At 38.3% G+C, this 256,855-nt stretch overlaps 1 protein-coding gene across 1 annotated transcript; it reads left to right on the top strand.

The window, feature by feature from the left end:
• RTKN2 (rhotekin 2) lies at positions 72,577–205,137 on the top strand. The gene is made up of 12 exons (XM_013975552.2): positions 72,577–72,863; positions 83,605–83,801; positions 114,386–114,444; positions 134,046–134,099; positions 135,342–135,459; positions 137,919–138,113; positions 150,357–150,451; positions 162,080–162,186; positions 163,117–163,248; positions 195,032–195,197; positions 200,141–200,248; positions 201,481–205,137. Exons 1-12 carry the CDS (start codon positions 72,804–72,806, stop codon positions 202,014–202,016), a joined length of 1,827 nt encoding a protein of 608 aa, XP_013831006.2. The 5' UTR covers positions 72,577–72,803; the 3' UTR covers positions 202,017–205,137.

Raw genomic sequence — 256,855 nt, forward strand, 5'->3', positions numbered from 1 at the left:
CAAACATGAGCCAATTGAGAGAGTGCTCTAATTTTCCAGTTTACAGGTTTCTTCACCCCCAACACCCGGCCTGGAAATGTGCAGACTCAAGGTCTAACACCAGTTTCACTCCCTCATTAGCTGTATGAGATTCAGTCCAAGAGGGGCAACATCTCTGGGCCTTAGTGCCATTACTTATAACAGGCAGGGGCTGGAATGGACCAAGGGCTTTCCAGTACAACAATCTTAGTTGCTAGTTCAGTTAATGTGTTTGTCATTTCCTTGCTAGCGTGGATGGGGTGTCTAGCAGAGAGGGCATGGCAGGCAGGTGTGGTGGTGATAAAGTTTGTCATTTGTCAACAGACGATTTGGCAAAAATGAGGTTATCTCTGGTAATAAAAGCTGACATATGGTGTGTTTACCACATGCTAAGGAAGGTTCTAAGTGATTTTCACATAATATGCCATTTAACCTTCCTAACAGGGCCAAGAGAGAGAAATTACTGGTATCCCTATTTCATAGGTGAGAGTGTGTGTATGAGTGTGTGAGTGTGCAAGCACATGTGCTTAGTCGCTGAGTCATGTCCGACTCTTGGCAACCTCACAGACCTCCTCTGTCCATGGAATTCTCCAGGCAAGAATACTGGAGTGGGTTGCCATTCTGTTCTCTAGGGGATCTTCCCAACCCAGGGATCAAACATGGGTCTCCTGCATTGCAAGTGGATTCTTTACCATTTGAGCCATCAGGGAAGCCCCATAAATGAGTAAGCTGAGTCATAAAAGTAATAGAATTAATAGATCATATTTACACAGGTAGTAAATTATTTGGGCTTCCCAGGTGCCAATAGTGGTAAATTATTTAGTTGGAATTTAAACACAGACTACCTAAATTCAGAACATATGCTTGACCATTATCCCATTGTACCCCAGTGCTCAGATCATTGCCTGACCCCCCAAGGGTCCTCAAAAACTAACCGTTGAATGTGCAATACGTGACTGCTATGCTAGAAGATTCTCAGTGAGTATTATTCACAAAACTTCAAAGCCCGTTCCTTGCTTAGTAGTTTATAATATGAAAATAAACCTTTGAGACATCTCCCCTAAGAAAATGGTTGGGGGCAGGTAGAAAACATTGCTATGGAATAAAATATACAGAAAAAGATACAGTTAAAATATAAGTATTGTTAGGTAATGAGTTTGGATTATGTGAAAAATGAATTATGCAACCGATGTTTTGTCAAAATAGGGCCTGTTTTCTAGGACCTAGAATATATAGGCCATTTTCTTCTGTTTTAGTTGAAAGTTATATTTGTTTCTAGAAGCAAGAGGGGGAAAGTGGGCACTTCTAAGTGTAGGCATGGAGAACTGAACTTGAGAATAACATATAGGCTATAGAAATAAATCTTCTGATTGGGAAGAAGGATTCCCCCCACCTGCCCCATCTCGCCTATCATGGCAGTACAGGAGCTATTTTCTAGGGTTAAGAGAGGTATTTTATCACGTGGCTCAGAGCTAAGATCATAAGGTGAGTTAAAAAGATAACTTCTTTGGAACATTATTATTGTAAGGTGAAATTAGTGATGTACATCAGTCTCGACCTGCTAGTCTAATTCCTCTCTAAAAATGAGTTGTTAGTGTATTTTGAACTTCTTACTGGGGACGAATATACATATAATAGTTTTTCATATTGTAAGTGTAAATCCGAATGAATTTCACAACTAGATACATTCCTGTGACCAACATCTAGATCAGGAAACAGGATGATTTCCTGCTTCTCAGGATACTCCTTGGTATTCCTATCAAACCCTTGTACCCTCCTGCATTCATGTAACCATCATCCTGACTTGAATCGCAGAGGGGCTCAGGCTTGCCTCTGTGTGCTTCAGGTAAATAAAATCCTATTGTATGGACCCTTTGTAGTTTTAGTAGATACTGCCTAATAGTAGTCAGAAACGTACCAATATGCAAACCTTCTAACAATGTATGAGAGTTCCAAATGTTACATACACATCCCCTTCAACTCTTGGCATTTTCTGACTTCAGCCATTCTGGTGAGTGTGTAGTAGTAATCTCAAGCTGTGGTTTAATTTAGAAGTTCCTGATGGCTCATACCTTTCCATACTGTTCACGGGGTCCCCAAGGCAAGGGTACTGAAGAACGCCAAGGAACGCCCCAACTACAGTGCAACTGCACTCATCTCACACGCTGGCAAAGTAATGTTCACAGTTCTCCAAGCCAGTACGTGAACCATGAACTTCCAGATGTTCAAACTGGATTTAGAAAAGGCAGAGAGGAAACAGAGATCAAATTGCCAACACCTGTTGGATCATTGAAAAAGCAAGACAGTTCCAGGAAAACATCTATTTCTGCTTTATTGACTATGCCAAAGCCTTTGACTGTATAGATCACAACAAACTGTGGAAAATTCTTCAAGATATGGGAATACCAGACCACCTGACCTGCCTCTTGAGAGATCTGTATGTAGGTCAAAAAGCAACAGTTAGAACTGGGTGTGGAACAGCAGACTGGTTCCAAATCGTGGAAGGAGTACGTCAAGGCTGTATATTGTCATCCTGCTTATTTAACCTATATGCAGAGTACATCATGAGAAATGCAGGGCTGGATGAAGCACAAGCTGGAATCAAGATTGCTGGGAGAAATATCAATAACCTCAGATATGCAGATGATACCACACTTCTTGGCAGAAAGTGAAGAGGAACTAAAGAGCCTCTTGATGAAAGTGAAACAGGAGAGTGAAGAAGTTAACTTAACACTCAACATTCAGAAAACTAAGATCATGGCATCTGGTCCCATCACTCCATGGCAAATAGATGGGGAAACCATGGAAACAGTGACAGATTTTATTTTGGGGAGCTCCAAAATCACTGCAAAAGGTGACTGCAGCCATGACATTAAAAGACGCTTGCTTCTTTGAAGAAAAGTTATGACCAACCTAGACAGCATATTGGAGAAGGCGATGGCAACCCACTCTAGTACTCTTTCCTGGAAAATCCCATGGAAGGAGGAGGCTGCAGACCATGGGGTCGCTAAGAGTCGGACACAACTGAGCGACTTCACTTTCTCTTTTCACCTTCATGCACTGCAGAAGGAAATGGCAACCCACTCCAGTGTTCTTGCCTGGAGAATCCCAGGGATGGGGGAGCCTGGTGGGCTGCCATCTATGGGGTCGCAGAGAGTCAGACACAACTGAAGTGACTTAGCAGCAGCAGCAGCAGCAGCAGCAGACAGCATATTAAAAAGCAGACACATTACTTTGCCAACAAAGGTCCAACTAGTCAAAGCAATGGTTTCTCCAGTAGTCATGTATGGATGTGAGAGTTGGACTGTAAAGAAAGCTGAGCGCTGAAGAATTGATGGTTTTGAGCTGTGGTGTTGGAGAAGACTCTTGAGAGTCCCTTGGACTGCAAGGAGATCCAACCAGTCAATCCTAAAGGAAATCCGTCCTGAATATTCACTGGAAAGAATGAATATTCCTGAAGCTGAAACTGAAGCTGAAGCTGAAACTCCAATACTTTGGCCACCTGATGCAAAGAACTGACTCATTTGTAAAGACCCTGATGCTGGGAAAGATTGAAGGCAGGAGAAGAAGGGGATGACAGAGGATGAGATGATTGGATGGCATCACTGACTCAATGGACATGAGTTTGAGTAAACTCCAGGAGTTGGTGATGGGCAGGGAAGCCTGGTATGCTGCCATCCATGGGGTCACGAAGAGTCGGACATGACTGAGCGACAGAACTGAACTGATGGCTCATGGGATTGAAGTAGCTTTTTACACTATTTTAGGGATCAAGAAGAGTCGGACACGACTGAGTGACTTCACTTTCACTTTTCACTTTCTTGCATTGGAGAAGGAAATGGCAACCCACTCCAGTGTTCTTGCCTGGAGAATCCCAGGGACGGGGGAGCCTGGTGGGCTGCTGTCTATGGGGTCGCACAGAGTCGGACACGACTGAAGCAGCTTAGCAGCATCAGCAGCAGGATACTTGGATATCCTCTCATGACATGCCCAGATTTTTTTTTTCAGTTTTATCTTGGGTTGTCTGTCTTATTGATTAATAAAAGTATACAGTTGCACTCATCTCACATGCTAGTAAAGTAATGCTCAAAATTCTCCAAGCCAGACTTTAGCAATACGTGAAGCGTGAACCCCCTGATGTTCAAGCTGGTTTTAGAAAAGGCAGAGGAACCAGAGATCAAATTGCCAACATCTGCTGAATCATAGAAAAAGCAAGAGAGTTCCAGAAAAACATCTATTTCTGCTTTCTTGACTATGCCAAAGCCTTTGACTGTGTGGATCACAATAAACTGTGGAAAATTCTGAAAGAGATGGGAATACCAGACCACCTAACATGCCTCTTGAGAAATCTGTATGCAGGTCACGAAGCAACAGTTAGAACTGGACATGGAACAACAGACTGGTTCCAAATAGGAAAAGGAGTACCTCAAGGCTGGATATTGTCACCCTGCTTATTTAACATATATGCAGAGTACATCATGAGAAACGCTGGACTGGAAGAAACACAAGCTGGAATCAAGATTGCTGGGAGAAATATCAATAACCTCAGATATGCAGATGACACCACCCTTATGGCAGAAAGTGAAGAGGAGCTAAAAAGCCTCTTGCTGAAAGTGAAAGAGGAGAGTGAAAAAGTTGGCTTAAAGCTCAACATTCAGAAAACTAAGATCATGGCATCTGGCCCCATCTCTTCATGGGAAATAGATGGAGAAACAGTAGAAACAGTGTCAGACTTTATTTTGGGGGGTTCCAAAATCTCTGCAGATGGTGACTGCAGCCATAAAATTAAAAGACGCTTACTCCTTAGAAGAAAAGTTATGACCAACCTAGATAGTATATTCAAAAGCAGAGACATTACTTTGCCGACTAAGGTCTGTCTAGTCAAGGCTATGGTTTTTCCTGTGGTCATGTATGGATGTGAGAGTTGGACTGTGAAGAAGGCCGAGCGCTGAAGAATTGATGCTTTTTAACTGTGGTGTTGGAGAAGACTCTTGAGAGTCCCTTGGACTGCAAGGAGATCCAACCAGTCCATTCTGAAGGAGATCAGCCCTGGGATTTCTTTGGAAGGAATGATGCTAAAGCTGAAGCTCCAGTACTTTGGCCACCTCATGGGAAGAGTTGACTCATTGGAAAATATTCTGATGCTGGGAGAGTTTGGGGGCACGAGGAGAAGGGGACGACCCAGGATGAGATGGCTGGATGGCATCACGGTCTCGATGGACGTGACTGAGTGAACTCTGGGAGATGGTGATGGGCAGGGAGGCCTGGCGTGCTGCGATTCATGGGGTCGCAAAGAGTGGGACACGACTGAGTGACTGAACTAACTAGCTAATACACATCCTAGATATTACTCCTTTGTTAGATACGTGTGTGTGTATGTATATATGTATATATAGGGATGTTATTCTCTGTGTTAATGTACTTTATGTCTTGTTTAAGAAATCTCGACCTACTCCAAGATCAAAGGATGTCTTCCTGTGTTCGTCTCTAAAAGCTTTATTGTTGTATTTTCACGTTTAGATTGGCAATCCATCTGGAATTAATTTTTGGGTAATGGTATAGGAAGAGGTACATATATATATATATATATATATATGTATGTATTTTTAACATATCCTATTAATCCAGCAACGTTTATTGAGAATACTCTTCTTTCACCCATTGCATTGTTGCCTTTGTCATGAACCAGATGACCATTCATGCATAGCCCTCTAATCTAGTTCACTGGTTAGTTTATATAACTAAGTCAATCCCATGAGGTCCTCATTAACTATGATTGGTTTTGTCTCAGGTAGAATGAATCTTCAGCTTTGCCCTTCTTCTTCAGTTGCCTTAGGTATTCTTGGCCCTTTCATTTCCATATGAGTTTTAGAATCAGCTTTGTCAGCTTTCCCAAAAATCCTGCTAGAATTTTGACTGGGGAGTGTTAATTTATAGATTTATTTGGGAAAAATTGACATCTTTACAATATTGAGATTTCTGAATGTTAAAAGCTTTCTGAAATGTTTATTTCTAAATTTATTTAAATATGTAGCTTCACTCAAGGATTTTTTTGGTTTCCAGTGTTGGAGAATTATAAATATTGGGTTGGCCAAAGAGTTCACTCAAGCTTTTCATACCCTTACAAAAACCCAAACAAACTTTTTGGCTAACCCAATATTTTATATGATATTTATTTTATAAGAATTATTTTTTTATGTAGTCAATATATTCTATTATAAATAATATATTTTAAAATATAATTTTCTATTTGCAAATCATATATAGAAATACAAATGATTTTTCAAGAATGACCTTTTATCCAGCAACGTTGCAGATTCAATGTTAGGTCACAGAATTTATAGATTCTTTCGGATTTTCTACCATATAATTATGCTGTCTACAAATAATGACAACTTTTCTTTCTTTTCAAATTCATATATATATATTTATATGTATACATTTAATATACCACAGTGGCTGGGACCTCCAGTACAGTATCAGTTATAAATAGTAAGAATGGCATCCTTATCTCATTCCCAAGGTTAGAAGGATAGTTTTCAGTTTTTCACCAGTGGGTATGATGTTTGCTATTGTTGTTGTTGTTTTGGGAATATTCTTTAATTGTGTAGACCCGTGGACTGTAACCTACCAGGCTCCTCCGTCCGTGGGATTTTCCAGGCAAGAATACTGGAGTGGGTTGCCATTTCCTTCTCCAAATTGTTTAAGAAAGTTGCCTTTTACTCCAAGTTTGTGAAGGCTTTGGTTTTAAATATAAAATACATGACGAAGAGAAAATTTTTGTCAAATTGTTTTGCTGCGTCTATCAAGATGGTCATATAATCTGTTTTCTTTTATTTACATCAATATGATTGGGTTAATTTTTAAATGTTAAGCCAATCTTGCATTCCTAGAATAAGCTCAACTTATATATCACTAGATTCAATTGTCTAATATTTTGTTAAAGATTTTTCATCTGTGTTTATGAAAGATCGGTTCTGTTAATTCCTTCTTGTCATGTCCTTGTCAGATTTTGGAATTCTGGTTATATTGCTCCTAAAGAGTTGCATTAGATCAATTGTCTTTTTGTTTTCTAGACGAAATTGTGCAAGATTCATGGTATTTTTTTCCCTTAGATTTTTGTAAGAATCTACCAGTCAAACCATATGAGCCTAGAGTTTTCTTTAGGAGAGATTTTTAAATAATAGAGAAAATATGTCTAAGCTAACTACTGGCTTAGTTAGCTTAAATACTGAACTAACTACTGGCTTAAATACTGAACTAGTCAAATTTTCTACTTCTATTTTGGTAAATTATGTATATAGTTTTAGAAACTTATGCATGTCACCCAAATTGTCAAATTAATGCTGCAGTCCATGGCATCACAACGAGTCAGACACCTGAGCAACTGAAAAACAGCATAAGCCAGTTAAGCCAAGTTGGTCAACTGGGTATTGTTTTTACAGTTTTTTTGTTGTTGTTAGACTGTCTTATGAGCTATTAAATAAAGTATGCTGAAGGTTTTCTTTAAGAGAATGCATCTGTTCACTGAGCCTTTTCATTCTGTTCATTTCTCCTTTAATATTTGAAGCTCTGTTATGGAGTACAGAAAAACTCAAGATTGTAAATAGCTTCCTGCTGAATTGATCCTTTTACAATTATGAGGTTTCTTAATTGTTCTTTTTACTTTATATCTGCAAATTTGGTAATTCTTTTTGTGTTAAATCTGTTTTATCTGATTTTACTATAGACACCCTACCTTTGTTTTGTCTATTGTTTGCATGCCATATGTTTTGTTTGTCTTTTTACTGTTAACATTCCTGTATATACTTAAAGTGTGATGCTTTAAACACGATATTGTTGTTGTTGTTTAATCCAACCTGACAACCATAAACCTTTACTTGGTGTATTTAGTTCATTCACAGTTAAAATAATAACTGACGTAGTTTGATTTCTATATCTATGTTCTATTAAGGCTGTTTTGTTACTACCTTTTCTATTTTTCTTTCCTTCTTTAGGACTAAACTTTTAAAATTATTACTTCATTTATCCCTTCTATTATCTTGTAATTATTGGGTTGCCCAAAATGTTATGGAAAATTCCAAATAAATTTTTTGGCCAACCCAATATATATCAGTTCAGTTCAGTCGCTCAGTCATGTCCGACTCTTTGCGACCCCATGAATCGCAGCACGCCAGGCCTCCCTGTCCATCACCAACTCCCGGAGTTCACTCAGACTCACATCCATCGAGTCCGTGATGCCATCCAGCCATCTCATCCTCTGTCGTCCCCTTCTTCTCCTGCCCCCAATCCCTCCCAGCATCAAAGTCTTTTCCAGTGAGTCAACTCTTCGCATGAGGTGGCCAGAGTTCTGGAGTTTCAGCTTTAGCATCATTCCTTCCAAAGAATATTTCTCATTAACCATTCACATAGTAGTCCTCCTGGATATGCAGCCTTGGTGGGGGTTTAGTCTCTCAGTCGTGTCTGAGTCTTGTGACCCCATAGACTGTAGCCTGCCAGGCTCCTCTGTCCATGGAATTTCCCAGGCATGAGTACTGGAGTGGGTAGCCATTTCCTTCTCCAGTGGATCTTCCTAACCCAGGAACTGAACCCTGGTCTTCTACATTGCAGGCGGATTCTTTGCTGATTGGGCTACGAGGGAAGCACTAGCATGCCCTGGCATGGCCATGTTTGCCAGGATCCTAGCAGATGTTGCCATCATTAGGGGACACTTTCACTTTTTCATCCAGTCTACTTCACTCACTTAATTCACCTGCCTGGCCACTATAGGAATTAAAGTTTGAGATTCTTAAGTCAGAAATTCTAAGATATACATCATAGTTCTTGCTCTCAAGATGCTTATATTCTAGAGGAGAAATAATGGAGTATGATCATCACTGCTCTGTAAGTGCCAATCTACAAGCTGTGGGTCAAATCTGTCCTACTGTTTGTTTTGGTGAATAAAGTTTTTACTGGAACACAGTCATGCCCGTCTGTTTACATATTGTCTATGCGTTCACACTACTGTGGCAGACTTGGATAGCGGTGGCTGAGATTGTACATGTGTTCTGGATTAGCTAAGTTGGGGGGCTGAAATAATAGAAATTGATTCTGTCACTTCGTGTAGGTCAGAATCCAAAGTGAAGGTGTTGACGGGACCACACTCCCCGCAGGGTTCCAGAGCTGTCCAATTTTTTTCTTTCTTTCTTTCTTTTTTTTTTTTTGCCATATCCAGCTTCCAGTGGCTGACAGCATTGCTTAATTTGTGGCGGCATCACTCCACTTCACCCTCTGTCTCTGTGGTCACATTGCATCCTCCTCTCCTACCTATCTTCTCCTATATGTTTCTTTTATAAGGACACATCATTAAATTTAGTCTCCACCTGGATGGTTCAGGATGGTTTCATCTGACAACCCATTACATCTGCAACAATCTTTTTTTTTTTTCAAATAAAGTAACATTCATAGTTTCCTGGTTTTAAGACATGGATCTTTTTAGGGTCCGTTGTGTAGCCTACTTGGAGAAGGAAATGGCAGCCCACTCCAGTATTCTTGCCTGGAGAATCCCATGGATGCTATCAGAACCTAAAATATTTATTATTTGGCCCTTCACAGAAAACAGTTGCCAACCTTCTTCATAGAGTAGTACAAAGAAGGCCATATAACCCAGATTGATGAAGGCAGGAGATCAGAGACATACATATTCCTGGGGAAAGGCGACATTTGAGCCGAATCTTTAAGGCTGAATACAATGTAGCCAGTTTTGAGGAGTGTTGGAAAGATATGAGAGTATAAAAAAGTGCGAAAAAACTTCAAGAGAGGCAATAGCAGTGTGTGCAAGGGCCCAGAAGAATACACAGTGTGGTATGTAGTTAAATACAAGTATAATAGCTCAGCCGGGCTATTGTGTCAGGTATGTATGGCAGACAGGTAAAGTGCAGATCATGAATAACTTTAGAGACAAACTGAAAAATGTTGTATTTAATCCAAAATACTTTAGTGAACAATGATGAATTTTAAACTGGGAAGAGAGGCAATGAGATTTCCATTTTGTAAGGATTGATTGGAACCAGTACACACCAAATAAATTGAAGAAGGGCACAAGATGAGTCCAAAGGAAATTAAGTGGCTATTACAAGAATCTGAAAGTTGGAATGAGGGCCTGAAGTGGTAGCCGTGAAGATGAAGAAGATACGGTATTTAAATATGATTTTGGAGGTAAAATCAATAAGACAGGGAGATTTATTTCCCCTGGCTGTGCTGGGTCTTCACTGCTGTGTGAGGCCTTCTCTAGTTGCAACAAGCCGGGCTGCTCTTCGGCTGTGATGCACGGGCTTCTCACAGTAGCGTCTTCTTCTCTTGTTGCGAAACTCAGGCTCTAGACTAGCGCGGGCTTCAGCAGTTGGGGCACATAGTCCCAGTTGCCTCATGGTACGTGGGATCTTCCTGACCTGACCTTGAACCCATGTCCCCTGCAGTGGCAGGCAGACTCCTAACCATTGGGCCACCAGGGAAGTCCCAGGAGGTCTTTTTGTTTTAGCGGATGTAACAAAAGTTGAAGAGATAAGATGACTCCCATATTTCTGTTGGAAAGGGGGTCAATGTTTGTGCAATACGAACATAGAAAATGAAGGAATATGAAGATAGAAAATGCAGGAGAGTAGATTTAGAAGGAAAGATGGAGAGGTCCATGGTGTACCTTCTGAGATGGGAGTAGGATAATAACTAACATACTGAACAAGTTTGAGTTGTAGATATACAATTGAATCTATTGTATAAGCCCTTGTGTGTGTGGGTGTGACAATTAAAAAAGATATCAAGTGTTCCACTATTATTTTTATACCTTTTGAAGACCATGTTTTTATTATCCTTATCTGTTTCAAATCTTTCCTAGCAGAATGAGGTAAAGACTCATTTTCTTTAAACTAACAAGATGAAAGGACAGTAGGATGCTATTCTCTGCAATAATATTGTGATGATGTTTGTTACTATCGGGTGATGAAAATCAACTACTACTTAACTCCTGTTTCTCCTCCTACTTTACAAATACTAATTAGTATTCAAATCACTAAGGCACAGTGAGTAAGAGCTTCACAGAGATTATTCATATGCTTTCTGGTTGCTGGAGATCCAATTTATCCACACAGTAGATTGGACACACAGGAAATGACTAACATATGTGGTGTTAAGTTGCATGAGGAAATAAGCTAAACAGGTAGAATTCTTTGAGTTGAAAGCTTATAAGAGCAAGAAAAAAAATCTCTCTTTCAAATAGCATTCAGATATTATACAGGGCTTGTTTATCCAGTTTATATCTACATGTAATATCATATATTACCATAGTATATATCTTGATACAAAGATGTTTCTTCCTTTTCCTGTTGTTGCCATCCTGTGGTTATTGGCAAAGAAAAACAGATTCTGTGATATTATGCATACATTCAAGCAAAGTTCTACCCCATATGATCCTCATTTGCTTGGTCCTGAATATGGAAACTGAGTGGTTTTCAATGCACAATGCTCTTTCTAACCTCAAGAACATCCTAGAAATCTTCCCTTCGCTAGATCCAAATATCCTCCGTCTAGGTTGTCTTCACTCTTAGATTAGGAAAACTTTCCCTGTACTGTGTTATCTGTGCTGGTTCACCTAAGTTTTTTTTCTCATCCCAGAATCCTATGATTCCTTCTTAGAATCAAGTAAAACCTGTATTATCTGTTCTATTTTTTTTCTTTTTTAAACTGAAATATTGAAATATTATGTTAGTTTCAGGTGTACTACATAATGATCTGACATTTACATACATGATGAAAAGATCACCGTAAGTCTAGTAACCATCTGTCCCCGTACAAAGTTATTGCAATACTCTGGACTACATTCTTTATGCTGTGTATTATATCCCCATGACTTATTATTATATAAATAGAGGTTTGTACCTCTTAGCCCCCTTCACCTATTTCTCTGATTTTACAAGCCCTCTCCTTTCCAGCAAAACCCATTTGTTCACTCTATCTTTGAGTCTGTTTTCATTTTGCTTCTCTATTTGTTTTGTTTTTTAGATTCCACGTATAAGTAAGATCATGTGGTATTTATCTGTCTCTGTCTGATTTATTTCACTAACATAATACCTTCTTGACCCATCCATAGTTTTGCGAATGGTGAGATTTCATTTCTTTAATAGCTGAGTAGTCTGCCCTTGTAACATCTATACCAAATCTCCTTTATGCATCTGTTGATGGACACTTAGATTGCTTTCATACCTTAGCTATCATATCGAATAAATAATGCTACAAGGAACACTGGAGTGCATGTATCTTTCAAGTTAACATTTTGTTTTCACAAGTGAAACTGCTGTATCATATGTTCATTCCATTTTAGTTCTATGACACACCTCTGTACTGTCTTCCACAGTGGCTGCAGCAATTTACATCTCCATCAACTGTGCTAAGGCCCCCTTTTCTACACATTCTCACCGGCACTTGTTATTTCTTGTCTTTTTGATAATAGCCATCCTGGCAGGTGTGAGGTAGTATCCCCTTGTGGCCTTCCTTTGCATTTCTCTGATGATTAGTGATGTTGAGCATCTTTTCATGTGTCTTCTTTGAAAAAATACCTATTCAGGTCCTCTGCCAATTTCTTAATCAGGTTGTTTGTTTTATGATGTTGAGCTGCATGAGTTCTTTCTATAATTTGTATATTAACCTCATCAGATATATCATTTGCAAATATCTTCTGCCATTCAGTAGATTGCCTTTTTGTTTTGTTGCTAATTTCTTCCACCGTGCAAAAGGCGTTTAGTTTGATGTAGTCCCATTTGTTTATTTTTGCTTTTGTTTCCCAGGCCCAAAGAGGCATATCCAAAAAAAAAACATTGTAAGACCAGTGTCTGAGAATATACTGCCTGCGTTTTCTTCTAAAAGTTTTATGGTTTCATGTCTTACATTTGTCTTTAATCCATTTTGAGTTTGTTTTTGTATACGGTGTGAGAAAGTATTTCAGTTGCCACTTCTGCATTAACTGTCATGTTTTTCCTAATGGTATTTATTGAAGAGGGTATTACTTGTTATTACTTGTTATTATATTATGGTAATTTTATATTATTATTATATTGTATTATATTAATATATTTTTATCTCCTTTGAAATAGATTAATTGATTAAATAAGTATATTTCTGGATTCTCTATTCTGTTCAGTTGATCTATGTGTCTGTTTTTATGCCAGTACAATCGAGTTTTGATTATTGTAGCTTTGTAGTTTAATTTGAAATCAGGGAGCATGATACCTCCAACTTTGTTCTTCTTTTCTCAAGATTGTTTTGCCTATTTGGAGTCTTCTGTGTTTCCATGCAAATTTTAGAATTATTTGCTGTAGTTCTGCAAAAGTATTTTTGTAGAAATTATATTAAATCTATAGATTGTCTTGGGTAATATGGACATTTTATCAATATCAATGTTTCAAAATTTTCAGCACAGTGTATTTTTCCATTTGTCTGTGTCTTTAGTTTCTTTCATCAGTGGCTTATGATTAGCTAAGTACAAGGCTTTTACTTCCTTGGTTGGGTTATCTCCTAGGTATTTTATTCTTTTTGATATAATTTTTTTTAATTTTTATTTTTACTTTATTTTACTTTACAATACTGTATTGGTTTTGCCATACATTGGCATGAATCCACCAAGGGTGTACATGCATTCCCAAACATGAACCCCACCTCCTACCTCCCTCCCCATAACATCTCTCTGGGTCATCCCCGTGCACCAGCCCCAAGCATGCTGTATCCTGCATCGGACATAGACTGGCGATTCGTTTCTTACATGATATAATTTTAAATAGGATTGTATTCTTCATATCTCTGATAGTTTGTTATTAATGTATAGAAACACAACAACTTTTTGTATATTAATTTTATAATCTGAAACTTTCAGCTCAGTTCAGTTCAGTAGCTCAGTCATCTCAGACTATTTGCGACCCGATGGACTGCAGCACACCAGGCTTCCCTGTCCGTCACCAACTCCTGGAGCTTACTCAAACTCATATCCATCATGTCGGCGATGTCATCCAACTGTCTCATCCTCTGTTGTCCACTTCTCCTCCCACCGTCAATCTTTCCTACCATCAGGGTCTTTTCCAATGAGTCAGTTCTTCACATCAGGTGACCAAAGTATTGGAGTTTCAGCTTCAGCATCAGTCATTCCAATGAATATTCAGGACTGACTTCCCTTAGGATTGACTGGTTTGATCTCCTTGTAGTCCAAGGGACTCTCAAGAGTCTTCTCCAACACCACCGTTCAAAAGCAACGATTCTTTGGTGCTCAGCTTTGTTTATAGTCCAACTCTCACAGCCATACATGACTACTGGAAAAACCGTAGCTATGACTAGATGGACCTTTGTCGGCAAAGTAATGTCTCTGCTTCTTAATATGCTGTCTAGGTTGGTCATAGCTTTTCTGCCAAGGAGCAAGCGTCTTTTAATTTCATGGCTGCAGTCACCACCTGTAGTGATTTTGGAGCCCCCCAAAATAAAGTTTCTCACTGTTTTCATTGTTTCCCCATTTATCTGCCACCTGTTTGTCTGAAACTTTACTGAATCATTTATTAGTTCTAATAGTTTTTGGTGACATCTTTAGGATTTGCTATATACGATATTATGTCATCTGCAAACTGTCTTCCTTTACAGTTTGGATGTCTGTTATTTTTTCCTTGTCTGATTGCTGCGGCTAGAACTTCCAATACTATGTTGAGTAAAACTGGCAAGAGCATACATCCTTCTCTTGGTCTTGATCTTCGAGTAAATGCTGTCAGCTTTTCATCATTGAACATGGTCTTAGCTGTTGGGTTGTCATCAGTCAGTCAGTCAGTTCAGTCGCTCAGTCGTGTCCGACTCTTCGCGACCCCATGAATCACAGCACGCCAGGCCTCCCTGTCCATCACCAACTCCCGGAGTTCACTGAGACTCACGTCCATCGAGTCGGCGATGCCATCCAGCCATCTCATCCTCTGTCATCCCCTTCTCCTCTTGCCCCCAATCCCTCCCAGCATGAGAGTCTTTTCCAATGAGTCAACTCTTCGCATGAGGTGGCCAAAGTACTGGAGTTTCAGCTTCAGCATCAGTCTTTCCAATGAACACCCAGGACTTATCTCCTTTAGAATGGACTCGCTGGATCTCCTTGCAGTCCAAGGGACTCTCAAGAGTCTTCTCCAACACCACAGTTCAAAAGGATCAATTCTTCGGTGCTCTTTCTTTTCACAGTCCAACTCTCACATCCATACATGACCCCTGGAAAAACCATAGCCTTGATTAGATGGACCTTAGTTGGCAAAGTAATGTCTCTGCTTTTCAATATGCTGTCTAGGTTGGTCATAACTTTCCTTCCAAGGAGTAAGCATCTTTTAATCTCATGGCTGCAATCACCATCCGGAGTGATTTTGGAGCCCCCCAAAATAAAGTCTGATACTGTTTCCACTGTTTTCCCATCTATTTGCCATGAAGTGATGGGACCAGATGCCTTGATCTTAGTTTTCTGAATGTGGAGCTTTAAGCCAACATTTTCACTCTTCTCTTTCACTTTCATCAAGAGGCTTTTTAGTTCCTCTTCACTTTCTGCCATAAGGGTGGTATCATTTGCATATCTGAAGTTATTGATATTTCTTCCGGCAATCTTGATTCCAGCTTGTGCTTCTTCCCTGCATTTCTCATGATGTACTCTGCATAGAAGTTAAATAAGCAAGGTGACAATATACAGCCTTGATGTACTCCTTTCCCAATTTGGAACCAGTCTGTTATTCCATGTCCAGTTCTAACTGTTGCTTCCTGACCTGTATATAAGTTTCTCAAGAGCCAGGTTTGTCATATATGACCTTTATTGTTTTGAGGTATTTTATTCTATACCCACTTTCTGGAGAGTTTTTATTTTTAAAAAATGGGTGTTGAATTTTATCAAAAGCTCTTTCTGATCATTGAGATTCTTTACTTTGTTAAATAGACATATCTTCCCTTGTGGCTTCTCTTGTGGCTCAGCCAGTAAAGAATCCACCTGCAACACAGGAGACCTGAGTTTGATCCCTGGGTTGGGAAAATCCCCTGGAGAAGGGAAAGGCTACCCACTCCAGCTTTCACTTCATCATGTTGATTTGCAGATATTGAACCAAACCTGGGATGAATCCCACTTGATCTTGGTATATGATCCTTTTGAAGTGTTGTTGGATTTGGTTTGATAGTGTTTTGTTGAGGAGTTTTGAATCTATTTCATTCAGTTTTATATCCAACATCAGTATTGGTCTATAATTTTCTTTTTTGGGAGGAGGTTGGGTCTTTGGTTTGGTATTAGGGTGATGCTGGCCTCATGGAATGTGTTAAGAGACATTTATTATTCAATTTTGGGGGAAATAGTTTGAGGATAGGTGTTAACTCTTCTTTAAATATTTAGTAGAATTCATCTGTGAAGCCAGAAGGTTTGGACTTTCATTTGTTGGGAGTTTTTAAATTAATGATTCAGTTTCACTCCTGCTCATATTTTCAGTCAGTCTGCTCATATTTTCTATTTCTTCCTCATTCAGTCTTGGAAAATTGTGTATTGCTAAGGCAATGGCACCCCACTCTACTACTCTTGCCTGGAAAATCCCATGGATGGAGGAGCCTGGTAGGCTGCAGTCCACGGGGTCGCACAGAGTCAGACACGACTGAAGCGACTTAGCAGCAAAGATGCATCCCGTTCTTCTAGGTTGCCCATTTTATTGGTATATAATTATTTGTAGTAAACTCTTTTAGCCTTTGTATTTCCACTCCATTTGATTCTTCTTTGTATTTTCTGACCCTGTTAAATTCTCACTGTGTTCATCCACTCTTCTCCTTAGTTTGTTGGGCATTTTTACAATCATTACCTTAAACCATTTATCAGATTGATTGCTTATCTCACTTTGTTTAGATCTTTTTCTGAGGTTTTGTCTTGTTCTCTCATTTAGAGTGTATTTCTCCATCTCCTCATTTCCCCTAATTCTCTGTGTTTATTTCTCTGTGTTAAGTGAGTTGGTTATGGTTTTAGATCTTGGAGAAGTGGCCTCCTATGGGAGATTTCCTATGAAGCTCAGCAATATGCTAGTAACCAGAGCTGTATGCTCTGGGGATGCCCACTATGTACTGCATAGGTCCTTCTGTTATGGTAGGACCAGCTGCTGACCTGCTATTGGGCAGGGCTAGGCCCTGGCAGTTTTCTGCATAGCCTTGGGTGTCCTTGGCTGGTTCTGGCCCACTGGTAGGCAGGCCCAGTTCCTGGCATGGCTGGTTTTGGAGCCTGGAGGACTGAGGGCTGGTTCTGCCCACTGATGAGAGGGGCCACATCCCAGGGTGATTGGCTGAAAGACCTTTGGGGACTACTCTATTTTTCTTTAATCAGACTCAAGAAGAGTTTAATTTTGTTACTCTTCTGTATTTTGAGAGCATTATTATCTTTTTTTTTTTTGCTTTACATTTATTAACTTTCTTATCTCCTATCTTTAAATTCCATATTTCTAGTTCTTTCAGTTTATTTTATTGATTTTTTCCAATGTTCTTAAGAGATATACTAAAAATGCATCCTTTTTTTGGTTATTTTTTCCTTGGTGATGCAAACATTTAAAGGCTAATATTTTCAGTTTTTAGTATAGCTTTTGCTGCAATGTTTCATAGGTTTTGATGTGATCTCCTTACATATACTTCTATGTGCATTTTTCCACAATAAAAAAATTAAGTGAAAAAAGTTATCCATGTTCATTTTAGGTCATGGCTTCTCCACATAAAATTTTAAATGGAGAATATCCTATCAATATCTTTGCCATAACATTATTGAATCCTAATCTTTTAATACAGAGTAAGTTTCTAAGTTGCCTTTAGACTTTTTTTTAGTTTTACATTTTTTTAATCTTTAAAGGAGTTGCTTTTTGGAGGGTTATTTTTATGCTTAAGAACTTTATATTTTACAATAATTTTTGGCAAATATTCAGATACATACAGAAAAGAGTATGTCATAAGTTTATGTCTTGATGAATTAACACAGGTGAATTGCTCATATAAATACTAACCAAATCAAGGAATAGAACATTACCAACCCCACCCCTTAAGAAGTTTTCTTTGTGTTCCTTCTAATTCACTAACTTTAGCTTCTTCCCATAAGAAACTACTTATTTAATGTGTAATTTTAATGTAACTTGGTTTTACAATGCTTCCATTATAAATTAATGCTTTTTGTTCCCAGTTCAAGAACTCTCCTTCCCAAGTTTCTTAAAGTATTCTCCCTTGTTATTATGCTTCAGATGTTTCCACTGTGACATCTTTGACTCATAAATTATATAAGTGTGTGTGATTAATCTCCAGAAATTGGAGTTATTTTCTAATTTTTTTCCTATTATTGATTTCTAGTTTAATCCTGCCATGATTAATTTTAGTCTTGTCAAATTTGTAGAAGCTTGCTTTATGATCCAGCATGGGATTAATTAAGGTTTGTTCCATGTACACCTGGAAGAATGTGAATTCTCTCACTGTCAGGTAGAATGTTCTGCTTATGTCTGTTAGGTCAATTCTTCTTTACCTTTAATGATATTTTCACCTCAATTTTTTTTTTTTTTTTTTTGGTGAGAATGCCTAAGATCTACAATCTTAGCAGATTTCAAGTATATAATACAGTATTGCTAACTATAGTTACTATAGTGTATATTTAGATCCTCAGATTTTATTCACCTTATAAATGGATGTGTGTACCACTGGATCAAGATATCCTCATTTCTCCCATCCCCAGCTCCTGGCAAACACTATTCTACCCTCTGTCTCTTATAAGTTTGATTTTTTTTAGATTCCACATATAAAGTGATACCATATATTTTTTTGTCTTTCTCTGTCTGGCATATTTTACTTGGCAAAATGCCCTCTAGACTCATCCAGGTTGTCCCAAATTGTAGTATTTCCTTTGTTCTCATGATGAATAAGATCCCATTGTATATACACATCTTCTTTATTCGTACATTCATTGATGGACGCTTAGGTTGCTTTCATATTTTGGCTTAGTGTGAGGGATGCTGCAATAAAAGATGGGAGTGCAGATATCGCTTGTGATTTCCTTTCCTTTGAATATATACAAGAGTAGGATTTCTGGATCAAAGAATTATTAATTCTTTGAAGAATTATTTTCCAGAATGGCTATAGCAATTTACATTCCTACCAACATTATCAAAGATGAATTTTTGACTGCTTGTTTAGTCACCTAGCAAAAAAATATATAAATTCTCCCACCATCTTTGTCGACTTGGATACTCCTACTTTTAGGTCAATAAGTTTTGCTTTATAAAGAGACTTACAGCCAAATATATTATGCAGAACTTGTTTGTAATGTGATAGGAAAATGTATTTTAAGACACCAGGGATATTTGAACATAGGCTATTGTTGTTGTTCAGTCACCAAGCCGTGTCCATCTCTTTGCAGCCCCATGGGCTTCAGCACACAAGGCTTCCCTGTCCTTCACTATCTCCCAGAGTCTGCTCAAACTCATGTCCATTGTATCAGTGATGCCACCCAACCATCTTATCTTCTGTCACCACCTTCTCCTCTTGCCCTCAATCTTCCCTACCATCAGGGTCTTTTCCAGTGAACAGGCTCTTCACATTAGGTGGCCAAAGTATTGGAGCATCAGCTTCAGCATCAGTCTTTCCAATGAATATTTGGGACTGAGTTTCTTTAAGATTGACTGGTTTGACCTCCTTGCTTTCCAAGGGACTCTCAAGAGTCTTCTCCAGCACCACAATTTGATAGCATCAATTTTTCAGCGCTCAGCCTTCTTTATGGTCCAACTCTCACATCTATACATGACTACTGAAAAAACCATAACTTTGACCATATGAACCTTTATCAGTAAAGGATGTCTCAGCTTTTTAATACCTGTATAGGTCTGTCATTGCTTTTCTTATAAGGAGCGAACGTCTTTTAAGATGTAAGCCACTATCTGCAGAGATTTTGGAGCCCAAGAAAATAAAATCTGTCACTCTTTCCACTTTTTCCCCATCTATTTGACATGAAGTGATGGGACCAGATGCCATGATTTTAGTTTTTTGAATGTTGAGTTTTAAGCCAACTTTTTCCACTCTCCTCTTTCACCTTCATCAAGAGGCTCTTTAGTTCCTCTTCACTTTTTTTTTTCCATTAAAGTGGTGTCATCTGCATATCTGAGATTGTTGATATTTCTCCCAACTATCTTGATTCCAGCTTGTGATTCTTCCAGCCCAGCGTTTCTCATGATGTACTCTGCATATAAGTTAAATAAGCAGGGTAACAATATACAGCCTTGACATACTCCTTTCCCAGTTTTGAACCTGTCTGTCCAGTACTAACTGTTGCTTCTTGTTCTGCATATAGGCTTCTAGGGGGCAGGTAAGGTGGTCAAGTATTCCTATCTCTTTAAGAAATTTTCCACAGTTTGTTGTGATCCACAGAGTCAAAAGCTTTAATGTAGTTAATGAAGCAGAAATAGAATTTTTTTTTATTTCCTTGCTTTTTCTATGATCCAGAGGATGTTAGCAATTTGATCTCTGGTTCCTCTGCCTTTTCTAAATCTAGCTTGTACAGCTGTAAGTTCTTGATTCACATATTGCTGAAACCTAGCTTGAAGAATTTTGAGCATAATCTTGCTAGCATGTGAAATGAGTGCAGTTGTTCGGTAATCTAAGTATTCTTTGGCATTGTCTTTCTTTGGGATTGGAATGAAAACTGACCTCTTCCAGTCCTGTGGCTACTGCTGAATTTTCCAGATTTGCTGGCTTATTGAGTACAGCACTTTAACAGCATCATCTCTTAGAATTTGAAATAGTTCAGCTGGAATTCCATCACCTCCACTAGCTTTGCTTATAGTAATACTTCCTAAGGCCCACTTGACTTCACACTTCAAAATGTCTGGCTGGGTGAGAGACTACACCATTGTGGTTATTCGAGTCATTACGATCTTTTTTGCACAGTTCTTCTGTGTATTCTTGTCACCTCTTCTTAATCTCTTCTGCTTCTTTAGGTCCTTGCCATTTCTTTCCTTTATTGTTCCCATCTTTGCATGAAATGTTCCCTTGGTATCTCTAATTTTCTTGTAGAGATTGCCAGTCTTTCCCATTCTATTGTTTTTCTCTATTTCTTTGCATTGTTTACTTTAGAAGGCTTTCTTATCTCTCCTTGCCATTCTCTGTAACTCTGCGTTCAGTTGGGTATATCTTTCCCTTTCTCTTTTGCCTTTTACTTTTCTTCTTTTCTCAACTATTTGTCAGGTCTCCTCAGACAACCACTTTGCCTTTCTGCATTTCTTTTCCTTGGAGATGGCTTTTGTCACCACCTCCTATACAATGTTATAAACCTCTGTCCATAGTTCTTCAGGCATTTGGTAGATTACCAGATCTAATCCCTTGAAGCAATTCATCTGTCCACTGTATAATAATAAGGATTTGATTTAGGTCATATGTGAATAGCCTAGTGATTTTCCCTACTTTCTTCAATTTGAGACCAAATTTTGCAATAAAGAGCTCATGATCTGAGCCACAGTCAGCTCCAGGTCTTGTTTTTGCTGACTGTATAAAGCTTCTCCATCTTCTGCTGCAAAGAATATAATCAATCTGATTTTGGTATTAACCATCTGGTTGTCCATGTGTAGAGATATCTCTTGTGTTCTTGGGAGATGGTGTTTGCTGTGACCAGTGTGTTCTCTTGGCAAAACTCTATTAGCCTTGCAGTGCTTCAACTTGCCTGTCACTCCAGGTATCTCTTGACATCCTACCTTTGAATTCCAGTCCCCTGTGATGAAAAGGACATCTTTTTTTTTTTTGGTGTTAGTTCTGGAAGTTCTTGTAGGTCTTCATAGAATCATTCAACTTCTGCTTCTTTGGCATTGGTGGTAAGGGGAACAGACTTGGTTTATTGTGATGTTGAATGGTTTGCCTTGGAGACGAACAGAGATCATTCTGTTGCTTTTGAGATTGCACTGAAGTACTGCATCTTAGACTCCTGTTGATTATGAGGGTTACTCCATTTCTTCTAAGGCACTCTTGCCCATAGTAGTAGATATAATGGTCATCTAAATTAAATTCATCCATTCCCATTCATTTTAGTTTGCTGATTCCTAAGATGTCGTTATTCACTTTGCCATCTCCTGTTTGACCACATCTAATCAACCTAGATAGTATATTCAAAAGCAGAGACATTACTTTGCCGACTAAGGTCCATCTAGTCAAGGCTATGGTATTTCCAGTGTTCATGTATGGATGTGAGAGTTGGACTGTGAAGAAGGCTGAGCACCGAAGAATTGATGCTTTTGAACTGTGGTATTGGAGAAGACTCTTGAGAGTCCCTTGGACTGCAAGGAGATCCAACCAGTCCATTCTGAAAGAGATCAGCCCTGGGATTTCTTTGGAAGGAATGATGCTAAAGCTGAAATTCCAGTACTTTGGCCACCTCATGCAAAGAGTTGACTCATTGGAAAAGACTCTGATGCTGGAAGGGATTTGGGGCAGGAGGAGAAGGGGACGCCAGAGGATGAAATGGCTGGATGGCATCACTGACTCAATGGACGTGAGTTTGAGTGTACTCCGGGAGTTGGTGATGGACAGGGAGGCCTGGCATGCTGTGATTCATGGGGTCACAAAGAGTTGGACATGACTGAGAGACTGAACTGAACTGAACTGAACTGAATTTACCTTGATTCATGGACCTAACATTCCAGGTTCTTATGCAGTGTTGTTCTTTACAACATTGGTCTTTACTTTCACCACCAGACACATCCACACCTGGGGATATTTTAAGAAACCAGGGACATTTGAACATAGGCTGTGCATTGGATGATATTAAGGAGTCATTGCTAAATTTGTTAGATGTAGTGATATCTACTAGCAATACAGGCTAAAAGGATTATGGGCTGTTTTACATTTTATAGAATTTGCTTATAGGGACTTCCCTGGTGGTCCAGTGGCTAAGACTCCTTGCTTCCAGTGCAAGGGGCCCAGGTTAGATCCCTGCTCAGGGAACTAGAGACCACATGCCACAACTAAGGTTTCACATGCTGCTGCAAAAGATCCCGTGTGTGACAACTAAGACCTAAGGCAGCCAAATGAATATTATTAAATATTAAGAAAATGAATTTGCTCATAGAATAAACTGAGAAGACTGAGAAATATATTTCCTTTAAGATTTTTATAACAAAGGTCTTTTGTTACTCACGAAGATATCATAGAGACATGATTGACAAGGATACGATTTATCACATGCTAAACAAATAGAGCTACTTGGTTTCCCATGGCAAGTTGGCTTGGGAGTTTGTCAGGCATTTAGTCAGATGTAGATACAGATTACATCTTTTTTTAAAGCCACTAATAGACGATTTTTCATTCTATCTTTTTCTAAACATGAGCCAACAAATATTTTTGGAAAAAAATATAGAAATGCAGTCATGGGTGGGTAGGAATATTTTCAGAGTGAAATCAGAAAACTCATGGAATGGTTAATTTTATGTGTCAACCTCACCAGGCTGAGAGATGCCTAGGCAGCTAGTAAAATTCTGGAGTGTTTGTGAGGGTATTTCCGGAAGAGATTAGCAATTGATTCCATAAATTGAGTTAAGAAGATTGGCCCTCACCAGTGTGGGTGGGCATCACCTGATCCATTGACAGCATGAATAGGACCAAAGGGAGGAGGATAAAGGAGTCCCCTCTTTCTCTCTTGAGCTTGGACATCCATATATCTTGCTTTCAGACATTGGAGCTCCTGGCTGTCTGGCCTTTGGGCTCTGGGACTTACACTAGTGGCCCTCCAGTTTCAGGCCTTTGACTTTGGATTAGGGCTGACACCATGGGCTCCCCTGGCTCTCAGGCCTTCTGACTTGGACTCAATTATACCTCCAACTTACCTGGTTCTCCAGTTTACAGACAGCGGATCATGGGCCATCCTGGCTTCCATAACTGCATAAGCCAGTTCCTATGACAAATTTCCTTATATATGTCCTTGTAAGAAGGCATGGTTATATTCATTTGACAGATATGAAAACTGAGTTTCTGAAAGTGTAGATGACCTGTACAAAGCTCGGCTCTAAGTGCTGGGTGGTGTTATTTAATTGCTCAACTGAGTCCAACAGCTGGGATTTAATCGTAGATCCACTGGCTCCAAACCCTGTATTCTTTCCTGTATCATAAAACTATTGACTGCCATGTGCTTCAAATTAAAATGATCATTTAACTACATTCATATGGGATTGTTTTCGAACATGCTAATTTTTTTCTTTTCCTTGATAATTATTTTGTTTATTTGCCACTTAATTATTTTTTTAAATTATAAAAGTATGCTTGCTTGTATTATTTTTTTAAGATCAAATAATAAGAAAAGTATAGTTAGTTCCCCTATTAACATCCCATGCCCTTCCTATAGATGTGTGCTTAGTCACTCGGTCGTGTTTGACTCTTTGCAACCCCATGGAGTGTAGCCTGTCAGGCTTCTCTGTCTATAGCAGTTTCCAGGCGAGAATACTAGAACAGGCTGGCATTTCCTTCTCCAGGGGACCTTCATGACTCAGGGATCAACCTGAGTCTCTTGTGTCTCCTGCATTGTCAGGCAGTCTGTTACCACTGTGCCATCTGGGAAGCTCTCTCCTATAGATGACCACTGTTATGTTTCTTACATAGTCCTTATGAGAAATTTTATCTCTATATTCAAAAGCACACTTTTTTTTTTTTTGCTTAGATGAATGTATATTTTGCAAATTTCTCTGTCCCTTTTCTTTTTCACTTAACATATCTTACACATATTTCCACATAAATATATAGATATATAGTTCTATATTTTCATTATTTATTTATGGCTGTTTTGGGTCTTTGCTGTTGTGCAAAGACTGTAGTTGGGTGACTCTAGTTGCTACTCTCTCTTTGCAGTGCAAGAGCTTCTCATTGCAGTGGTTTCTCTTGTTGCAAATCACAGGCTGTAGGCACATGGGCTACAGGAGTTGCAGCACGTGGACTCAGTAATTGTAGCTCACCAGCTCTGGTTCAACAGTTGTTGCACACAGGCTTAGCTGTCCTGTGGCATATGAGACCTTTCTGGGCCAGTTATCAAACCCATGACCCCTGAATTAGCAGGCAGATTCTTTATGCCTGAGCCATCAGAGAAGCCCCTATATTTTCATTTTAATGGCTACATATATCCACATTCCTTTGTATGGATGTATGTCATCCAGGTAACCAATCCCTATTAGAATTACTTCCTTTTTTTTTTTCAATTGCAAACCATACTGCAATGGGCTTCCCTGGTGGCTCAGTGTTAAAGAGTGTACCTGCCATGCAGGAGACATAGATTTGATCCCTGGGTCAGGAAGATTCCCTGGAGAAGGGAATGGCAATCCACTCCAGTTTCTTGCCTGGAGAACTACACGGATGGAGGAGCCTGGCAGGCTACAGTCTATGGGGTTGCAAAGAGTTGGACAAGACTGAGTGACTAACATTCTGCAATGATCAGTGCTGTATGGATATCTTTGCATACTTATGTATCTGTCAAATTGAATTCAGTCAGTTCAGTCATGCAATTGTGTCAAACTCTTTGCGATCACATGGACTGCGGCACACTAGGCTTTCCTGTCCATCACCAACTCCCAGAGCTTGCTCATACTCATATCCATCGAGTCAGCAATGCCATCCAACCATCTCACCTTCTCTCGTCCCCTTCTCCTCTTGCCTTCAATCTTTCCAAGCATCAGGGTCTTTTCCAGTGAGTCAGTTCTTCACATCAAGTGGCCAAAGTATTGGAGCTTCAGCTTCGGCATCAGTCCTTCCAATGAATATTCAGGGTTGATTTCCTTTAGGATTGACTGGTTTGATCTCCTTGCTGTCCAAGGGACTCTCAAGAATCTTCTCCAACAACACAGTTCAAAAGTATCAATTCTTTGGTGCTCAGCTTTCTATGGTCCAACTCTCACATCCATACATGACTACTGGAAAAGCCATAGCTTTGACTAGACGGACCTTTGTCAGTAAGGTAATGTCTCTGCTTTTTAATATGCTGTCTAGGTTGGTCATAGCTTTTCTTCCAAGGAGCAAGCATCTTTTAATTTTATGTCTGCAGTTACCATCTGCAGTGATTTTGGAGCCCAAGAAAATAAAGTCTATCACTGTCAAATTGAATGAGATGCTTGAAAATCAAGATTACCTTCTAAGCATGTCCTAATTTTGATTATAATAAGTAATGAGACATAAATTTAAAGGGATCCAAGAGACCCAGAAGTCAGTTAAAAACAGTTACTATATAGCACCTTTAATCTCTACTGAAAGCACATTTAGTCAATATTCATATATTCCCACATTGACTTCAGTCTGCTGCCAGTCAGCAGAATTCTTCCAAATATATGAGCTGTCTGGATTCACTGTGTTTTACCAAGATGATCATGGAGGATTTCACCTCCAAGTGAATGACATCTTCAAAGGCCAAGTAAGTTTTGATTCTTTTAATTACCTTCTCTGAGGTAAAATCTTTTGGGTTATCCCAACTCCCTCATCCTAATTGTTAAAGTAATAGTTCAGCATTCTGAATCTGTTTACTGAACAGAGATTTTCCACAAACTCTGCAGTCTTTACCCAGCAAATTTGTGGCAATAACGTGAAGGTTTTTTTTTTGCTAAGAAAGAAGCATGTTCTTCCCATTACATCTTATTTGCGAACAACTGTTATCTCACAGTTTCATATTTCTCTTTTCCTTCAAGAGACAAAAAGGTTGTTAAATACATGAAGTGATTTGACTAAGGATTTATTGGAATGAGGGTAAATTCCTATAAGTAAAAATGCTGTCTTCAATGGTATGCCTTCTAAATTTTGATAACTATTGTTAAAATGCTATCTAATATCGTTTAAATGTATAGTCTCACAAGTTTACAGTACTCTGAACCCTTACCTATCTCCACATACACATTCTGGAAGTTACTAATTGTAATTGTGGAAAATATTATTTGTATAATATGAAGTCTTGGTTTTCAATTGCATCTTTAACTTATGAATGTGTTCTAGCATCACATATTTCTTTTATTTATGAACTGCCCAACTGAGAATTTCTGTTAAGCCTCTCAAAGGAAATTGGGAAAATCATCCCATGATGGGTAAATATGAAGGCCCATAAGTCCAAATTCTCTTTGCAAACCAGATTCTTTTCTGTAGGACAGCTCAGAAATTTTTAGTACATTCACAAGCACTGTGACTCTCTAAGGGAAGGAATAGGTTTCAAGGAAAATCATTTCACACTCCTCCTCACCTGTAACCTTTCTTACCACAATAGTTTTGGTTTTGTTTTAAATATTTGTTTGTTTATTTGTTTGGCTGCACCCAGTCTTAGTTGTGGCACTTAGGACCCTTACCACAGCAGCTATAATGACTTCACCTCTGGTTCCTAAATGCTGTGGAAATATTATTTATGAATATATATTTCTACAAACTGTAAAGTAAAAGTTTATTTGTTATTCACTGTACAGTTCTGTTATATTTTTATCTTCAACAACTGTCTTATGTGATGATCAAAAAGGGGGTTGGGTAGCATAATTGATTATCTTCCATCAAGCACTGAACACTGTTTCCCCTCCCCTTGACTCCAGTTGGCCTTGTGACTTGCTGTGACCTATAAAATGTGACAGAGGCAATGGTGGGCAAGTTCTAGGCCTTGCACCTAAGAGTTCTGGCAGGTTCTCCTTTTGCTTATTTTTATAGAGTAAAACAAGAATTGAACCATAATTGTAGGAGAGGAAGAGAGACTCCAGCAGCTCCCAGTCATTCTTTGCTGAGGTGCCCAACATGTGGGTGAAATCATCTTGGACATTCCAGGTTCATGTGAAGCTCCTGGCTGACTGCAGTCACATTAGGGATCCTAGTGAAGAGGAAGAACCACCAACTGAGACTGCTCACTTCTCAGAATCATGAAAATAAAAAACTGAAACACTAAGGTAAGTACTAAAATAGTACCTAGAGAGAAAATATTGTGAAATATAAAATAAAAACCAATTGTCAAGAAAATGAGCTCAGTGTAGATGGACAGGGGAGACCCCAAACAAGCAGGAGAGTACAGAATTCAAGTTAGGGTTCAGTGGCTGGGACCAGTATTCTAGATATGTGTTTCCAGTATAACAGCTTTCGATGATGGAAATGTTCATCTGTGACTATTGACAATTTTAAATTTAAATTTTAAATGCATTCATCCATGGAGCTGAATTTTAAATTTTATTAAATTTTAATTAATTACATTTAAATTGAAATAGGTCCATGTTGTTAGTGACCACCATTTTAGACAGGGTAGCTGCTACATTACATGTCAAACTTCATCCTGATGAAGGGATAAAAATCAATAACTTGACCCCAAATTGTATTTTTTCATCTGTGCTCCTCAGGATTCTGAGAGGGACCTCATTCTACTGAGACCTTGATCTGCTTAGGAGTTTCAGCAGAGAATGACTATATAATCTGTCAACATATCCACTTGGAGAACCAAGAATTAGAATTCCTCTTATTATGGTCCCTGCATAAACAGAGGTGGGACTGAGAATAATAGCTTTTAAAAAAACTGTCTTAGCCTTTTATTCTATGTCTATAAATAGTCTTGTGGTAAAAGCACCTACTATAAAGGCAATTTCTAAGAACTTTAATTAGGGTATGGAAATGCAAACCCGAACTTATACATATGTATGTGGGGTTTCCCAAACTTCTTTAATATAGAAATATTTTGTGTGCATGACCTCTATTAACCTCTTAACAGCAGCCATAGGACACATTTGAGGAATGCCCTTCTAGAAAACTGCAGAATTTTTATTAAACTGGGCTAAATGTCATAATGAAATATTGAACACTTCAACCATGAATACTACATGATAACTTTCCAAAATCAATTCCATTTCCTTAATTAGGAAATTAATCATTTGAGATTATTAAACAAATATGAGGCAAGATTAAAATGATGATTTTCATTTCCTTATGGGTTAATTTTTAAATATTTAACAAAAATAGATTAATACTTTTCTCAGAGAAGCCAAGATTGTAGCTGAGATTTAATTTAATTATATGATACCTAGGCTCCAAAATTTTCAAACATTGTTTTTAACATTCGTACCTCCTGAAGGCAATATTGACATTCATATGAATAAAAATCATTCTTCTTCTATAACCATCTGGCAGTAATGGTTTTCCAAAGAGCCAAGGACAAATAATTATTTCAAGGACTCTTTTTTTGCTGGAAAGAAATTCTTACTTTCTTAGAATAGAATTTGTTCTGCTTTACTGTCTGATTTAACAGCAGCGAAACTGAAAATGTATTATTTCTACTGCCTCTGTGCCCTCAAAAGACTCTCTCATCCTCTGGAGATTTTTCCAGTTGGTTCATCAAATTAAGGTAAACCAGCAGATTATTCCAGTTGCTTAAATATCTGGTTAAGATGTGAGAAGATCTCTCTTTTCCCCAAATTCCTGTATATGGAATTTTATTGTCAATGGCAATCCTCAAAGATCATCTTCCTTCATGTTCTTGTGTTGGCTGCATATTAGGATGAGGACGGGGAAGGGGTAGTTTTAAAAATACAGATGCCTGGGCCCCACTCCAGAGAGGAAGCAGGCTTAGATACCCTTAAAGCCACTTTTGGAGATTCTAGTGACTATTACTGCATTTCGGACTCTTTTGTTGACCATGATGGCTACTCCATTTCTTCTAAGGGATTCCTGCCCGTAGTAGCAGATATAATGGTCATCTGAGTTAAATTCACCCATTCCAGTCCATTTTAGTTCGCTGATTCTTAGAATGTCGACATTCATGCTTGCCATCTCCTGTTTGACCACTTCCAATTTGCCTTGATTCATGGACCTGACATTCCAGGTTCCTATGCAATATTGCTCTTTACAGCATCAGACCTTGCTTCTATCACCAGTCACGTCCACAGCTGGGTATTGGTTTTGCTCTGGCTCCATCCCTTCATTCTTTCTGGAGTTATTTCTCCACTGATCTCCAGTAGCATATTGGGCACCTATGACCTGGGGAGTTCCTCTTTCAGTATCCTATCATTTTGCCTTTTCATACTGGGGTTCTCAAGGCAAGAATACTGAAGTGATTTGCCATTCCTTTCTCCACTGGACCACATTATGTCAGACCTCTCCACCATGCCTGCCCATCTTGGGTGGCCCCACAGGGCATGGCTTAGTTTCATTGAGTAGCCATCATGGTCAACAAAATAGTCCAAAATGCAGTACTTGGATGCAGTCTCAAAAATGACAGAATGATCTCTGTTCATCTCCAAGGCAAACCATTCAATATCACGGTAATTCAAGTCTATGCCCCAACCAGTAACGCTCAAGAAGCTGAAGTTGAACGGTTCTATGAAGACCTACAAGACCTTTTAGAACTAACTCCCAAAAAAGATGTCCTTTTCATTCTAGGGGACTGGAATGCAAAAGTAGGAAGTCAAGAAACACCTGGAGTAACAGGCAAATTTGGCCTTGGAATGCGGAATGAAGCAGGGCAAAGGCTAATAGAGTTTTGCCAAGAAAATGCACTGGTCATAGCAAACACCCTCTTCCAACAACACAAGAGAAGACTCTACACATGGACATCACCAGATGGTCAACACCGAAATCAGACTGATTATATTCTTTGCAGCCAAAGATGGAGAAGCTCTATACAGTCAACAAAACCAAGACCAGGAGCTGACTGTGGCTCAGATCATGAACTCCTTATTGCCAAATACAGACTTAAATTGAAGAAAGTAGGGAAAACCACTAGACCATTCAGGTATGACCTAAATCAAATCCCTTATGATTATACAGTGGAAGTGAGAAATAGATTTAAGGGCCTAGATCTGATAGACAGAGTGCCTGTTGAGTTCTGGACACAGGTTTGTGACATTGTCCAGGAGACAGGGATCAAGACCATTCCTATGGAAAAGAAATGCAAAAAAGAAAAATGGCTGTTCGAGGAGGCCTTACAAATAGCTGTGAAAAGAAGAGAAGCAAAAAGTAAAGGAGAAAAGGAAAGATACAAGCATCTGAATGCAGAATTCCAAAGAATAGCAAGAAGAGATAAGAAAGCCTTCCTCAGCAATCAAAGCAAAGAAATAGAGGAAAACAACAGAATGGGAAAGACTAGAGATATCTTCAAGAAAATTAGAGACACCAAGGGAACTTTTCACGCAAAGATGGGCTCAATAAATGGTATGGACCTAACAGAAGCAGAAGATATTAAGAAGAGGTGGCAGGAATACACAGAAGAACCGTACAAAAACCAAGATAATCACGATAGTGTGATCACTCATCTAGAGCCAGACATTCTGGAATCTGAAGTCAAGTGGGCCTTAGAAAGCATCACTACGAACAAAGCTAGTGGAGGGAATGGAATTCTAGTTGAGCTATTTCAGATCCTGAAAGATGATGCTGTGAAAGTGCTGCACTCACTATGCGAATAAATTTGGAAAACTCAGCAGTGGCCACAGGACTGGAAAAGGTCAGTTTTCATCCCAATCCCAAAGAAACGCAATGCCAAAGAATGCTCAAACTACCACACAATTGTACTCATCTCACACATTAGTAAAGTAATGCTCAAAATTCTCCAAGCCAGGCTTCCGCAATACGTGAACTGTGAACTTCCAGATGTTCAAGCTGGTTTTAGAAAAAGCAGAGGAACCAGAGATCAAATTGCCAACATCTGCTCTATCATGGAAAAAGCAAGAGAGTTCCAGAAAAACATCTATTTCTGCTTTATTGACTATGCCAAAGCCTTTGATTGTGTGGATCACAATAAACTGTGGAAAATTCTGAAAGAGATGGGAATACCAGACCACCTGACCTATCTCTTGAGAAACCTATATGCAGGTCAGGAAGCAAGAGTTAGAACTGGACATGGAACAACAGACTGGTTCCAAATAGGAAAAGGAGTACATCAAGGCTGTATATTGTCACCCTGCTTATTTAACTTCTATGCAGAATACATCATGAGAAACGCTGGACTGGAAGAAACACACGCTGGAATCAAGATTGCCGGGAGAAATAGCAATAACCTCAGATATGCAGATGACACCACCCTTCTGGCAGAAAGTGAAGAGGAGCTAAAAAGCCTCTTGATGAAAGTGAAAGAGGAGAGTGAAAAAGTTGGCTTAAAGCTCAACATTCAGAAAACGAAGATCATGGCATCTGGTCCCATCACTTCATGGCAAATAGATGGGGAAACAGTGGCAGACTTTATTTTTGGGGGGCTCCAAAATCACTGCAGATGGTGACTGCAGCCATGAAATTAAAAGACGCTTACTCCTTGGAAGGAAAGTTATGACCAACCTAGACAGCATATTGAAAAGCAGAGACATTACTTTGCCAACAAACATCTGTCTAATCAAGGCTATGGTTTTTCCAGTGGTCATGTATGGATGTGAGAGTTGGACTGTAAAGAAAGCTGAGTGCTAAAGAATTGATGCTTTTGAACTGTGGTGTTGGAGAAGACTCTTGAGAGTCCCTTGGACTGCAAGGAGATCCAACCAGTCCATTCTGAAGGAGATCAGCCCTGGGATTTCTTTGGAAGGAATGATGCTAAAGCTGAAACTCCAATACCTTGGCCACCTCATGTGAAGAGTTGACTCATTGGAAAAGACTCTGATGCTGGGAGGGATTGGGGGCAGGAGGAGAAGGGGACGACAGAGGATGAGATTGCTGGATGGCATCACGGACTCGATGGACGTGAGTCTGAGTGAACTCCGGGAGTTGGTGATGGATAGGGAGGCCTGGCATGCTGTGATTCATGGGGTTGCAGAGTCAGACACGACTAAGCGACTGAGCTGAATTGAACTGAATGACAGTTACACCTTTGAGCTAGTTCATCCTGCTCACTTACAGACAGGTAGACTAAGGATCAGATGGCTAAGTGCAACCAATGTCATCATTTTGTTTCTTATTATATGAGGCCATCAAAACTAGAATAGTCTGAACAAGGGGTGGTTTTCCAGAGTGTGCACAAGTCCCTAGGATTATAATTGTGTGTGTGTGTGTGTGGTGGTGATGGTGGGGTGTCTTTAGGACCATCCCTCGATGAAAGGAGTATAATGTGGGAGGGCCCCCACCTAATTGTTCGTTTATCAAGGTTCTTCATATTTTATTTAAAGAGAGGGTTCCACTTCTAAAGTTATGCCAAGTCTCAAAAGTAACTTCTCTACAAAGGAATGTATCTCAGGAGGCAGACACCAGTTCAACTATTAGTGAAATGTGAAAAGAAACAGAAGAGTGTTTGTTCTTAAATCACATTTTTTTCCAGGTGTTTGATTAGCTCTAAGGGACTATCTAATCTCAAATATTTGCACCTATGAAAAATATGTGTAGCAAGTAAGAATCTCAGACCACAAGTGCAGGTTTTTGAAATGCGTTTCATTTTTATACAACTGACTTAATTACTATTTTTATCTTCTATTGCCCTGATATCAATGGCAACCCTCTCTAGTACTCTTGCCTGGAGAATCCCATGGACGGAGGAGCCTGGTAGGCTGCAGTCCATGGGGTTGCTAAGAGTCGGACACGACTGAGCGACTTCACTTTCACTTTTCACTTGCATGCATTGGAGAAGGACATGGCAACCCACTCCAGTGTTCTTGCCTGGAGAACCCCAGGGATGGGGGAGCCTGGTGGGCTGCCATCTCTGGGATCACACAGAGTCGGACACGACTAAAGCGACTTAGCAGCAGCAGCAGCAGACCTGATATGTGATACACTTTGACCCTGTTCAGGGTATTCAGGTAATTGCAAGGCATCACAGAGGGACTCTGACCCCTGGTCCTGTCTGCCCTCAGTGGTTCCCTTTGAAACAGCATCTTCCCATCTGGCCTCAGGCCACGGGTACCTGTGTGTCCTGTTCACTCCTAATCACAAATCTCTTAGGCCCAGCTCTCTGTTAGCGGCCTGTCCCCATCACGTGGCCTCTCAGGAAAGCAGGAAAGCATTCTGCTGCTTCCCCAGCCTTCTTGGGTTCGGGGGACCATGAGAGGGTGTCTCAGGCTCCCCTGGGCAGACACTCCTCCACCATGTCTACTGATTCCTCACCGTGCTGCTGAGGGGAGACCCATAAAGCTTGCTGCCTCTCTCTGTTTCACACAGGAAGTGAGTGAGGCATAGCTCTTCTTTGGAGCCCCAAATCTTTTTGAGGACATGCCCTAACAGTGGAGACCAAGGTACAAGAGCCTCTGCAGAAAATGAAAGTGTCTAAGTGTGCTCTGATTCTCTCTTTATGGATTATCATAGCTGAGAGGGTGGCAATACTGTCTTGAATTGAGAATATTTTCTTTGAGAGCCATTATTCTGTTCTAAAGCATTCAGAATCCAGGCTCTTGCAACTCTTTTATCTCAAGACAGCTATTTTTGCTGTCTTTCCAAAGACCTATTTTAATACTCAACAGTAGAAGTGCCTGCTTATTCTTCCTTTCTCTTGTGTCATCTCTTCCCAGAACCTACTCCAGTGGAGGTGAGGAGAGTGGAAAGAGGCAAAAGTGGACAGGGGAAAAAAATGCATCTGGTAATATACCTTTTAGGACTTCCCTGGTGGCTCAGACGGTAAAGCATCTGTCTACAATGTGGGAGACCAGGGTTTGATCCCTGAATTCGGAAGATACCCTGGAGAAGGAAATGGCAATCCACTCCAGGACTATTGCCTGGAAAATCCCACGGACAGAGGAGCCTTGTAGGCTACAGTCCATGGGGTCGCAAAGAGTCGGACACGACTGAGCGACTTCACTTAATATACCTTAATATCATATCTTTCTACACATGTGTAAGGGGGAAATACTGATCAGGTTCTGATCAACTGCTTGACTTCTCTTCAATTCTTATCACTGTTTCATCCCTTCTTCCTTGTTGCATATATTCTCTAACTGAGACATGCTGTATAATTCGAAGAGCCCAGCACAAAATAAAAATGCAAGGCCTCTCGTTCAAAAATTACTACTAATTTCAAGACAGCTATGGCAGAACATTAAACCATGCACAGGGCCCGTTTGAACACAATGGCCTGGGTCAAAAGCCAGCCTTGTTTCTAACCCTTAAAGGATCTCTTTCCTTGACTTTTATTGGACTGTTGTTTGTATTGTCAAAAGAAAACTCAAAGACCTTTACTTGATATGAATAACTTTTTGAATGAGAAATGAGACCAGGGAGCTTCCCAAAACTTGTGTGAAGTACAGAGGCGTGAAATTACAGGATGGCTTTTAAATGCAAAGAAGGATGCTTTTTAGCCTTTCCCATTCAGTTATTGAGGGATTCCAGACTGCAGGAAATTGGTGAAAAGTGGTTATCTTATACCGTTTGGGGAAGATGACTTAAGTTTATGATTATCAAAGGAATTGACAAGAAGTAACCTAAGTCACATTTCACTTATATTCATGAAATAAACTAGATTAAGTTTTGTGTAAGTGGCTGAAGTGGTTTTTGTCAGCTTTAGGGATTTTTAAACCTGGTTTTCATTTCATTTTATTTTAAAAGTCTTATCAAAATAACTTAAGACAATGTAAAGGTCCTGTGATAGGAATTCATTTCATAAATTACAGAATTTCCATATGATAGACAGCTATGCAGTTATTTATAATCAACAAAATATTTTAATTTATTAAACAACATGGGAAAATGTTATCATGATTCTGTACACTGGAAATGTTAATACACTTGCCATTCACATTGTCAGGGAAATAGCCCCACCCGGGTATCTTGCAACCGAGAGCAGGGCCTTGTTTTACCACGATTCCTCCTTCTACCATTGTTGATTGCCTCAGGAGAGTAACAGATCCGAGAGTGACCACCCAGTAGACTCGACAGCAACCTATTGTCTGTATGGACTTGATGGGAAAATGAACAGGGTAACGTTTGAAACCTGTACTAAAGGCTCAGAAACTATGAGACGATAAGAATGAGAGCTCAGTTAGAAGGTCACAGGGTTGAGTTGAAGATTGAGAAATTGCTGTAAGACTGAAACTATGAGGAAGCAGAGATTCTTAAGGAGACAGAGCAATTGAAAGTGGGGCAAAAAGTCAGATGGAGAGCAGCCAGCCAAATTGTCAAGCATCCCTGCAGCGGGGACTCCAGCTCCTGCTGTGGAGGTCTTGGCAGATGCTTGGGATCCAGGTCTGAAGTCCAGCCTTTTGTGCAAGGAACCGGCCCCTGCTCTTAGATTTCCAAGAGAGTTTGCTTGTCATTCTTTCTAAATCCTTTCAGGAATGTCCTCAGTGGATTTCTGTCTTGGAACTGTTACAGGGGTATATAGGCTATGAGCCCAATTTTATATTTGTAATGTGTGCTCACATGTATCTATGGATATGAGGTAAAGTCACCAACTTACTAATAAAATTCTTAAATGTACCAAAATTATGTGGCTTCCTTATTTCTCCATTAACAGAACTGATTCCCTGAAAGATACTTCTCACTGGGTGCCTGGGACAATTCTGCTTGGCAGTGCTCCAGTCTTCTGTGGCGCAAATGTCTCCATCTACTTTACACAGTTATTTAAAGTTCAGGACTTCCCTGGTTGTCCAGTGGTTAAGAATCCACCTACCAAAGCAGGGAACACAGGTTTGATCCATGTTCCGGGAAGACCCCACATGCTCTGGAGCAACTAAGCCCATGCATCACAGCTGCTGAGCCCACTGGCCCCAGCTACTGAAGCTTGTGCACCCTAGAGCTCATGTTCCATGAGAGAGTAGCCCCTGCTAACCACAACTAGAGAAAGCCCATGTAAAGTAATGAAGATCCAGTGCAGTCACACAAAAAAAGTTCACCCCCCCCAGGTTTTTGTTAAAAAATATACCTGCAGGTAAACAAAATGGCATATTTGTAAGGCTATTCATTGCAGCAGTACTTGTAATAGCAAAATTTTATCTATGTCCATCAACAAAGAGTTGAATAAATTATGACATATTCTTATACACTACTCTCCAAAAAACAAACAAAAGAATGAGTACCCTGTGTACAGCCCTGAAACAGAAATCCAGTGATACATTTTACATGGGAAGAAAGGTCAAAATAGTTATGCTATCTTTGCTTTAAGAAAATGAAAAAATGAGATTAAAAATATATATTAGCTACTCTAGTAGTAGCATAAAGAAACTCTGAAAAGATACACAAGAAACCAATTAAAATTGTGCTCTTTGAGAAGAATACTGGGAGATTAGGAATGGGGTGGGTGGGAAAGAAAGTCTTTTCCATACATTGTTGCAATGTACGGATCATACAACTATATTACTGTAAAAATGCAGCACATTGTGTAAACAATAGCATTCAATCTGTGATTTCAGATAGCTATCTTTTGTGTGACTCTGAGTGAAATGACCCATCCCTCAGATTTACCCTAATTTTCCCTGAATAGCATCTGGTTAGGGTAGATTAAGTTATCTCATAGCGGTGGAGTGCGGTGAACTTGGAGGTTGGTGATCATAATTTATTCAACCTGCAGGCTGGTGACTTCTCGCTTCTGCCTGGTCATGTCTTCCCTCTGGCACAACAGCTGAAGTTGGCAACCCTCCCATACTGTCTGGTCTCAGCGGGGTCTGGCCCAGCGGTGCTGCCGGCCTGAGTTGGCCATAACTTAGAGCTTGATAGTGCTCTAGCATTCCTGGGGCTCTCCATAGCCTCTGTCTGGCTCTGCTTTGAGTCTGATCCAGCAGCCCCTCCTAAAAGATCATTCCTTCCAGGCCTGCTGACTTCTACAGAGAAATCTTCTGATTTGATCCCACCCCACACCCCACTTCCCACCTCTACTATCTGGAAACTCTGAACCCAGTTAGTGGCACGCAGGAAAGCTAAACCTTCTTCCTGTGTGTATCTCCCAGGGAGAGAACATCCCAGTTCACTAATGTGGTCAGGTTCCACACTGGGTGTGTGGGAAACTTGCAAGTGTATCTTCCCAAGAGACCCAGGAAGAGATCCTGGCCCAAGGACCCGCCGTTAGCATCTTGGCCACTTTTCTTACATGGTCGAGAGCGGGATTTTGTTTCTTAATTTTTACTTTTAAAAGGAGCAAGTGTTTACGTGTCAGTTTTCTGTTATGAGTGGTGAGAATATGGGAGTTGGATGTATTGCCCTTTGTACTTTTCTTATTTTTTCTTAATATTATTTTTTAAAATTTAAAGACAAAAATTCAGTCAAGCTGTAGGTTTACTGGTGTTTCAAGGCCATTTTTAGAATGATTTTTGGGGGACAAGCTGGGATTTAATTCAGTATCATCATTGGTTTGTGAGCTGCACAAAAATTGAGGTGGGGAGGGGTTTTGTTGCTGTTCAGAGGCTAAGTTGTGTCGGACTCTTTGCAATCACATGGACTGCAGCACACGAGGCTTCTTTCTATCTCCCAGTGTTTGCTCAAATTCATGTCCATTGAGTCGGTATTGGGAGGGGTTTAGAAAATTAAAAATGGAAGATAATCCACCCCCCCACACACACACACATATACAAACACAATATCTCTTCCATTGAAGTTGTTGCAAAACACAATATTTTGGCTAGTTCAGACCAGGCCTAGGAAACAGATGTCTGAATTTGCCTGTAACGCAGGAGACCTGCGTCAGATCCCTGGGTGAGGAAGATCCTCTGGAGAAGCAATGGCAACCCACTCCAGTATTCTTGCCTGGGAAATTCCATGGACACAGGAGCCTGGCAGGCTACAGTCCATGGGTTGTGAAGGGTCCGACATAACTGAGCGACTAACACAAGAAATATAAAGGGAGATAGCTTATGTGGTTCTTCCATAATTCACTTTTCTTAGGTATCAAAATTTGGTCCTTGATGTCCATCCTGTTTGGTCAAGTGAATATTGACCTTTTTTCTTAGTAACAGCAGATTTTATTTGAGATAAAAATGTACTCAGAAAAATACTGCCTCTTTGGAAATTTGCCTCCAGATTTCATTCATGTAAAAAATAACTCCTGTTTTTAAGCCACTGTAGTTGGGTTTCTTTTAACATCAACCTGACTTAATTCCTAACTGATACAATCATGGGCAGGAATTTGTTCATTCATTCAACAGATTGTTATTGAGAATCCAGGTCCTAGGCATTGTGCCAAGCATTGAGTATTCTGGCAGCAGATACTGGAAAAATGAGGGGGAAAGTAATTATAATTACAGTTAGGCTGAGGTCTTTTTTCCATCTGCCCCGTACTCCCCAAGTCCACTCTCCATGCACCCTGCTTTGCACCCCTGGGAGGCTGGCTATATGGATGTCACCAGTGAGTTCCCTTATTCTTTGGCTCCAGTTGGATTATTTATTCCCCCAGCTCCCTCCCTGTGGGATTGCTACACACTGACTTGGTCTGTCTACTGAAAGTTCCAGATGCTCTTAGGAAGCCCTCTCCAGCTATTCTCTCTGTCCCCGGGCTCTGGTCGCTTTAATCATGTCTGACTCTTTGCGACACTATGGACTATAGCCCACCAGGCTCCTCTGTCCATGGGATTCTCTAGGCAAGAATGCTGGAGTGGGTTGTCATGCCCTCCTCCAGGGCATCTTTCAACTTAGAAACTGAACCCACATCTCCTGTGTCTCCTGCATTGGCAGGCAGGTTCTTTAACACTGGTGCCACCTGGGAAGCCCCAGGTTCTGCTAAATGTCCCCCTTTCTTACTTATTTAGGTCTCAGGTGAATAGTACAGTTGTACAAGCTTGGGGATTCACCACATCCCAGGCCTTTATAAAGAGCTCCTTTTAAAAAATATTCCTCAAATTAATCTATTGGATGGGCCATCTTTTTCTTTCTAATGACACAGCTATCATTTGTCAAGAAACTTTGCGCTAAGAAACTATCAGATGTGCCATTTCACTGAATCATTACAGTCTTGTCCACACTTTAGCAAGACTGAAGAGCAGAAATGAACTATAACCGAGTTGTTAACTCTGTGCTCTGTCGCTCAGTCATGTCCAACTCTTTGCACCCCATGAGACCTTTTTGTAGCCCACCAGGCTCCTCTGTCCACAGGATTTCCCAGGCAGAATACTGGTGTGGGTTTCCATTTCCTTCTCCAGCAGGTCTTCCCAACCCAGGGTCCAAACCCACATCTCCTGCATTGGCAGGCAGATTCTTTACTGCTGGGCCACCTGGGAAGACCTCAAGTTGTTAACTAGGTTATTTTCTTTTTGTAACCAGGAAACTTACAGAAATAGGCTCACAGTTATCAGCACAGTCAGCATTTATCATGATTGTGCCCCTCCATCTTGCTCCTCACTGCCCTCCTCCTTTCTGTGCCTCTGGCTCTCAGTATCCTGGTGCTGCCTCCTGGGGCTCAGTTCCCTTCCTGGTGTCTCTCTCCACTTGGCCGTCCCAGTAGTGCTCCAGGCTTTGGCCACAGTTACCTTCCCTGAGCCTCAAGCTTTCAGAACACTGCCCTCCTTCCTCTCCAGTAACGCAAGTTATCTAAATAGTAATACTGCAATACTTGCCAATAATTAGTCATGATTACCTCTCTGAGGGGTAGCAAGAACTCTAGTTGACCCATTACCGTCATCTAAATGAAGGGTTTAACCTGTACTGGTAATTTTAGAGAGGGCTGTGATGATTAGAAGAGACATTTTGGTAGTTATGTCTTTATTGACTGCAGATCCACTTGGTATAAAGTGGTCTTATGCAAGACACTAAGAAAATATCTCATATTTGCTTTATGGCAGTTTTCCACCAAAGTAATCTGATTCCTGAATTTATTTTCCCTTATGTATCTTTTAAAATTCCAAGTTATATATTCCACATATATAGAAGGAGAGGAATTCTCCAGGCAACATGTAGAATTAATATAGGTTAAAAAAAAAAGATCATTTTTGATGGTGAAAAATAGTCCCTGCTACCTTTCCTTTGTATAGAAAAAGTCCAGCCAAGTCCATTTATAAGTACAAAGGAAAATAAGAAATTTAGCCTCCTAAACACTTTCACATTCTCTTTCCAAGTTATAACACATTTTTAAGAAAAGATTTATGTCCAAAAGTGCATCAATATGTTTCCCCAGACAACGTACATTCTATATCTTCAACTTATTTGTTTCTAGTATTACTGGGAGGCAGGGGAAAAAAAATTTCAAATAGTTCTAGTTACATAACTAAACCTGCATGCCAGGAATTCTTAGAATCACAGTTCCAGAATCAGCCCTCCAAATGTGCATGTCCTGTTGTCATTATCCAAATAATGCTGGAGTTACCAACTGGGCTCTTGGACGTCCCCAAATAATGGAAATTGACGAGAGGCCAGACAAGAAATTCAGGCAAGATTTTATTGGGGCCCCTGCTGTGGCAGCGGGGATCAAGAGCAAACATCAGGGTCCCTTGCTTGCTCTCTCCCCAAGCTTGTTCCTTATATGGGGTGAGGGTTGGGGTATGCCCAGGGGTCAGGCCAGAGGGGTGGCATAGGTGTTTGCCTACCCTTTAGGTGGTCTTGAGTATAGCGGGCATGTACAGTACCCTGTTTTTGCACCAAGCTCCTCAAAAGTAGCAGTTTGGGTGTTTTATTCTTTGGCTTCTTTGGATCTTTCGGGTCCAGAATTTGCCCCAACTGTGCATGCATGCAGTTATAGTTTCTTTGTATTTTGTTTCTCTAGGAAAGGTATGTCCAGGTGCAAACACCACAGCACTGCAGCAGAGTCCCAAGCCCTAGCCTGTCTCAGTTTAGTGAGCCTTGTTTATAGTGAAGGATACCAATAGCAAAAAATTCTGCCAAAACATTCTGTTGCACAGTCCTGAGGCTTGCCTGAAGCATAAGACCCCAGCATAGAAACCCAGGAGTCATTCGGCTTGGTACCTTTAATCCCAGTATGGAATTTTCAAGCAAGTGTGGAATCCCTTGTAATATTCTTCCCTTAAGACTGTGGAGAGAAATACACTGCTCCCTCCCACCAATCTTCCTTGACTTCTGCATTCATAAGGCAGAGACCGCAGAGTTGAGTAAGTCCGGCACTTTAAAACATGGCTGCAAACTCTTTGACACTCCTCCCATTGAGATGTGGGGGTCTCAGCCCCTCCCCTTGAATCTGACAAGCTTGTGACAGCTCTGAAAACTAGAATATGGCACAGGGATGCTATGCGATTTCCAGAGCTGTGTCATAAAAGGCCACGCAGCTTACGCCTTGTTTGCTGGCACATTCTTCTTAGAGCCTTGAGCCACCATGTAAGACTCTGACTGCCTTGAGTCTGCTATGCTGAATACCATCAAGCAAATAAAATTTTGGGAAGTTTGTTCTGTAGCAATAGGTAACTAGGACAGTTACCTTCCAAGTTATCTAGTCATTGATCAGCATGCCATTATTAAGCAGCATAATCTGTTCGATAGTAAGAAACTGAACCACAAAGCCACATAGTAATGCAGGGCTAGAACTGGATTTCAGCTCTTATTGAAAGCTATGTTCCTTCTTCTATGACATCTTTTCATGCTGGTCATAAATTTTTCAAACTAGAATATTAAAAATAACTAAGTCATTGGTTATTGCTTGTTGAAGGTTATTGACTTTCAAATTGTATTCCCTGGAGACTTAGGGTTCCAGAAAAGATGACTCAAGGCTCATCCTGGACGAGGAAGCAGTGTGGGTAGAATGGCCAAGCAAGGGAGGTTCCGGCCCTGTTTCAAACCAAATTTGTTCTGCTTTTAGTAGATGTATAGAGTGTGTTGATACACTTTTGTTATCTTTTAACAAATATGTTTCATTACTGAAACAGGACTAACAAAAATGTTTTCAGGGTAGTGATGTCCCAAACTCATTTTAAAATTAAAAATCCATGTCCTGAGAAACAAAGTATTGTTTCTTGCCCAGAGTTATACCTAGTTATTGGCCATTCAAGTTCAATGATTCCCATTATTGTGATTTTATCATGATTGTACAGTTAGCCTATGTCACGCATGTTAACAAAACCCAAGACAGAGATGAATTTATTTATCGAGTTGTTAGGGGAAAACACACTGAATGACACTGCCCATCCGGGCCAGACACCATAGTAACCATTCATGTGAGTTATTTTACGACAAGAGGTCTTGGAAAGGAACACAGAACTAACAAGCCACTACCAACTGGAAGAACTTCAGTTCAGTTCAGTCGCTCAGTCGTGTCCAACTCTTTGCGATCCCATGAATCGCAGCACGCCAGGCCTCCCTGTCCATCACCAACTCCCGGAGTTCACCCAAACTCATGTCCATCGAGTTGGTGATGCCATCCAGCCATCTCACCCTCTGTCGTCCCCTTCTCCTCCTGCCCCAAATCGCTCCCAGCATCAGGATCTTTTCCAATGAGTCAACTCTTTGCATGAGGTGGCCAAAGTATTGCAGTTTCAGCTTCAGCATCCTTCCTTCCAATGAATACCCAGGACTTATCTCCTTTAGGATGGACTGGTTGGATCTCCTTGCAGTCCAAGCGACTCTCAAGAGTCTTCTCCACACCACGGTTCAAAAGCATCAATCCTTCTGTGATCAGCTTTCTTTATAGTCCAACTCTCACATCCATACATGACCACTGCAAAAACCATAGCCTTGACTAGACGGACCTTTTCTGACAAAGTAATGTCTCTGCTTTTCAGTATGCTGTCTAGGTTGGTCATAACTTTCCTTCCAAGGAGTAAGTGTCTTTTAATTTATGGCTGAGGTCACCATCTGCAGTGATCTTGGAGCCACCCAAAATAAAGTCAGCCACTATTTCCACTGTTTCCCCATCTATTTACCATGAAGAGATGAGACCGGATGCCATGATCCTAGTTTTCTGAATGTTGAGCTTTAAGCCAACTTTTTCACTCTCCTCTTTCACTTTCATCAAGAGGCTCTTAGTTCTTTTTCACTTTCTGCTATAAGCGTGGTGTCATCTGCATATCTGAGGTTATTGATATTTCTCCTGGCGATCTCCATTCCAGCTTGTGATTCTTCCAGCCCAGCATTTCTCATGATGTACTCTGCATAGAAGTTAAATAAGCAGGGTGACAATATACAGCTTTGACATATTCCTATTTGGAACCAGTCTGTTGTTCCATGTCCAGTTCTAACTCTTGCTTCCTGGCCTGCATACAAGTTTCTCAAGAGGCAGGTCAGGTGGTCTGGTATTCCCATCTCTTTCAGAATTTTCCACAGTTTATTGTGATCCACACAGTCAAAGGCTTTGGCATAGTCAATAAAGCAGAAATAGATGTTTTTCTGGAACTCTCTTGCTTTTTCAATGATCCAGTGGATGTTGGCAGTTTGATCTCTGGTTCCTCTGCCTTTTCTAAAACCAGCTTGAACACCTCGAAATTCACGGTTCATGTATTGCCGAAGCCTGGCTTGGAGAATTTTGAGCATCACTTTACTAGCATGTGAGATGAGTGCAATTGTGTGGTAGTTTGAGCATTCTTTGGCATTGCCTTTTTTGGGATTGGCAATCTCTTTAGGCAAACCAATTGTAGAACCTGTGAACCAAATAAATTTTAACCCCTGAGTTAACACCACTGAATCTTTAAAGATTGAAGAGGGATGGTTTAAGCTTTCTATTTTAATTTTAATTTAAATAGATTAAGGCTCTGTTTGAACTCCTGAGAAAGTCTAGCTGTTGGAACAATCTTTCCAACTCATTCTCTTCTTTGAAAGACTTCAGTTTTGACACAATCGTTTTCAGTTCATCTACAAATCATTTTCTTTTCACAGTCCCTAATTTCAATATAAAAATGTTTTTCTTTTTTAATAGAGAGAGCTCATTTATCTGGCATTGACATCATGAAATATTGTGTTATGACAAACTAAAATTTCAGAGAGTGATCATTTATACTACGTATGAACTACTAATTTTCATATCTATAAAAAACAAACCAAAATGTCTCATACAAATGTAGACTGATGACGATTTAATGTTTGGTGGTTCAAATGGCACAAAAAAGATTGAGCCTCAGTATCACACTGTGGGCTCCCCAGCTGACTCTAGTGGTAGAGAGCCTGACTACCAATTCAGGAGACATGAGACATGGGTTTGATCCCTGGTTAGGGAAGATCCCCTGGAGGAGGCCAGGTTAACCCACTTCAGTATTCTTGCCTGGAGAATCCCATGGACAGAAGAACCTGGTGGGCTGCGGTCGATAGGGTTGCAGAATCAGACACGACTGAAGCAACTTAGTACGCACATCATGTTGTAAACATTTAGTTCCATTGATCGCAATAATAGATATAAGTGATGGCAAATAATGGGCCACTAACATGTGATGTTGGAGAAGGCTTTTGAGAATCCCTTAGAAAGCAAGATCAAACCAGTCAATCCTAAAGGAAATAAACCCTGAATATTCATTGGAAGGACTGATGCTGAAGCTGAAGCTCCAGGACTTGGGCCACCTGATGGGAAAAGCCAACTCATTGGAAAAGACCTTGATGCTGGGAAAGACTGAAGGTAGGAAGACAAGGGGTGCCAGAAGATGAGATGGTTGGCTGGCATCACTGACTCAATGGACATGAGTATGAGCATACTCTGGAAGATAGTGAAGGACAAGGAAGCCTGGTGTGCTGCACTCTATGGGGTCGCAAAGAGTCAGACGCGACTTAGTGACTGAACAACAATGACAAAAAGTGAGCAAAATTTTGAAGTCTTTTAAAATAAAATTTTTATATGAGTTTTTTACTTCCATTTGTCTAGAAAGCATCCTAAAAAAGTAAACTTCATATGTACACAAATACATAAATGTAGTTATATATATTTACTCTCTCTCCAAATTAGAGATGAAACCTGTGATTACAGCCTGTATCTTGAAGCTTTATACATTAAGTTCCTAGAACAGAAGCATGTCCCAAAGACGGTACTCAGCAAATGTTTGTTGAGAGAATAGATAATACACAATACTTTACATTTCACTTACATTGTTTAATTTTGTTTTGCTTTCTTACAACAATCTTATGACTAAATAATGTCAACTAAAAACATAAGGCTTAGAATATTTATCACTTTTACAGCCAAAATAAAAGCCAGAATTCACAATTTTTAAAGATTTTACTCCATTTACGGACTTTACATGCCTCACCAGTAAAGAATCCGCTTTTAATGCAGGAGACGCAGGTTTGATCCCTGTCTTGGGAAGATTCCCTGGAGAAGAAAATGGCTACTCACTCCAGTATTCTTGCTTGGGCAATCCCATGGTCAGAGGAACCTGGCAAGCTATAGTCCACGGTCACAAAAGAGTTGACCACGACTTAGTGACTAAATGAAAACAACTCCATTTATAGTTATTATAAAATACTGGCTACATTTCCTGTGTTGGACAATATATCCTTGTAGTTATTTTATACATAATAGTTTGTGCCTCTTAACCCTCTGCCCCTATCTTGCCTCTACCCCCTTTCTCCTTCCCACTGGTAACCACTAGTTTGTTCTCTATATCTATGAATCTGTTTCTTTGTTGCTATATGTACTAGTTTGTTGTATTTTTTAAATTCCACACGTTAAGTGATAGCATCTTGTATTTCTCTTCTTCTGTCTGACAGTTCACTTACCATAATACCAAATCCATCCATGTCTTTTGTAAACGGCAAAATTTCGTTCCTTTTTGTGGCTGAGTGGTATTCCGTTGCACATATGTACCACGCCTTCTTTGTCCATTCGTCTGCTGATGGACGTTTGAGTTGTTTCCATAGCTTGGCTGTTGTAAATAATGAGACTATAAACATTAGACTGTGTGTATCTTTTTGAATTAATTTTTTTGGCTTTTTTTTTTTTTTTTTTGGATATATACCCAGGAGTGAAATTGCTGGGTCATATGGTAGGTCTGTTTTTAGTTTTTTGAAAAACTTCCAAACTGTTTTCCACAGTGGCTGCACCAATTTACACCAGTGTACAAGGGTTTACCAACAGTGTACAAGGATTCCCTTTTCTCCACATCCTTGCTAACATTTGTTATTTGTGTTATTCGTGATGATATTCTGACTCAGATGGTATCTGCTTGTGGTTTTGGTTTGCCTTTCCCTGATGAGTAGTGATGTTGAGCTCCTTTTCATTTGCCTGTTGGCCATTTGCATGTCTTCTTTGGAGAAATGATGATACGGTTTCTTCTGTTGATTTTTAAATTGAGTTGTTTGTTTTGTTGCTGTTCAGTTGTATGAGCTGTTTATATATTTTGCATATTAACCTCTTATCAGTCATATCATTTGCAAATATTTTCTTCCATTCAGTAGATTGTGTTTTTGTTCTATCAATGGCTTCCTTTGCTGTGAAAAAAAAACCTTTAAGTTTAATTAGGTCCTATTTGTTTCATTTTGTTTTTATTTCCTTGGCTTTTATATTGTTGTCTTTACTCCAACAAAATGAACATGTGGTATGTTATTTCATTCATTCATTTTTTTTTCTGACACTGAGCCTTTTCACTTGCTTCACAATACTTATAACAATTTGCCATTCTGTCTATATTTGCTTATTGTTGTCTGTCTCTCCTACTAGACTAAGTCCTACAAGAGCAGGGAGCAAGTCAACTTAATATCCAGAGCCCAACCCAGTGCCTCATACATAGCAGACATTCAAAAAGATGTGTTGAACGTTGAACATGACAGAAAATGTTTCCATTCCGTCTTCAGTCCTTGGCTTTCCATACTGTTAGAAAGAATGGGGTGGTGTTAAGTAAATGGGGCAGCCAGCCCTAGCACCAGGCATATAGGGCCTTACCCTGTGTTTGACCACACTTTCAGAGCCAAATAACCAACATTTAGTCTCAAATATTTATTTTTTGTCTCATTCAGATGTCATTTCCAATAGAATCTGACATCCTCATCCATGACTTACTTCTAGCATAAGAAAACTAAAGTGTACAATCCTTCTGATTGTTTGACAGATGTGTCCTTTAATTGTTTTGATTTTCTTTAATTTTGGAAGTAAAGCATACACTTGATATAAAATTCAAACAAATACAACTCTTCCCCAAACCTAATCCCATTTCAAAGATAACCTCTTTTCAGTTCCTTGGAAAGCTTTATTCATTTATTCCTGTATGTGAGTACATGCATGTATATATATCTGTGTGTGCATGTCATTATAATTTATTTTCCAAACCAAGACACTTTTGAGAGTGAAAGAAGGTACTGTTAACAATTAAGCAGACAGCAAGCATAAACCAAGAATGTCCTTAGCAAACCTTAACATGTGGTCACCCAACCTGAAAGTGTTACCCAAACCCGAGCATGCTTCATCCTCAAAGCCTCTTACCTTCCAGGATTCACTGCCTCTAGATGCTAGTATGACTTACTCTTTTCCCACTTAGGCCTCCTCTAACCATCCTACATAAAGTGACAACCATCATCCGCCTCAACCCATCACTCCCTCTTTCATTTTTCTTAATTTTTCTCCAAGCCCACCATCTGCCATACTCTTTAGGCATTTAGTTATAGTCTTCTCCCACTAGAAAATAAGCTCCCTGAGAGCAGAATTTTTCTGTTTTGTCCGTTGCTAATGGTTGGTTCTGAGCTTCCCAGGTGGTGCTAGCGGTAAAGAATCCGCCTGCGAGTGCAGGAGACAGAGACACTAGAACTGCAGGTTCGATCCCTGGGTCGGCAAGATCCCCTGGGGTAGGAAATGGCAGCTCATTCCAGTACTCTGGCCTGGAAAACCCCATGGACAGAAGAGCCTGGTGGGCCAGAGTCGGACACGACTGAGCAGTTTGGCACAATGCTTCGTTCTAATGCTTAGAACTCTGCCTGACTCGTGGTAGGTGCTCAGTTAACAATGCGTAAAGGAATGCATAAATGACCAAACTGGTGTGGAGTTTCATGATTCATCCTTAGGCCTGGAGTAGAAACCTGTCTTTCCTAAGATCAAGGGATCGCCCTTCTCTAACTGGAAGAGGAAGTCTTCCCCTAGCAGGTGGAAAGGCTGCTCGGTAGGTAACAGGCAGTGTTGACAACCACATTCTTACTGAGGAAACTGAAAACCTTCTGTTGGTTCCACCCAGTTAAAAAAAAAAACAAATTATACTATCTAGAACACTTCCTGGCCACCAATATTACTATCTCTCTCTTTTTCATCTTTGCCCCAGCCCTTCAACAGGGCTGATGACGTCAGTCTTCACTCCTTCTAGTTGGACAGCCCTTCCAGGTGCACCATCACTTCTTAGCTGTCCATTTTCTCTGCATGGACCCCTGACAGCTTCCACTTCCCAGGGCTGCCCTATAGCCAGCTCCTTTTTCACACCCCAATCCTCCCTACTGTGGAAAATGGGACCTAAACAAATAAAACACTTATCTATGTGTCTTAAACGTAAATTCCTAAGCAGAACATCATCAATAAATCTTAATGACTACATCAGTCAAAACTAAAACAAAATATCAATATATTAGATGCATTGAAACAATGTATATCAGAAGGCACACGCATAAAAAATTGAGGAGTGAAATAATTTCAAAATTATTTAAATAGAATTCCTAAAGATAAATTCTCACTCTGCTGACTTGAATCAAGATTCTAGTCCTTGGTGAGCAATCACCATTGGAAATGTAACTAGATTCAAAATAACATATTCTAAATTAGTCTTTTAACTCACAAATTGTTCTCTGCCTCTAGACTTTACTCCTCACTCTCTGCTTCTCCCTGGGTTGTTCCAAACTCACATCGGGAGTTCACCTCTATTATTGGCCTAAATTTTTTTTTAGCAAAATGATGATCAAATGTTAGGAAATTGAGAGCAAGCTGCCTGATTCTGTGTTGCAGCTTGGAGAGTGGGTGTGCCCACAATGTGGAGAACAGTCCGTGGTGTTGTGGGAGGGAGACAAGAGAAAGGGAGGCAGAGTCCCCTGTCCCTGGCATGCACAGAATATCTGTTTCTGTACATTAAATGGAACATCAGACTCCCCACAGCACCATAAACGAACTTCTGAGGCATAATTGGGTGGGTAGTGTTCAAAAGAAAGAGTGTGCTCTGTAAAAACAATTTTTTCAAATTTTGTATAAGATTAAATAATTTCTTGTCACCATTTCAACAGTGGATTTCAAAACAAACATAAAATTATTCTTATTTCAGTTGGCCTTACCATGGAAAACAGATCGATGGCCCTCTCCTCTCTACCTCCCTGCTCCATTCCTGGGGTATATATATGCATGTATGGACGTATGAGGTGGACATACATTCATTACACAGATAGGAGCTGACCGTCTATCATGAGCTGGACACTGCAGGTGGAGATGAGAATGCGCAAGACCAATAAAATTCCTGCGTCCAGGGAGGTTACAGTCTAGTGGCATGTGACTATAAATAAACATCATACAGTAAATGAATAAGCAAAAAAATATAGATATAGATATAGCTGAGTGCTCCATACTGTATTATATATGAAAATGTATGATGAATAAAATTAAAACTATTCATATATAATATTCCTGGAGAAGGGAATGGCAACCCACTCCAGTATTCTTGCCTGGAGAATTCTGTGGACAGAGAAGCCTGGAGGGCTACAGTCCATGGGGTCGCAAAGAGTCAGACACGACTGAACAAATAATACGTACACACACACATATAATATTAAAATATATCAGCATATATATAATTAAGGTGGGCTTTCCTGGTGGCTCAGATGGTAAAGAATCTGCCTGCAAGGCAGGAGATGTGGGTTTGATCCCTGGGTTGGGAAGATCCCCTGGAGAAGGGAATGGCAACCCACTCCAGTAGTCTAGCCTGGAAAGCAGATTTGAGAGTTACTTAAGATTGGGTGGTAAGAAGCCATCTCTAAAGAGGTGTCATTTAAGATGAAATCTAAGAAGCAGCCAGCCACAGAAAGATCAGGGGATCTTCATTCCAGGGAGAGGGAATATCTAGGTCAAAGGCTCTAAGGGAGAATAAGCGACTTACTTAAGGAACAGGAAGATCAATGACCAAAGCAAAAAGGAAGGAGGGGGATGATGTTAGTGAGGTGGGCAGAGCCAGGACTTTGTCAGCTGAGGTAAGGAATCTGGACTTTATTCTACTCCTTGCCATACAGGATTCATTTTATTTGACTGTTGATAGGCATTGAATTGTTTCCAATGCTATGACAAAGGATTTTATAATGAAAGGGTATATCTGTACCTTCCTAACAGCTTCGAAAAGGCATACCCTTCTAACACCTAACACCATTGTTTAGATAATAAGAAAACACATCCAGGGCTTGATACCACATCTTTACATTTTCAAAGTAATACACTTTCTTTCTTGAAATGTAGAGGAAAAAACTCTAAGGAAGAAAATCATCATCCCCTGTACCCTGTCACCGAGATGCTCTGGATACCTTCCCTTCGTTTCTGCGCATCCACGTCTCTCCCTGCTTTGAGCGATGGGAGCCTGATCTGTGTGGGCTGCATTAACCAGCCCCTTTGCCTTCTGGCTTCCTGTTAGATTTGGCTAAGAGCAGGCACCAGTCGGAGACTGGAAGGATGGAGGAGAGAGAAATCGGGGTATTTATTCTCCTTGCTCACTGCTTGCTAGATCTATGTGGATTGGCTATATCTCTCTATAAAAGGCCTCAGCTCCTGTTTGGCAGCCTTCTCCATATAGCCACTCTCTGGGTTCTAACAACTGTTCTCTTTGAATCTTGACCACATCTTTGTAAATAGTCCCTTTATTAAATTCTCTTCAAAATACCTGGCCTGAGAGTGCCCATTGTATCCTGTCAGAAACCTGATTGATAGACCAGAGATAATATTTTCTGTATTTATTTCCAATATAGTTCCAGTAACTAGCATATAGTTTGAATCATGTTTTTATCATTTAATATTATATTTCCCCATATTATTAACTATTATTTGAAAATATTACTTGCATGGTAATATCTTTCTATTAATCATTTAAGCATTCAGCACTTATTGAACACTTAAATTATCTCCAAATTCTTGCTGTTATGTGATGAATAATATCTATATTCCTACTTTTCTGAATAAAAAGCTCTTTCCTTATTCTCAGGTTATTAAAATATTCTCCCATATTATCATCTAAAGCTTTATTGTTTTGCCTTCATATTTAGTTGTACAGTATAACTTTAGCAGAATTTTCTTTTACATGGACACCCAAACTGTCCCAACACTATTGATTTGAGTGATAACCCTTTCTTCCTTAAATCTGCAGGGCCACCTTCTTCATAAATTACATGTCCATACGTACAAAGGTTTACTTCCAGACTTTGAGAAACCTATATGCAGGTCAGGAAGCAACAGTTAGAACTGGACATGGAACAACAGACTGGTTCCAAATAGGAAAAGGAGTATGTCAAGACTGTATATTGTCACCCTGCTTATTTAACTTCTTTGCAGAGTACATTATGAGAAATGCTGGGCTGGAAGAAGCACAAGCTGGAATCAAGATTGCTGGGAGAAATATCAATAACCTCAGATATGCAGATGACACCACCCTTATGGCAGAAAGTGAAGAGGAACTAAAAAGCCTCTTGATGAAAGTGAAAGAGGAGAGTAAAAAAGTTGGCTTAAAGCTCAACATTCAAAAAATGAAGATCATGGCATCCGGTCCCATCACTTCATGGCAAATAGATAGGGAAACAGTGGAAACAGTGTCAGACTTTATTTTTTTGGGTTCCAAAATCACTGCAGATGGTGACTGCAGCCATGAAATTAAAAGACGCTTACTCCTTGGAAGAAAAGTTATGACCAACCTAGATAGCATGTTGAAAAGCAGAGACATTACTTTGCCGACTAAGTTCCGTCTAGTCAAGGCTATGGTTTTTGCAGTGGTCATGTATGGATATGAGAGTAGGACTGTGAAGAAAGCTGAGCGCTGAAGAATTGATGCGTTTGAACTGTGGTATTGGAGAAGACTCTTGAGAGTCCCTTGGACTGCAAGGAGATCCAACCAGTCCATTCTGAAGGAGATCAGCCCTGGGATTTCTTTGGAAGGAATGATGCTAAAGCTGAAACTCCAGTACTTTGGCCACCTCATGCAAAGAGTTGACTCATTGGAAAAGACTCTGATGCTGGAAGGGATTGGGGGCAGGAGGAGAAGGGGACGACAGAGGATGAGATGGCTGGATGGCATCACGGACTCGATGGACGTGAGTCTGAGTGAACTCCGGGAGTTGGTGATGGACAGGGAGGCCTGGTGTACTGCGATTCATGGTGTCGCAAAGAGTTGGACATGACTGAACGACTGAACTGAACTGAACTGAGAAGACTTGTCTCAGGCCACTGGCATAGCGGGAAGTAGTCTAGAATTAGCAAAGAGCATCAAGAGTTTACCAGGCATTCTGACATAGCTCATATCATCTCAACTTTTAAAAACTTGGCCTTTACTTCATCCACTCCTGCAAAGTTTTTTGGTAGAAACCAATGCCCCTCTTTTGTGGTTCCCTTGTAAAACTATGACATGCAGTGCACATGACATTTATCTGCTAAGTTGTAATAATGGATTTCCCTCTATCTCCCTCATTAGACTGGGAAGATAGGTTTTGTGTTTTGAAATTCTGTATCCTCGGCACCTATGTAATATCCTGGATTGTTCCAGGAAAGAATACAGAAATGAAGTCGGATTCGTCTGACTAAATCCCAGGACTACTCTCAGAACTTTTTTGAAGGAAGTTATCCCTAGGCTGAAACCATAGTGGTAAATATGATATTAGTTTGAACCTGCCTGGGGCCACTAGCGGGAGAAGGCAATGGCAACCTACTCCAGTACTCTTGCCTGGAAAATCCCATGGACGGAGGAGCCTGGTAGGCTGCAGTTCATGGGGTCGCTAAGAGTTGGACACAACTGAGCGACTTCACTTTCACTTTTCACTTTCGTGCACTGGAGAACGAAATGGCAACCCACTCCAGCGTTCTTGCCTGAAGAATCCCAGGGATGGGGGAGCCTGGTGGGCTGCCGTCTATGGGGTTGCACAGAGTCAGACACGACTGAAGCAACCCAGCAGCAGCAGCAGCAGCAGGGGCCACTAGCTGGAGCCTGATAATGAATCCAGTATTGAGGAAAACAGAGTAGTGAGAAAAACAGATAAATATCTGTTAACATTTCACAAGTTTCTGAACATAGCAATGCTTGAAATCAACAGTATAGCTTTTGGCTATATATATACCATTCCCTTAAAAACAAACATTTCTTTTCCTCATATAACGAAGAGTTTAGGAGTAGGTTGTTCTAGCAGTGACTCAGTTGATCAAATTAGGGCTCTTGGTACATACAGCTTGCCCAATCACAGCAGCATCACAGCCTCATACAACCATGTCCAGAGGTGAGAAGGAAAAGTGGATTCTCCTCAAGGACTTTTTGTTTTTATAAGGAAGGAAAGCTTTTCTAAGGGTCCCAAGTGGACTTCTCCTTGTGTCTCACTGGCCAGGACTGGGTCAGAGGTTCATATCTAGGTTAAGGGAGGCTGAGTAAGTGCAGATCTCTCATTTCATTTTTTACCTCCTCAATGAGAGACAGGCTCTTCCAGCAAGCAAAAAATTAAAAAATAAAAATGGTAGTAGGGGGAGGTAAACCACTGGCAGGTTCTACACCACTGATTTTATATGGTATGTGAGGAGAAATAGCTCATTTATTTAAGATTTTTTGATCCAGTTTCTGTCCCTTAAAACAAATTATGGGTAACAAAATATATCATTTTACCACACTTATCTTTTTATTATAATTTAAAAATATTTAAGTGAAATTTCTTATAAATTATATACCCTTTCCAAAGAAATAAAAAAATTATACAGATTATAAACGCTGTTCCTTTTTTTTTGCTATCTATATTTTCAGGTTGACCCAAACATTCATGTATGTTAAGTAGAACCTTCATGCACTTACTAAGAAGATAATTGAGCTTTTACCTCACAAACAGAGCTTTGCTACAATTCCAGCATAAAATCAGTTAATATTTTAAAAGGTTATTCACCCTTATCCTGTTTTCAATCTTTGGCATAAAAATATTTTTAGAATTTAAGATTAGTGTGCTCTTTTATCCACCACACATTCTGCAAATGCATGTCATTCCGTTGCTCACTGTTTTAAAAAGAAACACAGAAGAGCACAGAGCGTAAAGACATAAAAGCTGCACTCAGTTGACTGGCAGAATTGGGACTCAGAAGTTTACTTCACAAGAAAAAAAAAAAAAAAACTAGGCTACTTCCAGTAAAAAACACATTTCTTTAGTTCATTTTTCAGTGACTAACTTTTAAAGACTTGAACTATTTGTAAATTAGATATTCTTTCCAAATTTTTTCTTAATGATGTTGCTTTATTTTTTTCAAAAGCTGGGACAGATGGCTTTTTTATTTTCAAATTTAATTATAGCTATACATATGAGAAGCAAACTTGTCACTGCCTTTTGCATGAATTTTCTCAAAATTTTATAGACAATTGTATAAATACTAAATTTATGGGTTCAGAAAATATATCCTAGCGGGGCAGCTGGACTAATTTGGAATTAATAGTATAAAAAACATGTGCTTTGTACCCCAATCACAATTGTACTGAGATATCAAACTCTTGTGAGTATAATTATATTTTAGTGAGCAAAAATATAATCTGGTCAGGGAACCAAGGTGAATGTTAATCGTAATTGCAGTTTTGAACTCTTTGTAAAGTCATTCAAATGTTTTTTTAAATCTATGGCATATCTCAAATTATATGTTAAAAATCATTAAAACTGATGTAATTAATGCCAACAGTTACTGCCTAAAATGTGAAGATGATAAAAATGGTTAGATGAACTGGAAAAAGTTGGGAAAAATAATCAAACTTGAACTTGATCATGCCTCTGTAGTTTCTCAACCTTGGCACTACCGACACTTTGAGCCAGATAACTCTTGTTGGGGCAGGTGGCCTCTCCTATGTATTGTAGGATAGTTACCAGGATCCCAGGTCTCTTCCCACTAGATGCCAATAGACTCACCTCCATTGTGAAAATTAAAAATGTCTCCAGGCATTGACAAATGTCACCTGAGGGCAAAATTGCTCCCTCCTCTCTGACTACCCCCCACACTGAGAATCACTACTCTGGATCCAACTACCAAGTTAAAAGAAATTCAGAGGACAGAAGAACAGGAGATGCAATTTAAAAAAATCTACTCTGTGGGAAATTCTGCAGATCAACTGACTATTCTACAATAAATTTTAAGAAAGAAAGAAAAAGAGATTAAAAGAGACTTAAGAGGCCTCAACCAATTGTAATGTATGGGACATATTTTCACCCTGATTCCTATAAAGTATAAAAATATCATACAACTATCCACCAATTAAAAATAGATTTTAAAATATTATGCAACAATAAGAGAACTATGAGTAGATAGTTCTACTCTGAACTGAATAGATGTTTGACAATAGTATGGAATTATTGGAATTATGAGATTGTGGCTATATTCCTAAAAAATATTTTATCTTCTAGAGAGACTAATAGATGGGGAAACAATAGAAATAGTGACAGACTTTATTTTGGGGGGCACCAAAATCACTGCAGATGACTGCAGCCATGAAATTAACAGATGCTTGCTCCTTGGAAGATAAGCTATGACCAACCTTAGACAGCATATTAAAAAGCAGAGACATTACTTTGACAACAAAGATCCATCTAGTCAAAGCTATGGTTTTTCCAATAGTCATGACCAACCTAGAGAGCATATTAAAAAAGCAGAGACATTACTTTGCTGACAAAGGTCCATCTAGTCAAAGCTATGGTTTTTCCAGTAGTCATGTGTGGATGTGAGAGTTGGTCCATAAAGAAAGCTGAGTGCCAAAGAACTGATGCTTTTGGACTCTCAAGAACTGCAAGGAGATCAAACAAGTCAATCGTAAAGGAAATCAGTCCTGAATATTCATTGGAAGGACTGATGCTAAAGCTGAAACTCCAATACTTTGGCCACCTGATGCAAAGAACTGACTCATTGGAAGAGACCCTGATGCTGGGAAAGATTGAAGGCAGGATGAAAAGGGGACAACAGAATATGAGATGGTTGGATGACATCACCGACTTAATGAACAGGAGTTTGAGCAAGTTCTGGGAGTTGGTGATGGACAAGGAAGCCTGGCATGCTGCAGTCCATAGGGTTGCAAAGAATCGGACATGACTGAGCAACTGAAGTGAACTGAAGGACATATTTTCAGCATTTGGAAAGGTAATCAGGAGACCCTGTGAGGCCTGGGCATCAAGTTTGAGCAAACATACCAGGTCCATCTGAGGCAGAACCACATTTCAAGCAATGAGGTCTTATGTGTTAGAAAATTCATTCCATTTAGAAGTCCCATAAGGTCAGGAATCAGGTCTGGTGTATTCACAACTGTATGCCTAAGCTATTCCAAGGAGTGGCTTGTACGAGTTTTATTTCCCACCTGTCTCTCCATTAGTTGCTATCAGGATACTCTAAATTCCAAATTAAATAACTTCAAATTAATTGGTATTTGCAAAGTTTCTAACTCATACTTTATATAAGATTCCTGAAGTGATTAAAGTATTATCTAAACAGATTCCAACTCTATTTTTAAAAGGGGAAATATTTAGAAAGTGTAGAAAGCAGTTAGAAAAATGGCATGCTTTCCTAAGCATAGCACTTATTTAGCATACTAAGATCAATAGATATAATTTAAGAGAAGAAAAATAAGCCATTAAAACAAGCCATTAGGAAAATATGTACTGCTTTTGAGTAATGTAGGTGAGAAAGAAACTGACCCCAATTAAGTTAAATGATAAACTTAACGTTAAGAATAATTGGTTGATAGAATTTTCAAAAAAGAATTATGCTTTCAGGATAATGATTCTGTTTATCTTTATTCTGCAGCTATTTTCATAATTTTTTCTATTTTATTATTCTTCTGTAACTTAGCAATTGCTAAGTGAAGTGATAAATTCTATAAATACATAAAGGGAATGACCTTTCTCAAATATAGAAACCATGGAGGAGTTTCAGCTTCTGTCAAAAACCCAGCATCTCTTTCAACATGTCTAAGATTCAAAAGTTTAATTTTCTTATTTGACATTTCAGATCTCTATTATTTCCTATAACTTGTTAGATAATATGACTCTTGCTAGCTTTATACCCTTGCTAAAAGAAAATTCAAAGGGTTTGATTCTTTATCTCTTGGACTCCAGCCTAAATTAATGAGAGATTTATGTATCAGACATGGAGTCACAAAACTCAAAACCAGAGTACAAAATAATTTAAAAATTAAGGATGTTAATGGCCCCTTTTATATTTTAAGCTAAACATCTTGAATATAAATTCCCCCTAATCAATAGTGTAATAATGAGAATGATTTTTGTGCTACAGTCATATATGATTAATTTTAGAGTAAATCAATTTTACAAAATTTATTAGAAGTAGAACTAATAAAATTACTGTGCTATTATCGTATTAGTATATGATAATTAAAGAGAAAATGAGCATATCAAATTTAAAGGATGAAAACATGATATATCTGTAAGGATTAATAACTTACAAGAGAATCACTAATTTCTTTAAACAGTTTTGGTTTATTAAAAGCTAGAAGTGTGAAATGACTAGCACTCATTTCATATTGACCTATTTTAGAAAAAAATCAAGTTGATTATTAGGAAAGCAAATGAGAGCCAACAGAAATAATCTATCCTAATTGATGGTTACTTAATTTTGACTGGTTATTCTTGCTAGACATTTGTATGAAATTATTAATACTGAAAGTACTTCAATAATTTAGCCAAGTATTTGACATAAGTTATTTTAATGATACATGAAAGACATCTTGTTAACACTCTGGGATGAATAACTTTATTCATACAATCATAAATATGATGAACATAATAATAGACTCAGATTTGTAGTCTCATTTTTTTAACTGATTACTATGGCATCAGACTGACATTTTATCTAGTTTTGTATAACCGTTTGATATGAACCTTGTTAATTTGGGGTTTATTGCCACAGAATTATAATGATCCTGAGGAATTACTTAATTCAACATACAGAATTTTACAAATTCTCTATGGAAGTATTGAGGCTGATGGTGAAGGTATAGGTGGCAAGTCTTTTGTTGCACTTTCCATTTGAAAAACTAGATATGTAAAATTAAGCAGGTAAAATCCTATGCTGGCTATATTTCTAATGAAAATCCTTCTCTAATAAAACCTGAAAATGAATTTAACAACACTGAGGCTGACTCTTGAGAGATAAGTGACTCTCGGTCAAGAGCTCTATCCTAAAAGCTAGATTTTGCTTTATATTCGAAAAGAAAAATTGCTGCTTCTTCTTGAAAGAAAAAAAAATACTTTCTTAGTGGGTAAATTAATATATTTGTTCTTTGGCAAGTGCAGCTGTACCACAGTGCAGTAAAGGGAGGTGTTTTATTTAAAAGACTTGGAACTGTCACAACCCCTGAGCTCCTGGCTGATTAATGAATCATTTATAAATCACGACAACTGGATATGGAAGGCAGGAGAATGAGAGGCACAGCAGGATCCTCAATACTAGGCATCTTTTCCTTCTCACCCTTTTCTTTACATTTAACTGTCTACACGTCCAACACCATTTATAACTTTTGGGCTCACAGCTGGAAAGAGAAACAGTAGCAAGAACTTTTCACATATTTCTATTGAAATTGATGAACATGAGGAGATGGCCATTGGTGAAATCATGAATTGCGACCTGGGTGAAACCTTTGCCAATTCTGTAAGCAGTCAATTCATGCCCTTCAGTAAATGTTGTCACCAAAAAGGTCACATCAGAAATTGACTTTGTGAAATGTTCTTTTATCAGATATAGGAATTGCACCCCAAAATGCCTTTAATAGTATATATCAATATTCATACAAGTACATAATAAGTGAAAGCTAGCAATTTATCATATTACTAATGATCTTTAGGAAGAGATTGCCAGTATGCCCCAGTTAACTTTGCATATTAACTGTACCTAATAAGGAGTAAATTCTTTTGCTATCTTTATAATGTTTTATAACCATTATGTGGCTCAGCTGGTAAAGAATCCGCCTGCAATGCAACAGACCTGGGTTTGATTCCTGGGTTGGGAAGATCCCCTGGAGAAGGGAAAGGCTACCTACTCTAGTATTCTGGCCTGGAGAATTTCATGGATACAGTCCATGGGGTTGCAAAGAGTCAGACCCGACTGCGACTTTCACTTCACTTCACTTCATAATCATTACCTTATTTTAATCCTCTTCTATAAAATTGTGGACTAGAACTAGATAGATAATTTCTAACACTTGTTTTAATTTCTAAAATTCTGTGATAAATCTTCTTTGCTCTGAAAGTCCTATGATCCATTTTAGCAATAGTCACAAAAATTCTGACCTAATAAGCCATAAAGAATCGACACCAATCTAGATCTCTTTTTTGCTAACATTGTTACACAATAGATTTTACTTTGTATGGTAGGAAAACATAGTATAGCATCTGTCTTATACATTTAGTGATAATTACTAAATCATTCTCCAATTCAAAATACATATTGTAAGATCTTCTATTTACTTAACAAATCTAACCTGGTATTCTATTAAAATAAATTTTCTGGACCACCTACACTTTTTTCATGGGGAAATATTTTGTTTGAATAATAAAAGTTGATTAACATGCTCAGTTTGAATAAAAAAGGTGATTAACATTCTTAATCAGCAATTGGTTTCTCCTATTAATGAATTAAGATATAGGAAATAAAAGATACACTAAGGGCTTTTAAGAATTTTGAAAATTGCCTCTATAGACATTTTCAACTTATAAAGCTCATTTTTGTTAAACTGCAGTATATTAAAAAGTAACTTAAGGTAATCCTGATTTCATTAACCATTATTTTCAATTTTTTTAATCTTATGAACTTGAAACAGTTAATAGAGGCAAATTTAGTTTCAGTAAACAAATGTAATGTTCAAAAGTAGAAACTAATTTCACATTAGGTAGTAAAATACATATCATTTTGTATGTAATTTCTATAATTATCTTGAACATAAGAAACTATTAAGCAAAGATGTGAAGTAGAATTCAATTAAATAAAAACAATGAAGAAAAATAAGATATTGGGCATTGAGAAGAAAGTTCCTTCAACAAGGACATCACCTCATTTTTTCTTTTTTTGTGTGTTTTATGTGTTCATTTTATTTTATAGTATTCACCCTTTCTATTTAATATAAATATCCTTTCTCAGCCCAGTAACATTTAAAAGAATATTTTAGTTAGATATTTTTCAAATATGAATCAAGTGTATTAGTACATAGAATTGTTCAAAGTTTTAAAGCTACACATTAAGGAAGCTACACATTAAACCTGCAGGTAAAATCTCAGGTTTTATTTGTACTATGCTAGGGAGAAAGAGTGACATTATTATGCTAACATCTACAAAGTAAAGAAATGAAAGTCCAAAAGATGAAGATACTGTTAGGACATAAAAAAGAAAGATGTATATCTGATGACTACATCCTCTGAAAGTGAAAGTGAAGTCGCTCAGTCGTGTCCAACTCTGCGACCCCGTGGACTGTAGCCTACCAAGCTCCTCTGTCCATGGGATTCTCCAGGCAAGAGTACTGGAGTGGGTTGCCATTTCCTTCTCCAGGGGATCTTCCCAACCAGGGATCGAACCCAGGCCTCCCACCTTGCAGGCAGACGCTTTAACCTCTGAGCCACCAGGGAAGCCCATATCCTCTAGCATGCACGAATATCCTTTGAAGAACTCAGAGCTACATTATTTGAGTTAAAAGTGACTAGTTTCTTGTTGATACTATATACTTATTATAATTAAATTTCAACTAAAGAGTTTAGTGCATGTTTTACAAATGAATATTTTTCTGTAAGTAACAAAGAAATGATTTGAAGAAGTAACTCAGAGTTTCATATATAATTATTCATCACACATCATCTTCATTACTGTGGCAGCACCAGTCAGCATAGGACTTTATTGGAGTAGCGCGGAGCCCTGCCCTCCCTGCCTGGCCATTCATAACACAACACAAGGCAAGCCAAAAACAACATTCCCCTAAGACCCAGAAATGGCTCTCACAAACACGTCTAGTGACCAGTTTATGGTTGTCATTAACCAGTGCAGAACCGCTCAACATGCTCACACACTCTGCAAAGTGGTCACAGGATTCTCCTGTCTTTAGGTGTTTAGAAGATAATAGGAAAGGGCATTTTTACAGGACTCTATGAGTCATTCTTTTTAATGTAAGGATGATAATGGAAGATAGGGGTCAAGCCCTTGAAATTCAGAAAGTGGGGGTGAAGGAACGGCAGATGGAGTTTGAAAACAAAGTTTAATCAGCTTGACTGATATTTGTGGTAAACAAGCCATCTCAATTCTCACTTTGATATCACAAAATAAAACTGTCATATTTTCTAAGGCCAAAATAAACTTTAATTCTTCTAAAATTACCTTCGGTTTTACTTTTGCTAGTTACAACTCTTTAATTTACAATAAAATTTCAAAAGCATTAAAGACTTTTTAAAGAAGTTTTATGGTTATAAAAGAAGGTGTGCATAGTTATTTAGCTAATTTAGGTGGAAATATTACCACTTCAAGCTGACATTATCAAGTCATCCATTCACCATTACCTGAATTAAATATATCCTTGACTTTTCATAACTTCTCTAATTTTTTTCCTGGAGATTGGCATTATACAGGAGCGAATAAACCAATCCAGCGTTGTTGATGATACTACTGGCATATATTTGCACATGGTTTACATTTTTCACTTTCACAAATGCTGGATACAAAAAAAAAAAAATCCAGTGAAGCAGAGAAGGGAGAATGACTAATCCTATGTAACAAGTGAGAAAACTTACATTTAAAGAAGTCAAGTGACTTGGCGTATAGATAGGTGGCAGGGCTAAGACTATAATGTAAATACCATCTCTTAGTCTGGTACTCATATCGATGAAAATGGGCTGGGTAATGCTGTAGTGACAAACAATCCCCAGGTTCAGAGGCTCAAAACAACAAAGATGCATTTCTTGCTCATTATACATGTCCGTCACTAGACGTCTATGGGTTCTCTAGTTCTCTCACTCTGAAACCCAGGGTATTGTACCATCCATCGTCTGTAAGGTTGCCTGTCACTGGGACACAAGGAAAGAAAATTATATCAAATCACACACTTGCTCTTAAAGCTGCTGGACAGACACTTTTGCTCACGATCCATCAGCCAAAACAAGACTCTCAGGCAATTCTGACATACACTACAATGTGGGTGAAACTTGAGGACATTAAGCTATATAAAATAAGCTAATCATAAAATGATAAATAGTGTATGATTCCACTTATATGAGATACCTAACCAAAATCATAGAGACAGAAAGAAGAATGTGGTTGCTAGAGGCGAGGAGGAGAGAGAATAAGGAATATTTGCTTAATGGGCATAGAGTTTCAGTTTTGCAAGATGAGAGAGTTCTGAAGAGGGATGTAAACAGGCAAAGCTATGAGCAAGGGAACCAAATCAGAAATATTTTGTGAATGTCACTGATTATAACAGTGCCAGAAGGGCCTTTCAATGAGGTCATCAAGTTCAAAGAGCAAACTCTATGGGTGATATATTACAGTTCCTACATCAGGAAGAGATTCACTTCATGTCTGGGTATGGCTCCTCTTGAGTCAAAAAAATCTATGAACTAAAAAGGCAAGTCATTTGTTCCCCAAACATCCAATACACACAGGTAAAATGTGCTCATGGTAACATCAATAACTATTCCCTGGGAAAAAATGGGAGACACAGCAGTTACTGATGTGTAGCAGGTGGGAAATCCCAGTAGGCTGATATTGTAAGGATCCTTTATCCCAAGAGGAGAGAAATGTTCCTTGATTAGACCTGGAAGGGGCTTTCCAGTCCAATTATCCTCCATGAGTCTCTGTTCTAAGCTTTAAAAAATTCTGTCTTTCCATTTTCCTTTTTGGACACATTCAGAGTGAACATCAGGGAATATGACCTTGTTGTGACGCTGAGCAGCTTCTCCTGGTGGCTACATTTACAGAAGGAGAAAGAGATCATACGGTGAGTTTTTCTTAAAATCAAATATGTGCAATTTAAGACTGCTTTTTATTCTGTAATTATTTACTTCTTCTATTTTTGCTGTTCAAATATCCTTACTTGTGGACTTCAATATCAGCAGCATGGTGGATTTTGTGAATAATATTTTGTTTCCTGAAACCATTAAACATAAATTTGCAGGAACCATGAGTTTTGCATAAAACATAATTTTTATAGCACTGCTGAGATCTCCAGAAAGAAAAATCTCTAAGGGACTAAAATCAGAATAATAGTAACCAACCAAACAAAAAACCCTGAGTTGAAACCAGAGCTGTAAGCTAAATGTGCACACATATGTATGTACACACATACACACCCAGGGTTTTGCTCTATCAGTGGCAAGTAGAAGGACCTGTACCTGAGATCCTTATAGAAAGCCTAAGAATCTGGCTGAACTGGTCTCAGGTCCCTAGAGTCTTTTGGCTCCCAGAAGAAGCAAAGACAAATCCTCTCTGGAAGAAAGTCAAGGTTAGCCAAATTTGAACACAAACTTCAGTTCCGGAATGACAGAATACAGAGAACAGAGGAGAGGCCATTTTTTGAAGAGTTAGTGCTTTAATGAAGAACATAAATCAAAGTGTACAGGTTGACTTTGTATACTTACTGAGATAAAGAAATCAACATTAGAAACATTTCCTTCAAATTGAGGACGAAAACAAAAATGCCCTACATCACCACTTCAACATTATAATGGCCGCCTGCCTTAGCCACTGCAGTTAAGTCATGTAAAAAGAATAACAAGAATTAGAAAAGAAAGAAACAAAATTGTTATGATTCACACTTAGTCATCAACATAGAATACCCGCCCAAACCCACAATTTATTGGGAATAATAAGGGAATTCAGCATGCTGCCTGCATGCACACTCATTTGCTTCATTTGTGTCTGTCTCTTTGTGACCTCATGGACTACAGCCTGCCAGGCTCTTCTATCCATGGGAGTCTCCCGGCAAGAATACTGAAATGAGTTGCCATGCCCTTGAGATCTTCCCAACCCAGGGATTGAACCCACCTCTCCTACGTACTTCTGTATCACAGGTGGTTTAATTACCCATTAAACCACCAGACAAGCCCTTTAGCATGGTTGCTGCTGCTGCTGCTGCTAAGTTGCTTCAGTCATGTCCGACTCTGTGCAACCCCATAGACAGAAGCCCACCAGGCTCCTGGGATTCTCCAGGCAAGAACACTGGAGTGGCTTGCCATTTCCTTCTCCAATGCATGGAAGTGAAAAGTGAAAGGGAAGTTGCTCAGTCGTGTCCGACTCTTCGCGACCCCATGGACTGCAGCCCACCAGGCTGCGCTGCCCATGGGATTTTCCAGGCAAGAGTACTGGAGTGGGGTGCCATTGCCTTTAGCATGGTAGCTGGATATAAAACCAACAGATGAAAATCAATTTTATTTCTATACACTAAACACAAATAGAATACATATCTTTAAAGCTTCATTTCCAATATTGAGATATAGGAATCCAAAAATGGAACAAAAGATATGGAAGGCTTATGTAGAAAAAACTGTAAAACTTCAATAAAAGACATTAAAGAAGATCTAAATTTGCAGCATATGTGATGTTCATAGATAGGAATGCCAATATCCTAAATATATCATCTGCTTCTAAATTCAGTGCAATTCTAATAAAAATTCCAACAGGCTTTTTTATTTTGTCAGAACTTAAAAAGCTGATTAAAAATGTTATGTGAGAGAGCAGTATCTTGGCCACTTTTGAAAAGGAGAAAACAATGGTGAATATATTCATAAGGAGAACCATTAAAGAACCAAAGTGGAAAGAAAAGCGTTTAGCCTAACTGATGGTATTAATGTACGTAAAGAAAAAAAGTTACCTAGAGAAGGAGCTGGGTCCATTCTGGAAACTAGAGGTCCATATGAGAGGCCATGTTTTGGGGTGGCTGCAAAGTGGAAGGAGAAGAATCAGAGAGATATTTGAGGAGGTTAGTCTGCAGGTGTATGTCCTCTGTTAAACACAGACGTGTTTGGGTACTGTAGCGTGGTGCTATTAGATATCCAAATCAGAATTTTTTCAAACATTTTTGTGTAAAACACCTAAAAAAATTTTATCCCTTACATAGATTTTAAGGTGGCATCTGTTATGTTTTAGCATATATCTAAATAGTTACAAAGGATGCAATTGCTGATGTATTGAAAAATTATAATTTAAAATTAAAACATTGTATTTAGTGTGTCCAATGGAACCCAAAATGCCAAAGACTCAGCCGCCATTCAAATATATGAACAATTTCATCTGCAGGTTTTAGTGTTCCTCTTCCTACTTGAACTTGTATTTTTATCCCACTTCCTCCACAAAATTTTGTGCTTGTATAAAATATTTTTATGCGTAAGAGGTCTTTATTGCTCATCCTATCATGTTTCTCTGCAACAAACATACACATGTTAATTGGAATTTTAGATTTCATTGTCAAGAGTTTTCTTTTGGGTTGCATTATTAAAATTATTAGTAGCACATAGCTGATAGAAACAAAATAAGTTGATCACAGATTATGATGAATCAATATTATACATCAAAAGTAAAATTTTCCTGGAAATGAATCTCATGATGAGACGGATGAGCCTTTTCTTCCCTGCAGCTAGTTTATGTATACATGGATGAATATTAAATAATGCTAGAATGAGACAGCTTTTAATATCAAGTCTACATCTGGCTTTCATTTTTATGAATGTAAGCCCTAAGCCTGTGGTTCATTGCTTAGAGCAACATCAACACCAATAAATTTAATTGTCCCTTTGGCTCCCAGATGGCTTTTATACCCTGGGGCATGCGATAGGAATGGGTGACCGGGATGCCCTTCTTTGTCAAGTGGGAAAAGGTGGCTGCGAAAACGGGACCTATGTGAAGCCTAGAGAGCAGGCAGGTTGTTATGTAGATCAATTTTAGGGTGGAGAACATAAGTTGAAGATCATGATGATGATTCCTTTAAAAGTGCCCATGCCTTTATAAACCTTGAAAAGTCTTTGTGTGCTATAGTTTGAGGATCATTGATTACAATCTTAAAACTAATTCCTCCGGCTGATTGCTTGCTTGGTATGGAGCCCTCCGATTTTAATGCCATTCGAATATCCTAAGGCCTATGTGTAATATGCAGGTCCTATTAACAGTAATAACTCAAATTGCACTTAATTTCATCCCCACCTACTGACAAAACCTCTCATCCTTTGCAAATTCCACCCCCTCCTCTCACCCAGGCTTTTAAAGAATGGCTCTTAAGTGTTCACAGATAAATCTACATGGCCAGATGGCCAGTTCTCGTCTCTCACAGGGCACAGGCACCAATGTATCACAGCTGTACTTCTAACTTTTCACATAGTATAATATGTACTGGAAATGAATTAAAGGTAAATCTAATTTTGTAAGCCAAAAAAATGTATTATTATTTTGGTAAGTATCTTTTAAAATACCATACATTATCACCATTATTTAATTTATACAAGAATACTATAAATATTATAGAAATATTTCTTATTATGAAATGTTTGAGACACATAAAAGAATATTTAGGTAAGTTACCTACCAGGTAAACATTAAAATGTGAACCCATCACCTAATTTAAGAACTAAAGCATTACCATTACTAAAGTATGTTCTGTTTCCATCCCATTGCCTCTCTCCCAGGGATTGGTACAGTCCTGAGCTTTGTCTTTAGCACTCTCTTCTTTTATAGTATAAACTTCTACCATATGTATGTATTCCTAAACAGTGTACTGTTTAGATTCTCTTAGTCTTATAGAAATTATATATTTTATGCACTCTTTAACTTGTTTGCTTCATTCAGTATTTCTAAGATTAAACCATGACAGTACATGTATCTACGGTTTATTCATTTTTATTGATATATAATATTTCATTGGGTAAATCACCACAGTTTTTTTACCTAGTCTCCTGAAATGAACTTTTGGCTTGCCTTAATATTTTTGTGATTGCAAGCAATGTTGCTGGTACACAACTGCAAAAATTTATCTCAGGATGTACAGGCCTAAGAGTGGAACTGTTGGGTATTTACACTTTCAACTTTACAAGATAGCTCTGAATTTTTTTTCCAAAGTAATATAACAAATTTACTTCCCCTCTTATCAGTATATAGTATCTTCTTGATTTGTATCTTCACCAATCCTTAGTATTATCAAACTTATTATCTACCAGTCTAGTGACTATAAAATAGTACCTCTATGTACAGATTAAAACTAATGATAAAGTTGAGCAACTTTTTACACATTTTGTCATTTGGATTTACTGTCCTGTAATACGTGCCTACCATAACTTTTGATCATTTTCTAGTTGGACTTTTCTGATCTGCAGGAATTCTCTCTATATAATCTAGGTATTATTTTTCAGTGGTGAATGATATATTTTGACTATATCCAACCCCGTTCATATAAGCTTTTCTCATATAGTTCTCAGTGTTCCTTGGGTCGCTCGTAGGTACTGGTGTTTTCTTCCTGCCTAACAATCCCTCATGTTTGTGTTGGATAATCAGTTTACAAAGCACTCTCACAAATCTTACCTCATTTGAGTACCTCAACAACTTTTAAAAGACAAGCTGGGTATTATTATATTTGTTTTATAGATAAGGACACTGAGTAGCTTGCCCAAGGTCATAGGGCTCATAAGTCCTCAGACTCTGTGCATATTCTTCTTATGATTACATGATGCTTCAGCTGTTTGTAGATTATGGCTTATTCATTTCAGCAAATGTTGCACCTCTGCTTAGCATCTTTACTTCGGTTCCTTCTTTTTTATGTATATAATTCAAGATACAGCTCTAGTCTGTGAGGTTCATTCTAAGTTCATTACCTTCAAGCTAACAGATGAGGAAGCACCAAGCACCAAGACAATGTTTTTTAATAGGATTAAAAAAAAACAAATGTTCAGGAGGATATCAGAAACCACAAGTTACCTGTTCTGGGGCAAATCACATTTTTAAAAAATGGGTCTATTATGTAAGTGTTGAGTTCAAATTTACTATTTTTCTTTCTCTTGGCCTTTTAGAGAGTTAACAAAAGGAGTATGGTTAATAAAGAGAAGAAAAATATACTTTAATATTTATTAGTATTATCTAAATTGGCTGTCCCATTTATGCCAGACTGATTTTCTATTAATTATTAAGTATTTGTTATATTAGCTATAACTGATACTTATATTAAATGTTGAACTTACAATGGGAAGTGACATTGATAGGACAGTAATTCCATCACTCAACCTCCAGTTGAAGTTCCTATGCCTGGGCAGCTCGGTGAGACTCTACCTACTGTGGGAACCCAAGGAGGGTGGGCTGTTATCTGTCAAATGAGAGAACCCCCCCCACCAAGTGTTACCTCTCAAACATCTCAGATGGTGAAAGGTAGTACTTCTTACTTTCTGGGAGTTTTAAAATTCATTCATTCATTCACCCTCAAGCTGACCAAACTACTTCATGTGATATCTTTAATTTTTTGGTGGTTTTCATGGATTATTCAATTTTCATGTACATTGCATACACCAGAGAAAACTGTTTGATGAAATTAGCAGCAATACCAAAGGACCTGAGTATAACTAAGGAAATAGCATTCCTACTCTGAGCTATTTTAATCACTGTATAATAGTTGTATCTTGAGTACTTCCTGAACACATCCCTTGATGAATAATAAAGAGACAGAACCTCATTGTATCTTCTCCAAAAAGAATAGTTATAACAGCAACTGTCTGTTCTACAGATAATTACTAAATATGACCTTTCCTAGGTCTCTTTTTCCTAGTGTATCTCCAATTATGTACCTAGTATTTACTCATCAAATATTCCTACCTCAGTGTCTAATTTAAAATTGGTTGGCTTGCTATTTTATTTTTGATCAGTGGCATTTTGGCCACTTTAATAAGGGTATTGAGCGTCACTGTTAGTACTAGGGTTTTTATTTTTCTTGGTGTTTTCTTTTTTGGCACATGTGAATTTTGTTTTGTCAGAGACTTTTTCTTGGCCTCTGATGATGGGTTTAAAATTAATGGAACATCTGGTTTTGGTGTGGGGATGAGCCAGGATTATGTTATGACTGATGTATATTGGTTACTATATATATATATATTTGATCTTTGCAAGGGGAAAACTACAAGGAATGAGTTTTATGCAATAAATTTAAATTTGTTACAGGTTTTCATGTTCAGGGTAAATAATTTGTCAACTTTGGGTGAAAATACTTGCAACAGTTTAAGGTGACTATATTTTACCTTAGGACAACTGTTGCATGCTAATTTGTGTGTGTGTGTGTAAACACTTCAAAACTGAGTTAAAAGATGCAAATTTAAAATTGGTTGTTTGTCTAATGTGCTCCAGGTTCAGTAAATAAGCAGTTATTTAAAAGACAAACCAAAACAAAAAACAGTTGGTTGGCTTGGTCCTGTTTCCCTGAAGTGATGGTTTCTCTAAGTATTTTGATTGAGAGCTGTGTGTGATATATGAAAAAGAATATATGGTTGAGATGAGCATCCAATATTTCTGGGTTAGGTACTATACTAGGTTCATGAGGCTCACTTTGAGTAGGGGATAATTATACCACAAAGTGGTAAGTATAAGAGAGAGGTGTGCACTCAGAGAAGGGTACCTAACGACTCTGGAATGCAGATCTGTATTTGGAGAAAATGAGTTAAACTCTGTATCAGTAGCTTTGAGCTCTACATATTTCATGGTTTTGTGTAAGGATGTAGGTCATCATCCCTAATGACTCACGCATTCCTAATGTAAGGGGAGGGCCATTCCTAGATGGGCAGCTTCTAGAATCACTGGTCCAGGGCCTCAAAGAGGCAAATTACCCTTCTGAGAGAAAGGGCATCCTTTATATTTTCACAGATCTTCTTCAGACTAACTGGTTTAAAAAAGCCTTGTGGATGTGACCACATAATTTAATATCCACTCTAACTGGAGAAGGAAATGGCAACCCACTCCAGTATTCTTGCCTGGAGAATCCCATGGACAGAGGAGCCTGGTGGGCTACAGTCCACGGGGTCGCAAAGAGTCGGACACTACTGAGCGACTTCACTTTCACTTTCTAACTAGAACAAGACAAGATCTGTGGAATATTGATTGGGACAACAGACTCAAATAAGGGCGGTCTCAGGCAAACAAAAAATGTTGAATGTTTCATTTTACTTAAGGAATGAAAAGTGCCCCAGGCCTTTAAGAGGTGAGGGTGGGAGGGTTGTTTTGATAGATTCTTCCCTTAGGAGAAAAAACATGTTAGAAGCCAAAGAAGCTTCTGTTGCTTTTTCAAGAGGACAGGAGGAGAACAGGATGACAAAGGATGAAATAGTTGGATGGTATCACCGACTCAATGGACATGAGTTTGGGTGAACTCCAGGAGTTGGTGATGGACAGGGAGGCCTGGTGTGCTGTGGTTCATGGGGTCGCAAAGAGTCGGACACGACTGAGCAACTAAACTGAACTGAACTGAGCAAGTGGCTTAACTTCTTAGAATTTTGGTCTATAAGTATAGAAGTAGTAATATTTATCTGTTAAGGTTTCATGAATATTAAAGAAGTTGATATATATAAAATGTAGTTTAAAATGTAGTGTAGTAGTTTAATCCTTTCCTTTTTAGTACTGAGTGGTCAAGCCAAAAGAAAAGAAGGGAGCTCTTCTTCTGGTATAGTTAAAAAACTCCATTGTATTATAGACAGGTAGCTTAGAACTCAGAGTCCACTGTATGAATTCACTTTAACAAGGTCACTTGATGTGTGTGTATATCTATATTTTTCCTGTTATCAGCTATATAGGCTTGTCTTTAACAGTTATTAGAAGATGAATAAAATACCCAGACATTTCATAGTGATTGATGTCCCGTTTATGAATTGTTTCATACACAGACCATTTAATTAATAAATTATGATTATGCAAACTTCAAAAAAAAAAAAGGACAGTGGGGTTTTAAAGAACTTACAAAGGCCTGAAATCTTTGGGACTTCAATTTTGACTTTTAAAGATTCCATGTTTTGGCATTATAATTAATTCCCAATAATTAATTTCCCAATATAATTAAAAGGGTCTTTATACTGGTCTTTAGGGACAGCAAGGAAATGGCAACCCACTCCAGTGTTCTTGCCTGGAGAACCCTCTATGGGGTCACACAGAGTCGGACACGACTGACGTGCCTTAGGCAGCAGCAGCAGCAGGGACAGCAAGAAATGAGAGTCTGGGGAAATAATACCTCATTCTGTTGTCACTTTGGATGTTGGTGGAGAAAGAGTAATGAAAGGGTTTTTTCCAAGAAAGAACAGACTACTTAGCAGCGGGGAGGGGCATCTGGAATTACAAAGAGACGTTGGGGACAAAAGAAAAAGCCTTGTGAAATGCCTGACACGACGTCTCACCAGCCTGATTAATAAGGCCGTGGCTTCTAAGTGACCTCGGGTGACAATCTGCGTTGTGTGAGAGAGTAATCGCCGAGGGCAGTGTCACTTGGTTTTCTGGAATTGAGGTTGTCTGTGGGAGTCCAGGGACTGCACGTTGGGTCAGCTGACCCCGAGAGCTCTGGAGGGCGTTGGATGAGATGCAGGCCGAAGGCTCCGCATGCAAAAGGCTGGCCTCGAAAACCACAAGCCTAAACGCGCCTTCCGGTCAGGTGCGTTCAGTGGGCTATGCTTTCCCCACGACCCCGCCCACTCCTGTCCCAGGCCCGCCCACACCGCAACCTCTCCCTTAAGTGGGCCAGCTGCTCCCTACTTCCCAGCCGGCGCCGGGAACTCGGGTCTCGGCAAACTTGAGACACGGGCTGCGCGGGGTGCCCTCTGCGCGTGCGCACGCCGGCTCGCAGCCCCCTCGCCCCCTCCCCTGCGCTGGGACTTGGTACGGCCGGGCCGGCGGTTGGCGTCCTCCGCGGCTCCAGCCAGGGGCGCGCTTTTCAAACCTTACCTTCGGAGTTGTGCTGGCGGCCGTAGCTGTGGCGCTGGAGATGGAGAGGCACGTCCTGAGGGGACACGAGCTCCGCGCCGCGGGGCTTGCGGCCCAGCAGGTGAGTGAGGGAGGGGCCCGGCTTCAGGTCCTCAAGCGGTAGTTCTGTGTGGACGACGGGAAACGCCCCCGTCCGCCTCTCAATTCAGCCGAGGCCAGAAACAAAAGGAAAAAGTAGGCGACTGCACTTTTGGGGCCCTAGTGGACCTTGGAGATCTCCCTGTTCCCACCTCCCCACTCCCGCCCCCAGTTTCTTAGGAAGGAAGCTGGCCTGGAAGAAGGAAGCGAGTTTGGGGCGCACCTGCCCCTCACCCCTCCTCCCAGGATGGCACCTTGTCTTTTTGCAAGTGTGGCTGACTCGGGGGACTGGGAGCCCCACGATTTTCCGGAAGCCCACCCGAGGCCAGTGGAGAACAGTTTGCTTGTTACTAGATTTGATGTAAAGCACAATTACTGTAGATGCTGTGTCTACACGCTGTATAAACTTGATGGGGCGGGATGGAGAAGCAAACTGGAACATCTGAACTGGAGACACAGTTGGTCTGCTAGTGGATTCTTCTGTTATTTCTTGGCATTTATTAAAAGATTATATTTTCCACTCTCAACCTTTAAAGAATAGTTAAAAGATGGGGCTTGAAAGAAAACTCTGCCTTTGAAGGGGATATCCACTTCCAATTTAATCTCCAGTTTTACCTATTTCTGAAGTAGGTTAAACCATATGAAATTCCCAGTTTTGTAGATCAGAATTGGTAGAATATTAGCAATTTCGTATGGTCCAGCCTATTATCTTTGCTTAGAAACCTATTTTCTTTTCTGGAAATCTTAGAATCCTCAGCAGATACAAAGCTATTAGAACATCTTCATAATGGTATGAAAACTAAAGCATGACTCTGCAGAGAGTGCAGTAACTTTATCAGTAATTTATACTGTTTTATGGCAGCATTTAAAAAAAATCTCTAATATTTCGATGCACAGTGTTTCTTTTTCTATCTTGTTGTGTACTGTAAATGGTATCCAGCTGGGCCGCTCAATGCTTAAAAGCCAGTAAAGAGGCAAGGCTGGTGGAAAGGAAAGGTTACTGCATTTTGGAGGCCAACAGAGTGGGGGAGGGCAGTTGTTGTTGTTTAGTCCCTCAGTCCTTCCACTCTTTTGTGGCACTAAGGACTGTAGCCCACCAGGCTCCTCCATCCATGGGATTTCTCAGGCAGGAATACTAGAGTCGTAGCCTTCTTCAGGGGATCTTCCTGACCCAGGGATCAAACCTGTGTCTCCTGCAGTGGAAGGCAGATTCTTTACCTCTGAGCCACCAGAGCAGCCCTGGGGGAGGGCGGACTCCTGTGCAAAGGCTGACTTCACCTCAGTGACAAGTGGCCAAGAGCTTTTATAGGCAGAGGGAGGGGCCTGCATGCAGAAATAGCACAGTCAGCTTTGACAGTCATCTTAAAATTGTCCTGGGTAGTCTGACCAGTGGCATCTTGATTGTTTTAAGTATAGTTAAGCTTCATTTCCAGGGTAGGTTTGTTCCCATTTCTTTGAGACCAGTTCTTGGAGTTATGGCAGCTTCTGTGATGGCTACTGTCTGGTCTTGTATTAACAGTTAGCTTGTTCCTCCTGGTTGGAGTTTCAGTATCCATAAGTCAGCTCATGGGATATGGCTTAGAATATTACCTACAGCCCTTGAGAAGGAACTAAATGGCATTGACTTTCCTACTGACTACATTATTGATATTATTGTTTTGTCCTGTTTTCAAGCTTTTCTTTGCTTCTGTATTTTCTTACTTCTCTGATTAAACTTATTATTAGGCTAAAGATGTTTCACAGGCAAAAAGGTAAGCTGAGGACGTGGGGGGCAGGGACCTTAAGGGTCCTGCTCTGTTTCACTTTGACTGTACTAATTATTTTTTTTTAATTTGATTTTTAGTGAATTGGTGGTATCTTGAGGCTCTTGCATTTATCACATAGGTGTTGGTGGGGCCGATCAGGCGTACTTACTGAGCTGTGTGTAGCAGCAGTATTTTGGAATGGTACAAAAGAGATGAGAATAAGGTCATAAAAGAAGTTTTATGTGGAATGACAAGAAATACTTAAATATACATAAAGGTGAGATTATTTACATGTAGGAAAGTACAATACTTCATGATTTCTTAGGTAGCAACAAATTAAGATAATTGCGTTGTGGAATCCCTTCTATTTGGATCATGGAGAAAAATTGTGAATAGTAATAGGTTGTAATCTAACAGGAATACTGAGGGTCAGTAAAAAAATTTTATACTTGACCAACACTGAATTTTTGTATTTCCTTTGATATTAATGAACCTGCCACAAGATAGGGATAGGCCCAAAGATTCTGAGATGGTCACTCACTAGTATAACTTCTCTACTTGAATATTAGAGTTATCTGTCACTACTCACAGCATAGAATATTGGCGTTGAAGTCCAATTAAGGTAAAATCCAATTCTGCTTGTTGTGGAACCTTGCATAAGTTAGCTGTCTTTTCTAAGTTGCAGTTTCTGCAGTTGTGGAATGGGAAAATTGCTTATTCTAGAGAGTTGTTGGAATTTGAGAACCTCTTTAAAGTACTTAATGGACTTCCCTGGTGGCTCAAATGGTAAAAGTGTCTGCCTACATGCAGGAGACCCCAGTTTGATCCCTGGGTCGGGAAGATCCCCCTGGAGAAGGAAATGGCAACCCACTCCAGTACTCTTGCCTGGAAAATCTCATGGACGGACGGAGGAGCCTGGTAGGCTATAGTCCATGGGGTTGTAAAGAGTTGGACACGACTGAGTGACTCCACTTAAAGTACTTAACAGTACCTAGCACTCATACATGCTTGAAAGATGACTGGTTTTGTAACTACCTTTGTCCAATTTATCTGAATAGTTGGAGCAGCCACCTACCTTTTCTTATAAATGTTTAAGCTTTTGCAGTCTTTATAAAAAAAAAAATTCAAGGCATACTTTCTCATTGCAGAAAAGTAATCATAGAAACATGAATTTATGAACTCTTTCTCCAGTTCTACTCCCCAGAATGAGCATTGTTAACAATTTCCAGACTTTCCTCTGTACATAAACAACTCATAAAATACACACAGTTTCTTTTGGAAAGAATGTATCTGTATATGCTATTTTGCAGTCTTTTTCATTGCAGTCTCTAGGTTAACAAGGTTTAACTATATGCATTAGATGGGTGGAGGTTCTATCTGGATTCATGCAGTTTTGTTGTTTTACCAGCTGCCAGCTTCGTTTGTTTCTTTTTTTTTTTTTTTAGTCAGTGCTTAATTCCACCGTTCTGGCATTTTCTTTGTACTTCCTTTGTGTGCCATTCTAGCTCTTAAAATTTAGTATATTTCTGTTTCCTACATTATCTAAGTTTTCACATCTAAGTCACCTATTTCCTTCTTAGCCTTGCCCTAGCCCTTTAGTCTTATCAACCTAACTTCAAATACCTATGAGATAAGGCTCCCGTTTGACTTGATAGCAAGCCCTTATTGAGAGACATGCTTTTGTCATGTGTCCTCAGTTCAGTTCAGTCGCTCAGTCATGTCCGACTCATTGCGACCCCATGAATCACAGCACGCCAGGCCTCCCTGTCCATCACCAACTTCCGGAGTTCACTCAGACTCACGTCCATCGAGTCAGGGATGCCATCCAGCGATCTCATCCTCTGTCGTCCCCTTCTCCTCCGGCCCCCATCCCTCCCAGCATCAGAGTCTTTTCCAATGAGTCAACTCTTCGCATGAGGTGCCCAAAGTACTGGAGTTTCAGCGTTAGCATCATTCCTTCCAAAGAAATCCTAGGGCTGATTTCCTTCAGAATGGACTGGTTGGATCTCCTTGCAGTCCAAGGGATTCTCAAGAGTCTTCTCCAACACCACAGTTCAAAAGCATCAATTCTTTGGCACTCAGCCATCTTCACAGTCCAACTCCATACATGACCACAGGAAAAACCATAGCCTTGACTAGATGGACCTTAGTCGGCAAAGTAATGTCTCTGCTTTTGAATATGCTATCTAGGTTGGTCATAACTTTTCTTCCAAGGAGTAAGCGTCTTTTAATTTCATGGCTGCAGTCACCATCTGCAGTGATTTTGGAGCCCCCAAAATAAAGTCTGACACTGTTTCCACATCTATTTGCCATGAAGTGATGGGACTGAATGCCATGATCTTCATTTTCTGAATGTTGAGCTTTAGGCCAACTTTTTCACTCTCCACTTTAATTTTCATCAAGAGGCTTTTTAGCTCCTCTTCACTTTCTGCCATAAGGGTGGTGTCATCTGCATATCTGAGGTTATTGCTATTTCTCCCGGCAATCTTGATTCCAGCTTGTGCTTCTTCCAGCCCAGCGTTTCTCATGATGTACTCTGCATAGAAGTTAAATAAGCAGGGTGACAATATACAGCCTTGACGTCCTCCTTTTCCTATTTGGAACCAGTCTGTTGTTCCATGTCCAGTTCTAACTGTTGCTTCCTGACCTACATACAGATTTCTCAAGAGGCAGGTCAGGTGGTCTGGTATTCCCATCTCTTTCAGAAATTTCCACAGTTTCTTGTGAGCCACACAGTCAAAGGCTTTGGCATCGTCAATAAAGCAGAAATAGATGTTTTTCTGGAACTCTCTTGCTTTTTCGATGATCCAGTGGATGTTGGCAATTTGATCTCTGGTTCCTCTGCCTTTTCTAAAACCAGCTTGAACATCTGGAAGTTCATGGTTCACGTATTGCGGAAGCCTGGCTTGGAGAATTTTGAGCATTACTTTACTAGCATGTGAGATGAGGCAATTGTGTGGTAGTTTGAGCATTTTTTGGCATTGCCTTTCTTTGGGATTGGAATGAAAAGTGACCTTTTCCAGTCCTGTGGCCACTGCTGAGTTTTCCAAATTTGCTGGCATATCGAGTGCAGCACTTTCACAGCATCATCTTCTAGGATTTGAAACAGCTTAACTGGAATTCCATCACTTCCACTAGCTTTGTTCGTAGCGATGCTTTCCAAGGCCCACTTGACTTCACATTCCAGGATGTCCGGCTCTAGATTAGTGATCCCACCATCATGATTATCTGGGTCATGAAGATCTTTTTTGTACAGCTCTTCTGTGTATTCTTGCCACCTCTTCTTAATATCCTCTGCCTCTGTTAGGTCCATACCATTTCTGTCCTTTATCAAGCCCATCTTTGCATGAAATGTTCCCTTGGTAGCTCTAATTTTCTTGAAGAGATCTCTAGTTTTTCCCATTCTGTTGTTTTCCTCTATTTCTTTGCATTGATTGCTGAAGAAGGCTTTCTTATCTCTTCTTGCTATTCTTTGGAACTCTGCATTCAGATGCTTATATCTTTCCTTTTCTCCTTTGCTTTTTGCCTCTCTTCTTTTCACAGCTATTTGTAAGGCCTCCCCAGACAGCCATTTTGCTTTTTTACATTTCTTTTCCATGGGATGGTCTTGATCCCTGTCTCCTGTACAATGTCACGAACCTCATTCCACAGTTCATCAGGCGCTCTATCTATCAGATCTGGTCCCTTAAATCTATTTCTCACTTCCACTGTATAATCATAGGGATTTGATTTAGGTCATACCTGAATGGTCTAGCGGTTTTCTGTACTTTCTTCAATTTAAGTCTGAATTTGGCAATAAGGAGTTCATGATCTGAGCCATAGTCAGCTCCTGGTCTTGTTTTTGTTGACTATAGAGAGCTTCTCCATCTTTGGCTGCAAAGAATATAATCAAACTGATTTAGGTGTTGACCATCTGGTGATGTCCGTGTGTAGAGTCTTCTCTTGTATTGTTGGAAGAAGGTGTTTGCTATGACCAGTGCATTTTCTTGGCAAAACTCTATTAGTCTTTGCCCTGCTTCATTCTGCATTCCAAGGCCAAATTTGCCTGTTACTCTAGGTGTTTCTTAACTTCCTACTTTTGCATTCCAGTCCCCTAGAATGAAAAGGACATCTTTTTTGGGTGTTAGTTTTAAAAGGTCTTGTAGGTCTTCATAGAACTGTTCAGCTTCAGCTTCTTCAGTGTTACTGGTTGGGGCATAGACTTGGATAACTGTGATATTGAATGGTTTGCCTTGGAAACGAACAGAGATCATTCTTTCGTTTTTGAGATTGCATCTAAGGAATGCATTTCGGACTCTTTTGTTGACCATGATGGCTACTCCATTTCTTCTGAGGGATTCCTGCCTGCAGTAGCAGATATAATGGTCATCTGAGTTAAATTCACCCATTCCAGTCCATTTTAGTTCGCTGATTCCTAGAATGTCGGTGTCCTAGTCAGTCTTGACTCTACCAACATGATTTTAGTTTCCTGCTCTTTCTCTGAGGTCAGTAAGCATCTCCATGGAATGCTTACTGTTGTTACACAATCACTGTTCTCACTGTGGTTGGCACTAGACATCAGTCCTAGCCTTGGAAAGCTTTGTACCCCTTTTTAACTAAAACCAAATCCTTTGACTCCATGAAGCTTTTCTTATTTAGAGTAGTTTCCTTGACCAGAGATGTTTTCTCTGTATATAAAGCATAGATGAGTACTGTACATTCTGGTCTGGTAGTGGTGGTTTAGTCACTAAGTTGTGTCTGACTCTTGTAATCCCATGGGCTATAGCCCACCAGGCTCCCCTGTCCATGGGATTTCCTGGGCAAGGATACTGGAGTGGGTTGACATTTCCTTCTCCAGGGGATCTTCTTGACCCAGAGATCATATAGTATATACTACAGTAAGAGAACTTGTATGGAGAACGCAAAACTGGTCCTTTTGTTTCTCCAGGAATACATTAAAAACAGAAGCTAACACAACATTTTAAATAAACTATACTCCAGGAAAAAAAATACACTTAATTTATCCCACTTGTGTAAGCCCTCCAAGATCCACATCCACTCACTGTAGAGCAAGGGAGGTAAGGTCACAGTTTACTATGTATGTTAATTTGGCCGAGTTAGGGATCAGGAAACCGCTTCTGTAAAGGGACACATGGTAAATATTTTCAGTTTTGTGGGCCACATAGTCTCTCTTGAAATTATTCAGTTCTGCCTTTGTAGCTTGAAAGTAGCCATAGACAATAGAAATGGGCGTGATTGTGCGCCAGTACAAGTTTATTTACAAAAACAGGCACTGGGTTAACTATAGTTAGCTGCCCCCTGCTCTGAAGGATGTGTGTGCTCAGTAACTCAGTTGTGACTCTTTGCGACCCCATGGACTGTATGTAGTCCTCCAAGCTGCTCTGTCCATGGGGTTTTCCAGGCAAGAACACTGAAATGGTTTGCCATTTCTTTTTCCTGGTGATCTTCCTGACCCAGGGATCGAACTTGTGTCTCCTGCATTGGCATGCAGTTTATCACTGAGCCACTGGGAGGTCTGGTCTAAAGGATCAGTTCAGTTCAGTCGCTCAGCCATGTCTGACTCTGCGACCCCATGGACTGCAGCACGCCAGACTTCCCTGTCCGTCACCCAACTCCCGAAGCTTGGTCAAACTCATGTCCATCGAGTTGGTGATGCCATCCAACTATCTCCTCCTCTGTCGTCCCCTTCTCCTCCCGCCTTCAATCTTTCCCGGCATCAGGGTCTTTTCCGACGAGTCCCTTCTTTGCATTAGAATTCTAATATCTGCCAGCTGTATCTCATTTCTTTAATGAACTTTTAATCTTACAAATACTGTAAGTTTTTTTAAAGCCCTGACTGTACATTTCCTTTCTCCACTCTACTCCAAGTCTCTCCAGTTTTATGAAGTCTTGATCAATAGTTGATGAAGAGAGACAATCTTCATTTACAGGATAGAAACCTTAGAAACCAATTCCTTAGTGTTTTTGTGGCCACCTGCTGGTTCCTTAAGGTTTCTGCAGTTTTCCAGATTGCTGGGGAATATCAAGAAGTCCAGCGCTGGTTCTCTACCTGGACTGTGCACTGAATCACCAAAGGAACTTAAAAAAACAAAAAATGTGCAGGTTCCACTTCCAAAAATCCTAATTGTTTGTTTTTCTTTGCCTGAGGTGATTCTAATGTATAGCCAGCTTTAAGAATGACTGCGCTAGTTCAACTGGCTGCCTCATTCTACTATTTAAAAAGAAAACTTGAATTTAATGGCACCAGATGGTATTTGTTTATATTTGAGTTGTGGGGTAGTTTTTCATCCCAGTTTCAAGTTGCTCTATAGGTGCGTTCTCCAATACTAACCTGCCTGCCAGAGTTTATTTCTATAGACATGTGGGTCACACAGATAATTCTTGTAATTGATAACTAGTTACATTAAAAAGGAATTTACTTTGGGACTGACAAGTCATAAAAAGATGAGATGGAGCTGTTGAAATTCAGTCATGTGTAAAGAAGGAAAAGTAGCAAATGACTACATTTATATAGTACATCAGTTTTGAGTTATGCTACAAAAGGTTTTTATATAGTGATTATATGATGTAATTATAGAACATAATTAAATCTGTTTCTGCATGTGAATAGTACATTTGATGGATTTGGATAGTCAAGTTAAATCATCTACAGTTTTTCTTTTTGAGTAATCTTCATATGCAGAGTACATCATGAGAAACGCTGGACTAGAAGAAGCACAAGCTGGAATCAAGATTGCCGGGAGAAATATCAATAACCTCAGATATGCAGATGACACCACCCTCATGGCAGAAAGTGAAGAGGAACTAAAAAGCCTCTTGCTGAAAGTGAAAGAGGAGAGTGAAAAAGTTGGCTTAAAGCTCAACATTCAGAAAACGAAGATCATGGCATCTGGTCCCATCATTTCATGGCAAATGGATGGGGAAACAGTGGAAACAGTGTCAGACTTTACTTTTTTGGGCTCCAAAATCACTGCAGATGGTGACTGCAGCCATGAAATTAAAAGACGCTTACTCCTTGGAAGGAAAGTTACGACCAACCTAGATAGCATATTCAAAAGCAGAGGCATTACTTTGCCAACAAAGGTTCGTCTAGTCAAGGCTATGGTTTTTCCAGTGGTCATGTGTGGATGTGAGAGTTGGACTGTAAAGAAAGCTGAGTGCCGAAGAATTGATGCTTTTGAACTGTGGTGTTGGAGAAGACTCTTCAGAGTCCCTGAACTACAAGGAGATCCAACCAGTCCATTCTAAAGGAGATTAGTCCTGGGTGTTCATTGGAAGGATTGATGCTAAAGCTGAAACTCCAATACTTTGGCCACCTCATGCAAAGATTTGACTCATTGGAAAAGACCCTGATGCTGGAAGGGATTGGGGGCAGGAGGAGAAGGGGACAACGGGATGAGATGGCTGGATGGCATCACCAACTCGATGGACATGAGTTTGAGGGAACTCCGGGAGTTGGTGATGGACAGGGAGGCTTGGCGTGCTGCTATTCATGGGGTCGCAAAGAGACACGACTGAGCGACTGAACTGAATTGAATCTTCATAGACTATTGCTCTAACTTTTCTGCTTTTTAAAAAAGATTGTCTTTTCAGTATCTGAAACTTTTTTTATTAGATTCATTCATATTTTTGATACACATTTTATTTCATTTAAAAGGTAAATTATAGCATTCTTTTTTAACCACAGAAACCAAGGTGATCTATTTTTAGAAGTAGACATACTGAAGCATTAACACATTTGTAGGACAATAAAAAGTAACAACTTAGCAACTAAACATCAAAATAAGTATCTAGTGATGTATAATTTTTTTTAAAAGTCACTGAATCAAATCAGAAGAGTACATATCAATTTATAGAATTTTGACGTTGTATCTGAAACTTGCTTTTAGAGCCAGGATGTTACAAGATCATTGTGCAGAATGAAAGAAAGACTTTCAGAACTAAAATAACTTAGTAGTTTCATGGTAACTCTTAAAGCTAAAATAAATTTATACAAAACTGTGTTCTAAATCTCTGGTCCAGGAAGCTAAAGCTCCTGACATTTTCTTAGTACGGTGCTTTGACTCTCTTGCTTCTGAGATTTTATTTACATTGCTTACTCTAACAAATAGCCTGTTAACCTCTCTGCTGCGAAACCTTAGTTCCTTTATTCAACATCTCTTCTTTTAGGAAGGTTTTCCTTGATTAATTCAGTATCATCAGTTAACATCTTGCCATTTCACAGTGCAACTTACATGAAACATACATAGGCTATACTGTTCACCTTGGTTATTATATTTTTGTGTTGTTTTCCTAAGGTTGCCATAACAAGGTACAAAAATCGAATGGCTTAAAACAACAGAAATTTTTTCTGTCACAGTTTTGGAGTCCAGAAGTATCTGCAGGGCCATGTTCCTGCTGAAGGGACTAGAGAAGAATCTGTCCTTGTCTTTTACAGCTTCTGATGGTTGCCGGCAATATTGGGGTTCCTTGGCTTGTAAACTCATCACTGCAGTCTTTACCTGCATCTTCACATAGAGTTCTCTGTGTGTCCCTCTGTTTCTCCATGTGACTTTGCTATGAGGCCAATAGTTATTGGATTTAGGGCCAAAATGAATCTAGTATGACCTCATCTTAACTAATTACATTTACAAAACTGTCCAGGTAAGGTCACATTCTGAGGTTCTGGGAGGACAAGAATGTTTTGGGGACACTGTTCAATCTTGTACAATTACAGTAAAAATATGTAGTATTTCTCACTTTTGTTTCTGTTCTGTTTTTCTAGCAGATTATAAAGGGTCCCTAATAAAGCAAGAAATTAAGATTGTGCAGACAGTAACAATTTTTATGCTATCATATATTAAAACTTTATTACTTTCTGGATATGTTATAAAATTATAATACTAGATAGTACATTTTTCATTTTTTAGGAATATAAAGAAATACTATTCTGTGTTTTTCTGCCTTTTAAAATGTGTTTTTTCCTCTCTCTTTTCTAAGAACTGCAGCATTCAAGAAAAAATGGATTTGGAAATTCGAATACGAGAAGGAATATGGAAACTCCTTTCTTTGAGCACTCAAAAAGGCCAGATTTTGCAGGCAGTTAAGAATCTCATGGTGTGCAATGCTCGAATAATGGCTTACACATTGGAGCTACAGAAGTTAGAAGAGCAGGTTGCAAATCAAGCTGGAAAATGGTTAGTGGCATTGTTTACCTATGGTTTTTAATGTACTTAAATATTTACATTAAAAACACTGTGTGATTCAACCTTAAATTTAATTTAAAATGTCAAATCACCAAAGCTTTTAAAAAATATACTGAAGTAGCCTCTAGTATCATAAACATTTTGACAGTAGGGCTTAGAGTAAACTTACTATTAAGGCAGCAGTTTTTACTGGGCAGTTTTATTGTGTTCATTACTTTAAGGTTGTAAAGTGAAGTGGTTAAGAAGCAAGGAGTGAGGAAATATTTTAAGAAGGATCAAGATTGATACTAGAATATTAATGTGTACAAAGTAAATTTTAAAAAGCTAATTACTTAAACTGATAAAAAGGTACTGAGAGAAAGGGAAACTTAGGTATAGAAGTTGAAATGAATGGGCAACAAAATTAAAGCTATGAATAGAACTAAAGATATCAGTGGGAGGGAACTTAAAAATCAGCAATTCCCTTAGGATAGCTGTTTAATCTCTGTTTAATTTCTGAAGTAAAGAAAAATTTCTTTTCTACAGTTGACTTAATATTTACATTTTGAAAATTAAGATATATATTAAAAACCTAAAAATACCTTTTATATAATTAGTATTCACAATATGTCAAATAATTTTCACTATTATTTATCCCTGACATTATAAAATGAAGTTTGTCCAGTATCATAATCTAGGAAAATATTTTTCAGATACACATAACGCTGGAATAAGTCAGTGCTTCCCAAATGGGGCAAATATATTACTTAGAGTACATGATTATGTGTCATAAGACAGGCAAAGCCAAAGAATAACTGTGGCATATCTTTTTGTAGTGTGAATTTATAGGATAAAGTGTGAGATATTTAGAAGTGTGGCTTAGTTTTATATTATGCTGCTCACAGGGGTATACATTCCTTCTCCTAGCAATATTTTATCAAGGAGGATTTATAACAACATTTTGTTTAGGAGGATTGTTTAAGTGGAAAAGTTTGAGAAGCACTGGATTTTAAGTATAGGCATGCTCAGTTGTGTCCAACTCTTTGGGACCCTATGGACTGTAGCCCACCAGGCTCCTCTGTCCATGGGATTTTCCAGGCAAGAATACTGGAGTGGGTTGCCATTTCCTGCTCCACAGGATCTTCCCGACCTAGGGATCCAACCTGCAGCTCTTGCATCCTCTTTACCGCTGGGCCACCTGGGAAGCTGGCTTAAGTACAGCGTGGGACTAAACACTCAGTATTTTGCCATCACTCACAGTTACGTAGAATGTTCCTCTGGGAATCACATCTGCCCTTCATATTTATGTTCTTTAAATATTTATAATGATTTGTGAACTGGCCATTTTATTAATTTGACAGTACAGCTTTCCTGAAGTTGCTGATTTGTAAAAATGTTAAATTGTCTTAATCCCTGTTGGATTTATATAGCAAAGATAAGAAAAAATATCTGGAACTCTCACCTGAAAATGTGTACAACTTTCAGTTTCTTTACTGATTATCTTTGATAAAAATAGCTTTGATGGTATATTTCTTTTATATTTCAACATTTATGTTTATCACTCATATAGAAACATTGCATCCGTTAATTATTATTTCTTTAAAAATCTGAATATTCTGTATGAATTATTTTGTTTACAACTTCTTTTTGTTATGTGCACATATAGTCCGAGGTCACTGATGAAATGTAACTGAAAATCGCAGTACTTTCTTTCTTATTACGTAAAAGAACCTAAAGATAAAAAAGAATCCTGTGATAGTTTTTTTTAGTTCCTTCAAGAAAGTTATGTAAATTATGGCATTTGATTAATCAATCCAGTATTTATCAAATATCTACTACTTGTAGAACATTTACTAAATATTGTGCTAGTGTATTCAAATTCAAAGAACAGAATTTGTCAAAATGTGAGTATATTTGTATATTCAGCAGTGAAATACTTTACCTTCAGAGACTCAGCAGTCTGTGCCTTTCTTCGTTTTGGTGGTCTTCAAGGTAGAAAAGTATTCCAGTTTTACTTTGCTGCCAGAACTTAAATAGCACTTTAATGAGTCTACTGCCTAACACTAGTCTACCTTCTCTAAAATTTTATGATAAAATGTCAAAAATTAATAGACTACATCTAGAGTTTTTCAAAGAAGAGTTAAATCACTATAAAATGATATAGTTAAGGAAGGCCTCGGAGAAGGCAATGGCACCTCACTCCAGTACTCGTGCCTGGAAAATCCCATGGACAGAGGGCTGCCGTCTATGGGGTCGCACAGAGTCGGACACGACTGAAGTGACTTAGCAGCAGCAGCAGCAAGGAAGGTCTAATGAAAGAATTGGATAGATACAGTTTGGTTTGTTTAGTAGGAGGAAAGCAGGATTCCAACAAAAGAAAAAGTCTCAAAAGTTTAGGTTAAAAGATGAGCATGAATTATTCAGTTGCAGTGAAAAGATGTGTTTGGATGAAGCTGAAGATCAAGCCAAAGTGGGAAAGGATGTGGATAGCAAAGATTCAGGAAAGCTTACAGTGATAGGAGTTTAATTGGTATTTCCTGATAGTCTTTCCAGCTGGCATATTCTGTGCCAGGGTGTTTATAAATACCACATCACAAGCTGAGAAAGGTATAAACTACTTTATTGAAGATTTGGGATAGGGACTTAGAGATATTAAGTAACTGTTTCAAAGGGGACCCAGTGGTGTCTCTCTGTTTGGGATGTGAACCCCAATGACTTAAAAGCCAGAGAAAACGTAACCCTCCCCAAAGAAGCCATGTACTCTGTACTACCCCAACCTACTCTAGTAAGTTATTTGAGGGCTTTATGTTCAGTTCATTGTTTGCTTATCTTTTATCATTTTATTTTCAACAAGAAAGAGGTATGATAAAGTGGGTTTTGGGGAAGGTTAACTGGCAGACCATTGAAAAGAATGGTGAGACAAAATAATGAAATAATCAATTTTTAAGGAAAATATTTAAGAACAAAGAGTCGGATACAACTGAGCAACTGAACAACAAATTTAAGAACAGACAGATGAAGTGATCAAATAAGTGACTTTTGATGAGACCCTGGTGGCTCAGACGGTTAAGTGTCTGCCTACAATGTGAGAGACCCGGGTTCAATCCCTGGGTTGGGAAGATCTCCTGGAGAAGGAAATGGCAACCCGCTCCAGTATTCCTGCCTGGAGAATCCCATGGATGGAGGAGCCTGATAGGCTACAGTCCATGGGGTCGCAAAGAGTCGGACACGACTGAGTGACTTCACTTTCACTTATAAAAACTAGTACATGAGTTTTGGATTTTTCTGATAGATATTCTCACAAGGTGCTCTCTACATAGAAACAAGCGTTCTGCAAACCGTTTCAGGTATTTCTTAATTTATTAGGAATTGTCTTGTAAGTAAACAAATATCTTGCTTCATTTTACAGTCTGGTTAACTGACGTTTCAAGAAACAGTTAAGCCCTAATGCCCCAAGACCTGCATTCTGTGTAATGACTTAACTTCTGTATATGTGGAATAGTGCTAATTTGGTACCATTTTGGGGAGAACTGAGAAAAAAGTAGTCATTTTCTGGTTTAGTTGAGGAACCCTACTTGATAAATCAGTGATATAGTCATATCGTTTGCTCTTTTTTTAACCACCTGGGAATATTGATGACTGGTTAAATGTTCCCTTACTATAATACTCTAATAATGTAATGGAAGCCTTGTTCTCGTTAACTTCTGGTATATTATCCATTTTTTACATCTAGATATGCAAAAAATGTCTGGTTTGTGTAAAATCCATAGTAGAGTCAGAGTGACTCAGGAAAAAGTGAAGGGACTTACCTGGTTAAGAATCAGCCTGCCTGTGCAGGGGATATGGGTTTAATCCCTGGTTTGGGGAGATCCCACATGCTTTAGAACAATGGAGCCTACATGCCACAGCTACTGAGCTTGTGCTCTAGAGCTCGGGAGCCCGCGGTACCCAAATCCTGTGAGCCCTAGAGCCCGGGAGCCCACGGTGCCCGAAGCCTGTGAGCCCTAGAGCCTGCACTCTAGAGCCCGGGAGCCCACGGTGCCTGAAGCCTGTGAGCCCTAGAGCCTGCACTCTAGAGCCCGGGAGCCCACGGTGCCTGAAGCCTGTGAGCTCTAGAGCCCGGGAGCCCACGGTGCCCAAAGCCTGTGAGCCCTAGAGCCCGGGAGCCCACGGTGCCCAAAGCCTGTGAGCCCTAGAGCCCGGGAGCCCGCGGTACCTGAAGCCTGTGAGCCCTAGAGCCCAGGAGCCCGCAGTACCCGAAGCCTGTGAGCCCTACAGCCCGGGAGCCTGCGGTACCCGAAGCCTGTGAGCCCTAGAGCCCAGGAGCCCACGGTACCCACGGTACCCGAAGCCTGTGAGCCCTAGAGCCCAGGAGCCCGCAGTACCCGAAGCCTGTGAGCCCTACAGCCCGGGAGCCCACGGTGCCCAAAGCCTGTGAGCCCTAGAGCCCGGGAGCCCGCGGTACCTGAAGCCTGTGAGCCCTAGAGCCCAGGAGCCCGCAGTACCCGAAGCCTGTGAGCCCTACAGCCCGGGAGCCTGCGGTACCCGAAGCCTGTGAGCCCGGGAGCCCGTGGTACCTGAAGCCTGTGAGCCCTAGAGCCCAGGAGCCCGCGGTACCCGAAGCCTGTGAGCCCTAGAGCCCGGGAGCCTGCGGTACCCGAAGCCTGTGAGCCCTAGAGCCCAGGAGCCCGCGGTACCCACGGTACCCGAAGCCTGTGAGCCCGGGAGCCCGCGGTACCCGAAGCCTGTGAGCCCTAGAGCCCAGGAGCCCGCGGTACCCACGGTACCCGAAGCCTGTGAGCCCGGGAGCCCACGGTGCCTGAAGCCTGTGAGCCCTAGAGCCTGCGCTCTGCAACAAGAGAAGTCACCAGAATGAAAAGCCCATGTACCTCAATGAAGTGTAGCCCCCACTTGCCACACTAGAGAAAGCCTGCAGGCAGCAATGAAGACCCAGTGCAGCCCCCCCCCCCCCACACAAAAAAAGTGAAATAGAAAAAGCTTTCTTGTTTGAGTAGACAGTAGCTAATAGGGGTAAGAGGTAGAGTGTGGACAGCTTACGACCGTAGTTTAGAGGATAGGATTGCTTGTTTACAGCAGTCTGTCAATATGCTACTCTTATAATTGGTGAGTAAAACTCACCACCTTTTTCTGTATATTATAGCTGTGTGTGTGCGTGCGCGTGCACACACTCAAGTGCAATGTGAATTGTGCCTAGTTTATTGCAGTGTTCTGACCGCTGTGCCAGACTCCTTTGTCTGTGGGATTTTCCAGACAAGAATACTGGAGTGGGTTGCCATTTCCTACTCCAGGGGATCTTCCCTACTCCAGGGGATCTTCCCTACTCCAGGGGATCTTCCCAACCCAGGGATCAAACCTGTGTCTCTTATGTGTCCTGCGTTATCAGGTGGATTCTTTAATACTGTGCCACCTGGGAAGCCTGTATAGCCATAAAGAATTGCTTATATTGGTTCACTTCTTAAAGACAGCTAATGGTTTCAATTTACTAAAATTCTTCAGATAGACACTGCATTCCACGATTCTTGTGGTCTGATCTCAAACTACTTCCATAATAGTCTACAAATTAGTTTGTTAATTTCTACTTTGCAAATTTATTTCAGCCAAATGCTTGGTCTGTATCTGCAAAACGGTTTTTGAATTTTCCTGCCCCTGCTTTTGTTTATGCTGAAGTGTCCTATCTTCTGCTTCCGTTTTACAAACCTTTTTTTTCTGCTATACTTTACTTGCATCATCAAAGTTTCCTTCATAAGTGAGTTCAAAAAAAGATCATTTCTTACTTATGCTCATAGTAAGGACTCAAAAAATGATTATTTGCTTCCTCTTAGTTCTAGTAACATTTGAACCATGAATATCTCACTGTAACATACTATATTCTCTTTGCAATATGTATTTTCAATTACATGATAAACTTTTGGAGATGGGGACAATGGATCATACTTATTGGTGAAACAGAAATGATGCCTAGAGCTTGAAGGCAATTCAACTGATGTTGATTCTTTTCTCTTTCTACTTTGTATCCCCCAGAACACCTAATAGTGCTCTATAATTATTTAAGAACAGTTTAATTTGTGCTTCATAATGTTTTGTGTCATTCTCCCTTCCATGTGTATAATGAACAAATAGGGCTTATAATTTAATAATTGTTAATTATATGGCAGTTACTTCTTATTCTTCTTGTCACTTTATTCCTTGTTCTTAGGTTCTTACTGTTTTTGCTGGCCTCTGTGCTTGCCATGTTCTCAGTTGTCCTTTTTTATTCTCTACTTTGTTAACCTTTTTAAAATCAGTTGTTTATTGTGAGATTTCATATGTAAAAACTTATAAGAATAGTATGATAGACATCATCTTTATTCTCCACCTGGGAGTTTGCCAAATATGTCCACTCTTTCTCCGTCTTTATCTTTGTACTCATACACACGTGTGCCTGCATGTGCACACATGCACATGTTTCTTTGTCTGTGTTGAACCATTTGAAAATAAGTAGCAGACAACATGGGATGTATACTTCAGTAGTTCAGCATGTATCATCTAAAAACAAGAACATTTCCTACATAACCTAATGATTATCATATGTAAAATACTGACAGGAATTCCATAATAATCAACTAATATTCAGTCGATATTCAATTTATCCTAGTTGTGAAAAGAAAATTGTTTATAATTGCTTTTCTCAAATCAGAATTCAGTCAAGATTCATTTGATTATGTCTGTTTAGTTTCTTTAATCATTTTACCTTTTTTTGGTCATTAATCAATAATTTATTTTATTTTATTTTTTAATTTTTAATTTTTACTTTATTTTGCTTTACAATACTGTATTGGTTTTGCCATACATGTGACATGAATCTGCCACTGGTGTACATGAGTTCCCAATCCTGAACCCCCCTCCCACTTCCCACCCCATATCATCCCTCTGGATCTTCCCCGCGCACCAGCCGCAAGCATCCTGTATCCTGTATCAAACGTAGACTGGTGATTCCTTTCTTACATGATAGTATACATGTTTCAATGCCATTCTCCCAAATCATCCCACCCTCTCCCTCTCCCACAGAGTCCAAAAGTCCGTTCTATACATCTGTGTCTCTTTTGCTGTCTTGCATACAGGGTTATCATTACCATCTTTCTAAATCCCATATGTATGTGTTAGTATATTGTATTGGTGTTTTTCTTTCTGGCTTACTTCACTCTGTATAATAGGCTCCAGTTTCATCCACCTCATTAGAACTGATTCAAATGTATTCTTTTTAATGGCTGAGTAATACTCCACTGTGTATATGTACCACAGCTTTCTTATCCATTCATCTGCTGATGGACATGTAGATTGTTTCCATGTCCTGGCTATTATAAACAGTGCTGCAATGAACATTGGGGTACATGTGTCTCTTTCAGTCTGGTTTCTTCGGTGTGTATGCCCAGCAGTGGGATTGCTGGGTCATAAGGCAGTTCTATTTGCAATTTTTTAAGGAATCTCTACACTGTTCTCCATAGTGGCTGTACTAGTTTGCATTCCCACCAACAGTGTAAGAGGCTTCCCTTTTCTCCACACCCTCTCCAGCATTTATTGCTTGTAGACCTTTGGATAGCAGCCATTCTGACTGGTGTGAAATGGTACCTCATTGTGGTTTTGATTTGCATTTCTCTGATAATGAGTGATGTTGAGCATCTTTTCATGTGTTTGTTAGCCATCTGTATGTCTACTTGGAGAAATGTCTATTTAGTTCTTTGACCCATTTTTTGATTGGGTCTTTTATTTTTCTGGAATTGAGCTGCATAAGTTGCTTGTATATTCTTGAGATTAGTTGTTTGTCAGTTGCTTCATTTGCTATTATTTTCTCCCATTCAGAAGGCTGTCTTTTCACCTTGCTTATAGTTTCCTTTGTTGTGCAGAAGCTTTTAATTTTAATTAAATCCCATTTGTTTATTTTTGCTTTTGTTTCCAGTATTCTGGGAGGTGGATCATCGAGGATCCTGCTGTGATTTATGTCACAGAGTGTTTTGCCTATGTTCTCCTCTACGAGTTTTATAGTTTCTGGTCTTACATTTAGATCTTTAATCCATTTTGAGTTTATTTTTGTGTATGGTGTTAGAAAGTGATCTAGTTTCATTCTTTTACAAGTGGTTGACCAGTTTTCCCAGCACCACTTGTTAAAGAGATTGTCTTTTCTCCATTGTATATTCTTGCCTCCTTTGTCGAAGATAAGGTGTCCATATGTGTGTGGATTATTCTCTGGGCTTTCTGTTTTGTTCTATTGATCTATATTTCTGTCTTTGTGCCAGTACCATACTGTCTTGATGACTGTGGCTTTGTAGTAGAGCCTGAATTCAGACAGGTTGATTCCTCCAGTTCCATTCTTCTTTCTCAAGATTGCTTTGGCTATTTGAGGTTTTTTGTATTTCCATACAAATTGTGAAGTTATTTGTTCTAGCTCTGTGAAAAATACCGCTGGTAGCTTGATAGGGATTGCATTGAATCTGTAGATTGCTTTGGGTAGTATACTCATTTTCACTATATTGATTCTTCCGATCCATGAACATGGTATATTTCTCCATCTATTAGTGTCCTCTTTGATTTCTTTCACCAGTGTTTTATAGTTTTCTATATATAGGTCTTTATTTTCTTTAGGTAGGTATATTCCTAAGTATTTTATTCTTTTTGTTGCAATGATGAATGGAATTGTTTCCTTAATTTCTTTTTCTGCTTTCCTATTATTAGTGTATAGGAATGCAAGGGATTTCTTGTGTTGATTTTATATCCTGCAACTTTACTGTATTCATTGATTAGCTCTAGTAATTTTTCTGGTGGAGTCTTTAGGGTTTTCCATGTAGAGGATCATGTCATCTGCAAACAGTGAGAGTTTTACTTCTTCTTTTCCAATTTGGATTCCTTTTATTTCTTTTTCTGCTCTGATTGCTGTGGCCAAAACTTCCAGAACTATGTTGAATAGTAGTGGTGAAAGTGGGCACCCTTGTCTTGTTCCTGACTTTAGGGAAAATGCTTTCAATTTTTCACCATTGAGGATAATGTTTGCTGTGGGTTTGTCATATATAGCTTTTATTATGTTGAGGTATGTTCTTTCTATTCCTGCTTTCTGGAGAGTTTTTATCATAAATGGATGTTGAATTTTGTCAAAGGCTTTCTCTGCATCTATTGAGATAATCATATGGCTTTTATTTTTCAATTTGTTAATGTGGTGTATTACATTGATTGATTTGCGGATATTGAAGAATCCTTGCATCCCTGGGGTAAAGCCCACTTGGTCATGGTGTATGATCTTTTTAATGTGTTGTTGGATTCTGATTGCTAGAATTTTGTTAAGGATTTTTGCATCTATGTTCATCAGTGATATTGGCCTGTAGTTTTCTTTTCTTTTTTTTTTAGCATCTTTGTCAGGTTTTGGTATTAGGGTGGTGGTGGCCTCATAGAATGAGTTTGGAAGTTTACCTTCCTCTGCAATTTTCTGGAAGAGTTTGAGTAGGATAGGTGTTAGCTCTTCTCTAAATTTTCGGTAGAATTCAGCTGTGAAGCCATCTGGACCTGGGCTTTTGTTTGCTGGAAGATTTCTGATTACAATTTCAATTTCTGTGCTGGTGATGGGTCAGTTAAGATTTTCTATTTCTTCCTGGTTAAGTTTTGGAAAGTTGTACTTTTCTAAGAATTTTTCTGTTTCTTCCATGTTGTCCATTTTATTGGCATATAATTGCTGATAGTAGTCTCTTATGATCCTTTGTATTTCTGTGTTGTCTGTTGTGATCTCTCCATTTTCATTTCTTATTTTATTGATTTGATTTTTCTCCCTTTGTTTCTTGATGAGTCTGGCTAATGGTTTGTAAATTTTATTTATCCTTTCAAAGAACCAGCTTTTGGTTTTGTTGATTTTTGCTATGGTCTCTTTTGTTTCTTTTGCATTTATTTCTGCCCTAATTTTTAAGATTTCTTTCCTTCTACTAACCCTGGGGTTCTCCATTTCTTCCTTTTCTAGTTGCTTTAGGTGTAGAGTTAGGTTATTTATTTGACTTTTTTCTTGTTTCTTGAGGTATGCCTGTATTGCTATGAACTTTCCTCTTAGCACTGTTTTATAGTGTCCCACAGGTTTTGGGTTGTTGTATTTTCATTTTCATTCGTTTCTATGCATATTTTGATTTCTTTTTTGATTTGTTCTTTGATTTGTTGGTTATTCAGAAGCGTGTTGTTCAGCCTCCATATGTTGGAATTTTTAATAGTTTTTCTCCTGTAATTGAGATCTAATCTTAATGTATTATGGTCAGAAAAGATGCTTGGAATGATTTCAATTTTTTTGAATTTATCAAGGTTACATTTATGGCCCAGGATGTGATCTATCCTGGAGAAGGTTCTGTAAACACTTGAGAAAAAGGTGAAATTCATTGTTTTGGGGTGAAATGTTCTATAGATATCAATTAGGTCTAACTGGTCTATTGTATCATTTAAAGTTTGCGTTTCTTTGTTAATTTTCTGTTTAGTTGATCTGTCCATAGGTGTGAGTGGGGCATTAAAGTCTCCCGCTATTATTGTGTTACTGTTAATTTCCGCTTTCATACTTGTTGGCATTTGTTTTACATATTGTGGTGCTCCTCTGTTGGGTGCATATATATTTATAATTGTTATATCTTCTTGGATTGATCCTTTGATCACTATGTAGTGGCCTTCTTTGTCTCTTTTCACAGCCTTTGTTTTAAAGTCTGTTTTATCTGATATGAGTATTGCTACTCCTGCTTTCTTTTGGTCTCTATTTGCATGGAATATCTTTTTCCAGCCCTTCACTTTCAGTCTGTATGTGTCCTTTGTTTTGAGGTGAGTCTCTTGTAGGCAGCATATATAAGGGTCTTGTTTTTGTATCCATTCAGCCAGTCTGCCTTTTGGTTTGGGCATTCAACCCATTTACATTTAAGGTAATTATTGATAAGTATGATCCTGTTGCCATTTACTTTATTGTTTTGGGTTCGGGTTTATATGTCCTTTTTGTGTTTCCTGTCTAGAGAATATCCTTTAGCAATTTGATGGAGAGCTGGTTTGGTGGTGCTGAATTCTCTCAGCTTTTGCTTGTCAGGAAAGCATTTGATTTCTCCTACATATTTGAATGTGATCCTTGCTGGGTATAGTAATCTGGGCTGTAGGTTATTTTCTTTCATCACTTTAAGTATGTCTTGCCATTCCCTCTTAGCCTGAAGAGTTTCTATTGAAAGATCTGCAGTTATGCTTATGGAAATCCCCTTGTGTGGTGTTTGTTGTTTTTCCCTTGCTGCTTTTAATATTTGTTCTTGTGTTTGATCTTTGTTAATTTGATTAATATGTGTCTTGAGGTGTTTCATCTTGGGTTTATCCTGTTTGGAACTCTCTGGGTTTCTTGGATTTGGGTGATTATTTCCTTCCCCATTTTAGGGAAGTTTTCAACTGTTATCTCCTCAAGGATTTTCTCATGGTCTTCCTTTTTGTCTTCTTCTTCTGGGATTCCTATAATTTGAATGTTGCAGTGTTTCATATTGTCCTGGAGGTCTCTGAGATTTTCCTCATTTCTTTTCATTCATTTTTCTTTTTTCCTCTCTGATTCATTTATTTCTACCATTCTATCTTCTTTTTCACTAATCCTGTCTTCTGCCTCTGTTATTCTACTATTTGTTGCCTCCAGAGGGTTTCTGATCTCATTCATTGCATTTTTCATTATATATTCACTCTTTTTTATTTCTCCTAGGTCCTTGTTAAACCTTTCTTGCATCTTCTCAATCCTTGTCTCCAGGCTATTTATCTGTGATTCCATTTTGATTTCAAGATTTTGGATCATTTTCACTATCATTATTTGGAATTCTTTCTCAGGTAGATTCCCTATCTCTTCCTCTTTTGTTTGGTTTGGTGGGCATTTCTCCTGTTCCTTTATCTGCTGGGTATTCCTCTGTCTCTTTGTCTTTGTTATATTGCTGTGTTTGGGGTGGTCTTTCTGTAATTTGGGAATTTGTGGAGTTCTCTTTATTATGGAGTTTCCTTGCTATGGGTGGGATTGTATCACTGGCTTGTCAAGGTTTCTTGGTTAGGGAAGCTTGTGTCGGAGTTCTGGTGGGTGGAGTTGGATTTCTTCTCTCTGGAGTGCAGTGAAGTGTCCAGTAATGAGTTATGAGATGCCAGTGGTTTTGGAGTAACTTTGAGCTGCCTGTATATTGAAGCTCAGGGGTGTGTTCCTGTGTTGCTGGAGAATTTGTGTGGTATGTCTTGCTCTGGAACTTGTTGGCCCTTGGGTGTTGCTTGGTTTCAGTGTAGGTATGGAGGCGTTTGATGAGCTCCTGTCGATTAATGTTCCCTGGATTCAGGAGTTCTCTGATGTTCTCAGGATTTGGACTTAAGCCTCCTGCTTCTGGTTTACAGTTTTATTTTTACAATAGCCTCAAGACTTCTCCATCTATACAGCACCGACGATAAAACATCTAGGTTAAAGATGAAAAGTTTCTCCACATTGAGGAACACTCAGAGAGGTTCACTGAGTTACATGGAGAAGAGAAGAGGGTTGACTGGAATGAGATGAGGTGGGATCAAAAGAGGAGAGAGCCAGCTAGCCAGTAGTCACTTCCTTATGTGTACTCCTCAGTCTGGACCACTCAGAGATGTTCACAGAGTTATACAGGGAAGAGGAGAGGGAGGAAGTAGACAGAGGTGGCCAGGAGGATAAAAGAGGGTAATGAAAAGGAGAGAGAGATCCAGCCAGTAACCAGTTCCCTAAGTGTTCTCCATCGTCTGGAACACACAGAGATTCACAGAGTTGGGTAGAGAAGAGAAGGGGGAGGGAGGAGACAGAGACAACCTGGTGGAGAAAAAGGAGAGTCCATGGAGGAGAGGGTGGTCAAGCCAGTAATTTCGCTCTTAGGTAAAATTGGGTACTGATGATTGGGTTTTTAAATGTACAAAATTGACAACAAATACCAAAAAGCAAAGATAAAAAATCTAGAGTAGAGTTTGGATTTTCATAAATACAATATTAAAGAAATGAAGAAGAAGAAGAGAAAAAAAACACAAAGTTACAAGAATTATTAAACAACAACAACAACAACCACAAAAAACATATATACAGCATTTGCTTTAAAAATAAGGTTTTTCTTTTTAAAGTAATAGTAGGCTATAAAAAATTAAAGGAGAAATAGAGGACATAAAATTTTGAAAAGTTAAAAGAAAAAAGAAACAAACATCAACAAAACAAAACAAACACAAAAAAGAGAATGATCGAACAAATAGTAAAGATATATCTGGGACTTTCTCTGGTGTTGTGGGCAGTGTGGGGTCACTTCCAAGGCGGTTCCCTCTGTTTAATTTCTTCTGTTTGCTGGTCTCTTCAGTGTCTGATTTCCGCCCTGACACAAGGAGGCGGTGGTGGACACTTTTTTTTTTTTAGGCTCATTTGTTCAGTCGCGCTGTGGGGAGGGAGGGATGCTGCAAACAAATAACACTGGTGTGTGCTCGCAGTGTCTCAGCACCGCTGGGCCTGCCCCTGCTCACGGCGCACACCGTTCAGGTTCTACGTTGCACCACTGGGAACCGTCTGAGGCCGGCCCTAGGCTGCATGTACCTCCCCGGTCTGAGCTGCTCAGGCTCGGCTCTCAGGTAGCCCTCAGAGGCGCAGACTCGGTTGGGCCTGCGTTTTGTGCCCTTCCCAGGTCTGAGTAGCTCAGGCGTTTGGCGAGCGCGGTCGCTGCGACTCACCGCCTTTCCCGTCCCTGCTGCTCAGTGTTCTGGGTGGACCGCTGGCGCCCCTTGTGAGGCAGATGGTGACTGTCCAGGACCCCAGAAGTCTTAGCAAAGAAGCCTGCTTGCAGTTTGGTAGGTAGAGTCTCTCTGGGGCTGTGATTGCCCCTTCCAGCCCTTAGGGCTCTGGCTGCCTGTCACCAGAGGGGGATGGTCTACAGCCGGCTATTTCTGTTCTGTCCTTTGTTCTGTGCGCGGTCCTGGCCGTGTCTTATGTTAGAGCTTTTCGCGTGGTAGCTATCCCACAGTCTGGTATGCTAGCCCAAGTTAGTTCGCTCTGGTTACACTCAGGGCATTCCAGCCTGATTCTTAAAAAGCACTGCAGCCCGGACCTCCCCACCCAGCCTCCACTTGCTAGTGGCAGATGCAGGCGTCTGCACTGCTTCTCTGCTGGGGGAGTTACCCTTGGGCTCATAATCTGTTGGTTTTAATTATTTATTTATTTTTCTTCCCTGTTATGTTGCCCTCTGTGCTTCCAAGGCTCGCCACAGACTCAGCAGTGAGAGTGTTTCCTGGTATTTGGAAACTTCTCTCTTTTTAAGACTCCCTTCCCGGGACAGGACTCCCTTCCCAGGACGGAGCTCCCTCTCTGCCTCCTTTATCTCTTTTTTCGTCTTTTATATTTTTTCCTACCTGTTTCTGAAGACAATGATCTGCTTTTTTGGATGCCTGATGTCCTCTGCCAGCATTCAGAAGTTTTGTAGAATTTACTCAGCGTTGAAATGTTCTTTTGATGAATTTGTGAGGGAGAAAGTGGTCTCACCGTCCTATTCCTCCGCCATTTTAGGACCACCCCCCCATTTTACCATTTTCTAAAAACTCTTTGTCATTGATGTTTTGAAGATTCTAGACTTTAAAAAATATCCTCTAAAAATATTCTGCATTTTATATTTGCCTGTATAGGGGAGGGAAAATTTTTCCATTTGCCCCTCTGATTTCTTTTGACTGGTCGAATATAAGACAGATTAGTAAGAGAAAAAAAATTTTAATTTTGTATATATGGTGGTCCCATACCAGACCGCCTGACCTGCCTCATGAGAAACCTGTATGCAGGTCAGGAAACAACAGTTGGAACTGGACATGGAACAACAGACTGGTTCCAAATAGGAAAGGAGTACGTCAAGGCTGTACATTGTCACCCTGTTTATTTAACTCATATGTAGAGTACATCATGAGAAACGCTGGGCTGGAGGAAGTACAAGCTGGAATCAGGATTTCTGGGAGAAATATCAATAACCTCAGATATGCAGATGACACCACCCTTATGGCAGAAAGTGAAGAACTAAATAGCCTTTTGATGAAAGTGAAAGAGGAGAGTGAAAAAGTTGGCTTAAAGCTCAACATTCAGAAAACTAAGATCACGGCATCTTGTCCCATCACTTTATGGCAAATAGATGGGGAAACAGTGGAAACAGTGTCAGACTTTATTTTTTAGGGCTCCAAAATCACTGCAGATGGTGACTGCAGCCATGAAATTAAAAGACACTTACTCCTTGGAAGAAAAGTTATGACCAACCTAGACAGCATATTCAAAAGCAGAGACATTACTTTGCCGACTAAGGTCGGTCTAGTCAAGGCTATGGTTTTTCCTGTGGTCATGTATGGATGTGAGAGTTGGACTGTAAAGAAAGCTGAGTGCCAGTGAATTGATGCTTTTGAACTGTGGTGTTGGAGAAGACTCTTGAGAGTCCCTTGGACTGCAAGGAGATCCAACCAGTCCATCCTAAAGGAGATCAGTCCTGGGTGTTCATTGGAAGGACTTATATTGAAGCTGAAACTCTGATACTTTGTCCACCTGATGCGAAGAGCTGACTCATTTGAAAAGTCCCTGATGCTGGGAAAGATTGAAGGCAGGAGGAGAAGGGGATGACAGAGGATGAGATGGTTGGATGGTATCTCTGAGTCAATGGACATGGGTTTGGGTGGACTCCAGGAGTTGATGGACAGGGCGGCCTGGCGTGCTGTGGTTCATGGGTCGCAAAGAGTCGGATATGACTGAGCGACTGAACTGAACATAACTAAAAGATTCAAAAATTGACCAAAGCAGGTGGTTTATTATTTATACCTTGTTGGACAAAGAGTAAATTTTTTGTGAAGATGTGAGAAAGCAATGGGATTTGAGCTTAGAGTAGCAAATTAGTGAAGAAGTAATGAAGTTTGCATATACAGCTTCTCTGCCCCAAACTATGTGTCTCAGGCAATAAAAATGCCTCCATCCTCCAGCATAGGGAGGGGATATTCCCATAGGAGCTTTGTTTCCTGCTTTCAAGGGAACAAAGGAGGGTTAGGGTGTTCTTGCATGAACTATTTCTCAGGTAACTTTAATTCAAAAAATGTGCCAATTTGGCATCTTTTGGGGTGGCCTTACCCAATTCCCATCAGTTACTTGTTTATGGTATTATTGAACTTTTTCTCCTTTTTTTGCTGTAACTGAAAGTTGGAACTTAGTCTGATTCTGATTAAACGTCTCTTGCAATAATTTTTTAATTGAGATTGGATACTGTATATTCTGCCGTTGTGTTACAATGTGATACTTGTTTTTACTGTTTTGAATAATGCTAAGTTTGATCCCTTGGTTTAAATAGCAGTTGCCACATTTTTCCTCTGTGATACTATAATAGCTTTCCCTTCATGATCATAAGTAATCTTTGTGCTGTTAGATTGCAGCTGGGAGAATATTCTGTTTTCCAAGAAGCTTTCACTTAATGATTGTATCCATTTATCAGTTCAGTTCAGTCGCTCAGTCATGTCCGACTCTTTGTGACCCCATGAATCGCAGCACGCCAGGCCTCCCTGTCCATCACCAACTCCCAGAGTTCACTCAGACTCACGTCCATCGACTCAGTGATGCCATCCAGCCATCTCATTCTGGGTTGTCCCCTTCTCCTCCTGCCCCCAATCCCTCCCAGCATCAGAGTCTTTTCCAGTGAGTCAATTCTTCTCATGAGGTGGCCAAAGTACTGGAGTTTCAGCTTTACCATCATTCTTTCCAAAGAAATCCCAGGGTTGATCTCCTTCAGAATGGACTAGTTGGATCTCCTTGCAGTCCAAGGGACTCTCAAGAGTCTTCTCCAACACCACAGTTCAAAAGCATCAATTCTTCGGCACTCAGCCTTCTTCACAGTCCAACTCTCACATCCATACATGACCACAGGAAAAACCATAGCCTTAACTAGACGGACCTTAGTTGGCAAAGTAATGTCTCTGCTTTTGAATATGCTGTCTAGGTTGGTCATAACTTTTCTTCCAAGGAGTAAGCGTCTGTTAATTTCATGGCTGCACTCACCATCTGCAGTGATTTTGGAGCCCTAAAAAATAAAGTCTGACAATGTTTCCACTGTTTCCCCATCTATTTGCCATGAAGTGATGGGACCGGATGCCATGATCTTAGTTTTCTGAATGTTGAGCTTTAAGCCAACTTTTTCACTCTCCTCTTTCACTTTCATCAAGAGGCTTTTTAGTTCCTCTTCACTTTCTGCCATAAGGGTGGTGTCATCTGCATATCTGAGGTTATTGATATTTCTCCCAGCAATCTTGATTCCAGCTTGTGCTTCTTCCAGCCCAGCATTTCTCATGATGTACTCTGCATATAAGTTAAATAAGCAGAGTGACAATGTACAGCCTTGACGTACTCCTTTTCCTATTTGGAACCAGTCTGTTGTTCCATGTCCAGTTCTAAATGTTGCTTCCTGACCTGCATACAGATTTCTCAAGAGGCAGGTCAGGTGGTCTGGTATTCACATCTCTCTCAGAATTTTCCACAGTTTCTTGTGATCCACACAGTCAAAGGCTTTGGCATCGTCAATAAAGCAGAAATAGATGTTTTTCTGGAACTCTCTTGCTTTTTCCATTATCCAGTGGATGTTGGCAATTTGATCTCTGGTTCCTCTGCCTTTTCTAAAACCAGCTTGAACATCTGGAAGTTCACAGTTCACATATTCCTGAAGCCTCGCTTGGAGAATTTTGAGCATTACTTTACTAGCCTGTGATATGAGTATCCATTTATGATCCTTGCCTAAATTATTAGGACTTTACAAGACCGTCATTATCTATTAATAATACTCTGTTTTCCTATAACTTTTGGCTAATATTCATTTGTAAGGAAGGGCATTCCTCTTCTTTCTGTCTCCATAGATTTGTTGGGGGTTTTAATACAATGTGTTATTATCATTTGTATTCATTAGTCTTTTTTGCAGATTAAATTGTCCCAATTTTGTTCAGTGGAAGGTCCTTTAAACTGGCTTCTTTGTCCTTTTTACTTGTCTCTCTATTAGTCAATGGGAACTTTCTTACTCTCTGGCACAAAAGGATGACCCAGGTTTGCCTTGTATTTTCTGTGCATTTGACCTTGAGTCTGCCATTACTTTAATGAGTCTTGATCTGCTTTAAGGGCCAATGGTAATTTGAAACCAAGATATGAGCATTAGGTATGCTCACTTTTATTGGGATTGCTAATTTTAGGCCTCGAAAACAGTAAAACTATGGGAAAGACTTAAAAACTGATGAGTTTATATTGATCTTTATAAGTTTATTGAATTACTTTGTATTTGTATCTCTATAATTTTTCTTATACTAAATATCTTAATTCCTAAGAAAGAGCAATATATTTCCTTATTTGATTTGTATATATATTTGTTTTATACTATTATTATATAAAATAGCTTTGTAATTATAATACCAGCATTATTGCTGATATAAATCCATCTGGGCAAGTTCAAGATATCCTTGTAATTCTTTTCTCACCTACAGAAATTATTAAAACTTTACATAAAAAGTTGAAAGAATTATACTGTGAAGATGGATATATCTGCAACCTAGAGTCTACAATTAATATTTTACTATATTTGCTTTGTCTTATATCTTTGTACTCATCTATCAGTTCAGATTATTTTTTATGATGAAAGGTCTTTTTTTACATGTGTGTGTGTGTATACATACAAATATATATACAGTCTTGTGGATCCAAGGTTAAAAGTTTAAAAGTTACTTAAAATAGCTCTCTCTCTCTCTCTGTATTTTATGTTATCAGTTTCATAAACAGCCATTCATTACTTGTGTCAGTTTGGGGTTGCCTTTTATCCCTCTTTGAATAAACTATGCTTTCTGTGTATGCTTTGTTTGTTTTTCCTCAGTGCTGGATTAGTAGTACCTGCCTCTATTCCCACTTGAAGAGGCAAACACTGCTCTTTTTCTTTTTTTCACTGTAGATTTTGCCTATTCTAGAACTTAATATGAATGGAATTTGCCCAGTGTGTACCCTGTTCTTTTCATCAGCATAGTATTTTTGAGATTCTTCAGTAACTAGCATATATCAGTGAGATTCTTCAGTAACTAGCATGTATTGTTCCTTTTTATGGATAAGTATTTTTCTGTATGAATATACGATGGTGCCACTTACTTCTTCTGGGGTTGACTTCTGTCCAGCTTATTCCTAGTACAGGTTGCTTGCCAATCCCTTCAGGTAGTTGTGTTTTAAATACTTTTCCCATATTTTAAATTGTTTTCTTTGGGAGACTTTCTCAGATATGAGTTACTCTTAACATTGCATCTTGATCAGATAAATTTTTATTTTTTCCTACTTTACAAAATGCTTTGACATTTTCTCTCTGACTTCATGTGGTCAGCTTTCATGACTGTCTTACAGATTTTTGAAGTTAAATTTATTTTAATCAAAGTACAAAGTTCAGGCTGGAAGTTGAATGGTTCTGTGAAGATGTACAAGACCTTCTAGAACTAACACCCGAAAAAGAAGTCCTTTTCATTATAGGGGACTGTAATGCAAAAGTAGGAAGTCAAGAAACACCCGGAGTAACAGGCAGATTTGGCCTTGGAGTACAGAATGAAGCAGAGCAAAGGCTAATAGACTTTTGCCAAAAGAATGCACTGCTTATAATAAACACCCTCTTCCAACAACACAAGAGAAGACTCTACACATGAACATCACCAGATGGTCAACACTGAAATCAGATTGGTTATATTCTTTGCAGCCAAAGATGGAGAAGCTCTATACAGTCAACAAAAACAAGACCAGGAGCTGACTGTGGCTCAGATCATGAACTTCTTATTACCAAATTCAGACTTAAATTGAGGAAAGTAGGGAAAACCACTAGACCATTCAGGTATGACCTAAATCAAATCCCTTATGATTATACAGTGGAAGTGAGAAATAGATGCAAGGGATTAGATCTGATAGACAGAGTGCCTGATGAACTATGGACAGAGGTTTGTGACATTGTACAGGAGGCAAGGATTAAAACCATCTCTAAGAAAAAGAAATGCAAAAAAGCAAAATGGCTGTCTGAGGAGGCCTTAGAAATAGCTGGGAAAGAAGAGAGGCGAAAAGGAAAGATATAAGCATCTGAATGCAGAGTTTCAGAGAATAGCAAGGAGTGACAGAAAGCCTTCCTCAGTGATCTGTGCAAAGAAATAGAGGAAAACAATAGAATGGGAAAAACTAGAGATCTCTTCAAGAATATTAGAGATACTAAGGGAATATTTCATGCAAAGATGAGGTCAATAAAGGACAGAAATGGTATGGACCTAACGGAAGCAGAGGATATTAAGAAGAGGTGGCAAGAATACACAGAAGAACTGTACAAAAAAGATCTTCATGACCCAGATAATCATGATGGTGTGATCACTCATCTAGAGCCAGACATCCTGGAATGTGAGGTCAAGTGGACCTTAGAAAGCATCACTACGAACAAAGCTAGTGGAGGTGATGGAATTCCAGTTGAGCTATTTCAAATCCTGAAAGATGATGCTGTGAAAGTGCTGCACTCGATATGCCAGCAAATTTGGAAAACTCAGCAGTGGCCACAGGACTGGAAAAGGTCAGTTTTCATTCCAGTCCCAAAGAAAGGCAGTGCCAAAGAATGCTCAAACTACTGCACAATTGCACTCATCTCACATGCTAGTAAAGTAATGCTCAAAATTCTCCAAGCCAGGCTTCAGGAATACGTGAACTGTGAACTTCCAGATGTTTAAGCTGGTTTTAGAAAAGGCAGAGGAACCAGAGATCAAATTGCCAACATCCACTGGATCATGGAAAAAGCAAGAGAGTTCCAGAAAAACATCTATTTCTGATTTATTGACTATGCCAAAGGCTTTGACTGTGTGGATCACAACAAACTGTAGAAATTTCTGAAAGAGATGGGAATACCAGACCATCTGACCTGCCTCTTGAGAAACCTATATGCAGGTCAGGAAGCAACAGGTAGAACTGGGCATGGAACAACAGACTGGTTCTAAATAGGAAAAGGATTACGTCAAGGCTGTACATTGTCACCCTGCTTATTTAACATATATGCAGAGTACATTATGAGAAACGCTGGGCTGGAAGAAGCACAAGCTGGAATCAAGATTGCCGGGAGAAATATCAATAACCTCAGCTATGCATATGATACCACCTTTATGGCAGAAAGTGAAGAGGAACTAAATAAAAAGCCTCTTGATGAAAGTGAAAGTGGAGAGTGAAAAAGTTGGCTTAAAGCTCAACATTCAGAAAACTCAGATCATGGCATCTGGTCCCCTCACTTCATGGGAAATAGATGGGAAAACAGTGGTAACAGTGTCAGACAAATCACTGCAAATGGTGATTGCAACCATGAAATTAAAAGATGCTTACTCCTTGGAAGGAAAGTTATAACTAACCTTGATAGCATGTTGAAAAGCAGAGACATTGCTTTGCCAACAAAGGTCCATCTAGTCAAGGCTCTGGTTTTTCCAGTGGTCATATGAAAGTTGGACTGTGAAGAACGCTGAGTGCCGAAGAATTGATGCTTTTGAACTGTGGTGTTGGAGAAGACTCTTGAGAGTCCCTTGGACTGCAAGGAGATCCAACCAGTCCATCCTAAAGGAGATCAGTCCTGGGTGTTCATTGGAAGGACTGATGCTGAAGCTGAAACTCGAATACTTTGGCCACCTATGTGAAGAGTTGACCCTTTGGAAAAGACTTTGATGCTGGGAGGGATTGGGGGCAGGAGGAGAAGGGGACGACAGAGGATGAGATGGCTGGATGGCATCACTGACTCGATGGACGTGAGTCTGAGTGAATTCCGGGAGTTGGTGATGGACGGGGAGGCTTGGCATGCTGCAATTCATGGGGTCGCAAAGAGTCGGACATGACTGAGCAACTGAACTGACCAACTGAACCGAACAAAGTTCAGTATCTATGTATACTTATATTTATGCAATGGGGCTTCTCTGGTAGCTTAGCTGGTAAAGAATCCGCCTGCAATGCATGAGACCCTAGTTCGATTCCTGGGTCAGGAAGATCTGCTGGAGAAGGTGTAGGCTACCCACTCTAGTATTCTTGTGCTTCCCTGGTGGCTCAGACAATAAAGAATCTGCCTGTGGTGCAGGAGACCTGAGTTCCATTCCTGAGTTGGGAGGGTCCTCAGAAGAATGAAATGGCTACCTGCCCTAGTATTCTGGCCTGAAGAATTCCATGGACTGTATATAGTCCATGGGGTTACAAAGAGTCATCATGACTGAATGACTTTCACTTCAGTTTTTTATATATACACAGAAGATGTGTGTTATTGATTACAGTTTTAAGATATTATGTTGCCTTGCTTATTTTTTGACCACTTAAACTATCTTGGGCAAAAAGAGGTTAAGATTTTTGTTATTAGGGTTTTGCTGTCTTCCCCTTCTATATCCCATACTTTCTGTTTTATGAAGCATTTGGTACCTAGTACTTGTCATGTGTTCATTGCTAGTTGCGGCCTTTAGCAGTATGGGGTCTCCTTTTGTTGTTGTCCTGTAAAGCTTTTGGATCTGAGTTCTACAATTTTCTGATAACAAGACCATATACTCTGATTTCTTATTGTTTGCATTTGTTTGGTATCTCTTTGTCCATCTCTAATTAGCCTTTATGAATTGTTTGTTGAAAGTGTGTTTCTTGTATTCATGAGTTTTACATTATGAGCGTATCTGAAAATCCTTTTACTAGAGAAATCTGGGCTTCCCTGGTGGCTCAGATGGTAAAGAATCCTCCTGCGATGCGGGAGAACTGGGTTTGACTGTGTGTGTGTGTGTGTGTGTGTGTGTGTGTGTGTGTGTGTAGCTGATATACTTGATTTCAGTTTTGTCATTCTTATATGTTAACTTATGTGTATTATAATTATAGCTTGTCTTTTATATGTGGCCTGTTTTCCTTATTCTTTTTTTGATTTAAGAAGATTATTTGTCATAGTAGTACTGGAACTTTATATGTTTAAAGACTATATACTGTTAGCTTTATAATGACCTTAGTTCTTTTTTTTCTTAGGCTTCTCCTATTTTGTTTTTCTGCTTTATATGATATCATTTTGGAGAAGGCAATGGCACCCCACTCCAGTACTCTTGCCTGAAAAATCCCATGGATGGAGGAGCCTGGTGGGCTGCAGTGCATGGGGTCACGAAGAGTCAGACACGACTGAGTGACTTCACTTTCACTTTTCACTTTCATGCATTGGAGAAGGAGATGGCAACCCACTCCAGTGTTCTTGCCTGGAGAATCCCAGGGACGGGGGAACCTGGTGGGCTGCCGTCTATAGGGTCGCACAGAGTCGGACACGACTGAAGCGACTTAGCAGCAGCACCAGCAGCAACATGATATCATTTTGTTTATACTTACAGTTTTCTGTGTGGAAATCAATGAACTTGTTCTATTTTCCCATTTCTTCCTTTTCTACCATCCAGTCTTCTTTTTTTAGAGTTGTATTTCTGCTTTGCTAAGTAGATAGTGTTTACATACCAATCCTCTATTTGTATCTTCACCTTTCTTTTAGCCTTTAATCTACAGTTAAATAAATATGTTTGATACCTGTCTGCTTGTTATGCTTTCTAAAATCATCTGTTGTTTAGAGGAAGCTCATGAGCTAGTGGATTCCTTAAAGTGAATACAGTTTTCTTCGCAATCTTGTATCTTTAAAGTGCTTTTCTTTAGTGTTGGTACCTAAAGTGCAGCTTGATTGGATACGAAATCCTTGGCCAACACTTTCTTTCGCTGAGATTCTCTGAATACCTTGCTCCATTGTTGTATTGTTATCAATAAATCTACCGTCTAATTTTTTTTCCTTTTTAAAAAGACCAGGTCATTTATCTGGTATATGACTAAGGCTGAGCATTTTGGCTCATGTAGTGCCTTTGAAATATTGCTCAGATGGTTAAGAATCTGGCTGCCATAGAGGAGACTCAGGTTCGATCACTGGGTCGGAAAGATCCCCTGTAGAAGGGGATGGCAGCTCACTCCAGTATTCTTGCCTGGAGAATTCCGTGGACAGAGGAGCCTGGCAGGCTACCATCCATGGGGTTTCGAAGAGTTGGACACAACTGAGTGACTTAAAATATATTAATAGATTTAGTTCTTTTATTTTCAGATAGTTTTCCTGGAATTAAAGCTTCGAGGGGTGGGGGTGGGGGAAACATTAATTCTATCCTATCTTGTTATTTTTTTTTTCATATTTAAGGACTCCAGTTACATGCAGATTGGATCTTCTTTGCCTGTCTTTTATGTCTATCACTTTCTTTTTGATGTTTTTAAACTCTTTATTTTATTTTATCTTTTTGTTTTGATCCACTGTATCCCTTTTTGCAGCATTTACCTGCTGTTTATCCTGTACTAGTGTGAGGTGTTAGATTTCAGATTCTTGTTTTCTCTCCTGTCTGCAGGAGCTTTGTAAGCTACACTTAATTCATTTTGAAGTATCATGTTACTTTTTTTTGTTCTTTGTTTTTTGGAGAGTGGTTGGTGGGATATTTTTATCAGCAGAAGCATTGGAATTCTACCTTCATTTTATAGTAACTTTCTATGGGTGTTTGAGTCCTTTTTTGTTGTTGTTCCTAATGAAATATGTAGGATGTAGTATTTTTCTGGGTCAAGTGGTGATAGTGGAGGGAAGTGGGTAAAAGGAGCTACTTGGTTTCATAGTTCAAAAGTGTTTTCTATTATTGGAAGGATGGATAGGAGTTTTGGTTCCTTTAGACATGTTGGTCAGTTGATTTTGATAGTTTGATGCTATTTTATATCTAAGGCATTTTAATTTCAGTTCCTTTCTCCTCCTCCTCTTCTTTCTCCCCTCCCAACCCTTTCTCTACCTCCTCTTGCTCCCTCTCCCCTCCTCTTCCTTGTCTTCTTCCTTCCTTCTTTTTATCATGGCCAAACCTTCCAAGGATACCTCCGCTATTGTGTGTGTCTCTTCTCCACAGACTAACAACTTCTGAACCACAATTCTTTTGGAACCCCTACCAGGGCTGTGGTAGACACCAGATTTTGTATCCATCTTCTAGAGGAGAGGATTAAATAAGCTGATTTTATTTTGTGTTCTGCAATTGGTTTTCAGTTGCTCAGTCATGTCCAACACTTTGTGACCCCATGGACTGCAGCATGCCGGGCTTTCCTGGCCTTCACCATCTCCCAGCTTGCTCAAACTCATGTTCATTGAGTTGGTGATGCCATCCAACCATCTCGTCTTCTGTTGTCCCCTCCTCGTCCTGCCTTCAGTCTTTCCCAGGATCAGGTCTTTTCCAGTGAGTCAGCTCTTTGCATCAGATGGTCAAGTGTTTTGCAATACCTGACTATTTGAGTGAGGCCTCCAGGAGCTGGCTCTGTTGTTTTCAGTTGTAAATTGAAGTCTGATTTCTAGTTATGCTGTTGGTTTGGGCAATAGATGATTTTATTTGCTTTCCTTGTTGATGTGAAGCTTTTCATAGGATTCTAGAAAAGATTCCAATTTAGGTGACTATCATTATCTTCCCTGGTGGCTCAGAGGTTAAAGCATCTACCTGCAATGAGGGAGACCCGGGTTTGATCCCTGGATCTGGAAGATCCCCTGGAGAAGAAAATGGCAACCCACTCCAGTATTCTTGCCTGGGAAATCCCATGGACGGAGGAGCCTGGTGGCCTACAGTCCACAGGATCACAAAGAGTTGGACGCGAGTGAGCGACTTCACTATCACTATCACTGTCTATCATTATCTTATAGAAACTGGGAAGTCATACTCTGATCACTTTAACAAATGATTTAGTGCCTCTTCCATGTAAGCTTCAAATTAATACTAAAGCCACAAATGCTTACAAAATAATCCTGGTTTTCATGGACCTTTCTGAGAATGATACACAAATACTAGGGCTTCCCCAGTGGTTCAGATGGTAAAGAATCTGCCTGCAGTGCAGGAGACATGGGTTCAATCCCTGGGTCGGAAAAATCCCCTGGAGAAGGGAATGGCTATCCATTCCAGGATTCTGGCCTGGAGAATTCCACGGATAAGAGGAGCCTGGCAGGCTACAGTCCATGGGTTTGCAGAGTCAGACATGACTTAGCGACTAACTAAAAATGATACAGAATACATTAAAAATATTATTTTATTCAGTAGCTATTAGATAAATACTTCCCACCATTTACAGATGAGGATGCTGAGTCTGAGAGGTTAACAGCAACTTACTAACTAGTTATTAATGGGTAAGAGTCACACCTATAGGACTTGCTCCACCAAAATGACCATATCCTATTTTACTTCATTTGATATTCACTAAACATTTGTTGAGTTCCTTAGACTGTACTGAGTTATATATTGGGCACTGGTGATTGAGCAGTGAACAAAATAGGCCAAAATACTATTCTTTTTTTTTTTAATACTTTTATTTATTTTTGGCTGTGCTGGGTCATCACTGCTGCATGAGCTTTTCTCTGGTTGCTGTGACCGGGGGCTGTGCTTTGCTGAGGTGCGTGGACTTCTCATTGCAGTGGCTTCTCTTGTTGTGGAGCGTGCACACAGCTCTGGCGGTTGTGGCTCCGGGCTTTGGAGCACAGGCTTCATAGTCGGTGCATGAGCTTAGTTGCTCCACAGCACGTGGGATCTTCCTGGATCAGGGACCAAACCTATGTCTACTGCATTGGCAGGTGGATTCTTCACCAGTGAGCTGCCAGGGAAGCCCCCAGAATTCCTATTCTTACAGAACTTACATTTTAGCAATAATGTTCTCTCCTGGCCTAACCCACTAGTCTATCTTCTTGAAACTTTATTTGACTTTGTGAAAATAATACTAGTCAAAGATATTTATAGGACCTAATTATATGTATCATTCAACATGATTGTGATTTTAATAATGCCACAAAGCTAAATAGTTTCTTACACTCCAGTTGACTAGTTTAGTTACTTATATACTATAACATAAACAAAAATAAAGGCTAAAAGTGTAGATTGCCAGTGAAATTATGTACTCCTGGTATTTCTGCAATACAATATGGTATATTAAAGACATTACTGGTTTTACTTTTTTAAACTTCATATTGTTTGGTGTCTGTTGAAACTAGGTTGTTATTTCAAGATTTAAAGTAGAAAACTCATCTTCCCAACTTAACATACTTATGAAGGTATTGAATTTATACCACATAGTTTTAGATGGCTTAAAATTCCATGTTAAGCATTTCTGAGTGTTTTAGCCTTCACTTACTTGCGTGAGGGGTGAAGGATTTTTATAACCTGCTTTTAAATAATAGAATTCTATTTAGAATTCTTCTAGTGCTTTGTTAAGAAAATGATACTTTCATCATGTGTCATTTCTTAATGTATTTTGTTAACTCTGGAAGGCAGTGCTATTGTAAATTCCAATATGGAACAATATAAAATAAGGTGAACTATATTTACTCTGCTAATTTTAATACAGATTTTTGAGCAACAAAGTGGCTGATTGGCACCCTCTGTTGGTCATTTTATTTACCTACAAGCAGAAATATGTTAATAAAATAGTTAAAAATTTGTCTTTTATATTTTTATTTGTCTTTTAAATTAGCTTTTACAAATCTTACCAAAATAATTCTCTAAACCAGGTTTATAAGAATAAGGTACACTGTTATATAGCTGTGCTTTTGATTGAGTGATTTTTATGGTTATTTGCTTTTTCTTCAGACTGGCTAATTGTAGCATTTAGAATTGGCATTAACATTGCAGATTTTAAAGCAAGTATTTATTTAACTGTAGCAAACCATTAGCTACAGTAGCACATTGTTAAATAGATAATGTTTAACAATTTTGTTGTCAATTTGGATTAATTAGAAAACATCACGTTTTAGCACCCTAAATAGCAATTGAGTTATTTGAATTGAAAATAATTCAAGCTTCTGAAACATGAGGCTGGATTACTTCATCTCTTAATTTTTTAAAGGCAGACTTAATTATTCTGTAAGATTATATGGTTAATTGGATTTATATTATGGGGGGTTTCCCTGGTGGCTCAGACGGTAAAGCGTCTGCCTGCAATGCGGGAGATCCAGGTTCGATCCCTGGGTCAGGAAGATCCTCTGGAGAAGGAAATGGCAACCCACTCCAGTGTTCTTGCCTGGAAAATCTCATGGATGGAGCTACAGTCCATGGGGTCGCAAAGAGTCGGATACGACTGATTATATGGTTAACTGGATTTATAGTATAGTTTGATAATATTTGTGTATAATAAATGTTGACTAGTCCTGAAAAGGACTTTTCTATGCAAGTAATTTACAGTTATAGGGGGAAGAAGCTATACCCTGCCAGGTGGTTGAATAATATAGAGTGGGAAAATTTTTTTGGTAAATATTCAGCCAGTTGCTTTTGGTGTTTCTAGTATTTTAGAATTTCACTTGTCTGCCAAAGCCTTAAATTTAATCCAATTTAATGATGCCTAATGGATTTAAATTTTAGCATAATCTATGACCTATTCCATAATACTGAAGTTACTCACTGTATTAGAGCTTCCTTGTATTTTTTCACTGAAATAAATATTTTGAAGAATTTATGCATTGCTCATATAGGAGATATTTTTAGAAATATTTACTTACAAATGGCAGCCAACTGTGTTTATACTGTGTTTCTTGTACCAATTTGAGGAAATTGAGATTTGTGTTTGATTTCTAGTTGGCCTTTCAGTATATAATTTCACAACATAGTAGACTATTCAGTTGAATTTTTCACCCTGATGACCTAATAAGCCAGCTGGTATTCCCCAAGATGACAAACTGAACTTGTCTATGAAATATTGAACTTGACTCTTTAAAATTTATGATTCAACAAAACATTATTTTGAAATAATGAGTACTTCTATTTTTCACTGAGTGAATTCCCTGTTTTAATTTAAATACCAGTGTAACCACAAAATTATTAGATAGGATCCTGAGAATTTATGGCTTTAAGTCTACTATATTACTTAAGTTATACTTAGTGCTAGATTCTATAAATTCTCTCTATATAAATTATATAAATACTATGTATATAAATGTCCCGTATAGGCTTACTGACCATAAGTACCTCAGTAAATTATTTTTGCTCCTTTGGAATATATTTCACCTGTAATACTTACGGGCTTAATCCAATAAGAGAGCTAAACAAAAAGTAGGATGATATATTTTGTTTTAAAATGTGATGCATGGTAATGAATATTACGTGCAGGCTTTTTAGCAAGGCTACTGACGTGTGCACAGGATGTGTCATACTCTTCTGAAACTTAGATACACTTCACACTCCCACTCAGTCTTTCTCCAAAAGCCCTTTTAGAATCAAAACAGTATTCAAATGAAGCTTCTATCTTATCACATACTTGAGGTACCTAATTAAATTAACTGGCAGTTAATTGGCTAACCAAATTGAATAGAGACAAAATAAAGAGTGCACAGAATATTCCTGGATACATTGCTCTAGAAATGGAATGCTAATCTCTGAATGTAGGTTATTTATTAGGAAACAGGATATTGGAGAACTGTTTAGAGATGGGATTGATTTGGTGTAATGGAAATAGAATCCCTTGGACTGCAAGGAGATCCAACCAGTCCATTCTAAAGGAGATCAGTCCTGGGTGTTCTTTGGAAGGAATGATGCTAAAGCTGAAACTCCAATACTTTGGCCACCTCATGCAAAGAGTTGACTCATTGGAAAAGACTCTGATGCTGGGAGGGATTGGGGGCAGGAGGAGAAGGGGACGACAGAGGGTGAGATGGCTGGATGGCATCACCTACTCGATGGACGTGAGTCTGAGTGAACTCTGGGAGATGGTGATGGACAGGAAGGCCTGGTGTGCTGAGATTCATGGGGTCACAAAGAGTCGGACACGACTGAGCTACTGAACTGAATGGAAATAACTATTTTGAAAAAAAAATTGTGATAATAGTATAGTCTACATTCAAACCTGGAAGTGTCTTATATCCCAAGAATTTCCTTTGAGACATTTTCTATTGTCATGGTAATGTTTTCCTCTCCACATTTATTCTCTCTAGAGGGCCACTCCCTTCCTTTGCCACCTTAGTTAATTTATTGTTTTGATATATGCTTAGTGTTTAAAGCTTCAGGGAAATAAATTACAATATTACTTGCACATGAATATGTAGCAGAGAGTAATTTTTTAAATGTTTGTTGGAGATTTTATAGGGATAATATACTCTTTGGTGGCAAGCTCATGGTTAGAAAGTTTATTTATTAACTTTTTCAGATGACTATAATCTGGTAAGCTAGAAATGTAATTTATGAAATGTTACCCAAGATATGCTTCCTAGGACTTGTGTAAATATGGCATATCTTGTTTATAAATGTAAGAGGTCACAAAAGACTTTCATTGTAGAGTAAGCTAATATGCAATCATCAGGGAAAGTACAGGTTATATAAAAAAATCAGAGAGAGAATGGCCCTATTTCTTTTAAAGTCAGCTAGCTGTTGACTAAACATCACAAAATTTGAGTCAAATAGTTTATATTAACTGGAAGTCATTGTTATTCCAGGATATGTGTTTATTTTTAGTATTTAGGCATTTAAGAAAGATTGTTAAAACAATTGCTAATTAGAGAAGATCTTTGTTTTTTCATTAGGTTTTTATTTTCTTTTGACAGTGAGGAGAATTTTGAAAGTAAAGAACGGACAGCTTGTAGAGGAAAGATTGCCATTTCAGGTATGCTGTAATGGATTATTTTTATATTGCTGAGTAAATTCTATAAAGTAACTTCCTAGAGTTAGTGGTTTTTTAAAATTCCTTATGTCCATTTTCATTTTTCATTTTATTTTGCATACCTCTACCAGAACATTTGTTCTAAAATACTGTTTTCATCATTGTGCTCTACATTTGTGTAGAATATTACAGTCTGAGCAAACAGATTCATGTATATTATATACATTAATGTAGTTTTCTCTTCAGTGCAACACTGTGAAATAAGCAGGGTAGTTCTGTTTTTCTACAGACTCAGAGGTTAAATGACTTCCTGTAAGTGGTTGAGCTGGGCTACAAACTCAAGTCTTTTGGCTCTCCATTCCTTTTCTGCTCGGAAGTTTCGATGCCGCTTTCTTTTAATGTTTGTCTACTCTGAAATTTCCATGAGGGTTGGAACCGTGTTTGCTTTGTTTGTCACTGTATACCCAGAAACTAATACAGTGCTCAGACGTAGTTATTATTCAGTGAATGTTGACGGGATGGATGACTGCACTCTGTTGCCCATAGGATAGAGAGTAGACTCTCCCCCACCAGAGTTTTATATTTTGATCCAACCATTTTTCCTTGAACTGTATATAGTCCATGGGGTTGCAAAGAGTTGGACACGACTAAGTGACTTTCACGCTCACAACTATTTTTCTAGTCATATCGTCCACTATTCCTATACATAAGCTGTCTGTATTAGCCATATACTTTTCTCTGTGTTCTGTCAATACACCCTATGCTCCTGACCCCCAGTTAACTCTTGAAATAACTATAGTATCTTCAGGATCTATTAGCTCATCTAAAAGCCTTCCCTGTTATCATTCCCCTAGAAACGATGTTTTCCTTCTCTGGATTCTTAATGCAGTTAGGAAACCCTTTACCACTAGATGGCACTTACGCTGTGTTGTCTCAGTTTCTCCAAAGTGTTTAAGGAAGCTAAAGACAATGGCTTTGGAGATACCACAGATTGGAGTGAATAAGTATGTGACTGACTCATGTGTATGCTAGTTAGATAATGTATCTTTTATAATTATTATCTCACTGATACATTTTAGAAACAACAGACCTCCAGCAGTCCTTAAATAATAACTAGGCTGTTTCATTGGCTGAAAGCCTTATTCTCTTAGCTCCAGGAAGCCTGCTGCTGCATTTCAGGCCATGTCACCCAAGGAACTGTTTTTAGAAACGTGTTCATGATAAATAAAAATTCTACTATAGGACGGGTAGAGCTGAATTTTACATATGACATAATTGTCCTAAACCAGAGGAATTATTCTTGGCAGAAATTCTTCAGAAAATAACTATATATAAAAATCTGTTGTTTCCTGTATAGTTATTTCTGTTTTCCTCTTTGAAATTATGATATGAGTGGAATAAAACATGTTTTATATGTTATTTATGCTTCTGATGCCAAACATAGCACTTTTACATATTATACACTTGTTAACTATGTTCAATAAATTTTAAAGTGAAAAAACAAAATATTATAGATTTTTAAAGAGGATTCTAAAAATACTTAAATGTAATCCTTAAATAATTAAATATAATTCCTTGCTTATGCTATAGTGCCACTCAGTGTGTTAAATTGTTGTTGAAGACTGAATGCCGTGATAGTTAGCCTCCATTGTCATTTCATAATAGGTTATTGATTGCTGCAGTTCATGAAATTAGCATTAACTGTCCAATTAGAAGAGTGTTTAAATAAAAGCATTTAAGAGAGAAAACTGTTTTCTTGACCACGAATACTTGAGTGTAGAAATTAATCTTATTTCATGTGTTCTTTTATTATAAATGATAATTCTAAATTAAGGAGCCAAAATTCTCAGAAAATGGGATACATTTTCTTCTACAAAATTTCTTCTCATCTTTGCTTAGGCTTAATCATATCATGTCTGTGTGTTTGTAAAAGATAAAAACAAAGAATGTTAAAAATGAATTCACCTTTATAAATCCATTTTATTTTGATAAGGGAATGCAAATATGACTTGTTTTGATCAAAATGAATATTTCCAACAAAATTTCATAGTGTTTCATTGTTTTCCAGAAGATACTTGGGTTTTCTGTTTCCAGCTTCACCACGCACTGGCCATATCCTTCAGTTCAGTTCAGTTCAGTCGCTCAGTTGTGTCTGACTCTTTGCGACCCCATGAATTGCAGCATGCCAGGCCTCCCTGTCCATCACCAGCTCCTGGAGTTCACTCAAACTCAGTTCATCGAGTCGGTGATGCCATCCAGCCGTCTCATCCTCTGTCGTCCCCTTCTCCTCCTGCCCCCAGTCCCGCCCAGCATCAGGGTCTTTTCCAATGAGTCGACTCTTCACATGAGGTGGCCAAAGTACTGGAGTTTCAGCTTTAGCATCATTCTTTCCAAAGAAATCCCAGGGCTGATCTCCTTCAGAATGGACTGGTTGGATCTCCTTGCAGTCCAAGGGACTCTCAAGAGTCTTCTCCAACACCACAGTTCAAAAACATCAATTGTTCAGCGCTAAGTTTTCTTCACAGTCCAACTCTCACATCCATATATGACCACTGGGAAAACCATAGCCTTGACCAGACGGACCTTTGTTTGCAAAGTAATGTCTGCTTTTCAACATGCTATCTAGGTTGGTCATAACTTTCCTTCCAAGGAGTAAGCGTCTTTTAATTTCATGGCTGCAGTCACCATCTGCAGTGATTTTGGAGCCCCAAAAAATAAAGTCTGACACTGTTTCCACTGTTTCTCCATCTATTTCCCATGAAGTGATGGGACCAGATGCCATGATCTTCGTTTTCTGAATGTTGAGCTTTAAGCCAACTTTTTCACTCTCCTCTTTCACTTTCAGCAAGAGACTTTTTAGTTCCTCTTCACTTTCTGCCATAAGGGTGGTGTCATCTGCATACCTGAGGTTGTTGATATTTCTCCCGGCGATCTTGATTCTAGCTTGTGCTTCTTCCAGCCCAGCGTTTCTCATCATGTACTCTGCATGGAAGTTAAATAAGCAGGGTGACAATATACAGCCTTGACGTCCTCCTTTTCCTATTTGGAACCAGTCTGTTGTTCCTTGTCCAGTTCTAACTGTTGCTTCGTGACCTGCATACAGATTTCTCAAGAGGCAGGTCAGGTGTCTGGTATTCACATCTCTTTCAGAATTTTCCACAGTTTTTTGTGATCCACACAGTCAAAGGCTTTGGCATAGTCAGTAAAGCAGAAATAGATGTTTTTCTGGAACTCTCTTGCTTTTTTCCATGATCCAGCGGATGTTGGTAATTTGATCTCTGGTTCCTCTGCCTTTTCTAAAACCAGCTTGAACATCTGGAAGTTCACGGTTCACATATTGCTGAAGCCTGGCTTGGAGAATTTTGAGCGTTATGTTACTAGCATGTGAGATGAGTACAATTGTGTGGTAGTTTGAGCATTCTTTGGCATTGCCTTTCTTTGGGATTGGAATGAAAACTGACCTTTTCCAGTCCTGTGGCCACTGCTGAGTTTTCCAAATTTGCTGGCATATTCAGTGCAGCTCTTTCACAGCATCATTTTTCAGGATTTGAAATAGCTCTACTGGAATTCCATTGCCTCCACTAGCTTTGTTCATAGTGCTACTTTCTAAGGCCCACTTGACTTCACATTCCAGGATGTCTGGCTCTAGGTGAGTGATCACATCATCATGATTATCTTGGTTGTGAAGATCTTTTTTGTACAGTTCTTCTTGCCACCTCTTCTTAATATCTTCTGCTTCTGTTAGATCCATACCATTTCTGTCAAGCCCATCTTTGCATGAAATGTTCCCTTGGTATCTCTAATTTTCTTGAAGAGATCTCTAGTCTTTCCCATTCTGTTGTTTTCCTCTATTTCTTTGCATTGATCACTGAGGAAGGCTTTATCTCTCCTTGCTATTCTTTGGAACTCTGCATTCAGATGCTTATATCTTTCCTTTTCTCCTTTGCTTTTCGCTGCTCTTCTTTTCACAGCTATTTATAAGGCCTCCTCACATAGCCATTTTGCTTTTTTGCATTTCTTTTCCATGGGGATGGTCTTGATTCCTGTCTCCTGTACAGTGTCACGAACCTCTATCCATAGTTCATCAGGAACTCTATCTATCAGATCTAGTCCCTTAAATCTATTTCTCACCTCCACTGTATAATCATAAGGAATTTGATTCAGGTCATACCTGAATGGCATAGTGGTTTTCCCTACTTTCTTCATTTTAAGTCTGAATTTGGCAATCAGGAGTTCATGATCTGAGCCACAGTCAGCTCCCTGTCTTGTTTTTGCTGACTATACAGAGCTTCTCCATCTTATTTTTGCTGCAAAGAATATAATCAATCTGATTTTGGTGTTGACCATCTGGTGATGTCCACGTGTAGAGTCTTCTCTTGTATTGTTGGAAGAGGGTGTTTGCTGTGACCAGTGCGTTCTCTTGCAAAACTCTATTAGCCTTTGCCCTGCTTCATTCCATACTCCGAGGCCAAATTTGTCTGTTACTCTAGGTGTTTCTTGACTTCCTACTTTTGCATTCCAGTCCCCTAGAATGAAAAGGACATCTTTTTTGGGTGTTAGTTCTAAAAGGTCTTGTAGGCCAGATCTTTAGGAAAGTTAAAAGTATAATTGAGGTTTATCCTGATTATTTCTGCTAAACATAAAAAAATTGCACATATTAAATAGGCAGACTACTAATTCAAATACTAAAACCAAATCAGTTCACAAAAGTAACTTGGATTTCACTTTTGAATATGACAGAACTTCTAGGACCTAAAAACATCAATTTAGCTATCCTAAATAGTTTCAACAATAAAATGCTGATTAAGACATTAAAAAAGAAGGTAAGAGTACTGTAAACTAAAATTGAGTCAATCATTTGCAAGAACGTGGAAGGAATTCTACTCTTTTGACACTGAATTTAAAAATAATTACTAACTGATACATTTTTTTTTGCCATCTGAACAGTACATGACCACCTGGGAAATAGATAAGAAATGTCCACCTTCTCTTCTTGAGGATCTGACATAGCTAGGCATGGGAAAGGACAAACTGACCAATGGGCTGTGGTTGTATGGCAAAAGAAGCAAGGGTCCAATGTCCCTTCCAACCTGGTGTAAATAGTTAATACCACCCTGGAAGAAAAAGAACAACTATGAAAAAGAGCAGTTGTGAAATGCAGTGAGTCATCAACTATGGTCAAGAAAGTAGCAAGCCCTTTGACAGGACATCAGTGAAGTCATAGACAACAATAAAGGCAATCCTGTTAAAATCAAGAACAAAATAGCATTGTGTATTATATCAATGTTACAACAGAGTTTTAGAAATTCTAGCTAAAATACTAAGAATGAAACCTGAAACTACTGAAAAGATACAGATAAATTAAGTACTATTTGAAGATAATAGATTGCAGACCTAGAAAATAAAGGTAATTTACTGAGACATTTACAAAAAGTGGTAGTTGCTCTCAGAGTCAGCAATAGCTAGTTACAAAATATGATGGCAAAAGTTATCTCCTTTACAGTAAGATCAGCAAAAAAACAAATAATAAATATCCCAAGAATAAACTTAATAAAGATGTAAGAGTAATTGTATTATACTACTCTATGTAAATAGCATATTTATAAAGTTAAGAGTTCCCAAGTGTGTGCTCAGTCACTCAGTTGTGTCTGACTCATTGTGACTCTTGACTGCAACCTGCCAGGCTCCTCTGTCCATGGGATTCTCCAGGCAAGAATGCTGGAGTGGGGTGCCATTTACTCCTCCAGAGGTCTTCCTAACTCAGTGATTGAACCTGCGTCTCCTGCATTGGCAGGCAATTCTCTATGACTGAGCCACCTGGGAAAGCCCATTTTGGATAATATAATTCTGATAAAACATTTTGGAGGGGGGATTCTGACACAGTATTTCTAAGATTTACTTAAATTAGCAAGTGAGAATAATATGTTTTCGGAAGGGTATATTTCTGATGGTGAATCACTTTAGATGGTGACTGCAGCCATGAAATTAAAAGACATTTGTTCCTTGGAAGAAAAGCTTTGACAAACCTAGACAGTGTATTAAAAAGCAGAGACATTACTTTGCCAACAAAGGTCTGTCTTGTCAAAGCTATGGTTTTTCTAGAAGTCATGTATGGATGTGAGAGTTGGACTATAAAGAAAGCTGAGTGCCTAAGAATTGATGCTTTTAAATGGTGGAGCTGGAGAAGACTCTTGAGAGTCCCTTGGACTTCAAGGAGATCAAACCAGTTAATCCTAAAGGAAATCAGTCCTGAATATTGATTGGAAGGACTGACACTGAAGCTGAAACTTCAGTACTTTGGCCACGTGATGCAAAGAGCTAACTCATTGGAAAAGACCCTTATGCTGGGAAAAGTTGAAGGCAGGAGGAGAATGGGACAACAGAGGATGAGATGGTTAGATGGCATCACCGACTCGATGGATGTGAGTTTGAGTGAACTCCGGGAGTTGGTGATGGACAGGGAGGCCTGGCGTGCTGTGGTTCATGGGGTTGCAAAGAGTCGGACACGGCTGAGCAACTGAACCGAACTGATGATGGTCAGCCACGTATAAGATACATATTCTTTGAAGTTTAAAGTACCTCTCCTAAGGACTGGGCTAATGATTGATTCCTTATTTTAGTTCTACTGGAATAAAATGATAACAGAAGTATTTTCCTGTACAATATAAAAGGTCACGTAACATGGAATTTAGTAACTATTGAGACGAATCCAACAGTTAATAATATAAAATTCTAGCCAGCATGTGGTTTTGTGTAAGTATAAGATTATCATATAGAAAGGAAAGGACCTGTAAAGAAACAGACTGTGTTAGAGATCTAGTCAAGTGCCCTCCTTTTACAAATTAGAGACTGAGACTCAGTCTTGTAACTAACTTGTCCAAGCCACTTCTTAGTGCAGAACCAGCACTGATGCCTGAGCCTGACTCCTGTGCTGGGCTCTTATTTACCATACCCGTGTTCTCTCACTTTATAACTTAATCATATTATTTATTCACTACATTTTTCCTTTAAATTTGGAAAATTAACAAGTAATGAAATGTCTTCTGCCCAACAGCTCTCTAGTTTTTCTCAAAAATGAGCATAATGAGAACAGGATGCAGTTCCTAACAGAGCACTTGCTTAGCTTCATTAAGGTTAAGAACTTTACACAGGAAATGGTTTACTTTACATATAATTCAATTTGGCAAACAGAAACCTTGCATAAAAGTTACAAACTTTAAAACCTCTTTAGTCCTTTTCATAGTAACTTATGTTGTGAAATGGTTTTCTATAATCTTGACATTTTCTTCAGATAGACAGCTTTCCAGTTTTAGCTGCCTTATAAGAGCTTCCAAAGACTTCAGTCTCCCTAGAGTTTGTTGTTCCTGTAACTCAAGGAGTGTTAGCTCTGTGTGTGTGTGTGTGTGTGTGTGTGTGTGTGTGTGTGTGTGTACATGGAAGAACTGTATAAAACAGATCTTAATGAACTGGATTATGATGGTAGTCGCCCAAAGCCAGACATTCTGGAGTGTGACGTCAAATGGGCCTTAAGAAGTGCTGCTGTTAATAAAGCTAGTGACTGTGATGAAATTGTAGCAGAACTATTCAAATCCCAAAGGAGGATGCCATCAAGGTTTTGCATTCATTATGTCAGCAAATCTGTCAGACCCACAGTGGCCACAGGACTGGAAAAGGTCAGTCCTCATCCGAGTTCCTAAGAAGGGTAGTACCAGAGAACGTGCTGACCGTTGGACAGTTGCACTCACCTCCCATGCCAGTAAGGTGATGCTTAAAATCTTGCATGCTAGGTTTCAGCATTATGTGAACCAAGAACTTCCAGATGTCCAAGCTGGGTTTAGAAGAGGAAGAAATTAAAGTGCCAACATTTGCTGAATTATAGAGAAAGCAAGGGGATTTCAGAAAAACATCTATGTGTTTCATCAACTACACTGAAGCCTTTGACTGTGTGGATCATAACAAACGGTGGAAAGCTCTTAGAGAGATGGGAATACCAGACTATCTTACCTGTCTCCTGAGAAGCCTGTATGCAGATCAGAAGGCAACAGTTAGAACCCTGTATGGGACAACTGATTAGTTCAGGATTGAGGAAGGAGTACTACAGGGCTATCTGCTGTCACCCTATTTGTTTAATCTATACACTGAGCACATCATGAAAAATGCTGGGCTGGACGAGTTATAAGCTGGAATCAAGATAAGTGGGAGAAACATCAACCTCAGATATGCAGATGATAACCACTCTAATGGCAGAAAGCAAAGAGGAGCTAAAGAGTCCCTTCATAATGAGGGTGAAGAATAGTGAAAGAGCCAGCTTTCACTGGCTAACACTAAACATAAAATTAAATATTTAAAAAACTAAGATCATGGCATCTGGTCCCATTATTGCACAGCAAATAGAAGGGGAAAATGTGGAAGTAGTGACTGATTTCCTCTATTTGGGCTCCAAAATCACTGCAGACGGTGCCTGCAGCCATGAAATCAGAAGATGGTTGCTTCTTGGAAGGAAAGCTATGGCAAACCTAGACAGTGTGTTGAAAAGGAAAGACATTACTCAGCTGACAAAGGTCTGTATAGTCAAGGCTGTGGTCTTGCCAGTGGTCACATACAGTTGTGAGAGCTGGACCTTCAAGAATGCAGAATGCCAGAAGTTGATGCCTTTGTACTGTGGTGCTGGAGAAGACTCCTGAAAATTCCTTGGACAGCAAGGATATAAAACCAGCCAATCTTAAAGGAGATCATCCCTGAATATTCACTGGAAGGACTGATGCTGAAGCTGAAGCGCCAGTATTTTGGTCATCGGATGCCTGCAGATGACTCATTGGAAAAGTCCCTGATGCTGGGAAGGATCAAGGGCAAAGGAGAAGAGGGCATCAGAAGATGAAATGGCTGGATAGTATCACTGATACAATGAACACGAACATGGGCAAACTCTGGGAGATCATGAGGGACAGGGAGGCCTGGTGTGCTACAGTCCATGGGGTCACAAAGCATCTGACACGACTGGCTGGCTGAACAACCACGGTTTCCCTGGTGGCTCAGATGGTAAGAATCAGCCTGCAATGCAGGAAAACTGGTTTCAATCCCTATATATATTCTTTTTCATATTAAATATGAAAATAGTTCCCTAGTATAGTCCTCTATAGTAGGACATTGTTTATCTGTTATACATATATATATATATGTATATCAGTTTAGTTCATTTCAGTCACTCAGTTGTGTCCGACTCTGCGACGCTATGAATCGCAGCATGCCAGGCCTCCCTGTCCATCACCAGCTCCCAGAGTTCACTCAGACTCATGTTCATCAAGTCAGTAATGCCACCCAGCCATCTCATCCTCTGTCGTCCCCTTCTCCTACTGCCTCCAGTCACTCCCAGCATAAGGGTCTTTTCCAGTGAGTCAACGCTTTGCATGAGGTGGCCAAAGTACCAGAGTTTCAGCTTCAGCATCATTCCTTCCAAAGAAATCCCAGGGCTGATCACCTTCAGAATGGACTGGTTGGATCTCCTTGCAGTCCAAGGGACTCTCAAGAGTCTTCTCCAACACCACAGTTCAGAAGCATCAATTCTTCGGCCCTCAGCCTTCTTCACAGTCCAACTCTCACATCCATACATGACCACTGGAAAAACAATAGCCTTGACTAGATGGACCTTTGTTGGCAAATTACTGTCTCTGCTTTTCAACATGCTATCTAGGTTGGTCATAACTTTTCTTCCAAGGAGTAAGCGTCTTTTAATGTCATGGCTGCAGTCACAATCTGCAGTGATTTTGGAGCCCCCCAAAATAAAGTCTGACACTGTTTCCACTGTTTCCCCATTTATTTCCCATGAAGTGATGGGACCAAAGAGAAGCAAGAAGAGATAAAGTCTTCCTCAGCAACAGAATGGGAAAGAAGAGATCTCTTCAAGAAAATTAGAGATACCAAGGGAACATTTCATGCAAAGATGGACTCGATAAAGGACAGAAATGGTATGGATCTAACAAAAGCAGAAGATATTAAGAAGAGGTGGCAAGAATACACAGAAGAACTGTACAAAAAAGATCTTCACAACCAAGATAATCATGATGATGTGATCACTCACCTAGAGCCAGACATCCTGGAATGTGAAGTCAAGTGGGCCTTAGAAAGTATCACTACGAACAAAGCTAGTGGAGGTGATGAAATTCCAGTTGAGCTATTTCAAATCCTGAAAGATGATGCTGTGAAAATGCTGCACTGAATATGCCAGCAAATTTGGAAAACTCAGCAGTGGCCACAGGACTGGAAAAGGTCAGTTTTCATTCCAATCCCAAAGAAAGGCAAAGCCAAAGAATGCTCAAACTACCACACAATTGTACTCATCTCACATGCTAGTAACGTAACGCTCAGAATTCTCCAAGCCAGGCTTCAGCAATATGTGAACCGTGAACTTCCAGATGTTCAAGCTGGTTTTAGAAAAGGCAGAGGAACCAGAGATCAAATTGCCAACATCCGCTGGATAATGGAAAAAGCAAGAGAGTTCCAGAAAAACATCTGTTTCTGCTTTATTGACCATGTCAAAGCCTTTGACTGTGTGGATCACAAAAAACTGTGGAAAATTCTGAAAGAGATGTGAATACCAGGCCATCTGACCTGTCTCTTGAGAAATCTGTATGCAAGTCAGGAAGCAACAGGTAGACCTGGACAAGGAACAACAGACTGGTCCAAATAGGAAAAGGAGTACATCAAGGCTGTATATTGTCACCCTGCTTATTTAACTTCTATGCAGGGTACATCATGAGAAACGCTGGGCTGGAAGAAGCACAAGCTGGAATGAAGATTGCCGGGAGAAATATCAATAACCTCAGATATGCAGATGACACCACCCTTATGGCAGAGAGTGAAGAGGAACTAAAAAGCCTCTTGATGAAAGTGAAAGAGGAGAGTGAAAAAGTTGGCTTAAAGCTCAACATTCAGAAAGCTCAGAGCATGGCATCTGGTCCCATCACTTCGTGGCAAATAGATGGGGAAACAGTGTCAGACTTTATTTTTTAGGGCTCCAAAATCACTGCAGATGGTGACTGCAGCCATGAAATTAAGAGACACTTACTCCTTGGAAGAAAAGTTATGACCAACCTAGATAGCATATTGAAAAGCAGAAACGTTACTTTGCCAACAAAGGTCCGTCTAGTCAAGGCTATGGTTTTCCAGTGGTCATGTATGGATGTGAGAGTTGGACTGTGAAGAAAGCTGAGTGCCGAAGAATTGATGCTTTTGACTGTGGTGTTGGAGAAGACTCTTGAGAGTCCCTTGGATTGCAAGGAGATCCAACCAGTCCATTCTGAAGGAGATCAGCCCTGGGATTTATTTGGAAGGAATGATGCTAAAGCTGAAACTCCAGTACTTTGGCCACCTCATGTGAAGAGTTGACTCATTGGAAAAGACTCTGATGCTGGGAGGGATTAGGGGCAGGAGGAGAAGGGGACGACAGAGGATGAGATGGTTGGATGGCATCACTGACTCGATGGACGTGAGTCTGAGTGAACTCCAGGAGTTGGTGATGGACAGGGAGGCCTGGCGTGTTGCGATTCATGAGGTTGCGTAGAGTCAGACACGACTAAGCAACTGAACTGAACTGAAGTGAACTGATAGGACCAGGTGCCATGATCTTCGTTTTCGGAATGTTGAGCTTTAAGCCAACTTTTTCGCTCTCCTCTTTCACTTTCAGCAAGAGGCTTTTTAGTTCCTCTTCACTTTCTGCCATAAAGGTGGTATCATATGCATAGCTGAGGTTATTGATATTTCTCCCGGCAATCTTCATTCCAGCTTGTGCTTCTTCCAGCCCAGCGTTTCTCATGATGTACCCTGCATAGAAGTTAAATAAGCAGAGTGAAATGCATACCCTGACGTACTCCTTTGCTTATTTGGAACCAGTCTGTTGTTCCTTGTCCAGTTCTAACTGCTGCTTCCTGACCTTCATAGAGGTTTCTCAAGAGGCAGGTCAGGTGGTCTGGTATTCACATCTCTTTCAGAATTTTCCACAGTTTATTGTGATCCACATAGTCAAAGGCTTTGGTGTAGTCAATAAAGCAGAAATGTTTTTCTAGAACTCTCTTGCTTTTTCCATGATCCAGCAGATGTTGGCAATTTGATCTCTGGTTCCTCTGCCTTTTCTAAAAGCAGCTTGAACATCTGCAAGTTCACAGTTCACGTATTGCTGAAGCCTGGCTTGGAGAATTTTGAGCATTACTTTATTAGCATGTGAGATGAGTGCAGTTGTGCAGCAGTTTGAGCATTCTTTGGCATTGCTTTTCTTTGGGATTGGAATGAAAACTGACCTTTTCCAGTCCTGTGGCCACTGCTGAGTTTTCCAAATTTGCTGGCATATTGAGTGCAGCACTTTCACAGCATCATCTTTCAGGATTTGAAATAGCTCAACTGGAATTCCATCACTTCCATTAGCTTTGTTCTTAGTGATGCTTTCTAAGGCCCACTTGGCCTTCCCTGGTGGTCAGAAGGTAAAGCGACTGTCTACAATGCAGGACACCTGGGTTCGATCCCTGGGTCGGGAAGTGTCCCTGGAGAAGGCAATGGCAACCCACTCCAGTACTCTTGCCTGGAAAATCCCATGGACAGAGTAGCTTGGTGCAGGCTACTGTCCATGGGGTTGCATAGACTCAGGCATGGCTATATATATAATTTGTATCATAATGGGATCTGCTGATCCCAAACTCCTAATTTATCCCTTTCCCATCCCATTTCCCCTTTGGTAACTGCAAGTTTATTTTCTATGTCTGTGAATCTGTTTCTGTTTTGTAAATAAGTTGATTTGTGTCATTTTAGATCCCATGTATAAGTAATACCATATAATATTTGGTTTCCCTTTTTCACTTACCTCACTTATGATAATGTCTGGATACATTCATGTTTCTGCAAATGGCAATATTTTATTTCTTTTTATGGCTGAGTAGTATTTCATTATGTATATGTGTATATACATGTAAATATATCTATATATATATCGGAGAAGGCAATGGCACCCCACTTTAGTACTCTTGCCTGGAAAATCCCATGAACAGTGGAGCCTCGTAGGCTGCAGTCCATGGGGTCACTAAGAGTGGGACAGGACTGAGCGACTTCCCTTTCACTTTTCACTTTCATGCATTGGAGAAGGACATGGCAACTCGCTCCAGTGTTCTTGCCTGGATAATCCCAGGGACAGAGGAGCCTGGTCGCAGGCCGTCTGTGGGGTCGCACAGAGTCAGACATGACTGAAGTGACTTAGCAGCATATACATATATATATATATATATATATATACATACACACACACACACAGACAAACACCACATCTTTTTTATCCATTTATCTGTTGGTGAATGTTTAAGTTGCTTCTGTGTCTTGACTATTGTAAATAGTGCTGCTATGAACATTGTTGTGTGTGAATTTTTATATTTTTTTGAATTATAGTTTAGTCTGAATGTATGCCCAGGAGTGGAATTGCTGGATCACATAGCAACTCTGTTTTTAGTTTTTTATGGAACCTCCCAATACTGTTTTCCATAGTGGCTGCACCAATTTATATTCCCACCAGCAGTGTAGGAGGGTTCCCTTTACTCCACACTGCCTCTGGCAGTTATTATTTGTAGATTTTTTTTTTTAATGATGGCCATCCTGTCCAGTGTGAGACAGTACTTCACTGGTCAGATAATTTTTAAGTTCTGACATACATTTCTCTAATAAAAAGTGATGTTGAGCATATTTTGATGCACCTGTTGGTCATCTGTATGTCTTCTTTGGAGAAATGTCTATTTAGATTTTCTACCCATTTTCTGATTGAGTTGTTTAGCTTTTTTGTTACTGAGTTGTATGAGCTGTTTGTGTATTTTGGAAATTAAACTCTTGTTGGTCATATCATTTACAGATACTTTCTCCCAGTCTGTAGGTTGCCTTTTCTTTTTACTAGTTCTTTGCTGTGCAAAAGCTTAAAGTCTGATTAGGTCCCATTTGTTTTTTTGGTTTTTTTTTTGCTTTTATTTCTACTGCCTTGGGAGACTGACCTAAGATAACATTGGTACTATATATGTCGGAGAATGTTTTGCTTATGTTCTTTTCTAGGAGTTTTATGGTGTCCTGTTTTAAGTCTTTCAGCCACTTCTGGTTTATTTTTATATATGATGTGAAGGGAGTGTTCTAATTTCATTGATTTACATGTGGCTGTCCATTTTGCCACCATCAGCTGTTAAAGAGACTTTTCTCCATTGCATATTCTTAAGTCCTTTTTAGAAATTAATTGGCCATGGGTGTGTGGGTTTATTTTTGGATTCTTTCTGTATGTCTGTTTTTGTCCCAATGCCATACTGTTTTTGACTGTGACATTGAGGTATCATCTGAATCTGGAAGGTTTATGCCTCCAGCTTTGTTCCTTTTCCTCAGGATTGCTTTGGCAATTCTGGGTCTTTTATGGTCCTATATAAATTTTAGGGTTTTTCTAGTTTTGTGTAAAATGACGGGTAATTTGACAGGGCTTGCATTAAATATGTAGATTCCTTCGGATAGTATGGCCATTTTAACACTATAAATTATAATTCAAGAGCATGGTACACCTTTTCACTTCTTTAAGTCATCTTTAATTTCCTTTATCAGTATTTTTATAATTCTCAGCATATAAATCACCTGCTTGATCAGGTTTATTTCTAAATAATTTTATTTTTTTAATGTGATTTTAAAAGCACCTTTTAAAACTTTCCCTTTCTGATATTTCATTGTTAGTTGTAGAGAAATGCAACGGATCCGTATGCTAATTTTGTATCCTGCTACCTTGCTGAATTTGTTTGTTAGTTCTAATGCTTTTGGGTGGAGTCTTTTAAGGTTCTCTGTAGTATCCTGTCTTCTGCATATAATGACAATTTTACCTCTTTCCTTCCAATTTGGTTATCTTGTATTTCTTTTCGTTGTTGTTGTCTGATTGCTGTGGCTAGGATTTCCAGTGCTATGTTGAATAGAAGTGGTGATGGAATTTCCTGACTTTCACTGCCATGGACTTGGGTTTAATCCCTGGTTGGGGAACTAAGATCCCACAAGCCATGAGGTGCAGCCACAAAAAAAAAAAAAAACCAAAAAAAAAAAACTAAGTGGTGAAAGTGGGTTGCATTGTCTTGTTCTAGAATTTAGTGGGAAGGCTTTCAACTTTTCATTGTTGAATATTATGTTGGCTGTGATTTGTGGTAAATAAGTTTTATTATGCTGAGATATGTTCCCGCTACTGTCGTTAAGAGTTTTTTTTTAATCATAAATGGATGTTGAATTTTATCCGGTGTTTTTTCCGCATCCCTTGAGATAGATGATCATGTGTTTTTGTCCTTTGGTTGATGTGGTGTATCACATTGATTGATTTGCATATGTTGAACCATCGCTGTGACCCTGGGATAAATCCAACTTGATTGTGGTATATGATCTTTTTTATGTGTTGTTCGATTTGGTTTGCTAGTATTTTGTTGAGAGATTTTGGATCTGTGTTTATCAAGGATGTGCTTTGTGCTTAGTCACCCAGTTGTGTCTGACTCTTTTTCCATGGGATTCTCTAAGCAAGAATACTGGAGTGGGCAGCCATTCCCTTCTCCAAAGGATCTTCTCAACCCAAGGGTTCAACCTGGGTTCAGACTCTTTACCATCAGAGCCATTTTTGTTGAGAATTTTTGGATATATATTTATCAAAGTTCAGTTCAGTTCAGTCACTCAGTCATGTCCGACTCTTTGTGACCCCATGAATCGCAGCACACCAGGCCTCCCTGTACATCACCAACTCCCGGAGTTCACCCAAACTCATGTCCATCGAGTCAGTGATGCCATCCAGCTGTCTCATCCTCTGTCGTCCCCTTTTTCTCTGGCCCCCAATCCCTCCCAGCATCAGTCTTTTCCAATGAGTCAACTCTTCACATGAGGTGGCCAAAGTACTGGAGTTTCAGCTTTAGCATCATTCCTTCCAAAGAAATCCCAGGGTTGATCTCCTTCAGAATGGACTGGTTGGATCTCCTTGCAGTCCAAGGGACTCTCAAGAGTCTTCTCCAACACCACAGTTCAAAAGCATCAATTCTTCGGTGCTCAGCCTTCTTCACCATCCAACTCTCACATCCATATATGACCACTGGGAAAATCATAGCCTTGACTAGACGGACCTTAGTCGGCAAAGTAATGTCTCTGCTTTTGAATATACTATCTAGGTTGGTCATAATTTTTTCTTCCAAGGAGTAAGCGTCTGTTAATTTCATGGCTGCACTCACCACCTGCAGTGATTTTGGAGCTCCCAAAAATAATGTCTGACACTGTTTCCACTGTTTCCCCATCTATTTCCCATGAAGTGATGGGACTGGATGCCATGATCTTCGTTTTCAGAATGTTGAGCTTTAAGCCAACTTTTTCACTCTCCTCTTTCACTTTCAGCAAGAGGCTTTTTAGTTTCTCTTCACTTTCTGCCATAAGGGTGGTGTCATCTGCATATCTGAGGTTACTGATATTTCTCCTGGCAATATTGATTCCAGCTTGTGCTTCTTCCAGCCCAGCGTTTCTCATGATGTACCCTGCATAGAAGTTAAATAAGCAGGGTGACAATATACAGCCTTGACGTCCTCCTTTTCCTATTTGGAACCAGTCTGTTATTCCATGTCCAGTTCTACCTGTTGCTTCCTGACCTGCATACAGATTTCTCAAGAGGCAAGTCAGGTGGTCTGGTATTCTCATCTCTTTCAGAATTTTCCACAGTTTATTGTGATCCACACAGTCAAAGGCTTTGGCATCGTCAATAAAGCAGAAATAGATGTTTTTCTGGAACTCTCTTGCTTTTTCCATTATCCAGCAGATGTTGGCAATTTGATCTCTGGTTCCTCTGCCTTTTCTAAAACCAGCTTGAACATCAGGAAGTTCATAGTTCACGTATTGCTGAAGCCTGGCTTGGAGAATTTTGAGCATTACTTTACTAGCATGTTATTGGCTTGTAATTTTCTCTTTTGATAGTGTCCTTGTCTGATTTTGATATAAAGGTGATGGTGGCTTCATAGAATGACTTTGGAAGTGTTCTCTTCTGTCTTTTGGTGGAGTTTGGGAAGGATCAGTGTAAGTTCTTCTTATGTTTAGTGGAATTCCCCAGTGAAACCATCCAGTCCTGGATTGTTTTGTGGAGAGTTTTTATTTTTTACGGATTCTGTTTCACTTCTGGGAAAGAGTGAAGGCAAAATGAGAAGAGGGTGGCAGAAGATGAGATGATTAGATAGCATCACCGACTCAGTGGACACGAATTTGAGCAAACTCCAGGAGATAGTGATAACAGAGGAGCCTGGCGAGTTATAGTCCACGGGACTGCAAAGAGCAGGACACAATTTAACAACTGACAGCAACAGCAACAAATGTCACTCCCAGTGATTGATCTCTTCAAATTATGCTTCTTCATGACCCATTTTGGTGGACTCTATGTTTTTGGAAGTTGTCTGTTTCTTTCAGGTTGTCCAATTTGTTGGCATATAATTGTGCATAGTGTTCTTTTACAGGTTTCTGTATTTCTGCAGCATCTGTTATTTCTCCTCTTTCAGTTCTTGTTTTTTATTTGGGTCGTCTTTCTTAGTGAGCCTGACCAGAGGTTTGTTGATTTTGTTTACCCTTTCAAAAACACAGCTCTTGGTTTTATTGATTTTTTTTCCCTACAGTTTTAAAATATCTATTTTATGTATTTCCTCTTTGGTATTTACTGTTCTCTTCCTCCTGCTGACATTAGGCTTTGCTTGTTCTCCTTTTCTAATACTCTCAGTTGGTGGATGAGGTTGTTCATTTGAGATCTTTGCTTTTTGAGGAAGGTCTGTATTGTTGCATCCTACAGGTTTTGTATGGTTGTGTTTTCACGGTTAAACTTGATGGATATTTTGAGGATATTTCTATTCAAAAAATCCAGAATATACATTCTTTTCAAGTGCACATGCAGCATTCTCTAGGATAGACCCACATGCTTGGATACAAAAGAAGCCTCAACAAATTTAAGAGGATGGAAATTTTTTCAAGCACCTTTTCTGTGCACAATGGCATGAAACTGGAAGTAAACCACACAAAGAAGAAAAAGCAATTAGATGGAGACTAAACAGCATGATACTAAAAGACTAATGGTTGATGATGAAATCAAAGAGGAAATTAAAAAAAATAGTTTGAGATAAATGACAGTGAAAACACAATCATAAATTGGGAGATATATTTTCAAAATTATTGTTGGATGAGGTATATGTAAAGTGTTTGGTTTGACACAAGAAGAACTCAATAGAATAATGTTTTATTTTTCTCACTTTTTTGATAAAAATGAGTGCTAAAGCAGCAGTGGGAAGAGCACTCATACATGTCTGCCTGGTTAGGAAGCATAAGAATAGAGTAATATAAAGCTTTTCTAGAAAGGAAATTGAAAATAGGAGCTAAGAACCCTAGAAAGAATTCCAAACAAAACTGTAGACAAAAGATCATGGAATCTAAAAGTGAAGCACAGCATAAAGATAGCCAAATAGCTTATGTTCACAAAGGATTATAATTATTTGAAAGTGGCATAGTTAACAGGTAAGAAAAACTAGGCACATAAACTTGCAAAGTGTAGTAGGGAAATGTTTTAAACAGAAATTTTCCACAAAATTTGAAAATTTGTACTCTGAGTACAAAAGTAAAACAAACTTCACTTTACAATTGAGATTTCTAATGTGCTGTGTTATGCTATAATTGCTCATCTTAATCTATTTGGTAAAATCTTAATTCTCAAACTTTGAAAATATGCAGATAGCATAAGAATGTCAAAGGAAAGTTGTTACTCCGTAATGTTAACCAGTATTAAAAGTAAAAGGGAGAATGGAGGAAACTAGGAAGAACAAATGTTGACTGTTTGAAAGCTCTATATTAATTTCTGGAATAAATTTATTATTTATTAAACTTAGAATTTGAAGAATATGTGAATGAGAGAAATATGTTTAGATCACTTTTAGAATATAGGCCCTTTCTTGGCCTGAAAGAAGTAATACATTCCTCTTTTTAGTTTTATTTCTTAAGGAAAATGCTACAGTTTGTAGCATGAATATACAAAGATCTGCAAATTCTTTTGTAGACAAGTTAAATCTTCCTAATGGAAAGATCTTGGATTTGTTTGTCAAGAGTTGGGTCTCTTCCAGAAACCAGTAATCTTATATAAGTCACTTAATTTTTTTCATCTTTAAAGTTTACATAGTGGATAAAAGTTCGTTCTAAAGTCATTTCTACCTCTACTGTTCTATGATTTTGAAATTTATTTAGCTACATTTGCTGCTACTGCTTACCCAAAATATAAATTCAACACTAGGTTACCCAAATTTTGCCTATTTCAAAAGCATAAATCACAAAAATTTTATAATAGAAGCTTATTATAGGTGCTACTTAATAAATTAATTTCTTGAGTGAGGTTTAAAAAGTATAAGATTTTATATTCCTAGTCTAAGCTATGTTTAAGAGAAAATATTACTATGTTAGTATATTTAATAATAAATAAATGCTGGCTTTAGTGGTCAGAATCCATTATGGAATACAGAGGTTTACTTTATGCTAAGAGATGAAATTTACCAAAATTATTCCTTGTAATTTCTTTTTCCCCTCCATTATAGATATTCGTATACCGCTAATGTGGAAAGACTCTGATCACTTCAGCAATAAAGAACGTATGTATGATTTTGATTGCAATTGATGTATTTTCTTTAGTATGTAGTAAATTTGAGATAATTGGGAGAAAAAGCTGCTTCCACACTGAAATAAATGTCATTTGACAGAATAAGCACAGTCTTATTGATGGGAACCTGTGCAAGGATGCCAACAGGTAATAGACAAGGAAATTGTGAAACAAAAGGAGATGTTTGAGTGAAGTAGTAAAGGCCACATTTTTTGACCGGAAATATTGGAGATTTTTTTTTGCCTTGTCCTCATCCTTCAGATTATTTAATGGGATATAAGAGAAAAAGATTTTTAGCTTGATCTAATTTTTCTTCCCCTTCAGCATTTTATAGCTTTATATAGTCTTAAAAATCCATGCATGGCTTGGGTCATGGAAATTAACCTCAAATGATTTGTAGCTGTTAGAGGCAATGCAGAAAAGTTATGACAATCCTTTATCTTTCGTGTCTATTATGATAGCTTTGTTCCTCATACTTTAAGCCTGAATCATATTGAAAATAATTAGTTTTATATGAAAAATACAAAATCAGGTTAGTATATTTGTTATTCATTTAAGAAATATAATTTAGTTTATAAAGGAATACATGGGGGAATTAAGTGTATCTTTCTGATTACTATAGAGAATTAAGTTTATCTGAAGAGCTCCATTTTCTCAGTAATGAGGATTTAGTCTTTTAATCACCTAATACTTTAAAAATATATATATTAAATTAGAAAGTCCAGCAGCTATGGTTTTTGTGTTCACATCTCTACTTTTTATTGAGTTTGTAGTTTCCCCCTTCTCTGTTTGGTGGAAAATGTTTTGTTGTTAATGTGTCTGCTCCTAACCTCTTAAGATAGAAAACTTATTTTTATTAAGTATATTTGGAAGCCAAAATGACAGGGGTAATAGTATATATGTAGTGCTAAATTTGCTATTAATTAAAGCTTAAGGAGTTTTCTAGGAATAAAATTGATGAGTTTGGTGGTTACTTGAGACTGCTGAGAAACCTGTATTTTTAACTTTATTTTTTGATACTCCGTAGTTTAGTTGTATTTTAGTTGGGCAAGCAATTAATATATACTGACAAAAGAGTCTCAATAAAAAGTTAAAGGATTACAGTGTACAGTGTATTAAAATAAGAATCTATTAACAAATATTTAGGCTGTTTTTTTCATTTTCAAGTAGATTTTAACATAATGTAAACATGATTCATCACATGAGTCATTGTTTTAATGTTTTTCTTCTCTAGGATCACAGTACTATGCCATTTTTTGTTTATTCAAACTGGGAGCTGAAGTTTTTGATACTGAGATGGTGATTGTGGATAAAACAATCACAGATATATGTTTTGAAAATGTGACCATATTGTAAGTATTTTTTTAAATCTTATTTGAAGGAAAAGAACCTAAAATTCTACCTTTTTCAGAGGAAGGCAAAATTATTGACTTATTTTTGAAGCATTAAAATCTTTAACTGTTCAAATTGATTTTGAACGTTGCATTATTTATAAGCCATTTCTGGATTTGAAATTTTTCCAATGTAAAATAAAGTGGAAATCATATAATATTAGTAGTAAAACTATGAATACAGTGGCATATCATTATAATGTGATTTTATATAGAGTGAGTTTGAGCATAAAACACATTCTTACATCTCATATAGGAGATTTACTTACAGAAATACTAAAATAGTGTAACAACCTTATTAGATAGTTCTGAAATATGTACTGTAGGAAAAGCACTTTAGTAAAATTTCAAGATGTTCTTTTTCTTATGGTGCACTTCTTTCATGTACTCCAAAACAATAAAAAAATTGGGTGATCCTCAGGGCCATTTTTATTGCCCCTGCTCTTTTACAGGCTTATTTTATTGTGGTCATAATATAGAACCAGAAAGAACTCCTCCCGGTAGCCATAGAAATCATTTTTAACTAATATAAGTTTTTCCTGGCATTGTTTTCTATTGGCCTAAATCAGTATGTGATTTATATTTCTTATAGGGTTTCAAAGACAGTATCTTCATATTGAAATACTAGTAACTACTTATCAATCAAAATGAAATCAATATATATATTTTTTCCAATCTTTAGTTATGGAACTATATACAGTTGAGATTGAAAGCACTAGTTTTGCCACTGATGTAGCATTAAAAAAAGAACTATTACAACCATGTTTTGGGGCTTTGGTCCACTGTTCCCTAAGTAATTGTACAACACAGAAAAATAAAGTACTTTTTTGGTGTGTAATTAGTAGTGTAGGCCATCTTATAAGCTCTGTTGAACCAAAGGAATTTACTTAGGATCCCCCAAATATTACCAAATGTTTACATAATAGAGACTAAAAAATTAATTTTTATTATTTAAATATGTTTATTTCCATTATCAACTATTATAGTGCATTTTTTCATGGCAAAATTGTCCTGTCAATGGACTCTTTTCTTTACAACAATTTGCTTTTGTTTATTTTCACCACAAAGAAAAAAACCATAATTTTTTTCACAGAATAGTGCAAGTTCCTTGGGAAGACAACTCATGATTTATAATTTTTTAATATATCTGTAAATATTTCAAATTGTTCTAAAAATAACTGCTCACAAATGTTCTAGATGTTTTAAAATATGCTTTTTGTTATGATTGTTTCAATAAGTATTCAGTATTTATGAATCCCTGGTTTTTCTCTAAATATTGACATTTGTTAGTCATTACCAGGAATACTGTATGTTTAAAAGTTGCCAAATAATAAACTATAAAAGTATTTCAAATCCAATTATTCCTTGGATTTATTCAAACTATAGATTGGCTATTTAAATCTTAAAAAGTCTATGCTGTGTATTTAAAATCTCTGAGACTGATGGATCTTCCTTCACAGGCAAAATCTGCTGATGGACCTCTTTTACAATTTTAAGTATATTTTATTTGTAATAATATCACCACAGTCTTTTATTGTAAACATAGTTCATTGTGTCTGAGAAAGAACAAAGCCAGTCTTGACATTGCAGATTTTCTGCATATTGTTTTAATACATACCGAATATATTTTATGCTAGGTTAAGAATACAAATATTACCAAGACTTCACTCCACTGCAAGGAGTTCATGCCTTGAAGTCTCTCTCTCTCCCTTTTTTAAGATTGGTAATATTTATATTTATGCTGGATGCTAATGCACAAAGCTTATTTGTTGTAGCATTATGCATTTTTACAGATACATCTAATGTTTTGTGAAGTGTATCTCTTTTTATTCGTTTGTTTTCTCCTATATAACCAAATAGTGAAATGTTAGCGTTATTAGCTACAAAGGTGGGGTGGGAAGGAGGGGCACATTGTTGAGTGGACTGTAAGCACTTTATGAAAAAGACATGAAAACTAAAGGTTTCAGCAGAAGAAACCTTTTGTTTAATTTTCTTTCCTTTTTGTTTTCACATCTTTTCCTTTTGAGGAATGGTCATTTCAGGAAATCACACAGATGTAAATGCCTTAAAATGTAAATGCCTTAAAATAATTATATTAAGGAAATGAAAAGGAACAATAGCATTGGCAACAAAACGACCAGGGCATTTTATTCTTTTTCTTTAAGTAATTTGCCTGAATATATTGTTTACGTTGAGTTAAAATTGCCCTGCTTTAGAAGCTGGTAGCTCTAGAAGTTGCAGTGACCCTCTCAAGTCATTTAGATACTAAATAAACTCAGGGAGATTCTATCTTATTAATATATATTAACATAAACCTGTTCTAAATGCTGCTTTGAAAAGTTACGAAAACATCAGAGGGTGTTGTAATTTTATTTTCTCCTAAGTTAAATTTCTAACATTATGATTGTCCTTGTTTTTAGTAATGAAGCAGGGCCAGACTTTCAGATAAAGGTGGAAGTATATAGTTGCTGTACAGAAGAATCTTCTGTAACTAATACACCAAAAAAATTAGCTAAGAAACTGAAAACATCTATAAGCAAAGCTGCAGGGAAGAAAATCAGTTCAGTGCTTCAAGAAGATCATGAAATGTGCTTGTCCTTCAGTTCTGCTATTTAGTAAGTTTTCTAATACAATATTTATAGAGACATAGTATAATTATGTATTTGTGACATTTTAGAGTATTGTATGTGGTGAATATGTTTACATTTTAAATGGGAAAAGACATCCTGAAGCAGTAACAAAACTTGGTTGTCTGACATTTACCCAGCTGAGGTGGTATGTTTCTTTGAAAGTAGAAAGTTGGGTGACAGTATGTTTTTAGTGATTTGAAATTCCAAGATCTAGCAGAAAGATGAAATTTTTTTTGTTGAAAAGGGACTAGCTATAAATCAAACTGTTTGCTCCGTATCAATCTGCTAATTGAATTTCTGAATATACGTCATGCTTTCAGTCTTGCAGATTTTAAAAAAACATTTTACTATAACAAAATCGCGTTACCATTATCACACCTAACAAAATAAAAAATTAGTCCTAAATATGATCTTATAACCATTCCTTGTTCAAATTGCCCCATTTCTGAAGTTCTCTTCTGATTTGTGCAAATCAAGGTCCAAACAAGGTCTGTCACATTGCATTTACGTGAATCTTTTACATTTTTTTTAATCTTTAACAAGTTTCTGTTTCTTTGCCATCATGTATTGAAGAAGCTAGATCTTGTAGATTTCCCGTGTTTTCAGTTTATCTGATTACATCTTTGTGGTCTTTTTAAAACCTCTTTTTCTATCCCCTGTGCTCCTATAGCTTGCAGTTAGATCTAGAGGACTGATTAGTTTCAGATTCTCTTTTAGGGCAATAATATTTCATGTTGAATATATGTACTTTCTACTGTATCCCATTTGTAGGTCTGTTTCACTTTCAGATGTGTTAAAAACTGATCAGTGGGTTCAGGTGTTGTTAGCCGGATACATCCATTGTCAAGTTCCCTATCAATGTTATATCTAATAGTTTTAGCAGCTGTGACTGATCATTATTACATTCAGGATTATAATTTAGTGGCTTTCTAAATTTGTCCTACATTTATTTATTTATTTTTCTATATGCAGTCATTTTTAAAATTTTTATTTATTTTTAATTGAAGGATAATTGCTTTACAAGATCATGCATTTATTTTTAAATCTGGAATTCTCTCAAAGAATAACCTTCCTTCATGAACTCTGTATAAATGCAAAAAATTGATGAAGGAAAAGGAGGAAAAAAATATACTTGACTCTTATTTATCCGATTTTACTGTCTGAGCCACGAGGGAAGCCTTATTTACCCAATTTTAGAAAAATAATTTGATATCCTTGCATGGAGGTGATTAGTGTTTTGTTTTATTTGAACTCCTGAAGTTTTATGTATTTGTGTTTCAATCTAATGCAGTTGTTATTCTTTTCGAAGGCAAATTGCCCCATCTTTGATCAATGGGAACCCTTTAAGCTGACTCAGCATCTTTTTGACACACCCTAATCAGAGGAGCCTGGCAGTCTGCAGTCCATAGGGTCGCAGAGTTGGACATGACTGAAGCGACTTAGCAGGCACACACAATCTCTAATTAGCTTCTTTGCTTTGTGACCAGGGAACATGTTCTGTGTTCATGTTTTATTTTTCAGCTCACACTTAGAATCACCACCTCTGTAAGGAGCCCTGGTTTCTTTCAGATACTTTCTTTAAACATTGTGTTTGTTGCTTTACAAGTAGTTTTATCTTTCTTTCTTAGGAAAACTGTTGTACATGCCGCATTCCTAGAATTTCTTTGCATTTGGCTCTTCAGCATGTCAATAATTTTACTATAATTATAAAGCAAAATATTTTAGGTACAGATCCTAGAAATCTCAGTCATCAGAATATAGCTAATTAGCTTTCCATGTCAGTTACATTACATGTGAAAAATGCCCTGGGACTTTAGCAATGTGGCTTTCAGTTTATTTTGATTGAGACCGCAAGTAAAAAATGCATTTTATATCATTACTGAATACACAGTACCATCAGCAGTCAGATTTCATGAAACAAAACTTAGCTCTTGCTATTTATAGTATAACCATTAGACTTCTTTTATTCTAGGTATCTTCAGTTTTTTTTAAATGCTGTTTATGAATCATTAAATTGATTTCATGATTCTTGAATGGGTCCCATCTATTGAAGAACAGTCATAGAAGATATGTCTTTATAATATAAATGTCATTAAAAAGGATTAAGATTATATCAAGTATTTGCTAGAAAATGTTTTAATTCAACTGTAAGGTAATGCAACTATACTTTTTGATGAATAAATGAGCAATTATATTTCTAGTTTGAAACATAGATTTTAGAATTGAAAGAGAACTTAGAGATAATCACCAAATTCAATAGTTTTAAAATGTTTTTAAGCAGCAAAAGTCTTTATTTAGAAAATGACAGCACTAGTAGTGTCCTGAACAAGTATTTCCTGGCCTCAGTTTTCTAATATGAAAGGCAAGCATTCTTAGACATAACCATTTAAGAAGGCTCCTTAGATCACGTCTTGGCCTTTTGGCTAAGATCAAGTATAGAAGCCTCCTTAGAGACATTTTAGGGTTTCCTGTACCTTTCAAGCATGTAAAAACGATAAGTGGGCTTTTCACACAGTTCAAAACGCCATGGTTTCAGTACTTGATTTTTTTATGCTGTCGTTAGTTATTAGTGTGACCCAGGACAGATTAATATACTCCCTGGGTTTTTCTTTTTCCCTCTGTAAAAAGGGAATAATATTTAACTCCATAGGATCATTAAGAGATTCAGAAAGATAATTCATGAACTTGGTATGTTGTAAGCACTTTAATGAATGTAGCTCTTAGCATTATTGTTACTATTTTTACTGTTCTGCGATCAGTGTTTTTTCTGAAAAATTTTATTTAAAAAATTCATGCTGAAGCACTGCATGAAGAAACCTTCCTAGGATTATAAAATGTAGGCAGGGTCTTCCCTGGTGGCTTAGTGGTAAGGAGTCCACCTGCCAATGCAGAAAACATGGGTTTGATCCCTAGTTTGGGAGGATCCCACATGCGGCAAAACAACTAAGCCCATGCACGAACCCACTTGCTACAAGTACTGAAGCTCGTGTGCCCCAGCACCTGTGCTCCCCAACAAGAGAGGCCACCACGGGCAATGAGAAGCCCACGCACCACACTGAAGAGTGGTCCCCACTCACCACAACTAGAGAATAGCCCACACAGCGACAAAGACCTAGCACAGCCAATAAATAAATAAAACTGGTATTTTAAAATGTAGGCAGATATTTTAAAATTTAACTCCAGTGATTATAATTTCATAGAAGATAATCTGATTATATATAAATTTAATATTTTATACATCATAATATATATTATATATCAATAATATATAATATATTTATATGATATATATTATATATAACATATTTAATGTATTATATATTTTAAATATAGTTTAATATATAACATATATTAAATATAATATATAAATATATATTTTATAATATATAATATATTTACAATATATGTTATATATTTTATAATTTTATAATATAATTTATAATATAAATATATTTATGTTATAAATATATATTCATAATAATATAATATATAGTACATTATATTTAATGTATATAACAATATATAAATCTAAGTGATTTGCCAACAAAGGTCCATCTAGTCAAGGCTATGGTTTTTCCAGTGGTCATGTATGGATGTGAGAGTTGGACTATAAAGAAGACTGAGCGCCAAAGAATTGATGCTTTTGAACTATGGTGTTGGAGAAGACTCTTGAGAGTCCCTTGGACTGCAGGGAGATCCAACCAGTCCATTCTAAAGGAGATCAGTCCTGGGTGTTCATTGGAGGGATTGATGCTGAAGCTGAAGCTCCAATACTTTGGCCACCGGATGCAAAGAGCTGACTCATTTTAAAGACCCTGATGCTGGGAAAGATTGAGGGCAGGAGGAGAAGGGGACGACAGAGGATGAGATGGTTGGATGGCATCACCGACTCGATGGACATGGGTTTGGGTATACTCTGGGAGTTGGTGATGGACAGGGAGGCCTGGTGTGCTGCGGTTCATGAGGTCGCAAAGAGTCAGACACAACTGAGTGACTGAACTAAACTGAACTGAATCTAAGTGATATTATAACTTATATTTAACCTGTACTCCTCTTCAGTGCCTAGAAGTGTTTTTGAGAATAACATTTATTGATATTAAGTTCTTTGTAACAGGGACTGACATATTTGTCTTGAAGTGTTTATTATTCTGTTCGGGTTTTTCATTCTATTTTGTTGTTGTTTAGTCGCTAAGTCATGCCCAACTCTTTTGTGACCCTGTGGTCTGTAGCCCACCAGGCTTCTCTGTCCATGGGATTTTGCAGGCAAGAATACTGGAGTGGCTTACCATTTCCTTCTCCAGGGAATCTTCCTGACCCAAGGATAATTCTATTTGGTTTATACCTAAATAAAAATATCAGTTTTCCTTATCAACATTTCCCATGAAACTTATATGGAATTTGTTTATTTATATCATTAAAGCTGATCAGAAGATAGGATAAAACCTTTTATATCATTTCACCAATTTATGTTCTTTTAATACCAGCATTTCTTTTGAGCTTTTGGTGTGAATGCTGAGTGTACCAAGTTAAACTCATAGCCCAGGACCAGTCTTACCTGATCCTTCCTTAACTGACCACTTCAGCACCCTGGTAGGAGTTTCAGGATAGCAGTAGTGATGAAAATGCCTAAAAGGATCAGTTTTTATTTCTTTAATAGTGATTTAGCTGAATGAGAAGATTCCTAAGATAGCTTTTAATTTTTAACCAAAATGGGCAACATATATCTTGTTTAGTAATATGTCATGTGACCAAATATAGCTGTTCTTCCTTACAAAAGAGTACATTTTTTTTTCAGACTTCCATTTAAGATAGTCATTTATTTTTTCATAATGTTTTTGGAACCCTTGCTGCATCAAATGCTACAACAATTGGCCTATTTGTTAAAAAAAAATGTAGCTGATTAAACTTTTGGGAACTCAATATTAGGGTTGGCTTAAAAGAATGAGTGTAATGTTTTAGTAAGAAAATGTTATCCTGACAAGAATGCTTTAAAAGTGAGATCATTGTTGATTTTGGAAGCATTGGCATTGTAATTAGTCATGGTTTAAAAATGAAGTAACTTGAAATATCATCATAAAGTATTATTTGATCTGAAAGAAGACAGTGAACATTTTTGGTAATTCTTAGCATGCTCCCTGGTGTGATTCATTTATTCGTTTTATTTGTGGAATTTAGCTTACTGAAATTCCTGTAACTAGATTTTTCCCAGTGTTTCTAATAGCTGAATTAACTATTTTATGTACCTTGAGAACCAATTAGTACATTATTCTTCATTGTATAAATATATGTTATTTTAAACAATTATCTTGTGGAAACTAGTAAAACTGAGAGTGATTATTTACTTGAAAGAAAAGTATTAACTAAAAATTAACTAAATATTAACTAAAAAAATAAGCCATTATACTACATTTTAAATTAAAGTTATAAAGCAAATATCTTTGTGCAGAATAACTGGATTATTCATGTTTTGAGGAACAGTGATGTTGATGGTTTGGTAGTGTGAAAGATGATACAGTGTTCAAGATTAACTAAGGAATTACTCAGCTATGGGGTATAATTTTATTTATTCATTTAATCATTTTAGAAATGATTATTCAGCCGTTGTATCATGTGCTACTTTGGATTTAAAGGTTAGTAAGCCATGTCTACTGCACTCAAAATTCTTGCAGTAGTAAAAGATAGTATGTATCTGTTTTAATAGACAAGTACCTTAATTAAATTATTAATGAAGTATAAAGGGTAGTGGTAGTAAGTATAGTATAGTGGGATTCTGTTTCCAGTGTACTACTTGCTAGCTACAGGCAAGTCAGTTAAACTGCACATAGGTAGATGTAGTATTATAAAGCTTTGCATGTTTTGATTTTTAGGGGAGGGTTTTCGTCCTGCTACTTCACAGATCCTGCAACATTGTTTAATTCATTGTGTGTGTGCTTAGTCGCTCAGTCGTGTCCTACTCAGACTGTAGCCTGCCAAACTCCTTTCTCCATGGGATTTTTAAGGCAGGAATACTGGAGCAGTTTGCCATTTCCTCCTCCAGGGAATCTTCCTGACCCAGGGATCAAACCTGCATCTCTTGGGTCTCCTGCATTGCAGGTGGATTCTTTACCTGCTGAGCCATTGGGGAAACCCAGTTATTTCATTATAAAAGTAATATAAACTTTAGAAATACAACCTAGAAAGAGAAAAAAATGTATGCAGTTTATTATAGATCAGTTGGGCTTCCCTGATTGCTCAGTTGGTAAAGAATCCACCTGCAATGCAGGAGACCCCAGTTCGATTCCTGGCACAGGAAGATCTGCTGGAGAAAGGATAGGCTACCCACTCCAGTGTTCTTGGGTTTCCTTTGTCGCTCAACTGGTAAAGAATCTGCCTGCAATGCGGGAGACCTGGGTGTGATCCCTTGGTTGGGAAGATCCCCTGGAGAAGGGAAAGGCTACCTACCCCAGTATTCTGACCTGGAGAATTCCATAGACTGTATAGTCAGTCCATGGGGTCACAAAGAGTCAGACATGCCTGAGTTACTTTCACTTTATAGATCAAATCAGTTCAGTTCACTCTCTCAGTCGTGTCCGACTCTTTGTGACACCGTGGACTGCAGCACGCTAGACCTCCCTGTCCATCACCAGCTCCCAGAGCTTGCTCAAGCTCATGTCCATCGAGTTGGTAATGCTCTCCAACCATCTCATCCTCTGTTGTTCCATTCTCTTCCTGCCTTCATTCTTTCCCAACATTAGGGTCTTTTCCAATGAGTCAGTTCTTCACATCAGGTGGCCAAAGTATTGGAGTTTCAGCTTCAGCATCAGTCCTCCCAATGAACATTCAGGACTGATTTCCTTTAGTATTGGCTGGTTGGATCTCCTTGAAGTCCAGGGGACTCTCAAGAGTCTTCTCCAGCACCACTGTTCAAAAGCATCAATTCTTCGGCACTCACCTTTCTTTATAGTCCAACTCTCACATCCATACATGACTTCTGGAAAAACCATAGCTTTGACTAGATGGACCTTTTTCTGGCAAAGTAATTTCTCTGATTTTTAATATGTTTTCTAGATTGGTCATAGCTTTTCTTCTAAGGAGCAAGTGTCTTTTAAAATCATGGCTGCAGTCACCATCTTGTAGTGATTTTGGAGCCCCCCAAAATAAAGTCTCTCATTGTTTTCCCATCTATTTGTCATGAATTGATGGGACCAGATGCCATGATCTTAGTTTTCTGAATATTGAGTTTTAAGCCAACTTTTTCACTCTCCCCTTTCACTTTCATCAAGAGGCTCTTTAGTTCTTTTTCACTTTGCCATGAGGGTGGTATCATCTGCATATCTGAGATTATTGATATTTTTCCCAGCAATCTTGATTCCAGCTTGTATATACTTTTTATATTTTGAACTGATGTTTTACCTCCAGGTTTTAAAGTAACTAGCTTTGTGAGATATATATATTCATAATTATGCTATACATTCATATATATGTATATATATGTACACACACACGTTTTTTTCCTTGAGTTATTAGAGAGTCTTTATATGATCATTTTAATGACCACATTGTCTATCAATTGGTTCTATCATACTTTCTTCTTAGGGGAGGTTATCAATAACTTTTTTGGATTGTTATTTTAAGATGTGTAATTCATTGGAAACAGAAGCAAATGTATTACATGTTTATCTCAAATAGTTGAGGAAAAGATGTCTTAGCCACAATTGTTTTATAAGGCCTGAGAAAAAATTCGACATATATTTGGGTCATCACACAATTTTAGCCTATTTTGCCACACAGGTTGCCACCTCTGCAATGCACTTGGTACAAATACACAGCCTGTAACATAGCTACTTCCTGTGTATACGAAAAGCAGTATTTCATATTCCATTGTGTATGGAAATGATGCTGTTCTTAAAGTGAAGAATACTTTAATACTTTTAGTGGTCAGTAAGAATAAATTACATCACTCCTAAAAGTAAAACACCGAAGTATCTTCATTCTCTTTCTCTCCCAGTCTCTGCCTCTTACCATTTCAGATAATATTTCTTGATGAATTTAAAATACATGCAGACTTTTCATCTAATACCTTGACCTCTGAGATTCATGACTTCTTTGCCTCTGGTGATCTTGTGCCTGTTTTAGCCATCCATCCCACAGTTGTACCCTAGATCTTGTCATTACTAATAATTGCATATGGTCTGTGTAGTAATATCCAACGGTATCTACAACCTCCCACATTTCCAGCTTTCTCTGTTCAATATTCTGACTCTAATTAGCTTAAATTCCTTGATGTACCATTTTATTATTTTCTATTATTTTCTCCTTTTGTTATACTTACCTTGGAGAAACTTCAGTTCAGTTCAGTCACTCAGTCATGTCCGACATTTGTGACTCCATGGACTGCTTCACGCCAGGCTTCCCTGTCTATCACCAACTCCCGGAGCTTACTCAGACTCAAGTCCATCGAGTCGGTGATGCCATCCAACCATCTCGTCCTCTGTTGTTCCCTTCTCCTCCTGCCTTCAGTCTTTCCCAGCATCAGGGTCTTTTCCAGTGAGTCAGTTCTTTGCATCAGATGGCCAAAGTACTGGCATTTAAGCTTCAGCATCAGTCCTTCCAGTGAATATGCAGGACTGATCTCCTTCAGGATGGACTGGTTTGGTTAAATCCTTCCTTTAGCTCCTCTGCACCTGCACTCATGAGGAATAGATGAGGAAGTGAGAATAATAATACCGTCTGGTCTCACTTCAGAGGGATCACTGATCTTAAGTGAGTTCCAGTATGAGCGGTCGTCCTAAGTGTCCACAGCCTTTCACTTTACCTCTCGTCAGAATTAGTATTTCACAGTACACTACTCTGTCTTATAGAACCTCTTTTTCCACTCCTTATTCAAAGCTAATGTTGTTGTTGTTGTTTAGTTGCTGAGTCGTGTCGGACTCTTTGTGATCCCATGAACGTACACTTCAAGCTCCTGTGTGCTCCACTATCTCCTGGAGTTTGCTCAGATGCGTATCCATTAAGTTGGTGATGCTGTCTAACCATCACATTCCCTCTGACCCCTTCTTCTTTTGCCTTCAATCTTTCCCAGCAACAGGGTCTTTTCTAGTGAATTGGCTGTTTGCATTAGGTAGCCAAAGTATTGAAGCTTCAGCAACAGTCCTTCAAATGAATATTCAGGGCTGATTTTCTTTAGGATTGACTGGCTTGATCTCCTTGCAGTCCATGGTACTCTGAAGAGTCTTCTCCAGCACACAGTTTGAAAGCATTAATTCTTTGGCACTCAGCCTTCTTTATGGTTCAACTTTCACATCTATATGTGACTACTGAAAAACCATAACTTTGAAAGACACTTGATCCCTGGAAGGAAAGCAGTGACAAACCTAGACAGCGTATTAAAAAGCAGAGACATCACTTTGCTGACAGAGGTCTTTATAGTCAAAGCTGATGACTTCATTTGATACAGCATTGATGATGCCGAAGTAATCAGAAGAGAACTTGCGTATCCTCCGTCAACCAAACCTATCAGCCTGCCTGCATTTGTGTCTGCGTTTGCTGCTTTCCTTCCTTTTGGACTGCCCTTACTCCGTCTGAGGCCACCCGCCTGTGCATTCGGTCCTCTTCTCAAGTTCTCAAAAGTTGGCTCCTGCACATGCCCCCCTTCTCTATCATCAGCTTCTCTTCTCCTGCATCATTTCCAAACACATAAACATGCTGCAGTGCCTTGCATTTCTCCTGCCCCATTGCACAGCTGTCCTTTACAGAGAAGTCTTTACGTACTCTGTCTCCACTTCCTGTCCTCCCGTTCTCTTGAACCAGTTCAGTCAGGTTTCACCATGTTAACTTCTATCCCATCCTATAGAAACTGCTCTTATCGAGGTCAGCAGTGATCTACATGTTGCCAGATACCAAGGTCATTTATCAGTGTTCCTGCTCCTGGAATTTTCAGTATTCAACACAGTTGATCACTCTCCTTGAAACTCATTTTGAACTTGGCTTCCTTGGATACCACTTTTGTGATTTTTCTTCTGCCTCAGTGACTGTTTGTTCTTTGCCTGTCTCCTTTGTTCATTGAGCTTCAACTTAATCTGAAATGATGGAGTGCTTGTGTCCAAATACTTAGTTGTCACATTTTATGTAACCATCTAACTTTCATTAAATATCATTTATATATTGGTAACTCCCAAATTTCATTCTTTAATACTTTTTCCTCTCATAACTCCAGATTCATTATCCACCTGCCTACCCTACAACCCAGTCTCAAACCTAATCTGTTCAAAACTAAATTTTTACTTCCCATATCCCTTCTTTTCTCAGTCAGCCTCTTTGCAGTTAGTAAGAATTTGCTTTTTCTAGCTGCTCAGGCCAAACTCTTTGGAGTTGTCCTTGATTCTTTCCTTTCTTTTGCATCCTGTGTCCACATTGGGTCAACTCTAGAATATATCAAAAATCTTACCACTTCTCACCATCCCAGCAACTACCCCCCTATTCCAGGCCTGCATCAGCTCTTGACTGGTGAAGTGCAGTAGCTTTCTGGTTGGCATCTCCATTTCTCTCTTGGCCTCTGTGGTCTTTTGTCTGCATGGCAGCCAGAGGGATCATTAAAAAATACAAGTCACATCATAGCACATGCCTCTGCTCAAAACCTACCACTTGCCTCCTGTCTCACTCAGAATAAAATCCAGGGGCCTCATCATGCCCTACAAGGCATGCCCTCCTGCGGTGTATGGTGTCCGCCTGTACTCAGCTTGTAGACATTGTGTCTCCCTCTCTGTCACTGTAATCCTGCCACACTGACGGCCTTGTTGTGTGTCAGATGCACCTAGTGTCACTCTCTTGCATCACTTATCCACCTCTTGTCAATAATCTGTTCCTGAAAATAACACATTTTGCACTAAAACACTAATAGGGAGTCTATTTACCAATGGAAAAATTGTAGTTGCATAAAACCCATGTATCAATGACCAATTCTTATGTTGAGATAGTGCTTAAATGTTGTGCCCCATCACCAAGCATTCATATGATTGTTAATAGGCAATTTTGTGTGTAGTAATACTTGCTCTTCTGTTATAATTGCTGTTCTCAATTGCTTTTATTCTTCACCATTAAAAAAAATACTTCCTCAACTTTTGAGGGGCACTTATTATGTAACAATAGGGAAAAATAAGAGCTAATAATGAAACTCACTATAGAAATTTGTTAGGACAAGTGAAGAATAGCAGAGAATGCCCACACTGAAAATGAGGTTCTCACAGTGTGTCTTTGCCCTAGCAACCTTCCCAATAGTCTGAATAGAAGTCTGAATTATATCAGTCGTATTCAGAATGTAACTTAAAAATGTACTTACGAGTTGTTCTGTTAAATTTTTTTTTTTTTTTGGTCAAGTTTTGGAGACAAGCATCCATTTTCTTATGAAAACACTGACAAAAAAACATTGGCTAGTAAGATATATCTCTTGTCTATGATGCTTGTATATTGAAAACCATGATATGCATGCTCAGTTGCTGAGTTGTGTCCAACTCTTTGAGACTCCTTAGACTGTGGCCCGCCGGGCTTCTCTGTCCAGATAAACCAAACCAATAAAATCAAGTGCTATAAATCTTAAACTTATACAGTAATGTATGGCAATTGTTTTTCAGTAAAACTGAAAAATCCAAAACCAAGACGCCTTCACCCAGGGAACAACATTCTGTGGAGTGTGCCATTATTTATTAATGAAGTGCATGCATGCATTGCATTATTGCTACATGTATATGTATTTTTTGTAATGTTTATTTTATTACATATATAGTAAGAGACAAAGAAGATTTATGAAACATATCACCTGGCCCAGTTAATAAAAATTCTCATCAGACTTTACATGGTAATTCTATTTTATTTTTCAAAGAATGACCATACTGTTTTCCATAGTGGTTAAAATTTTACATTTCCATCAGCAATGCAGAATGATTCCAATTTGTCCACATCCTTGCCAATAACTTGTTGCTTTCTGTTTTGTTTTGTTTTGTTTTTTAAATAATGGTCGTTCTAATGGATGTGAAGTGGTTTGATTTGTGTTTTCCTAATTATTAATGTTCTTGAGTATCTGTTCATATTTTTATTGGCCATTTGTATATTTTCTTTAAAGAAATGTCTATTCAAGACCTTTGCCCATTTTTAAATCGGGTTGTTTATTTTGTTGTTGTTGAACATCTAAATATTTTATGTAGTAGAAAATATACTAAAATTCTTAACACCTGTCTTTTTTCTCACTATTAGTGGTGCAAAGTACAGTTTGCTAGCTCATACTACCCTGAGCTTGGAAAGCGCTGAGGATAGCTTCAAGACTCATAATCTCTCTGTTAATGGGAATGGTAAGTACAGTATTTATTTTACTTAGTATACATGTTATGTCAATATATGTGTCGTGACAGTAATAATTGCTGATTTTAATATGTTCCTCTGAAGTGACTGTTAGCTTATATGAGATAGGCATGAGTGATTCTGTGGATTCTTTCAAATATGTCTGTCCCTTTTCCCCAAAAGTGAAAAGTTTATTTTTCTCTCTGTCTCCTGTGTGCTAGAGATTTGTTTGTGAGGCTTGCTTGTTAAGAACAGAAAGGTTTTGCATTTTCTGAATCCTTTTCTTTGACTTGAAATGAGTGACTTCACCACTCTTCTGTTAATAGTTGTCAAAGACCTATCTTATTTTTGAATTTGTAATTGAGGAAACCAACCTGTCTATTGGTAGGAAGCAGAGGATATAAGGGAAAAGTGAAAGTGAAGTTGCTCAGTCGCGTCTGACTCTGTGCGACCCCAGAGACGGCAGCCCACCAGGCTCCCCCGTCCTTGGGATTCTCCAGGCAAGAACACTGGAGTGGGTTGCCATTTCCTTCTCCAGTGCATGAAAGTGAAAAGTGAAAGCGAAGTTGCTCAGTCATTTACTCAGTTTCTCCACGGACTGCAGCCTACCAGGCTCCTCCGTCCGTGAGATTTTCCAGGCAAGAGTACTGGAGTGGGGGGCCATTGCCTGCTCCAAGGGAAAAGTGGGGCTAAATTAATCTTAAACATTCCAGGGCACCTGCATCGAACCTAGACTGGCGATTTGTTTCTTATATGATAGTATACATGTTTCAGTGCCATTCTCCCAAATCATCCCACCCCCTCCCTCTCCCACAGAGTCCAAAAGACTGTTCTATACATCTGTGTCTCTTTTGCTGTCTTGCATACAGGGTTATCGTTACCATCTTTCTAAATTCCATATATATGCATTAGAATATTGTATTGGTGCTTTTCTTTCTGGCTTACTTCACTCTGTATAATCAGCTCCAGTTTCATCCTGAGTCTCATTAGAACTGATTCAAATGTATTCTTTATAATGGCTGAGTAATACTCCATTGTGTATATGTACCACAGCTTTCTTATCCATTCATCTGCTGATGGACATCTAGATTGCTTCCATGTCCTGGCTATTATAAACAGTGCTGTGATGAGCATTGGGGTACACATGTCTCTTTCAATTCTGGTTTCCTGGGTGTGTATGTCCAGCAGTGGGATTGCTAGGTCATAAGGCAGTTCTATTTGCAGTTTTTTAAGGAATCTCCACACTGTTCTCCATAGTGGCTGTACTAGTTTGCATTCCCACCAACAGTGTAAGAGGCTTCCCTTTTCTCCACACTCTCTCCAGGATTTATTGCCTGTAGACTTTTGTTTTTTGTTTTTTTGTTTTTTTAAATTTTAAAATCTTTAATTCTTACATGCGTTCCCAAACATGAACCCCCCTGCCTGACTTTTGGATAGCAGCCATTCTGACTGGCGTGAAATGGTACCTCATTGTGGTTTTGATTTGCATTTCTCTGATAATGAGTGATGTTGAGCATCTTTTCATGTGTTTGTTAGCCATCCGTATGTCTTCTTTGGAGAAATGTCTATTTAGTTCTTTGGCCCATTTTTTGATTGGGTCTTTTATTTTTCTGGAATTGAGCTGCAGGAGTTACTTGTATATTTTTGAGATTAGTTGTCAGTTGCTTCATTTGCTGCTGTTTTCTCTCATTCTGAAGGCTGTCTTTTCACCTTGCTTATAGTTTCCTTTGTTATGCAGAAGCTTTTAATTTTAATTAGATCCCATTTGTTTATTTTTGCTTTTATTTCCAGTATTCTAGGAGGTGGGTCATAGAGGATCCTGCTGTGATTTATGTTGGAGAGTGTTTTGCCTATGTTCTCCTCTATGAGTTTTATAGTTTCTGGTCTTACATTTAGATCTTTAATCCATTTTGAGTTTATTTTTGTGTATGATGTTAGAAAGTGTTCTAGTTTCATTCTTTTACAAGTGGTTGACCAGTTTTCCCAGCACCACTTGTTAAAGAGATTGTCTTTAATCCATTGTATATTCTTGCCTCCTTTGTCGAAGATAAGGTGTCCATAGGTGTGTGGATTTATCTCTGGGCTTTCTATTTTGTTCCATTGATCTATATTTCTGTCTTTGTGCCAGTACCATACTGTCTTGATGACTGTGGCTTTGTAGGAGAGCCTGAATTCAGACAGGTTGATTCCTCCAGTTCCATTCTTCTTTCTCAAGATTGCTTTGGCTATTCGAGGTTTTTTGTATTTCCATACAAATTGTGAAATTATTTGTTCTAGCTCTGTGAAGAATACCTTTGGTAGCTTGATCGGGATTGAATTGAATCTATAGATTGCTTTGGGTAGTATACTCATTTTCACTATATTGATTCTTCCGATCCATGAACATGGTATATTTCTCCATCTATTAGTGTCCTCTTTGATTTCTTTCACCAGTGTTTTATAGTTTTCTATATATAGGTCTTTATTTTCTTTAGGTAGGTATATTCCTAAGTATTTTATTCTTTTTGTTGCAATGATGAATGGAATTGTTTCCTTAATTTCTTTTTCTGTTTTCCCATTATTAGTGTATAGGAATGCAAGGGATTTCTGTGTGTTGATTTTATATCCTGCAACTTTACTATATTCATTGATTACCTCTAGCAATTTTCTGGTGGAGTCTTTAGGGTTTTCTATAGAGGATCATGTCGCCTGCAAACAGTAAGAGTTTTACTTCTTCTTTTCCAATTTGGATTCCTTTTATTTCTTTTTCTGCTCTGATTGCTGTGGCCAAAACTTCCAGAACTGTGTTGAATAGTAGCAGTGAAAGTGGGCACCCTTGCCTTGTTCCTGACTTTAGGGGAAATGCTTTCAATTTTTCACCATTGAGGATAATGTTTGCTGTGGGTTTGTCATATATAGCTTTTATTATGTTGCGGTATGTTCCTTCTATTCCTGCTTTCTGGAGAGTTTTTATCATAAATAGATGTTGAATTTTGTCAAAGGCTTTCTCTGTGTCTATTGAGATAATCATATGGATGACCCAGAGGGATGGTATGGGAAGGCAGGTGGGAGGGGGTTTCAGGATTGGGGACACATGTACACCCATGGCAGATTCATGTTGATGTATGGCAAAACCAATACAATATTGTAAAGTAAAAAAATAAATAAATAAAATCTGAAAAAAAATAATCCTAAACGTTTTTCTCTAGATGACAATTGGAATTTGTTGAAAAGAAATAGATAGCAGGGTGAAGAAGGGATGGGAGTGATTAGGAAGATTTGTAAAACTTAGCATAAGCACTCTCCACACTCCCAGATTACTTTTAGCTATAATGAAAAATATACAGTAGTGTTGGTAAAGTAGATTGGAAATATGATTTGGATTATTTATTTTTTCATTTTTCAAGGTAGAATATATAAAATCATGTACTACCTTATACTTTTTGCTGTAAAGAGAGATGACTCTCTACATTTTTAAAATTTCACACTAAAATATTACATTAAAAATAGAGAAAAGTTCATAAAATGTGAATGTGCAGTTTAACAAGTAATTATGATATGAATGGGGCTTCCTTGGTGGCTCAGAGGTTAAAAATCCTTGTGTGTTATATAATACCTTATTACATCTGGGATCATTTTCCTCCTGCTTGAAGTATAATCCTTAGAATTTATTTTAGTATGTTATGTTAGTATCATACCTCTTGGTTCTTTGTGTTTGTCTGAAGATGACTTTGTTTAGCTTCACTCTTAAAAGGCATTTTTTACATGGTGTAGAAGTTTGGCTCTTTAATATTTTTCTTTATGAATATTAAAGCTATAATTCCACTACCTTCTGGTGTCCTGTGAAAAGTGAAAGTGAAAGTGGCTCAGTCATGTCCAACTCTTTGTGACCCCGTGGACTATACAGTCCATGGAATTCTCCAGGCCAGAATACTGGAGTGGGTAGCCTTTCCCTTCTCCAGGGGATCTTCCCAATCCAGGAATTGAACCGGGGTCTCCTGCATTGCAGGTGGATTCTTCACCAACTGCTCAGAGGTTAAAGCATCTGCCTCCAATGCGGGAGACCTGGGTTCGATCCCTGGGTTGGGAAGATCCCCCTGGAGAAGGAAATGGCAACCCACTCCAGTATTCTTGCCTGGAGAATCCCATGAATGGAGGAGCCTTGTAGCCTACAGTCCACAGGGTCGCAAAGAGTCGGACACGACTGAGCGACTTCACTTTCACTTTCTTTACCAACTGAGCCATCAGAGTCTTGAACTGGCTATTAAAAATCATTTGTCAGCATGTCACTTCTGTGATGGTAACTTTTCATTTTTTTCTTTGTCTTTGGTTTTCTGAAGCTTCACCATGCTATAGGTGAAGAATTTAGTTTTATTTATGATGCTTTTGGAAATCTTGAACTTCTTAATGCTGATTGATGTCTTTCATTATTCTGGACAAAATCTTGTCTATTCAGATAGCCTCTGATCCATTCTCTTGCCTTTCTTCCTCTAGCATTCTTATTAAACCTATGTTAATCTTTCTGACTGTGTTCTCTCTTTTTATTATCATTTATGATCTATTCCTCATCTTTTTTTTCTGTCTTTGCTACTCTTCCTAGAATTTGTAACGCATTCTTTTATTTCCTTTATTCTCTTTGCAGCTGTCTGATCTGCTGTTGTATCTGTATGCCAAGTTCTTTATTTCATTTATTGTACTTCTTATTTCTAGAAGTTCTGTTTGATTTTTTTCTCAAATCTGTTATGCCACTTTATATTCCCTGCATGCACTGTTAATATTCTTTCAGGTTTTTATTAAAAGAGTGAGTATAGCTATTTTATAGTCTATGGCTAATAATTCAGATATATAAAGTCTTTCTTTCAGTTTCTATTTGTTTTTTTTTGTAGCTGGTTACCACTCAGTTTCTTCATGTATAGTTATTTTCTTGTATTTGTCATTATAATTGACTGTTCACATAGCAGAATAAATTAATGCTTAGTATTTGCTTCTGGTAGGAACTCGGAGAGACTAGGCTCACTTTATCCAAAGACCATGTCTGAGTTTCTCTGGATCCCTTCATCCCCATTTCTAGGCAGTGGGAATCCTGGGCAGTTAGACTGGTTTATTTATGGAAGGAAATGGCAACCCATTCCAGTTTTCTTGCCTGGAAAATCCCATGGACAGAGAAGCCTGGTAGGCTACAGTCCACGGGGTCACAAAGAGTTGGACACAACTGAGCGACTTCACTTTCACCACCCAGTTGGTGATTCCTTTGGGCTATCAGCTTAATATGAGGAATCCTCCCATTAATCTGCCTATGTTGTTAAAGTCCTAGACTGATTTCTGGTCTACTTCCCTCATCTTGCAAGATCTTTAAATCATAAATTGGATTTGCTGGGATTAGCAAATGCTCTCAAGACAGATTCTGTGCTCATTTAACTTACTGGTTCTCATTTATCAGATTTGTACTGGTAGTTTCTTTTAGCTTGTTACCTCTTTGTTGCGCTAAAGTTTTTAAAATAGATTTGGTTCAGCATTTTATAGTAGTTTTCAGTGGGAGGATTGGTCTGAACAATTCAATTGAGCTTTCTTTCATCCACAGCTTCAAGTTTGTAATAAATAGTATTAGCATTATCAGTTGGCAAATCGGAAAACTTGGCAAATTAAGTTTTAATTCCATATACACAAGTCAGTTCTCTAGAATTATTGATGTTATCACCATATATTGAGTGCCTGTTATGTTCCAGACATATTCAGCCTTGAGAAAGAAAATTCTGTAATATGTGACCTCATGAATGATATTTGACATAATGCTAACTGAAATAGCCAGTCACAGAAGGACAAATACTACCTGATTCCACTTATATGAAGTGTGTGAAATAGACAGACTGTTAGAAGCAGAGCATAGTGTACTGTGAGAGTTACTATGGCAGTGACTAGGGGTTCGGAAGAAGAGAAAGGGGGTGCTAATAAACTGGTGTAAAGCTTCCGTTAAGCAAGGTAAATAAGTTCTAGAGATCTGCAGTACAACATGTGACATAGGTTAACAATACCGTATTGTTCTCCCCAAAATCTGTTGAGAGTAGGATATCCTATTACATGTTGTTATGCTAAAGCAGTTTTTATTTTTAGCCTCTGTAAGATATAGTTATTAGGGAGCATTACAATGAAGTGATTAATAATGGAGACTGTGGAGCCATCAGCCATGGATTTGTATTCTAGTTCTACCTCTGGCTAACTCTGTGACCTTCCCAAGTTCCTTATCTTGTTATCATTTACGTTTTACAGATGAATAAAATACAGCTTAGAGAATGTAATGTGCCAGATTATGTAGCTAGCTAGTGTTCAAGCCAGACTTTAAATAATCCAAAACAGGCAGTGCTTTTTCTGCTATGTGTTCTGGTCAGGCATTATATTATTACTGATAAAGCACCTGAAAATTCAAAACACTATCGATTTGTTAATAATGGAATTGATGATGAAAGATCCTATTCTTTCAACTAAATCATCGGAAAGACCGTTGAAATGAATAAAATTCACAAAGAAAGCATCAGTTTCATCAGTGTCCCTTGTCGTTAGTGTTCTTTAAGATATTACTAGATTCTCCTGTAATAAAATGCGCATGAGCAAATAAGTATGAGAACTATGTGGTATATTTCTTTCTAAGAGAAACACAATAGAGATTAGCATATTGAGCATTCATGCTAAGTCGCCTCAGTCATGTCCTCACGTGTCTTTGTGCCCCTGTGGACTGTTGCCCACCAGGCTCTTCTGTCCATGGGTTCTCCAGGAAAGAACACTGGAGTGGCCATGCTCTCCTCCAGAGGATCTTCCTGACCCAGGGATTGAACCCACATCTCTTATGTCTCCTGCATTGACACTAGTACCACCTGGGAAGCCTGAGTAGGATATTAAAGACTACGAAAAGACCTGTGCTTACAGCAGTAACACCCCAAAACGGTTTACAGCCGAACTTGTAGCTTCCACTGGAGAAAATTTAAGAACACTAGCCTATATGCCAAACTCTTTTGATGTGATAAGTATGTTCCTAGAAATGTGTGTGTAAATGTGTGTAAATGAAAATCTTGTAAATCAGTTATATTTTGGGGAAGAAAGTGCATAATTAAAAGTAAACACAATTTTATGCAGGAAAAAGTCACCTTTTATTTGTTAATAAATCTATGTTTAATAAGGTTTTCCTAAATAAAGTTATGTCAGTGTCTCCCAAATACTATAAAGAGAATATACAAGATTTTTGAAATTTATAACTCAACTTTATTTCTCTTACTAGTTGAAGGAAAAAGCCAAAATGGGATCTTAAGGCATGTATTTGTCATCAAGAAATTTTTATACTTTTTATAAAACAATGAAACCACGTTGTAAAGATTGACTGACATGGAACTGAGATGTTATCTGGATTCTTTCTCTTGCCTTTGTTTTGTTGTCGCTGTCATTTTAAAACTCCATTTTGTTCCCCATCTGAAACTACAGATGAATTAGATAAAATCTTTGAGTAATGAAAAGTCAAACTGTTCTTTCACTTCCTGTTTCATTTCATCTTGTCCTAATACCACCCTTGGTTAGAAAAGAAGAATTAAGTATTTTGATTAAATGTGTTGCACAAGACTGGAAAGACAGCATTGAATAATGGAAAGGATATGGCTTCGGGACTGAGAGTGCCCTGGATATAAAATTAAAAGGAGCATCTGTTACATGCCAGATACAGTGAGAAATGTCATATGTATGCATTTTCTGATTTGATTTCACAACAGCCCTAGTACTTTATAGGGAGTATTCTTAAGAATGAGAGTTTATACTTGGGCAAGTTAAGTGCGCAGCATAGATGCCGTCTTTCTTGTTAAAAGTAGAGAGAAGAAGCTGTAGTTCTGTGCTTTATTCTCCAGTGGTCATGAGCTGTAGAGAAATCTACATGCGAAGTAGCAGCTGATTGCGGCTTGTGTGGCACATGATCTGGAGAGCAAAGAATTTTACATCGAATATCTGTTTTCAAGGACTGCAACTAGGAAGGAATTATTTTTCTTGGTGTGCCATGAAATCTGAAGTTATTTTGCTAGAGAAACTGTTACATGTGGTGTTTAGGTTCCAGGTACATTGTTGATTGAACAAACTTTATGAACTGGTCTGAAAAACTAATCACTTATGATTCTATTTCTTCAGGAGTTACATCCTAACTTAAAAAAGAAGTCATCCATAAGTCTTGTATGTAAAGAAATTCACTTTGAAACGCTAAATTCATAAATCACAAATTTGATTTCAGATATATTACTTAGATCCATGCTTTTATATAATGTTTCTTTCATTTCCTGGCTATTTTAAGAAAGGAGATTCTCATTTATTTATATCTGCATTTTAAAATCATTGCCTGTATTGTATTTATACACTTAATTTCTCTCAGATGAAGCCCTTCATTTCTAAAAGATAGCAGCTTTAACAAGGTAAATAATAAAAAAGAACAGGCCCAGAAAATTTGTGGTGTGCTATTCTTTAGTAGAATCTTGAGCAGGTAAATTGATAAAAATTATTTTATTTTGTGCTGTTCATTTGGGCTCCTCAGGTGGTACTAGTGGTAAAGAACCTGCCTACCAATGCAGGTTAGAGGTAAGAGACTCAGGTTCGATTCCTGGGTCTGGAAGATCCCCCTGGAGGAGGGTATGGCAACCCACTCCAGTATTCTTGCCTGGAGAAGCCCATGGACAGAGGAGCCTGGCGGGCTACAGTCCATGGGGTTGCACAGAAATCGGTCACTACTGAAGCAACTTAGCACCTACACACGTGCTCTTCATTTAGGCTGGTCTTTCTCATTTAACTGATGTACCAAACCTTGGCTACATCTATTAAATATATCTTAAATAACTGTATTTTTACCAAAAGTATTTTATTTTCTGAACTTACTTTTTGGTTAATAATAGTAACAGCCAATGGTTAGTCATTTAATAGGCATTTACCGACAGGGGGGCAGTGAAAACTTTACAAATCTTTTTTTGTTTGGTCCAGTGTGAACAAAGGACTGACCATATGTTGCATTTTTATTTATACCCTGATACACACAATAAATTATACAGTGCTTTCCATACAGTTATAAAGGCTGTATACCCACCTGCACATTAGAGGAGTATCTTAATGTTTTTTGAAAGAACTTTGTTAAACAATTGCAAACTTATAGAAAAGTTAAAAGTTGAATATCAAAGTCTTTTTGTTTTCCTCAAGAAGTATATAAGAGCAAGTTGCTTATCTGATGCTTCATTACTCTCAACTATGTTAGTATCTATTTCCTGCTAAAAGATATCCAGCTACATCATTACAGCTATCCAAGTCAGGAAATGAATATTAATGGTATTACTGTTATTCCTATTAAACAGACACTATTCAAGTATTTTTCCAGTAACGTCCCTATGACCAAAGGATCCAGTGTAGATTTACTTACTGCATTTAATCATCATGCTTCTTTAGTTTCTTTCAATCTGGATCAGTTCTCCAGTCTTTCCTTGGCTTTCGTAACTGTGACATTTTAAAATACCATAGTTATTTTGTAGAAGTTCTCTGTGTTTAGGTTTGTTGAATGTTTTCTGGTGCTAAGACTCAGGATATGCATCTTTGGCAGAAATGTCACAGAAGTGCTGTGTTCTCATTGCATTCTATCAGGTGGCATATTTTGAGTCATCCCATTACTGATGATGTTCACTTCGATCGCTTGATTTTAGGGTGTCTGTCAAGCTTCTCTACTGTACAGTTACTCCTTTTGTTTCCACCTTTTGTAATTAATATATAATTTTTGTGTGGGATGGGGATACTTTGAAACTAAGTATAATATTTATTAGACTTTCAACTTATTCATTGATTTATTTATATAATGACATGGATTTGTGTTTTATAGTTTTACTCAGTGCATTATAATCTGTTAATATCTTGTTTATTTTGAGATTAAAATTGTCTCCATTTTGGCCAGTGGGGTTACATTCAAGATGGGTCTCTGACTTTTTCCATGTCCTCCTCATTCATTGAGTACTTCCTTGCTTCAGGCATGACAAGATATTTCAGACTCATCATGTACTTTACCTGCCCCAGTCCTGGAATCAGCCATTTCTCCAAAGAAGACTGGTTCTTTTTAATAGAAATAATATTTAGAAGACATGGGAGCTTTAGGTAAATTCATTACTATTAGACTGTCACCATTAGTTGTCACTTTTCCTAGGCCCTCTTAGTGGACATACATGTATATATTTTTTGTCATGGATATCTTAATATCTATATGTTGAAAACCATGAGTTCATACCAGTACATCTAGTTCTAAACCAATACCAAAGAGTTCATTCTGCATATTTGTATTTCCTTTCTCTGATAGTGAGAAACCTGTCTTCTATTATCTTTATATTATCTACTGTTTTTATTCTTTGATTAGTCTCCTTAAAAGCAACCATTTTCCCATCTTCTGCACATAATTGCTTTCCTCACCCCACTCAGGTTTTAACTCCACACGCCTGCCTGCCCCCATTACCCCGTGTGGACACCCTCGTCAGCCTGCCTGTGCTCTGACACCCCATACCCAGCTGCCCCTGTGCTTGGGTTTCCTTCTTCCTGGACTCTGACGCACTCCTCTGGTTTACCAGATGTGTGAATGGCTTCCTCACTCCTCTCAAGCTGACACCCATGGCTGGACCACCCCTGAAGTGTGCACACTTCTCTTACTCTCCTTGGATTCTGACACCTCACTTGGGCAGCCACTGCACATAGATACCCTCCTTGCTCTATCTGGACCCCAACTCTCCATGCCAGGCCAACCACTGAGAAGAAATTCCCCTTGGGTTCTAGATTCCCCGTGTGATCCATCGTCCTCAGCCCATTCAGGCTCTGCCGCCTCATGCCAGGAAGCTTTCTCACTCACCCTTCTTATCCTGCCCGGCTCCAGCACCTAGCTCTGCCCACTACTGTTCCCCTCCCCCCAACTCCTGGCACAGATCCCCATCTTGGTGGGCTTCACATAATGGCTTACAACTGTAAGGAAAGGGAGAAGGGGAAGGGCCAAAGGTTTATTATTAAATTCTTTAAGTTGTGCTCTAAAGTGTTTTATTCAGAGGATCAATTTGCTAATTACTATAATGAAAACCAGAGTATGTGACATACAAAAATCTTTTTATTAGGATGGTTTTTAAATTACTTGAGTTTACTTATATGCCCTGAACTACCTCCATTGATTAATTGTTTTATGATCAAGAAAGAGATCAAGAGACTAAAAGTTCCATGTCTATTCCAGGTGATAGCATGCTATAAACCAGGGATCCCCAACCTCCAGAATCTAATGCCTGATGACCTGAGGTGGCGTTAATGTAATAATAATAATATAAGTAAAATGCACAATATAAGTAATGTGCTTGAATCATCCTGAAACCATTCCACCCTCCCAGTCTGTAGCAAAATTGTCTTCCACAAAACCAGTCCCTGGTGCCAAAAATGCTGGGGACCACTACTACAAACTATTAGTTTAATATCATCCTGTCCTGACTGGTTTCTTTCATTTGATGTTGTCATTGAATATGGTAATATGAGTAGGAAGGACCTTTACATATGTTCTTATATAAAGCAAAAAAAATTGTAAAATTAAAATGTATAATGACCTTAAATAAACACATATTTATACCTTGACTTTTTTCTTATTTAAATAGAAGAATCTTCATTTTGGCTTCCCTTATATGGTAACATGTGCTGCCGACTAGTCGCCCAACCAGCCTGTATGGTTGAGAATGTATTTGCGGGATTTCTTAATGAGCAGGTTAGAAGACTTTAAATATCCTACAACAATTATAGCTCTAATTTAGATCTTAATGGCAAATTGTTTGGCCTTTTGATATTGAGAAGTATTTTCTTTTTTATATATATATATAAAATCATCTATTGAATGGCAGCTTCCTCATTGTTAGACATAGAATAGGAGTTGTGGCTGGGAGTTGTAAGGTGGGAAGGGGAAGGGCCTTAATGCAATTTTGATGGTCAAGGAGCTGCCTCTCCAGGTTCCTCTGCTTAATTAATAGCAGCAATAGGATAATCGCTAACAGAGGACTACTTGGGGAAACTGATGAGGACTTCTCAAACCTTTCCCATAAAGACCTTTCTGGAAGACAGCTTTCAGCACAGTTTTGGCCTCTAGGCTTCCAAAGCTGCCTCTGTGCAACATACTCCTTATTTATTTATAACTATAGTTATTTATATTCAGTAAATAATTAATTATGGGCTTAAATGAATCAATAGCTTTTTAAAAAAGATTCCATTAAGAGGAAAGAAAATTTGCATTTATACAGGGAAGTCCGTGTTCTGAGAACAGTAAGGGAAAGTTATATTTTGAATATTGAGTTATTTTTATAATCTTCCTGAGTCATTCGGTGAATTGCTGTGGAATTCCAAGCACTAACTTTTAATAGGCTAGCTTCTCTTAAATTGCATTGATTTATGATTTTACGTGTATGAGTTATGTGATAATCATTACTTCCCTTATGCATAATACTTTTGAGAATTAAAAACATTTCTTCTCTGATACTAACTTTTTGACTTTAGGCTACTAACTTATTGTATGGTAAATTAATTGGGTAGCTATCATATTAACATCTTTAAAAACTAACTGTTAATTCAAGTATTTTGTTGAGTTTAGAGTTAAGATGATAAATAATGATTTAAAGTTGAGAATTTCTTGATTTTTCTTTTTCAGCAAATGGTAGGAGGTCTAATTCATTGGAGAAGGTTGTATTGTGTTTTAAGAGGGGGTAAACTCTATTGTTTTTACACTCCAGAAGAAATTGAAGCTAAAGTGGAACCAGCTTTGATAGTGTCTATTAACAAGGTAAATAAAATGCTATTTTGAAGATAAAGATATAATATTTTATGAAATTATTTTCTATTACGGTTCACACTGTTGTCATCTTATTTACAAAAAAGGGAAGAACTGCTAAAAATAGTTCATAAAGATAATTTAATCTTATTTTTCTATTTATGGAACTTATCTGGTAAAGGAAATACTGTATATTTTCTAAGTGTAATAATTGGAGATCTATACCAGCAAATAGATCTTAAAGCAGAGAATGTGACCTGACGTTAACAGGCGGTTTAAATTTTTTATGAATGTATAATTAAGAGATCATATAAACATCATGTTACAGTAATATGCTCTTTCTAGTTAATGCTTAAATGAACCCATAAAAATAAATTCCTGAGTATACTTCCTGGTTTCTTATGGGATTGATGGACAGTTGTTCAGCCTTCTGCCAGAAGAATACACATACACGTAAATATACGGGTTTGATAAAAAGGAGATTATAACATTTTAGTTTGAAATTTTTCACCCAGAAACCTGCACGAAAATTTTTCAGTCTAAAGCAGACTTATTTTATCTCACCATCATAAGTTTTTCTGTCCTCCAAGTCTAGGGTTTATTAGAGAGTTTTTCTTCCTTCTTTATAGCATTCCAACTCTAGAATTAAATTAGCATTTCTAGATTAGAAGATCATGTTTTCTTCCTATGAACGTCAATTGTTTCTAGTTGTTTAACTTTGCTTGCTTTCAGTGTGTGGTAAAACATGAGCCATCACATCTGTTAACTGTAATATACATGTTCTACTTGCCTTTAAGTTATCTTTTGAGAAAAAATGTTATATATGTCTATGTCCTGAAAAAACATGTAAATACTGGTCTGCTAGTGTATAAAGGTTTAGTTAATTTCTATGATCTTTCCAGTAATGACATTTGATCTGTTTCTGCCCTGCTTTTAGAGATGATGCCACTTTTTCTTAAAGGAAATCCTTTAGTGAGACCTTTTATTATATAATTAAGTCCACTTAATTTATCTGTTGTATTAGAAAGATTAATGTTGCTCTTAAATAATGTACCTCAAATATTATAATAGTGAATTTATTTTCATTTAAAAATTAGGTTAAAGCAAGTATCTTTTTACTATTGGAAAATTGATGTAATTTTTCCTTTGTTTGTCAACTTTTTGTTGAACATAGTGTTCACTTCCCTCCAGAGTTTTTTTAAAATTTCAGATGTATAGAAAAGTTGAAAGAATAGAAAAATAAAACCTGATACCCATCACCTAGATTATTTATCTGTTCTTAACATTTTACCACATTTGCTTTCTCTCTAGATACTTAAAAAATATTTTTTTTCTGAACCATTTGAAAGTAAGCAGCAAGCAGCATGAAATTTCTTTCCTAGAATGTATTAGCATGTTTCTCCTGAAAACAAGGACATTTCCTTCATAACTGTAATATTATTATCATAGTCAATAAATTTATTGTTGATGAAATAATACTATCTAATATACCGAGCAAATTGCCTCAATTGTCTCCAAAATGTTCCAGTTTTTATTTTTTGTTTTATCCAAGACTCCATCAAGGATCACAGGTTGCATCTGGTCACCATGTCATTTGTTTCCTTTTTATCTAAATTGTACCCTTCACTTGCCATTTTTTAAAAAATTTATCATGACTTGACATTTTTGAAAAGTCCAGGCAAGTTCCCAAATTTGTTTTTGACTAATTGTTTTGCTTTATTCATGTTAAATACTTTTGGCTAGAGCTCTTCTGAGACATAGGTGATTTTGTGTAACCTGATTTTCACTAGGTAGTTAGGTAATAAAAATGGAATCTTACCAATTTTTTTCTTGTATATTGTACAATGGAATATGGATAGCTATAAACTAAATTAAAATGTAATCCAAACAAATGATATTTTAAAAGTTGGATTTGCATGCTTGGGGCTGGTGCATGGGGATGATCCAGAGGGATGTTGTGGGGAGGGAGGTGGGAGGGGGGTTCATGTTTGGGAACGCATGTACACCCATGGTGGATTCATGTCAATGTATGGCAAAACCAATACAGTATTGTAAAGTAAAATAAAGTAAAAATAAAAATTAAAAAAAAAAAGTTAGATTTGAAAACAGCCTTCAGGGTATTCATTTTTACTATCGCAGCCCTTTAAGGGAGGCAGAGCAGGTCGGTCAACCCTGTTTTACAGGTATCTTATTTCTGTTTTACAAGAGAAAGCCCGTACTCAGAGATCAGATAGAACTTGTCTAGCTAGTACATAAAATTATATGGCTCACTTTCCTAATGGGTAAAAAACATAGATTAAAAATTCATGGATTTTTTTTTCTTTATAGGCATACTGCTAGTCTCGATTTGGGAAGCAAAATTAAACTTTTTCCTATCTCTGAATCCACTTTGAATCAGTTTTGAAAGTAGAAAGTAGCTTTGAAATAAGGTTCTCAGTCCAAAGCCAAGTTACCTGTTGGCAGTAACTTATGAATCTATTGAAACTTTACCATTTAAGTTTAAGAGGACAATTGTAATAGAACTTCTTGGTTACTATAGTCAGTGCATCTGTATTTTCTTGTTTGATGATAAGAATCTAATTTCCAAAAAGCGGTTAACAGTATTTACATGGCCTGACTAAATTGACCTTTTTCAATTGACTCATTTTTCCTGTGGTAATAAAGGCTTATGACCTGGCAACAGATGGGATTCTGTAGTCAATCAGCTCCATTATTATGATCACTGAAATCAGCGTATTTAGAAATCCCGTGGTGGCTCCACAATTAAGCATTGCAGATTCACAGGAAGATTATTTATCTAATAATTTGTATAGACTCAGCCTTAGGCTTGGTATAACATGAGCTGTATTTGACCCTGAGGACTGATGACACAATTACTGCTTCCCGTGAATATGACTATTGTCTAAAGTACCAAAAAGAATTTTAATATTAAATCATAAGGTTAAGGTTGGGAAGATTAATATAATTTAGTTGCTTCTCTCAAAAATTAAATTGATGACAAATTGTTAAATTACCTAACTTTGCAATATTTCCATCTTAATTGTCTCCAGTGCTGATTCCAGCACTGATTCCTGCCCTTTCTCAGTAGAAATTTTTCCTTTGCATTTCTTACTTAAAAATTTTTTTTGTATGAAAGTATAGTTAATTTACACATTGTGTTAGTTTCAGGTATACAGCAGAGTGAATCAGTTATACATATACATATATCCACTCTTTTTTTAGATTCTTTTCCCATATAGGTCATTTACAGTGTATTGAGTAGAGCCCCCTGTGCTATATAGTAGGCCCTTATTAGTTATCTATTTTCTATGTAGGTGTGTATACATCAATACCAATATTTCAATTTATCCCTCCTCCTGCTTTTCCCCTGGCAACCATAAGATTATTTTCTGCTTCTTTATCTGTGTTGTAAATAAGTTCATTTGTACCACTTTTCCAGAGTCCCAAAATAAGCAATACTGTATGATATTTATTTTTAAATATCTAACTTAACTTCTGTCATGGCTTAGTATCATTGAGTTAGACAAGGCTGTAGTCCGTGTGATCAGATTGGCTAGTTCTCTGTGATTATGGTTTCAGTGTGACAGAATGTGGTCCACTGGAGAAGGGAATGGCAAACCCTCACTATTCTTGCCTTGAGAACCCCATGAACAGTATGAAAAGGCAAAATGATAGGATACTGAAAGAGGAATTCCCCAGGTTGGTAGGTGCCCAGTATGCTACAGGAGATCAGTGGAGAAATAACTCCAGAAAGAATGAAGGGAAGTAGCCAAAGCTAAAACAATACCCAGTTGTGGATGTGACTGGTGATAGAAGCAAGGTCCAGTGTGTAAAGAGCAATATTGCATAGGAACCTGGAATGTTAGGTCCATGAATCAAGGCAAATTGGAAATGGTCAGACAGGAGATGGTCAGAGTGAACGTCAACATTCTAGGAATCAGTGAACTAAAATGGACTAGAATGTATGAATTTAACTCTGCTGCTGCTGCTAAGTCGATTCAGTCGTGTCCAACTCTGCACGACCCCATAGACAGCAGCCTACCAGGCTCTGCCGTTCCTGGGATTCTCCAGGCAAGAACACTGGAGTAGGGTGACCTTGCCTTCTCCGAATTTAACTCAGATGGCCATTGTATCTACTATTGTGGGCAGGAATCCCTCAGAAGAAATGGAGCAGCCATCACGGGCAACAAAAGAGTCCGAAATGCAGTACTTGGATGCAATCTCAAAAACGATAGAATGATCTCTATTCGTTTCCAAGGCAAACCATTCAATATCACAGTAATCCAAGCCTATGCTCCAAACAGTAACACTGAAGAAGCTGAAGTTGAACGGTTCTATGAAGACCTACAAGACCTTTTAAAACTAACACCCAAAAAAGATGTCCTTTTCATTCTAGGGGACTGGAATGCAAAAGTAGGAAGTCAAGAAACACCTGGAGTAACAGGCAAATTTGGCCTTGGAATGTGGAATGAAGCAGGGCAAAGGCTAGTAGAGTTTTGCCAAGAGAACGTACTGGTCATAGCAAACACCCTCTTCCAACGACACAAGAGAAGACTCTACACATGGACATCACCAGATGGGCAACACCGAAATCACATTGATTTTATTCTTTGCAGCCAAATGGAGAAGCTCTATGCAGTCAACAAAAACAAGACCAGGAGCTGACTGTGGCTCAGATCATGAACTCCTTATTACCAAATTCAGACTTAAATTGAAGAAAGTAGAGAAAACCACTAGACCATTCAGGTATGACCTAAATCAAATCCCTTATGATTTTTATAGTGGAAGTGAGAAATAGATTTAAGGGACTAGATCTGATAGATAGAGTGCCTGATGAACTATGGAATGAGGTTCGTGACACTGTACAGGAGACAGGGATCAAGACCAGCTCCATAGAAAAGAAATGCAAAAAAGCAAAATGGCTGTCTGGGGAGGCCTTACAAATAGCTGTGAAAAGAAGAGAAGTGAAAAGCAAAGGAGAAAAGGAAAGATATAAGCATCTGAGTGCAGAGTTCCAAAGAATAGCAAGGAGAGATAAGAAAGCCTTCCTCAGTGATCAATGCAAAGAAATAGAGGAAAACAACAGAATGGGAAAGACTAGAGATCTCTTCAAGAAAATTAGAGACACCAAGGGAACATTTCATGCAAAGATGGGCTCAATAAAGGACAGAAATGGTATGGGCTTAACAGAAGCAGAAGGTATTAAGAAGAGGTGGCAGTTCTTTTTAATGGCTGGGTAATACTCCATTGTGTATATGTACCACAGCTTTCTTATCCATTCATATGCTGATGGACATCTAGGTTGCTTCCATGTCCTGGCTATTGTAAACAGTGCTGCGATGAACATTGGGGTACACATGTCTCTTTCAATTCTGGTTTCCTTGGTGTGTATGCCCAGCAGTGGGATTTCTGGGTCATAAGGTGGTTCTATTTCCACTTTTTTAAGGAATCTCCACACTGTTCTCCATAGTGGCTGTACTAGTTTGCATTCCCACCAACAGTGTAAGAGGCTTCCCTTTTCTCCACACCCTCTCCAGCATTTATTGCTTGTAGACTTTTGGATAGCAGCCATTCTGACTGGCGTGAAATGGTACCTCATTGTGGTTTTGATTTGCATTTCTCTGATAATGAGTGATGTTGAGCATCTTCTCATGTGTTTGTTAGCCATCTGTATGTCTTCTTTGGAGAAATGTTTGTTTAGTTCTTTTGCCCATTTTTTGATTGGGTCTTTTATTTTTCTGGAATTGAGCTGCAGGAGTTGCTTGTATATTTTTGAGATTAGTTGTTTGTCAGTTGCTTCATTTGCTGTTATTTTCTCCCATTCCGAAGGCAGTCTTTTCACCTTGCTTATAGTTTCCTTTGTTGTGCAGAAGCTTTTAATTTTAGTTAGATCCCATTTGTTTATTTTTGCTTTTATTTCCAGTATTCTGGGAGGTGGATCATAGAGGATCCTGCTGTGATTTATGTTGAATCCATTTGAATCAGTTCTAATGAGGTGGTTGAAACCTGAGCCGATTATACAGAGTGAAGTAAGCCAGAAAGAAAAGCACCAATACAGTATACTAACACATATATGTGGAATTTAGAAAGATGGTAAGAATAACCTTGTATGCGAGACAGCAAAAGAGACACAGATGTATAGAACAGTCTTTTGGACTCTGTGGGAGAGGGAAAGGGTGGGATGATTTGGGAGAATGGCACTGAAACATATATAATATCATATACGAAACGCATCGCCAGTCTAGGTTCGATGCAGGATACAGGATGCTTGGGGCTGGTGCACTGGGATGACCCAGAGGGATGGTATGGGGAGGGAGGTGGGAGGGGGGTTCAGGATTGGGAACACGTGTACACCTGTGGCGGATTCATGTTGAAGTATGGCAAAACCAATACAATACTGTAAAGTAAAAAAAATAAATAAATAAATTTTAAAAATAGATTAAAAAAAAAAAGAGGTGGCAAGAATACACAGAAAAACTGTACAAAAAATATCTTCACGACCAAGATAATCACGATGGTGTGATCACTCACCTAGAGCCAGACATCCTGGAATGTGAAGTCAAGTGGGCCTTAGAAAGCATAACTAAGAACAAAAGCTAGCAGAGGTGATGGAATTCCAGTTGAGCTATTTCAAATCCTGAAAGATAATGCTGTGAAAGTGCTGCACTGAATATGCCAGCAAATTTGGAAAGCTCAGCAGTGGCCATAGGACTGGAAAATGTCAGTTTTCATTCTAATCCCTAAGAAAGGCAATGTCAAAGAAAGGTCAAACTACCACACAATTCCATTCATCTCACACGCTAGTAAAGTAATGCTCAAAATTCTCCAAGCCAGGCTTCAACAGTACATGAACCCTGAACTTCCAGATGTTCTAACTAGTTTTAGGAAAGGCAGAGGAACCAGAGATCAAATTGCCAATATCCATTGGATCATCGAAAACGCAAGAGAGTTCCAGAAAAACATCTATTTCTGCTTTATTGACTATGCCAAAGCCTTTGACTGTGTGGATCACAATAAACTGTGGAAAATTCTGAAAGAGATGTGAATACCAGACCACCTAACCTGCCTCTTGAGAAACCTATATGCAAGTCAGGAAGCAACAGTTAGAACTGGACATGGAATAACAGATTGATTCCAAATAGGAAAAGGAGTACATCAAGGCTGTATATTGTCACCCTGCTTATTTAACTTCTATGCAGAGTACATCATGAGAAACGCTGGACTGGAAGAAACACAAGCTGGAATGAAGATTGCCAGGAGAAATATCAATCACCTCAGATATGCAGATGACACCACCCTTATGGCAGAAAGTGAAGAGGAACTAAAAAGCCTCTTGCTGAAAGTGAAAGAGGAGAGTGAAAAAGTTGGCTTAAAGCTCGTCATTCTGAAAATGAAGATCATGGCATCTGGTCCCATCACTTCATGGCAAATGGATGGGGAAACAGTGGAAACATTGTCAGACTTTATTTTTCTGGGCTCCAAAATCACTGCAGATGGTTACTGCAGCCATGAGATTAAAAGATGCTTACTCCTTGGAAGGAAAGTTATGACCAACCTAGATAGTATATTCAAAAGCAGAGATATTACTTTGCCGACTAAGGTCCATCTAGTCAAGGCTATGGTTTTTCCTGTGGTCATGTATGGATGTGAGAGTTGGACTGTGAAGAAGGCTGAGCGCCAAAGAATTGATGCTTTTGAACTGTGGTGTTGGAGAAGACTCTTGAGAGTCCCTTGGACGGCAAGGAGATCCAACCGGTCCATCCTAAAGGAGACCAGTCCTGGGTGTTCATTGTAAGGACTGTTGTTGAAGATGAAACTCCAGTACTTTGGCCACCTGATGCGAAGACCTGACTCATTTGAAAAGACCCTGATGCTGAGAAAGATTGAGGGCAGAAAGAGAAGGGGATGACAGAGGATGACAGAGGTTGGATGGCGTCACCGAGTCAATAGATTTGAGTTTGGGTAAACTCCCGGAATTGGTGATGGACAGGGAGGCCTGGCGTGTTGCATTCCACGGGGTCACAAAGAGTTAGACATGACTGAGCGACTGAATTGAATTGCCTATATGCCCAGGAGTGGAATTGCTCGATAGTATGATATCTTTATTTTTAGTTTTTAAAGAAACCTCCATACTGTTCTTCACAGTGGTTCTACCAACTTACATTCCCACACAGGACAGGAGAGTTTCCTTTTCTCCACTCCCTCTCCAGTTTATTGTTTGTAGATTTTTTGATGGTGACCATTCTGACCAGTGGAGGCTTCCTTGGTGGCTCAGATGGTAAAGAATATGCCTGCAATCCAGAAGACCTGGGATTTGATCCCTGGTCAGGGAGATATCCTGGAGAAGGGAATGGCTAACTACTCCAGTATTCTTGCCTAGAGAATTCCATGGATAGAGGAGCCTGCTCGATGGGCTATAGTCCATGGAGTCGCAAAGAGGCTAACATGACTGAGCGATCAACACTTTCACTTTGATTCTGACCAGTGTGAGGTAATAGCTCATTGTATTTTTGATTTGCATTTCTCTAATAATTAGTGATGTTGGGCATATTTTCACATGCTTTTTTGGTCATCTGTTTGTTTTCTTTGGAGAAATGTCTGTCTAGAGCTTCTGTCCATTTTTTAATTGGTTTTTTTGTTGTGTGTGTGTTTTTTTTTTTTAATTGAGCTGCATGTGTTTTTTGTCTATTTGTCAGTCTCATTGTTTGCAAATATTTTCTCCCATTCTGTGGGTATTCTTTTAGTTCTGTTTATGGTTTCCTTTGCTATACAAAAGCTTTAAAGTTTAATTAGGTCTCATTTGTTTATTTTTGTTTTTATTTTCATTACTCTAGGATGTTGTTCAAAAAGATTGCTTTGATTTACATCAAAGAGTGTTTTGCCTGTGTATTCCTCTAAGAGTCTTATAGTATTCGACCTTACATTTAGGTCTTTAATCTATTTTGAGTTTATTTTTTTGTGTAGTGTGAGGGAGTATTGTAATTTCATTCTTTTACATGTAGTTGTCCAGTTTTTCCAGCACCACTTATTGAAGCCACTTTCTTTTCTCCATTGTATAGTCTTGTCTCCTTTGTAATAGATTAGTTCGACCAGAGGTGTCTGGGTTTATCTCTGACTTGCTATCCGGTCCATTGGTCTGTATTACTGTTTTTATGCCAGTACCGTACTGCTTAGATTACTGTAGCTCCCTGACTTGATTGACTATTTCCTTCTCCATGTTGGGGAAAGTTTCAACTATAATCTCTTCAAAAATTTTCTCATACCCTTTCTTTTTCTCTTCTTCCTCTGGGACCCCTATAATTTGAATGTTGGTGTCTTTGATATTATACCAGAGGTCTTTGAGACTGTCCTCAGTTTTTTTCATTCTTTTTACTTTACTCTGCTCTTCAGAAATTATTTCCACCATTTTATCTTCCAGCTCACTGATTTGTTCTGCTTCAGATATTCTTCTATTGATTCCTTCTGGAGTATTTTTAATTTCAGTAATTGTGTTGTTTGTCTCTCTATGTTTATTCTTTAATTCTTCTAGGTCTTTGTTAATTGATTCTTGCATTTTCTCCATTCTGTTTTCAAGGTTTTTGATCATCTTTACTATCATATTCTGAATTCTTTTTTAGGTAGTTTGCCTATTTTCATTTATTTGGACTTCTGTGTTTCTAGCTTGCTCCTTCATTTGTGTAGTATTTCTCTGTCTTTACATTATTATTTTTTTTACCTTATTGTATTTGAGGTCTCCTTTTCCCAGGCTTCAAGGTTAAATTCTTTCTTCCTTTTGGTTTCTGCCCTCCTAAGTTTGGTCCATTGGTTTGTGTGAGCTTCGTATAGCGTAAGATTTTGTTGTTGTTGTTTGTTTTGTTTTTTTCTCTGATGGGCAAGGCTGAGTGAGGTGGTGATCTGTCTGCTGATGATTGGGTTTGTATTTTTGTTTCGTTTGTTGTTTAGATGAGGTGTCCTGTACAGGGTGCTACTGGTGGTTGGGTGATGCCAGGTCTTGTATTCAAGGGGTTTCCTTTTGTGAGTTCTCACTGCTTGATACTCCCGAGGGTTAGTTCTCTGGTAGTCTAGGATTTTGTAGTCAGTGCTCCCACTCCAAAGGCTCAGGGCTTGATCTCTGGTCAGGAATGAAGATTTCAGAAGTGGTTTGTTATGGCATTAAGTGAGATTAAAACACATACCCAAATATGAGAAAAGCTGAATCCCATACAAATGGCAGTTACAAAATCAGTCAAATAGTAATTAAAATAATGGAATATATATGAGAAGGCAATGGCACCCCACTCCAGTACTCTTGCCTGGAAAATCATGGACAGAGGAGCCTGGAAGGCTACGGTCTATGGGGTCACTAAGAGTTGGACAAGACTGAGCGACTTCACTTTCACTTTTTGCGTTCATGCATTGGAGAAGGAAATGGCAACCCACTCCAGTGTTCTTGCCTGGAGAATCCCAGGGACAGGGGAGCCTGGTGGGCTGCTGTCGATGGGGTCGCACAGAGTCGGACGCAACTGAAGCAACTTAGCAGCAGCAGCACATATAGATCTATATACACACACACATAGACCCATAATCAAAATCAAAACAGTCTGGCAAAAATAAAGTACAGTAGATTGTTCTGGCAAACAAAGGAAATCAAAAATTACATCTAGCAGTTAGACAAAACTAACTAAAGCACAAACTGGAAAACAAAACTAAAGCAAGGTGCCAAGTGGGGAATAAAGCAATGCAAACAAAACTAATAAATATGTTGAGAGGAAAGGAAAGAAAGAAAAGAAAGAAAGACTATATATGCAAAATTAAATAGAGGTAGATACATTTTTTATTAAAGCAATTTTTAATTATTTTTTCAACTTATAAGATTATTCATATTTATAGAAAAGTTGTTAAAAATAACCTCAGTGAACACTTGTGTATCATCTAGAGTCACCCATTAACATTTTGTCATATTTGCTTTATCTCTTTATTTTTCTTTTTTTGGGAGTGGGTTAAACACTCTATGTAGTATTTAGTTTTTAATCAGCTTTATGGTTGTATACTTTATATAAAATAAAATTCACCAATTTTAAGGGTATAGAAGTGAAGTCACTCAGTTGTGTCTGACTCTTTGCGACCCCATGGACTGTAGCCGGCCAGGCTCCTCCGTCCATCGGATTTTCTGGGCAAGAATACTAGAGTGGGTTGCCATTTCCTTCTCCAGGGGATCTTCCCAACCCAGGGATCCAACCCAAGTTGCTGGCATTGCAGGCAGACTCCTTACCCTCTGAGTCACCAGGGAAGTCTTTAAGGGTATAGTTTGATAATTTTGACAAATAAGATATACTTATGTAATCATTATTACAATCATTATTGGATTATAGTTTGTTTAGATCTTTTTTATGAGAACATTAAGTCCATTCTCTTTGAAAGTTTCACTTATACAGTACTGTTACCAACTATAGTCACCATGATTTACATTAGATTATTGGACCTAATTTAGCTGAAAGTTTTATGAAGTCTTTTATGTATTTTTTTTTGTGGAGACATTTGAACTTAAGTCTCCAGTATTGATAATTCATCCCTGAATATTTCAACAGGAGCCTCTCAAATTATATATATTTATATGTATAGAATTATGTATGTATATATAATTATATCATCCCAGCTGGGCAAATTAGGAGGGTTTCCTATATATCATCTAGTATCCAGTCCATAATCATGTTCCCCCATTGTCACTAAAATATCTTCTTAGTTTTCACTTTCAATCTAGGCCAGTTCAACAACTATGCATCCTAACTTCTTCTAAACTGTAAATTAGGTCTAGAGACTTGATTAAATTCATTTTATACATTTTTATTAAAATATTTCAGGGATGTCAAATTCTTTCTAGAACATTATGTTCAAAGTCACATGATGTCAGGTTGTCTCACTATTGGCAATGACAAGTTTAATGACTTGATTAAGGTGATGACTGCTAGCTCACTTCAAAATAAAGGTTATCTTTCGTCTTTATAGTTAGCAAGTAGTCATTTTGATGATTTAGCCAGAGTGTAAATATGTTTGTTGTCCAACAATCTTTCGCATGGTTTTAATGCACTGATTGCCCTTATCTAGATCAGTTATTACTTTGGAGATTGCATGTATTTTTCTCCCTACTGTGCTTCCTCTATATGTGTTAGCTGATGCTCTTTTGTAAAGAAGGATGAATTATGTCACTCCTGAAAAGGCTAGATGCATGTTTAATGTTAATGACCGATTTTCAGAATAAGGAGTTGGTCTTACATGTTGACATTATATTGACATTGGCAACATGTATTAGAGTATAATTACCTCCCCCAGATGTAGCATATGAGTGCCATTTCTGTTGTCCTGTCCCACCTCCAATATTATGATAAACTCATAAATTTCAAACCATGCAGTCTACTCAGTGTTTTAAATTACTTGGTTTTTAAATATAAGGTAAGTAAGTAAGTGAAGTCGCTCAGTCGTGTCTGACTCTTTGTGACACTATGGGCTGTAGCCCACCAGCCTCCTCTATCCATGGGATTTTTCCAGGCAAGAGTACTGGAGTGGGGTGCCATTTTCTTCTCCAGGGGATCTTCCTGACCCAGGGATTGAACCCTGGTCTCCCACATTGTAGGCAGACTCTTTACTGTCTGAGCCATGAGGGAAGTATAACATAGATGTTTTAGTTATTTTGCTTACTTTGTAAATTTCTAAGGGAAGATATGCTATTAATGTGTTCTTAAATAGGATCATTGATAAATGCCAAGTTGGTATTTTCTCATAGGTAGGAAATGGCAACCCACTACAGTGTTCTTGCCTGGAGAATCCCAGGGATGGTGGAGCCTGGTTGGCTGCCGTCTATGGGGTCGCACAGAGTCGGACACGACTGAAGCAACTTAGCAGCAGCAGCAGCAGCAGAGCAGATAAGCACCACATAAAACTTTTAAGAATAGTGTTTTTGTTTCACTTGTTAGTGTATTTCCAATACTGGGTCTCTAAGATCTTTCTTTTTATGCTTAATAATGTTAAATATCAAATAAAAAGTAAAATTCCTTTCTTTGATTGTCTTCTCTCATGATTTAGAAAATAGTAATTTTGCTTAATGCTACTTTAAAAATTATGTAAAAGCATAAATTTTACAGTTGCTAAGGTATATAAATAATAGCTCTGCTATTTTGATCATAGGATCTTTTCTATGACTATAATTCTTGTCCTTCTAAATGGCATTTCCTGTGAGGCTAAGTCAGTTCATTAATTTTCAGAGGGAGCCATCTGTGGAAATAGTCACATTAAGAAAAGAAAAGCCTAAAAGCTATTCCCCTTTTCTTTTCAATCCAAATTTGAAAGGATGATTTACTTCAAAGTGATTGTTTAACTTCAAAAAACTTCCCTATGAATGTTGTTGAGCTAGACATCCTCAATAAAGGGTACTTAACTGGAGCCACTGAATCTCCTATACATTGTTGAAAGCATTTTATTAGCCAAAGTTTTATCCATTGCCAGTGGGGTGGGGAGGGGAATGGAAAAGAAGTGTGAGTCTTTGAGATCAATAGTCTTTTCTTGATTTAAATACTATGCATGACTTCATTTTAATGAATAATAAAATCTGTACTAAACAAGTCAATAACACTAGTTGGTATGATAGTCCTATGTTAAATTGTCTTGAAATGACTTTTAACCATTATATTTATTATGGACCCTAGCAAGTAAAATTATCATGAAGCACATAGGATTTTCTTCTGATTATGTTAGTCCTTTTAATGTATGAACCCTATCAACTGTTTAGATTGTCCATTATTAAATACAGCAAAAATAATTTTTTAAGCAACCTTTTTATTCAGAGTTTGCATCTGATTTCATTGACATAAATTGAAAATAATTATATCACATTAATACTGATTACACCCAGTACTTATTTTAACTTATGCTTATGCTTTATTTCAAATATTCCTTGCCATATGTTTGTAGAAGGTATACTTTCTTTGTCATTAGAGTATGTATAAGTTCTAAAGCTTGTTTTTAGCCATCAACAATTTTGTCTTCATACCTGATTAATAAGAGTTTAGCCCAGACATCTTTCAAAGAACTCACTTATCTTTATAACATGTTTCTGAGGAAGATGTGAGTGCAGTCTTATCTCTGTATTATAAGTAAGAAAGCAGGCAGTTCATTTTTGTAGTTGTATGTTATGGGTTTTTGTTTTTTTTTTTGGAAAAAATTTCAAGACAATCTGTAGAAAGAATATTACCTCCACCATAGGATTATTTTGAAGCAAATTCTAACAATCATATTATTTTACTTGTAAATATTAATATTGCCATACTTAAGAAAATCTGTAGTTATATATAAAGATAATATGTTATCAAAATCCAGACAGTGTTCAAATTTCTGTCTTGTGATTTTTTTAACAGCTGTTTGAATCAGGATCCAAATAAGGCCCATATATTGCGGTTGACTGATTAGGTCTCCTAAATTTCTTAATCAGTTGGCATTCATTCCACCATCACCCTGCTTTCTCTGTTACATATACACACACACAATTATATACAATTTGTTTGTTGAGGAAATTTGGTCATTTATCTCACACAGTTTTCATAGTCCAGAGTTTGCTGAGTGTATCTTCAAGTTGTCTTTTTTCTTTCTGTTTCTGAAGCAGGTTTAGGTTTGTTCATTGGTTAGTTTTCATTCCAATCCCAAAGAAATACAGTGCCAAAGAATGTTCAGACTACCGTGCAGTTGTGCTCATTTCACATGCTAGCAAGGTAATGCTCAGAGTCCTTCAACCTAGACTTCAAGAGTATGTGAACCAAGAACTTCCAGACATACAGCTGGATTTAGAAAAGGCAGAGGAACCAGAGATCAAATTGCCAACATCCACTGGATCATGGAAAAAGCAAGAGAGTTCCAGAAAAACATCTACTTCTGCTTCATTGACTACACTAAAGCCTTTGTGTGATTCACAATAAACTGTGGAAAATTTTTCAAGAGATGGGAATACCAGACCATCTTATCTGCCTCCTGAGAAACCTTTATGCAGGTCAAAAAGCAACAGGTAGTACTGAACATGGAACAACAGACTGGTTAAATTTGGAAAGGAATACATCAAGGCTGTATATCATTACCCTGCTTATATAACTTCTGTGCAGAGTACCTCATGTGAAACGCCAGGCTGGATGAATCGCAAGCTGGAATCAAGATTGCCAGGAGAAATATCAACAACCTCAAATATGCAGATTATACCACCCTAATGGCAGAAAGAAAAGAGGACTTAAAAAGTCTCTTGATGAGGGTGAGTGAAAGAGGAGAGTGAAAAAGCTGGCTTGAACCTCAGCATTCATAAAACTGAAATCATGGCATCCAGTCCCATCATCTCATGGCAAATAGATGGGGAAAAAGTGGAAAGTGACAGATTTTATTTTCTTGGGCTTCAGATCACTGTGGACAGTGATTGCAATCATGAAATTAAAAGATGCCTGCTCCTTAGGAAAAAAGCTGTGACAAACCTAGACAGCTTATTAAAACACAGAGACATCGCTTTGACAACAAAGGTCCATGTAGTTAAAGCGATGGTTTTTCCAGTAGTCATGTACGGATGTGGGAGTTGGACTATAAAGAAAGCTGAGCACTGAAGAATTGAGGCTTTTGAACTGTGGTGTTGGAGAAGACTCTTGAGAGTCCCTTGGACAGCAAGGAGATCAAACCAGTCAATCCTAAAGGAAATTAACCCTAAATATTCATTAGAAGGACTGATGCTGAAGCTGCAATACTTTGGTCTCCTGATGCAAAGAGCAGACTCATTGGAAAAGACCCCGATGCTGGGAAAGATTGAAGGCAAAAGGAGAAGGGGGCAACAGAGGAGGAGATGGTTGGATGACATCACCAACTCACTGAATATGAGTTTGAGCAAACTCTGGGAGATAATGAAGGACAAATGAAGCCCACTGTGCTGCAGTCCATGGGGTCACAAAGAATCGGATATGACTTAGTGACTAAGCAATAACAACAGTTGGTTGGTTGGTAAGAATATATGTGAGTGTTTTTTATCAAGAGATGTATAAGACTGTCTGAGTCTTCCGGTCATGTTAATGTCTGTTGATGAACAGTATATAAATTCTTTATTTCATCAGGGATTCCAAACTGGTGCTATTTTTAACATTCTTTCTTCATTTATTTGCTGGTGTATCTCAGCTTTATCAGCTATTAGGTTGAAGGACAATTCTTAAAGGAAAGGCGGGATAAATGCTTGTATTTTTGCATTTATATACTTCATTGTTGTTCAGTCGCTCAGTCATGTCCGACTCTGCAGCATGCCCATGGACTGCAGGATACCAGGCTTCCCTGTCCTTCACCATATCCCAGAGTTTGCTCAAACTCATGTCCTTGGAATTTGCAATGCTATCCAACCATTTCATCCTCTATCATCCACTTCTCCCCCTGCCTTCAATCTTTCTCAGCATCAGGGTCTTTTCTAAACAGTCAACTCTCTGTATCAGGTGACCAAAGTGTTGGAGCTTCAGGATCAGTCCTTCCAATGAATATTCAGGGTTGATTTCCTTTAGGGTTGACTGGGTTGATCTCCTTGCAGTCCAAGGGGCTCTAAAGAGTCTTCTCCAACAATTAATACACTAGTTATCAAAACTATGAGGTGGTTCCCCAGCATCCTTCAGAGGTGATCAATGAGTTAGTTTTTAAATATCATATGAATTTGTGGATTTAAAGACTTTCCATGCATCAGACCATTTCTGTAGTAATTCTTATTAATGTTCAGTTGCCCTCTAATTGGCTCTGGAAGCGTCTTCAAGTTTACTCTTGAGTCTTCTTGATACAACCTTAGTAATCTTTGATTTCTGCTAGGAAAGATGTTCCAGGCTTATCCTATTTCTTGAGTCAGGCTGGAAATGAACCAGAGTTCTCTAAAGAACTCTGATTTCATTTAATAGGAAAGAGTATTTAAAAATCATAGTATATAGTATAAAAATCAGAGTATATAGTAGACATTTTAAAAGTCACATATTCAAAAGTAAGATTAACAAGTTATAAATCTATTTCTGATATGGTATTTTTCCATTACCACAGAAATGGAGAAGTTAAAGTACAGTTTTAACTCAAAATAATGAAAAAATTTTGACTTGAGTTAATTGTATTTTCTTACAAAATTGACTTCTCAGATTGTATTTGTATTATTCTAAAGCCTCTCAAATCAGCTAAAAGTTTTGGAATTAGCAAAAGGAAAACAAGAAATTGACCTTGGAGAGAACACTTAGAACATGTTTCTTCATCTATAAAGACTGACTATGGATTATCTCTAGGATCTGAGTCTTTCAGTAGCAAACTTTTAATTGCTATCTGAGTGATTCTTTTGTTATGCATTTATTCATCAAATATTTTTCAATCAATTAGTGGGTACCAGGCAATATTTTAGTTGGTGTAAATAATGGGGCAACAATACCCACATTGCTCGCCTTCATACCCTGCTGAGAGGAGAAACTCACCACATGTATACACTGTGTGAGCCTATAGTGATAACAGTCCTAAAATGCACCATGTATGTATTTTCTAATTCATTCTTTGTTGGGAAGTAAAGTCCTGAGCACTATTACTGATACTTTTTCTACAGTGAAAAACTGATTGCATGAACTTTCTGACATTATCAGAAACTTTTTAATCACTTTTTCTTTGATATACATTTTATTAGTTGAAAAAAGTTTCTCATCAGTTAAATTATTTTGGATGATAACATATTGAAGTTAATTCAGATGATATCTTCTGTTTCATTTGTACCTTTAAAAATCCTCTCGTGTTATAAAGGTTTAGTGGTACTTATGGCTCCAGTACTCTTGCCTGGAAAATACCATGGATGATGGAGCCTGGTAGGCTGTGGTCCATGGGGTCGCTAAGAGTCAGGCACGACTGAGTGACTTCACTTTCACTTTTCACTTTCAAGCATTGGAGAAGGAAATGGCAAACCACTCCAGTGTTCTTGCCTGGAGAATCCCAGGGGCGGGGGAGCCCGGTGGGCTGACGTCTATGGGGTCACACATGGTCGGACACAACTGAAGCAACTTAGCAGCAGCAGCATGGCTATCAGCCATTGGAAGGGCTGATGCTGAAGCTCAAACTCCAATACTTGGGCCATCTCATGGGAAGAGTTAACTCATTGGAAAAGACCCTGATTCTGGGAGGGATTAGGGGCAGGAGGAGAAGGGGACGACAGAGGATGAGATGGCTAGACGGCATCACCGACTCGATGGACATGAGTTTGGGTAAACTCCGGGAGCTGGTGATGGACAGGGAGGCCTGGCATGCTGCAGTTCATGGGGTCGCAAAGAGTTGGACACAAATAAGCAACTGAACTGAACTGAACTGATGGCTATCAGAGTTAATGGAGTGCTCAGTATTTCTATGTTGTACTGTTTTCTTGTAGAAGCATATAAATGATCAAGTTGTCATTTTCCACATAGCTATTTTTGTTCGAAATGGTATATTGGTAATATTAAAAATTCAGCCTACTCATCTATAAAAATCTTATTTAAAAATTAAATCCATTTTAGTCTGTATATTAGGTTGGTACAAATTTAATTGTGGTTTTGCATTGTTGAACTTTTTTGTTTGATATTGGAATACATTAAATGTGGTTAGGTTATACATCATTTTAATGTGCACTTCTGGCTTTATATCTTTTTACCAATGACGTTACTTTTGTTTATTTTATGTTTATTTTAGATTATAGAAATGGTGTTAAACAAAAAGCAAATTCTAGTGATTTTTTTTTTCTTGGATGCAATCTCAAAAACGACAAAATAATCTCTGTTTGTCTCCAAGGCAAACCATTCAATATCACAGTAATCCAAGCGTATGCCCCAACCATTAACACTGAAGAACTGAAGTTGGACAGGTTTTATGAAGACCTACAAGAAATTTTAGAACTAACACCCAAAAAAGATGTCCTTTTCATTCTAGGGGACTGGAATGCAAAAGTAGAAAGTCAAGAAACACCTGGAGTAACAGGCAAATTTGGCCTTGGAATGCAGAATGAAGCAGGGCAAAGATAATAGAGTTTTGCCAAGAAAATGCAATGGTCATACCAAACACCCTCTTCCAACAACACAAGAGAAGACTCTACACATGGACATCATCAGATGGTCAACACTGAAATCAGATTGCTTATATTCTTTGCAGCCAAAGATGGAGAAGCTCTACACAGTCAACAGAAACAAGACCAGGAGCTGACTGTGGCTCAGATCATGAACTCCTTATTGCCAAATTCAGACTTAAATTGAAGAAAGTAGGGAAACCTGCTAGACCATTCAGGTATGACCTAAATCAAATCCCTTATGATTATACAGTGGAAGTGAGAAATAGATTTAAGGGCCTAGATCTGATAGCTAGAGTGCCTGATGAACTATGGAATGAGGTTCATGACATTGTACAGGAGACAGGGATCAAGACCAGCCCCATGGAAAAGAAATGCAAAAAAGCAAAATGGCTGTCTGGGGAGGCCTTACAAATAGCTGTGAAAAGAAGAGAGGCAAAAAGCAAAGGAGAAAAGGAAAGATATAAGCATCTGAGTGCAGAGTTCCAAAGAATAGCAAGAAAAGATAAGAACGCCTTCTTCAGTGATCAATGCAAAGAAATAGAGGAAAACAACAGAATGGGAAACACTAGAGATCTCTTCAAGAAAATTAGAGATATCAAGGAAACATTTCATGCAAAGATGGGCTTGATAAAGGACTGAAATGGCCTGGACCTAACAGAAGCAGAAGATATTAAGAAGAGGTGGCAAGATTACACGGAAGGACTGTACAAAAAAGATCTTCACGACCCAGATACTCATGATGATGTGATCACTAATCTAGAGCCAGCCATCTTGGAATGTGAAGTCAAGTGGGCCTTAGAAAGCATCACTACAAACAAAGCTAGTGGAGGTGATGGAATTCCAGTTGAGCTGTTTCAAATCCTGGAAGATGATGCAGTGAAAGTGTTGCACTCAATATGCCAGCAAATTTGGAAAACTCAGCAGTGGCCACAGGACTGGAAAAGGTCATTTTTTATTCCAATTCCAAAGAAAGGCAATGCCAAAGAATGCTCAAACTACCACACAATTGCACTCATCTCACATGCTAGTAAAGTAATGCTCAAAATTCTCCAAGCCAGGCTTCAGCAATACGTGAACCGTGAACTCCCTGATGTTAAAGCTGGTTTTAGAAAAAGCAGAGGAACCAGAGATCAAATGGCCAACATTTGCAGGATCATGGAAAAAGCAAGAGAGTTCCAGAAAAACATCTATTTCTGCTTTATTGACTATGCCAAAGCCTTTGACTGTATGGATCACAGTAAGCTGTGGAAAATTCTGAAAGAGATGGGAATACCAGACCACCTAACCTGCCTCTTGACAAATCTGTATGCAGGTCACGAAGCAACAGTTAGAACTGGACATGGAACAACAGACTGGTTCCAAATAGGAAAAGGAGTACGTCAAGGCTGTATATTGTCACCCTGCTTATTTAACTTCTATGCAGAGTACATCATGAGAAACGCTGGGCTGGAAGAAACACAAGCTGGAATCAAGATTGCCGGGAGAAATATCAATAACCTCAGATGTGCAGATGACACCACCCTTCTGGCAGAAAGTGAAGAGGAACTAAAAAGCCTCTTGATGAAAGTGAAGAGGAGAGTGAAAAAGTTGGCTTAAAGCTCAACATTCTGAAAACGAAGATCGTGGCATCCAGTCCCATCACTTCATGGCAAATAGATGGGGAAACAGTGGAAACAGTGTCAGACTTTATTTTTCTGGGCTCCAAAATCACTGCAGATGGTGATTGCAGCCATGAAATTAAAAGACGCTTACTCCTTGGAAGAAAAGTTATGACCAACCTAGATAGTATATTCAAAAGCAGAGATATTACTTTGCGGACTAAGGTCCGTCTAGTCAAGGCTATTGTTTTTCCTGTGGTCATGTATGGATGTGAGAGTTGGACAGTGAAGAAGGTTGAGCGCCAAAGAATTGATGCTTTTGAACTGTGGTGTTGGAGAAGACTCTTGAGGGTCCCTTGGACTGCAAGGAGATCCAACCAGTCCATTCTGAAGGAGATCAAGATTTCCTGGGATTTCTTTGGAAGGAATGATGCTAAAGCTGAAGCTCCAGTACTTTGGCCACCTCATGCGAAGAGTTGACTCATTGGAAAAGACTCTGATGCTGGGAGGGATTGGGGGCAGGAGGAGAAGGGGACGACCAAGGATGAGATGGCTGGATGGCATCACAGACTCGATGGACGTGAGTCTGAGTGAACTCCTGGAGTTGGTGATGGATAGGGAGGCCTGGCGTGCTGCGATTCATGGGGTCGCAAAGAGTCGGACACGACTGAGCAACTGAACTGAACTGAACTGAACTGAACTGATTTCAGAGTGGATGAGAAAGCAGCACAGACAACTCGCAACGTCAACAAAATGCATTTGGCCCAGGAACTGCTAACTAAGATCCAATGTAGGGGTAGGTCAAGAAGTTTTGCAAAGGAGACAAGAGCTTTGAAGATGAGGAACACAGTGGCTGGCCATCTGAAGTTGACAACTACCAGTTGAGAGGATCATAGAAGTTGATCCTCTTAAACTCACACAAGATGTTGCTGAAGAACTCAGTTTCAGCCATGCTATGGTCATTTGGCATTTAAAGCAGATTGGAAAGGTGAAAAAGCTTGATAAGTAGGTGCCTCATGAGCTGACCACGAATCAAAAAAAAAAAATTGTCATTTTAAAGTTTCAGCTTCTCTTATTCTATGCAGCAAGAATGAACCATTTCTAAACTGGATTATGACATGCAACAAAAAGTAGATTTTATGTGACAACCGGCAATAGCTGACTCAGTGATTGGACCGAGAAGAGGCTCCAAAGCACTTTCCAAAGCCAAACTTGCACCCCAAAAAGGATGATGGTCACTGGTGGTCTGCTGCCAGTCTGATCCAATACAGCTTTCTGAATCCCAGTGAAACCATTACATATGAGAAGTATGCTCAGCAACTCAGTGAGATGGACCAAAAACTGCAGTGCCTACAGCTGGCACTGGTCAACAGAAAGGTCCCAGTTCTTCTCTATGACAGCACCCGACCTCACGTCACCCAACCAGTGCTTCAAGTGGAATGAATTGGGCTATGAGGTTTTTACTCATCTGCCATATTCACCTGACAGCTTGGCAGCAGATTACCACTTCTAGTATCTTGATAACTTTTTGCAGGGAAAACACTTCCACAACCAGTAGGAGGCAGAAAATGCTTTCCAAGACTTCACTGAATTGTAAAGCGTGAATTTTTACTTTGTAGGAATAAACAAAACTTATTTCTCATTGGCAAAAATGTGTTATTGTAATGGTTCCTATTTTGATTAATAAAGATGTGTTTAAGCCTAGTTATAATGATTTTCAGTTCACGGTCCAAAACCACAATTACTTTTGTACCAACCTAGTACAAATGATAGTCAGAATTTGTATTAAGATCGATTTGAATGGAGGGAATCACAGTTTCAGCAACAATACGAAATAAGAATAGTTTGTTTTATCATTCAGGTTTGTTTTTCAATATTAACAGCAATAGAGTGTTGTCACCCCAGCCCTCCATATCTGCAACGGCTTTTATTTAGTTTGAAAGGAATATATCAAAATGAGATTTAAGTCATTCTCTGCTAATGATAATAAGGCTTATATCTGAAAAGGTTGATTACATGTATTCAAAGACTCCAGATGCCATTTAGGACAGCATTATTGAATACTGTATAAGTAATTACTTAAGGAAGTTAACTCCTCAAGTTTATTCCAAGGCATAAGAATGTAAAAAGATCCTATTACAATAAAACAACAATATTGGCCATAAGTAATAACAATCCTCTGAAGATACATTCCTACTTTTTAAAAAAATGACAGGATAGACTGTCTCTAAGTTACCAGTCCTTATATTTTACTATACTTGAAAATTTCAAAGCTTTGTAACTACATGGGGTTCTCAAGGCAAGAATACTGAAATGATTTGCCATTCCCTTCTCCAGTGGACCATGTTTTATCAGAACTCTCCACCATGACCCATCAATTTTGGGTGGCCCTGCAGGGCATGGCTCATAGTTTCATTGAGTTGGACAAGGCTGTGATTCATGTGATCAGTTTGATTAGTTTTCTGTGATTGTGGTTTTCATTCTGTCTGCCCTCTGATCCCATCACTTCATGGCAAATAGATGGAGAAACAGTGGAAACAGTGGCAGACACTATTTTTGGAGGCTCCAAAATCACTGCAGATGGTAACTGCAGCCATGAAATTAAAAGATGCTTACTCCTTGTAAGAAAAGTTATGACCAACCTAGACAGCATATTAAAAAGCAGAGACGTTACTTTGCCAACAAAGGTCTGTCTAGTCAAGGCTATGGCTTTTCCATTAGTCATCTGTGGATGTGAGAGTAGGACTATAAAGAAAGCTGAGCATCGAAGAATTGACGCTTTTAAACTCTGGTGTTGGAGAAGACTCTTGAGAGTTCTTTGGACTGCACAGAGATCCAACCTGTCAATCCTAAATGAAATCTGTCCTGAATATACATTGGAAGGACTGATGCTGAAGCTGAAACTGCAATACTTTGGCCACTTCATGCGAAGATCTGACTCATTGGAAAACACCCTGATGCTGGGAAAGATTGAAGACAGGAGGAGAGGGGATGACAGAGGATGATATGGTTGGATGGCATCACTGACTCAGTGGACATGAGTTTCAGTAAACTCCAGGAGTTGGTGATGAACAGGGAGGCCTGGCGTGCTGCAGTCCATGGGGTCGCAAAGAGTCTGACAGGACTGAGCCACTGAACTGAACTGAACTGCCCTCTGATGGATAAGGATAAGAGGCTTATGGAAGCTTCCTGATTAGAGGCACTGACTAAGGGGGAAATTGTGCCTTGTTCTGATGGGCGGGGCTATGTTCAGTTCAGTTCAGTCGCTCAGTCGTGTCTGATTCTTCGCAACCGCATGAATCACACAGAACCCCAGGCCTCCCTGTCCATCACCATCTCCAGGAGTTCACTCAGACTCATGTCCATCTAGTCTGTGATGCCATCCAGCCATCTCATCCTCGGTCGTCCCCTTCTCCTCCTGCCCCCAATCCCTCCTAGCATCAGAGTCTTTTCCAATGAGTCAACTCTTCGCATGAGGTGGCCAAAGTACTGGAGCTTCAGCTTTAGCATCATTCCTTCCAAAGAAATCCCAGGGTTGATCTCCTTCAGAATGGACTGGTTGGATCTCCTTGCAGTCCAAGGGACCCTCAAGAGTCTTCTCCAACACCACAGTTCAAAAGCATCAATTCTTTGGCGCTCAGCCTTCTTCACCATCCAACTCTCACATCCATACATGACCACAGAAAAAACAATAGCCTTGACTAGACGGACCTTAGTCCGCAAAGTAATGTCTCTGCTTTTGAATATACTATCTAGGTTGGTCATAACTTTTCTTCCAAGGAGTAAGCGTCTTTTAATTTCATGGCTGCAGTCACCATCTGCAGTGATTTTGGAGCCCCCCAAAATAAAGTCTGATACTTTTCCACTGTTTCCACATCTATATGCCACGAAGTGATGGGACCAGATGCCACGATCTTCGTTTTCAGAATATTGAGCTTTAAGCCAACTTTTTCACTCTCCTCTTTAACTTTCATCAAGAGGCTTTTTAGCTCCTCTTGACTTTCTGCCAGAAGGGTGGTGTCATCTGCACATCTGAGGTTATTGATATTTCTCCCAGCAATCTTGATTCCAGCTTGTGCTTCATCCAGCCCAGCGTTTCTCATGATGTACTCTGCATAGAAGTTAAATAAGCAGGGTGACAATATACAGCCTTGACGTACTCCTTTTCCTATTTGGAACCAGTCTGTTGTTCCATGTCCAGTTCTAACTGTTGCTTCGTGACCTGCATACAGATTTGTCAAGAGGCAGGTTAGGTGGTCTGGTATTCCCATCTCTTTCAGAATTTTCCACAGCTTACTGTGATCCATACAGTCAAAGGCTTTGGCATAGTCAATAAAGCAGAAATAGATGTTTTTCTGGAACTCTCTTGCTTTTTCCATGATCCTGCAAATGTTGGCCATTTGATCTCTGGTTCCTCTGCTTTTTCTAAAACCAGCTTTAACATCAGGGAGTTCACGGTTCACGTATTGCTGAAGCCTGGCTTGGAGAATTTTGAGCATTACTTTACTAGCATGTGAGATGAGTGCAATTGTGTGGTAGTTTGAGCATTCTTTGGCATTGCCTTTCTTTGGAATTGGAATAAAAAATGACCTTTTCCAGTCCTGTGGCCACTGCTGAGTTTTCCAAATTTGCTGGCATATTGAGTGCAACACTTTCACAGCATTATCTTTCTGGAATTGAAACAGCTCAACTGGAATTCCATCACCTCCACTAGCTTTGTTTGTAGTGATGCTTTCTAAGGCCCACTTGACTTCACATTCCAAGATGGCTGGCTCTAGATTAGTGATCACATCATCATGAGTATCTGGGTTGAGAAGATCTCTTTTGTACAGTTCTTCTGTGAATTCTTGCCACCTCTTCTTAATATCTTCTGCTTCTGTTAGGTCCAGGCCATTTCAGTCCTTTATCGAGCCCATCTTTGCATGAAATGTTTCCTTGATATCTCTAATTTTCTTGAAGAGATCTCTAGTGTTTCCCATTCTGTTGTTTTCCTCTATTTCTTTGCATTGATCACTGAAGAAGGCGTTCTTATCTCTTCTTGCTATTCTTTGGAACTCTGCACTCAGATGCTTATATCTTTCCTTTTCTCCTTTGCTTTTTGCCTCTCTTCTTTTCACAGCTATTTGTAAGGCCTCCCCAGACAGCCATTTTGCTTTTTTGCATTTCTTTTCCATGGGGCTGGTCTTGATCCCTGTCTCCTGTACAATGTCATGAACCTCATTCCATAGTTCATCAGGCACTCTAGCTATCAGATCTAGGCCCTTAAATCTATTTCTCACTTCCACTGTATAATCATAAGGGATTTGATTTAGGTCATACCTGAATGGTCTAGCAGGTTTCCCTACTTTCTTCAGTTTGAGTCTGAATTTGGCAATAAGGAGTTCATGATCTGAGCCACAGTCAGCTCCTGGTCTTGTTTCTGTTGACTGTGTAGAGCTTCTCCATCTTTGGCTGCAAAGAATATAAGCAATTTGATTTTGGTGTTGACCATCTGGTGATGTCCATGTGTAGAGTCTTCTCTTGTGTTGTTAGAAGAGGGTGTTTGGTATGACCATTGCATTTTCTTGGCAAAACTCTATTAGTCTTTGCCCTGCTTCATTCTGCATTCCAAGGCCAAATTTGCCTGTTACTCCAGGTGTTTCTTGACTTTCTACTTTTGCATTCCAGTCCCCTAGAATGAAAAGGACATCTTTTTTGGGTTTTAGTCCTAAAAGGTCTTGTAGGTCTTCATAAAACTGTTCAACTTCAGGTTCTTCAGCTTCTTCAGTGGTTGGGGCATAGACTTGGATTACTGTGATATTGAATGGTTTGCCTTGGAGACAAACAGATCATTCTGTCGTTTTTTAGATTGCATCCAAGTACTGCATTTCGGACTTTTTTGTTGTCCATGATGGCTGCTCCATTTCTTCTGAGGCATTCCTGCCTGCAGATATAATGGTCATCTGAGTTAAATTCACCCATTTCAGTTCATTTTCGTTTGCTGACATTCTAGGGAATGTCGACGTTCACCCTTGCCATCTCTTATTTGACCACTTCCAATTTGCCTTGATTCATGGACCTGACATTCCAGGTTCCTATGCAATATTGCTCTTTACAGCATCAGATCTTGCTTCTATCACCAGTCACATCCACAACTGAATATTGTTTTTGCTTTGGCTTCATCCCTTCATTCTTTCTGGAGTTATTTCTCCACTGATCTCCAGTAGCATATTGGGCACCTAATGACCTGGGGAGTTCCTCTTTTGGTATCCTATCATTTTGCCTGTTCATACTGTTCATGGGGTTCTCAAGGCAAGAATACTGAAGTGGCTTGCCATTCCCTTCTCCAGTGGACCACATTCTGTCAGACCTCTCCACCGTGACCCGCCCGTCTAGGGTTGCCCTGCAGGCATGGCTTGGTTTCATTGAGTTAGACAAGGCTGTGGTCCTCGTGTGATTAGATTGACTAGTTTTCTGTGAGTATGGTTTCAGTGTGTCTGCCCTCTGATGCCCTCTTTCAACACCTACCATCTTACTTACGTTTCTCTTACCTTGGGCGTGGGGCTCAGTACATCTTTAATCCAGTTTTCTGTTGTTGGGCAGGGCTGTGTTCCCTCCCAGTTGTGTGATCTGAGCCCAAACTATGGTGGAGTTAATGAAGGTAATGGTGACCCACTGTGCAAAAGGTCCCATGCATCCATTGCTGTACTCAGTGCCCTCGACCCTGCAGCAGGCCATTGTTGACCCAAGCCTCTGCCTGAGTTGCCTGAACACTCACGGGTAAGTCTGGGTCAGTCTCTTGTGGGGCCACTGCTCCTTTCTCCTGGTCCAGAGGCATACAAGGTTCTGTTTCTGCCCTCCAAGAGTCTGTTTCCCCAGTCCTGTGTTAAGTTCTGGTGGCTCTATGGTGGGGTTAATGGTGACCTCCTCCAAAAGGGCTTATGCCATACGCAGGTCTGCTGCACCCAGAGCCCCTGCCCCTGCAGCAGGCACTTTGCAAGAGACACTCAAAACACAGCTCTGGCTCAGTCTCTGTGGGGTCTATGGGTCCTGGTGCTTACAAGGTTTGTTTGAGCCCTCTGAGCATCTCTGGTGGATAAGGGGTTTGATTATAAATGCAATTTCGCCCCTCCTTTCGTCTTTCTGGGGCTTCTCCTTTGCCCTTGGACATGGGGTATCTTTTCTGGTGGAATCCAACATTCTCCAGTCAACAGTTGTTCAGCAAGGAGTTGTAGTTTTGGAGTTCTCACAGGAGAAAATGAGCACACGTCCTTGTACTCACCATTTTTCAGGTCAGTTTTCATTCCAATCCCAAAGAAAGGCAATGCCAAAGAATGTTCAAACTACTGCACAGTTGCACTCCTCTCACACACTAGCAAAGTAATGCTCAAAATTCTAGGTCATTTTTCATTCCAGTCTCAAAGAAAAGCAATGCCAAAGAATGTTCAAACTGCTGCACAATTGCACTCATCTCACACTAGCAAAGTAATGCTCAAAATTCTCCAAGCCAGACTTCAACAGTACATGAACCGTGAAATTCCAGATGTCCAAGCTGGATTTAGAAAAGGAAGAGGAACCAGAGATAAATTGCCAACATCCGCTGGATCATCGAAAAAATGAGGGAGTTCCAGAAAAACATCTATTTCTGCTTTATTGACTATGCCAAAGCCTTTGACTGAGTGGATCACAACAACTGTGAAAAATTCTTCAAGAGATGGGACTACCAGACCACCTGACCTGCCTCTTGAGAAACCTATATGCAGGTCAGGAAGCAGCAGTTAGAACTGGACATGGAATAGCAGACTGGTTCCAAATTGGGAAAGGAGTACGTCAAGGCTGTATATTGTCACCCTGCTTATTTAACTTCTATGCAGAGTACATCATGAGAAACACTGGGCTGGATGAAGCACAAGCTGGAATCAAGATTACCGGGAGAAATATCAATAACCTCAGATATGCAGATGACACCACCCTTATGGCAGAAAGTGAAGAGGAGCTAAAAAGCCTCTTGCTGAAAGTGAAAGAGAATTGTGAAAAAGTTGGCTTAAAGCTCAACATTCAGAAAACTGGGATCATGACACCTGGTCCCATCACTTCATGGTGAATAGATGGGGAAACAATGGAAACAGTGAGAGACTTTATTTTCTTGGACTCCAAAATCACTGCAAATGGTGACTGCAGCCATGAAATTAAAAGATGCTTACTCCTTGGAAGAAAAGCTATGACCAAACTAGACAGCATATTAAAAAGCAGAGACATTACTTTGTCAACAAAGGCCCATCTAGTCAAAGCTATGGTTTTTCCGTGGATGTGAAAGTTGGACTCTAAGGAAAGCTCAGCACCAAAGAATTGATGCTTTTGAACTGTGGTGTTGGAAAAGACTCTTGAGAGTCCCATGGGCTACAAGGAGATCCAATCAGTCAATCCTAAAGGAAATCAGTCCTGAATATTCATTGGAAGGACTGATGCTGAAGCTGAAACTACAATACTTTGACCACCTGATGCGAAGATGTGACTCATTGGAAAAGACCCTGATACTGGAAAGATTGAAGGCAGGAAGAGAAGGGGACAGTGGAGGATAATTGGTTGGATGGCATCACTGACTCAATGGGCATAAGTTTGAGTAAGCTCCGGGAGTTGGTGATAGACAGGGAAGCCTGGTGTGCTGCATTCCACAGGGTTGCAAAGAGTCAGACATGACTGAGCGACTGAACTGAACTACTTTCTATGGCATACATTTTTTCTTGTGATTTTTATTTTTATTTTATTTTATTTTATTATTTTTTTAATATGACCAAATGATTTATTTTTTTATTATTATTATTTTAGTTTTTTATTTTTTAAATTTTAAAATCTTTAATTCTTACATGCGTTCCCAAACATGAACCCCCCTCCCACCTCCCTCCCCATAACATCTCTCTGGGTCATCCCCATGCACCAGCCCCAAGCATGCTGTATCCTGCGTCAGACATAGACTGGTGATTCAATTCTTACATGATAGTATACATGTTAGAATGCCATTCTCCCAAATCATCCCACCCTCTCCCTCTCCCTCTGAGTCCAAAAGTCTGTTATACACATCTGTGTCTTTTTTCCTGTCTAGCATACAGGGTCGTCATTGCCATCTTCCTAAATTCCATATATATGTGTTAGTATACTGTATTGGTGTTTTTCTTTCTGGCTTACTTCACTCTGTATAATCGGCTCCAGTTTCATCCATCTCATTAGAACTGATTCAAATGAATTCTTTTTAATGGCTGAGTAATACTTAGGAGTTCCTTCAGAAAAGAATTTATGTCATCTGTATGGTGTTCACCTGCTCATATTTATCTGTTTGTCAGTGAATGGATAGCTTTTCTTCCAAACTCTTTGCTACTTCTCGAATGTCCACATAGGACATCGTTAAATGTATACATCGGTTTTGGTGTGTGACTCTACACACAGATTCTCTTCATTCTATATTCAGTATAAAGTGAATAATTTTTTCCCACTCTGAATCAGCCTTTGTAACTGCCAGCCAAGTATTCTGCATTCATTACAGTAGGCTTAAGCATCCAGCTCTAGAACTGCTCTACTCAGTACAGTTGCCGCTAGCCATTTGTGTCTGTTAGGTGCTTAAGATGTGGGCAGTCCAAGTTGAGATATATTGTAACTGTAAAATACAGACTGGAATTTTTTGAGACTTTAGTGAAGAAAACAATGTAAAATATCTCAACATTTTTAGTCAATTACATGTTAAAATATTTTCAATATCTGGGTTATAAAAATATTTTAAAATAATATATTATTACATAATTTTTTTCACTAGTTGCATTTTACCTTTTTTAAATTTCGTTACTGGAAAATCTTAAGTTACTTATGGGGCACACAACATATTTCTAGTGAACAGCATTGCACTAGAAAAATGTAAGTGTCAGTCATTATCCAGGCAGCCAGATCACTATCTTTGCTCTATAGGTCTATTTCAGACTTTTTTCCATAGTTCCTTGGAAACTAGTTGTAGTTGCTAGCTTATCACGAGACGAATCAATGCATATATGTGACTTGGGAATAGTCTCTTCTACCCATAAACACAAGGCAGATCACGTAGTGTCATACTACTGCCACTCAGAAAAAAATTACTTCCCTTTTTCCTAGATTGGGACTTCCCTGCTGGCACAGTGAATAAGAATCTTCCTACCAATGCAGGAGCGTGGATTCGATCCCTGATCTGGGAAGAATCCACATGCCCTGGAACAACTGAGCCCGTGCTCTAAAGCTCTTGAGCTGCAACTCCTGAAGGCTGCTTGCCTACAGCCTGTGCTCCTCAATGTGAGAAGCCACCTCAGTGAGAAGCCCGTGCACCACAATGAAGAGTTAACACCCCAGTCCCCCCGCCCTGCTTGCTGCAGCTAGAGAAAAGCCCACGTCCAGTACAAAGACCCAACACAGCCAAAAATAAACACTGAAAAAAATTTAAAGAAAAGGTTTAGACTATCAGCATGTATGAAGCTGTTGCCTTTGTTATAAAGTGGTGCATTCATCATTTTAAAAAATATTTTTGTACCATTTTCAAATTTATATTACTTTATGGATCTTTAGCTGTGAGCTTGGTAAATGTTATGTATGAAATAAATGTTAATAATGAAAGCCTAACTTTACTATTTACTACATTATGTAAATGTTACATTATGATTTTACTGCTTTAACTGATAACACTGTATTTTATGAGTGAATATTAGAATAAGAAACATACTTTACTGATTATTTTATTACTGTTGGAAATATGGTTAACATAACTCATTACAGTTATAACATGCTTACTTGTTTTATTACAAATTTTAAGATTTATATAAAAGACAGCAAACTCCTACTTAAACTGAGAGATCAACAGAGGTTATGTTTTAATCTCATGTAATTTAACATTAGGGCTACATGTAGTATACTTTGAAACATTACTCAGTATTTTTAATGTATTTTTTAAAAACTTTCTTGATTTGAGCTTGTATATTGAAAATTCTCAAAATTACATGTTTTAAATTTCAACTGATCAGCAATAAGATTGTAATTGCATCTGGTATAAACATGGTAGCTATGCAATAACACATTTATTTGATCATTACAGAAATAGTCTCTTGTTAAACACCAATTTTGTCTTAATTTTTAGGAAACCAGAATTCGAGCAGTGGATAAGGATAAAACGAAAAGAATTCATAATTTCTCTGTCATCAACCCTGTTGCTGGACAGGCTGTAATTCATATATTTTCAGCTGACAATAGAGAAGATCTTCAGAAGTGGATGGAAGCCTTCTGGCAGCATTTCTTTGATCTTAGTAAGCTGACATTTCGATTCTCTAGTAGTATATTCATGTAGCATGAAAGGATGTACATAGCAAACTAAATACTAAAATTACAGTTGTATAGTTTGTATTAAGAATTTGTATGCTCTTGAATAAAATGGTAGTATATCATCAATGCATTGATGCTCTTTTCTGTCAATTTTTTCCCAGTGCATGACTGATAATACCTGTGAATTTCTAGTATCATTGCCTGTTACTTTTAAGTTCTGGTCCCTAAAACAAGTAAACCACATTTTCTCAAAATACTAGGTTGAATGGCTTAAGGCAGTCTCTCCGATCAAAAGGATAATAAGCTATATGAGTAAAAAAAACTTCTCTAGGATAGTGATGATCATAAAATAGTGAAATGTTCAAAAAGAGATTCGTTTTTATGTAGACTTCTGTTAACTCCCGATTCATTTTATCATTTTGGACATCATCCAAAGAGATTTTTTTTTAAAACAGCACATACCGTTTTTCAGTTTCAATAATACAATTCAATGACATGGATTATAAAAACTGTGATAGTAATGTAACAGAGTTATAGTATGTAAAATATATGAGGTTCTAATATTCTCAATTTAAGGAGGAATTTTATCAACAGAAATATTGAAACTGTGTATTGAAAATGTAGACTATTGATAATGACTATTTCTAAGCAAACTAAGCCTACTGTTAGATTCAACCAGTATTTTATGTCTTTATGATACTTTTCTATAGAATTGCAAAGTAAAACCATTTTTAAACAATAGGAAGTTATTTCTACAGCTCTTTGAGATAATCCTAGAGTTATATTAGGAACTAGGATTAGATCCTAATCCTAGGCATTTAGGAGCTGTTACTGAGAACTCTCTAAAATAGTTAATATCTGCAGTCCTCAGTTTAATTTTTATAAGCATTCTCTGATCCATGGCTTGGCCAGTTATTTCAGTGATGGTTGGGGAGGGGGCAGAAAAGGGAAATAAATTTATTGATTAGCTTCCGAATACCATATGGCTTTATTTATTTTTCATAACAACCCAGTGAAGTAGAAATTATTTCTCTCTGTTTTTAAGATGAGAAAATTGAAGCCTGAATAGGTTTCAGGTTTATTGCAGGGAACCAGAGGACTCCTTCCAGGGCTTTCTTGGATTTTTCAGAACTTGTTTTCCTTAAGTATTGTCCGTTGGCACTCAGTAGATGTTTAAATGGGTCTTCCCTGATGGCTCAGATGGTAAAGAATCTGCCTATACAGGAAACCTGGGTTTGATCCCTGGGTTGGGAAAAGCCCCTGGAGAAGGGAATGGCAACTCACTCCAATATTCTTGCCTGGAGAATTCCATAGACAGAGGAGCTGGGTGGACTACAGTCCATGGGGTTGCAAAGAGTTGGACACGACTGAGCAACTAACACTAGTAGATGTTTAAATATTTGTTACACGTTTACCTGCATGTACTGCATTTCTTTATTTTAAAATTTCAGCTGATCTTAGGTATGTAACTTAAAAGACAACAGCTTCCTCTCATTTGCTGATTACAGCTAAAATTTTCACTACTTTCCTAACTGCTCTTGGTTTAGAGTCTGTCTTGTAGAGACTGTGTTACTTTTAGAAATGATTCTGGCATTTTAAGGGCTTCCCCAGTGGCTCAGCATTAGAGAATCTGCCTTCAGTGCAGGTGCTGCAGGAGACACAGGTTTGATCCCTGGATTGGGATGATCCCCTGGAGGAGGACGTGGCTACCCACTCCAGTATTCTTGTAGGCTACAGCCCATGGGGTCGGAAAGAGTCAGACATGGCTGAAGCAACTTAGGATGCACACACACACACACACTGGCATTTTAAAATTTTTGTGTAGACAAAAACAGGAAAGAGGAGTAAAAATGTGAGAATAATACAGTCTAGATATCAACTACTGTTAGATGATTTCATGTTTTCATTCCTCAAATTATGTAAAATAATTTATTATGCTAAAAGAGAGAGTTGGTGGGGTAAGAATCTCATGACATTTGAGGAGAAATGAATCGGAAGATTGGAATCGACACTGTTGATACTATGTATAAAATAGGTAACTAATGAGAACCTCTTGTATAGCACAAGGAATTCTACTCAGTTGCTCTATGGTTCCTTCCTAAATGGGAAGGAAATCAAAAAAGAGGGAGTATACGTATACATATAGCTGATTCACTTTGCTGTACAGTAGAAACTAAACATTGTAAAGCAACAATACTCCAATAAAAATTAACTTAAAGAAACTCATGACTTTTTTGTGCTGTCAAAGTAATAAAGTGATGACAACTAGGTTCTCAGGTCTGGCTACTTCTTTAGTATTTAATGCTTTGGAGATAAAATCTGCCAGTCTAATTTTTAAAGTATAAATAGTATTACATTTGCTGTTTAGAATTCATTGTGTAAGAGATGAAGATCTGAAGCAAAAATGGAATTGCACATATTATCCCAAAGAGTGACTTGTACTTTAGAATTTTTACTCTCCTAGTAATAAGTGTAGCCTCTTGTAATCTTCAGTGAAATGTGATGTATGCAACGAAATAGAGGATAGATATCTAGGGCAGAATAAAGTAAGAGTAATTTAATACTTAGAACATATTTCAATTACTTGACTTAGCTTGAGAGTAGAAAGTCATGAGGGTGAGAAAACTGGAAATGATGAGAAAACACTGATGGAGCTAGGTGTGTTTAGCCTGTGGAAGGACAGCTTGAGAAGGAGGTTGGGAGGCAGGGAGGAGGTAATAGCTAATTTTTAATATCTGAGAGCTAACATGTAAAAGAGGAATGACACCTGTTCTAGACGATCAAATAGGTTACTGCTTGGAATAGTGAAAGATTTTTTTCAAATATTTAATAATATATACTAAGTTAAATAAGCATCTTAACATAATAGATTATTTTGAATGGGAGCATTATAATAGTATATGTGGTAAGAAACATCTTCAATATACAGGTTTTATGTGAGCAGAATGTACCCAGTTAATATCTCATACTGGGCCTTTATTGTTAGCATGTTCATATTACATATACCTATGCTTGCTAATTTATTTACTGGTAAAGTGTTTAGTTGTAATGTCTTGATGAGTGAACATGGCACATTTATATCTCTGACTTGTGTAACACATGGGATAATGTGGCTCTATATTGCAGTTTTCAACATAGTTAGTATTCTGCTATCAGTTTAACAATGAAAAGCTTTCAACTATCAATATTGAAACAATGCTGTACTATATTACTTGTCTAAGATTTGACAGAGAATTGTTTGCTGGTTTAAAGTGTTTCATTACTTTTCCATTAGATAAGGCCATTTTTTTCCTGCCTCCCAAAAGAAAAGGCTGGCGCTTCTATATCTAAAAAAGGAAGTAAAAGGAGGAATAATTTATCAAATCTCAGATCCTACTAGATTTAAATTCTACAGAGCAACCTTTCAAGGCTTAAACTCAAGATTTTATTCCCTTTATCTATTGCTATATGAGATATTTTGAAATTTTTTTTACCATATTCTATACTTAGCATTGTAATAAAACATACTGAAAGGGATTTTAAAAAATATTTCTTAACTATTTAAAGTGATGGATCTAAAATTTATGTATATATTACCATATTAATATGATATAAATTAGACCTAAAATAACAAAAATAGATAATTTGAGTAAACATGAAGTATCTTTAATTTTTAAGCCATGGGAAATAAGTTGAATGTTGAATGTAGAGGTTGAGAATATAATAAAAAGAAATACTGATCATAAATCAGTAGAAAAAGGCATGTGTATATTACATTTACTTTTCTGCTAATGTAAGATAGCATGTAAGAATGGTAAAACCCAGCATGCAAGTCCACAATAAAGATGGAAAGGCTAAATATTTTTTAATATCCACTCAGGAGAAATAAATCTGAGAATTTTATTTTGAGATGAACATAGTAAAACATAATTACAAGAAAAATTAATACGGTCCACACTTTTCAATTTAAATAATTAAAACAACTTAATTCGAGTATTTTTATTACTGAGTATCATTTTGAATGCCTAATGGCTTTATTTAAGTGTCCTTCCTAAAATAAATTCAGTTCAGTTCAGTCGTGTCCAACTCTTTGCAACCCCATGGAGTGCAGCATGCCAGGCTTCCCTGTCCATCACCAACTCCCGGAGCCTACTCAAACTCAAGTCCATCGTATCCAGTTAGAATTTTGAATGATCTGTCTTTATAGTAACAGGTTTTTATGTACCCAAAATAAAATGAAAATACACCATTTTTCTAGTTTTCCTGATTTTTAGGAGGGCATGACTATCATCTTAAAATAATTTTTTTGTAAGCAATTCTTATTCGTTAATTAAAATTTTCAAAATTAAAATCATTTTCTGGCAGATTCATGTTGATGTATGGCAAAACCAATACAATATTATAAAGTAATTAACCTCTAATTAAATAAATATATTAAAAAAATCTGTATGTCAATGTTCATAGCAACTTAATCATGACAGCTCAAAACTGAAAAACAAAATGTCCAGTAATATTTAAAAAAATAAAATCATTTTCTGAGAAATACTACTTATATTTTTTTTTGCTTCCTTCCAGATAACTATATTTCAGTTAATCTTTACTTTTCAGCTGCTTTAAATACTGAATGTTTTTATATAATATTTAAGAGAACTTACACAAATTTTTACCGTAAGCATTTTAGTTATTGACTGTTTAGAGAAGTAATGTAGTATTTAGTAGCCTACAGAGCTTAGCTTAATATCTGTTCATAGAGATTTATATTTAAAATAGAGTACATTTGTGCCTAGACTTAGAAATAATGGGTAGTACTAGGTTTTTATAACTTCTTTAAGATAATACTTCATGAATTCACTAATTTTTTCAAAGCAAAAAACATGTTGATAATCTGTTAAAAATTAAATATATATTTCAAATTTGTTTTAAACTGGCCTACCTTTTTCTTTCTTAGGCCAATGGAAGCATTGCTGTGAAGAACTTATGAAAATTGAGATTATGTCACCACGGAAACCACCTTTGTTCTTGACAAAAGAGGCAACCTCAGTCTATCGTGATATGAGTAAGTGGGGTTTGTCTTTTCTAAGCTTCAGGGTAACAAAAACGACATTGTCCTTACACAAGCAGCTTATTCTATTGACATTAAAATGCTAAAATTTTCAAGCCACAGTCAAAAATGAATGAAAAAAGACTATGATTACAGACTAAGAAACTCATGTTTAAAAGATGAATTAATACAAAATTAATGAATACACATTTTTCATAGTTTGAATGCTTAAGATCAAACAGAAATGTTAAGACTTCAAAATGAATAAGGGTACACTGAAAATAAATATTAGCTGAGTAGCTGATGAAAATTCTGAAGATATAAACCTTGACATTTTAAAATGTAATTATGTTCAGTAATTTTTTCCATATTTTATTAAATTTGTTTTAAAGTAGTGTTGATAAATGAATATTAATAAATGAAAGTTTTCCTTTCAGGCAAAAAAAAATGGTTAAGTTTAACACTTTGGAAAATTTTAGATTTCTAGTCTCATAAATATTCCATTTTCCCCACACTTTGAAGTATATTTATTTATCTTTGTGTGATTGCCTCAGTGAGCAGTGTTGTGAACAAGCACAAATCAATGCTAAATTCTAGCATATTTTACCACCAGTGTTCCTGCACTTACATATACCTTTAAATGTTAGATTTAAAATAAAATATTTGAGCTTACACATTTGAAAATATCATGTAATTGACATAAATGCCTCCCATTTTTCCCAAGGAAAATCACCAAAGTGGTATTAAGGCTTCACTCTGTTTCCATGGGGGTTTTGTTTTGGATTTTTTTCCTATTACAAAGACTTTGCTGGTCTACAGGAAGGAATACTAATCCAGTTACATTTTCCCAGTTTACCTATTAGGGGTTTATAAAAGGGAATCCACTCTTACCTATAAGTCAGAATAGATTTTAAACCCAACAAAAGTTATTTAATGAACACTTAATCTGCAGAATTCAAAAAAATTCTGATGAAGCTCAACTCCTTTGAAAACTGGATTTTCCACATATATTTAGGAATATACTTTATGCATGTGTGTGTATGTGTGCATGTGTGCAGTACATGATCTTATTTTTTGATTCCATTATTATGGTTATTTTTACAAGTAAACATATTAAAAAAAAACCCGCTTATCCTGGTCTGGTTTGGATAACTATTATATAGATAGCAGAATGTAATAACTTACTTGGGTAAAGGGTATACTGCTTCAGAATTTGTTCCATGTATTTTTTCTAATAATTATTACAGGCATTGATTCACCTATGAAACTTGAGAGTTTAACTGGTATAATACAAAAAAAAATTGAAGAGACAAATGGAGAGTTCCTAATTGGCCAGCATGAAGAAGCCTCATCTCCTTCTTGGGCCACGCTCTTTGATGGTAATCACCAAGTTCTCATCAAGAAAAAGGTATTATCTCCTGCAAGCAAGCAGTTACATGAAGAGAAAGGGAAAAAGAGACGAGCTCCCCTTCCTCCTTCTGATAAAGCTCCATTCAACTTAAAAACACAGAGCAACAAAAATCAATTGGTTCAGGGCAACTGGGAAAAAACAAGTGTATCTCAGACCTCGCCTTTGGATACCAAACTGTCAACCCCGATGCATCACTTACAGAAACCAGTGGCTGCTCCTCGAAAACTTCTTCCTGCCAGGAAAAGTAGTTTAACTGATGGTGAACACACAGACACTAAAACTAATATTGAAGCCAAGCCAATACCAGCTCCAAGGCAGAAATGTATCAAAGACATTTTGGACCCTAGATCATGGTGGTGGACACAAGTATAGAAAACCCTTAATGTATAAAACATTAAAAAAATCTATAACTGTGAAGCTTAATTCAGAAGCACTGTGGATATAGTAATATGTAATTATGTAGGTAAATATGATAGTGATTTATATCAATAATAGGTATAAAAATATTTTATAATGAAGAAATGGATTTCTCTTTTATGATTTTCAGAATTGAAGTTATTTCTCTAGCAGAGGATAAGAGGCAGTTTCTAGACAATATCTCAATTGTTGGAAGGGTTAATTTATTCCTAAATTACTACTAGTCGGTGAGCAAGCACTAGGCAGAAAAAAGCATTAAAATTTCTTTGGGGAGAGATTGTCTAGTAATTTAAACTGTGTTAAATAAGAGCCATATTCTCATTGTGAGAATTTTAATACTAATGGAATGTTTCAAAAGTTTTATTCAAACCACAAATTATAGAATCCACCCAAGAAGATTTCTTCTTAGCATTCTGGAATTCTCATCTAATAGTCCACTGGCTCTCATCTATTGTTTTACTCACTAGTTGACCTTTCAAATTCCTGGGATAAATTTTGGAATATTAAATTCTTCATCTTTAAAGAGAATATGTAATATGTTATTCAACGTTGTTTCCTTGATGATCCCTGAAATCCTGTTGACATTACCTTTCATATGTAAAGCAAAATATTTTTAAGTTTAGGTAACAAGTAGATGAAATGTTCTTTACTTCCACTTTTCTATGTGTGGTATTAATTTCCATTGTGACATTGGCATTTGGGGAAATGAGTAGCTGTTAACACCTTAAAATTCATTTAATACTTATTTAAAAAGCAGATGACCTATTAAAAATATCAGAAAATTTGACCATGATAATTTCAGAATTAATCCTTCTAAAAATATTATTTAGATTTCCTTTTTCTAGTAGGGGTTCATGTCTGCTATTGATATTTGTCATTAAAGTCATATTATTACAATAATGACATTGGAATCATTTCCATAGGAGGTAATTTCCATAGCAACTAATCATAGTGACACAAACAGAATTGTGAAATCAAGTGAGGAATAAATAGCAAAAGAATGAATACCTTAAAGGAACAAAAAAAAAACAACCCTTTTTCTTAATAATTATGCTTCTTATAAATAAGAGCTGGACTGTTTTAAAAATCAGAATTTCCAAATAAAACAGTTTCCATAAGCTGTCAGCAGCAGCACTAAAAATCTCAAATATCATTGTAAGAAATGAAAATATAAGAATTAAATTACTGCCCTGTATATAATCTCTAGAGATTTTTTAAAGCTCATAAGAACTCTATTTGAATCAGAATTACATTATTACAAAGTAAAATGAATACTTCACAAAAAATAACATTAATTTAAATGGATCCTTTCATTATTTTTAGATAGCAGAGTCTTTTTTCATTTATGTAGAATGATGTAACTGCCAGGTTACTTTTGTGTTTGCCCAGGACTCCTAGTAAGAATTGGGACTCAAGGGAGTAATGATATAAAAGGTCTCATGTGACTGGAGACACCAGGACAGACATAGCATTTGATGAGAAGGAAATCCTATATGCTTGCCTGATAAAATTTAGAGACAATGAAAATCTATAAAGGTACGATTAATTTGTTTTTTATAACTAGAAAGCTCTCATAAATCTCAGTTGTGATTGCCAATTCAGTAAATGACATATTAAAAATGTGAAGGATATTATTGTTTGAATTTTTATTTTTAAACCTCACTGCTGTTTTTGATAGCATTTATGACTCTTGTTGCCACTAAATTACTAAGCTAGATGATGTGTAGGAAAAATTGTTTCTGAAGCTGACATCTATGCATTCTTTTTTTTTTTTTCCAGTTAAAGCCTTCCTCAGAATAAACCAGTGTTAAAACTTCCAAATTATATTCTTGTTGTTTCTCCTTATGCATATTATTATCAAGAAGGATTCAAATGGTACAGGAACCAGAATATGTTCTTAGAGAAATTACCTAGCAGTTGTGCCCTCAGTGGGCACTTTGAAATAAGGTGAAGCCTTTCTTCCTAGAACCATTTAGATGAAGCCTGACCAAGGGCCATCTCCCCCAGAATTATTCAGACTGTTTCTGGGGTCCCATCTTACTATGTGTTACAAAGCCTTTAAAATCGGGCTGAAGTCTTAAGCTGTACTTCTGAGCTGCTACTCATTAAGTGTTAGTTCTTCCCACTCTCCATTCCCAGCAAAAGGTATAATACAAAGTTGGGGCTCCTGTCCTCCCTCCCTTCCTCCCTCCTTTTCTTTCTTCCACAGTTAAAAAAAAAAATCTAAAAATACTGAGTTAAACACTTTTCCAAGGAGTTTGTCAAAAGAACTATTTGTTTTCTCATTTTCCTAAACCGGAAGTTTATGACAGAGAAAAATATGCCACATAATAAAAAACATTTCAGCTTTTTATGAGCTGACTTTTCACATTCCTTGTTTGTCCTTTTAATTTGCTTCTTGATATATGAAGACTGTAAATTTGAAACAAAGAGTTACCTGTCAGATTTTAATAATGTTATAATTGGAGAATCATAAATAGAATAGGTATTTTATGATATTATAATACAGATGATCTGATAATATCTTTTAAAATTACATTTACATTTCAAGTCCTGAGATATAAATTACTTAAAACAGCATTAAAGTAGTATTTTAACTGCTACAAAGTAGTGAACTTTTTATTAAAAATCTTGCAAGGACAAAGAAGGCATTTTGTTAATATAAATGCATACCTCCTAAGGTAAACAGTCTTTCAAAATATCAGCCATGCCAACTCTTGATTAGTTTTGTTAAATCCTAACTGTCTGCCGTGCCCCCTGACTTCTTTTAAATGGACATGCATGCTTGTGGAAAACTAAATCCATTCATTATAAATGCCTTATCTTTACCCTTTAGGTCCTACTAAATATATTTTACCTGGTACTGTTTATTAAAATGGAAGCTGCCTTGATTTAGAGACAATTCATGGAAGGTAGGTTAAGCAGTCAAATATTTCTTTAGGCTTATGTTCAGTACCTCAGCCACCTACTGAGAAGTTAATTAATTCAGTCCAAATGAAATTATAGGGCAGTTTGGTGCAATTTATGGTAAGTGCCATTTGAATGCAGTCACCTGTGTTACCATGAGCAAGGAACAGCCATACTAGATAGAGATAAAATGCTGCACCATGAATGAGAGAAGTGGTTTGGCAGGAAAAATATCTGTCCCTGTGGTTAGAATTTGTCAAAACTCACTGTCTTTTTAAAGAGTGAATTATCACACAGCATTTAAATTTTCGTGACCTTTTATATTCTCATAGTTGTCTTCACTTATTAAACTTATTAAACTTCACTTCATTAAACTTATAATGTAAGTAGAGTTGACTTTTTGCATTTACATTTCAAAGACACTCCTCTTTTTAAATGCTTACACATTTATGTGTAACTGCATTGTTGCTAGCAATAGTTATAATGAAAATGGTCTATTCTGTATCGTGCTTATTCTTGGTTAATAATAGAAATGTGTTACCTTTGAATTTTTAAAAATAAGATTTCATTTGACAATATTGTAGAATGTTATTTTCTGTGGAATATTTGTATAAATGGCATTGTTTATAATTTTTACCTTTTTAATGTAGGTCAGGATTCTGGATTAAAAAGTATTAATTGTGCACATATGTATATTTAACTATTAGAAATTGATAAATCAAGGTCATGTGATTAAAACTTCTATACTTTAAAAGACTGATTCATGAAAACATTTTCTAGATTTTTTCCTTTAGGTATGTCCTCTAGGCTAAACTGATAGAAGTAAACAGTGTTGTGAAATCAGGGTAAACAGAAAAGACATACCCAGCAGCTGGTGCTAAGAAATGTACTCAAATGAACAAAGTACCTTAATGTTCAAATAACATAACTTTAACTATTAAAGAAATATTAACCAACATTTTTATTTATCTCAAAATAGGTAAAATACCAATCTTGGTGTGTTTGATAGGCAAAATCATCTCATATCTTGCTAAACTTGTGTTTTAAATGGCAGCAATTTGCTTTGAGAGATGTGGTAATCTCTTAATGTTAACTACTAAAGGAGAGAAATACTGAAAAGATATATATACATAATTATGCTTTGTCATAAACATGTTTCAAGATATCCAAATAGATAATTTTGTTGAAAATGGATACTTTCCTGAGTGTTGTATCAGGATACATTTTATTTTTGTTTACTCAAAAGAAAACAAAATTTGGTTTTGTGAATGGATGTATTTATGTTGCATTTAGCCAGTTTAGAAACATGTTTTCAGCTTGATTAGTTGGAGTGATTTTAATTTTACAGGGGAGAAAAAGTATTGTTATCCATCTATTAATCTTAAGTATTAAAACATGTATTTTATATTTATTACATGTAGAAATAGAAATATATATATCTATATCTACACACATACATATGTGTCTGTACTCTGTCAAGTCTTCAATCCAGATATTTCCAATTAATTTTAAAAGATTCTTTAAAAATGTGCTGCCAGTGCTAGCAGAGTTAAAGTCCAAACCTTCCCCACAGTTTGCAGGAAGCATCATAACCCAGCTCCAACCACCAGACCCTACTAGGTGCTTTCCTCTTGTAGTCTTCATCTTTTGGACATTGCCTCAACAATCTGTGCTGTCCTCTCTTTACCTAGAATATCTTTCCTCTCCTCTTCTTCACACATTCTCCTCTCAACCCACAGTCAGCAGATTTTATTCATTTTTCAAAGTAGTAGCACCACTAACTTCACAAAGACTCTGTGCCCTTACACTCCTTCCTTTATGCCCCATGGATACCTCCATTTATAGCCTAAGTCCTTGTTGTGTATTTTTGTGTTCCCCTACATATTAATGTTATGTGCTGCTTCTACGTAACAAATTATCATCAACTTAAAATCCTTTTCATTATCTAGCATTTCTTAATTTTTTCTCTTTTTATATTTTAAATTATGAAAGTATGGTAATACCTTTACAGGAGGCTTGGAAAATACAGAACAGAGTTATGTGTAGTTCCACTATATCTTATAATTATTTAAGTAGGTAAATTAAAATTTTAGTTGGAGTTTTGATATCAAATCCTTAAAAATAAATAGAATGAATATACAGAAAAGTAGGATGTAATAGACCTGAAAATCATCATGAACCAATTCAACATTATTAACCCTTATACAACTTTCATATGATAGTAGGATACAAATTCAATTCAAATTCCAATAGACTATCAACTAGGAGACACTGGAACATATCTGTGGACTTAAGGTACAAAACTTTCATGGTCTACAGGCATTGAAATCATACAGAGTGTGTCCTCTTAACACTGTAGAATTATGTTTAGAAATTAATATCAAAGATATCTGAAAATAAGCCACATATTTTCAAGTTCTATGTGACATTTACCAAGAGAGATCTTTGACTTAGCCGTTGAGAGCCTCAATAAAGTTAGAAGACTAAAAAAAAAGAGGGTGATTGCAGAGAAGAAAGCATTTACATAAGAAATTAATATCAAAATAATAAATTAATATCAAAGATACTTTAGAAACCCCATGTATTTAGAAAATAAGTATCCACTTTTAAATGATGGGTGTATCTAAGAAGCTATAGGTACACCCTTAGAAAATATTTCAGTTGGAGTTTCAATATCAAATTCTCAAAAATAAAAAGAATGAATATACAGAAAAATAGAAGGATATAGTAGACCTGAAAATCAGAAAATATTTGTAACAACAAAGATAAAAAGAATTTATCAGAATTTATTGCATGCAGCTGAAGCTTCTCAATGCAGTTAAATACAATGTGGAATCTTGAATAAGGAAGGTATGAAAACAAATAATGGATACTAGCATAAAATTTTGTGAAATTTGAACAAAATCTGTAATTTAGTTAATAATACTATATATCACATGTTAATTTCCTGTTTGTTTGGTTTTTTTACAACATAGCATTTCTTTATATTCTCAGAATTGGATTAGATGTTTCCAGCCTCATTCAATTTTTTTTTTAATCACTAAGATAATAAACTTTCTAGTCTTTTAGCAGTAATAATAGATGTAAAATACATGGAACTATATCAAAGTTTTGAGTAAATATAAATTAGAAATCTGGCATTCTATTCATACTAAGTACAACAAGTGGAATCAATATGTCATAAATTTTTTTAGCCAGGCAAAAATTCACACGTTTTCTAAAATATATATATATTATACATACCATTTATATATATGTATGTGTGCAAAAGCTTTTCTACTATGCTTGATACAGGCTTAAGAAAGAACAACAGAAAAAAAAAAAAAAAAGAAATTGGAAAACATAAACTAAATGAAATGGTGAAACAATATGAAATAGAAAAAGTAAAACACACTAGATAAAAGTAAAAAACCTTCATATAGTCCAGTTGTTTTTAAACATGGATGCTCATTAGAAACACATCTAGAGCTTTGGAGAATAAAAGCAATACTTGAACATTTGTATTTTTCAAAAAATTCCAAAATAATTCTGATATACATCTGGATTTTAAAAAATGATTACAGTTTTTTCTACAAAATCGTAGTTTCAGTGATATAGAATTCTGCTATTTTCTGTTGACTGTCAATACAATGTTATTAAGTGAATAATATTTATATAATCACAATAGTAAAAGATGTTTATCAGTTTTTACAGTCAATAGCCAGACAAAAGTAAAAGATAATTACAATTGCAAGCCATAATGGAAACATGATTAACTTAATATAAAGTAATTACATACAGTTTAGGTGATTGGATACAGTGCTGTGGTAAATGGAAGTGCACGCATGCATGCATGTTGTCATCCACCCAGCCTATCTATATCTTTTGGCTGGTGCATTTAATCCATGTATACTTAAGGTAATTGTTTATATGTATGATTCTCTTATCATTTTCTTAATTGTTTTAGGTTTATTCTGTGTGGGTGTTTCCCTTCTTTTGTGTTTCCTGCCTGGAAAAGTTCCTTTAGCATTTGTTGAAAAGCTGGTTTGGTGGTGCTGAATTCTGTTAACTTTTGCTTGTCTGGAAGGCTTTTAATTTGTCCATCAAATTTGAACAAGAGTCTTGCTGGGTATTCTTGGTTGTAGGTTCTTCGCTTTCATCACTTTAAATATATCGTGATTCACCTTTCTTTAAATTAGAAATCTGTATGGGTTTCAATGGGTTCTTTGCTTAGGATACTACAAAATCCATATCAAGGTGTCAGCCAGGCTGGACTCTAATCTAGATGCTCTGGGAAAAATCTGCTTCCAGTCTTTTTCAGGTTGTCAGCAGAATTCAATTCCTCATGCTTGTTGATTGGCCAGGGGTCACTCTCCAGTCCTTATATGTGGACCCTCAGTCTTCAAAGCCAGCAATATTCATTAAACCTGACACATCCAAATTCTCCTTCACATCCAAATCTCTCCTGTCCAATCAGCTAGAGAAAGCTGCTTTTTAAGGGCTCATGTAGTTAGGTATAGCACATCAGGATAATCTCTCTTTTGATTAATTCAAGGTTTACTGATTAGTAAGCTTAATCATATTTGGAAAAATGTCTTTTGACTATGGTATAGTCATGGGCATGATGTCATATTCATAGGGCAGGAAATCTTGGAGGCCATTTTAAAATTCTGCCTACCCCAAGCTAGATTTTTCAAGAGCAGGGAGCATGTCTTATTTGACTTTTAACCCTCTCATGATAATAACAAGGGAGGATGATTATATATTTATTATATGTAAAGTATTATGCTAAGCATGTGACTTAACTCACTTAATCCTTAAATAGTCCTTGTAGTGACCCCACTAAACAAATGTAATGTAGAAGCCTTGCCCTGGGTCACAATGCACAGTAATTAAGTGTTTGAATTCTGGAATTAGACCTGGGTTAAATTCTAGCTCTGCTGTGATCTAGCTATGGGATAGGGCCAGGTTTTTTTTAACCTCGTGGTTTTTTTTTTTTTTTTGAAACCTTTAAGATGGCAATAGTTCTCACCTCATAGGATAATTGTGATTATTAAATAAGATAATGCATGTAACACACAGCCCAGGGCCTAGCGTATGTTCTTCCATTGTTTTTATAACCTGACGCATAGCATGTAACAAATACAGAAAGAGGAATGAGAAGAAAGAGCTGGTACTTGTGTGTGTGATATGTGTACATATATACAGATGTATCATTTTAAAAGAAAGGCTAACTCTTGCCTCATTTTTACTTTATGCTTGATGAGCACATACTGGAATTACAGTGCCTAAGAATTTATTTGTTGTGTTGTTTAGTTGCTAAGTCATGTCCAACTCTTTCAAACCCAGGGACTGTAGCCCACCAGGCTCCTCTGACCATGGGATTTCCCAGGCAAGAATACTAAAATGGGTTGCCAACTAAACCTCTGTCTCCTGCCTTGCAGGCAGATTCTTTACTGCTGAGCCATCAGGGAAGCCCATGCACAAAAATTTTAAAGATACTTAAAATATGTCCGTATTCTTATTGTCCTTATAATAAAACTTGGAGTTTATAAGATTAAAAAAATACGTATTCTTGAGAAGTTCACAGTTTAGTTGGTGGGATCAACTATATTAGAGACTATTGGTATGGCTTACTGCTTAAATTTGCCTGCCTCATATATATTCATAGCCAGGCTTCCCAGGTGGCTCAGTGGTAAAGAATCTACTTGCCAGTGTAGGACATGCAGATTTGATCCTTGGGTCAGGAAGATCCCCTGGAGAAGGAAATGGTGACCCATTCCAGTATTCTTGGCTAAAAAATTCCATTGACAGGATCCTGGCAGGCTACAGTCCATAGGTTCACAAAGAGTCAGACATGAGTGAATGAATGAGCATGAGTATATATAACAAATATATCTGTATACAGACACTTAAAACAGTCTCTACCTACCATCAGTGAACTTAACAAATCAGTTGAAAAGATTAATACATAAAACAATGATGGATACTATAAAAGAACAGTCACAATAATAGGATTACGCATCTGATTTTAAGTGCTGTGAGAGATCCACAAGGGGTATGACAACTTGTACATAGCAATTTTTCAACAAGTGCAGAAAGCCTTTGTATCTTTTTACTACTAAAATGATGAATTAAGGAGTATACAGTTACATACTATGAATATCTTTGATGTCAGAATATGTCATAAAAAGATTTTTCAAATCTAGGAGAAATAAGTAGAAGTCAATTTATTCAGCAGGCTATAGGAGTTTAATTTTATACCATTCAAATTTAAGGGAGATGAGTTGTCATGGAAGTTTGTAGAAAGGAACTGTTGGATAGGGCAGTTAACCTACTGTCAAGGCAAGAATCAACAAGCAGATTCGTATGACTGAAGGAAAAATGGAAGTAGGGAAAGGTTACCATCTGCTGGACCATGAGCAGGGCTTTAATGCCAGCTCAAGAAACTAAGTCAAACTAAGTAGGACTCCTGGACACTCATGGACAAGTTTAGGTCAGTCTCTTGTGGAGTCACTGCTCCTTTCTCCTGAGTCCTGGTGCTCACTGGGTTTTGTTTGTGCCCTCCAAGAGTCTGTTTCCTTAGTCCTGTGTAAGTTCTGGTGGCTCTATGATGGGGTTAATGTCGACCTCCTCCAAGAGGGCTTATGCCATACCCAAGCTGCTCCCAGAGCACCTGTCCCTTTGGCAGGCCACTGCTGACCTGTACCTCCACAGGAGACACTCAGACTCTCAAAGGCAGGTCTGGCTTGGTCTCGAGGTTCTCCTGGTGCACACCTGGAATGTTAGGTCCATGAATCAAGGCAAATTGGAAGTGGTCAAACAGGAGGTGGCAAGAGTGAACATCGACATTTTAGGAATCTGAACTAAAATGGAAGGGAATGGGTGAATTTAATTCAGATGACCATTATATCTACTACTGTGGGCAAGAATCCCTTAGAAGAAATGGAATAGCCCTCATACTCAACAAGAGAGTCCATAATGCAATACTTTGGTGCAATCTCAAAAATGACAGAATGATCTCTGTTCGTCTCCAAGGCAAACCATTCAATAACACAGCAATAAAAGTCTGTGCCCCAGCCAGTAATGCTGAAGAAGCTGAAGTTGAACAGTTCTGTGAAGACCTACAACCTTCTAGAACTAACACCCTCAAAAGACATCCTTTTGATTATAGAGGACTGGAATGCAAAAGTAGGATATCAAGAGATACCTGGTGTAAAACAGGCAAATTTGGCCTTGGAGTACAAAATGAAGTAGGGCAAAGGCTAATAGAGTTTTGCCAAGAGAACACACTGGTCATAGCAAACACCTTCTTCCGACAACACTAGAGAATACACATGGACATCACCAGATGGTCAATACTATAATCAGATTGACTATGTACTTTGCAGCCAAAGATGGACAAGCTCTATACAGTCAGTAAAAACAAGACCAGGAGCTGACTGTGGCTCAGATCATGAACTCCTTATTGCCAAATTCAGACTTAAATTGAAGGAAGTAGGGAAAACCACTAGAGCATTCAGGTATGATCTAAATCAAATCCCTTACGATTATACAGTGGAAGTGACGAATAGGTTCAAGGGATTAGATCTAACAGAGTGCCTGAAGAACTATGGATGGAGGCTCATGACTTTGTACAGGCAGTGAACAAAACCATCCCCAAGAAAAAGAAATGAAAAAAAGGCAAAATGGCTGTCTGAGGAACCCTTACAACTAGCTGTGAAAAGAGAAGTGAAAGGCAAAGGAGAAAAGGAAAGATATACTCATTAGAATGCAGAGTTCCAAAGAATAGCAAGGAGAGATGAGAAAGCCTTCCTCAGCGACCAGTGCAAAGAAATAGAGGAAAACAATAGAAAGGGAAAGACTAGAGATCTCTTCAATAAAATTAGAGATACCAAGGGAACATTTCGTGCAAAGATGGGTTCAATAAAGGACAGAAGTGGTATAGACCTAAAAGAAACAGAAAATATTAGGAGGTGGCAAGAATACACAGAAGAGCTGTATAAAAAACATCTTCATGGCCCAGATAACCACGATGGTGTGATCATTCACCTAAAGCCAGACATCCTGGAAAGTGAAGTCAAGTGGGGCTTAGGAAGCATCACCACAAACAAAGCTAGTGGAGGTGATGGAATTCCAGGTAAGCTATTTCAAATCCTAAAAGATGATGCTGTGAAAGTGTTGCACTCAGTATGCCAGCAAATTTGGAAAGCTCAGCAGTGGCCACAGGACTGGAAAAGGTCAGTTTTCATTCCAATCCCAAAGAAAGGCAATGCCAAAGAATATTTAAACTACCAGACAATTGCACTCATCTCACATGCTAGCAAAGTAATGCTCAAAATCCTTCAATTTAGGCTTCAACAGTATATGAATTGAGAATTTCCAGATGTTCCAGCTGGATTTAGTAAAGGCAGAGGAACCGGAGATCAAATTGCCAACATCCCTTGGGTCATCGAAAAAGCAAGAGAGTTCCAGAAAAACATCTGCTTTATTGACTACGCCAAAGCCTTTGACTGTGGATTACAGCAAACTGTGGAAAATTCTTAGAAATGAGAATGCCATACCACCTTACCTACCTTCTGTATGCAGGTCAGGAAGCAACAGTTAGAACTGGACATGGAACCACAGACTGGTTCCAAATTGGGAAAGGAGTACATCAAGGCTGTATATTGTCACCCTGCTTATTTAAATTACATGCAGTGTACATTATGAGAAATACTGGGCTGGATGAAGCACAAGCTGGAATCAGATTGCTGGGAGAAATATCAATAACCTCAGATATGCAGATGACACCACCCTTATGGCAGAAAGCAAAGAAGAACTAAAGAGCCTTTTGATGAAAGTGAATAATGTAAGTGCAAGTGAAAAAGTTGGCCTAAAACTCAACATTCAGAAAACGAAGATCATGGCATCTGTCCCATCATTTCACGGCAAATAGATGGAGAAACAATGGAAATTCTGAGAGACTTTTTTTGGGGGGGGGCTCCAAAATTACTGCAGATGGTGATTGCAACCATGAAATTAAAAGTCTGTTGCTCCTTGGAAGAAAAGCTATAATCAACCTAGACAGCATATTGAAAAGCAGAGACATTACTTTGTCAACAAAGGCCTGTCTGGTCAAAGCCATGGTTTTTCCAGTAGTCATATATGGATGTGAGAGTTGGACTATAAAGAATTCCGAGCACCAAAGAGCTGATGCTTTTGAACTGTGGTGTTGGAGAAGACTCTTGAGAGTTGCTTGGACTGCAAGGAGATCCAACCAGTCCATCCTAAAGGAAATCAGTCTTGAATATTCACTGGAAGGACTGATGCTGAAGCTGAAACGCCAATGCTTTGGCCACCTGATGTGAAGAACTGACTCATTTGAAAAGACCCTGATGCTGGGAAAGTACCACAGTTGGCAGATTTAGTGGTAAGAGCACTTAGTTTTATGAATTGGGGAACTGGATTCTAGCCCTTGGAAAAAATCACTAGCCATGTTGTCTTGAGCTATTATTTACCTTTCAACATGTTTATCAGTAGAACCGCTAAAATAGTGTTTGTCTCAAACAAATCTAGAGAGCAGTAGTTTCCTGAATTCATGCCTTTAGAGACTGCAGTCTGTGGGGATGATGCCAAGTGTTTCTCCTTCTCCTAATTCAGCTGGAACAGTTCTAAGTTGATCTGTTTTGTGATTAAACCCCATAAGCTAGTAGTATAAAAGCCATCATTTTACAGATGCGCAATTTGAGGGACAGAACAATTCAGTAACTTGCCCACGATCTCATGGTTTATGAGACAGTATTTGAAGGTAATCAGTAATGATCCAAAGTGAGTGATCAACCTCATTGTACTACAGCCTCTAATAAAGGTGAAATAGCAAAAAAAAAAAAAAAAAAAGAGCATTGAGAGGATGTTTTGCCATAACTAACCTCTAAACTCTTTTTCCCTAGTGATGTGATCACTTGAAGTATTTCTTCATATTAAAGACCCTAATGAAAATTGATGTCATTCACAGTTAGATCCAGCCTATACTATTTGGGTATCATGTCTGGCCCTAGGAGGCATTTGGGAGGGAAGGTCTGGATTTATATAAACCTGACTGTACTAGCAGGCTGTGGAGAGCATTACAATAGAAATATGAAAGGGAGGAAAAGATTCCATCTAAGGACTTCTGGGAGGATGAGTATTTGAGCCAGGCTTAAAATATGAGTTGGTTTTCATTAATTGCATTTCTTTTTGATAAAAAAGCAAGAGACAATAATTATTTAAAAAAAAAAAAAACAGCAGCAGAAGATAAGAAAAATAAGTTGGCTGAATAATCCAGAGGAGTGAAGGGATACTAAGGAAGTTTGGACAGGAAAAGTTGGGGTTCCAGCAGAATACTGATTAAAAGAATAAAGTTTGTTTTCCTAGAGTGGTGACTACATCAACATATTTTAATATTGGGGTGAAAAAATGAATACAGAACTTAAGATCTTAAGAACTGTGGTTCTAAGCCAGGAGTAATTTGTGTTCCATGGGAAATTTGGCAATGTCTGGAGACATGTTCAATTGCCCTGATGTGGATTCAGAATACTGCTTGAATCTGGCGGCAAGAGACCAGGAATGCTGCTCAGTGTATATAGAAAGTCTTAGGATTGGGCTCTGCAGATATGGGAGAAAGTTTTCTGAGCAAGGGAATGGAAAGAACAACGGGGCAGGAGCATTGAGATGGCTTAACATATGACCACAGATGCTTTTGTTGCAGGAAGGGGGACCCCTTCCAGGGCCCAAAACTGGGCTTTTGTCTAACACTCGGAAAGGAATTGTCTGGGGAGACACATGTGCTGACAAAGCAAGAGATTTTATTGGGAAAGGGCACCCAGGTGGAGAGCATTAGGGTAAGGGAACCCAGAGCAGCTCAGTCACATGGCTTGCAGTCTTGGGTTTTATGGTGATGGGATTAGTTTCCAGGTTGTCCTTAGCCAATCATTCTGACTTGTTCAGCCAAGGTGGATGCCAGAGAGAAGGATTCTGGGAGGTGGTTGGACAGATGGTGTCTCCTTTTGATCTTTCCCAAACTCTTCTGCTTGGTGGAGGCTTATTAGTTCCCTGTTCCTTACCAGGACCTCCTGTCGTAAAACAACTCATGCAAATAGTTACTGTGGTGCCTTGCCAGGGTGGGCGGATTCAATCAGTGTGCTTCCCCTAGCACTTTGAGGGCTTCCCTGATAGCTCAGCTGGTAAAGAATCTGTATGCATTGCAGAAGACCATGGTTCAATTCCAGGGTTGGGACAATCCCCTGGAGAAGGGATAGACTACCCACTCCAGTATTCTGGCCTAGAGAATTCCATGGATTGTATAGTGACTTTCAGTTTCACAGATGCTTTGACACATCTTCAAAGGTAGAGCCTGGTTCTCCTCCCTTTGGATTCCAGGATTCACTAGTAATAAATAGAGTATGGTGGAAGCGGTGCTATGTGACTTGTGAAGCTAGTTCAGTTCAGTCACTCAGTTGTGTCTGACTCTTTGCAACCCCAAAGACTGCAGCATGCCAGCCCTCCCCGTCCATCAGCTACTCCCAGAGTTTACTCAGATTCATGTACATTGAGTCAGTGATGCCATCCAACCATCTCATCTGTTGTCCTCTTCTCCCGCCTTCAATCTTTCCCAGCATTAGGGTCTTTTCAAATGAGTCAGTTCTTCACATCAGGTGGCCAAAGTATTGGAGCTTCAGCTTCAGCATCAGTCCTTCCAATGAATATTTAGGACTGATTTCCTTTAGGATGGACTGATTGGATCTCCTTGCAGTCCAAGCGACTCTCAAGAGTCTTCTCCAACACCACAGTTCAAAAACATCAATGCTTCGGCGCTCAGCTTTCTTTATAGTCCAACTCTCACATCCATACATGACTACAGGAAAAACCATAGCCTTGACTAGACAGACCTTTCTTGGCAAAGTAATGTCTCTGCTTTTTAATATGCTGTCTAGGTTGGTCATAACTTTTCTTCCAAGGAGCAAGTGTCTTTCAATTTCATGGCTGCAGTCATCATCTGCAGTGATTTTGGAGCCCCAAAAAATAGTCTGTCACTGTTTCCACTGTTTCTCCATCTATTTCCCATGAATTGATGGGACCAGATGCCATGATCTTAGTTTTCTGAATGATGAGTTTTAAGCCAAACTTTTCACTTTCCTCTTTCACTTTCATCAAGAGACTCTTTAGTTCTTTGCTTTCTGCCTTAAGGGTAGTGTCATCTGCATATCTGAGGTTATTGATATTTCTCCCAGCAATCTTGATTCCAGCTTGTGCTTCTTCCAGCCCAGCGTTTCTCATGATTTACTCTACATATAAGTCAAATAAGCAGAGTGACAGTATACAGCCTTGACGTACTCCTTTCAATTTGGAACCAGTCCATTGTTTCATGACCAGTTCTGTTTCTTCCTAATCTGCATACAGATTTCTCAAGAGGCAGGTCAGGGGGTCTGGTATTCCCATTTCTTTCAGAATTTTCTACAGTTTGCTGTAATCCACACAGTCAAAGGCTTTGGTATAGTAAATAAAGCAGAAGTAGATGTTTTTCTGGAACTCTCTTGCTGTTTCAATGATCCAACAGATGTTGGCAATTTGATCTCTGGTTCCTCTGCCCTTTATAAAACCAACTTGAACGTCTGGAAGTTCACAGTTCACATACTGTTGAAGCCTGGCTTGGGGAATTTTGAGCATTACTTTACTAGTGTGTGAGATGAGTGCAATTGTGCGGTAGTTTGAGCATTTTTTGGCATTGCCTTTCTTAGGGATTGGAATGAAAACTGACCTTTTCCAATCTTGTGGCCACTGCTGAGTTTTCCAAATTTACTGGCATAGTGAGTGCAGCACTTTCGCAGCATCATCTTTCAGGATTTGAAACAGCTCAACTGGAATTCCATCACCTCCACTAGCTTTGTTTGTAGTGATGCTTTCTAAGACCCACTTGACTTCACATTCCAGGATATCTGGCTTTAGGTGAATGATCACACCATCGTAATTATCTGGATCATGAAGGTCTTTTTTGTATATTTCTCTCTATTCTTGCCACCTCTTCTTAATATCTTCTGCTTCTGTTAGTTCCACATTACTTCTGTTCTTTATTGAGCCCATCTTTGCATGAAATATTCCCTTGGTATCTCTAATTTTCTTGAAGAGATCTCTAGTCTTTCCCATTCTATTATTTTCCTCTATTTCTTTGCACTGATCACTGAGGAAAGCTTTCTTATCTCTCCTTGCTATTCTTTGGAACTCTGCGTTCAAATGGGTCTATCTTTACTTTCCTCCTTTGCTTTTCACTTCTGTTCCTTTCACAGCTAGTTGTAAGGGCTCCACAGACAGCCATTTTGCGTTTTTTGCATTTCTTTCTCTTGGGAATGGTCTTGATCCTTGTCTCCTGTACAATGTCATGAACCTCCGTCCATAGTTCATTAGGCACTCTGTCTATCAGATCTAGTCCCTTAAATCTAGAGATTCTTGTGAAGCTAGGAAGAAAGGATAACTCATACCTAAGCAGTCTGTCCCGGATCACTCACTTTGAGGGAAGCAGCAGTTACACTCCAACAGTCCTGGAAGAGACCCATGTGAGGAGAAACAGACTTCCCATCCACAACCAACACCAAATTTTGAATGAGTACTCACATGCAGATCCAGAAGCCTAGGTAATGGCAGCCTCTTGAGAAATTCTAGGCCAGAACCCTATTATTTCAATCAGTAGGCTTGGGTGGATTTGTTTCCATGGCAGTGTATAATTTTAAAAAGCAAAACAAGTGTGGGTATGCCACGGGCTTGAAATGGTTGAATTGTTTATAGTTAGGAATTAGTGTCAAGAAGGTGATGGCATCCGACTCCAGTACTCTTGCCTGGAAAATCCCGTGGACGTAGGAGCCTCATGGGCTCCAGTCCATGGGGTCGCGAAGAGTCGGACACGACTGAGCGACCTCACTTTCACTTTTCACTTTCATGCGTTGGAGAAGGAAATGGCAACCCACTCCAGTGTTCTTGCCTGGAGAATCCCAGGGATGGAGGAGCCTGGTGGGCTGCTGTCTGTGGGCTCGCACAGAGTCTGCCACGACTGAAGCGACTTAGCAGCAGCAGCAGGAATTAGTGAGAAATAAGGTTGACTGGACAAGTGGAGTCAGTTCATGGAAGGCCTTGAATGTCAGACCTAAGTATTTGGCTTTTGTGTGGTAGCTGAAGAAATCTGCTATATGGGCTTAGTATGTGCAGATCACATCTGGCTTATTCGCTGTTAGAGTAGAAAGGGTGGAAGTAACTACAGTTAGTCTTGGGGACCACGCTCATCATTAAATTGTCTTTAGAAGAAGAAAAATGAATAACCTATAAATGCCACCTCTACATATTAAGTTCATGAAAGACAGGGACCACTTTATTAGTCCTGCTTTGTCAATATAAAGGCGCTGAGAAGATCAAGCCTCCCCTGGCTTTGTAAACATATTTTTTGAAGAAGAGAAAAACTTCTCACATGTATCCAGGTCACTAATGTGACACCATTGGCTCGATTTTTGTCTTACCTGCCAGCCTTTTTGCAAGATGAGGGTGACACATTAAATTGTTTTCACCTGCAACATCGTAGTATGACTATATTTATCAAGTTCTGTTTTCAGTAGGCAAGAGGGAATGAGAGCCCTAGAGGGCTGTGAAGAGTGACACAGAGTGGTCATCAGATTGAAAGCAGGAAACTATAGGGGCTCAGGGCAAACCTCATTTATATGTGTCCACTTGAATGGATTCCATGATTCCTATTCCCCTCTGGGGGAAATTCAGCTGTGTATTTTGTTTGATTTGGCTGGATTTTTGTTTGCTTGTTTTTATAATTTGTGGTACCAAAAGTGATTTTAAATAATCACTTGTGAGAGCAGGCCTGCTATCATATCATCCCAGAATCACTCAGAGTATCTCAGGGAAATGAGAATAATGTGCCCAGTATACTTCAACACCTTTATCAAGTCATGCAGCAACATCCCCAAAAAAGTAAATTCAGTGAAAATTTGGAGATATTATTATGCTTGAGATTGATTTCAGCCAAATCAATTACTAAAATAATGTACTTAGACTAAAGAACCCAGAAAGGGTTAGACTAAATGTACCATGAGTCTTATCAATTCCAGTGAAAATAGTCTGTTTAATTTTCTGCCATGAACTTCCTGGGAATCAGCTGATAAGCTGTACAATTTATATACTATCTTTTGGGGAACAAAAAGGTATGAATTCAGCCAGCACTTTGCTAGTCCCCATTAAGGGTGGTACTCCGTTAGCTGCCTGGGTATATGAAGAGGAGATGAAAACTAGTCTTTGTCCTCACAGAGTTTATAGATTGGTTGCATTGATTCATGGGGTTTAGTTCGTGTCAAAAAAAAAAAAAGTATTTGCCTGACCAGTAACCAGCATTGAAATAACAATGGTACGGTGGGTTTAGTTTTGTTTCAGCCACAGAGCCTCATTTCCAAATAAAATCTTTTGTAGGCTTTTTAATATGTAAAATAGGTCAAAGTGGAGCTAGCCTGGGGTGGGAAGAGAGTGCAGGGTCCTTGACTTGTATCCTACTGCGTCATCCATCTTATTTCCTAGCAGGCCCAGAACCTTCTCATAGGACCTTGGGGTTCCCCAAAACAATTTGAGAATGTCCCACCTAGTGTATTGTTTGAGTCGGTGAAGTATTGCTGGATATTCACTTTAGAAGCCGATGAGCTTTAGATTAACTTTTTTTCTTTTCTAAAATTAATTGGCCTTCTAGAACCTTACATTTTAACTGCTCAGGACTAGATTACTCAGTAGGCAAAAACAAGCAACACTCAATCCAACAAAACCTACACACATGGAAGAGACAGATCAGATTTTTTAATAAGAAACTATTAATTCCATCACATGTATAATATTTGTTTTTATGAGCTGGTATAGAATTGTTTTTGAATTATATAGAGTGGAGGGAGGAAGGCACCAAAATTTTCAGTGCTTCAAGTCTTCCAAGGGCTTCCTTTCCCACTAACTGTTGTTGTTTAATCACTGAGTTGTGTCCAACTCTTTGTGACCCATGGCCCATGAGGCTCCTCTGTCCATGGCATTTTCCAGGCAAGAATACTGTAGTGGGTTGCCATTCCCTTCTCCAGGAGATCTTCCTGATCCAGGGGTTGAACCTGCATGTCAGGGATTGAGCCACAGGGAAGCCCTGCCCACTAGTTAGCCCTCAGCTAATTCTTGAGCCTATGACTCCAGGAGAGAACATATCTCCTTAAACCACACATCCTCTCTGACAGGGCTGGTAGCCACATTTCCTGTTGTACCAACATCCATTCCAGTTAGCAAACAGAAGAACGCAAAGATGTTCGCTGTGTTCTGTCTTCCTCCATGGTGGCAAAGTTTCCATATTTGTCCCTTCAAGTCAAGGGCAGTTCCCTTCATCAGTTCTGTTTCTAATAAGTCACTCGTTTAACTTGTCCCTTTAGCAAAACTTCATGTGGGTACATATAAAGAAACATTTAGTGTATCTGTGCATTAAGTAGAAACTGTAACTGACTTATAGAATATTTCCCCAATTTAAAATAAAAGAAGTACAAGATGAATGTTTATATGTAAGAATGAATGGGCTTCCCTGGTGACTCAGATAGTAAAGAATCTGCCTGAAAAATAGGTGAAAGTGAGATCCCCTAGGCAGAGCAGCCAGGCATGGAGTAGAGAAAAGCAAAGGTGTGATGACCCAGCTCCCTCCCGTGGTTCATCACATTTTACACTCTCCTTCCATTGTGCCAAAAGAGCACTACTCTGGGTTCCAGTCCCAAGGGTGCTGCTGTCACTGACTGACTTTAGGCTAGTATCTAAGTCTGCTAAGCCTCAAACCCTGTAAAATGATAATAATAGAACCTTCCTCAGAGTGTTGTTGCAAGGATCCAATGAGAAACTGTATGTAAAACTATGTCTAAAGTGCCAAGAAAACAGTAAGTATACAATAAATGTTAGCTACTAAGGCTATTATTAGTGTACCAACCACTGAAGTTGTTCTGAGCACAAGAAATATCTGATACACTAGGAAACAGCCGAGCTTGTGGTGGCTACAAGGTAAAAAGCTAGCAGTAATATATAATCATACCATGAACTCTGATATTAGGTTAACCTGGACTCTTCCTTAAAAACCAACCAACCCAAGAGCCCCACCTTCGATGTCTCACCACAGTTTGAAAGTAAGGCAAGTCTTTACCAAAAGAACTTTTTAAAATTGAAGTATAGTTGATTTCCAATGTTGTATTAATTTCTCATAAAACAGCAAAGTGATTCAGTTACACACATAGGTAAATTATTTTTATATTCTTTTCCATTATGGTTTATCGCAGGATTCTAAATATAGTTCCTTGTGCTATACAGTAAGACCTTGGTGTTTATCCATTCTGTATGTAATAATTTGCATCTGCTAATCCCAAACTCCCAATCTACCCCTCCTTTTGCCCTCCCTCTTGGCAACCACAAGTCTGCCCTCTGTGCCTCTGAGTCTCTTTCTGTTTTGTAGATAAGTTCAGTCGTGTCATATTTTAGATTCCACTTATGAGATATGATATGGTATTTATTCTTTTTCCAGCTTCACTTAGTAGTATAACCTCTAGTTGCATCCATGTTGCTGCAAATGACGTTATTTCATTCTTTTTATGGCTGAGCAATATTCCTATGTGTGTGTACCACGTCTTCTTTTATCCAGTCATCTGTCGATGGATATTGAGTTTGTTTCCATGTTTTAGTTGTTGTGAATAGTTCTACTATGAACATAGGGGTACATGTATCTTATTATAGTTTTGTTTGGATATATATTCAGGAGTGGGATGGCTGGATCACATGGCAATTGTATTTTTATTTTTTTAGGAACCGCCATACTATCTTCCATAGTGACTACACCAGTTTACATTCTCACCAACAGTGCAGTGGGCTTCCTAGGTGGCACTAGTGGTAAAGAACCTGCCTGCCAGTACAAGAGACATAAGGAACACCAGTTCAGTCCCTGCGTCGGGAAGATCCCTGGAGGAGGGCATGGCAACCCACTCCAGTATTCTTGCTTGGAGAATCCCATGGACAGAGGACCCTGGCAGGCTATAGTCCAAAGGGTCGCAAACAGTAGGACATGACTGAAGTGACTTAGTGTGCATGCATGCGACAGTGTGGGGGGGTTCCCTTTTCTCCACTCCCTCTCCAGCATTTGTTATTTGTAGACTTTTAAATATGGCCATTCTGACCAGTGTGAGACAGTACCTCATTGTTGTTCTGATTTCTGTTTCTCTAATAATTAGTGGTTTCAGCATCTTTTGTGGGCTTCCCAGGTGGCTCAGTGGGTAAAGAATCCGCCTGCAATGCAGGAGACACAGGCAGACGCAAGTTCAGTCCCTGGGTCGGGAAGATCCCCTGGAGAAGGAAATGGCAACCCACTTCAGTATTCTTGTCTGGGAAATCGCATGGACAGAGGAGCCTAGTGGGCTATAGTCCATAGGGTCCCAAAGAGTCGGACACGACTGAAGCAAGTTAGCACTGAGCATCTTTTCATGTGCATGTTGGCCATCTGTATGTCTTACTTGGAGAAATGTCTTTTTAAGTCTTCTGCCAATTTTTTGATTGGGTTGTTTATTTTTATTATTATTTTTATTTGCTATTGAATTGTATGAGCTGTTTGTATATTTTGGAAATTAAGCCCTTGTTGGTCACGTCATTTAAAAATATTTTCTCCCAATCTATAGGTTGTCTTTTCATTTTGTTATGTCTCCTTTGCTCTACAAAACCTTGTAGATTTGATTATGTCCTGTTTGTCTATTTTTGCCCCAAGAGCAATTTTTGGACCAGAGATAGAGGAACTGATTGAACCAAACACTTATTAGCTTAGGACTCAGTGCCTAAGTGCCAGTCAACTTGGAGAGGTTGCCCATCAGAAATGTGAGTTTTTATTTTTACTCTGGAGGTCATATTTATGATAAATTATAGAAGCAAGAAGTGTCAAGTTAAATTATGTAAGACGAAACAAGAGTTGTCTGAAGTTGGCACTTTAATCAGATGTGTCGGTGGCAAATTACTTAGAACACAGAGGTAAGAGCAATGGGAAAGATTTTAGCGAGGTTTCTGGAGACTTGGGAGACGGGTTGTAGGGGTCCTGGGCTGACTGTTGACCTGGTTTACCTTTTAAATTTGACAGCTGTTTGACCAGTGAATGGTAATATTTCTAATGAGGCGAGAGAATATCTGGTAAAAGCTATACTTTAATTCTCTCTTCAGTAATTAACAAGGCCTATTTTCTTTACTCAGCTCTGGTTCAAGAACGTTGTTAAATAATTATAAAATATAAATAGAATATTAGCATCTTGGGTGTATTTGGTTGTTGAGAAATCTTTCTGTTGAGAATATGTAACTTCACAATTGCTGTACTTATTTTAAGTTCCTTAGGCTAGAAAGGAACCTCAGAGGCAATCTATTCCAACCTCCTTCCCAAGGCAGAATCACTCCCCCAACCCATAATATCCATCTATTCCAGCCTCTAGTTTGCCATACTTCTTTTGTTTATTTTTTAATTTTTAGATTGTGTGTGTTTAGAACATTCAGCCTGATTTCTTACAAGTTCCAGTTCTAAGAAAGGTTGTCTTTTTTTTTAATTGGATGGCATTTTAATTTCAAAACGCCTGAACTATCAGCCTAATTTCAACTTGTCTTACATATTCAGTTGGCTCATCTTTTCTGAAACTTGTAACCTTTTCTTCTGACTACCCTTTGTGATTCTGACTGGCAATGACTTTCTGGTTTCCTCTTCACCTTTGTGAGAGTAAAGGCTTTTTTTTTTTCTTCCAAAATTATAATAATCAACTGCATAATCTCCAGAAACAAATACTGCCATCAGTCTCCAAATTCCCCTTCACATAGCATCTCAAATACAACATTAGAGCAGTCACACAAAATTTAAAATACAATGTAGCATTTCTCTGGCAGAACATAAGCTTCATGAGGGAAAAGACATGTGTTATCTTGTATTCTTAGCCCCTAATACAGTACCCAACACACAATAATGGCTTTAGAAGAATTCTTGAGAGGCGTTGAACGAACGCTTTGTAGAGCTGTTGCTGCTTATGATTTTCCATTCAGAATTTACCAGTAACTTTCTTTTAAAGATGTCTGCTGTTTAGACAGTCACTTCATTGTTCATTAGTACATGTCTTTGGTAAGTATGTCTCCTGTGAAGAGAAATATTAAAACAAGTTATTATGGCATTCAGTAGTGGTATTTCAGTTACTCAACTAATCCACCCACTGATAGAGTGAACTGTGAATTAAATGCTTTGAAGAATAAAGTCAAGTAAATCTTTATAAAAAATCAAAGGCTGAGGAAATCTTGTTTGACAGAAGGCATGAACAAAAATGCTAAAATGAATACTATTTAGGGAGAAACACTCATTTTAACAGCAGACTAAATGAGGAGTAATAGTTCAAGAGTATCAAAATGCCTTATGTGATCAAAACGCAGAAACAGCTTATTTTTACTATGTCTTTTAATATTCCAGGACTCATAATATTCTACCTGCATGAGCACCTGTCTTTTGTGGTAACTCAAAGTATTTGAACACCTTATCTAATCCAACCTCAAATTTCCTGTGAGGTAGGTAAGCACTGAGAGCTCTTGGTACTGTTTTCAAGATGTGACAAGTAAATTAGAGAGACTGTTTACACACTCTAAATTTCACAGAAGCCTAAGGGGGGAATTGAAGCTAGGAATTACCAGTTGATTCCCAGTCGTAGATATCATTATCAGAGTTCAAAAGGACATTGTTGATAACTTGATCCAACACGGGCTTTCCTGGTAAGACTTGTGGTGACTTGGTTCATTTCACCAACCACACAAATTTTATGTAACTTTTAAATCATATAAAAAATATAGGACACAGCTTTATATGTGTTTATATATATATATATATATATATATATGTATGTATGTATAAATACATGACATAGAGGGTATTAAAATTTTAAAACAAACAAAAGATTTGTATTACTCCCTCCTCTCATATCCCAGCATCACTTTTGAAGATTCTCGTTACCCAGACATAGCCATTAACAGTTATAATATTTATTTATATCCAGAATCCAACAAGTTACCACATCCCTGTTGCTTCCACCCTAATTCAGACCACCATCATCTGTTGCTTGAATTGTGGCAATTGTCTTCCAACTACCCTCCCCACTTCTCTTTAGCTTCCTGTTATCTATACTTATAGCAGACAGGGCTCCTGGGAAGACACCAGTTATATTATATCTCTTCCATACTCAAAAGTCATTCAAGGCTCCCCATTCGATTCAGAGTGAAAGCCAAATGACCAATAAGTCTCTATACATTATACTGGCCCCTTACCTCTGTAACTCTATCTTCTGCTCTTGAGATGCCTCACTCTCTTTGCCTTAGACATTCTGGCCTTTTAGCAATCTTGAACATGCCAGGCATGTTTCTGCCTCAGAGCTTTTGCACTTGCTGTTTCTTCTGCCTGAAATGTTCTTGCCCCAGTTAGCTTCCCTTCCTTCCCGTCTTAATTTAAATGTAAACTTTTTAATGAGTCCTTCCCTAGCCACCCTTGGAGAAGGAAATGACAACCCACTCCAATATTCTTGCCTGGAGAATCCCATGGACGGAGGAGCTTGGTGGGCTACAGTCCACAGGTCGCAAAGAGTCAGACCCGACTGAGCAACTTCACTTTCCCTAGCCACCCTACTTAAAATTGTTACTCTGTTCCCAAACTCATACTTTCTATACCCTTCCTTCAGTTTTCTCCTTAAAATTCATTTTTACTTGTTTGTCTTACTGGTCATCTAGAGATAGATGGCTTCCAAATATAATTACGGTAACTCCCATCCCACATACTCTTTTCTAATGTGACGTTGCTGCTCCCCACTCCTGCCTTCAAGAAATGGAGTCTGTTTCCCCTCCACTTGAATCTGGGCTTCTGTCCTCCATGTTTGCAATACTTCTTCTTGGAGGCCAATAGCCAAGTGAGAAAACCAACTACCTTAAGACCACCACACTGTAAGGAGGGCCAGGCTAACCAAGTGGAGAGAGGCCATATACAGATGAGTACCCCGTGGCTCCAGACATAGTAAAGTCTTATTCCACATTGAGCAGAGGCATCTTGAACTTTCTATCCCAATAGCCATCAGGTGAATGGAGTCGAGTGAATGACCCACTATCTGATACTGCATGGAATGGAGTTGTCAAGCCAGGCCCTGGATTCCTAAATCATAGAATTTTGAGGAAATAGAAGATTGTTTGAAGACACTGTGTCTTGGGGTAGTTTATAAAGCAGCAATAGATAATGTGAAACATTCCGACACTAAAATATGAGCTCCATGAGGACCTGGATTTTTTATTGGTTTTGTTGACTGCTGTATCCCCGGTGTCCCCAGTAGTGTTTGTAACAAGTTAGGTGCTCAGAGGCATCTGTTGAGTGAACAAATCAAGAGAAAGAGAACATAATGACAGGAACATTACTAGCAGGTCAGAGTTTCCTTCTGATGCCATGAAACAATAGGATATGGCACTGTATTGTTAGGAAAACCAGCTTCACAGACATCGTCTTCAAACTTTTAATTGGAGATGTTAAGTGAAACTTTTAATGAAGCATATCACCTTTTAAGATGAAATTTGTCTTTCTAAATATAAAAGTGACTCAGATACATGGCAGAATTTTTAAACAGCACAAGAAGCTGTACCGTGAAAAGTGAGCCTCATTTTTATCCCTCAGTTAAGTTCCTTTGGTAATAGTCTAGAAAGTGTTGTAGTCACAATGAGGCCTAAGATTATCACTCTACATAGTATTTAAAGAGGGTTCCCTAAATATACCAAAACAGCATTTAGCCCCCATTTACTGAATATCTACTATAGCCACCCATTTAGTCCTTCAGTTCAGTTCAGTTGCTCAGTCATGTCCGACTCTTTGCGACCCCATGAATTGCAGCACGCCAGGCCTCCCTGTCCATCACCAACTCCTGGAGTTCACTCAGACTCACGTCCATCGAGTCAGTGATGCCATCCAGCCATCTCATCCTCTGTTGTCCCCTTCTCCTCCTGCCCCCAATCCCTCCCAGCATCAGAGTCTTTTCCAATGAGTCAACTCTTCACATGAGGTGGCCAAAGTACTGGAGTTTCAGCTTTAGCATCATTCCTTCCAAAGAAATCCCAGGGTTGATCTCCTTCAGAATGGACTGGTTGGATCTCCTTGCAGTCCAAGGGACTCTCAAGAGTCTTCTCCAACACCACAGTTCAAAAGCACCAATTCTTCAGCGCTCAGCCTTCTTCACAGTCCAACTCTCACATCCATACATGACCACTGGAAAAACCATAGCCTTGACTAGACGGACCTTAGTAGGCAAAGTAATGTCTCTGCTTTTGAATATGCTATCTAGGTTGGTCATAACTTTTCTTCCAAGGAGTAAGTGTCTTTTAATTTCATGGCTGCAGTCACCATCTGCAGTGATTTTGGAGCCCAAATAAAGTCTGACACTGTTTCCACTGTCCTTACACAACCCAATAAGGTAGATAATATCATTTTATAGATGAAGAAATTGAGGCTTGAATAGTGATGTAGCTTAACCAACAGTAACACTTAGGAAGTGATAGATTCAAGGTCTAACTCCCAAGCTATGCTTAACTTTTTTCCTTCATTGCCTCTGTTACAGAGATTGACCCCTTTATCAAGTGTCACATTGTTATATTCCATTGAAACAATCTTTTGTGCATTTTAGGCTTGAACAAATGAGTAAATATATTGAAGATATTGGGAGCCAGGTTTCCCACTATTGGGGAAGGGAGTTATAAGTATGGAAAGGGAAAAGGAAAGGGTAAAATATATCCTACTGTGATAGATTAGAATTGGAAGCATCACTATGAACCCATTTCTATTATATATCTATCTGTATCTTAGCTCTATTCACTTAGAGTGCCTGTATATAAAAAGACATACCAGTAGAAATGAATGTGCTCAGATCTTGCTTCTAAATACTGTTCTCCAATAAGAGGAACTGGAGCTCCTTATAAACATGACTGAGTCTCTTGCTGGCATAGGGACAGCACAAGATGAGTCTGGAATGTCTTACTGCATCTAGAAAGTAAGAAAGTGCTCCCAGTAGCCAAAGCTGAAACTATTTGAGCAACAAAATAAAGTAGTCTTGGATTGTGACAAGAGTATAAAGTAACTATTCATGAATTCATACTGACAAAAATGAATGAGTAAATAGCAAGGCTTCCCAGGTGGCACTAGTGGTAAAGAACCCGCCTGCCAGTGCAGGAGATCTGGGAATTGTGGGTTTGATCCTTGGGTTGGGAAGATCCCCTGGAGGAGGAAATGGCAACCCACCCCAGTATTCTTGCCTGGAAGATCCCATGGACAGTGGAGCCTGCTGGGCTACAGTCCGTCAGGTTGCAAAGAGTTGGACACGACTGAAGTGATTTAGCATGCATGCATGCACAAATAGCAAAGGAGAATTCCAGTATACCTTTATATGTGTTGTGTTATACATTTGTAATTCATGTAGATACCCCTCTCTCAAGGAGGTGGAATATGACTTCCCATTGCATAAGCTGGGACTACACGCAGTGACTTCCTGCCGAAGAGTACAATATGGAAAGAAGGAAGGAGAGTGGTGAGACGTGGTGAAACACTACCTCATCTAGGCGAGCTGTTTCAGTTGGCCCCAGTTTTCCTATGACATACCTCAGACATTGTACTTTTGTCTGAGCACTTCCTCATTTTCTGGCACTACAAAATTCTCCAGGCTCATCTGTGTATTTCCTGCCCCAATCCTAGAATCAGCCATTTCTCCAAGGAGCCCTGGTTCATTTTATTGGGGAATGGTGTTAGACACCAAAATCTGATAGCTCACTGTGCTCATTGTTACTGAGGTATCCTTGCTTGTAGCTCTCTCTACTGACAGAGTTAGAAAATATATGTGTATATACTAACATATGTATTTTCAAAGAATTTATGCTCTTCATCCAAACAGTCAAATTTATTGATATAGCACTGATTTGTTTCTTTTCTTATTTTTCTGATTAGTCTGACTAGAAGTTTATTTATTTTACTGTTCTCAAAAAATCAGTTTTTATTTTATTGATTTTTTTAATTGCCTCTGCATTTTCAGGGTCATTGATTTTCACTTAATCCTGTATTATTTTTCTTCTGCTCACTTTGAATTTCATTTGCTCTTTATTTTCTAATTTCTTAAGGTGAAAGCTGAGGTCACTAATTTGTGACTGTTCTTTTTTCTTTTTTTTTTTTATTACAGGCATTTAGTGCATGAATTCTCCTCTAATTACAGCTTCGTGTGTTAGTTGCTCAGTCATGTCTGACTGTTTGTGACCCCATGTACTGTAGCCTGCCAGGCTCCTCTGTCCATGGAGTTCTCCAGGCATGAACACTGGAGTGGGTTGATATTTCCTTCTCCAGGATTATAGCTTTAGCAGAAGACTATTATTTAGTTTCTAAATATTTTATGATTTTCTACAGATCTTTCTGGTATTGATTTCAAATTTAATGCCACTGTCAGAGATCATGCTGTATATAGACTGAATTCTTTTAAGCATGTTGAGATTTGTTTTAGGGTGCAGAATGGTGTATCTCTTGATAAGTGTTCTATGTACATGCACTTAAAAAGAATGTATATTCTGTCATTGAGTGGAATGTTCTATAAATGTCAATTAAGTTCAGTTTTGCTGTTCAACTCTTCTATGTACCTGTTATCCACCTTTTGTCTACCGTTTTAGTCAATTATTAAGAGAGGGATAGTGAAATCCCTAACTCTAATAATGGATATATTTATTTTTCTTTGCAGTTTTTTCACTTTTTACTCATCTATCTTAAAAATCCATTATTGGTTTCATAAAAGTTTAGGATTTTCATATCTTCATGATGAACTTATTCCTTTTTCTTTGTGAAATGACTTTGTTTCTCCTTGTCACTAACTTTGCTCTGTGCTCTGAAATTTACTTCATCAGATATTAACATAGTCACTCTTACATTCTATTGATTAGTGTTATCCTGGTGCTTCTCATTTAAGCCTTTTACATTTTTTTTTTACATTTAACTCCATTTGTTGTTTATATTTTAAGCAAGTTTCTTCTAGGATTAAACAGTTATGGTTTTGCTTTTTCATCCAGTCTGACAATCTCTGCCTTTTAATTAGTATGTTTATTTAGGTCATTTACATTTAAGGTGATTTTTTTTATATGACAAAGTTTAAATCTTATATTTTGCTATTGTTTTCTACTCAAGCCATTAGTTCATTGCTTCCTCTTCCTCTTTTTTTGCCTTCTTTTAGACGAACAAGGTATTATTATTGCTATTGTTACATCTTGTCACCTTTGTTGGCTTATTAACTTTAGGTAACTCTTGTTGTTTTAATGATTCTTTTAGAGTGTATAATAAAGACTAACTTGTTAGACTAGCAATTGAATTTCTCTGCTGTATCACTGCTTTAAAAGGTAGAAATAGCATTTTTAAGTATCTACTATGTGCCACGTACTGTTCAGCATGTGTAATAGCTTGTAATTTGTTCATGTAATACAACAAGACTGTGAAGTATGGACTGTTGTTTTCATTTTGCACATGTAAAAACAGGCCTGAGAGGTTGACTTGCTCAAGGTTACACAGCTAGTAAATTGTTGAGTCTGGATTAACCTACTCTTTCCTTAGCTCTGTATCTCTGAGTCTAAGTAAATTAACAGTGATGACTTCAAAGCAATACTATATGTGGTAACTGCTTCCTTTGAACATTTTTCTTTATATAATTGTTTTTATTTTTTATTGTTTTAACTTTCAAATCTATTTGTGGTAGCTAAGAATTAAGAGTTTTCTTGCATTCTTAATCTTATGTGATTTGGGAAATTGCCTTACCACATGGCTCTATCCACGGCTTTCTCAGTTCCTACAAAGTAATCCATCAAACAGAAACCAGAACATTTATTGTTCTAAATATTCTTCCACTAGAGGTTATATTGAGCTCTATAATTTCTGAGGGTTTTTAAACCAGTTTTACCAGTCTGAGTTTTAAAATTCTCCCAAAAACAAATTATAAGCATAACAGTTAAATTTGTTTATAATTTTAAAAATTTGATGTCTCCCTTTTAATATGGATGTGTACATTATTATTGCCAAGATGTTACACCAAAAGAATAAGATTTAATTGCTGAATTATGTCAGCTAATATGAATGCACATTTAGCAGGTTGGTATATAACTGGTTTTCTAAGTATGGTCCACAAAACCTTGGCAATAGTGGTAATGGAAGAGACCCTTTCAGCAATATAAGAAAACAAAACTATTTTCATAATAACACTGAAAATATAATTTGCATAGTTTATTATGTTGACATTTACACTGATGGTTTGAAAAAGCACTAATGGATAAAACTACTGGCATGTTACCAGGAACACCAGACTGTATTTAATAGTCACAATTCCTTCACTATCATGTGGGAGAAAAAAAATTTTTTTGTTAAATATCCCTGATGGATTAGTAAAAAAATTGGGGATTCTCTGGTGGCTCAGATGGTAAAGAATCTGCCTGCAATGCAGGAGGCCTTGGTTCAGTCCCTGGGTTGCGAAGATCCTCTGAAGGAGGGTATGGCAGCCCACTCCAGTATTCTTGCCTGGAGAATCCCCATGGACAGAGGAGCCTGGTGGACTACAGTCCATGGGGTTGCAAAGAGTTAGACACGACTGAGCAGCTAAGCACAGCACAGCACAATAATTTTATTAAACACTGATGCTTGGTTACATGTGTTTTTAGTATTCTGGTGAAATAGAAAATATGAATATTCCTATATTTCATAATTAGGAATATGAATGAAGTACTCCTCTGTACCAAAGTGTGACAGTTTTCTCAAGGAAAAGCACTTACATGGTTTCTTGTGTTGTGAGCTCAACTATGCTTTTTATTTTTATATGGAACATTTTTACTTAAAAGAACAACTGACAGGCCAATTATGGTTATTTGGACTTGTTTCTTTGGCAGACATTTTCTCAAAATGGATGAAGTCAGTCTGTCTCTACAAGACATGCAATTGAAAATATTTGTTTCCAATGCTGAAATTTAAGATTTCAAATGAACATTAGAATTTTGGAAAACTAGTGTCTGTTACCATGAATGTGAACAGTTTCCCAAGACTTAAATCTTTTATGAAAAGATTGGTAGTGATATTATATGCTGTGATTTTTACATATTGTTTAATGAAATTCATCAACATTTGGAAAATCTACATAACTCAGCCAGCCAGTATTTTCCAAATGACCTCATGATCTTACAAAATCCTGCATAGGTAAAATTGCAATATAAACTAATGTATACTATTGTAACAGAGTACAAAATTTTCATTGATATGATTTCAAATTGCATTTATCTCTTGTTAGACTTCCACATAGTCTCAAGAAAGATTATCTATGAATATATTAAAAAGCTACTAAAATGCCCCTGTCTTTACCAAATACCTATCTATGTGAGGCCAGTTTCCTTATTTTTTCTTTTTTTAAAAAATTAATTTATGTTTTAATGAAGGATAATTGCTTTAGAGAATTTTGCTGTTTTCTGTCAAACCTCAACATGAATCAGCCACAGATATATTTATATCCCTCCCTTTTGAAACTCCCTCCCATCTCTTTCCCCATCTCACCCCCTAGTTTAATACAGAGCCCCTGTTTGAGTTTCCTCACCCATACAGCAAATTACCATTACCTATCTATTTTACCTATGGTAATGTACGTTTCCATGTTACTCTCTCCGTACATCTCACCCTCACCTCCCCTCTCCCTATGTCCATAACTCTGTTCTCTATATCTGTTTCTCCATTGCTGCCCTGTAAATAAATTCTTCAGTACCATTTTTCTAGATTCTATATGTATGTGTTAGAATACGGTATTTATCTTTCTCTTTCTGACTTACTTCACTCTGTATAATAGGTTCTAGGTTCATCCACCTCATTAGAACTGACTCAAATGCATTCCTTTTTATGGCTGAGTAATATTCCATTGTGTATATGTACCACAACTTGTTTATCCATTCATTTATCAATGGAGATCTAGGTTGCTTCCATGGTCTAGCTATTGTAACTAGTGTTGCAGTGAACAGTGGGATACATGTGTTTTTTCAATTTTGGTTTTCTCAGGGTGTATGCCTAGGAGTGGGATTGCTGGGTCTAATGGTGGTTTTATTCCTAGTTTTTTTTAAGGAATCTCCATAGTGTCTTCCATAGTGGCTGTATCAATTTACATTCCCAACAGTGCAAGAGTGTTCCTTCCCTTTTGTCCACACCCTCTCCAGCATTTATTGTTTGTAGACTTTTTGATGAGGGTCATTCTGACCAGTGTGAGATGATATCTCATTGCAGTTTTGATTTGCATTTCTCTAATAATGAGCAATGTTGAGCATCTTTTCATGTGTTTGTTAGCCATCTATATGTCTTCTTTGGAGAAATGTCTGTTAGGTCTTTTCCCCACTTTTTGATTGGGTTGTTTGTTTTTCTGGTATTGAGTTGTATGAGCTGCTTGTATATTTTGGAAATTAATGCTTTGTCATGGCAACCCACTCCAGCGTTCTTGCCTGGAGAATCCCAGGGATGGGGGAGCCTGGTGGGCTGCCGTCTATGGGGTCGCACAGAGTCGGACATGACTAAAGCGACTTAGCAGCAATCCTTTGTCAATTGTTTCATTTGCTATTATTTTCTCCCATTCTGAGGGTTGTCTTTTCACCTTGCTTATGGTTTCCTTTGCTGTGAAGAAGCTTTTAAATTTAATCAGGTCCCACTTGTTTCCTATTGTTTTTATTTCTGTTACTCTAGGAGGTGGGTCATAGAGGATCTTGCTTTGATTTCTGTCATCGAGTGCTCTGCCTATGTTTTCCTCTAAGAGTCTTAGAGTTTCTGGTCTTACATTTAGGTCCCTAATCCATTTTGAGTTTATCTTTGTGTATGGTGTTAGGAAGTGCTCTAATTTCATTCTTTTACATGTAGCTGTCCAGTTTTCCCAGCACCATTTATTGAAGAGGCTGTCTTTGCCCCATTGTATATTCTTGCCTCCTTTGTCAAAAATAAGGTACCCATAGGTGCATAGGTTTATTTTTTGGCTTTCTATCTGGTTTCATTGGTCTATGTTTCTGTTTTTGTGCAGTACCATACTGTCTTGATGACTGTAGCTTTGTAGTATAATATGAAGTCAGGAAGGTTGATTCCTCCAGCTCCATTCTTCTTTCTCAAGACTGCTTTGGCTATTCAGGATCTTTTTTATTTCCATATGAATTGTGAAATGTTTTGTTCTAGTTCTGTGAAAAATGCCATTGGTAATTTGATAGGGATTGCATTAAGTCTGTAGATTGCATTTGATAGTATAGTCATTTTTACAATATTGATTCTTCCTACCCAGGGACATGGAGTATCTCTCCATCTATTTATGTCATCTTTTATTTCTTTCATTAGTGTCTTATAATTTTCTGTGCACAGTTCTTTTGTCTCCTTAGGTCAGTTTATTCCTAGATTTTTAATTCTTTTTGTTGCAGTGGTGAATGGGATTGATTCCTTAATTGTTCTTTCTGATTTTTCACTGTTAGTATATAGAAATGCAAGTGATTTCTGTGTATTGACTTTGTATCCTGCGACTTTGCTAAATTCACTGATCAGCTCTAGTAATTTTCTGATACTATCTTTAGGGTTTTCTATGTACAGTATCATGTCATCTGCACACAGCAAGACCTTTACTTCTTCTTTTCTGATCTGGATTCGTTTTATTTCTTGTTCTTCTCTTATTGCTCTAGCTAGGACTTCCAGAACTATGTTGAATAATAGTGGCCAAAGTGGACACCCTTGTCTTGTTCCTGATCTTAGGGGGAATGCTTTCAGTTTTTCACCATTGAAAATAATGTTTGCTGTAGGCTTATCAATATGACCTTTACTATTTTGAGGTAGGTTCCTTCTATGCCCATTTTTTGAGGATTTTTAATCATAAATGGATGCTGAATTTTCCCAAAGGCTTTTTCTGCATCTATTGAGATGATCATATGGTTTTTTATCTTTCAGTTTGTTAATGGTGTGTCACATTGATTGATTTCCATATATTGAAGAATCCTTGCATCCCTGGAGTAAACCCAACTTGATCATGGTATAGGAGCGTTTTGATGTGTTGCTGAATTCTGTTTGCTAAAATTTTGTTGAGGATTTTTGCATCTATGTTCATCAATGATATTGGCCTGTAGTTTTCTTTTTGTGTGTTGTCTTTGTCTGATTTTAGTATCAGGGTGATGGTGGCCTCATAGGATGAGTTTGGAAGTGTTCCTTCCTCTGCAATTTTTTGAGAGAGTTTTAGAAGGATAGGAATTAGCTCTTCTCTAAATGTTTGGTCTTGTGAAGCCATCTAGTCCTGGGCTTTTGTTTTATGGGAGATTTTTTATCACAGCTTCAATTTCAGTGCCTGTAATTGGGTTGTTCATAATTTCTATTTCTTCCTTGTTCAGTCTTGGAAGATTGAACTTTTCTAAGAATCTGTTCATTTCTTCCAGATCATCTATTTTATTGCCATATAGTTGTTCATAATAGTCTCTTATAGTCCTTTGTATTTCTACATTGTCTGTTGTAACTTCTCCTTTTTAATTTCTAATATTGTTGATGTGATTCTTCCCTCTTTTTTTCTTGATGAGTCTGGCTAAGGGTTTGTCAATCTTCTCAAAGAACCAGCTTTTAGTTTTATTAATCTTTACTGTTGCTTCTTTCATTTCTTTTTCATTTATTTCTGCTCAGATCTTTATGATTTCTTTCCTTCTACTAATTTTGGGGTTTTTTTCTGCTTCGTCTTCCAGTTGCTTTAGGTGTCTATTTGAAGTTTTTCTTCTTTCTTGAGGTAGTACTGTATTGCAATAAACTTCCCTGTTATAACTGGTTTTGCTGTATCCCACAGGTTTTGAGTTGTCTTGTTCTCATTGTCATTTTTTTCCAGAATTTTTTCCCCTTTTGATTTCTTCAATAACCTTTTGGTTATTTAGAAACATGTTATTTAAGCTCCATGTGTTTGTGTTTCTTAGTTTTTTTTTCTTGTAATTGATATCTAGTCTCATAGCGTTGCGGTCAGAGAAGATGCTTGATACAATTTCAATTTTATTAAATTTACTGAGGTTTGGTTTGTGACCCAGGATGTGGTCTATCCTAGAGAATGTTCCATGTGCACTTGAGAAGGTGTTTTCTTCTGCTTTTGGATGGAATGTCCTGAAGATATCAATGAGATCCATTTCATCTACTGTATCATTTAAGACTTGTGTTTCCTTATTAATTTTCTGTGTTGATGATCTGTCCATTGGTGTGGGTGGGGTGTTGGAGTCTCCTACTATTATCGTGTTACTGTCAATTTCTCCTTTTATGTCTGTTAGTGTTTGTTTTATGTATTGAGGTGCTCCTATGTTGGGTGCATAGATATTTACAATTGTTATGTCTTCCTCTTGGATTGATCCCTTAATCATTATATAGTGTCCTTCCTTATCTCTTGTAATCTTTATTTTAAGGTCTCTTTTGTCTGATATGAGGATTGCTACTCCAGCTTTCTTTTGCTTACCATTTGCATAGAATATATTTTTCCATCCTTTCACTTTCAGTCAACATGTATCTTGAGATCTGAAGCGGGTTTCTTGTAGACAGCATATATATGGGTCTTGTTTTTGTATCCATTCAGCCAGTCTCTGTCTTTTGGTTGGAGCATTTAATCTATTTACATTTAAAGTAATTATTCATATATATGTTCCTATTGCCATTTTCCAATTGTTTGGGCTTGATTTTGCAGATTTTTTTTCTTCTGTTTTATTTCTTGACTATATAAGTCCATTCAACATTTGTTGTAAAGCTGGTTTGGTGGTACTGAATTCTCTTTAACTTTTGCTTGTCTGAAAAGCTTTTTATTTCTCCATCGATTTTGAATGAGATCCTTGCTGGGTACAGTAATCTTGGTTGTAGATTGTTCTCTTTCAGTACTTTAAATATACCCTGCCATTCCCTTCTGGCCTGCAGAGTTTCTGCTGAAAGATCAGCTGTTAAGCATATGGAGTTTCCCTTGTATGTTACTGGTTGCTTCTCCCTTGCTGCTTTTAATATTCTTTCTTTGTGTTTAGTCTTTGTCAGTTTGATTAGTATGTGTTTTGGCATGTTTCTCCTTGGGTTTATTCTGTATGGGACTCTGTGCCTTTTGGACTTGATTGGCTATTTCCTTTTCCATGTTGGGGAATTTTTCAACTATAATCTCTTCAAAAATTTTCTCTTACCCTTTTTTTTCTCTTACCCTTTTTTTTCTCTTCTTCTTCTGGGACCCCTATAATTTGAATTTTGGTGCATTTGATATGGTCCCAGAGGTCTCTGAGACTGTCCTCAGTTCTTTTCATTCTTTTTACTGTATTCTACTCTTCAGAATTTATTTCCACCATTTTATCTTCCAGCTCACTGATTTGTTCTTCTGCTTCTGATATTCTGCTATTGATTTCTTCTAGAGTATTTTTAATTTCAGTAATTGTGTTGTTTGTCTCTGTATGCTTATTCTTTTAATTCTTCTAGGTTTTTGTTAATTGATTCTTGGATTTTCTCCATTTTGTTTTCATGGATTCTGATCATCTTTACTTTCATTGTTCTGAATTCTTTTTCAGGTAATTTTCCTATTTCTTCTTCATTTATTTGGACTTCTGGGTTTCTAGTTTGTTCCTTCATTTATACAGTATTTCTCTACCTTTTCGTTTTTCTTTTTTTAAGTTATTGTGTTTGAGGTCTCCATTTCCCAGGCTTCAAGGAAAGTTGAATTCTTTCCTTGATGAACTTTGAATTCTTTCTTCCTTTTGGTTTCTGCCCTCCTAAGGTTGGTCCAGTGGTTTTTGTGAGCTTCATATAGGGTAAGATTTGTGCTGAGTTTTGTTTGTTTGTTTGTTTTTCCTCTGATGGGTAAGGCTGAGTGAGGTGGTAATCCTGTCTGCTGATGATTTGGTTTGTATTCTGTTTGTTTGTTGTTTAGATGAGGTGTCCTGCACAGGGAGCTACTGGTGGTTAAGTGACCCCTGATCTTGTATTCAAGGGGTTTCCTTTGTGTGAGTTCTCACTTGATACTCTCTAGGTTTAGTTCTCTGGTAATATAGAGTCTTGGAGTCAATGCTCCCACTCCAAAGGCTCAGGATTTGATTTCTGGTCAGGAAGGAAGATTCCACAAGTGGCATTAAGGGAGAGTAAAACAAATATCCAAAAATGAGAAACCAAAGATGAACCTCAGACAAGTAGTAGTTACAAAATCAGTGAGGCCAGTTTTCTACACATACTTGAGCCAAAATAACATAAAAGGTTAAATGCAAAAGCATATATGAGATTCAGGCTGTTTCGTACTAGTTCAGTTCAGTCGCTCAGTCATGTCCGACTCTTTGCGACCCCATGAATTGCAGCATGCCGGGCCTCCCTGTCCATCACCAACTCCCGGAGTTCACTCAGACTCACGTCCATCGAGTCAGTGATGCCATCCAGCCATCTCATCCTCGGTCGTCCCCTTCTCCTCCTGCCTCCCATCCCTCCCAGCATCAGAGTCTTTTACAGTGAGTCAACTCTTCACATGAGGTGGCCAAAGTACTGGAGTTTCAGCTTTAGCATTAGATCTTCCAGAGATCACTGTGGACTGATCTCCTTCAGAATGGACTGGTTGGATCTCCTTGCAGTTCAAGGGACACTCAAGAGTCTTCTCCAATGCCACAGTCCAAAAGCCTCAATTCTTCGGCGCTCAGCTTTCTTCACAGTCCAACTCTCACATCCATACATGACCACTGGAAAAACCATAGCCTTGACTAGATGGACCTTTGTTGGCAAAGTAATGTCTCTGCTTTTTAATATGCTATCTAGATTGGTCATAACTTTCCTTCCAGTGAGTAAGCATCTTTTAATTTCGTGGCTGCAGTCACCATCTGCAGTGATTTTGGAGCCCCCCCACCCCCCCAAAAAAAGTCTAACACTGTTTCCACTGTTTCCCCATCTATCGCCCATGAAGTGATGGGACCAGATGCCATAATCTTTGTTTTCTGAATGTTGAGCTTTAAGCCAACTATTTCACTCTCCTCTTTCACTTTCATCAAGAGGCTTTTTAGCCCCTCTTCACTTTCTGCCATAAGGGTGGTGTCATCTGCATATCTGAGGTTACTGCTATTTCTCCCAGCAGGCTTGATTCCAGCTTGTGGTTCATCCAGCCCAGCATTTCTCATGATGTACTCTGCATAGAAATTAAATAAGCAGGGTGACAATATACAGCCTTGACGTACTCCTTTTCCTATTTGGAACCAGTCTGTTGTTCCATGTTTCTTATTAAGCTAGACATTAATGAGATTTGTAGAACTGCAAAATAATGCTTTCTTGATGGCTCAGCAGGTAAAGAATCTGCCTGCAATGCAGGAGACATAGACGCGGATTTGATCCCTGGGTCAGGAAGATCTCCTGGAGGACGGTGTGACAACTCACTCCAGTATTTTTGCTGGGAAAAAAGCCATGGACAGAGGAGCCTGGTGGGCTCTGGTTCCCGTGGTCAAAGAGTCACACAACTGAAGTGTATCAGCACACATAGCACACAAAATAATGGTACTTTCCTCCCTGAGTTTATTTTTTTTTAATATAGTTATTTTTTCATAAAAATGTTGTTAACATACTTGACTTAACTTGAACTTATGTGCATGCTTAGTCCTGTCTGGCTCTTTGAGACCGCATGGACTTTAACCCCCCAAGCTTCTCTGATTTCCTTTTCCAGGAGATCTTCCCGACCCAGGGATCAAACCCATGCCTCTTGTGTCTCCTGCGTCTCCTGCATTGGCAGGCAGATGCTTTACCAGCTGAGCCACCAGGGAAGCCCCAGTAGTACATAATGTCAGTTACCCATCTTTCCACCTAGTGGAGGGAATAAGAACACAAGTTGGTTTGCAGACCAAGAAATGAATGAATCAGATAGACAAAGAGAAGTAAAGATGAGAGGCAGACTGAAAACGTAAATTCTTAGATTTCTCACAGACCTCTAGCTTGGTTCCAGTTTATGCCTGAGCATTGGCTTGGATTCTATGAAAGAGACCAGTATCACAATAATAAATCATGCCTTTTCCTGTAGTCAGATTGAGTGAGTTTCTCTTACTTGAAACCATGTGAATGAGTTATAGCTAGTAAAGTAGGACACATGTGATCTGTTATCAAACTTTATAACATTTATCATGTGCTGTACATTTTAGGATATGATTAGGCTAGAAACACGAAGCTAGTTTCCTGGAACTGCAAATGTACTATTTTATATTAAAATTAAAAAGAATTACCATAGTCTACATGTGGATTAATTATTATCTTCAAAGAATTAGAACTCTCTCAAACATTCTTACCACAGAATTATACTGAACAAAATTTAATTTTTCTATGATTCAAAAGAATTTAGAATCTTTTAATGCTCCAGGGGTATTACCATTTCATATGTTGCACAAAAAGTTCTCATTATTTCAGCTTTCTGGTAGTTTGGATTCAGAATAAATGGGAATTTACTGTAATACTTTGAATTATTAAGTTCCGAGAAGCTCGAAGTACTTCAAATTCACATGAATTATATCACTTATCTTTCTCAACTCTTCTCAACTGAAGGAAATTTACAAATGGAAACTGCAATGGGTAGATTCAGGATACAGTCATATTTCTCAATGTCCAGACAAATATTCTATTGGGTTACTCTGAATGGATACTAACTTCTTTTTCTACTTAAAAATATTTTGTTTTTGTTTTTGTTTTTTTTCTTTCCAGCTAATGATTAAGTAAGACTAAGGCCAGCAGCAAAGAACTGGAGCTATAATTTTATTTTGAAGTACATGTATGTGTGCATGCTCAGTCAGTATGTTATGTCTGACTCTTTGTGACCCCATGGACTATAGCCCACCAGACTCCTCTGTCTATTGGATTTTCCAGGCAAGAATACTGAAGTGGGATGCCATTGCCTTCTCCAAGGGGTCTTCCTGACTCAGGGATCAGACCCATTCCTCCTGCATTGCAGACGGATTCTTTACCACTGAGCCATCAGTGATGCCCTTGATAAGTACATGCTGATTTGATTATAGGTATTGACTCATAAATTTTCTGATGAATGTAGATCTCACAGTTTATTTTCATGAAGAAGAAAAACATAATGGTGAAAAATCAAATGCATCTACATATTCCTGGTTTTCACAGGAGCTAAAACTAAAGATGTATCTTCTTTAAAAAGATAAATGTTTTAATTTTAAAAATGTTGGTTTAGTATGCAGCCTTGGCCTTAATATAGTTTGATTTTCTATTTTTGGATTATCTATGACCAAATATAATATTTAATGTGTAAATGACCCTCTTGCCATCCAACCTCCCTTCTGAACACCTCTCTCCTTTAAAATGTAATTAGTTTCTTTCTGCTGCTAAAAAATTTAATGCTCTCTGAAGCCAAAGCTTATTTCTATATCACCTGCTGTTTTGGAGTATCTGTACCTTTCCTTCTGCCAGTTAGCCTGGATAATCAAAAGTGAACTGTAAAGAGAAATCTTCCATTTAGGACACATCAATTTGTACTAAGTCTGAGCTAAAAGATTAATATGGAGCATGTGGTACATTTAATAGAAAAGTGGCATTTAAATATTAATACTAGATAAATACATTCTTGCTGCTATCTTTGATAATTTATGTCATATACTTCTAGAAGGAAGTAAATCATTTTTTCCTTTTATGCTGTTGCTCAGTAACATTATATAGCAACATGTAAAACAAGGCACCATTTTCCTAGTCAGATCTGACAAAGGAAAATGAAAAATTTGGGTCCAATTTCAACCTCATTTCCTTACAGCCTAGATTTGTGTCACATGCTGGATCCTAACTGGTGCTTTCCAAATTAAATGTATATTTCTCAAACCAATATCTTAAGTGGTAATGTTCCAACAGTCCAAATGTTGATTACCAAAACAAGCATTTGTTTCTCTAGCAAGTGTTTTCACACAAAAGCATTTGATTCACGTACTGCAGCAAACAAACATTTGCTTTAGGCAGTCAAGGCAGCCAAAGTTCTTACAGAAACATTTCACGGGCTGGCTGGCACCCCTGCCTGGAGCAGGGGTAGCCGATGTCCGAGAATGCTTGTGAAGCCAGTTGCTGACCAAGAGGATCCTCAGAGAGACATTTAGACCATGAAGAGACACAGGCATTTTCGAAACAAATCTTATGAGAAAATGTGCTTCTAATTATGATGTTTCTATTAGAAAATGTCTTCATGTCTTCACAAAGCTACATTTGCTAATATAAATTCAGCCTTTGATGTAATCACAAAACCAAATTCTTATGAAAGTTCACAAAGGCAGATTTCACATAAAAACTCATGCAGTTCAGGAATCATTATTTATGCAAGAACCCATGAGAGTTTCATTACATAAATAATCCCATTACTGCATTAAAGTCTATTTCTCTCTGAACAAGATGTAGATAATATGGGTAAATATGTTTTTCTTAAGTGTGCATCTATTTCACTGTCAAGATGAAGCTTTCACATAAAAAACTCTTATTTTCCATATTATTTAAATGCTTTTGGAATGAATCGATATTTTTGAGGAAGTTGTTTACTTAAATATGTTCTTTAACGCATAGGGAAATTGATTCTTAACTTCTTCACCAAAGAGAGTTTCCTAGCAACCGGGTCAAGATTGATTCTTTGACTAGTTCTAAACTGAAAATAGTTACTAGCTGGCTTAAAAGCAAATTAAGAGGGGTTATTCTTAGATGAATGAAAACACAGAGTATCACTTGTTATATTTGATAGAACACATGACAGTTTTAATCACTAAGGTAATCAGCTTGCCAGAAGAGTTTACTGACCACTTTCTATGGATTTGACTCTGTTTTGACATTAATGGGTTGGGGCAGATGTGGTGCAGAGAGCAGCTAGGCTTGTGCTCAGTCACTTCAGTCGTGTCTGACTCTGCAACCCCACGACTGTGGCCCATGAGGCTCCTCTGTCCGTGGAGTTCTCCAGGCAAGAATACTGGAGTGAGTTGCCATTCTCTTCTCCAGGGGATCTTCCTGACCCAGGGATCAAACCGGGTCAGGCGGATGCTTTAACACTGAGCCACCAGGGAAGCCCTACTACCAACATTCTCTCTGAAAGGCTTGCCAATTACTCTCACACCAATATGCCAGCAGGATTTTAGTTTTCCATCTGCCATATTTTCAAATACTTTAAAATTTATTTTTTTCTTTAAAAATGATATCCCATATTTTTTGTTTTGCAGATCTTTAACTTTTGCAATAGTGAACCTATTTATATATAACAATAATTTATATTAATTGACTATTTACATCTATTTTTCTATAATTCATGATTGTATTTCTTTCTTATTCCAGTGAGTAGTTTGGGTCTTTTTTTTCTTGTTGATTTGTAGAAACTCTTTATATATTATGTTGTCTTTGTTTATTATATATGTGTAATAATTCTCTCAGAGTATTGTTTTTCTGCCAACTTGGATATTAGTGTATTTTTTCCATATATGTTACTATTTATGTAGCTAAATGTGAAACTCTTTTAAATATAGATACTGGACTTCATATATGTAGAAGGAAATGCCAGTGTTATAAAAATATTCTGGTATTTTCTCCTAGAATTTAAAATTTTTGTTATATTTGCATTTCTATACTTATATTTGATACAGTTTATCCATCTGGAATATAATTTGGTTTAGGTGTGAAGCAGGAATTTATTTTCATTTTTGCTACTGATTTGAAATGTCTAATTATCATATGTTAATTTTCCATACATGGTTCTGTTTTGGATTTCTATTCTATTTCCTTACTCTATGATGAAATAGCACCATATTGGTTTAATTACTATCATTTTATAAAATGTTCTGATATAGCATAGCACAGTGGTTAAAAGCATAGTAGATAAAAGCACAGACTCTGGGACTGAGACAAATTGTTCATTCTCTCTGTTTCTCAGCTCCCTATCTTTAAAACAAAGATAATGGAGTGTTTATGAGGATTTTAAGAGCTTCTATGTATAAAGTACTTAAAACAGTGCCTGGCACATAGTATTTATAAAGGTGTTGGTTGTTATTATTTGTCATACTTTTCCACTAAAATTTTCTTGCTTGTCTTATGCATCTTCTGGATGATTTTTAGAAACAGTATCTAAGGGGGCTTATAAAGAGATCCTCAAAAAACAATTCCCTTCTTACAAAGAATTCTGATGTCAACTGTTAAGGTAATTCATTTTCCCATTGGACCATAATAAGCATGTAATAAGGAGCAATCATAGTTACAGTTAGTATTGTGGAAGGCATAGCAGTGGTGCAGAAATTAATGCCTTTTGCTCAGATATCTCATTCTCCTCCACCTGCTTATAATGGAATCTATGCAGAAAAAGGAGAAGATGGAAGATGGGTACCAAAGGAGAGCTTCTCTTATATTCCTTTGGGAGAATTTGTAAATTGGTCTCTTTTTTCCCCCTTGGAGCATTCTTCTGTTGCCCTTGCCTTTAAAGAACTTTTGTGGAAATCAGAAATACAGCCCCTTCTTCCCCAGCAAGTATGTTGAATCCTCAGAGATCTGGGGGAGATAATACTCCCACAAACTGCACTTGGGGATTAACATAGGCTTTAGCAGAGAGAGATTCAGTTGTTTAGCTAAAGCAGGAGTCATACTGAAATGCCTACAGGTGCCAGCAGGCAATGCAAATTGCAGATAGTCAAACTTTTCACTCACGAACCTCCTAAAATTTCTTTGGAAAATTATCTACCCTCTATCAGATTTTAGTTAACATCTAACATTTTTAATAGTAAGATTAATAGTCATTATAGCAAAGTGATGTAAATGGTACAGTTTAAAATAAAAGATTTACATCTCCAGTAGAATTTAAACCCCACTACAATTTGATAACGACCATCAACCATGAAAAGATACACAAACAAGTTTTTATTTAGCAAATGTTACTTCCTTTTTCTTCTGGAATTTATTTCTTAATTTCTCTTCTCCCACCAAATTTTATTTGAATATAATCTTGATATAAAGTGTTTTATTTATCATACTTTCAGACTTCTCTGCAACATAAATTAAAATATAAATTGAAAGTTTTATTTCCTGTGACCATAAGACCATATGTGCTAAATTTCTTCTTCTGGAAACATTGATTAAAACAATCTAAATATACTTGTTAATTTGTTATGAATAATTATTAAACATAAAATTTTATTTTACATGCATACCTATATGAGATGGGCTTCCCTGGTGGCTCAGACGGTAAAGAATCCACCTTCAATGTGGGAGACCTGGGTTGGATCCCTGCGTTGGGAAGATCCTCTGGAGAAGGGAAAGGCTACCCACTCCAGTATTCTTGCCTGGAGAATTTCATAGACAGAGGAGCCTAGCAGACTACAGTCCATGGGGTCACAAAGAGTCGACTGAGCAACTTTCACTTATGTGAGACAGATGAGGTTTTATTTTTTCCAATTAGTTCATATATGTGTGGGTGAATATTACTTAATGCTGGAATGAAATAGGGTTTGGCACCCAATCTGTTTCTATGTTTGGTGTTTATAAAGTCTGAGATACCTGGTTTATAAAAAGAAGTAAATGGGAATAGGAACCTTTTTGTTGCAGCAACATCAAGATCAATATTTTGAATTGTCTTATTGTCACCCAGAAAGTTGTAACACCCTGAAGTAAGGCACAATAATAGGATCTGAGATGGGTAAAAAGTATGCATTTAATTTGTTTGGCAGGTTGGGTTCTCAGGATGCAGATACTCAGACAGAATGTGGGGGCAAGATGTTTATTAGGGATCAACACCTGTGAAGAGGAGGAGAGGAAACAAACTTGAACTGGGAAAAACTTGAGGAGGCCTTGGCCAACCCAGGAGGCAGCTCTGAAGAGATTATTGCCCATTATAGTTTGGGGTGGCTCCCTGGTGGCTCAATCGATAAAGAATCTGCCTGCAATGCAAGAAACCCAAGTTTGATCCCTGAATCAGGAAGATACCTTGGAGAAGGAAATGGCATTCCACTCGAGTAACTCTTGCTTGGGAAATCCTGTGGACAGAGGAGCCTGGAGGGCTACAGTCCATGGGGTCGCAAAAGAGTCGGAGACAACTTAGTGACTAGACCACCACCAAAGTTGTGTTGGTGACGAGTTGAGATGGCATGGCTCTGTGGCCCCAAACACTTGGTCCCCAGATGTGGGGCTGTCCTGGGAAGGTGTGACATCAGGCAGGGTGGGCCTCTGTAGATGAGGCCAATCCTGAGGACCTCTGCAAGAGGGCCAGTGTGTTTATTCACTAAGGTTACCATAACCAGTTGCCACAAACTTGGTGGCTTAAAAGTAACAAATGTATTGTCTCATAGTTGTGGAAGCCTGAAGTCCAAAATCAAGGTATTGATGGGGTGGTTCCTTCTAGGGGCTCTGAAGGAGGCTGTTCCATGCTTCCCCCACAGATTCTGCTGACTCCCGGCACTCCTGGGCTTCCATGGCTCACAAAGGCATCACTCAGACCTCTGCCCCTGTCTTCACATAGCCTTCTGATCTGTGTCTCTGGTTTTCTACTAAAAACACTCCTCGTTGGATTTAGGGCTTGCCATAATGAAGGATGATCTTGTCTCAAGCTCCTTACCTTAATGATATCTATAAAGACCTTGATTCCATGTAAGGTAAAATTCTGAGGTTCCAGATGGATGTATCTTTAGGAGGTCACCATTCAACCCTCCATAGGCATCTAGGCCTTTATCGAAGGGGAAGTCAATAAGCATCTCTTAGCATCTACCATATTTTGCCAACTGGGAAAAGGGTGATTATAAAGGGGAGCTAAGAAAAAGAGGACAAATGAAAAGGTTGGCTTCAAGCTCAACATTCAGAAAACTAAGATCATGGCATCTGGTTCCATCACTTCTTGGCAAATAGATGGGGAAACAGTGGAAAGAGTGTCAGACTTTATTTTGGGGGGCTCTAAAATCACTGCAGATGGTGATTGCAGCCATGAAATTAGAAGATGCCTACTCCTTGGAAGGAAACTTATGACCAACCTAGATAGCATATTAAAAAGCAGAGACATTACTTTGTCAACAAAGGTCCATCTAGTCAAGGCTATGGTTTTTCCAGTGGTCATGTATGGATGTGAGAGTTGAACTGTAAAGAAAGCTGAACACTGAAGAATTGATGCTTTTGAACTGTGGTGTTGGAGAAGACTCTTGAGAGTCCCTTGGACTGCAAGGAGATCCAACCAGTCCATCCTAAAGGAGATCAGTCCTGGGTGTTCATTGGAAGGACTGATGCTAAAGCTGAAACTCCAATACTTTGGCTACCTGATGTGACGGGCTGACTCATTGGAAAAGACCCTGATGCTGGGAGGGATTGGGGGCGGGAGGAGAAGGGAATGACAGAGGATGAGATGGTTGGATGGCATCACCAACTCAATGGACAGGAGTTTGGGTGAACTCCGGGAGTTGGTGATGGACAGGGAGGCCTGGTGTGCTCTGGTTCATGGGTTCACAAAGAGTCGGATATGACTGGGTGACTAAACTGAATGGAACTGAACTGTGAGATTCAAGACAAACAGGTTCCCAAGAAGATGGCCTTTAGAAATGAGAGCATATGAAAGCTGAGTGTCTGGAAATTGATATACCTTGGAAAACCTTTGTGTACACCAGAGTAACAAGTAACCCAGTTTGAGGATTTAGTTCAAGTTGACTATTTCCTTGCAGGAACATGGGCCTCAGGTCGCTAGATCTCCAGTTATTTAAGAGAGTAAGAGATCCATCCTTCATGTGGTATATCCTTATTTTTCAATGTTGTCAGCTAATTCAATACAAACGAACAAAACCTAAGGAAAAACTGTTGTGAGCTGAATATAGCCACTGAGATAACCAGTGCTCTACCTCTGTTCCTACCATAGTAAGTAGCAGAAACATCAGGTCATCTTCTTTGTTGGGTAGATAGAGTGCCTGATGAACTATGGAATGAGGTTCATGACATTGTACAGGAGACAGGGATCAAGACCAGCCCCATTGAAAAGAAATGCAAAAAAGCAAAATGGCTGTCTGGGGAGGCCTTACAAATAGCTGTGAAAAGAAGAGAAGCGAAAAGCAAAGGAGAAAAGGAAAGATATAAGCATCTGAATGCAGAGTTCCAAGAATAGCAAGAAGAGATAAGAAAGCCTTCTTCAGCGATCAATGCAAAGAAATAGAGGAAAACAACAGAATGGGGAACACTAGAGATCTCTTCAAGAAAATTAGAGATACCAAGGGAACAGTTCATGCAAAGATGGGCTCGATAAAGGACAGAAATGGTATGGACCTAACAGAGGCAGAAGATATTAAGAAGAGGGGGCAAGAACACACAGAAGAACTGTACGAAAAAGATCTTCATGACCCAGATAATCATAATGGTGTGATCACTAATCTAGAGCCAGACATCCTGGAATGTGAAGTCAAGTGGGCCTTGGAAAGCATCGCTATGAACAAAGCTAGTGGAGGTGATGGAATTCCAGTTGAGCTCTTTCAAATCCTGAAAGATGTTGCTGTGAAAGTGCTGCACTCGATATGCCAGCAAATTTTGAAAACTCAGCAGTGGCCACAGGACTGGAAAAGGTCATTTTTCATTCCAATTCCAAAGAAAGGCAATGTCAAAGAATGCTCAAACTACCGCACAACTGCACTCATCTCACACGCTAGTGAAGTAATGCTCAAAATTCTCCAAGCCAAGCTTCAACAATACGTGAACCGTGAACTTCCAGATGTTCAAGCTGGTTTTAGAAAAGGCAGAGGAACCAGAGATCAAATTGCCAACATCCGCTGGATCATGGAAAAAGCAAGAGTTCCAGAAAAACATCTATTTCTGCTTTACTGACTATGCCAAAGCCTTTGACTGTGTGGATCACAATAAACTGTGGAAAATTCTGAAAGAGATGGAAATACCAGACCACCTAACCTGCCTCTTGAGAAATCTGTATGCAGGTCAGGAAGCAACAGTTAGAACTGGACATGGAACAACAGACTGGTTCCAAATAGGAAAAGGAGTACATCAAGGCTGTATATTGTCACCCTGCTTATTTAACTTCTATGCAGAGTACATCATGAGAAACACTGGACTGGAAGAAACACAAGCTGGAATCAAGATTGCTGGGAGAAATATCAATCACCTCAGATATGCAGATGACACCACCGTTTTGGCAGAAGGTGAAGAGGAGCTAAAAAGCCTCTTGATGAAAGTGAAAGAGGAGAGTGAAAAAGTTGGCCTAAAGCTCAACATTCAGAAAACGAAGATCATGGCATCTGGTCCCATCACTTCATGGCAAATAGATAGGAAACAGTGGAAACAGTGTCAGACTTTATTTTGGGTGGCTCCAAAATCACTGCAGATGGTGATTGCAGCCATGAAATTAAAAGACGCTTACTCCTTGGAAGAAAAGTTATGACCAACCTAGATAGCATATTCAAAAGCAAAGACACTACTTTGCCGACTAAGATCCATCTAGTCAAGGCTATGGTTTTTTCAGTGGTCATGTATGAATGTGAGAGTTGGACTGTGAAGAAGGCTGAGTGCCGAAGAATTGATGCTTTTGGACTGCGGTGATGGAGAAGACTCTTGAGAGTCCCTTGGACTGCAAGGAGATCCAACCAGTCCGTTCTGAAGGAGATCAGCCCTGGGATTTCTTTGGAAGGAATGATGCTAAAGCTGAAACTCCAGTACTTTGGCCACCTCATGCGACGAGTTGACTCATTGGAAAAGACTCTGATGCTGGGAGGGATTGGGGGCAGGAGGAGAAGGGGGCGACAGAGGATGAGATGGCTGGATGGCATCACTGACTCGATGGACGTGAGTCTGAGTGAACTCCGGGAGTTGGTGATGGACAGGGAGGCCTGGTGTGCTGCGATTCATGGGTCGCAAAGAGTTGGACACGACTGAGTGACTGAACTGAAGTGAATATACCATCTCACCTGGAGAGCTGTATCAGTCAGGGTTCTCCAGAGAAACAGAACCAATATTATATATATATATTGTGTGTGACCTCCGGTGGAGGGCATGGCAGCCCACTCCAGCATTTTTGCCTGGAGAATCCTATGAGCAGAAGAAAAAAGCGTGATGGGCTACAGTCCATAGGGCTGCAAAGAGTCAGACACAACTGAAGCGACTTAGCGCACATGCATGCATGATAAACATAAAATGTACCATCTATATCTTATGTGTGTGTATAGAGAGAGACTTATTTTAAGAAATTGGCTCACACTGAGGATTGGCAAGTCTGAAATCCATAGACCAGTTTGGCAACCTTGAAACTCAGGCAGGAAATAATGCTGTGGTCTTAAGACAGAATTTTTCTTCTTCTCCAAGAAAGCTCAGTTTTTGCTCTTAACAACTGCCAGTGGATTGGATAAGGCCCGCTCACATTATTGAGGGTAATCTCATTCGCTTAAATTCCACCAATTCCATTTCATTTTATTTATTTAAAAAATTTTATTTTATATTGGAGTATAGTTGGTTAACAGTGTTTCAGGTGTCCAGCAAAGTGATTCAGTTATACATATATATGTATCTGAAGTGAAGTTGCTCAGTCGTGTCCGACTCTTTGTGACCCCATGGACTGTAGCCTACCAGGCTCCTCAGTCCGTGGAATTTTCCAGGCAAGAGTACTGCAGTGGGTTGCCATTTCCTTCTCCAGGGAATCTTCCCAACTCAGAGATCGAACCCAGGTCTCCTGCACTGCAGGCAGATGCTTTACCATCTGAGCCACCAGGAATCCCCCAATATATGTATCTATTCTCTTTCAAATTCTTTTCCCATTTAAGTCATTACAGAGTGTTGAGCAGGTTTCCCTGTGCAATACAGTAGATCCTTGTTGGTTATCTGTTTTAAATATAGCAGTATGTACGTATCATGGTTTTTCCAGTAGTCATGTATGGATGTGAGAGTTGGACCATAAGGAAGAGTGCAGAAGAATTGATCCTTTCAAATTGTGGTGCTGGAGAAGACTCTTGAGAGCCCCTTGAACTGCAGGGAGATCAAACTGGTCACTTCTAAAGGAAATCAATCTGAATATTCATTGGAAGGACTGTTTCTGAAGCTGAAGTTCCAATATTTTGGCCACCTGATGCAGAACCAATTCATTGGAAAAGACCCTGATCCTGGGGAAAAAGGAAGGCAAAAAGGGGAAGGGTGCAGCAGAGGATGAGATGGTTAGATAGCATCACTGACTCATCAGACATGAATCTGAGCAAACTCCGGGAGAAAGTGGAAAACAGAGGAGCCTGGTGTGCTGAGTCCCTGGGGTCACAAGGAGTCAGACATGACTTAGCAACTGAACAACAACTATAGGTCAATCCTAAACTGTCCCTTCCCAACCCTTCGCCACTAGTAACGATAGGTTCATTTTCCAAGTCTATGATTCTGCTTCTGTTTTGTAAATAAGTTCATTTGTATCATTTTTTTCTAGATTCTACAAATAAGTGATATATTTGTCTTTCTCTGACTTACTTCACTTGGTGTGATAAACTCCAGATCCATCCATGTTACTGCAGACGGCATTACTTCACTGTTGTATACATATACTACATCTTCTTTAGGCATTCCTCTGTCAATGGTCATTTAGACTGCTTCCACATCTTGGCTATTGAGAACAACACTGCAGTGAACCTTGGGGTGCATGTTTCCTTTAGAACCATGTTTTTCTCTGGATATATGCCCAGGGATGGGGTTACTGGATCAAATGTCAACTGTTTTTTTTCGTTTTGTTTTTTGAGGACTCTCCATTCTGTTCTCCATAGTGGCTGTACCAATTTACATTTCCACTAGCTGTGTAGGAAGTTTCCCTTTTTCCACATCCTCTCCAGCATTTATTATTTGTAGATGCAAAAATCCTCAACAAAATACTAGCAAACTGAATCCAGCAGTACATTTAAAGGAGTATATACCATGATCAAGTGGGATTTATCTTAGAGGATGCAAGGGTTTTTCTGTATCCACAAATCATTCAGTGTGCTACACCACGCCAACAAATTGAAGAATAAAAACCATATGATCATCTCAATAGATACAAAAAAAAGGTTTTGACAAAATTCAACACTCATTTATGATAAAAACGTCTAACAGCTCCTTGGTAACAAAGCTCCAACTTTCATTTCCAACAGGGTTTTGATAGGTCTAGTACATTTTGCTCATTATTTTAAGAAAATTTGGAATCAGAGATTTTTGTATGTTTGAGAAAGGGGCATGATCTATTTACAAGGCCAAGCTGAAGAAAATGAAAATTTCCTGAAACCACATAATCTCTTCTACCTTGATGTCTCTTTCTCACCCTTAATTTTAAAAAAGAAAGGAAGATGAAAGAATGAATATAATTTTACAGTAGCATGGATCTCACTGTTTTTCTAGGAAATGAAGGGAAGAATCAAGTCTCTGGATACCATGTGTCCTGTGAAATAACAGTGAAGGAAAATAATTCAACAAACATTTATTTTCACGGCCAAAGTCACAGTTCTCTTCCCAGAGAACTGAGGTCTAGAATCCTGTCATCAAATTTAACAGTACCAAAATCTTTGTTTTCTAGGATAAACAAGCTTGAGAAATGGCCAGTGGAATTTTCCAGTTCAGTTAGCCACAGTGGGGAGTTTATATTGTCATACAATTGCAGTGAAATTTAGTAATGAGCATCACAATGGAAAATTAATAAAAGCTCAGCATAGCCCAGCCCATTCAAGTAATTGTCAATTAAGACTACAATCAATACTGAGGTAATAGCTCATGAACAAGGATAGTTGGGAACTTACTTCATTAACGCTGCAAATCAATGTCGGCCATTGGGAGTAAGTGCACAGAAATGAGCTCATATATTGGAAGTAATCATAGCTGGGGAATTTGCTGGCTAGAAGGAGACTCAGAGATCAGGGTCTGCAAACAGACAAATGTTAGAGCATGGTCCCGTCTGGTTAACAGAATGTTCTGGTTACTAGGAGGCAAAACCTTCTTTGTTCCAACCCTTGACGCTGTGGTCCTTTGAAAGGACCTGTGTTTCTTTTCCTATACTTTGGGCCCTGATCGACTTGCATTTATGTCCTTCTTATTCTCCTCTAGTCTCCCATAGATATTTGTGGTGTTCTCCTATTGGAAAATGTCTATAAATCTATTTCTTCCATAGTCCTTTGTAGCACCAGGCAACCCTCTCTGACTTAGGTGTGTTTATTCAGCAGGTGGACCTCCAGTTGATATTTGCTTTGAGACTAATCTCTTTAGGGTCAGCACTGGTTGGCACTGTTTTTGCCCTACCCCACCCTCTGTCCCCTCCTCCCTGTCACATGCAATAGCACCATAAACAAATCATATAATATGAAGCCAGAATATATTTCTAGGCCTGAAATAATTATTAAATTATACACCTGATGGAAGAAGCCCAATAACATTGTGAGTACCCTAGACAGTGCAAGGCTGTTGACTTTTCATTCTAAACTGCAAACAGTTTGAATCCAGCTCTGTAATTGTGTTCAACCACCTCTTATTGTCCTCCAAATAATTTATTTTCTTGACCTTATTGCCTGAAAATTTATGAATATTTTCCTGCCTCATATTCCTCACCAGAATGTGCAGCCAGGGGCTTTGAAATCTCCATATTCACTCGGTTCAGATGTGAGTACTCAGAAAACCTCGTGGTGTTGGTAATGTGTAGAAAAGAGACAGGACGACAGGTCTGGGGTCACAGATAAGCCTGGACCAGAAGGCTAGGAGGGGATTCTAATGCCAACCTTGTGATTTGAGGCTCAGCAAACTTCCACAACCCTTGTTGGTGTCTGACGTATTTATGAAGCACACATGTTTAGAGCGTTTCCCTGTAGGACTCATGGAAAAGCAGGTATGGCAATAGCAGTGAAGACTGTGGAAGCAGCAGCACTCATAGCCCTCAATCTAAGAGTATCCCATTAGCAGAAAAGTGGAAAAGGTAAGAGGGGGATGAAGAATTGCCGGGTTCCAGTTGCTGCATTGACATCCTCCTGTGCAAAGAGCTCTCAACTAAGAATTTGAAAGCTGAGAATTTGGAGGTAGTCCTAAGATGGTGGAGGAATAGGATGGGGAGACCACTTTCTCCCCAACAAATTCATCAAAAGAACATTTAACCTCTGAGTAAATTCCACAAAACAACTTCTGAATGCCTGCAGAGGACATTAGGTGCCCAGAAAAGCAGCTCATTGTCTTCGAAAGGAGGTAGGGAAAAATATAAAAGACAAAAAGAGAGACAAAATTGGTAGGGATGGAGCTCCATCCCAGGAAGGGAGTCTTAAAAAGAGAGAAATTTCCAAACACCAGGAAACACTCTCACTGCCGAGTCTGTGGTGAGCCTTGGAACCACAGAGGGCAACATAACTGGGAGGGAAAAAAAAAAAAATTAAAACCCACAGATTACGTGCCCAACGGTAACTCCTCCAGCAGAGAAGCAAGCAGGAACTGGGCAGGGAGGTGTGGGCTGCATTCCTTAGAGTAAGGATCAGGCCTGAATGCCCGAGGGCAATCTGAAGGAACTAACTTGGGCTAGCAAACCAGACTGTGGAATAGCTACCACGCGAAAAGCCCTAACCTAAGTCACCGCGAGCCCCGCTCACAGAACAAAGGACTGACTAGAACTATGCGAAAGCCCTAACCTAAGGAGAAGGCATACTGAGTGCAGCACTTTCAGCATCATCTTTCAGGATTTGAAACAGCTCAACTGGAATTCCATCACCTCCACTAGCTTTGTTCGTAGTGATGCTTTCTAAGACCCACTTGACTTCATATGCCAGGATGTCTGGCTCTAGATTAGTGATCACACCATCATGATTATCTGGGTCGTGAAGATCATTTTTATACAGTTCTTCCGTGTATTCTTGCCACCTCTTCTTAATATCTTCTGCTTCTGTTAGGTCCATACCATTTCTGTCCTTTATCGAGCCCATCTTTGCATGAACTGTTCCCTTGGTATCTCTAATTTTCTTGAAGAGATCTCTAGTGTTTCCCATTCTGTTGTTTTCCTCTATTTCTTTGCATTGATCGCTGAGGAAGGCTTTCTTATCTCTTCTTGCTATTCTTTGGAACTCTGCATTCAGATGCTTATATCTTTCCTTTTCTCCTTTGCTTTTTGCTTCTCTTGTTTTCACAGCTATTTGTAAGGCCTCGCCAGAAAGCTATTTTGCTTTTTTGCATTTCTTTTCCATGGGGCTGGTCTTGATCCCTGTCTCCTGTACCATGTCATGAACCTCATTCCATAGTTCATCAGGCACTCTATCTATCAGATCTAGGCCCTTAAATCTATTTCTCACTTCCACTGTATAAGGGATTTGATTTAGGTCATACCTGAATGGTCTAGCAGTTTTCCCTACTTTCTTCAGTTTGAGTCTGAATTTGGTAATAAGGAGTTCATGATCTGAGCCACACTCAGCTCCCAGTCTTGTTTTTGTTGACTGTATAGAGCTTCTCCATCTTTGGCTGCAAAAAATATAATCAAACTGATTTCGGTGTTGACCATCTGGGGATATCCATGTGTAGACTCTTCTTTTGTGTGGGCCTTAGAAAGCATCACTAAGAACGAAACTAGTGGAGGTGATGGAATTCCAGTTGAGCTCTTTCAAATCCTGAAAGATGTTGCTGTGAAAGTGCTGCACTCAATATGCCAGCAAATTTGGAAAACTCAGCCATGGCCACAGGACTGGAAAAGGTCAGTTTTCATTCCAATTCCAAAGAAAGGCAATGCCAAAGAATGCTCAAACTACCACACAGTTGCACTCATCTCACATGCTAGTAAAGTAATGCTCAAAATTCTCCAAGCCAGGCTTCAGCAATACGTGAACTGTGAACTTCCAGATGTTCAAGCTGGTTTTAGAAAAGGCAGAGGAACCAGAGATCAAAT

This window comes from Capra hircus, chromosome 28 (genome assembly GCF_001704415.2).
Source record: "Capra hircus breed San Clemente chromosome 28, ASM170441v1, whole genome shotgun sequence".
Taxonomy (NCBI): Eukaryota; Metazoa; Chordata; class Mammalia; order Artiodactyla; family Bovidae; genus Capra; species Capra hircus.

What these genes read in the sequence shown, in the direction of transcription:
- RTKN2 (XM_013975552.2), top strand. Translation starts at nt 72,804, where the DNA reads ATGGAGAGGCACGTCCTGAGGGGACACGAGCTCCGCGCCGCGGGGCTT. An exon ending in TCACTTCAGCAATAAAGAAC is followed by an intron (nt 134,100 to 135,341) that starts GTATGTATGATT and finishes TTTCTTCTCTAG; the next exon opens with GATCACAGTACTATGCCATT. An exon ending in CTCAGTCTATCGTGATATGA is followed by an intron (nt 200,249 to 201,480) that starts GTAAGTGGGGTT and finishes TAATTATTACAG; the next exon opens with GCATTGATTCACCTATGAAA.